Source organism: Solea senegalensis, linkage group LG8, assembly GCF_019176455.1.
Source record: "Solea senegalensis isolate Sse05_10M linkage group LG8, IFAPA_SoseM_1, whole genome shotgun sequence".
Classification (NCBI taxonomy): domain Eukaryota; kingdom Metazoa; phylum Chordata; class Actinopteri; order Pleuronectiformes; family Soleidae; genus Solea; species Solea senegalensis.
This window is the reverse complement of record NC_058028.1, coordinates 11,032,531-11,265,864: the sequence shown is the minus strand read 5'-3', so window position 1 is coordinate 11,265,864 and position 233,334 is coordinate 11,032,531. Positions and strand designations below refer to the sequence as shown.

The 233,334-nt window shown below is 41.1% G+C and overlaps 13 protein-coding genes and 2 long non-coding RNA genes across 23 annotated transcripts in view; 9 read left to right on the top strand and 6 right to left on the bottom strand.

Moving 5' to 3' along the window:
* The first annotated feature begins 7,908 nt into the window (after positions 1-7,908).
* On the top strand, positions 7,909-29,466 carry gdpd4a (glycerophosphodiester phosphodiesterase domain containing 4a). Of its 4 annotated transcripts, none has more exons than XM_044032499.1 (19): positions 7,909-8,671; positions 15,050-15,172; positions 19,956-20,153; positions 20,347-20,452; positions 21,130-21,233; positions 21,356-21,449; positions 21,813-21,872; positions 21,984-22,082; positions 22,172-22,265; positions 23,470-23,615; positions 23,793-23,875; positions 24,146-24,296; positions 24,481-24,699; positions 24,888-25,045; positions 26,406-26,553; positions 27,202-27,284; positions 27,955-28,034; positions 28,277-28,401; positions 29,317-29,380. In XM_044032499.1, the coding sequence occupies exons 3-18, from the start codon at positions 20,098-20,100 to the stop codon at positions 28,369-28,371; spliced, it is 1,776 nt and encodes a 591-aa protein (XP_043888434.1). In that variant the 5' UTR covers positions 7,909-8,671; positions 15,050-15,172; positions 19,956-20,097; the 3' UTR covers positions 28,372-28,401; positions 29,317-29,380. The 4 variants fall into 4 exon arrangements, with proteins under 4 accessions (XP_043888434.1, XP_043888432.1, XP_043888433.1 ...); XM_044032498.1 differs by having other exon boundaries at positions 7,910-8,671; positions 28,277-28,381; positions 29,317-29,406; XM_044032497.1 differs by lacking the exon at positions 29,317-29,380 and having other exon boundaries at positions 28,277-28,560.
* Positions 29,467-31,085: 1,619 nt separating this feature from the next.
* On the bottom strand, positions 31,086-34,035 carry LOC122773668. Its single transcript, XR_006360910.1, has 2 exons — positions 33,914-34,035; positions 31,086-33,120 (listed from the first exon to the last, which is right to left on the bottom strand). It is a non-coding gene; the product is annotated as an uncharacterized LOC122773668 (long non-coding RNA).
* Positions 34,036-42,551: 8,516 nt separating this feature from the next.
* On the bottom strand, positions 42,552-44,053 carry LOC122773549. Its single transcript, XM_044032311.1, has 2 exons — positions 44,047-44,053; positions 42,552-43,941 (listed from the first exon to the last, which is right to left on the bottom strand). Exons 1-2 carry the CDS (start codon positions 44,051-44,053, stop codon positions 43,079-43,081), a joined length of 870 nt encoding a protein of 289 aa, XP_043888246.1. The 3' UTR covers positions 42,552-43,078.
* A 3,034-nt stretch (positions 44,054-47,087) lies between these two features.
* On the bottom strand, positions 47,088-64,298 carry LOC122773123 (interleukin-1 receptor accessory protein-like). The gene is made up of 12 exons (XM_044031524.1): positions 63,975-64,298; positions 59,446-59,531; positions 56,270-56,465; positions 55,964-56,047; positions 53,916-54,141; positions 53,521-53,680; positions 53,358-53,429; positions 51,555-51,684; positions 50,248-50,396; positions 49,968-50,111; positions 48,478-48,621; positions 47,088-47,582 (listed from the first exon to the last, which is right to left on the bottom strand). Coding segments are annotated over exons 1-12 (1,815 nt in total). The 5' UTR covers positions 63,977-64,298; the 3' UTR covers positions 47,088-47,160.
* A 1,357-nt stretch (positions 64,299-65,655) lies between these two features.
* On the bottom strand, positions 65,656-95,540 carry LOC122773124 (fibroblast growth factor 12-like). Of its 3 annotated transcripts, none has more exons than XM_044031526.1 (5): positions 95,096-95,540; positions 75,052-75,162; positions 74,721-74,824; positions 71,480-71,678; positions 65,656-69,181 (listed from the first exon to the last, which is right to left on the bottom strand). In XM_044031526.1, exons 1-5 carry the CDS (start codon positions 95,121-95,123, stop codon positions 69,030-69,032), a joined length of 594 nt encoding a protein of 197 aa, XP_043887461.1. In that variant the 5' UTR covers positions 95,124-95,540; the 3' UTR covers positions 65,656-69,029. The 3 variants fall into 3 exon arrangements, with proteins under 3 accessions (XP_043887461.1, XP_043887460.1, XP_043887462.1); XM_044031525.1 differs by lacking the exon at positions 95,096-95,540 and adding an exon at positions 84,358-84,491; XM_044031527.1 differs by lacking the exon at positions 95,096-95,540 and adding an exon at positions 77,886-78,175.
* A 5,258-nt stretch (positions 95,541-100,798) lies between these two features.
* LOC122773457 (protein MB21D2) lies at positions 100,799-105,977 on the bottom strand. Its single transcript, XM_044032166.1, has 2 exons — positions 105,627-105,977; positions 100,799-103,088 (listed from the first exon to the last, which is right to left on the bottom strand). The coding sequence occupies exons 1-2, from the start codon at positions 105,868-105,870 to the stop codon at positions 101,824-101,826; spliced, it is 1,509 nt and encodes a 502-aa protein (XP_043888101.1). The 5' UTR covers positions 105,871-105,977; the 3' UTR covers positions 100,799-101,823.
* Positions 105,978-106,405: 428 nt separating this feature from the next.
* LOC122773458 (presenilins-associated rhomboid-like protein, mitochondrial) lies at positions 106,406-111,015 on the top strand. The gene is made up of 10 exons (XM_044032168.1): positions 106,406-106,533; positions 106,994-107,198; positions 107,280-107,420; positions 107,543-107,591; positions 108,608-108,703; positions 108,796-108,945; positions 109,026-109,096; positions 109,914-110,015; positions 110,114-110,211; positions 110,285-111,015. The coding sequence occupies exons 1-10, from the start codon at positions 106,457-106,459 to the stop codon at positions 110,412-110,414; spliced, it is 1,119 nt and encodes a 372-aa protein (XP_043888103.1). The 5' UTR covers positions 106,406-106,456; the 3' UTR covers positions 110,415-111,015.
* A 523-nt stretch (positions 111,016-111,538) lies between these two features.
* Positions 111,539-115,104, top strand: LOC122773459 (claudin-1-like). The gene is made up of 6 exons (XM_044032169.1): positions 111,539-112,057; positions 113,153-113,400; positions 113,488-113,652; positions 114,241-114,322; positions 114,405-114,518; positions 114,868-115,104. The coding sequence occupies exons 2-6, from the start codon at positions 113,184-113,186 to the stop codon at positions 114,968-114,970; spliced, it is 681 nt and encodes a 226-aa protein (XP_043888104.1). The 5' UTR covers positions 111,539-112,057; positions 113,153-113,183; the 3' UTR covers positions 114,971-115,104.
* A 6,199-nt stretch (positions 115,105-121,303) lies between these two features.
* exoc3l2b (exocyst complex component 3-like 2b) lies at positions 121,304-146,716 on the top strand. Its single transcript, XM_044032566.1, has 15 exons — positions 121,304-121,637; positions 129,910-130,422; positions 130,498-130,736; positions 139,027-139,304; positions 139,385-139,651; positions 139,936-140,054; positions 140,188-140,302; positions 141,326-141,436; positions 142,261-142,361; positions 142,481-142,597; positions 143,144-143,279; positions 143,363-143,485; positions 143,584-143,739; positions 143,852-143,973; positions 144,589-146,716. Exons 2-15 carry the CDS (start codon positions 129,947-129,949, stop codon positions 144,881-144,883), a joined length of 2,655 nt encoding a protein of 884 aa, XP_043888501.1. The 5' UTR covers positions 121,304-121,637; positions 129,910-129,946; the 3' UTR covers positions 144,884-146,716.
* A 1,346-nt stretch (positions 146,717-148,062) lies between these two features.
* col4a4 (collagen, type IV, alpha 4) lies at positions 148,063-179,021 on the bottom strand. 2 transcript variants are annotated; one of them, XM_044032455.1, is made up of 47 exons: positions 178,855-179,021; positions 175,896-176,043; positions 175,770-175,812; positions 169,633-169,704; positions 166,594-166,728; positions 166,463-166,507; positions 166,256-166,372; positions 165,887-165,955; positions 165,502-165,537; positions 165,352-165,414; positions 164,762-164,797; positions 163,891-163,932; positions 163,657-163,737; positions 163,536-163,580; positions 163,365-163,427; positions 163,201-163,245; positions 162,756-162,809; positions 162,558-162,618; positions 162,207-162,311; positions 161,231-161,386; positions 160,370-160,459; positions 159,664-159,824; positions 159,494-159,566; positions 159,248-159,354; positions 158,984-159,167; positions 158,823-158,891; positions 158,641-158,748; positions 158,401-158,469; positions 158,155-158,304; positions 157,907-158,068; positions 157,633-157,800; positions 157,403-157,546; positions 156,762-156,869; positions 155,991-156,169; positions 155,452-155,515; positions 155,272-155,346; positions 155,009-155,116; positions 154,328-154,435; positions 154,050-154,121; positions 153,475-153,603; positions 153,257-153,364; positions 153,018-153,173; positions 152,685-152,933; positions 151,852-151,968; positions 151,023-151,211; positions 149,943-150,226; positions 148,063-149,368 (listed from the first exon to the last, which is right to left on the bottom strand). In XM_044032455.1, the coding sequence occupies exons 2-47, from the start codon at positions 175,943-175,945 to the stop codon at positions 149,123-149,125; spliced, it is 4,995 nt and encodes a 1,664-aa protein (XP_043888390.1). In that variant the 5' UTR covers positions 175,946-176,043; positions 178,855-179,021; the 3' UTR covers positions 148,063-149,122. The 2 variants fall into 2 exon arrangements, with proteins under 2 accessions (XP_043888390.1, XP_043888391.1); XM_044032456.1 differs by lacking the exon at positions 178,855-179,021 and having other exon boundaries at positions 175,896-176,044.
* On the top strand, positions 156,074-157,594 carry LOC122773662. Its single transcript, XR_006360908.1, has 3 exons — positions 156,074-156,144; positions 156,825-156,911; positions 157,418-157,594. It is a non-coding gene; the product is annotated as an uncharacterized LOC122773662 (long non-coding RNA).
* On the top strand, positions 166,365-206,409 carry col4a3 (collagen, type IV, alpha 3). Its single transcript, XM_044032454.1, has 53 exons — positions 166,365-166,558; positions 180,191-180,521; positions 185,021-185,077; positions 186,050-186,139; positions 187,079-187,123; positions 187,365-187,409; positions 187,717-187,779; positions 188,248-188,301; positions 188,462-188,488; positions 188,682-188,756; positions 189,578-189,640; positions 189,720-189,755; positions 190,031-190,078; positions 190,210-190,284; positions 190,562-190,606; positions 190,714-190,776; positions 190,911-190,955; positions 192,634-192,687; positions 192,777-192,818; positions 192,926-193,007; positions 193,618-193,653; positions 193,953-194,117; positions 194,200-194,292; positions 194,571-194,666; positions 194,743-194,813; positions 194,944-195,132; positions 195,229-195,397; positions 195,480-195,572; positions 195,655-195,759; positions 195,829-195,923; positions 196,028-196,178; positions 196,260-196,373; positions 196,812-196,979; positions 197,217-197,306; positions 197,385-197,519; positions 197,639-197,737; positions 197,828-197,917; positions 197,998-198,137; positions 198,428-198,554; positions 198,642-198,722; positions 198,811-198,912; positions 199,072-199,119; positions 199,191-199,376; positions 199,532-199,662; positions 199,750-199,822; positions 200,059-200,130; positions 200,214-200,339; positions 200,435-200,533; positions 200,894-201,106; positions 201,188-201,365; positions 201,886-202,000; positions 202,197-202,369; positions 203,261-206,409. Exons 2-53 carry the CDS (start codon positions 180,408-180,410, stop codon positions 203,340-203,342), a joined length of 5,028 nt encoding a protein of 1,675 aa, XP_043888389.1. The 5' UTR covers positions 166,365-166,558; positions 180,191-180,407; the 3' UTR covers positions 203,343-206,409.
* A 3,496-nt stretch (positions 206,410-209,905) lies between these two features.
* sst1.2 (somatostatin 1, tandem duplicate 2) lies at positions 209,906-212,618 on the top strand. Of its 2 annotated transcripts, none has more exons than XM_044032490.1 (4): positions 209,906-209,953; positions 210,049-210,230; positions 211,800-212,018; positions 212,470-212,618. In XM_044032490.1, the coding sequence occupies exons 2-3, from the start codon at positions 210,051-210,053 to the stop codon at positions 212,004-212,006; spliced, it is 387 nt and encodes a 128-aa protein (XP_043888425.1). In that variant the 5' UTR covers positions 209,906-209,953; positions 210,049-210,050; the 3' UTR covers positions 212,007-212,018; positions 212,470-212,618. The 2 variants fall into 2 exon arrangements, with proteins under 2 accessions (XP_043888425.1, XP_043888426.1); XM_044032491.1 differs by having other exon boundaries at positions 212,466-212,618.
* A 6,060-nt stretch (positions 212,619-218,678) lies between these two features.
* Positions 218,679-220,619, top strand: sst1.1 (somatostatin 1, tandem duplicate 1). Its single transcript, XM_044032492.1, has 2 exons — positions 218,679-218,890; positions 220,254-220,619. Exons 1-2 carry the CDS (start codon positions 218,741-218,743, stop codon positions 220,476-220,478), a joined length of 375 nt encoding a protein of 124 aa, XP_043888427.1. The 5' UTR covers positions 218,679-218,740; the 3' UTR covers positions 220,479-220,619.
* Positions 220,620-229,666: 9,047 nt separating this feature from the next.
* Positions 229,667-233,334, top strand: part of ece2b (endothelin converting enzyme 2b) — a 20,159-nt gene continuing 16,491 nt past the window's right edge. For both annotated transcript variants that reach the window (XM_044032464.1, XM_044032463.1), the window contains exon 1: positions 229,667-229,898. In XM_044032464.1, coding sequence (XP_043888399.1) covers positions 229,866-229,898 — 33 coding nt within the window. In that variant the 5' untranslated portion in view covers positions 229,667-229,865. The remainder of the gene's footprint in view (positions 229,899-233,334) is intronic.

Sequence of the window (233,334 nt, the reverse complement as noted above, 5' to 3'; positions counted from 1 at the left end):
TTTTCTCTGCTTGGACGAGCCCTCTGAACAAAAAATGTATAGTTTACTGGACATGCAACAAAACAAGAAAACTGTTTTGTTTTGTTTTGCAGCCACAGTTCTTCATAACAAATTCAAACATCAGAGATGGAAAATAAAACCTTCAGTTTAAATACTGAACTCTCAAAGCTCTCACTTTCTGTTTTTTTTGTGTTTTTTTTTGTAATGTGGTGTTCATTTCCCTCTTGCCTCATATTGTATCAGTAATGCCCAACTACTTCACTATTAATATGATCACATCAATACAACAGGCAACAATCTGAGGCATTGGTACATATGAATTGCTCCAAATAACGTTTATTTTTGAATTGATTTATCCAGAATATATTTTTAAGGTAACTTCAACTTGAGCAAATGTAGGTTTCATAGAAATGTCGTGGGGGTTTTCTGATGACCCTGAATAACACAGGGCACAGAAGCATGCAGAGCATGTTCAGCATTAAGCAAGACTATCCTAAAACTAAACTATCCTGTAAAATCTCTCAATCTCTAATGTAAAGTTTTCTTGTCAACAAACACTGCAGACATAAGTGAAGAGAATAAAAACAGGAACAGTCCTTTCAATAATTGTTTAAACACTAGGAATATATTTTTTACCATGTAAGGTACTTTTACCTGCTCGCAGCTTTGGACGTGACCAATCAGTTTTTCTCCATCTGAGATAAAAGTGTGACATTTTTTCTATCTATTCATCATCTGCACAGCTCACCCTTTCAATTTTTGTTACTACTGGCGCTTTGTAAAAGTTGCCCACTGTAAATGACTTTGGTTAACAAAAAAGAAGAAGATTTTACTGCATAAATGAGCAGGACACCGTTCTCTCAGCAAGGTTCAGACTTGGTACAGGCCAAGGATAAGATAGTTAAATGAAGTCTTCACTCCCTAGAGCCATAATGTATTTGTTTTTAGGTCATTTTGAGTAACTCTGAAAATGAAAAAAATAAATCTGTTCTTAAACTGAAATCCTGGTCAGCCTTGTTTGTTTATTATGTTTTGCTTTTTAAGTTTCTGTAGCCTGGATGGGTTTATTCCAGTTTCACTAAATAGTCACCTGAGTGAAGTTCAGTGTTAAGTGCAAGTACAGTTTGTGTGATCCTGATGACCCTGAAGGTCGACTGCTGTCAAAGGTGTCTTTTCTCCTCATCCTCTTCAAAGTTCACCAGAAATCGGAACATTTACATTCCTGTGACCACAGAAAGCAGTGGCTCTCAATTTCTTATCAGACAAGAATAAATAATACAATATAAAAAAGAAATCCATGAACCATCCTTGATTTCAAAGTGAACATTGCTTGGATACATTAGGAAACTCCACAGACCGCTGGCTGTGTGCCATGGACCCCCCATTTGATCTTTTCTAGTGAATTTAGTATTACACTGACAGCTGTGCGAACCATTATGTATCATTTAAAGCACAGAGGTTTCATACTCGCAGCCCCCCCACTCACTTTCATGTTCCCACCACTTATTAATGAGTTTTATCATTATTACCATATATTTATCACATTATTAGGTTATATCAACTGGTAACACTTTTATTTTGAACACTTTGATCATGAAAACTTGACTTTTTTTCTTTGCTTCCCTCCTGACCAGACTAGAAGTTCCTTGACCCCCAGGTCATTTGAGTTTGAGGCTCCTGCTTTAGCATTTATATTAAAAGTGGATATAAAGATGAAAATGTCAGAAACCTGTATTTGCTTGAATGGCCAAGGACTGCAGAGTTAAAATCTAGGCTGTACAGAGTTTGAAAACTGAATTCACATTGTTAAATAAGATGGATTTACGGGAACTGTAAATCCTCTTTGTGATTCAGTTATATAAACTACTGTTCTTATTCCAGTCTGTGGCAGATATTAGCTTTAATTATACGGCTCCCTCCCACCGTCTGACTGTGAAATTAAATCCCACCTAAATGTTTGTTTCTCCTTCTAATTAAAAATGCTATTTTTTTTATTTGTTTGCCCGGCTCCTAGCAGTGCTGCTGCGTGTGAATCTGTGCTAAGCCTCCTGCTGACCCTGTGGTGGATTTATAGTCCTGTTGTTTGTGTAACGTTAAACTTTGGTTCAGGGATTTTTAGCTGAGTGAAATTCTGCTGTTGTTACTGCCACACTCTCAGCACCAAAGACATCTCTGATGTTCTTGTGTTGATAGCTGATGTCACTGTGATGCTTCTCTTGACTTCATGTCATCACATTAGTGTCATAACTAGGATCACAACAGTTTGTATTGGAGTTTTTTTGTTTTAGTTTATCATGGTCTGTATTTAAATAGAGTTCTTCTAGTCTTGATGACCACTCAAAGGACGTGGTCTTGCAGGTTGCTTAGGTTCCAACTAAGAAAATCAGTCTACTAGTTTCAGGTCTTCTCTGATAGAACTTGTAGACAATTTTGTAATGTAAATTATGTTCCCATTTAAAGCAAAATAGATGATAATGTATGGCACACATGAGTGGACATCAGTGTGATTGGCCGCTGGAGTGTCCAGTAGGAGCCTCGCTGCAGGTGACGTCTGTGAACTCCAGTTTGCAAAATCAATCAATAACAAATCTTGGTGCTTCAAAATGGGAGTTATGATTCCACTTGTAAAATAAGACTTTCAGTATAGCTGCAATATCTGGTTTTCCTTATTGCATGTAGTTGCATCTGAAATTAAAGGTTGGTCCGATTCTACTGCAGGAAATGCTTTTTTATACAGTATACTCTTTGTATATGTGACAGATGATGTGAAGCAGTCTCTTCATCTTTGAAAGGCTCAGCCCAAATTGACACTTGTATTGTGTTTACGTCTGTAAACACAATACAAGTGTCAATTTGTATTGAGGTACAAGTGTCAATTTGAAGATGAGGTACAGAACTCTATTTGTCTCCTTGATTAACCTCATGCTGAAAGGATATTATGGAATTATTGATAATTTATGTAAAAAAAAAAAATTGTAATATGAATTCCAGTGCATATTTCAAGTTTAATGCCTCTTCTTGACCTGTTTACCATCTCTGAGCTGGGCTCTGATGATTTGACAGCTCACAATCTCTTCATCAGGACTTCTACTCTGCTGCTTCTCTTATCCTCTGTCTCCACCTCCATTCAGTGTCTCAGCCATATCGTCCTCATGTGTCCCCTCATCCCCTCGTGACACATTTGCACCACGTTATCCTCCTGTACCAGTGCAGTGTGCAGAGTAATGAGCCTGATTTTCTGCTGAGACAGGAGGGAGAAGGAGGAGGAGGAGGAGTGAGTGTGACGCATCAGTGACAAGGACAAAACAAACACAGCAGGTGAACCTGAAATGAGAACAAGATGACACAGAGAGAAAGGTGAAATGACAGAAGAGAGATATGAAATTAGATGGAGGTGCATGGGAAGGTTTAAAGAGGCCTGCCAAAGAGCGATGACGTATAAAACAGGATGTATATGTATATATATACACAGTATGTACACGCTAATCAGGCAATGCTAATGTTTCCTATTGGAATAAAACCAATTTTGTAATGATGCTGTCATGATGTCACAGCACACTGGAGAAAAGTTTTGGTATAACTGACTTTGCAGGGAAAAATCATGCAGCACCAAAGTATGTGACCTTAAATGTTGCTCTGCTGCTCTGCTGGACAGGTAAAAACATTGTGTGTGTGTGATGCAATAAGGAGATGCTTGAAACAGTCATGTTACATTTAGTACGTATTATTATGTTTTTCTTTTTGTAGGAAATGCAGCATCACACAGATACTGTATGTTTACATGCATGGAAATGTGCATTTTATTGTTGGTGCCTTGGTGGCAACTCTGTTAAAATGAACGGTGTGTGTGTGTGTGTGTGTTACAAAATCCAAGGTTGGGTTGAATGTAATTTGTTTTCTCTTATGTGTTGTGGGCACATTTGTTCTGTCTAACAAGACATACAGAGACAGACAGACAGCAAAGGTGAGGCACAAAGGTGGGTGGTGATAGATTAACATGTCACATTATCGTGTGTGTTTGTGTGTAAATAATGTGTGTGTATGGACAAAGAGAGGGAACACATGTATTGATTAAGTGCCAGTCTTGCAGTCATGCTGTGTGTGTGTGTGTGTGTGTGTGAGAGAACCCCCTTTTTATTATTGCTCACATTACATAACAGCCTCCACTGCAGAGGACGACCACTGCAGTGGAGTTCTGAAAAAACACACTGAACACTTATCATTATCAACCATTACCAAAGTATAACAGTCTGTTAATTTATGATTGTTTTACCTATCTCCTTATTTTATTGTTGACTGACCCCAGCCCAATCTGTCTATGCCTGAAGCTAAACATGTAGTTTCAGACTAAAACAGAAAACAAGTCTTAAACTGGTCTCTAATTTTTTAAACTGTGCCTGTAAAACATCGTTAAAAAAAAAAAAGTAAAGAAAATACAACTGTTCAGGTGATAATATATCAATAAAAAATAATTTTAAGTATTAGTTTCTGCTGCTAAACTCACTAATTTCTACACATTGGACCTTGTAAGATGAGTGAAGAGAAGCCTTCCTCTTTTAGACGTGTGGAAGGTTTAATTCTGACAGCAGTGTGAAGAGATAGCAGACGCATCATTAGCTGTAAAACAGTATGATTCAAGGTGAGACTCGATGGTGTTTCCTGCTGAGAGTACTTCAGATGAAGAGTGCTGTAGCTGGCAACACTTGAGAACAAACAGCACCTGCTGGTGTCTTTACTCGTGTAGGCACAGGATGGGATAATGACAACTGCGTCAGTCTGATACAAACAGAGGTGGTGTGTGTGTGTGTGAGGACATTTTTGGACTGAAGTTTGTTAACATCTCACACTCCCGCACCAAATTCCAAAGAGATAATCTGCAATTTTACTTCATGGAGACACAAGTGTTGCCGGTCTGCTGCTGCCTTAATTGGTAAGTTTGTGTCACTGAGATATATCTGAACAAATATTTTCAGCAATGGAATAACAACTTCTGTGTCCTGATTTTGTCTTTGGTGCAGGAAATGGGCGGTTTACAAACGTAAGGTTCCTGGTGGAAAAGGCTGTCTAACAATGAAAAGAAAACATATTCTTAAGATGATGTGGACTTAGGTCTTGTTTACATTGCAACCCCCCTAATCGTGTTTTTAAACATAGCCAGGTTGTATCTAGCTTGACATGAGTTATGACTTTTCCAAAGTTGATTCAAACCACATGGAGGTGGTGATTCATGATTCAATCTGTCGCTCAGAAAGGATTTCAAAGGACATGATGGAAGTTAAAAACATCAGAAAGTCTGACCATTTGGTACAGAAACAGCCATGGACTTCTGTCGTCCATTTTGTATAAATTGTGTATAGACTACTTGTTATTCCAGGGCGTGGCCTGTAACTATAGAAAACCATCTAGTGGAAGACTAGACTAGACTTTGTCAATATGGACACACATGCAATATATAATGTGAGCAGTTGATCAAATTTGGGCTGCAGTCTAAACAATATAACAATCTATTATACAGACTTAATTTCCTCTTGTTCCCCTCTGGCAGCCATGTTTTCAGAGTGAGTGTCTCTGCAAAGTCGGTGTGCACACCTCATACAACCAGTTTAAATTAACAAAAACAAAACAAACCCATCCCTTTAATGTGTGGGAAATGGGCCTTATGTTACAAATATATGAAAATGTGTGTGTGCGTGCCTGTGTGTGTGTGTGTGTTACCTGGGAGGCACATGCCTTGTTGATCAGATAGAAAGCATTAGGATGGTGCACCAGGTTGCTATGACAACGGTCTGCGTAGGAGTTGCATAAGCACCGAGTGAGGACCCAGTGACTGTGTGTGTGTGTGTCGATGTGTACATCTTTTGTCTCTCTCTCTCTCTCTCTCTCTCTCTCTCTCTCTCCGTCTGTCTGTGTGTGTGTGTGTGTGTGTTGAGGTTTCATTGGACTTTGATTATTTTTCTCCTTTTTCTCTCTTGACAAACACCGTTTAACCTTCATATATCCAGGGAAAAGTTTGACCTGATGTGTTTATTTGAAGTCACTCCCCTGCTTTACTTTCTTACACACAGTCACACCTGGGAGATGCTGTACTAGAGCTTTTTTATCACATTACTCTTTCATGTTACTTGGCAACTGTGGTGGTGAACTTAAACTTAATTCTGAAGCCACTCAAAAGTATTAGCTGTTGGCAGGTTTCAAGGGGCTTGTCTCGTATGCACTGTTGCTATTCCTCAGTCACCAAAGGCTTTGACGTGAGCTGAATCACAACCCATTCAGTCGTATTTCAGTTCAGTGACTGTCAGACGGTCATGCATTAAGTACTGATCTAATCTCTTTACAAGTTTGTGTTTTTTGTCATGCATAAAACAGTTTCGTGCAGTCGTGCCGACCCTGCCCACCCTGAGAAGATGGCGTGTTTCCACCGGCTTGACTCGCCCTACCTCGGCATGGTTAAGTTGTGTTTCCGCTAGCATAGTACCTCTTACCAGGTACTTCTTTTAGTACCTGCTCTGGCAAGGTTCCAAGCGAGCTGAGGCAATACTATGTGTGACGTCATCAGACTGCTGGACACTGATTGGTCAGAGTGCCGTCACAGGAAGAGACGTCCGACACAAGAATCAAGCCGGACTGTAGATCAGTTAAAAATTCTTAACAATCCTAAAAACGTGGGTTAATGTCCAACAATTCCCTGGGAAATGTGTAAAATCTCTTTATTTAACAGAGGAGTCTGGTGTATTTAGGACAGCACTGCTGATCGGGAGCGGCATCACAAACCTCGCCGCTGTATTTCAGTCCAGTGTCAGACAGAGTCTGTGCTCCGGTCATGGAGGAAGTACTGAACAAATGTTTGAATTAACTTCTTATTATTCAGTTACCCTGAAAACAACATCTTCAGTGTCACTAGTCACTCGTTTGTGTGTTGAGTGTGAAACGAAGTGACGCAGTTTCATGCAGCTATGCAGTTATGACCCCGCCCATGTCGGATAGGTACTATTTTTGTTGTGGAAAACCAACCTAAACCTTGCCGAGTCGAGCCATGCTGTGCCGTGGCGAGGCGAGTCAAGGCGAGCTGGGACCGCAGTGGAAAAGGGCCAATAGTCACGAAAAACGACATGCCAGGTACTCTGAGTAGAGTCAAGCTGAGTCGTGCCAGAACTGTACATTGGGAAAGTGCCAAAAGCTTTCAAACTAAAACAAAGCCAGCATTGTCAAAGTTTTCCACTATGGTGCAAGATTATTGTGAACGGCAGGCGTATCTGGAGCAAAATATCTGCTTTCTTTAAATAAAAAAAAAAAGGAAAATATGGAGCAGTGTGAATGTGGCCTGAGAGAACCACGTCGCTGAGATTTTAACGGTGGGATTTTTCACTGACAGTAGCTTTATCATTGAATTAGCTACAGGATACACACACACTGTGATGTGAGGGAGCGTTTAATCTAAAAGGCTAAAACAGGTCATAAAAAATCAGTGTGACAGGAACATGTCTGTCTACAGGGAAAACAGGGAATATTTATATTCAGGACACACAGTACTACAACAATATGAATACTGCAACAATAAATAATTGATTGATTGATTGCTAAGCAATTACAAAATTAATTGTCAACTATTTTGAATTATCTGGTTTAAGTTTTTCTAATACAACTAGATAATTCTTCAGGCTTCTTAAATGTGAATGTATTCCAGTTTTCTTTGAAACCTAAAAAAAAACTATTTCTGTATATCAGGTTTGTGGACAAAGTGGTACATTTGAGGACATTGTCATTTTGTGGATTTGGAAACAAACCATGATGTTTTATATGAACCAGTACCACATTCATCAAGAAAATGAAGTTTAGTTAAAACATTTAAAGTAAATCTTTTACTGTGCAAAAGTCACTTGAAAGGGTTGCTCAGTAACTAAAATTGTGCTTTGCAGTTGAATGATTCCTTTTAAATTGTGTATCACATTTTGTTGTGATTTCTGTAGATAAACCGACTGTTGGAAGGGGGTTGGAACCTTTTCCTTAAAATTAAAATTAAATACATAAAAATAAACAGCTTTGCAGCAGATCTGTACTCCTTGTATATAGCGGATACTGTTACAGTAATAGATGACTAATAAAAAACACCAATCAAATCATACAAAAATTAAGAAAAAGATTCACAGTTTTTTCACTCTTCTTTGAGTTCATAAATTTGAGGGTCTTAAACAACATCCCACTTGACATGACTATCATTATTGTTCTTTAAACGTGTTTCCTATTTTACTGTTTTTACCGTGTGAGTTTGAAAGTGTCTTCAGAGTGTTGAATGTGTTGTATTTTGTTGTTGTTGTTGTTTGTAGTATTACACAATATATAACTTGTGTGAGTAGAAGAATAAATGTGTAAGAGATTCTTGGAGCAATCCGTCTTTTAGAGATTGATTGAAGTACACTGTGATGACGTAAGCAACAGGTCGACCGGTGTCCTCGCGGCTGCTCTCATGTTCTCCGCAAGCCTGCAATTCTCTCCTCACCGCTGGGGCGCGTGCATCCTGTGAGCCTCCCCGTGTCATCACACACACACACGCCCGGAGCTCGAGCTGCCGCACGAGACCACTGCAGCAAACAACTCGTGCTTCAGGAGGACGTTGTCGGACAGAAAACAAGAGTGAAGGAGCAGCGGACCTACTTAGACAAACGTCCTCCAGGTACGAAAATGTATTTTTGTTTGTTCCAGTGTTGGCGATTTTTCGCTGTGTTTGGTCTTTAAACGACCGTCACACGTCACGATGTTTATATATATATATGTAAATATTCAGGGTTGACTGAACTGAAGAGATGATTTTGAATTGTTTTGCCGTTAATGCAGTCTCTGTTTTCAGACACCGTGTGTGTGTACAGCGGCGGAAAACAGGTGAACGACATTAATGTAATTAAGCACAGCAGTTAAATCCTCGTTTACTGTCATTTTAAAGGTTTTTTGTTTTGTCATTACGTTCAGCACACAAGCTACTGCTGCTGCTGTTTGAAGCTCATTAAACGTAAAAAATAAAATAAAAGCTTAACCTTCATAATCCAATTTAATGAGATTGAGTATGATAACATTAAATTAAACTCTCACAATATTTAAACAACATATGATTATGACATTTTAACCTTTTTTTAATATTTCCAACTTATTCCGACGTTTTGTCACACAAGTCCATATTTTGTCTCATAAATATGTTTCATGTCATAATTGTGACTCAAAATGACAGCTTTTAACATTTTAATTGTATAAATCGTCAGTAATAAAATATATGAGAAGATGTTAGTGTTCAACATCTATTCACTTCAATATTTAGCCTACATTAAAATAACTAAAAACTGGACTTGTGTTTGACATTTTGCCAACTTGTATTGTTATCCAAATGGGATTTAAACTTAAGGCACATAGTTTGTATTATTTGGTTTCCTGTTTTTATGTTGTCCTCCAGGACACAAATGTGGCAGGAAGTCCGTGATTAGCACTAAACAAAAAAAAAACACTTATATTCAGTAAACACTTTAAACACTTTTTAATATATGATATTGTTCTTCTTCCTTTGGCTTCTCCCTTCAGAGTCGCCACAGCAGATCGTTTGCCAGATAGATATTGCTCTTGTTTAACAGCAAAATAAAATGTCTTGATACAAACATAAGACTCTTGTGAGAACAGGTGAACACCACGTAGTGCACCCTGAGAAATGAATTGGAAAGATAACAAATAAAAATGCCAGTAGTCAAAATAGTAAAATTAACAAGTGCCATTAGTGTGGACAAGACAGTACCTGCCCCACTACAAGCACTCATGGCGACTGTACTAATGTACCTATATGTGACAGACCACTACAAATCAGTACACAGACATAATTAATCTCTTTGGTTTCAGGTTTGCCTTGTATGCGTTTTTATTTGTCTGAGTTTAGTGTCAGGACATTCTGTTCATATGTAGGCATTTATCACCCAGCGATCTTGTTTTTTCAAGATCAGGATCAGACAATAATCTGTCGGCTATATGTCGTAATGTCTTTCTTTTGCTTGTTGTGGCCACTGAGTGACTGTTGTATGTGCCTTCAAGAAAGAAAGATATAGAAAGCTAGAGTTGCATCTTGAGTGGAGTTTGTTTATCCGGAGTCACCTCATATATCCCGTAATGTTTAGAGAATCAAATCAGCCTTCTTCTACACCTCAACAGAATTTTTAGCTCAGGCTGGTGACACAACTTTCAAAGTTGTTACCGATTTTTGAAAAGGCTTGGAGTTCACACTAACCGACTGGTTTCAGGAGATTTTTTTTAATGACTACTGAAAGTCTGAGGATCACACACCTGATGAGGGATCCCAGACTACATGATGTCAAACCAGCTGAAGGCATCAAACACTTGCCAGAGCGATGATGTTTGAGAGCGACTGTTTTGATATTTCCTACTTTGTGTCGTCTTCATCTTTTGATGCTGTCCTTTGTGCCACCTGTTGATTGGCTGTTGATAACATGTGTTTGCAGTTGGGACAGTAATCAGTACACACCACCCAATTGCTTTAAGAGTTAGCTTAAAAAAAATCAAACATGTTTGACTGATAAACCGACTGCAGATTTCTGTTTATGACTGTCACCAATTGGTGCAGACTGCAACTGTGAATCATGGGTAAAATTGGGCAAAAGGCATACTTATAAGCATATCCACGTGCTAAGCAAATCCTTAAGTCTAATTTGTGTTAGGGTTGAGGCACATGGAAGAAGAAATGTTCAGTTTTGATGCACTTTTATGCACAGACATAATGAGCAAGACACATAAATCCACTGGATCTCAAAAGAATTGTAAAACTATGTCCAAAGTGTCAAATTTGTTGAAGTGCAGTGCATTTTAGTGCATGATGATCTAGCCAGGTTACAAACAACCACCTTTATAACGTTGGAAACTTTGGCTTTAGATGTTTGATGTCACAGCATTCAAATAATGTTAAATTGTTATTGTTATGAAGACTTGACAGAGGCAGAATAAAGACGCCAACAACTGCAGCTTTAAAATTTCATTAATTATACACTTTTTGTATTCTGCTTGCTACCGTCCTCTTCACAACTTAATTAAATTGGTTTTATTACTGTGAATGAATATTCCCACAGGCTGACTGAGACCCAAGTCTAGCAGTGAAAAGCTATTAAGACCTCTTCTGATATCATTTTCTTCCATTCTTGCTGAGGCTGTTTGAGGTCTGTGATGATCACAGCATAGAGAGAGCAGTTTAATAAATAAGTTCCCTTTGTTGCTTTGGTTATAATTAAACTGTCAAATGAGGACAAGCTGTTAATTACTCACAATGTCCTCACTACAGACATTTTATTTAGTCTTAGGTTAATTGTAACTCAAGTTAAAAAGTCCCTCAATTCTATTGAGTACAATAACATATTTATTTTAAAAAAAAGACAGAACTCAGTCAATAACCTAATTTTCCACTCTCCTATTTTGCTGTTTTTTTAATACCATTGGTTGATCTACAGTTTTTTTAACCTGAACTGTGAAAGTGAACTCTTATTAAGTAGTTAGTGCTGTTTCAACTATGCTATTTCATTGTGTTTTCTTGAATATTTTATTTCATTCAGGCCCAGTGATAATACTACAGGGAATCTGATATGACTCATTTTAGTATGTGGCATGTGAGTGATTTGAATATGGATGTGCAGATTATATGGTAAATAAAACAACAACAACAACCTTACTTCCTTCTCCGGTTCTCACATTTGTCAAAATAAACATGTTGCCCACTCATACAAGACAAAATTCATGAATGTCTATTTAGATGAATTTTTTAGACTTTCATGTCTTAAAACATGTGTCCTGATGCAGTTGATCGCTGAAACAGTCTGTGCTTCTTTTTTCTTTTTTTTCTTTTTTCTTTTACTTCAAATCCCCACAATTATGTTCAGTGTGAATAACCCATTGCCAAAACTGCAAATTGTTTTATCCCACGACAAGATTTGGAATTATAGTGACTGAAAGCTGTTGGCGAAAAATATTGTGGCATAGTTTGAGATCATTGGAGAAGACACATTCATACACTCAGGACATGAATTTTCTTATCACAAAATCTGGGGGTTTAAAAAAAAAAAAATGTATTCCCATATTAAGATGCTGTTTTGTTCACAGTCTGACTTTACCACATCAGCACATGCCTGCTATGCTGGTTGTGTAGTTGTTGTTAGCTGAATTGCTTGTGTAGTTCAACAGCAACAGAGAGCTGAGTAATCTGTATACAAAGAGCTGCATTGTTTTATGTGCACTGTCTCCCCTGCTCTCTGTCCCTCTCTCCATCTCTGTATCTACAGTATTCTCCTTTTATTAGTGAGGGGCCTGTGTTCACTCACACAACTGTTAACATGCACACACAAGCAGCTGGATACATGCTGTATATCTGTGCTTTTGTTGATGTGATATTGTTGATGCTGTATGTTGTGCTTGCGAGTAGTTTGTACTTTGTGATTACGTTTACTTGTTTCTGATGTTGCATATTTATTCCACACATTTTCTAAAACCGAGAGATATTAGATTGAAATTGAATAGGACAGAAGGCCTTGAAAAGCTGAAACAACTCTTTTACTTGGCAAATGCAGATAATTTGATCAACTGATTTGTATAATGAAGAGATTCTCAGTGACAGAGGTTAAAATATCGTCTTTTTTTCAGTCTGTGCTGGACGGCAGAGACGTTAATATCAGACACTGATATTAATCATAGATAGATTTTAATGTGAGAAAATGTCTAATCTGTTAAGAACAGGATTTGCAAGGCTTTGTATCAGGGAGTCAAGATTTGCCTTTCATCTCCTTCAGTGTATTTTGCTACATCATATTTTCACATTGGAAAATGGATGAAATCACACATTGGAACGCACTGCAGCCTCCAGCTCTGTATTCTGTTCTCTGTGCTGCTGGTGCCGTTTTCATCATTACCTCCCCTGGTTTCACTCGGCCAGTCTGGGGCCAATTACATCATGCTCCAAGTTCTGCTGCTGGGCATAAAGACCCTGCACGTTGTGTCTGCATTAACTCACTGATTTAATTACTTCTAGCTCGTGTCATTTCACGTGCAAACAATATTCTATTTATTTATCCACTGTAGTCCAACCAAGATTTACTTTTACTAAACAATGTATTTTAAATCTAATCGATGTTCACATATTTCTGACTCGGCTCTCACCTGCTGCACATTCATACAACTAATGCAGTGTTACCCAGGGGATCATTGAAGTTTAATCTAATCTTGTGCATAATCACATCTTGAAACCACAGTCGTGTAGTGCCTGTGGGCTCATGCAGCAGCACAACTGGAGATTCATACATGCTGATGCTGTTCAAAGAGTGTTAAAGTGCCACTGTGACATAACCCGCAAACTATATTGTCTCTGAGTATGCAAACACATTAGCAACCTACTCAAGACATTTTCTATACCCTACAGTTCTGCCATTCACACATTCATAATGCACATTAATATGGACCACTTTTTCTGCCAGGTCGCCAGCTGTGCTCAGTACTGTCAGGTCATAATTGTCCGCATATATAAAAGCCACTTGTTGATCCTGTCAGATGAAATGGAGCCGAGGAGGCAAGTGAAACATGACAGAGCGCTAACCTTTTTCCCACCCAGCTGGGTCGGTTCCGCTCATCACACATGAAGATTTACAGTATAGCAGGTCAGCTGCAACTGTGGTGACATTTTAACAGGTGTTTTATTGTTGTAGTAATGTGCCTTTAGGTACCATTGAGAAGATAACTAGTTTCAAAAAGCAAGAGGCAGGTTCACATTTTTCCTGTTATAATTTATTTATATAAAAATTGAAAAAATGGAGACGTTTGTGATAGTCTTCGCTGTTAGCCTTGCTTGTTGTTGGTGCACTGCAGTTTCTGAACTGTTGAGTGAGCTGTTCAGAAGCCATAAAACTGCTTCTCATGTTAAAGTATTAGCTGGCACTTAGGATCAAGTTTTAATATCTCATAAAAAAACAACAGCACTGATGGAAACTGCTTCATCTGGAATGGCTTCCAAACTCTTAGACTGTTTAAAGGGCCAATAAGTCAGGCTTGTTAACAGCCTCAATGGTTCCCCAATTCATTTAGAATTCTCCTGTGTGCATGTCATTGGGTAACGAACCAGCCGTCTCTGACCTGATTGATTTGTTAAACCTGAAGATCTGCTTAGTGGCATCAACATGCATCAACAGACCCAACGAGAACGCCATGTTTTCATATCCATACCACTCCCTTGACATTTAAACGTTTTCATATAAAAACAATCTGCATCCAGATGAGCTTTTCAGCACCAGTCTTTGACATGACATTCTGCTTCAATGGGCATGTGCGTGCCATTTTAGAAAGCCAAGTCTCTCCTTTGCAGTTGTTTGTTTAGTTTCAGAGAACCCTAGCTACTCACAAGAAGCAACACTGGTGAAAAATAAGAGCAGGGATTTCTGTTACGAAAACCAATGACGAGGTGTGTCTGCAGCAGAATCTTTTTTTTCCCTTCAAAATCAAGCTTGTCAATATCCATATCACTACATCCAGAGTGCTGCAGGGTGTAGGGAAGCCCATACTGACCCCACACTCTGTGATAAATTAATTTTTTGTTTGACCTAAAACACTTGGTCTCAGTAGAGGAGAAACCGACTTTGTTTAGTAAACTCCTTCTCAACTGTCTCCTTTTGGAAAAGTAGATCAAGGCTTGTGGAAACTGGAACAGTTATGAAAATCACCCATTTTCTTGTTTTCCTGGGTCAGTTGCAGATATTTTAGACCAGTGATTCACCGTGTGAACAAAATGTTCACTGATGATTTTCAGTTTAATGCTGTTAAAGTCCTATGCAGTTGCATACTGCTATTTTCTGATGACCTTATATAAAGACTCTCCCTAAGGAACATGTAATATTTGACTAATTCCGTAATTTTTAAATTCTGCAGAGATCACACAGAAGCTTCCATTAATACCCTACTATTAATGCATTATAATTACATTTTATGGGTTAGCGTATGATCCTGGAGAAAACCTAATGGCTTTGATCATGTCTGTCAACAGGTATTTTGTACTGTTGCCCTTTCCATGGAGGTCAGGGGTCATAGTGCAACAGTGCTGGAGCTGAGATCAATGATTCTTCAGCAGGAAAGAAGTGAAGACTGAACATCTGTTCCTCACGTGCAGGTATCATGCTTTGTTTGTTTCTGATTACTTTTACTAAAACATTTGTTTTTCTTCATTTCATCATGTAAAAGACAAGCTCTGCTGCGGTTTTCACCAAAAACTTTAAGAACATTAAGTATTGCACAATATTTAGCACATTCAGTAGCCATTATATAACTGAAATCGGGTTCAAATCCTCTGTCTAAGACATTTAATACTTTGTAAAAGGTCTTTTGTTCACATTTTTGGAGAAGTTCTCACTAGTTAGATAATCACACTGTATTTTCACTCTGGCTGACCATAAACCTTTCTGTAGTGTCATTGCAGATTGAAGTATATAAATATGCTCATACAGTATTTGATGTGAAAAGCTTGAGCAGACTGGGGCTCCCTCTGTAAAGAGCTGGCTGAAAAAAGTGCTGTCCAGAAGTGTAGGTTGATGTTTTGGACTGGCCAGTGTCCAGTAGGTGTTCAGAGTTCAGAGAGAAAGCAGAACATTGACAGATGAACAAGGAAAGAAGTGAGAGACAATGGAAGAACAACTGAGGTTAATATAATTAGTTGAGAGGGAGATTAAGTCAAACAGTGAAGTCAGGAAAATATGGACAGACAGGGATGAAAAGGTAAAAGATAAAGATGGAGGCCAATTTCTGGGAAATCTAAAACCTAAAGCACAGTTGAATTAGCCAAAATGACATGGAGTATATCTCTGCAAAAACTGAACAAGCTGTATGTGAATTATCTTGGTAACAAAATAAAGATACTTGTGAGATTGCATCAGAAGTGTAAGCGTCACGGTAGATGCCATTGTGTTAGAGTAAACCTTGATTGTAAAGTGATGAAAATGGTACTGTTGGGCTGTGTGGAGTGTCCAGCAGACATGCTAATTCTTTGTTTACATGATTAGGCTGATTCCCCGGTGACATTTATCAAACATTGATACGTTACGATGTTTTCTACACCTGCTGGTTTGATTTATTGCTTGGTGATCATAAAAGCTTTTGGTCAAGTTTCTCACCTTTCTCTGGGTCTGTGTCCGGGAAGAACAGGTTAATTGATAAACAAAATTGTCTCCAGTACTAAAACACGTACTGGATCTCTAAACTTCAGCCTGTAGATTACACAGATATACCTGCAGAGTGAAGGCGCTACCAATACCATCATCACCACTCAGGAGCCCCTTCTTGTTATAAATTTAAGTCATTATTATTATTGTTATTATTATTATTATTATGTTCAATTCGATGTAGCTGAGATTGGCACAGCACCCCCCGCGACCCTCTGGTGGAGGATAAAGCGGTAGATGATGACTGACTGATGACTGTTCAATTGTCCGTTAATGAGCTTGATTTTTTTTTTTAACACCTTCAGTTGAAATCAAAAGAAATGTGTAATACTAGCAGCTCAGATACAGTATAATAAATGTATATGCTGGGGTGGAGTGGCACAGTGGTTAAGACCGGTACCCTATGTGCGAAAAACATTGTGGTCGCAATGGTCGCAAGTTCGATTCCACCCCTCACTGACTGTACTCAATTCCATTGTAAGTCGCTTTGGATAAAAGCGTCTGCTAAATGACATGTAATGTAATGTAAAAAAGCTAACAGGCTGAGCTGAGGTCTGATCAGTGCTCATGTTTTAAATAAACACGTCCTAACACTTTATAACACCTGCACCTGCTCAGTGAGAAAACAGCTGTCAAGATTCAGGTAAACGACACTTTGAGGTCACCTTTAAAGTAATTTAATATTACACTTTATTAAATTTATTAAAAGATCAAAGGGAGCAGGTACACAGACTGTAAGTGTGTACATCATTTTAGGAAAGTTGGTAAATTAATTAAAAATGTGATGGACAGCACTGTGTTTTAAAATACAAGAAACAAATATGTATCCTCTTGAATACATTTTTTGAGATGAAACTAATATTCTTCATACGACACCTTCAGGTGTGGATGCTGATCTCACTCAACATTTATATAAAAATATAAATAGACTTAGATTCTCTAAGTCTAAGTCTATTTATATTTTTATTTCCTCTGCCTTTATTTACTTTTCCCATTCTGTAATTTAAGTTTTGTGTCTCATATTGTTCCTGCTTCTGTACTCACTCTAAACTGAATATGAGTTGAACATGAGGTATACAGGGATTAATGTCACTCTGAGGAATATGTATGCTTTAGTGCGTAACAGCTTAGATGACGCATGCTGGTTATTTGCCTAAAGTTTCCACTCAAGTCTCTGTCTTTTATTGCTCCATCCCGCTTCTTACCCGTTATGTGTTTCCTCCACCTTCCTCTATTCTTCTCACAGCAGTCGTAATAACAGAGCTGATGTCACGGTTGCCATAGCAGCATGCCGGGTGAATCACCCTAGTCTTTTAGTTTCAGCGACATAACACAGACAGAAAAAGGAAATTAATACAAATTACATGGTAGAACTGAAATTAACAAATAAATGATTATACCACATGTAACTAACTAGTGTTTAGACTGACGCAGAATAAAGCATAGTTCTCCAAAGTTATGTCAAGAATGCATGTCTTAATATACAGTATATCTAACTGTACATGTGTTAAATCTCTTACTCTTACTCTTTATGAAGTGGTTAAATGGCTCAGCTGGGATCAGTGATACTCTGCCTCTGATTTGTTGTTTTTCTAGTTTTGAGCAGTAGAAATGTATCTTTTGTAGATCTTTTCTTTCTGTTATTCTGCTCTGACAATGTTTTTAGCTAAATGTTATTTCCTTTTCTTTTACTTTTTCCACATAAAAACCACTTCAGTATTTTGATTCTCTGTCTGATTCTTTATAGATTAGATGTAGAATTGGTTATTTTTGCACCAGTTCGTGATGGGGAATTTGTCCTCTGCATTTAACCTATCCTTACTACACGCCAGTAGTGAACATACACAAGTCAGGTGCAGCAGTGGGCAGCACTTATCAGTACTCAGGGAGCAATGGGGATTTGATGCCTTGCTCAGGGGCACCCCAGCCCTTGATTTGAACTGGTGACCCTCTGGTTACAAGCCCAATTCCTTTCCTCTTGGCCATGTGCTGCCATGATCTGATACCAGTCTGTCATTTACTGTGATGTTTTTGCAGTCAAAAAGTTTGCTTCTTTTTGAATAGAGGAGAATCAACACGACAGGGAACTCACCATCTGTCATGTTGTCCCACACAACTCCATCCTATTTCACTGAAGATTTTCAGTCAGGTTTTAGATTAAACCATAGCACAGAAACAGCGCTAGTTAAAGTTAGTAATGATCTTCTCTTGGCTTCAGATAATGGTCTAGTCTCTTTACTTGTTCTGTTAGATCTTAGTGCTGCATCTGACACCATTGATCATAATATACTATACTACTGCAGAGATTGGAGCAGACTCTTGGTATCATAGGTGCTGCCCTCTGCTGGTTTAAATCATACTTATCTGATAGATTCCAGTTTGTTCATGTTAATGATAAAACCCCACTACAAACAAAAGTTAATTGTGGAGTTCCACAAGGCTCAGTGCTTGGGCCTATATTTTTTACCTTAGACAGTATATGCTTCCTCTAGGGAACATTATTAGAAAGCACAACATACACGTTCATTGTTATGCAGATGACACACAGCTATATTTATCGATGAGGCCTGATGAAATAAATCAGGTTGTTCAACTCCAGGAATGTCTCAGAGACATTAAGTCCTGGATGACCTATAACTTTCTACTTTTAAACTCAGAAAAAACTGAGGTCATTATACTCGGCCCTAAACACCTCAGAGAAAAACTTTCTTATCACATTGTGACTTTAGATGACACCATGGCTGATCACCATGGCTTCCAGTTCCACTGTGAGGAACCTTGGAGTTACTTTTGACCAGGAAATGTCTTTTGATTCACACAAAACTAATTTCCACAAAAACAGCCTTCTTCCACCTGCAGAACATTATAAAACTTAGAAACATTCTGTCCTTACAGGATGCTGAAAAACTAGTTCATGCTTTTGTTACATCTAGATTAGATTACTGTAACTCCTTATCAGGATGTTCCAACAAGTCTGTCAAAATGCTGCAGCACGAGTTCTGACAGAAGCTAGAAAGAGAGACCATATAACTCCTGTGTTAGCTTCTCTACACTGGCACCCCGTACAGTTTAGAATTAAATTTAAAATCCTCCTCCTCACATACGAAGCACTTAATGGTCAGGCCCCTTCATACCTGAAAGACCTAGTCTTACCTTATCACCCTAACAGACCACTTAGGTCACAAAATGCAGGTTTACTTGTGGTTCCCAGAGTCTGTAAGAGCAGATTGTCTATGTACAGTGCCTTACATTACATTACATTACATGTCATTTAGCAGACGCTTTTATCCAAAGCGACTTACAATGGAATCAAGTACAATTAGCCAGGGGTGGAATCGAACTTGCGACCATGATGTCTTTGGTACACAAGGTAGGGTCTTAACCACTGAGCCACTCCACCCCCTCCGCCTTGAGATAATGTATGTTATGATTTGGCGCTATACAAATAAAATTTAATTAAATTGAATTCACATAGTGCACACACACCAGTGATGAGTTAAGTCAGGGGTTCCCACATTTTGTAATCACTGAACCCACAAAATAATGGTTTATGACACGTGAAGGATTTCAAGTTCCAAAACGAAAATTGTCACCAATGTCATGCAACATATCGTAAAAATAAATCATCAATAGGTTTGTGTGTGACATAGATCACATGAGTATTTGTGTTTTCTGGGTTACTTTAAGCAGGCCACATGAATTAAACCAGAACTGTCTACATCCCACCTTTCCCTGTAGGTGCAGCAGCCAAGAGTCCTGCCTTTTTTTCCCCTCTGTCCTCTCGCTGTCCTCTCCTTTCCTCATCCTTCTTCTCTCTCTTTCTCTCCTCTTGCTCGCTCTCTATCTCTGTCATGTTGGGCTGTGAGTTGAGTGTCAGCCCATGACCAGACTGAAGCTGGGGAAGTTAAAGGTGGTGCGGCGGCAGCTGCTGCAAAGGTATAGAACAATATGATATATACCATCATGTCTAATGCTTCTCACATCATCGGTTACTGTGGAAACTGTTGCAGTAATCTTTATAGTCAAGTAGCAGTTTATTAACATTTCAGACAGACACATATGTGTAGGACCTTCTAAGGTGACAGATATGTATTTATTTATTTGATTTGTTTGTGACTGGATTTACTAGATATGAACACCAGCCGTTTGTCTCTTGTCTGGCTGGACTCTATGGTTGCCAATGGAGACGATACCAAAGAGCCAGAGCACAACCAGGAGAGTGCTGCTGCAGCAAGGTGCACACACACTCATGCACATGTACACACACGAGCATCTATAGATTGTGTTGACTCTGGTTACTTTGCTGATTGGGCAGAGTTTGAGTCCCCTGCCAGTTTTCCTCCATCCAGCCTGCTGACTTTTCTGCTCACTGCTTTTTTCTGAAAATATGTCAGCACATACAGTGAACAGGATATACTTTGTCAGCTGGTATCAAAATAAACTGCTTCCATATGCTCTGTGTAATATGACTGCTTTCTCCCGTATCTGCCTGTTTGTGTAGAATCTGTTGCTGTTTGCTTCATAATTATGGTACACTAAGTCCTGTAAATATGATTCAAGATTCAAGATTCTTTATTGTTATTATGCAAGCATAACAAAATTTCCTCCCAAGACTCTCAGCACACATTGAAATGTCCTAAATAAAATAAAAGCACTTGTAGAAAAAAAGAAAATAAAAAATAGAAAAATAGAAATGAACAAAACAGAAAACAAGATAAGATATTGCAGGTGAACAGTGAAGAGAAATGTATGTACAGGGGATGTTTATGTTATGTTTACAGGGGATGGGGATGTTTATTTTGACTTAAAATCTATACATGATACAAACATTTGGTTATATATAGCCACCATAAGTGCATTTTAAGATGAAGTTGTTAATGACTAAAATAAAGAAGCTGTCCATCTGTTACAGGTGGAGTGTGGCAGTTTTGGCCTCCTGATTCTCACCTTCTTCCTGAGTTTTGTTTTCCTGTATTTCTGGAGTGAAGCTCAGAATGACTACAATGACTTTGACTGGTTGGTTACACAAACATTCTCACAACACTTTCTATGATTTAATTGTGTTTTAGGGCATCTGTTGTGTCATTTTAGTAAGAGGCAGGTTTATTGTATGTTCTGTTTTCCATGTGCTCCTTCAGGTTTAACTTTGGGACTCTTGGCTTCTGGTTTCCCTGGTCCCTGGTCCTGCTGGTTGTTGCTGCTGCTCTCTTCACATACATTGCTCTGCTACTGGTGTGCACTTTTGGTGACAAATATAAGACTTATTTTGAAATACAGAAAAATATTATTCAGAAGAAGTGGAAGATGAATCTGCATCAATTGTGTATGTTCAGTTTTTAAATTTAAATAAATTAAAATAATTTCTTCCCTACTTCCCTCTAGATTGCTATGAAAATATAATATTTTTTTCTTTTAGCTATAACCTACATCCGCAGAACATTTTAGCAAAATCTGTCCTTTACATTTTGAATTGTTCTGCTCAGAGAAAAACAAACAAACAAACAAAAGGCAAACATGGCCAAAAACATCACCATCAAAACATTGGTTCTGGGCAGCTAAAAGTAGCTTGTCTTTTATATTAATCTCCCTGTTCAGGTGCTAGCAGTGTGTCTGCTTTCTGAGGGTCAGAGGCTTTACCTACACTGGAGCCACAAGGTATATATATACTGTGTATATGTATATTTATACTGTGTATATATAGATATACTCACAGAATGAACAAACAAATACTGACACTTGTTTGTATTTTTCTGTCCTCCGTGTCAGACTGGCATTGTGGTGACATTGGCGTTCTCCGTCATAGCCACCGCCATCCTGTCTGACCTCTGGAGCAAAGAATGGAAGACGCTGCTCCTGTCTCTGCAGGTTAGCCAAGAACCAATTACAAGAGAGAGTTTAAAAAATCATTTAAAAATCATTCATTTTTCTCTAATCTTTCTCTTATTATCATGTAGGTGACGGCGCCTTTCCTCCACGTGGCTGCAGTGTCACTAATGGCCATCCTCTCCTGGCCAATAGCATTACACTTCTTTCGTATGAACAGGAAAGGTAAAGGTTTGCTCATGAGTATTTACTGTTAATGTTTTGCCTCTCTGTAACAATGCACAGGTCATTATGGAACATAGAAAAGAAAATACTTGCAGGTATCTGGTATTTTCAGAGTTATAATCTTAAAAAACCTGGGTGTTCACTTCTTAGTCCAGGCCACCACACAGCAGACAAAAACACATAGCACTGATTATCATGTTGATGTAACGCTGTAAATACAGGAAAGTAAAAAGACTCAATGACCTTGTTAAAATTATGTAATTATTTCTGTCTGAAAGTGCACAGTTTCTTCTCTAAAAGCTTCTGTTGTCATAGCGATGAGCTGCTCCGCCTGCCTGGAATACAGCCTCTCTAAAATCAAACACTCCCCTCAGCAGTGACATGTCAGCCATGAATTGTACATCTCCCTGTTATCCATCTCTCTCTCCCTCTCTCTGTCTGTCTTCTTTGGTCTCTTGAGTGTTGTGGCCTCTTTTCATGTTGCTCTGCCTGTTTGTTGCCACCTCTTTTTTCATGCTTTTTTTGGCCTCTCTTTTTGTCTTTTCCTCTCTACTGAATGACTTTGACCTCTGTGGCTCTCTCATCCCTCTTTTCTCTTAGTCTTGGGTTGCCATGGTGATTTAGCCAATGAAGTGATGCTGAGTCATGTCTGGGGGTCTTTCCTGACGGGGCAGGGGATATTAGAGAGAGAGATTTGCAAACAGGATGTAGTCTCTCTTTACTGCACTGAGATGAACTTGCTTGCTTCTTTGCTCGTATCCTTGCTCCCTGTCATTCTTCGTAAGATCCAACTATGAAGTTGTGGTTTAGTTTTGTCCCGTCTCTAGGGAGGATTTATTCTCTGATCAGGCAGCTGTCATTGTGTACGTTTTCTCTGTGGCTGCTACTCAGTACCACACCAGACCAGCATTTTGAGCTTATCAAGGAAGACTTACTGTACATTAAACCTAATAAAATCTGATTTCTACTCTAGGACACACTCTAGGACATTTACCTTGAATTATTTGAATTAACAGTGTTGAACTTTTGCATAACGTTTACACTAATCATCTATAAACAGATTCTCATAATCAATTTTCATCGGGTACGGATTTAAAATTGTCAGTGTACATAGAGGTGAGATTTAGTAACAAGAAAAAACCAAATCCTAAACAAATTTTGTGTGTAGTGATTCAGCATCGTTTTGTTGTTGTGTGCCCTTCAGTGCGTCAGGTGGCTGTCCTGGGTCTTTTCCTGTCTGTGTTGTTCTCTCTCTACCTGGTCCCACTGGGAATGTACTCACCCTGCATTAAAGAAGCAGGAATGCTGGGACCGGCCCCAATGCTCATCGGACACAGAGGAGCTCCAATGGTAAGACTGACCTGAATCAGTGTGTAGCTGTCCCACATCTGTGTAAAGCCTGTCTTCTGTTGGTTCTGATCATTTTTTCTGCTCATTGAGCTGTTTGTTGTGGCTCATTGTTATTATCAGTTTTAAAATATCTCTGTCTCACTATAGGTGTGTGTGTGTGTGTGTGTGTGTGTGTAGCTTGCTCCTGAGAACACTGTGATGTCATTTGAGAAGGCAGTGGAAGTTGGGGGAGAAGGACTGGAGACTGATGTCACCATCAGGTATTTACTCATCTTTGTGAGGTCCAAAAAAACCTACAAACCTGTCTTTGTGAGGACATTTTGACCTTTAAACGATACATGTCTGCAACAACTGTTCAGGCATTAAAAGATAGTTTATTAAAGTTTGGGTTAAAAACTGTGGACTATCAAATGCTTTCATTGAATTAAATCTTCTTTGTCTCTTAAGTAGTTGCAAATTTATTGTATTCTGCATTTTCTCTTTCTAACAACCTCACTCTTCCCATTCTTACTCTAATATTCTGTTTGTAGTTATGATGGTGTTCCCTTCCTAATGCATGACTCCACTCTGAGAAGAACCACTAACGTTGCTGAGGTTTTCCCAAACCGAACACATCTCGATGCCTCCATGTTCACCTGGGCTGAACTGCAGCAGCTGAATGCTGGTGACTGGTTCTTATCGGTGAGACCAACAAAAAAACTTGTAATTTTTCACATCATTTTTCTTTTAATTAAAAACAAGAGGTTGACTGAATTACTGAATCTCAACATTCTAAATATTTTTAATTTACAAAATAACAGCTTGCTGTAGCTTTGTGTTTTATATTATGATAACTCAACATTTTTATTTAATATTTTTTAAACAGAGAGATCCATTTGGCACAGTGTCCTCCCTGTCTGAGTTGGACCTCTCCCAGGCCCAGAACCAGTCTGTACCCTCACTTTCCCAGTTTCTGGAGGTGGCAGCTCGTAGCAGCAAAATTGTGTTGTTTGACCTGCGTAGGCCACCATATGGACATCCTTATAGTGAGTCATACATCAACACCACACTGCAGGTGGTGCAAGCGCACATCAACTCCTCACAGGTAACTCTACACAAGTGTTCAAATAGACATTTATTTATTTTAATGTGTGTTTTTTTTTTAAATCCCAACTATCTTTTTTATTTTATTTTAGTTTTGTTTTTATTCGGCAACAGAATTTAGGCACTCCACTGAATCTTGTCTTGCGTGTGCCTGTTTGTGTGTGTGTGTGTGTGTGTGTGTGTATGTAGGTGTTGTGGCTACCATCTGAGGACAGGGAGTTGGTCCAGGCGGTTGACCCAGATTTACAGCAGACCTCTGGGGTAAAAGCTTCAATTCAAGAGCTGAGAGACGGCCACATCACCAAACTGAACCTGCACTATAGCACCATGTCTCAACAACAGATCAGGTACACACACATACACACACACACACACACACACACCCACACACACTGGAACAAACAATCTTAAGCAGAAATGTTGTGCTGTGGCAATGTAACAATGATTCATTCACAAATTAAGGTTAAAATTATTTGATTTTATCCTCATATAACCTTGGGGTCTTTTACCAGCTTTTTGTCTTTTATTATTATTTTTTTTATAATTTTGTCTATGTCAATGCATATGGCATGATGATGATGACAGAAAAAAATAGGAGGTTCAGAGCATGCGAGTGTGAAGTTCATGGCTGGAGTCAGTGGAGAAAACCAGGAGAGACGTTACATAAGAATAAGCAGAGGAAAGAAAAATGTTGGCAAAGAAACAGTTATTCATTAGAGGAGAGAAATGGTTTGAGTCCGTGAGGAGAAGCAGTGGAGGAGGAGGCACAGGTGGGAGATGTAATTAAAATTTAGTGGAAGGTTCCAGTGTTGACAAGTAGAACAAGAGAGAAGAAAGGGAGCCACTGGAAAGAAAGAGGTGAGAAAAACAGCTGAGTGACTCACACTGTCAGTTTTGTTTTTTTGTTGTTCCCCTTTTAACATTGATTCATATTCACAGTGATGTCTCATTGAAACATGAGAATATCAGCTCTGATGGCTCTGTGTTTGTCACTGTCGGGTGAATCATGTTTTATTGTGTCATAAACACTTTGCATGTTGCACATGGTTTTTTATAATCAGAATAGAGAAGAAGTGCGCAAACTTTACATGTGTTTTGTAATGTAGTAATGTAATTATATTATTCAGTATGAATTATGTAAGCTTTTAATTTCGCTAAAATAAAATGTTCAAACTTGTTTTTTTAACCCTTGAAACGAATTAATAGAAATGTCTGCATTATGCAACCGCAGGTTCTATAATCTGGCAAAGAATAATTTCCAGTTAGCTTTGTTCTTCCTTTTGTTAGCTAATCAATAGAGATGTGCATCTCTCCCTGAAAGCACTATTTAATATATATATATGCATGTGAAATCCAGGGAAGATGCTTGTTATTATGTAACAATTCAATCGATTATGCCCATAATGTTTAAATAAAACAGCGTTTCAGCGATCGGCATTTTTTCCACTTCATAATGTAGTTTAGTGTTTTACCCAAATTATTTAATCTTATGAAGAAACACATAGTGAATCTCCTGAGAGTCTTTTATGAGTTTGATGAGACACAAAGAGGAAATACAGTAACAGCAAAGCAGTCTTAGTATACCCATTCATATCATGAGACTCCGGACCATCGATCAGGTCATAGTGCATTTAAATCGATACAGTGGTATGTGTATTATTGTTTTTGTATCTCTGACCTCCCCCTCTCTCCCCCTCTCTCTGTCAGTAAATACCGGTCAGTGAACATCAGCACTAACCTGTATGTGATCAGTCAGCCGTGGCTCTACACTCTGGCCTGGTGTGCAGGAGCTCACTCTGTCACCACCAACTCCATCCACATCCTGTCCAACACTAACAAGCCACTCTTCCTCATGGTGAGCACATTCAAACATTCACACTCGTCTTCAGTCCTCACTCTTTGTGCTGCTATTGCATTAAGTTTTTCCCTACCGTAACCAAGCAACTGTTTAACAGGGAAAATAAAGCATTTCTTTTGTTGAAAACAAACGGATGAAACTGACATCAGACAGCTGCTTAATGAAGACATCCTTTGTAAAGTGTGGGGATCCACAATGGACATCAAAAAATGGTGAAACTAAACAACAAAGTCAATCACCTTATGTATTCTCTGTTAGCAGAATCACATTTTCAGGTGTGTTGGTTATTTTTAAGCAATCAGTGAAAAAAGTTTGATCAAAACTTTCACCATTATTCCATGAGACAAATAAAAAAAGCAGAAAATTCTTAACCTGCTCCAATTAGATTAAAGCTACATCCACACTGTGTTTTCATTTAAAAATGAATTAAGATTCATCTGCTGATCAAAAAGCTCCAGTAAATCTCCAGTAACTCGTTTGATCAGGGTTCTGATGTGTGTTTAACTCTTAAATGTCTCTATGCTTTATGATCACTTGATGGAAACATTATTCACACATTCACACTTGCTCGACTCTGTTCCTGTGAATCTGAGGATCTTTTCTTTCAACAAACGTAATCATGCTTCTTTGTCCGTCTCTCTCCAGACTCCTGATGAATATAGTCTGATGTGGATTCTGACCGATGCCGCGTCTGCCTTCCTCATCATGGTCATTTTCATATTCCATTGGTGCGTTGACACACATGCACACACATTTGCTGCCTCTGCTAATTGTGATGTCTGGAGTTTGGTTTGGTGAGTCATCTGGCTGCCAGTTTTATTCATATTTAAAATAGAATAAATCTGTATTGTCCACTAAGGTGGAAAATTGTCTTTGGCTCACTTTTAAATTTTAAAATAAGATTTAAAAGTATAGCAGTTTAACTGAATGTCCAAGGACACTCATGGATGGTTGGCTAATATTTTGGCTTATTTAACAAATTAACTTGGATGGTTGAAGGTTGACCTCAGTTTTACCCGTGGACACACAGTTAACCCACAGGTGGTACAGGTCATAAAAATCAGACAGTCAGGTGTTTAATGGTGGAAAAAATTATAACAGAAGTCCAACCCCTCGCAGGCAACATCCTGGAGGTTGTTTTTGTTCATAATCTCAAGTCTAATGTGTTTACACAAGAATTTTCAAGACCCATTGCTCACCTGGGGCTCATGATCCACACACACCTACACACACACACACACACACACACACACACACTCCGTTTAATGTGTGCGCAGTCTACATATAGTACACATCAAAGCAGATACAATGGTACATGTGGCAGAGCGACACTGACCCACCTGGTTATCCTCAGCTCCACTGACCTTTCTCTTTGGTGTGCGTGTGCGTGTGTCACAGGTGGAGAGAGAGAGGTCTGCCTTTCTGGTCTGGCAGCCGTCAGACTCATGAGAACGGGCCGTACAGCAAGTTTAGGACAGGTATGAGAATATTCCTCTTCTCCTGGTGTGTTGTTAGATTTTTATGTTAATACATAGTCTCTCACACCTCTTCTCCATCCTGAAGTTAACATGTCTCGTCTCTGCTGGAGTGAGAGAAAAACTATTTGAAATGTACTTCTATTAAGTTGAACCAGCAGAGACGAGATAAGCTTTCATGATTGTTGTCTTTGCGTGCAGTGATTTCCTGCTGTGCGTGTGTGTCTGCATGTTGTTTGTGTCAGACTCTTGGGAGGTCATCTGTGTTCGCTGGAGCCCCCTCCACTCTGACCCTCCTGCTGGAGCCTTCATCTCCCTCCCCTTGGTCTTCAACCCATGAGTCCCTGCATGTCAGTCCCTCAGGAATCTTGTATGAACCCCAAACCCTGTTTGACTTTCACCAGCTCACATCAAGATCTATGTTGTTAAACGACACCTCGAATCATCAGAACAGACAGTCTTTCCATCATTTAAGATTTAAATCACTTCACTTAGTGAGCAACAGCAAAGGATGCAGAAAATGTGAACAGAAACAGGACACAGTCAAGTACGTGTATATTTTGTCAAGAGGTGATGAGTGATGAGAAATTCAAACCAGTGCTGATGGTGTGGATTTTCTTTCATGGTAACAGCTTATCTGAGTATCTGATAGTTCAGGTTTCTTGAAGTGTAGACGTAAGGGCTATTGACAGTCAAAGCTGAGCTACATTTTATCCCTTTCACCTAGAACTTGGCAACCTCATTCTCTGTGATGGTTTCCAGTGGGGGAACACAAGGGAAGCAGATTTGGGCCACTTCCACAGTGAGCTGTTTACAAACTGATATTAAAAGAAAGACTGTCTAACAAAATGGAAAATATATTCATTAGTTGGTGTACACTAAATTGTATTAGTTTAGCATTTAGTTAAGTACCTTGTATCTGTTTTTCCTGCCGGTGTTTTCAGTGAGCGTGAACCTGAAGGTTATATGCTGGAGGAGGTGTCACAGTACTGTCAGTGACCTTTGACCTTTCACAAAGACAATTGCTTTCTAAAAGAGTGCTACAGTTTATGAGGCCTGTAAATAACACTTTAGTACAACACATGAATGTCTGTATCATGAACCAGCCTCAGCAGTCCACATCTTCTACCCCTTGAAAGGTCACTGGTGGAATCATGGATGCATGACACTATCCATCCCAACCCTTGTATGTTTCAGCCCCATCTCCACTAGTTTAGTTTTACCCACAATGCTGCTTGACATGAAAAAAAAAACTAAACTGTTTGATCTTTACCTCCCTGTGCAGAGTTGAGTGATGTGTGGTCCATCTCCAGTGTCAACATCCGGCCTGACGTTCGGAGTGCGCCCAGTTCACCCATCAACCCTCACCTTCCCACCATCACAGAGGAGTAACCAGGAGAGAAGAGAGGGAGAGAGATTGACAGAGAGGGAGAAAGGGGAGACTGAGACAGAGAGAGAAAAAGAGAGAGAGGAGGAAAGATAGTGAGAGAGGAGAACATTTTATTTTGAGTGTCAAATCAACATTAATAACTAAATAAGCTAAAATGTATTGGATAAATAATTGTTTATTTTGCATTGGAATTCAAGTCTCCATTTTATTATTATATGTTCTTCTGATTATAGTTATTCAAATCTTATTTAATTTGCTCTCTGTTCTCTAAGTTAAGTCCTGCCCCACTTCACACCGGTGATAAATATGTAAGCAGAAACCAGAAATGTCATGTCTGAGATTCTGGATTCACTGTAACTGAAACTGAAAGATAGAAATTAATGTTCAATGTTCATGTGCGCCATATGACCCAAGAACAGAAGAGAGACAAATTCTCTAGTCTTTCTCCACCTCCTCTGTCGTCCTCCAACAGCAGGGATCTGAAAATGAACTATACCAAATGTACCAAACCTCACATTGATCTGTTGTGAACAACGATGGGGCCGAAACATTGTGGACAGGAGCTGATGAAGACCAGTGTCCACTTCCTCTCTGTAACGTCTCTGACGCCGGTCAAACACTCGCTCAGAGGCTGACGCTTGAGAACATGTTCATCTCTTTGTCATTCAACACCAGCTGAGCACAACATCGAAGAAACTCAAAAAAGAAAGAAGAAAACTATACATTAATACACAATTGCTGTAGTAATACATGAGCTGCTTTCACTTTTACCGTTTCGTGTTTCTGAGTTTTAAGGCGGAGGAGTGAAAAAGCTGATGGTGGTGAGGCACGTGGACGCATCTCGACGACTGTAAAATGGACTCCAAGTATGTTTTTCTGTATGAATTCTGCTTTCATGTTGAGCTGTGCAAGTATCGGGTGCATCAGACCAAACCTTAAACTATGTCTTAATCTTTAATCTCTGTGTATCTGTAGCTGTTGGATGCAGTGTATTGATCTATACAATGTTTGACTGAATGAATGTAAACCAGAGGCTGAGAAGTTACCGTTAGTTCCCGTCTTTGTGGGAACTGAAATGAATGTATTATCGAACAAGGCCATGTTTCTCAGAAGCATGAGAAATGTTGTGGCCGGGGTCATTTCAGTTTGGTGACAGATTTGTGCCAAATGAGGTTTTAGCTCTTGTAAATAAAGATTATTTAAAGATGCTTTTGAGGAGCTGGAGCTCGTCCTTTCATCGTCTCAGATCTTCAGGTGTGACCTCAGTGTTGGAGATGAAGCAGGATGCGTTGCTGCAGTACGTGCCATTTACAACACTTTACATTCACCCTGAATAATGAATATACAAAATTTTGTTTATACAGTCTTACAGCAGGTGTGGATCGATGCTCAGTAATAATCTACAGGTCTCTATAGCAACGAATCATCGCTGCATAATTCACAGATGGCTGCTCATTAGCATTTTACACAAGTCGCCTCTCATTGGGCGTATTAGTAATGTCTGCCCACAAGAGAGCTGAGACGGGTCTAAGGAAAATTAGAAACTTTTTTTTCAAACCTGCCCACAAGTTCCACATCAGACATTATTTGATCCTTTCCCTGTGAAAATCCTGCACTTTTTTTCAATAAATGCCTTGTGCAGATACAGACAGATGATCATCAGCTCAGCCTTGATGAGGTATGTTTTTATTTTATTTATTCTTCTAAAGTGATTGATTAGTTTCACTGCACCTAAATGAGTTTTGCTTTGATGTGTAAGTTTCTTCAAGTGTAACATAAAAATGTTATCTTTCATTTCTTATTAACAATAGAAAACAAGACCTCAGGGTTGTAAGTGCACAATTCTTCAAAAATGACATTTGTATAATAACATACAACAATAACATAACACAGAATGCACTGTTAGTGTGATCATATTTCAACAAAATACATCTTAATTCATGGTCAAACTACAAGATTTTCAGTTTCATATCTCATGGTTTCATCATGTTTCTGGTGTTGGATATGAATGACAGTTATCTTGTGACCTCAGTTGTACATTCCTCATGATGAAGAGGGTTGAGGTGAATTTCCATGAAACTACAGGAACGTTTGAAACTGCACAGGATGCTGGGTAATGTGTTTCTATGTATGTTGTAACTGCAAGACATGAAATTTAAAAATCAAACACAAAGAGGTGTAAACATTAACAATGAATTAAGTATTACAAATCCCAACAATTCACAATTACACACGTTAGGCCATAAATAACAAAACAGGTGTTTAATGTGTCTCACATAATGATTGTTTATATCCAAGCCAAGAAGAAAAACAGTGAAATAACACACAAGAACAGTCAGTGTTTTAAGAAGCAATGAGGAAAAAAAGAAAAACGAAATATCTACAGCTTCAGTGTGATTTAGGGTTAGATAAACTTAATCCCACATGATCTAATACTCGTTACAAACGCACGCATGAAAACAAACAAATGGCTGGATGAAAACACTGACATTTTACATCCTTGCCAACCTGCGCCACAGGTCAGTGTGTTCTTTCCTGAATCAAACATTTTAAAATGTCTTAATGTGTCAAATTTGACAGCAAGGCCCATAAATGTTCATTACATGTATTTATTTAACATAAAAGATCATTCAACATTCAAAATGAGACTTGAACCAATTACAGTCATTAGATGAGCTTCCTGGCGCCTGCAGCACCACCCACTGCTCACTTTGTTCATGTAATGGCAGTTCCTTCAACAGCAGCCAAATTCAATTTAAGGCTTTTTAGTAACTTCTGCAATTGTTGCTATCATGTTATGCAAAGACTAAGTAGTATATATGCCAGTCCAGTGTGTGGTGCTGTAACGCTGCCACAGAAAACCTTAAAGTTAGCTGGGTTAGGCTAGAAAGATGGCCTATGACATTGTTTTCCCAAAGTTGTAGGTTAGTTAAAGACACGAAAATGCAAAGGTGGTGATTTGAGATTATTTTACTCTGAGACCCATTTTAATAAAACAGTATATTAGGGCTCACAAAACGCCATTACATGTGGATAAAAAACGATACATACAAATAAAAATGTTTGCAAGTTCTCTAAACTCATTCTCATGTATACGGGGCCTTTATGTCAAGCCTAAAATCTCTTGACACAAAGTGTCCTCTCACTCAGTCCAGAGCTTCATCATTACTCCCATAAATAAATAGGTTAAAGGATTTTACCTTCATAAGAACATCAGCAGCCACAGTCGCTGAATGTGAAGATGAGGCGTCTTCAGTTTGAACGGTTATTGATGTAACCATGGCAGCAGTAATGACTCCCCACACCACAGAACCACAGCAGGGTTCAGGGAGTTTCAGGGAGTCACAGGTAGTCGTCCTCACTGGACAGCTCGTCCTCGTCGTAGTTATATTTATAGTTGTAGTGGTAATGGTTGCTGGGGCCTTCGCCGGGGTCGTCACTGCTGGCAGCTGAACTCTCCCCGGTGATCTTTGACCCTTCTGAGCTAGCAGAAGGACTGCGGCTCATCCACCACAGCTGGTGGGCGAAGGTCCGCCCCCAGCTGCAGTGCTGGCCAATAGGGCGCAGGAGCCGGATGAGCTCAGTGGCCTCCTGCCAGTAAGAAGTTCACTTGCTTTGGCCGCGCCCGGAGCGCTGCTTGTTCATAGTGGTCAGCATCTGACTGATGTAAGACGTCAGCAGGTCGTCCATCTTGTAGCCCTGTGGTAGTCATGGAAACGTCTTTAAATTTTACTAAAATTAAGTTTACCAGAGTAAGATAAGTAGCATACAATGGTGCAGATGTTTAGCCTCTCCTTTTTTTGAATTAATGACAATTCTTAAGTTTTATAGCTCAGTTTTCTGAATTAATTAATATAATTATTAAATAATTTCTGATTTTCTGAAATACATTTTTCCTGGAATTGTTTTTGGCTCAGTTTTTCTTAATGAGATTTTTGCTGGGGAAGAAAATTGGCCCTGTTTTTCTGAATTAATGATAAGTCATAACTGAAATTATTTTGGGCTCTGCTTTTTCTGAATGAATGAGGTTTTCCAGGAAAAAAAGATTCTGCAAATTCAGAGCCAGAAAAAAAAAAAATCAAGAATCAAAAATTATCTCATTAATTCACAAAAAACCTAACCCTAACCCTTCTGTAGTAAAAGCACCAATACACAGTAATAATGTAAAGGTTTTGCAGAAAATTAGACTTCAGACAAAAAATTAAAACCGACGTGCATTGATCTTACAAGAACTCTAATAACTAAAACACATTTCCAATATACCCTTAAACAGAGGTCGAATGATATGAGCTTTTCTAAGGTCAGTGAACATCTGAAGATCTCAGGCCAGCACATGGCCTTTGTGCCATAATGTATAGTAATTACATCGTGCCTAGTAACCCATTAGATTGGTGGGTTTCAGCTATAAGAAATACATTAGATTAATATCGCTGTAACAGTATTTTACTGTTGAGTTGTGTACGTCAGTGTTTCCGTGTGTGTGTGCACTCACCAGTGAGGTCTCACACAGCAGTTTGCTTCCTCTGACCAGGTTGCCGATGGTGATGTGGAAGTAGGTGTTCCCACTGCTCCAGTTGGAGATCTTGGTAAAAGGGTGTGTAGTTACAATGTCCTGCACAAACACACACAAGGGAACAATCAGACCTTGTTACTTCACCCCACGGAGTGAGAGTGAAGTATTGTTTTTAGTGGCTCTGTCTGTTTGTGTTTCTGCACTTGCCAATATGACCATATATGCGTGAATAGGGTGAAGTCTGCCATCTCTGATTGCCTTGTATGTATAAAGTAACCAAAAATTCATGGTTTTAGTATGTCGTCCAAAAAGTAACCAAAAAATGTATAAGAAAATTCATAGTTTAGTGTGTCGTTACAACCTCAGAGTCATGATTGCTTTCTCCATGTTTGTATATGTCTGCATGTGAGTGTGAGATGGTGTTTGAGTGAATGACATGTGTTAGTGAGTCTAGACGGATCCTCTGAGCTGATTGGTCCTGCACAGGAGGAATCCGGGTGAGAGACCTGAACATCCTAGCTGAGGTGGACTTCCTCAAACCACTCGCCAGCAGACATTTTGTGCCTGACTTTAATTAACCTTTAAAATGGTTTGACTTGTTGCTGGTTGGTGGTTTGGTGGGAGTTGGGAAGAGGGAGTCTTATTATTTATGTTAGGTTTTCCCCAAGGCCTGGTCTTAACAGTTAAAAAAAAGGAATATTTTAGTATGTTGTCCAAAATGTGACAAAAAAGTCATAGGTTTGTTTGTCATCCAAAATGTGACAAAAAGGTCATAGTTTAGTATATCGTCCAAAATGTGACAAAAAAGTCAGCTTAGTATGTAGTCCAAAATGTAATAAAAAAAAGTCATAGTTTAGTATGTCGTCAAAAATGTGACAAAAAAGTCATAGGTTAGTATGTCATCCAAAATGTGACAAAAACATCATAGTTTAGTAGGTTATACAAAATGTGACAAAAAGTCATAGAAAAGTCATACTTTAGTATGTCGTCCAAAATGTGACCAAAAAGTCATAGGTTAGTATGTCATCCAAATTTTGAGAAAAAAGTCAAACTTAAGTATGTCGTCCAAAAAGTGACCAAAAAGTCAAACTTAAGTATGTTGTCCAAATTCTCAAAAAAAAGTCATACTTTAGTATGTCGTCCAAATTTTGAAAAAAATGTCATACTTTAGTATGTCGTCCAAATTCTCAAAAAAGTCATACTTTAGTATGTCGTTCAAAGGAAACCCACACACACACACGAAGAACAGCAAACTGCCTGCAGAGAGGCTCTTGTTCCAACTGGGGCTCGAACCCGGGTCTTCTCAATGAAAGGCAAGAGTGCTAAGCACTAGACCACTGTGCGGCCCTGTCATGCATTGTCCAAATTTTGATGACATTTTCACAAAAAAGTCATACTTTAGTATGTCGTCCAAAATGTGACAAAAAAGTCATACTTTAGTATGTCATCCAAAATGTGACCAAAAGTCATAGGTGAGTGCCGCCCCACTTTACAAAATGTCACACTATAGTATGTCGTCCAAATTTTGACAAAAAAGTCTTACTATAGTAAGTCGTCCAAATTTTGACAAAAAGGTCATACTATAGTATGTTGTCCATAATTTGACAAAAAAGTCATAGGTTAGTATGTTGTCCAAAATTTGACAAAAAGGTCATACTATAGTATGTCGTACAAAATTTGACAAAAAGTCATACTATAGTATGTCAGTCCAAATGTGACCAAAAGTCATAGGTATGTCATCCAATTTGAGAAAAAAGTCAAACTTGGCATGTCGGCCCAAAAAGTGACCAAAAAGTCAAACTTAAGTATGTTGTCCAAATTCTCAAAAGAAGCTCATACTTAGTATGTCGCCCAAATTTTGAAAATGTCAATTCTTTAGTATGTCGCCCAAATTTCAAAAAGTCATACTTTAGTATGTCGGCCGTACCCTATAAAAGGCATATTTTTAGTATGTCGCCCGATTTCAAAAGTCATACTTTAGTATGTCGTCCAAAATGTGACCAAAAAGTCATACTTTAGTATGTCGTCTAAATTCTCAAAAAAAGTCATACTTTAGTATGTTGTCCGAATGTTCACAAAAAAGGCTTACTTTAGTATGTCGTCCAAAATGTGACAAAAAAATCCTACTTTAGTTTGTAGTCCAAATTCTCAAAAAAAGGCATACTTTAGTATGCCGTCCAAAGGAAACCCACACACACGAAGAACATGCAAACTGCCTGCAGAGAGGCTCTTGTTCCAACTGGGGCTCGAACCCGGGTCTTCTCAATGAAAGGCAAGAGTGCTAAGCACTAGACCACTGTGCGGCCCTGTCATGCATTGTCCAAATTTTGATGACATTTTCACAAAAAAGTCATACTTTAGTATGTCGTCCAAAATGTGACCAAAAAGTCATACTTTAGTATGTCATCCAAAATGTGACCAAAAAGTCATAGGTGAGTATGTCGTCCGAATTTTTACAAAAATGTCACACTTTAGTATGTCGTCCAAAATGTGACCAAAAAGTCATAGGTTAGTTAGTCGTCCAAATTTTGAAAAAAATGTCATACTTTAGTATGTCGTCCAAATTCTCAAAAAAAGTCATACTTTAGTATGTAGTCCAAATTTTCACAAAAGAGTCATAGGTTAGTTTGTCGTCCAAATTTTGACAAAAAAGTCATACTTTAGTATGTCGTCCAAAATGTGACCAAAAAGTCATAGGTTAGTATGTCATCCAAATTTTGAGAAAAAAGTCAAACTTAAGTATGTCGTCCAAAAAGTGACCAAAAAGTCAAACTTAAGTATGTTGTCCAAATTCTCAAAAGAAGTCATACTTTAGTATGTCGTCCAAATTTTGAAAAAAATGTCATACTTTAGTATGTCGTCCAAATTCTCAAAAAAGTCATACTTTAGTATGTCGTCCAAAGGAAACCCACACACACACACGAAGAGCATGCAAACTGCCTGCAGAGAGGCTCTTGTTCCAACTGGGGCTCGAACCCGGGTCTTCTCAATGAAAGGCAAGAGTGCTAAGCACTAGACCACTGTGCGGCCCTGTCATGCATTGTCCAAATTTTGATGACATTTTCACAAAAAAGTCATACTTTAGTATGTCGTCCAAAATGTGACCAAAAAGTCATACTTTAGTATGTCATCCAAAATGTGACCAAAAAGTCATAGGTGAGTATGTCGTCCGAATTTTTACAAAAATGTCACACTTTAGTATGTCGTCCAAAATGTGACCAAAAAGTCATAGGTTAGTTAGTCGTCCAAATTTTGAAAAAAAGTCATACTTTAGTATGTAGTCCAAATTTTCACAAAAGAGTCATAGGTTAGTTTGTCGTCCAAATTTTGACAAAAAAGTCATACTTTAGTATGTCGTCCAAAATGTGACCAAAAAGTCATAGGTTAGTATGTCATCCAAATTTTGAGAAAAGTCAAACTTTGCTCGTCCAAAAGGCGACCAAAAAGTCAAACTTAAGTATGTTGTCCAATTTCAAAAAAGAAGTCATACTTAGTATGTCGTCCAAATTTGAAAAAATGTCATAATTTAGTATGTCGTCCAAATTCTCAAAAAAGTCATACTTTAGTATGTCGTCAAAATTTTCATAAAAAAGGCATATTTTAGTATGTCGTCCAAAATGTGATCAAAAAAGTCATACTTTAGTATGTCGTCCAAAATGTGACCAAAAAGTCATACTTTAGTATGTAGTCTAAATTCTCAAAAAAAGGCATATTTTAGTATGTTGTACGAATGTTCACAAAAAAGGCTTATTTTAGTATGTCGTCCAAAATGTGACAAAAAAAATCCTACTTTAGTTTGTAGTCTAAATTCTCAAAAAAAGGCATACTTTAGTATGCCGTCCAAAGGAAACCCACACACACACACGAAGAACAGCAAACTGCCTGCAGAGAGGCTCTTGTTCCAACTGGGGCTCGAACCCGGGTCTTCTCAATGAAAGGCAAGAGTGCTAAGCACTAGACCACTGTGCGGCCCTGTCATGCATTGTCCAAATTTTGATGACATTTTCACAAAAAAGTCATACTTTAGTATGTCGTCCAAAATGTGACCAAAAAGTCATACTTTAGTATGTCATCCAAAATGTGACCAAAAAGTCATAGGTGAGTATGTCGTCCGAATTTTTACAAAAATGTCACACTTTAGTATGTCGTCCAAAATGTGACCAAAAAGTCATAGGTTAGTTAGTCGTCCAAATTTTGAAAAAAATGTCATACTTTAGTATGTCGTCCAAATTCTCAAAAAAAGTCATACTTTAGTATGTAGTCCAAATTTTCACAAAAGAGTCATAGGTTAGTTTGTCGTCCAAATTTTGACAAAAAAGTCATACTTTAGTATGTCGTCCAAAATGTGACCAAAAAGTCATAGGTTAGTATGTCATCCAAATTTTGAGAAAAAAGTCAAACTTAAGTATGTCGTCCAAAAAGTGACCAAAAAGTCAAACTTAAGTATGTTGTCCAAATTCTCAAAAGAAGTCATACTTTAGTATGTCGTCCAAATTTTGAAAAAAATGTCATACTTTAGTATGTCGTCCAAATTCTCAAAAAAGTCATACTTTAGTATGTCGTTCAAAGGAAACCCACACACACACACGAAGAGCATGCAAACTGCCTGCAGAGAGGCTCTTGTTCCAACTGGGGCTCGAACCCGGGTCTTCTCAATGAAAGGCAAGAGTGCTAAGCACTAGACCACTGTGCGGCCCTGTCATGCATTGTCCAAATTTTGATGACATTTTCACAAAAAAGTCATACTTTAGTATGTCGTCCAAAATGTGACCAAAAAGTCATACTTTAGTATGTCATCCAAAATGTGACCAAAAAGTCATAGGTGAGTATGTCGTCCGAATTTTTACAAAAATGTCACACTTTAGTATGTCGTCCAAAATGTGACCAAAAAGTCATAGGTTAGTTAGTCGTCCAAATTTTGAAAAAAATGTCATACTTTAGTATGTCGTCCAAATTCTCAAAAAAAGTCATACTTTAGTATGTAGTCCAAATTTTCACAAAAGAGTCATAGGTTAGTTTGTCGTCCAAATTTTGACAAAAAAGTCATACTTTAGTATGTCGTCCAAAATGTGACCAAAAAGTCATAGGTTAGTATGTCATCCAAATTTTGAGAAAAAAGTCAAACTTAAGTATGTCGTCCAAAAAGTGACCAAAAGTCAAAGTTAAGTATGTTGTCCAAATTCACAAAAAAGTCATACTTTAGTATGTCGTCCAAATTTTGAAAAAAATGTCATATTTTAGTATGTCGTCCCAAATGTGAACAAAATTTCATACTTAAGTATGTCGTCCAAATTCTCAAAAAGAGTCATACTTTAGTATGTCGTCCAAATTTTGAAAACAATGTCATACTTTAGTATGTCGTCCAAATTTTCACAAAAATATCATATTTTAGTATGTTGTCCAAAATTGGACCGAAAGGTCATACTTAAGTGTGTCGTCCAAAATTTAACAAAAAAGTTATAGTTTAGTATGTTTTCCAACATGTCATACTTTCACAGTGGCACTGTGTGTTTGTTTGTGTTTCTGCACTTGCCAATATGACCAGCAGAGGCTTGTTGCATGAATTTACAGTATATTTACATTTAAGCATTTAGCCAACGCTCTTATCCAAAGTGACTAACAAGGGAATTGAGTAAATGTGAACAAATGATTTCAAACACTGACAGAACTAACCTCCTATAGCAAGTGGCTGATGAACAGTGAAATAAAAAAGTTAATATGTTCTTAAAATATCTCAGATTCAAGTGGACACAGATGAGCCTTTTGTTAGGAGGCCAAAACTGTGTGTGTGTGGGGATCACGCTTTATTTTAGCACATTTTGTTCTTGGTTAATTTATTTAGATTGTTGTAGATTGTTTATCTTAATATTATCGTCACTGAGAAAATAGAAATGTAGAAAGTAGAAATGTGACCTCTGACCTCTGAGCAGTAGTCAAATAACAACAGTCGCGTGTTCTAAGCGTGTGCAGAATGTAAGTGACACTACTTTACACAGACACTCAAACTGTATAATGATGTGACATGTCACTCAGCATTTCAACTGGTACAACAAAGGACACACACACACACACAGATGTAATTAATAACCAGATGAACTGGTCCTCACACAGATTAGTTTACTGTTAAATCTGATATCGGCACAGTCAGTACGTTTCCATGCCCCATTACTCAGTGTCTCAGTGTACAAGCACGAGTGGTGAATCGATTTATTGAATGAAGTGCGTTCGAAAATGCTTCTGGCACTGTTTTTAATTTGAAAACCCTGGGGCTGCATTTTAGTTCAGATGAGCAGAAACTGAGGCGTTTTGGAAAGCATTAACACAGTCACTTCCTCACTGACTCTGATCGAGCTGTGTGAATGAAGAGCTGTTCACACTTTCTGTCCTTATATTCAGTTTCACCTCATCGTCAGTCTGGAAAGATAAAAATCTTTTCTCTGACTTTTAACCATGTGAACTACAAAGTGTACTGTCAACAATGAAAGAGGAGAGAACAGTTTTTCCCTGAATTTTAGAGAATGTCAGTTCTTGACATATCGTGCTCAAAATAAAATGGCACAGATGAACAGAGAGAATGTGATTTGACGATGTGATCTGTTTCAAATGTACCACACTGCCCCCTACAGATGATGTATGGACGACAGAGGCTGCCAGACCAAACAGCTCTGAGCTGAACTTTTAATCGATGACTTCCTGAGGGTCCGTGTTTGGCAGCGCTGCTTGGCGACGTCGTGGTTGATGACAGATGGCCCTCGCTCTGTGTGTGTGTGTGTGTGTGTGTGTGTGTGTGTGTGTGTGTATGATCAGCAGCTCGTTAATAAACACTGATCAGTGTGTTTCCTTGAGATGAACAGAGATGGAGGGCAAGGTCACATTGACGACCTTGAAACATGTTCATGCAATCAGATTCAAGTCATTAACATCATTCAAATGTCTTCAGGCCAGTGTGTGACCATCAATAAAACATATTCAGGTAATCAGACTACAATAATTAAAATTCAGGTAATCAAAATGTATTTGTTCAGGTAATCCGATTACCATCTTCAAAATGTGTCAAGATAATCAGATTTCAGTCCTTCAGATAATCAAAGTACCATTATTAAAATGTGTTGAAGTAATCACATTACAGTCATTACAAGCATTACTCTCTTTTTTACAGGTAATCTGATTACAGTCATTAGAATGGGGTCAGGCAATCAGATTACAGTCAAGACAAATGTGTCGAGTTAATCAGATTACAGTCCTTCAGGTAAAATATTTGCAGGTGTTAAAAGGTCTTCATGTAATCAGATTAAAATCATTCAGAGAGTTGTTCATCCACAGCTGACACATCAGTGGGTTCAAATGTGTCTTTGTGGGACTTTGTGCTAAAAGTTTGTGTCTCTGCAAACTAAATACACTGATTTTCAGCCACATGTCATTCTCTCTTCATCTTTTTTTCTTTTGTTTGACTAGTTTCAGATAAATGTGACTGTCCTTGCAGCGAGGACAGTGTCTCAGGACAGTGTCTCAGGACAGTTCTCTCTCTGTGTGTCCATCAGCTGATCATATGAAACCAGATACTCACCTTTCACACAAAGCTGCACTTGTGGAGAGTTAGTAGGAGGATTCAGAGTTTGAAACATTATAATAGGATTTAAAAGCTCCGTACACACAGGGCCTAAAGTAGAAGATGCTGAGGCTTATTTATGTGATTTATGTTTTTTAATGCAACACACGACACATCGTTATATCCCAAGAGGGAGATGTTTATCAGCACCAGCAGTCAAGACATTTTGTGTGTAAAAAAGAGACGACTCACAAGCTCAAGTTCAGTCAGGAACACATTTGTCATAACAATAAAAACCTTTATTGCAACAAATGTAAATGGAGTTAGACTTGGCACTGATGGATCTGCTCTTTACACACTCCCTGGATTGAAACAAACATGGAGCATAATGTAGGACAAACCTGTACGAGAGCAAGCACGAGCAAGACATTGATGACATTTTAACGTTTGAGCCTGAGTAAGAAAAGATGGAGGGTGAGATGTTGGTGGCAAAGCTACGCTAACGGCAGCGGTGTGAGGCAGCACTGGTGTAGCAAGACCTGGGTGAGGAAGGAGTGTTATGTGGCTGTGATTGGAACATGATGAATAGATTGCCTAAGCCTTACCTTTACCCTAAACCTTCTAGTCCATTCACACACACACAAAACTTAATTTACATTAAGAAATCAGAAAAAGTAGTGATCATTGCAAAGATGCAAGTAGATGCAAATGTTGTGTTGGGCATTGTAAATGCTGATTAGATCATTAAAATCTATTTTAGTACTGAGCCACTGCCCAAAGTTTTAACTCCCTCTCTCTCTCTCTCTCTCTCTCTCTCTCACACACACACACACACACACACACACACACACACACACACACACGTTTGAGCTTCATTCCTTGTGAGGACACTCATCGAGATAATGCATTCCGTAGCAGCTTACCTTAACTTTAACCATCCCAACAAAGTGCCTAAATCTATCCCTAACCCCAAAAACAGGTGTTAACCCCCAAAAAAGTATTTTAAAGCCAACATTCCCAAAATGTCCTCTCTGAATATGTGTGTGTGTGTGTGTGGTTTATATGTGAATTCTTCTTCTTACTAAACTGCATTGAAATCTATTCATTTGGACAGTCTAAGCAAAGCCTTAAACATAGCCTGTAGTTAATGCCTAACCACAGTTTATATCTTAGCTCTAAACACCAGCTCCTCAAAAATTAGATTCTGCCTCATTAGGACCAGGTTTTATATGAGAGAGAGAGACAGACAGACAGAGAGAGAGAGAGAGAGAGAGAGAGCAGGTTGAGTGGTTAAACAGTGACACCTGCTGACTCAGACTTCTTCCTTTAGCCAGGATTTCAAAATAAAATCTCACATGTTGTGGGCCGAGACAGTACTGCAGTACTGGTTTTTAAATGATAAAATTAGTTCAAGTGACAATTCCTGCTTAAAGTTAAAGATGTCTACATGTTCATGTTGGGTTAATATTGTGACATTTCCAAGCATACAGGCCTAACATTTCAGTATGTGCAATAACGTTCATTTGTTGATTTTAATTTGTAAATTGTTATTTATGTTGATGGATAAATGCTCCACAAAAGACAAACGAACCACTCTATGTCTCCTCTGGCGCCACTTTAAGGACATCCTCGTCCTGCTCACGTGTGGGGGAGGTGGAGTCAGGGACAGTGTCCGGAATTGGGGTGGGGTCTGTTTCTGGGACCACATCTATTTCAGGGACAGGGTCTGTTTCTGGGACAACAGCTGACTCCTCTTCAGTCCTGTCATGTGACACATGTTGCATCTCTGTAAGCTCCGCCTCTCTATCATCCACCTGATGGATGAACCCAGTGGACCGTGAGCAGCCTCTGCTGTGATGTGACCCCTCGTCCCTGGATGTGACCCCCCTCTTCACACTCCCTCTTGCAGTGGGAGGGGCCTGTCTCCCCATGTGGCCCTGACTTAGTGAAGCCCGCCTGTTTTTATGACTCTGATTGGTTCTGTCTCTTTGGTTCTGGCTTTGGTGCTGGATCCATTGGGCTCTGTGCAGAACCACAGCAGCCAGGTCTGAGTGGGATGACGTGCTGTCAATCAACCTCCTGCCCATGGCGAGTGGCCGCAGGGGCAGTGCCAGCCTCAGTCGCAGCCAGAACCGCGACCGCCGCGGCTCAGATCTACTCCCCCGCCACTTGACAGTGCTGACAGCAGCCTGACAGAGCTGCGTCACCTCCACGCAGTGCAGTTTACTGACGGAGTGGTAAACAACGGCGGCGATGGAGGCTTGGTGGCCGTGTTGGAGGTACAGGCCCACGCGGCACTCCAGGAGGCTGAAACCTTTCTCTGTCAGGAAGGCGGGGCTGAGGACAAAGAGGAGGCAGCGACTCCGCTGCATCGCCTGCAGGACGGCCTCTGATGGGTCTGAACGACAGGAAGACAACAAATAAAATTCAAACACCTTTGAATCAGGAAAAAACACAACTTAATGTAATTGGTTCAGAGGTTTGTTTTCCCTCATATTATAAAATCATCTGCTTGTTGTTGCTGAGGAACATTTCTACAACAAACCACTTCATCCTGAGTTACTTTTCATTGCTTTCATACACAATGCATTCAGTGACCATTTGCACCATGTGCTGCAGCCACATTTAAATCTATAGAAAAACATTAACAATAAACTGAAATAATCATAGTCATTCCAAAAACAACTGAGTGCAGTTTGCAGCTGAAAAGCTCTCAAGATGACGTGTGTTTGGCCTCAATAGCGAGTAGATAAAAGGGTATCGATTGTGAGTGTATTTCTTGGAAATATGGATCAAAGAAAGGCGGGGAGAGGAAAGAGAGGAAGACATTGAGCTGTGGTCTCTTATGAGATGTGTCAGCAAGAGAGAGAAAGGGGTCAAAAGGTCAGAAACACAACTTTTGTTACTATGTGGGATAATGTCTGGTGCAGACACTGACTGCTTTACTGCACTTTTTTTTTTTTAAACCAATGGAGTCTTGGTATTCTCTCACTTCCTGGTTGTCTTCAGTAAGCAAACAGGATTGGGTCAAAGGTCAGTCCCAAAACACCCCAAGTGTTGTATTTGATTTTTAGTAATGTTAGCAATGTTTTTTTTTATTAGTGTGTTCTTCATTAACAATTTCCCATAACATTAGTGATGTTAGTAATCTAATGTATTTTTTGTAAAATTACGGCATTTTGTAAAGTTGTAAAACCTTCTGTAACATTGGTTCTTCTGCATCCATAAATTTATAGAAAGAAAAAAGCAGAGTGTGAACAAAAGGCTCTTTATGTCATTTATCTGGAGGGAACATAACATTGCATTTCTTACCTTCACTCAGCCACTGGTAAAATAACTTAATAAAAGAGCATGCAGAAAATCACAGAAGACAAATATAGCAACAATAATAATAACAACGTAATTTTAAACTCTTCTTGGTGTTTGCAAAACCATAGAGACATGAAAACGGGAAAAAAAACAATGACATGAATGAATGACTGAGGATGTAACATTTATTACCATGACATTTATCCATCTTGTAAAAAAGAAAAAACACATAAAATATTGTACATTTTTCAAAAACATCTGAGCAAGACAAAGTGCAGCATGCAGCCTCTCATTGAAATATGGTTTATAAAAAGTGTTCAGGATGAAAACATGATTAAATCGACTGATTTAATATTCATATAGTGAATTATAAAAGCAGAAGCTTTGCAAAAAAAATACTAATAACAGATTCAGTGTGCAAAAATAAATTCAACATGTTAGTAACAATTATCTGTAAACCTGTTTTTCTCTGACTTTAGGCCAGATTCATACTTTTCCGTCTTAAAGGCCTTTAGATATTTCAAACTGCACTGTATAAATCGTCCTCAGTGAGTAACTGTTTCCTCTGTAAAATGTTACAACTGTGCTTTGTTTAGAGTCAGTTGTATCAGATTATCTCCTTGTGTTAGTGTGTCGCCTAATTTTCAAAAAACAAAAACAAATCAAAATGAGGTGAAACAACCAGAACAAGTGAGTGACTTGAGAAGCTTAAAACATTGATATGACATTTGATTCAGATGGTCATGAAGATTGTTTCCCCTAACTTTTCCCTCTAGTACCACCAAGAGGTAAAACTGTGAGCTAGAATTATAACTACGCTGATGCAAAAAATGGCGTTCTGAACACATTCCTGCCAGATTGTGTACATTCTCTTCCTCAAAAGAGCGTCCCCTTGTCCTTGTGAACAAAGGCGAGAATGAAAGAAGCCATCGATTTATATGAATCTGGAGAAATCATGACTCAGCAGAGATGGTAGCCTGCTGAGACACCAACCATCTGCCACATACAGTGCTGTGCTCAGCTCACTCCATCACTCATCATCCAGAGAACAACACAGCTCACACAACGGAAGGCAGAAACAGGTCAGGTGACCTCAACATAATGTGCAACAACCACATTCACACAATGAAACTGAGCCACTCTGTGTAATATAAAAACTATAAAGGTCATGAGTTTCTCAATCGTAGGCCAGAACTGATCTGGATTAGAGGTGAAACAGCTTCAACACGTTCGATATACACGAGTTATAGAACTGATCATGGAAGCTGCTCCTTGAAGTCTACTGCGATATGAAATACAAATAAAAACATATCAACACTGAGAGAATTGTATCAAATGGATTAGTGCTTAAGTATCAATCACTCTGTGGCACACTTTAGTCTTTCTGTGCTTGGTGCAACTTTACAATAGATTAACAGACAGTCTTATCGTTAGCACATGACTGTGATTGCTAATACTTATAATAAAGATGACTCATAATAGTAACAAAAGTTAGAGCAGTTTTCACTAATTAATCTCACGCAACTGTCTGGAAATATCCCATGACTGCTCACTGCCATTAAACTCACCAGTTAAGAGTTATTATGCTGCAAGAGAGTTAATAATTAATGCACAAAGTAGTTCATTTGAACACCAAAGTCAACTTTGACTGCTAAGTTACACTGATGATGGTTTAATGTTAGTATGAAGAAGACAGAGGATACTGAGAAGTCTAAGGCTTCACAGAGTGCAGCTCATCATTTTCGGCAACAATTCACCATCTCCCGTTCTCTTAAAATAATAATGTGAGAGTTCATTTGAAAAATCTTTGCTTTCAGTTTTACTCAAATCCAATATTGACTATTCATTTTAGTTTTAATAGGTTACATGCAGGTGGATGTATTATTATTATTATTATTATTATTATTATTGTTATTATTATTAGTGGTAGTAGTATTAGTATTGGACAATCTTTATGCAATATGCTTTATTTTGTAGCTTATATATGCAAGGTGTGATTTAAAGTTCAAATGTCATTTACTGCCTGTGAAATGATCAAAGGTGTGAATTGAAGGTTTTGTTGATCTGAAGAGGATTTTCAGAATTGAAATGTGGTCACATTGACTTTTCCTTTGGAAGTGACTTTTCAACTGATCATCGTGAGGAGGTGCCTGTTTCTCATGTATCTGCTGTGACTGAAGGACGCCACCCTCTGTCATGCTAGGTAGCACAGCTGAGGACTCTGTGTGGCTCTTTGACTGTGTTACATTACATTACATTACATGCCATTGAGCAGACGCTTTTATCCAAAGCGACTTACAATAAGTGGATTTCAACATTTGGGTATAAACAAGAGCTAGAAGTAAGGAAGCGCTTCAAGTAAGGCAAACTATGTGTTACTAATGAGGCCCGTCTGTGAGTTTGTGCTGTTCTGACTGTACAGCCTCATCAAAGCCACCTCCTTGCTGTTCTGCCTCTCCTCCTCCCCCATGCTGTTGCTGACCCTCCTCATGGGCAGCTCCACCCTCAGTCTCTTCCAGAAGCGGGAATTCAGCTCTCTGGACTTGTCACCCTGCCAACAGACAAGTGCCAGCGCCACCCGGGCTCTGCGCAGCTCCCGAACCCAACCCTGCCACCGCACTGGCTTGTACTGGACCAGGATTACCCGCAGGTGCCCGCCATGGGCCATGCCGTCGATACCGGCCATCAGCTCCAGCAGGGCCTGGGAGCCCTGGGTGGCATAGCCCGGGCTAATAACCACCAACAGGCGCCGGCTACGAGCCACAAAACTCAGAGTCTCATCTGTGATGGCTGTAGGGAGAGAAGTGGTTTAATGAAGATGGATGAATGGATGAGAATTTGAATCTGTTTTGAAGCCTTGAGACTTGCAATTTGTACAGCGCCTTGTTGACAATTTAGATATCACCTGCAACCAGGCACCTATTGGAGGATACCAGCTGTCAATCACAGTAATATCCACTTATATGTGCCAGGCTTGATTATCTATGATATTTCTAGTCTAAATATGGAACATAGTTTACAAAGTTGTCATAGTGTGCTATTAACGAATCACCAAGTAGCAATTGAGACTTTTAAATCCTCAGGAAAATGTTTACAGACATAATAAATGAAGAGAGAAATAGGTGAATGTTCCCATGGACTTTGATTCAAAATTATTATTATTATTATTTTTTTTTTTAAACCAGTGGAGTTGCCTCCTGGTCCTCAGTGAGCAAACCAGAAGACACATGGCTGTAGGGAGAGACGTGGTTTAATGAAGATGGATGAATGGATGGAAAATTCCTAACCTGCATTATTCTGTATACACAAATATGAGGAACTCATTTTTGTGAACTGCTCACTCTGCCACACACAATTCAATAGAGAAAGTCAGTCACAACACACAGGAGGTATTAATCAACTGCTGCCTCCATCAAGTTCAAATGTGTTTTGTGTCTGAGATTGTGTCAGATTTACCTCAATGACAGAAATGTACCAAATTGTGTGTCACACTGCGAGCTAAAAATGATCATTTTCCCAATGGATTCTCATCGTCTATAATTTTCAGCAAACCTCTTCAGTACGGCTAACCTCTGCCTGTTTTCACTCCACTGCTCAAAGCAAAAATTCAGTTTGTGTTTGATGGGAGTGTAAAGTGTAAAGTACACACAGTTGTGTGTGTGCATGTGTGTGTGTGTGCGCTCACTTCCTCCAGGCAGACTGTCTTTGTCAAAGATACACACTGAGTATCCGAGCTCATTCTCCAGAACTGTGTGCAGCGTCGTCAGAACAAACTGCTCCTCCTCGCTGTTCCTCGCATACGAGATGTATACGTCATACTCCTTATCATCTGAACACACACACGCACACACAGACAATCGAACACAGACAGGAAATGTCGAAATGTAGATAACCATCTGAACAGGAAAGTCATGATGTCATTTAAATAAAACAGATAAAAACACTCATATAGCAAACACCTACACAAAGACGTTAAGACTTTGTCTCATGGGTTTTACATGCATTTTTTTTACATACATCAAAATTCATCCCCATCCGTTAAGGTGTCACTGAAATGTGTACATCTGAACTTGTAAAATGGGAAGTTAAACTGTCACCAAAATGTGTAATCTGAATCAGATTAAGATGAAACTTAATTATGATGGTCGAGTGTCACCCAGCACCCAATCCAGTGTGTTTTGACAGATATATGTTATAAGAGATAAGGATTTCTTCAAGATGTGATCATATTTTGTGACATAATCAGTGGGAAGTTTCTTATTTCTTAGTTTCTCTTCTCACTGTCTGTGTGGACTTTGGTGTGGGGAGCGAGTGGTTTACAAAGTTGTTGGAAAAGGCTTATCTTAAGTATATAAATACAGTCCAGCAGAATGATTGGGATCAGATGTCAGCATGTCCTTAAAAGCACCATCATTCAGTAGCTGCATTAACATAAAGAAGTTGTGTTTCCTTTGATAAAAGCATAAGGCTGAGTGTGGGAACTTTACAACCACACAGTAAATATTATCGGTGTGTGTGTGTGTGTGAGAGAGAGAGAGAGAGAGAGAGAGAGAGAGAGAGAGAGAGAGAGAGAGAGAGAGAGAGAGAGAGAGAGAGAGAGAGAGAGAGAGAGAGAGAGAGAGAGAAAAACAAGCTTTAATAATCTAAATGGTCCGACTGAAGTGCAGCCTGTGACACTGCGGATAACTGAGTTACAACTTTTTGTTGAGGAACGTGCACCAAGCGTTTTTAATTACACAGAGATACTGCAGCTGCATCGCACCGATCAATAAATTATACACAAGATGATCGATAACTTTACATGAAGACAATCACTGGCCATTAGGGCTGGGTAGTAAATTAGTACTGGTTCCTCGCTGGTCAATTAAGAGGAAAGCTTCTGGACATATGGTACTGCTGTCAATATTTATGTTATATTTACATCGTCTCCACAAGCATTTTCCAATAACCAGATTTCCCTTAATGATGATGAAACTGCGTTGTTTATTCTCTCGTCGCAGACAAGCACTCAAAGGTTTAGGCTCAGTTTGGCTTAGTGAAAATGCTTATGAAAATGCTTGTGTCTGAAGAAACAAGTCATTAAATAACTCAACATGTGAATGCCAGTTAAAACTTAATTCATTAATAAAATAGTTAATATTCAATGACCCTGATATAGGTCACAGACAGTCTCACCTGTGAGTCGCTCATCGGTGCCGAACCACGAGCGGTAGAGCAGTAGCATTTCCAGCCAGAAGACGTGATAAACCACAAAGAGGAGCAACATCAGGACCAGCGTCACACCAAGACCACAACCCAGCTCCACCGACGGCACCGACACTGACACACACAACAAAACAGCACAACACAACAGTCCAGTCAGGTTTGAGAACAGGACATGCATGTGACACTGCAGCTGCGTCTTCAGGGTGAGATGGTGACCAGGAGATCAAATTTGATGGTATGTGTCTCTCACCTTCCTCCTCCAGCAGAGCTCTGCGGGTATCAAAGCCACGTTCATTCCTCACAGAACAGTTGTACTCTTTGTTCAGGTCATCGGAGCGAAAGTCCTGGATCACAAGCACGCTCTCCTCTGTCCGGTCCCCGTAATCATAATTAATCTGTCTGCAAACACACACACACAGACCTAATTTTTCAAAATAAAACCCTAACTGTCAGAGCCGCATTGGGCCTACAGCAAGATTTATGTTCAATAAATCTCTCTGTCTGTCTCTGCAGGTTTGCTTGTTTGGGGCATTAAAGAGACACTGTGATACAACTGGTGGTGGAATTTGAGTACACTGAAGCAGGGCTGCAACTCACCATTATTTTCTCTATCAATTAATCTGTTAATTTTGTATTTAGTACTCGTTTGGTCCATAAATGTCAGAAAATGTTGTTTCCCAAACCTCAAACCTCTTGTTTTGTCCACAAACCAAAAATCACTAGTTTTAATGATTTCTTTGTTATATGGAGCAAAGAAACCAGAAAATGTTTGCATTCAAGAAGCTGAAAAATCTTTTTGTAACTATTAAAAAAAAACAACAAAATAATTTGTTGTGAAAGTTCATTCTGCACACGTTTCCCTATTGATAAGGTACATCACCACCTACCATCAGGTGACACTTCTGAGGAAGGCGGAAGTTACACACTGAAACTGGTTAACAAGGATAATTGTTGCAGCCTCACACTGAAGTACATTTACACAAGTACTCCACTTGGAGGAATTCTAGATAAAGAAGTAAAGAAACCAACTGACTTTGAAGAAGCACGTATGCAAGAAATGTATGATAAATCATAAAATCATAAAATGACAATGAATGACGACATGTTAAACTGAAATATTGGCTTCATTAATGACAGCACAGTCATTTCATTCACAATCTGAAACCAAATTTACAGCCTGGAAACTGTGTCTATGTTGTGGAAAAGGGGCATAATTGTAGCTCCTCATCGATCCAGCTTGGGCTGGCTCCTCAAATATACCTGACAACATCGAGTTTCTGAGCAGGAGCAGGAGGGCGAACAGCCCTCTCCACTCTACATTTTATTTAGGTTGCAGTACCTGTTTCAATCTCTAGTTGTACATCTTACATGCAGCCCCTTTAAACAGCACCACTCACTCACTAACCAACAAATAAATCTACTTGAAATCCACTATATTTTTGTTGGTAATGTAGTTACCAACACATGTAGTCCCTGCTGTGTTACTGTGAGTCCTGATTGTCTAGGTAACCTACTCAGACTTGGCAGTAATGGGAAATCTGACAGTTTCCTGCCTACCTGTTCGATTTGGAGAAGCGACGTTGGTCAGCAAGCTTGTCCAGTGTCTTTCCATCAACTGTCCACCAAATGTCCCACGGTGACTCCAGGTATGGGAAATGAGCTCTGCACACCAGACGCACCTCGGTGCCTAAAAAAAACCCACATGTGTTATTATTATGAAACTAAACATATAGGGTGAAGCAGGACCCCTGCGGTTTCTCTGTCCTCCAGCTTGCAGTGCCTTTTAAACATTCTTTTTGTCCACAGTAAATGTCTGTTCTTAAAGTTATAGTTTCCCCCTGCACAGTCCATGGAAGAAAAATCTGATTTTTCAGACACACACAGCTCCTGTGTGTCCCCACAAGCAAAAAACACTGATTTCCTCTTTTGACTGTGGTGTGAGAGGAAGTTTTGTTGTGGTTAGTATAGCTACACAATGTACTCAGTGGACACCCTAAGCAACACGTCATACTTGTCAACATGCAAAACAGTGGTAGGGGACTGAGCCTGAATCTAAATGTGTCAAGGCAGATTTTAACCATTCACAGGGCAGTTCAAAGAGGGAGCAGGTGCTCCAACTGTAAACTCCAGCAGTTTACTAAGTGCCACAAACTTCAGTTTCCTGCTTAAAAGCTGCTTTTTTTTTCCTGGCACTTATGATTTGAATGAGACAGAGGATCCGTGTTTCAGGCCACACACAGCAGAGTCAGCTGTACATGAGACAGGCTGCAATCTCGCTGTTCACTGAGTCTCATCAACGCACACACTTACTGTGAACATTATAGAATGTATGTGTGTGTTCTGTTTTATGACACCAGCTCCTGCAGCCTGTCCTCTTTTGCACAGACAATTAACTTTTTGAATGTTGGATCTCATCTCACTGCTCGTTGTCTCTCGGGCAAAAAACAATTTAAAAGAAGTTGTTGGCAGAAGAAGCGCCCGCCACTCCGTCATCCCTGCAGCGGCAGGTGGACGAGCGGCTGTCCGTCGCACCACCAGATAATCAGTTTCCATCTGTTTGAATGTGTGCGTGTGAGACTGGCTTTCTCACGATGAGTGGTTCAGATTTCCCTCAGCAACCCTTGCCACTGCTCCGTCATGTGACCACAAACACTGGTTTCACAAGTATCACAAACAAAGTTACAAATATTTTTAAAAGAAGACTTAAAACCTTTTTACATTAGCCTCCAACTAGATCCTTTTTATTCCACACTGTGTTGTGTTTTATTTGCATCTTTAGTTTATTTTAATTAAGTTAAAACAGGACTTTTACTTTTTGACTTTAGACTTTTCCTTTTCATTCCACCCTGTGTTGCGTTTAATTGTTGTTTAATTTGCTTTGAAAATGTTATTTTCCTTTTATTGTGAAGCACCTTGAGCTGCAATCCTTGTATGAAAGGTGCTACAAGAATAAGGTTTATCATTGTTATTATTCTTATTAAATAAAAATGATACAATTTTAGGAAATTAAGAGACTATATAGTAAGAGGATTCATAGAAAAAGGAAATAAGTCAGTAAAAGTGCCAGCTGGTTACCATGGAGATGACTGGAACAGAAGCATATATTGAAAACGTTGCATTATGACAAGTAGTGTCAAACCACGCTCCATCAGAAGTGTTGAGCAACAGTGAATAAGTCATTGACACTAGAAACTAGCCACTCACAGAGGAGATTTGATGAGAAGAGGCCCACTTCATATGATCAGTGTTTAAACTACATTTATATTCAGGGCGACACTGAAGCTTCAGGATATAATTTTATTGAATCCGGCTTTGATTCCAGTGTTAATGTTATCCGACAGCATTCGGATGGTGACCTACCCTGTTTGACAGAGAAGACCTTGTTCCTGACTGGGTAGAGGATGCTGGGTAATTTGGGCAGAGAGGATGAAGCTGAGTGAAGAAGACAGAGGAGCATTTAGCAAGTTTACAACAGTCCTTTAAAGTGTGCGTGATACTGTCATTGGTGATGTGGTTGCCTCACAGACTGCAGTGACGTTGATGCTCCTGGTAAAGTGGAGCTCTTGGCCTCTCCTCTGGTACGTAACGGTGCAGAAATAATAACCTTGGAACTGCTCAGACATGATGTAAATGTGTACACTGGATCCTTTCTGCTGCCGGTTTCTGTTCCAGAACGAATGACACTGAAGAGACAGAGGACACATTACAGAGTGAGACAGAGCAGATAAACTCCTCCATCAACCAGTCCAAGCATCAATCCACTCCGACAACTGAGCCTTCTCACACTTGTATCTCATTGTAGCATCCAATCTGCCCTGGAGATGGCAGAATACTCTAAACAAAACCTGTGTTTCACAACAAAAAAATACTTATTACCAATTGGATTCATGGACAGCATAGATAGAGAGATGTATTAACCTTGCCATTTGCTGTCACATGATACCAGGTGACGGTCAGGTTGTCATCGGCCATCTTGGTAACATCCTGCAAGTCTGGACACTCCAGGATTTTACCCTCCTGCAATGGAATGACCGCTTGACTGGGTGGCGCAGCAACTGGAGGCCAGCAGTCTGTGTCGCGCACCACATCGTCACGTCGCAGCACCTTCAGGCGCATGGCAATCTTACTGCACGACGACTTGTTCCTGTAGAGGTAGAAACGGTAAGACAGTACGCATCAGGCCTCCATGGCAATCTAAAGGTCTCTGATGTCATGTCATGTGATGTGAAGCATAATGAAAGTACATACAAAGTCAAAACAAATTTTACAGTATTAACATGAAAACATTCACATTGCTCTCTTCAGTTACTCAGGTTGATATATTTCAAGCAGTTGCTTTATTTGTGTACCCCGAGTGAGTGTGAGCAAGACTGGGTGAAGAGAAGGCTACCTGGACTACTTCTTAAACTAAGAAGGTCAAACTTCTTAAACTAACTTCTTACACATATTCAAGTCACTTGATTCCGGCTGTTGGTCACTGATCGTCATTTAACCTTTATTTCAATGGGGGGGAAAATATAGGTCAACAAAATGTTTAGAACAAACCGAGACACAGGAAACAGGATGTGACATGAAATTTCACAAAACGTTCAGCATAGGACGAGGCCATAGATCAGTCAAGTTGAAATTCTTAAGCTTGTAACATTGAATCATGATACACATGATTGCACAAACAGCTGCAGCTCTAAGCCTGCACAGCACAACATTCAGGTCTGGACCGAGTCCAGCTGATGGGTCACATTTAAGCTCCAGTGATCCCTCAGTGCTCAGCAGCGGCACTTCCTCAACGCACTCCCGGAGCCACTTCAGTTGATTAAGTGTCGAGGAAGTGGGATCGAAACTGAGGGAGCAGCAGCAACACAACAGCTGATTTTTATCTGACCCCAGAGCTGCTACATGGACCCTCTGATGTCGGTGCACCTGGCTGTACTGACATAGTGTCCACTATGACTGCAGTGTCTGCTCCCCTGCGCCAACAATCAGGAGAGAGTCAGACAGCCAGTTCCAACAGGAAATTGAAGTTTGTGTCCCTTGGCCACACCAAAGTCCATATAGCATAGCTCAACATATCTTTAACCACTGCTTGATAAGCATTGAACATATTCTTAGGATAACGTAGACATAGAATTTATCAGAGGTACACTCAGAGCTGACTACTTGTCATACAAGCTTTTGTAAATGTTTAGTTTAAAGGATCAGCAGAGAATCGACAGTATACCAGAAACTCACTTTTTCAACTACATTCAAATCAGGAGCTACATTTTAGCATTAATTACACAGTCTTTCTACAGACCTCCCCTGTCTCGCCTTAAAAAGGCTGCATTAGATCATGTCCACGGCCGAGGCCAAACACCTTTTCTGTAATAAATTATTGTGGATAATTCCAGGAAATCCTCCAATATGAATAGATTGGACAGGTCTCGTGATTTAGTGGTGGATATTTCTGAGAGTGAGTGGAGGCGAGATAGTAAATTAAACAAGTATGCATATACGTACATAACTCCATCTATGTTGCATTGTTTTGATGATACTGATAATTCTGATGCATGTACTAAATGTGGCTTAGAAGAAGATTCTCCATTTCACTGCCTCTGGAACCGCCCTAAAATTATGATTCTTTTCTTCTTGGAATTTTGAATTCAGGTAAAAACAATTAACTCTTTGTACACTTCAAGCTAAATCAAGTGGAGGAACACAGAGACACCTAAAGTGGGACTTTGGTTTAAAAATATATCTAGTTCTTGTGCTATGAGTCTTTAAATCTAGGGACAATATCTCAAATATCTTGAAAATTAAATAACACTATTTATGACATGAAATCGACTGTGTGTATGCTACACAGTATTATAAGAACATGAGAGAATAATGCATTTGTTTGTTTTGTATATCTTCTTTCCTCACTTTTTACTTTTAAATTCCTTACAAAACAATAAATGTGTGATTCAGACAGCGTCTCTCCGTCTCACCGTAACATGCAGATGTACTGTCCGCTGTCCTCGATGGTGGCCGGCTGCAGCCACAGTCTCTCTCTGTCCCTACTGAGCCGTGAGCTGCAGAGAAGAGTCATCATCATTCATTAGAGCCTGAATGTAGATCACATGTGGGTCAATCGCTGTGACAAGACAACAGAGTCTAGAACAACGTCTGTGCCGCTAATCAAGCTGCTCGCCAACAAAACACCATACATCCAATCTGGAGGGAAAATCATTAGCACTTCATGATTCAGTGCCTCACAGAGACAAATTAGTCTGAGCGCCTTACTGCGGCTGTACCTGGACGAGATCGGCTGCTCCAGGTCATGGCCTTCGGGGAGGCGGTACCAAAAGAGGTTGTGTCCGGTGCTCTGCGTGGAGGTGTAATTGTAGACGGAGGGATGAGAGAAAAGAGGACACGAGAGCCACCCTGCCTCCCCCTCCAGGACAGAGAGAGCACCCTTACTGGACTCCCCCCAGTCATAACACATGGGCTCTGACAAAGGATTTAAAAGGAAATGTTCAACAACAAAGAATGATCTGTTCAAGAAGACAACAAAAAAACAAATCATGTCAACCGTTAACACCTTCAGAGGGGGCTAATCTCATAGTGGTTAAGTGATTCTGGTGGCTAACATACAGCTCTGATTTAAAGCTTTAATGTGAGGATTAAACAGAGGTTAGTCGATGTCGCTTTTAACCAGCCTCGTTAAAATAACGCTGTTACTACACTTCCATCTCATTACAGGACTAATGCAGAAAGGGCGACTGCTCCATTAAAACACAGATACTAATCTGAGCTGCACACTCAGTCATTTTGAAAGACAAATGACATGAATCATCCAGAGCAGGAAGAGTCTTATCTTAGATTAAACTGCTTCTGCTGCTCTTATTTATCACATCTGGCACAAAATGGGACGTTTGACAAAAGAGCTACTAAGTCGAGACACTCGCTGATATTTTTGGACCGAAATGTTTTTTTCTGAACTTCACGCTGGAAATATCCACAGCAATCAAGAGATTTATTTTGTCAGTGTGGGAAAAAACTGAATTATAATCAGATTTATCATTTCCTTTGATGGTGTTTGCTCTACATGAATCACACTTAAAGGGATAGTTCAGGTTTTGTATGGTGGTTATTTGAGGTGCAGACACCAGCCAAACACAGAGAGGCTTGCAAAGTGATTTTTGCCACATAACAAAAGGCTTACATAAGAAAATCTGCATCAGCCAATCTTGCTGTTAGTATTTTCAAATGAGAATCAGCATTTTTAGTTTGCAGGGTCACAAGAGTTACACTAAATTTGTCTCATTTGGCAAAGTCGCATCACTGAGGTAAATCTAAACAAAAGGTTTTCAAACATCAAAATCACAAATGAACACAATTAAACTAACTGATGGATGCAACAACTCCTCTGTGTCTCAATGTAAAATCTCAGATTTTGTCTATGGACTATGTGTGTGTGTGTGTGAGCGATTTTAAACTTTAGTTTCCTGTCGAAAAGGGCTCTCGTATAGGGAGAAAATGTGGAATATATACTGATAATAGATACTGTGTCATAGATTAGACACAGGGGGGCGCACAGTGCAGTAGGTGCCAACTATGCACCAGTGCCTCATATGAACCACAAAACTACCAGAAAACCTGCTTTAAATAAGACAATGACCTTCTTTCACTGAGTCCCTTCTCTCAGGACCATTAACACATTTGTGTTGTAAAAAATTAAACTGAAATATAATTTATTCTATCCTTGTGGCAGCATCCTGTTTTCAGTTCAGGGCGTCCATTTAAGAAAGTGAGGTGTAGAACAGTTTCTCTGGATCCTAAAGACTAAACACTGGATTAATGGGAAACTCTCTACACCTGAATGGACTGATGTGGGAGTGGGACTGTGTGTGTGCGTGTGTATGTGTAGGTAATTGACCTGTCAGGTTTTCCCAGCCAGTGTATTAGTCTTTCTATTTAAACCCACAGCATCCTCCCTCCTCCTCCTCCTCCTCCACCCCCACCTCCACTATCCTTCCATCCATCCATAATATTATCTTCATCTTCATCCCTCCATCCAATAATAGCCAACCGTCTACGTTATCCATCCATGTAGGCCTGAAAGTCTCATGCAGAATGCAAATTAAATGCAATGAAAAATGTTACTGCGTCCTGTAGCCACAGACCTGGGCATGTTGAGACGAAAAGGTTTGACTCTAAGTTTGGGTTCATTAGAATAAATCAATGATATTTACCTCATTACAAAGACAACACTAAAAACATGAACTAAATTATGATGAGTAATGGGTTTGTCATGTTATACAGGGAAAAAAACAAAAACAATTACTCATGAAATGTTCAATACTTGAGATCATATTAAGGGGCTGGTTCATGATTTTTGTGGTTGAATGATTTTTTTTTACATTCAGTTAGTTATCTGCACGCTGTGTGTAACAAAATCAGTGATTTTACTAACACACTAAGTTTAAACCTGTTATTTTCAGTGTGTCAGTACAAAATCCTGACACTTTCCCTCAAATGCTGATTTGAGGGAAATGTTGTAGAGGTAGATGCTTAGAGATAGGCCGGAAAGCTCAGTCATCCAGGAGGGGCTCAGAGTAGAGCCTCTTGGATTCCCCTGGAAGAGCTGGACAAAGTGGCTGGGGAGAGGAAAGTCTGTGCCTCTCTGCTAAAGCTGCTAGCCATGTGTCTAAACCTCGGATAAGAAGTAGAAAACGGATAGATGAATGGATGGATGGATGGATGGAAGTTCTACTGGGTCATATCAGGTGATCTAAGTGTGTTTGCCGATATCCAATAATCCAAATATCTGCTTAAAAAGATATTGTGAATCCCTACTATTAAATACAAAATGAAACTTTGGTATTATTGGTGATTGGTAACAACAATGTAACACTCATGCGTGGTTGTGAAACCACCGGAAATGCACATGAGCCTCAGTAAGTCATCCATTCACCAAAACCTCCTCCCCTCATCGCTCATCACACAATCCTGTGAGTTACACATTGTCACACAACCATCTTCAGCCACAACATAGAAATATTCATCGCCATCATAGGTCGTCCTCCACACCAACCTCCCACTGTCCACCCCCCCCACCTCAACTCCACACCCAGTGTCCCCTCCTCCACGCGCCTGAGACAGTCTTACAAATGACCCGCTCTCCCTGCAACCATCCATTCACTGTCCCATGGGGACCAAAGCTTCTGCTTCAATTAACCCCATTTCTGCAGAGTTGCACCAACACGAACAGATCGTGTGTGTGTGTGTGTGTGTGTGTGTGTGTGTTTAATAAATCCATGTAAGGCCAACAATTATCTCCCGTATTCCAGTGTTCCTACATGAAAACAAGTAAAACGGGAGCAATTTTTGTGATGAAAAGGTAAAAACACGGACAGTGTTTCTCTGCTGTTACCGTCGACTGTCACCGTTATCGATTGTTGCTGCTGCTGCTGCTGCCGTCACTCACCTGTCAGGAGACTGGACTGAGAGGCACTTGGTGTCATCCCGACTGCAACCGTCAAGAGGAGGAGAAGTGTGGCGATGAAGGTCGCCCTGCACACAGACAAAGAGACTGCTGACACGACATCCAGAGTCCAAGCTGCATTTTGAACCAACATAAGGCTGGAGTTTATGTTGTGGAGCCAATCTGACCTGTGGTTTACACTTGTGCTGTTTTCAGTCAGGGTTAGTCATTGTATTACAATATAGAGCAGTTAATGGTCACATAGATCTGTCGCTCTCTCTCTTAGAGCCACATTGAGGTTGTTCCATCCGATTTCAAGTTTGCCGAATGAACAAGAACACTCACTCATCTCTTGGTTAATGCAGGACAACTTCTGTTTCCTCCACATCAGAGCAAAACATGGAGCTGCATCAAATCCTATCGTTTTATGTGAACATTCGTCTCTTTGAAGTAGACCGTGAGGTCCATCACAGATTTACTGATGCAGAAATGGAGAGGACGTGTGGTCACCAAGCGACAAACTGCACTTTGTGATGTCAGTATCTAACGTCACTAAAATGTCACAAAAACATCCTTCCTTCTTGAAGGAGGTTGAAACGTTGTTCAGTGAGGAAGTGAATCTGTGTCTCAACAGTTTCCAGAGCGACAGTCTCTCTCTCTCTCTCTCTCAATACCTCTGCTTCTGCCTGTCAGTGTCAGGGTCTCTCGTGCATCCACAAATCTGCAGCGGCAGCAAAGTGAAGTCACAGAAGACAACAACAATCTGGTGTTCAGTGAAGATGATGGAAGGACGATAACGACCTTCACCTCTCTTTCCCTTTCAGTTCAGCTCTCGCATAATAAATTATAACACAAATCTTTACGACATGTCTGGTTATAGACATTTGTTCCTATTAAACGTTATGTTTTGTTCTTGGTCGGGAAACAAGACGACAGCTGACAGGTTTAGCTGTGATGGCACACAGTTTTGGTTCTGGATGAGTCCCGACAACTGGACTTATTATCATATTTGATATCAGCGTCTGGACAAACAGTGCTGTTGTTAATGATACTTTAAATCACAGTATGTCTCAAAGATTAATTCAATGTCATAATTACCTGAAGACAAAATACACTTGTTGAATACTACAATGCAACGTTGCTGATTTACGAGACACATTTATGAGTGATGAACTATTTTAATTTGAACAAACACACATGTCCTTGCTCCATGTGTTGCTGCGTGTATCGGAAAATAAAGCTGCTGCACATGAACCAATTTCAAATATTTTGAAGGCGTAATAGCTGATTATCTGTCTCCTCAGTTTGTTGATGAAAATGAAGAGCGACTTTATCTTGGACTTCATTTCCGCCAACAACAGTGCACGTTAACAAAGTCTTAGTCAGTGGTTTAGAACAGTGGCGCAGTCTCGTCTTCATCTCGTCTTAGTCATAAAAAAGGTTGTTGACTAATATATTTTGTCTCGTCTGACAAAATCAACACTGCATGAAATCACATTTGTTGAACTTGGCAAAAAAGCAGCAACTTATATAAAGAAAAGTTATTATACAACCTGATATATCCGGAAAGATGTAGACTCCTAAAAAATAAAACACTAGGACTGTATGATGGCCAGCTAAACAGCATTTTCAAGTCAACTCTTATGCAATACTATTCACCGTTTATCCCAGTAACAGAAATTCATCCAGACCAACGTATTGTGAGCACTTTCAATCACAACGTATGAGTAAATTGTGTTTTGTCCCACCCCTTACACTAGTGTTTGACATGACTTCTGACTGAGACACCATTTCAGGGGACAAAGTTTGACCTAATCTTATATAGGAAGAGGAGTGCCGGCCAAATAAAAGAAGAAGCCCGGAGAGAGTGAAACTGATGGAGATAATGTGTCATGGTGGATGACCAGGCAGAACTAGTGGATCCCATGAGGGACATAGAGAAGGAGAGGTGTTCAACAACAATACCATCCATCACACACCACTCATGCGCACACACACACACACACACACACACACACACACACACACACACACAGAGGCTTACACAGCTATTCTTGTTAGGACACTACACTGGCTTCCATTCACTTGTACAGCCGAACCAAAACCCTTATATCTAACTTTAACCATGACAACTTAATACCTTAACCTTATCTTAATTTAGCCACCACTCACATCTTTTTTCACCTTAACCTTCACTAAAATTAGTCTTTTTGTCTTCTTGAGGAATGCTGGTCCTGAAAATGTCAATGTTTGTATCATAAGGTCTTACAGAGGTAGACACACACACACACTTTATATCAGGTGGTGTTTAATGCAGTCAAAGATGGAAAGACCCTGCATATAGACAGACAGAGACACTTTAGTCACTGAGAGAGAGAGAAATAAATACATCACAGCAGACAAAGGCTCAAAAGTATAGACAAAACCTTTGACAAAACCAATCAAAAAGTTGTGCAAAAGTGTAGATGTGAGTAAACAGGTAGCACTTGATAAACATGAGGGACGTCAGCGTGTTTGACTTCTTCAGCAAAGCTTGTGTTTCCCCTGCAGCTAATGGAACTGCTCTGTGCACGGTGCAGCCTCAAAGCTCCGGCGCTGACAGAAGCATGAATTTAGCACTCTTTATGATTATATTGTGTGGATACTTAGTCTTACACGGTGAAGGGGTCACAGGCACGGGGTGCTCCCGAGCAAGGCATCCAATCCCCATTACTCCCTCAGATAAGTGCTGCCCACAGCTTCTGTGTGTTCACTACTGGTGTGTAAAAAAGGATGGGTTTAAATGCAGAGGCGACTGGGCTCTTGCCAAGTTTATTATAAAATATATTAAGCCCTTCACTGCAGAGGAGGACACTGGTTTAAACAGAAGTCAGGTGGTGAGGTGAGACTTACGCTCTTCTTCCCCCAATACCTTGATATTGTTCAGCAATATCGTTATCAATAAAACTCCTATCGATACCCATCCTTATAGAGTTATTTAGCCAGCTAATGTTGCTTCAGAGTAGGAAAAGGCCATTTAGCCACTTAGCCAAAGGATCACCAAGAACAATCTACTAAAGTCACACAATAGCTTGTATGTTCAGTGCTTTAGCTCACCGTTAGATGATCTTTCTCAACAGGAAACTTCAGGTTGTGTTGCTTTATAAGATGGTCATGCTTCATGCCAAAGTCCATTAAGAAATTCTGGGTTTTAAGCTTGAGGGGACTCAGGAGCTGCTGGTCTACTGCTGCCTCTTTTGCTTAGGCTGTGTGTGAGTTATATCACAATGAAGGACACCACAGTATGAAAATAAGACATTTGAACTCACTGACGGACGCAGCAGTGGATAAACAAATCCTGTGTGGCTTGATGTGTAATTGCCAAATTTCTTTATGAACTTCAGTGTGGGAGAATAAACGGTTTACAAAAAACACTTCAAACTTCAGTCCTTGTTTGAAAAGGCAATACAACAGCGAAAAATGCAAGCAACATAGTTTTTAAGATAACATTGACTCAAGCTGTTATAAATATCAGTCTGTGGTTCATGATGCAGAGAGCTCACAAAACTCAGTCAACACATAACCACACTTCAACAAAACAAACTAATACCTAATGTGTCCTAATGTGTAAAAATAAAAATAACAATTAACAAAAGCTGCATGTTCCACACAGATTAGAATTTTATGATTGTATTTACTGCAGACACCAGTTACTCAGGCTGAGAGGAGTCCAATTGGTTGAAGTGTCTGGACCAGAACTTTCTTTGGTCCGTTTGTTTGACTTAAAACTGAACATAAAGATATTGATTATTCTAATAAGATGATTGGAGCTGAACAGCTGCAGTTCTGCCCTGGCTGCTGCTGATACTGATGATGATGATGATGATGAGTATGATGATGACGAAAAGGCTGCAGTGTTCAGTTCTTTGTGCTGATCACTGCACAGTCCCCAAACTGATCTGACTCACGAAAATCTGATTACCAGAATGGATCGATGAGGAGCATTTAGACTCCTCTTACAGACAGCGAGTCTCCCCCCCACCCCCAGACTGTTTTAAAAAGTGTCAATTTAAACGTTCAGTCAAACACGTTGTGTGCCGAACTTTCCATTCAGTTACGAAATACATTGTTAATCCCGGTAGTCTCCTGGAAAATTCGGCTGATAAATTGTTCAGCAAACACAACTCAACATGAATAAATCTCCACATTAGTGGCTGCCATCTGCTGTGCTTGCTGCCGCCTGGGCTGACAGGAATAACAGGCAAATCATTTACTCAAGCACCGACTGTGTCGATTTAAACGCAGTTTGAAGTGAAGAGTGTGCGCCGAATTGTAGACAACAACACAAATATTTTAAAAATCGTAATGATTTTACTTTCATTTTGAATGTAATAATGCGGAATATGAACCCTCGTTCCCTGCACGTATTTACAAACGAAGCTTCGTATAAGCAGCGCGTGGTGTGACACACTGGAGTTGTTCCGTACTCTGTGTATTTGTTTGTTTAAGTCGTTAAAGGAGAAGCGAACGTAGAGCGGGGAAAGTGAACTTACATGGACCGAAGCCGGGGACTGTCCTCGCTCGTGTCTGCTCAGGAGGAGTCGGGTCCAGGTTCCACGGAGCAGAGAGAACCAGGGGCGGGACCAAGACCAGGACCTGACAGTGAGGAACCCCGAGTCTGTGAGGAGGTTTACTCACTCAGTCCGTGACAGTCTCTCTCTCTCTCTCTCTCTCTCTCACTCACTCTCTCAGAGCCCTCGTGTCAGAGCTCGATCTGTCACATGACGTGAAAAGCAGAATAGAGAGAGAAAATCCGTAAAAAAGGTTAAATAATCTGAGAGATTGTAGGAAGTCCCATGGTGTTTTTATTCCGGTTAATGCTCCTCCTTCACACTGATGTTGCGAAATGGCACACACGCACACACTCGTTTGCGCTTCATTGATAGTAAAAAGACATAATGCATTCCTTAACCCCCTTAACAATTCAACTGTAATGCTAACCCGGACATTAAAACGTGTCTTCACCTTAGAATGAAGTAATTTACCATATGGGGACAAAAATCAACAAGGAAGACATGTCCCCATAATGTGACTGTGTCAACAGATGTATGTCCCCACAACATAAGGAATAAGGAGAAGTATCAACAGTGAGTAAAAGTACTCAACGAGTATCATCTCGTTTTCAGTTTTCCTCGGAATTAGCTTCATTAATCACATTATTAGTAGAAATGATTAGGAGTCAAGGTGCAGGCTGATTCGTGGTGTGATGTCGCCCCCTTGTGGCTTCACTGTGGAACAACCTTCTGGGTCAAAAGTATGCGAACTGAAAAGAGTCACTAAGCGTGTAAGTCACTGTTTTTTATTTAACAAAATAAAAGACAGAAAACAAACAAATGTGTGAAAAAGAGCTGCTCTCACAATAAAACACCTCCTATTTCCCTGCTGTTGTTGACATAATGTAGTGTAATTCTGGCTCTCAATAGTGTCGGGCTCATAGAAATTACTGTTATGTTTGTTTCTCTTTTGTTGTTGTTTACTTCTGTAGTCGTAGTTCTAATTGGACTATATATGCCCTCGTATCTCATGTCCTCTTGTAATAACTTTCAGAGACACGTTTGCTTGGGACGCTGTCAACTGGATTCAGACTTAGAGCAACAGTAAATTTAAAGGGATATTTCTTGTGCACACTTGTACACACAAAACAGACTGAGAACGTTTTATTAGACAGATTTCTCCCAAAGGGAAATTACAGTTTGTAAACAATTCTCTCCCACACCAAATTCCATTAAGAAATGTATCATTTTTAGCTCACAAGGACACAGGAGCTGCCTGTCTACTGTTACCTTGTTTGGTAAGTTTGTACAGCTGATGTAAATGTGAATGAATGATTTTAAGCATTGAAGTTACAAAGTATTATATTTGAGCTGAATATTATATAAATAGTGAATCAACAACTCCTGTGTGCTGTGGTGTGACTGATTTTCTCTATGGGCTTTGGTGCAGTAGAGAGAGCAGTTTACAAACTTTAGTTTCCTGTTGAAAAAGGCAGTCTAACAGGAAGATAAATCAACAGACATACTCTTCAAATATCATATACTTAATCTGACATTTCTATACTGTATGTTTAAAACATTTTTTTGCTGTCCTGCTGGCAGCCATGTTTTCACTAAGCCTCCATAATTCTGGCTGGTTCCCACAGGTAAGTACGTTTAAAAAAAGAGTCACACACTTGAATATTTCTTATGATTCTCTTTTTATTTTTCAATCATCTTTTTAATCCTGCGGCGTATTTGCGATGGCGTTTTTTTTTGTCTTATATATGATGCGATAGATGACTGTGTTTCAGAAAAGGTGCAAACATCAGCAAACACAAAGAAAGATCACGACATTTCCACTCGGCAACAGTTCCTCTCCCTCCTCCTCCTCCTCCTCTCCGTTGCTTTAATGACATCATCATTTTGTGCCAGTGGACTTTTGGCAGTGCTGCGGACAAACAGCGCTGCCTACAGGCGGACTTTGGAGGTCAACAGGTCAACTCAGCTGCACTTTAATGATCACTAATAATGTCATAATGATGATGATAATGATAACATTATCATCATCATGACTATTGCTAATTAATTAGTGTGTGAGTTGACTGTTGTTCTTTGTTAACTTTAATGTCCGTTCTAAGAAACAGCCTTAAAGGTGAGAATGGATTTAACATTATCACTAATATTCACAACCATAGTGTCACGCAAACGTTTAAGTCATTTAAAAAATAAAAAACACAGTAAAACTGACAAACTGGTGCAAATCTTTTTCCCGTCCATGTTTTCTCCCGTGGTAATCGAATGCACCATTAGATTAAGTTGTTTTGGATTCATTTGTTAAAAGATGGCGTCGACATTAAGATATCGACAGTTTGGGAAGAGAAACATTCACAGACGACAAACTTAAGACGACATGGACTCTGCCGTCTCTACATGGACAGAGTCAAAACTTCAAACTGGAAGACTTTCTTGAGGCAGTGCGGTGGACTGTGATTGGTACGTTCCCTTTCCCTCTACATCTGTCCATCCATCCATCCACTAAATACACAATACACAATATAAAAACAAAACAAAACAAGAAGGGAAACACTTGGGGCTGTCGCATCCAATTACAAGCCCTGACCTCGACCCCGTCCCTGACCTTGACCTCGTCCCTGACCCCTACACTTCATTCTGACACGTCAGGTTAAAACATTGCAGCAGAAACAGCACAAATAGCAGCATGCATCACAGTTCCCCACATGCAGACAATCAAATGCTTCACGTATGTTTTCATGTCGGCTGACGGAAGACGACCAAGTTTCCCAAAAACGACCTGAGTGTGGTGTTTTCAGTCTTTGTGGGGGAGCAGTTTTGTTGTTTTTTTTGTTGTTAAATCATTAAATCCTGAAGATGTAAACAACCTGTACAAAATTATATATATATATATATATATTCCACAGGAGAACAAAGGCAGTGATAGAGAGAGAGAGGGTTCATTTTGCTTTTGAAGTGGGCACTGACATTTTTTTTCTGTAAACGTAAAAAATGTTGAACATGCTTTTGGGAAACCTGGTCATTCACGAGTTTAAGTGAGAGAAGAACTTGGTTAAGTGTTGGAAAAAAGGCAGTGCGATGACGCCACTCTGGAAAACAAGACACTCCAAAAATATCTTTTTTGAAATGACTGGCTGTGAACTTTAACCTGGTGAAGGTGATTTCATGTTTATTACTTTTAGAAGTATGATGACGTTTCAGGGCAGTGCGTTTCATCTACATGAAGCAGGGCAGTGTCACCAACCAGCCCGTCAACCGACACCTGAACGCATCTGCGTGTTTCCCATAATATTTTCCGCTTTGACAACAATATTTGTTTTGTTCAACAACCTTATAACAAACGTCTGAACTTTGCTTTGACTAGATGTGCAGCGTAACCGATGTCTCCAGCGGAGAGGCCTTTAAGTCCATCACCACCTAAACTGATTTTTGATAAACATTCACCCGTCTCTCCGTCTGTCTGTCTGACTCTAAAGTAGCAGGAATACTAACATTTAAAAAATGTGTTTGCGACTAAAGTACGATCTGATTCGCTTGGAAAAAAAGGAAGAAGGAAAATATACAAAAGTGTAGAGTTTCATTTGGATATGTTTGTCGCTGCTGATTTCTACACTCTTAAAGACACAGTCACCTGCATGACTGTGAACCTTCATGGACACAATTTAAAGGAAAAACAACTTGTGACGTTCTTTGATGTAAAATATAAAAATAAAATGTATTGAATCACCTAAAAAGAGAGCAGCAGGTGGAGTCGACTGTGAGCCGATGTTTCCGGATCATGTATTTAGTTTTATTTGATCATACTGTGTCATGTCAAGTCATGTGTGTCGCTTGTACAGGTAAGTGAGTCGCTCTCTTCTGTGCTGTTAGACCTGGATCAGCGCGGCACAATAAGCTGCTTATCTTTTCAACGACTTTCTTTTGTATCATGGAAGAACTTATAAATATACCACCACAATCAATATTCACTACCCTAAAGGCAGAGAGTTTTTTTTAGTCCTTCATTTCATTTGTGTGCACCTCACTGTCCTGCATTTTAGAAACCATCAGTTTTTACATTATTTTCCTGCTTAGTCAGTTTCAAGTTCATCTCTACTGATGCACTGCCGGCATCTTGGCCACGCTGCGATCGTTGAAGAACGGACACCGGTCTGAAAACTCTCCCTGTGCGTATGTTCAAGAACGCGTTTGGCAGAAACTTGAGCCTCATAAATTTGTATGTACTAATGTACTGTTTTTTAAACCCGACCATCTTCTCACAGATGATTTATGTTTCTGCTGCAAGGACGTACAAACGGACACAGGATCACTGAAACGATCAGCAAGAGAGCGACTGTCAGTGGTCCACACCGGGACGAGGCTGTCTCTCATGTGCAAGTTCCCCCTCTAGCTCGTTTTAACAGTAGTGTCTGCAACAGAACGTATACAACAAAAATCAAATAGGACAAATCAGCTGAAACTTTTTCTAATTGGACAGAACAACATGAAGAAGAAGAAGAAGAAGAAGAAGCGTGACGTGTCAAAAGTGCGAGCGTTGTTGCATTCATCGAATGACATGAAGTGAATTTTCTACATGGCTTAAAGCTTTGGAGTTCCGAGCGCTTGCTCCACTCAAACATTTTGCTGTCAGCGTGAAGGAAATGACAATGGCGGCCGTGGTGATGATTACAGTGGCGATGAAGAATAGGTGTGCTAGCTTCCCGCTGCGGTTTCAGCAGGGATTTTTGCATAAAATGTAAATCATCATCATAATCAATGTCCTGATTTCACAAAGAAGCCCCGCCCCTTCCCTCAGCCCCCCTCGCCCCCTTAGATTTAAAATATTTTTATGAGCAAGAAGATTTCTTTTTCTATGACTTTTTTTTTCTTTTTTCTTTGTTTTCTTTGTCGTCGCCGGTGCCATCGTCGCTGTGGCGTTGTCGTCGTTGGAGTGGTTGTTGTCGTCGTTGTTGTTGTTGCTGCTGAACCGAGGGAGTGTTAAAATGGGAGTTCGCCTCCGCCTTCGCCTCCTCCTTCTCCTCCTGTGGGGGGCGCTGCAGGCTATGACCCGTCTTGCTCTGTGGAGTCCTCCGGTTGCTCTTTCTGTTGCTCTAGGATCCCTGCACGCTCCTCGCTGTTCATCGTTGGGCTCCGTGATGATTTCAACAGCTTCTCTTCAAGCTCGTGCAGCGACGGCTCCTTATACATGCAGACTGCAGAGGGAGGAGGAGGAGGAGGAGGAGGAGAGGGCAGAAAACACAACATTCAAAGTCGTTAAATGCAGCAGTGTTTATGAACCAGCAGAGGCAGTATATCACTCTTTATGCTAACGACACTGTGATATACAGCACAATACTCCAATACTTTCCATCAGCATTTAATACTATGAACTGTATATTATATATACAGTGCCTAACAATTGTTAAGCGGTTGAGGATTTTTCAAAGGGCCGCGGTGCCAGAAGTGGCGTACTACGCAGGCCCAAGGACTTGGCTGAACAATATGGCCGCCGACACCTACGAAATACCGTGACATTTTTTTTTTTATTGTTATATGGCCTTACCAGGTCATCTTGGCCCTAACCTCACCTCATCTCCATGCCTAACCCTAAACCCTGGGGTGCTCTTTTTCCCCAAATAGTGTGGTTTCTTGTACGTGATATACTTAGAAGCCGTCTCTTCTTCCACTTCTTCTTCTGAGATTTCTCTCAAAATCCTCTATTGAAGTGAAAACTTCGGGACTTCTAGCTTGGGGAATAGTTGCTGGTTCCGGCTTTTCATCGCCAGCCGTATTGACATCTTATCAACCTACGGCCCTCAGTACGTCACTTCCAGAACCACGGCCCTCCGAAAAATCCTCAACCCAAAGCCACAGCTGCTATAAACTAACAGTATTTGTAATTACAGTGTGTGTGTAATGTAAAAAAGTACAAATACTTTGTTACTGTGCTTCAGTAAAAAAAAAATAATCATGTATTAGCAGAGGCAGGAATTGAACCCACAACCTTTAAGTTGAAAGACAACACCCCCTAGCACTGAGCCACCATGGCACAATCCTAACTGACTTTTTAAAATACTTTTACAAACTAAAACATAAGTACATTTTATATCAGAAAATATACTTAAGTACAGTAAATGTCATATACTTTAAGACTTTTACTTATTATAAAAAAGTGAATTCAACTTCTACCGAAGTCATTTTCTGGTAAGATGTTTGTACTTTTACTCAAGAATTACTTTTAGGTACTTTATACAAGACTGGGTAATTATTATAAAATAATTTTGTATGTTTCTGTAAGGGTAGAGAGTCGAAGCTCTTCAACCTAAATGATCTTTTTAATGCTAAAATATAAAATAAAATGTTCGAATTATAGTTATTTACTTGCATTACTGAAGAGAAAAGTGGTTTTAGTGGTAAAAAGCTCAAATTTGGGTAAATAAAGGTGAATTCAGTTTGTTATTTGCCAAATAAATAACACTAACATATTTAGTTTTAAACTAGTTTTTGATTTCTAAAATATTTATGTTCTTATAACAGGTGGTCTAATAAATGTGTTTAACACTCTATATACAGTATACCTATGTGTGTATGCACATACGTGCTGTGTACAGGTGTGTGTTAAAATGGGGGTGACGGGGGAGACATTCAAGGTGAAGGATGAGTCACAGAGAGGAAGAGGATGAAGGTATTTTTAAATGAAGGTGGGGGGGAGGAGACAGAGCAGCAGAAAATTGAAATGGAGCTTCATGTTTCCTCCATCTGTGATATTAGAGCTTCAACTCGACCTCACACTGAGACGAGGATGACCTTCACCTGAGCACCTCACTCTCCACACCCTGTCCACCTGTCCAAACTGTCCCATCCACATCAAACACACAAACCAGACAGAGACAGAGCTCCGCCCCCTGCAGCCCGTCCAAATGTGTCTGTACGTGACGGACGGACAACAGCTGGATCCTCGTCACAGGTGTTTATGCTAAATCAAGCATAATGCAGAGACTCGTCACGTTGAGCAATATCAATCATATCATCATCATCCTACAAAGTAGTTTTTCTTTAAAGGAAACAACATATAAATATCATTAACATAAACATAAATAAAACATCAAACTATAATTAATAAGAAAACTTCTGTAATAATAACTACAAATAACTACATAAATGTTATTATGTAGCTACTTGCTATGTTGAGTGCTTTTAATATTTTAAAACCCTGGACGGGTCGCCTGTCTATCACAGAGGCAAGATCATGCATGTCTGGTATGACACAAATAAATGTGATTTGATGTCATGTGATTCAAAAATTAATAATATTGTTCACCACTTTAGGGTTAAAATGACAAAATATAAAAATAACATACACAACAAAACACAAATGTGACAAATAACAACATTCATGATTCATTAGTGTAAACCTCTTTGGAACTGAAGCTATGTGTCTCATTATTATTCCTCTGCATACAGCGTTTGTTCTAAGCTATGTTATGTGTGTGTGTGTGTGTGTGTCTGACCTTCGATGGGTCTGGGGACAAAGTGCGAGCAGGGTTTGGTCTTCTTCACTCGGTTTCCCTTCATGATGACGCCCTCCTTGTTGAGGCCCAGGAACCAGGCGCGGCCCGACTCGTGCTGCCGGTACAGCGTTGACGAGTAGATGACGTAGTAGTTCTCGAACACGGACTCCTTAAACTTACATTCTGCCGTGAACACATCCTGACACACAGAGAACAGAGGGGATCAACTGAAGTGATTTATTTGTCAAACATGACGTTCTACTGTCTTTTCTTGGAACAGGGAGTGCACAAGACTTCAGTTCAATCCCTCATAGAGAGAGAATCAGTGACAGACGGATAAAGGCACATTTTGAATTCAAAGTACAACAAACGTACCATTCTTGCTTCACTATGCCCCTGCAATGAATGCACAAGAGGACAAAGATGATGGGTTTTTTTACAAAATCCCCACAACATGATGTACTGTACACTGTAAATGCAAAACTGGGATGTAGTAATGTGACGTGGTCATGGTTGTCAGGCGCCGTATGATCAACAGCTGTGTAATCTCCCACACAGGTATAATCTCCCACACACCATCACGGAGAGGGTCGTTCTGTCAACAGGAAAGGGCAGAGGTCTCAATAGGAAGTTTAAAGTCCACTATGGGGCAGATGTCAGCAGTGAGCAGTGAGCCTTCTAATTGCAAAGGTGAAGCTGAAGCTAAAGCGAAAACACCGGTCAGTAAGCGCCAACGTAAAGTTCATGATACAGATAAACTATGAGCATCTCTGACCAAAGAGAGGAACTTCTTTAGGGCTTTCAACAAGAAGAAGATCAAGACGTTGTGGAAAAGAAGTAGGAAGACATGAATATTGCCTACAAAGACATGCAGGTCCAGAAAGAAAGTGCAGAAGAGCTTTTAATTAGAATACGGTTAGTGAAGCAGAACAGGCTGCAGCCAAGAGAGACATGATCAAAGTCTTTATATATATGTAGTATAATATGCCACCAACACTATGTTCTTCGAAGATAAACAGGGAATCATCATTGAAGGAGGGAGCTGTGCGATGGGTTCAAATTAAGGAAGTGCAGCAGCTGCCAGAACCCGATGAACCTCCACAACTAGAGCCTGAGGTGATGATTGTCGGAACAGACTCCAGCCCACCCACTCAAGCTGAAGTAACAGCGGCAATCAAAGCAATGGAAAGTGACAAAGCAGCCAGGAAAGATTCCATTCAGACAGAGATGCTGAAACCTAATTGTGCCATGGTTAGGTAGAGCTCTCCTCCCTCCTCCCTGTGTGTGTGTGTGTGTTTGTCGTGGACATCCTGAAGACCCTGCAGTTCATCATCTCACTCAAGACTCCACTTCTATTCTACTTCGATTCCTGGCTCTCCTTGGTCACCACGTCTCGTCTGACTCTCAGCCTGGAACCATCACCTTCTCTGCTACAACTCATCCTGAGCAGCCAGTTACTCCTCATTTTTAACCAATAAAGCCTCTAAACTTGGTCAGAGTTTAGCATGTTACTTCCCTCCAGATATAACAGGTGTTTGTGTGTGTTTTAACAGGTGGTCGAGGAGGAGCAGAGTCAATCAGAGCAGAACAGAAACAAGTTACACACAAGGGCAAATCCTCCTCTGAACTTTGACACTGGTGCTTTGCTCCATTAACTGTTTTTTTTGGGGGTTCTTTACATTTCTTCAAACAATGTTATGTGTTGTCTTATCCTTGTAGCACTACTTTAGATTTATTTTCAAATGTAAATCGTGTTTACAAAGACAGTCCCTCCAACGCCGGCTGCCCGTGTGACCTGTTGCCACTTACTTACAACCGATGAGAGCACAAACCACGTAACACCTGTTCTCCAGCAACTCCACTAGCTCCCTGTTAAACATCGCATCACATGTGAGATTTGCTTTTCACTTTCAATGCCGTTACAGTTAATATACAGTTAATATGAACGCTCAGTTAGTTTAATATTGTCTCTCCACACCAGCGGCAGCTATATTGGTCATTTTCAGTTAAGTGCCATGGTTGTGATTGGCCCCTGACCCACTGTTAGGTCAGATTCATCCTCCTCCTCCTCCTCCATCACCTCCTCATCACTCCATCTCCGAGCTCACGTGACGAAAGAACAGCTTTTTAAAGTTTGATGCAGACATGAATAATACAGGATGGACTCAGTGAGGAGAAGCAGCTGTTCTCCGTCTCCACATCTGTCCTCTTAGTTGTTTTTGATTATTATTAATCATTATTGCTGTGTCCAAACATAGTCTGAAAACACATCCTTTGTTGTTGTTGTTGAGGTTCTTTTTCATAAGAAACTTGAGTCGTAATATGAGTCTGAAACTAAAACACAGGAAGAACTCTGACAAATCTGGATTCATTCATTATTCACAAGTCTTTTTTTACAACGTGGCATCAATCCACTCGTCCTTTTTCTTCCTGTTCTCCAAGGTCGGGTTCCCAGGTGTTCCCTGGCCAGGTGGGAAACACAACACCTTCCAAAGTGTTCTGGGTCTTCCCTAGTGCCTCCTCACAGTTGTGGAAAACTGCTGGAAGAGTCTACCGTGAAGAATCCTGACCAAATGTTCTTTTCAACAGCCCTGCTGCTCTCTTCCTGTGGACGTCTACAGAACTCCAGTCCAGAACGTTACAAAGAAAACTATTTTCAACTGCTTGCATCTGTATTATTCTATATTCTCTGTAATATAATGAATCACGGTTATTTTTTAAACACGATAACCACGGCAAGAAACATCCCCTGCCTAATTATCCCTTCACCGTGTTAACATGATATCGTGTCATGACATCGATATTCAAATGCCAAAGAAGTGGACTGAGCCCTGGGTGAGGAAGAGGAGGAGGAGGGAGAGTAACAAGGTGCTGCTCACACCTGGCTTCACATAGTGGAGAAAAACCACAGAGTATTAACTCCTGCATTTAAAAAAGGGGGGAGGAGTCGGGCAGAAGTGATGTAAGCGTTGTCTAAAATAGCCAATGAGAACATTTGAATGCAGTAGCTGGTGTTTGACCAGAGAGGCAGTAGATACTCTTATAATTTCAATACTTTACACTGAACTGTGATACACATACAGTATGCACTGGCTTTCACTTTAGTTGCACTTTAATCACGTCATCATCATGCTGTTGACTAATCACCTCATCACACCGCTCATCAATGTCAAACCACCACGACAACATCATCACCCTGAGAATGACATCAACACACTGAGCTGCTGTTTTGTGCTCTTACTGATGTGTAGAGGAATCCCTCTGCGTTCATGGCCATGTAAAGTCCCGCCTTCACGCCCTGCATCGCCACGACCCTCAGACCCACGGGGATCAGGTTAAACAGAGCTGGACGACAAGAAACAGACAGACAGACAGACAGACAGACGGAGAGACAGAGATTCATGTTTTCAATATTTAGACCAGTGGTTCTCAAAGTACCACCTGAGAAGATATTGAGCTCTTGAAGTAACAACATTATCAACATAAGTTAAACACTGATGTCTCCTGTTGGTTCTTTAAAGGGTGAGTCCGTAATTTTTCCTCATTTAAACGTCCCAGCAGTGGAGACTCACTGTAGTCGCTGTTCTCGTCCTTGTTTCCACTGATGGCTCCATCAGGCTGCATCTGCAGGAAGAAACCCTGCTCACTGAAGAGACGTGTGACGATGCCCTTCAACTGCGGCTCTGTGCATGCACACATGCACACACGCACACACGCACACACACACACACACACACACGCACACACACGGAGAGAGAGTCAGTTCAGGACCCATCACTGCTCTAAACTTATATTTATTATTCAGGCTCAGGGTTTTAACTTCTGTGCAAGCAACTTCATCTGCTTCATCTCTACACAGCAAAACATCACTCTGCTTCAGCGCCGCCGTGTTCTGAAGGTGGGTCATCATCTCTGCTGTCAGTCCACTCTGAAGTTACAGCACGAGGTGTTTATGTGTGCACGTGTACGTAGGTCACCTGCTGTCCTGGAAAGATTACACAGAATTTGGCCGGAAAATGACAGGCAGAGAATCTATTTCCTTTGGAGTGAGTGAACTAAGGGTGGTGAAATATTCAATGTGATGACATACTGCAATAAAATGCACTCAGTAGGTTTATCATCATGAATTTTCACTAACATGATCATCATTCCAGGACCTCTATGATTATGGAGATTCAGACATTTGTGTCAAAACTTTTCTATGCACCATGAGAAGCACACAGGATACCTGGTGACGAGTGACACATCTTGTCAAATCAAAGATATTTGGGCGTCAGTTTGTTTTATTTCAAACCCCATGGGTGACTCATCTTTCTTCTTGGCTCCACAGAGGATCTTTGTTAATGGAAATAAACTGAGACAGCGAGGACGTGAAGAAGGGATGAGGAGATGGAGAAATGCTCCAGATGACAATGTGGGCCATTAAATACAGAAACAGGAGAGGGAGGGAGAGAGAGAGAGACACAAAAGTAAAAAAAGTGAGAAAAAAGACAGGGAAACGTCCTGACACTCAACATTCACTCATCCCTGTTGCTATGGTTACGCCTGGCATCCACACACAACTTCTCAAGTTTCCACAAAAATGTAAACTTTAATAAAATGCTAACTGACACATTTTCTGTAACACGTCATGAAACAGCAGAAGCAACATTAATTTTGTGGATATTGATGATTAATATCATTGACTGTATAAACTTGTAACTTTGATACAGTTGTTGTGTATCTGCTCCTGGTCTCTCTCTCTTCTGTCTCTACCTCATCACCCTCTGGTCCATTCGCTCCCCCCTTTCTGTCCCCCACCTCTCCGCTGTCTCCCATTTTCCTTTCACCCCAACCGGTCGAGGCAGATGACTGCACCTCCTTTAAACAGCCTTGAGGAAATCTCATCACCAGAGATGGAGGGATTGTGCCAGGACATCTGCGTGTTTGTCTGTCTGTGCTCATTTCATGAGAGAAGCTCAGGACAAAGAGCCTCCATCCCACAAGTGATCCCACAAGTGATCCCACAAGTGATCCCACAAGTGTCCATAAGATAAATTGCTACATGTTAAGGTGAACATGTTTTAAAGTTAGGCAGAGGTCAGGGTTAGGGTTAGGCCAGAAGTTATGGTTAAGGTCTCCAGGAAACAAATGTAAGTCAAAGCAATTTCCTCTGAACTCATGGAGACCAGTGTGTGTGTGCGTGTGTGTGTGTGTGTGTGTGTGTGTGTGTGTGTGTGTGTGTGTGTGTGTGTGTGTGTGTGTGTGAATGAGTGTGACAACAAGCTGTGAAATTTGATCATGTCTGAGGAAAAGCACACAATCACATGCTGCTTCCTGCACTGAGATGTGTTAAAGACAACTCGTCCTTTAAAGGAGTAATTCAGCTTTTTTTGAAGTATGAGGCACTGACACACACACACACACACACACATATATAGGCCTGCCACTGATCCCTCTGACGGTCAGCCAGCGACAAAGAATCTTGATCAACAATGACACCGCCTCAGATTAAATGTTTCAGGGGCAGAATAATTGTGCTCACTCACACCACATTGACAACAGATGACAAGTGACAGCGTGCACATTCTGCGCCTGCATTTGGGGGAAGAATATATTAGTTACTGTAAATTGGAAGGGGCTACACGGTGGTGTAGTGGATAGCACCTCGCCTTGCAGCGAGAAGACCCGGGTTCGAGCAAGGGCCTTTCTGCATGGAGTTTGCATGTTCTCCCCGTGTGTGCGTGGGTTCTCTCTGGGTTCTCCGGCTTCCTCCCACAGTCCAAAAACATGCAATGTGGGGATTAGGTGAATTGGACACTCTAAATTGACCATAGGAGTGAGTGTGAGAGTGAATGGCTGTTTGTCTCTAGCTGTGTGTGGCCCTGCGATGGACTGGCGAACTGTCCAGGGTGCACCCCGCCTATCGCCCGATGTAGCTGAGATTGGCACAGCACCCCCCGCGACCCTCTGGTGGAGGATAAAGCGGTAGATGATGACTGACTGTAAATTGGAAACTGGAAGTAAATTTGGTTTATCTTGTCAATCAGACATCACATTGTCCAGATGTTCAAATTAAGTACTGTAATGGACATTTACCTACGTCACTGGCTCATTAAAGGCTTTCCCAAACTATGCTAAATTATTTTTTGTCACTCAATCTGTGCCACAAATAACCCAGGTAAGACACCTACCACCCGAGAAACTTTTGACCATCTTATGATGGACTTCAGTGAACTAACGGTCATGGTCATGTGGACATGTGGTCAAAATGGGTTGAGACTCTACCGTTCAAACATGCAAGTAGCACTGTTGTGGCTATTTTAATCAAAGCCTCACCAAATATAAACTACACCAGCTTCGTCCTCTGATATCATAAGAATTGAAGCTACTGTGTATCTCACTCTTAACCTTCTCCAGAACCCACCTGGTTTCCGGCGAACAGGCTTTTTCTTTGCGCTGCAGAATCTAACTTTGCTGAAGACGCTGAAGATGTGTCTCTCACACAGAGACCTCGGGTCTTTGGTGGGACTTGTGCGTCTCTTGTTGGTGGCGACCTTGTCGCTGTTTGACTCGCGGGCCTGACGCTTCTGTCGGATCAGGGAGCTGGCGATGGCCGCCGCCATCTCCCCCGAGGTGGCGCAGAGCCACTGAGCACAAAGTATCGGACAACTTTTTTAATCCCAAACAGGAGACATGTTGGAAAGTCCGATGAGTCCGGCTTTGTCTTCAGCTTTATGGTCAATTGGTCATTAGAAACATTTTAAAGATCATGTTTTCAAAACTCCTTTGCGTTATGCAAATGTGAAAACATCAAATAAAGTTTATTCTGTTTACTTTAGTTTCCAAATAGGTGACATTTCATTCCAACAGCATCGTCTTCAGGACGCTAGATTGCTCACCTCGCAGAAATGTTGCTGCAATGTCTGAGGCAAGCCTTGGGTGGCTGCTGTTTCCTGTGTGTCTACCCCTCTTTTCTGGCTCACCCTTTCACGAAAAATGCTGAAAAATGCCAGTTTCTTCAAAGGCTGAAGGTCCGAGATGAATAAGGAGACAGTGACAATGTTAACTTTCTTCTGTTTGTTTATCTTCTTCCATCTTGCAACTCTTGTTTCCAGAAGACTCGTCTTCAAGTTTCGCCTTCACGACGTTTGTTTAATCATGATCTCCACAATCGACCAGTCAATTCGTCTATGGAGAAGTCCTGTTGAGTGTCTAGAGGAATAGCAAGTTTGGTCGACTCCACTTTCATGAAGACAACCTAGCTTGTGCTAACAAAGTGAAAAAGGAACGAGATGAGAATGTTTCGTTTCCAGACTCCTCGATGCAAACACATGGTTGCAGCAGAGACGCGTTCACGAGCCGATGAACTGGAGAAGGTCTGCTGCATTGTGTTGGTGTGATGAAATCACCTGAACACCGCTGCCTCTTCACTCACTGCCACAACTTTCAGAAGAACAGAGGAAACGACACGAAGCGCGGAAAAACCCAACGGACAACAGAACTGCTCCACTTTACTCCTGCCTGAGCCTCCTCCTCCTCCTCCTCCTCCTCTTCCTCGCTGCCTGAGAGCTGCTGTATGTGACAAGAGGCTGAGAGAGAATCAGAGTGGTGAGAGAGAAAGAGAGAGAGCACCAGTCACAGAGAGGGGAGAGAGAGAGAATGATAGAGAGACAGGAGGTGGAGGTGTAGAAGAAGCGCCTAAAAATATTCTGCCACATGTTTCATGATGCTCCTACATCAGACGCTGCATAATCCTGGCACACGTGAACACACCGCAGCTCCAGGTTTTGTTTCCACAGCCTGGTGTCCACATGTTTAAAGGTGATGTCGTCTTTGAGAGGCGGCACAGGTGAGAGCAGGTGAATGCTCCGTCGATCCTGATTGTTCCTGTCATTTTAAGGCCTCTGGCATTAAAATGTGCTTTCTGTGATCGGAGAGAAATTGCATAGCACCTGATCGTTTGTAAGAAAAGGACGGATTGTTATCCGATCTGCCAAACCACTTCAGGCGTTGGAGACGTATTGTGACCGTATTAAACAGAAGTGTGAATGCAACAAGTCTTCGGTGCATCTCCGCTCCACCCACAGCAGCTGCGTGATTGGAAACGCGTGTGTCCGAGCACAGCGCACGTGAAGGCAGCAACAACACTTTTCTCTGCTTTTGACTGTTTTCAGCTCGTGGAAGATGACTTCTTTCCCCGTGTTTCACAAAGTAAACAGGACTTTGTCTCTGAATGAGACTGCAGATCACAAAAAAGGGACCACAAGATCTGCTCTTGAGGGATGAATCCTGTTCTCGCCACCTGACTCACAGGTCATCAGCCTCAAGTCTCCTCTGTAGAATCCTGAGTAAACTGATCCCGGGTCTGTAGAGTGAAGCCCGTTGCTGGAAAACTTTGCAGAAGAAGGGTTAGGGTGTGATCGGATAGCAATCAGATCTTGATGAGGACACCAGAGACACGTGTTAATACCAGGTGTAAATGCATGTGGTGAAGCGCGATCAGATTCGAAAAAGATTTAGTGGCTGTGACGACCGTGAAGTCCACTGGTTTAAAGAGAGGAATCTGCCCCCTGGTGGTGGGTTAAGAATGACACTTTCTCTTCTCTCACGGCACTCTACCACCTACCTATATTATTATGTTTTCATTCTTGTGTTCTTCCTCACTTATTTACAGGACAGTTGCTGTACAGCGGTCAAACATTTAATCTAAAGGGCTTTTGTACGTGAATACAAAACACAAAAATGACAATTTTTTTTTCTTTTTACACAGTTAAATTGAGTTGTGTAAAAAGAAACGTCAGATGCAAAACTCAAAGAAGAAAAAATACCTGTATGACCACATTCACACACTCACACACACACACACACAGTGGGTGTTAATGAGCTGTGGGATCAGTTGTGGTGACACCTCAGTGGATTTCCTGTCCTTCAGTCTGGGACTGTGTGTGTGTGTGTGTGTGTGTGTGTGTGTGTGTGTGTGTGTGTGTGTGTGTGTGTGTGCGCGTGTGTGCGCGTGTGTGCGTGTGTTTCCTAATCAATAGACAGCCTGCCTCATCAGGGGGCAGCAGAAAGTCACAGGCACAAAAACACCAACACTAAACTGAGTACACACTGTACATATTAATATAATGATATAAAATATGAAAGTAGATGTCTTTGTTTCTTGCATTTAGGAGGGAGAGTTTACAGTGAAGAGAAACAAAACAATCAATATTTTTATTTTAACTGAGGGATTTTGATTAAAAATAAAGCAGATTAATCTGTCACTGCAGCACCAAACATCAATGAACACGGTGTAATCTGCAGACGATCACCCCACTGTCCCCCTCCTCCTTTGTGTTTCAAACATTTACAAGTTCACATTATGATTTTATCTTAACTCAGAAAATATAATGTTGAAGCACAGAAAACCACATGATGATGACTGATGTGTTCAGCTTATAAACACACACACACACACACACACACACTGACGCATTCACACACTGCAGCTAAACCCCCTAAAATGGAGTGGGCAGATGAGAAAGAGAGAGAGAGAAAGAGAGAGGGGGACGTAAATAAAAACACTGACTCACAAACACACAAAACATCCAACACACACACACACACACACGTATGTGTGTGTACTTGTACAGTAAGTATGTCTTTGTGTCGACCAAAAAAAACATATTGTAATCCATAGGAAATGAGGCCATTTTTGGAAAATGGAGACATTCTGGCTGATGCTCAGACGTTTAAGGGGAGTTTTGAGGGTTGAGATAAGGGTTGGGTTACGTGTTAAGAGTTAGGCATTTAGTTGTTTTGGTAAAGGATTAGGATAAGAGGATAGAGAATGCAATGTGTGTGTGTGTGTGTGTGTGTGTGCCACTGACACTTCAGTTCCACTACAATCATTCAGCAGCTGAAGCTGATTCACTGACATCTTCATCCTGCTGGTTATTGTTGTTCCTGTCACTGAGATCAACAAAGTTTTGAATTGGCACTGGGACAAAAAACAAAAACACAATAAAACCGGAGCCACGCTGCCACCTACTGGACATCAGGGTAACTGCAGCTCACAGACAGCTGCTGATGATACTATATAACAAATGCTATGATGACCGACAGGACTATTACTATTACTACTACAAATAGGGTTAAATTTAGGGCCGGTTAGTAAAACTAATACTAAAGACAGACAGACAGACAGACAGACACATGTTTGAAAAGGAGTATAAACATATTTGTTCCTACTGCATTACACACAAATGACTTTACATAAATACACTAGATTAAATAGATTAGATTTGTTTCATTCATGAAATGTACTATGTCATGTGTGTGACAATGTGTATAGGAAATAAAAAATTCATTACAATAAAAAAGAGAGTGTGTGTGTGTGGGGGCTGCTTTTAAGCTGCTTGCTGTTTTACAGAATCATGAATTTTAAATGTGAATAAGTGCTTCAACATCAAACATTTAAGTCATATACACACACACACACACGCAGGCTCCTGCAGCTATTCTACTTAAGACACTGCATTGACTTCCATTCATCTGGTCAGCCTTAACAAAACCGTATCCCTTATCTTAACCTAACCACAACAAAATCTTAGCCCTTAGGTCACTCACTCACTCACTCACTCACTCACTCACTCACTCACTCACTCACTCACTCACTCACTCACTCACTCACTCACTGCCTCATTCACCACTTCATCCTCTACATGAGGATAGTGAGAGCCAATCCCAGCTGACAGGTCAGCAGTCAAGCGACCATTTACTCTCACATTCACACGTACGGTCAGTTTAGAGAGTCTGATTAACCTCTGCGTGTTTATTGTGGGAGGAAACCGGAGAACCTGGAGAAAACACTGTTAGCCACTGTGTGGCCCCTGGAAGGGATCAATCAAGGGTAATTTGACAGTTTAACGTACTTGGAAACAGAGTATACCAAAATACAGAAAGGATTCAAATAGATGTACAGGATGACAGGGTTTTAAGTTAACATCAGTATACATATATAAAATACCTTAATACCATAAATACCTTAAAATGCCCCTGGACAGTTAAGAGTTCTTTAAGAAGTGATGTTGATGTCTCAATGTGTTAAGCGGTCAAATTACCCTTGATTGATCCCTCCCAACAGGTGGGGGTTAACAGTTATGATTGACAGTACATGTGTTAAGTAGAGTTCAGCACCTCAAAAACATCATCAGTGCAGAGCTGCAACTAACTATTCATCAGTCGATTATTAATCGTTTGGTCCATAAAATGTTGAAAACTGTTGATCAGTGCTTCTCAAACCTGGATATGACGATGATCTCAAACCAAAATAATTCAGTTTTAATTATTTCTTTGTTATATGGAGCAAAGAACATCACATTTAAGAAGCTGAAAAATCTGAAAAACTGGTTTAAATAATGGAAAGTTGATGATTAATCGAGTAATTTTTTCCAGCCTACACATTTTGACTATATAACGTCTGCTTATAACAGAAAAGACCCACACACGGACACACACGGACACACACATGCACACACACATATATATGGTTGCATTTTCTCTCCTTTGGAAGTTGGTGAAATAATAAGAAAGATGCTGAGTGTGATCAGCAGAGGGAGACAGAGAGTCTACGTTCCGATGTGATCTAGACTGGACGGTAAAAACATGAAACATGAGTGGCCTACAAATCAAATTACTACTTACTTTGAAAATCCACAAATGCATAATAAAAAAAAAGAGAGAGAGTATGAACCGGCTTAAAATACTCTGTATAAAAGATTTATAACTTCAATACGAGCCATATATGACGTACAGTATATCACTTATACATATGAGGCCCGACGGAGGCTCATATTCAGTATGTTTTTATGGAAAGTGTGTCAACCAGTGAAATGAAACCACACTTGAGCTGTGCATATATGACATGCTAAAAGACTGAGGATGTCCACAGCTGCTCAGGCAGAAATACACATCACTGTCAAGGACACACACACACACACACACACACACACACACACAGTGTTATGTTTCTGCCACATGTCATGGATCTAAAATATTCTTGTCTTGCTGGAAAATAATAAACATATTCAACAGTGTACAATTACCTGTATACCATGAAAACGTCTTTATGTACGACTATTATAAATAAATTAGTCCTTCACCAGTCCCACAGGGCCGGAATTCCTTCTCTGCATTTAATCCATCCTCAACTAGAAACCTTCCTAGAATTAGGAGCAGCGGGCAGCCACTGAGCAGCCTGGTGGGGACACGAACCAGGCAACCCTCCGGTTACACGCCAAGTTCCCTTTCCACTTCTCCACGGGCTCGACTATTACTACAACTACTATTATTACTATTACTACTACTACTACTACTACTAGTATTTCTATTACTACTATGTATGAGTACAGGTCGTACATGGACATTTTCAAGACGAAGCTGTGTTTATGTGTTTGTCTCTGTTTTTACAGAGATGTCATGTGAAGTGAGAGACTTGGCTGTGAGCTGAAGAACGTGTCAGACACTGAGACACTAGTGCAATTATAATCTGTTCATAATGTGTAAGGGTGTGTGTGTGTGTGTGTGTGTGTGTGTGTAAATCAGGGTCTGTCTTCACCTCTTCACAGGTTTATTTACATCATCACACGTTTAAATTTAAAGCTCAGCTCAGAGACAGTGTTTAACTTTACACTTTCATGTAAACTTCATACAGATGACCTACTGAGAAGGTACTCACTATAGATTTCCAGGATTCATATTAATGGTCATTTTATTATCTTTATTGCTACTAATATTTGTTTTTGTATCTGTGGTCAGAGATGTTGCAGGTGAGACGAATGATCTTCGTTTTCTCTCTGTTACTGATGATTGAATCCACTGATCGCAGGTGATCAGTCATGTGACAGACTCACCGTGGTGGTGGTGGTGGCGGCTCTCCCTTTGAGCGCCGCCGTCCTCCTCCTCGTCTGCGTCCTCTTCTTTACTTTGCCCGAACAACAAGCGACGGAACAGGCTGCAGTAACGTGTCATGGTCACGGCTCAGGGTTGGGGGGGCGGGATCAGAGCGGCGTCCACCGTGAAGAAGCTCATGAGAGTGAGCAGAGAAGTCACAGGAGGATTGAAGGACTTGATGTCATGTGACGTGTCACAGCTGCTCCTCCAATAATACAGTGAGATGTCTCTGTCCTCATAGTCGCTCCACTCATCTGACACTCAGGTGTCAGAATGCAGTCTGCCTGTCGACACTAGTGGGCAGTGTGTGATTATTTGTTTTAGAACAAAGACTGACCACAGATCAGAGAAATGTGAATAGAGCGAGACGTTTTTTCATTTTGCACATGCAAAAAAAAAAGAGAGAGTTAATATCTCAAAAACATTTTCTCTTGTTTGATGAATAAACATTGCGAATAAATGATATCGTACAGACGTCATATGAGGTTAGCACTCTTGGTTTAAGTTAAGTTAGTTTTTATTAATCCCCTTAGGGAAAGTATTCCTCTGCATTTTGATCCATCCTAGAATTAGGAGCAGTGGGCTGCCACACTGAGTAGCGCCTGGGGAGCATTGGGGGTTGGGTACCTTGCTCAGGGGTACCCCAGCCCTTTTGGCCGGGTGGGGATTTGAACTGGCGACCTTCTGGTTACAAGTCAAGTTCCCTTTCCACTTGGCCACGGGCTGCAGCAAGAAGACCCAGTCGGAACAAGGGCCTTTCTACATGACATTGCGTGTTCTCCCCATGTGTGCCCCTGCAGATTTGGAGATTAGGTAAATAGGACACTCTAAATTAACCTGTGAGAGGCTGTGAGAGTTAGAGTGGATGGTTGTTTGTCTCTATGTGGCCCTGTGATGGACTGGTGATTTGTCCAGGGTAAATGGTCTACGACTTTTTTGATGACTACTCAAAGCTGCTTTACACTACACTTTTGCCATTCACCCATTCACTCACACGTTTAGGATAAAGCGGTAGAGGATGAGTGAGTGGAAACATAAACATGGGTGTTATATCAATCTTTATGTTGGATGGGCTTGCTTGATTCCCCCAAAACACACACACCAACACTTGTCTTTATATGTTAGTGAGGACACATCATGGTCATAACACAGGTTCACACAGTTATCATGCATTGAACTGAACCACAATTCAAATCCTAGCCAGATCATAAATGAGGTTCTGCCTCATTGGGACCAGATTTTAGTCCTGGTTCTGACAAAAATCAGTGTTTATGAGTGTTTATGATTTATGTAACAAATACAAGTACTCACACACACACCCACTGCCTACAGATCACCTCCATGTGACAGTTAGTTTGCACTTTTCAAGCTATCTTCACTGTGGTGTTTATGAGGGAGGGGAAAAGGCGTTAAATGCTGCAACCAAACGTATCTGACAGACTTTAAATTATAAATTTACATCAGCACAAATTTTGAAGGAATTCTTCCACTTCAAGAAAACAAGCAACAAGAAACTCCACAGAGTGAGAGGTAGTCTGGGTAATGCAGGGGTTCACAGTGGGTCGCAATAAGAAAAGCAGCTAACAAGACCCACTTGAAAACCCCATCAGATCTGCAACCACTAGAGTAGAGAGAATTTATCTTAAATCAGTGAAATCATATAAAACCTTTCTCAGTTTTATTATAAATACTATATAATAAATGTAATGCCTGTTCCTGCTTCTTATGTTCATGGCTTTCAGACATGTGACTCACAGTATATCTGTGTTAATGATGTCATCTGTTCAGCAGTGGTACAGAGGGCCTAACCAGCGCCACCTGCTGTTTATCTATCAGCCAACTCCTTATATTCACACAATATCACAACAATGATTCTCTTTGAAATCTGATTGAACACAGACACAGACTCGTGTCCCTGAAATGGATTTTAAAAAGTTATTCAAGTCTTAGAGACTCTGTGTCTGAGTGTGGAATCTTCTCTGCCTGTGTGTGTGCGTGTGTGTGACCCTGCGACAAGTTATTCTCAGAGTGTGAAAAGAAACTGAACACGACTATTTATATCATCAGAGAGTGAGAGAGAGGGAGATTGACAGAAGTTCAGAGGACTGAAGAAGACAAGTTCACCTACTATCCCCTGTGCACCCAGCTGATTAATCACCACAGTACGTCAGAGATGGTACAAACATAAACAACCCTTCTCTTTGTCATTTTGGAAAAGTTTCCTCTGAACACGGCATTGTTTCAGGAAACGGCTCCATCCACACAAGATGACTCAAAACGCTGTAGTACATATGCCAGCCCTGTGAGTGGCGCTGTAACGCTGCTACACCAAAACGCAGAAGAAACCCAGCCAGGGAAAGAAAGGAAAAGTTGTCATAAAACAAACAGACAAAACAACTGTTGTTGTCAACTTAGTGACTTTGTAGCTATATTTAACTACATTTAACCTTTTCAAAAAAGCAACAAGCAACAAATCTATCGATTTTTTGGCATAACCCTAAATACTTTCCCAGAAGGAAACAGCAAGTGTGACCACACAGACACAGAGTCACAGACATGAACGAGCTGTGGCTGTTCAGTGCAGCTGACCGTGAGCAGACCAATCATTCATCTGTTCATTCAAGTAAAAATAGTGTCTCTGAAAAAAGGTTTTGTTTTCTCCTCCCCTTATTTGACAAATGAGTTTAATTTTTTTCTTCACTCCCGTGTCTGAACTCGCTGAGGACAGAGATATGTAGCATCTTTTCAGACTGACTTCAGTCACCTGTCATTGACAGTCCCTTTCTGTCCCCATGTCTCCTCTGTCCCTCGTTATTTCCTTTCACCCCAACCCGTCAAGGCAGATGGCTGCACGTCTCTCCACTGATGCCTAGTGTTTGCTCATTGTGTGAGCTGTTGGGTACACAGTGTACAGTGCCTTGAGATAATGTATATTGTATTGTAATGTCAGCACAAGAGAGAGGTGCTATCTCTCATTGTCTGCATGAAAACGCAAGGGCAGCATTTTCCGATTTTCCCATTCTGGGACCACTTTTCAAAAAAATACTGTTCCAGGGCTCCCGAAAATGCAGTAATACTAATAATAAAAAAAACATGACAATTCACCTACACCCGTTTAAGTGTGGACAAAAAGCTTCAAATGTGATTTCTGCAGCTCTAAAACATATGTTCAGTCCCCACCTGACCCTGCTCTGCTGTTTAATGAGCCTCCATCTCAGGCTGGTTCTCCCCATACTCCAAAAAGCCTGAAATACCCCTTCCATATCAAGCCTTTATCGTTGAAAGTTTGTTTTGCAAGCTTTTATGACTGCAGTGATGGTTCTGATGGTTTTAATGTGATTATGAATATTTCAGTGTTGTGATACAAAGATCTCAGTACCTGAGAGCCCTTAATGCACTCTCTCACTCACACACACACACACACACACACACCCCAGACACTGAGCTTCTGTTCTCTGTCTGACCAGCAGGGGGCAGAAGTGGCAGCAACGTGTGAATGAGGGAGAGAATAAATCAATCTCTACTTTGGTAATTATTGATAATTATCACAATACCAAAGCCCCACACCAGTGGTAACCACGGTAACAGATCCATCCTGTACCACTGCTCATCAGATCGTTAATTTAATATCAAAGATGATTATTTGTGTATCTGCTGTACACACACACAAACACACACACACACAGGATTAAGTATGTGTATCTGTGCTGTGTTCAAAGTCATAACAAACACCAAGAGTCTGAGTGGACTTTTCCACAGACACACACACACACGTGTGAGCAGACACTGCATCAGGTGTGTGCAGTGGACCCAGTGGACTGCAAATGTCCCCTGATGTGTCGGAGTGTGTGAACGACATACATGTACAACATGCGCGTGTGTTCAACAGTTAAATAAACATCCGCCACACCGGGTCCATGCATGTCACAAACAGGGCAGGGCTTTTATTCTGAAAGGGAGTAAAACGCTTCCTCATGAGGAGCAGGGGCTGATGGGAGTTTTAATGCAGCACAAGCGTCCATCGTGGTCCTCTACTGCAGCCGCATTACATTAGACTGTGTGTGTGTGAGTGAGTGAGTGAGTGAGTGAGAGTGAGAGAGAGAGAGAGAGACTGTAAGAGCCTCATAAATAACTGAAAGCTCTCTCTCTCTCTCTCTCCCCGCGTGACAATACACTTTAAGGTTATGCCGGCTCGCTCTCCTCCCCAATTCCTGTAGCCGTCTCTCGTCCCCCCCACTCTGTCTCCATGGCGATGCTCTTAGAGGACCACACCGTCCATGTCGACACAGGCATTACAGCCTTTCAGCCATCATCGTCCATCACTGCGTCCATTAGCTACATGCTAACACTTTAGCATTGATTATCAGGTTGAGTGATATTGGCCACATGAAAACACTGCGGCACATATCCTGTTACCTGCTGCCTCTCAGTGAAGTAATGACAAAGCTGAAGAATCATCGTTATCATCCTCTGACCAAACTTTATATCAACAGCAGAAGGTTTAACAACCTGCATGACTGTCATTATGACTCTACTTAGCCAAATGTTTAGAAATGACTTCAGATACAATTGTGTGATTCCATTCTGACACAGTGGAGACAGAAGTCAACTGCAAGTCGGTACAATTCTGTCAACTTTTGCAACAAGCTTTCATAGTGCAGCATCGAGGCAAGTCTAAAACAGTGGGTTGGGCAAAACAAATGGTCATTGACACGACGAACAAGAGCTCAACTCAGACAGGAAGAGAAAACTACTTTATTATTATACAAAAAGATACAGTCTGGGGCCACACGGGTGATGCAGTGGTTGGCACTTTTGCCTTTGCAGTAAAAGAAACACGGGCCTCTTTTGCATGGAGTTTGCATGTTCTCCCCGTGTGTGCACAGGTTGTCTCCTCCAGGTTCTCTGGTTTCCTCCCAAAGTCCAAAAACATGCAGGGGATTAGGCAAATTGGACACTCTGGATCGACCATTGTTGTTGGTCTCTTAGTGTCCCTGGGATGGACTGGTGATCTGTCCAGGGTGTACACTGCCTTTTGCCCTATGTCGGCTGAGATTGGCACCAGTGACCCCTGCGACCCTCATGTGGAGGATAAAGCAGTAGGAGAATAATGAATGAATGAATGAATGAATAGATATAGTCTGCCAGTAATCCCATTTGGACAATTGCATCAACATCTCTGCTGTTGTGCTTTCTCTGTCTGCACTGCACATGGTAGTTGGCAAACTGTATTTAAGGAAACCCTTAATAAGACTGTCCTGTTGGGTAAGTTGATCAATGTCATTCACAGGTACGTCCATGAATGTAAACCAGTCCTTTAAACACCGACATTAAAGCACTTTCCCATCAACGAGCACAAGCAAGGATCCTGTTATTCAGGCTCTACTTCTGTATTCCCATATTCACACTTCAGTTAAGCAGAACCAAAGATCCAACACACTAAATCTATACCTCCTCAACATGGAAGGAGTCATCATAGCACGGCTGCACGAAACTGCCAAGCAAAGCAGTTCTTTCAGTGTACTGAATCATTAGAATCAGTTAATTAAAAAGTTCAGTACCTTCAGCATGACCGGAGCACAGTCCCTGAAATAAAATACAGCTGGACGGGTTGTGAGGCGGCTCACGATTGCTGGCTTTCAGCAGTGCTGTCACTAAATACACCAGACTCTACTGTTAACTACTGAGATTTTAGACATTTCCTTGCTAAATGTTGGAGATTAATGCATGTTTTAAGGATTTTTAAGTCTTTTTAACTGATCTACAGTTCGGCATTGTTCGGTTTGATTCTTGTGTCGGACGTCGAGCTCATGACTCTTCCAGTGACGACACTCTCTGACCAGTCAGTGGCCAGCAGTCTGTTGGTATCATATTTTAATATTTGCTCAGATCGCTTGGAACCTCAACAGAACAGGTACTAAAAAAGTACCTGGTACTATCGCTAAAAGAAAAAAAGCCGAGTAGTGTTAGAACTGTATAGTGGAAATAAGCATCAGCACAGACTGAGCTGTGAGCACCCAGCAGACTCACTCTAACTGACCACGTTTACAATCACACAATACCCCAGTTATTGATTGGGGCATGAAATATTCCGGTAACACTGTGACTCATGCAAACACCTAACCCCTGTTGGCATTACACAATATACCCTCATTCTGCTAATGAGAAACCAGAATAGATAGCTGGGTTATGCAAAGTCCATGTAGAAAATGATCAATTTTACATAGTTACACTGATCAGCTCAGAAATACACCTAATCTGCATGATGATTTACGATCTCATTCATTTCTTTGGTCATTAAAATTTAGAGAGTCAAAAAAAATCTGATTAATATTTCCTCAGGGGTAACATCACAACACACTCACACCAGAGACAAGACAATCAGTTATCAATGTAACAAGGACAATTCAATTTGTTTCTGCTCCATACAAGGACCTAAAGATGATGTCATGATGTCATGTGATTTCTGTTGTTTGCTGACATCATCATCCACACAGGAGGGGGAGGAGCCACAAAAATATGTTGGAAAACAAATATATGAGCTTCAGCACATGCACTGACCCCTCCTCCACTGTGCTGAGGATGAACATAAACAGAAGGAGATGCTGAGCTCAGCATGAGCAGGCCAGTGTGTGTGTGTGTGTGGGACATAATTAAAACAACTAAGAGTCTGTTTTCTTTGCACTTACAGATCAGACCAATGCCGAGTCAGCTCTGTTTACTGAGAGCTTCCTCTCCATGTTGTCCTGTATTTCTAACAGTTAGCACTAACTTACTCACACACACACACACACACACACACACACGTGTACAGCACATCAACAGTACGTGCAGAGCTTTTTATATCCCACATTTGTCATACTCATTTATCACTGCCGACACAGCTGTTGGGAACATCTTAGGGTTAAGTGTCTTGACCAGGGACAAATCAGCATGAGGACTAGTAGAGCTTAGGGATTGAAACCTTAACCTTCTGGGTGAAAGATTACTACTATGTACCACTAAGCCAACGCTCCCCCTAGAACTGGCCTGAGACATGGAGGCTCACCCTCAATGAAAACATGGTTACCAGCAGGGGGACACACACAAAACACCTAATAACAACTACACAGCATACGTAAGTTGATGTTATCTCATAAATAAGTTCACTGTTTTCACTTGGTGTAAAAAGAGGGCGTTTTCCCATAAGAAATTTAAGTTTTGTGTCAAATTTGGTGCAAGAGAGGGCAAGTAGTTTAGAAAGCGACACAAACGTCAGTTTCCTAATAAGAGTGTAAGAGTTTTCTGGCTCAGGTTGATGGCGGTAGTCAAGTCAAGTGAATTGTATTTTTATAGCCCAACATCACAAACACAATTTGCCTCAAAAGTCTTTACAGTCTATACAGACAGTGACACCTTAGACCCTCACATTGAGTGAAGAGAAACTCAGGGTAAAAAATGGGAGAGCCACAGAGGAGGGATCCCTCTCCCAGGATGGACAGACCTGCAGAAGGTGTCACATGTACAGAAACAAGTTCAGCTGATAACAAACCAACTCTGACTGGCCTCACACAAATGCATTCAAAAAACCTGAACCTTCCCTTTAAAAGAAAAAGCCATGGCATGATAGAAGAAAACTGCAACCGGAGCTGACTGATACCTGGACCAGACAGACAGTGTTTTAGTGTTTCTCAACTGATGAGTACAAACAAACACAAATCGACAGGAAATACACACCTTCCCTAAGGGGTATGTGTGTGTGAGTGTGTGTGAGTGACTGTCTCAGGTTACTCTTTTCTGGGCAGCAGGTCACTTCAGTCCTGAATCATATGGATCTGATCCCAGAATCAATAAAACACAATGAACTGTAAACAAACACGACCACACACACAGATTTAGGCCACACCCCACGTCAGACACACTCAGCCAAGGTGATTGACAGCTGTGTCACTGTCACTGACTGAGTAATGAAGTTACTTGATTGGTCAGTATGTCAGTGACGGAGTCTCTTTGGTAAAGGACTGCTCATGAAAATGAATTGGACACAACATCATTGGGGAGGGGGGTTTAAAGGCAGTGTTGACATTTTAGCATTTGTGTTGCTACATTTACTGACAGTCTGTACAAGACAGTGTTCAAAAGTCTCAGTTACTGTTCGTCCACACTAAAACACAAGCCCACAGTCATTAAATTAAAAGTCTCAGTTACTGTTCGTCCACACTAAAACACAAGTCCACAGTCATTAAATTAAAGTCTCAGCAAGTCACACTAAAACACAAGCCCACAGTCGTTAAATTAAAAGTCTCAGTTACTGTTCGTCCACACTAAAACACAAGCCCACGTTAAATTAAAGTCTCCTGTTAGGTCACACACTAAAACACAAGCCCACAGTCTAAATTAAAGTCTCAGTAACTGTTCCCACAAAACACAAGCCCAGTCGTTAAATTAAAAGTCTCAGTTACTGTCGTCCACACTAAAACACAAACAGTCGTTAAATTAAAAGTCTCACTTACACAAAACACAAGCCCATAAATTAAAAGTCTCAGTAACTGTTCGGTCACACTAAAACACAAGCCCATAGTCGTTAAATTAAAAGTCTCAGTTACTGCCCACACTAAAACACAAGCCTCACAGTCGTTAAATTAAAAGTCTCACTGTTCGTCCACACTAAAACACAAGCCCATAGTTAAATGAAAAGTCTCAGTTACTGTTCGTCCACACTAAAACACAAGCCCATAGGTTAAATTAAAGTCTCAGTTACTGTTCGTCCACACTAAACACAAGCCCACAGTCGTTAAATTAAAAGTCTCACTTACTGTTCGTCCACACTAAAACACAAGCCCATAGTCGTTAAATTAAAAGTCTCAGTTACTGTTCGTCCACACTAAAACACAAGCCCACAGTCATTAAATTAAAAATCTCAGTTACTGTTCATCCACACTAAAACACAAGCCTACATTTTTCAAAATAAAAATAATGCTTCCAATCAGAGTTTGTTTGATGGCATGTGAAACTATATGAATGCAGCAGACATTTGGATATGCTGTTTTTGTTTTGCTTGAACTTTGACCTCTGTGTGAACCTGAATAGGATCGAGACAGAACGGCACCAAACCTGAGAGCACAGACAGAACTGAGATCAGTTCTACTACAGCTCCCACAATGCATCACCAGAACAGGTGGGGACAAGCAAAAGGAAGATAATTTTATGTGATCACCAAAGATGCCAATAGGCAGTGGGAGTGGATCTCTACCAGAAAATAAACTCAGAAGAATCCAGTGATTACTAACTTTAAAATCTTGTTTATTTTACATGCTTTTAGTGCAACATCCAACGAGGAGTAGGACGAGGGAATGCTTCATCAGAAAGCCGAAGATTAGAATAATGTCCACTCTGAGTGTTTCCATACTGGTGAAGAACATTCTAAGTGTTATATTCAGTCTGTAATGTTCTGTTATGTTGCCTGAACTCCACAGACGTGAAGTGCGCAGTGAACTTCATTTTCCTGCCACCATGGCGGAGTAAACAAACTGAGTCATGTGATGTTGAGAGCTACTGAGGACACACCCAGACACACACACACACACACACACACCTATCTGTCCATCACAGGTCTTATGTCTTCCTGCTGTTTGGACATCTCTCAGACCTGTCTGTCTGCCCCTGTCTCATATCTGTCTCCCTGACATTCTTGACTGTCTTGTCCTCTCTCTCGCTGTGTGTCCTATTGTCTGTCTTCAAAATGTCCAGCTGTCTCTCTCTGCTCCACACAACCTTTGTCTTTATATCGGTCTCTCTAACAGCACTCCCGTCTGTCTGTCTCATCCCACCTGTTTCTGTGGATTCCTCTGTCTCACCCTCCTGTCTTCCTGTCTGTCTTTGTGTCTTCATCGCCATCAAACTTTCCCGTCTTTTCTTTCTGTCCCGTTGTCTCGCTCACCTCCTTGTTTTATGTTTACGTTTTCAAACGCAGCACCCCTATGCCTCATATCTGTCTCCCTGACATTCTTGACTGTGTTTCTCTGTGTCCCGTTGTCTGTCTTCAAAATGTCTTCAGCTGTCTCTCTGCCTGTGTGGAGCAGAGGGACAGCTGTCTTTGTACCGGTCTCTCTAACAGCACTCCTGTCTGTCCGTCTCATCCCACCTGTTTCTGTAGCTTCCTCTGTCTCACCCTCCATCTTCCTGTCTGTCTTTGTGTCTTCATCTCAATCAAACTTTCCTGTCTTGTCTTTTCTTTTCTTTCTGTCCCGATGTCCCCCCCCATTCAAAATTAGTCTCACCTCCTTGTTTCATGTTCACCCGCAACACCTGCAGTACCCTGTCTGTTCCCCCACCTGCCTTTGTCCCTGTCTCCCTCTCAGCCCACCTGTCTCTCTCTCTCTCTGTGTTTTGCTGCATCAGGCTGCTCTCAGCATTTTAGTCATATGGTTAAATACCCCCACGCACGCACACACACACACACACACTGCACCCCATCCCATAATAACCACACCTAAAAGCTCCAGTGCAGCTGCGTCCAGGATGTAGGCAGCAGCAGCAGCGGCAGGATACCGCAGTACACTTCTACCCAACATGCATCACTCCTCCCTCCCTCCGTCCCATCAGCCTCTCCTTACCTCCTCCATCCAACTTCCTCTCATTCATCCTCCCATACAGTGCCAGGAAACTTCCATCAATCCCTCCATCACTGTCATCCCACACTCGCTCCCTCTCTCTTACCTGCCGGTGCCTTCTCTTTGCCCTCCATCTCCCGCTTCGGTTCGGTTCGGTTCGGCTCGGTGAGGTGAGGTGGTCTTCTCGGCCCCCCCTCCCGTCACAAATCCACTTCTCCTTTCTCCTTTCCTTCCTTTCCTTTCCTTTTCTGAGTGTGCTGTCACCAGGCGTCGACTCGGAGTGAATGTGATCGGTGATCAGCCGCTGACGGATCGATACCGGCGGGAGAGCAGGAGGAGGGAGGAGGAGGAGGCGAAGGAGGAAGGGGAGGAACCGGGAAGAAGCGACCCGTTAAAAAACAGCAACAAGCCGCAATGAGTGTGCGCGTGTGTGTCTTCTCTGGAGTCCTCCGCCTCGCCTCTGCTGCTGCTTCTTCCTCGTCACCGTGTTTTCCTCATGCAGACGTTGAGGCTCGTGCGCTTCACCTGTGCCTCGCTCGCTCTCTCTCTCTCTCTCTCTCTCTCTCTCTCTCTCGTTGATGCAGCTGGAGCAGGACAGCACACGTGACGTCATTAAGAGTATTTAAGGTGACACGATGGTAGTTGGTGGCGACGATAATAAATTACAAAAAACTCATTTTAAATTTCAAAATAAAATTTAAAACTGTATCAAGCATCAATAATTAATGATTTAAAAAAGAAGAGGAGGAGGAGGGGGCGTGGCCTACACAATGACCTTTACTGCAGCCAGACACTGGGGGCATCCTTGTATTTTGACTTGCCCACTATGATGTCACCCACTGGTTTTGAAGCCTACACTGTTCAGTGAACATGATCCGCAAGAACTGATCCACTATGGCACTCCAGTTCAAGGACTACAAAATAAGACAAGCTTTAACAGCTGTATTTGGGATATATTTATATGATTATATTATATTATAATTTTATATATACTTTTTTATATATACATATATATACATGTATACATTGTAGCATAGATTATGTTAATCTATTCAACTGCTGAACCAGAACCAGTGAACAGTTAAATACCATCAAGCCCACGGACTATGACTTTGTACTGTATGTTTAACCTCTTTCCTATGAACTGTTAAATGAAGTCTCACTAATAACTGACAAGTTGTGTCGTATTGTAAATGTGTACAACTGCTCTACATGCCCTGAATTGCCCCTCAAGGACAAATAAAGTTCATTGGATTTGGATTTGAATTTGAAATCAACATTGCAGACAGGGAAAAATAAGATGATGAAAAATCTTTCTATGGTGAGCTGAAATACTGAAAGAAGGAGCTATATTAATATACCTGATAAAAAGATGTTAAAAACCTGGCATTTTTGGGAAATAAACTTCCTCTAAATTGAAACATAATTTAACATCATCTTATTTTGATTCACAACTCGCAATTCAGACCATTAACAGCTCAGGAAAATATTTACTGACGTTAATAATAAAGTGGTACGTAGGCGTATTTTCTTATAGAAGTCTATTCAAATAAAGTTGTTGGGTGGTTTTTTTTGTTTGGGTTTTTTTCAACCAGCTCAGTTGACCCCTAGTGGTTATTTGATATATTCTCATTTCCTGGCTGGCTTCAGAAGGGACCCAGAAGACTGGTTTGATTCTTTTTTATAAATACAGTCTATTGAGGTATTTCCATTATACATCTCCAGCGCTACTACTTTTCCATTAGCGATGCCTTTGCCTTTTTTTAGTACCTGCTCTGGTGAGGTCCCAACGAGCTGAGCCCAGACTCAAATATGAAGTTGTGGTCCATCAACGAGGTGCAGACATTCCTGTGTTTGGTGACTGACGTGAGGATACAGAGAGAGCTGGACGTCAGCATTTTTGCAAAATTGCGCTATGATGACGACGCCCACGTTAGTAGGCTTGGTGGAAAATGACATGTCTGATACCCAAACTGAGTAGAGTCAAGCCGACCCGAGTAGTGCTCGAACTGTTTAATGGGAAAGCCCCATTTGGTGCCATTTATTTTGTTTTTCAAACAAGAAGTGACCATATCTGGAAGCATGGTGGATAGAGACTGACTGAAATATAGCTTTCCCAGGAAAATGTTAACTGATGACATGCCGTTATTGTATAGACGCACATGAAAAAAAACAAGGAGTCGCCCACTGGTGGACATTCAAGAGAAAACAGGTTTCAGACACTTCTGCTTTGGCTTCACTTTCTGCAGACCATGTTTCTGCGTAGTGACATGTGTGTGTGATTTTGTGTCTTAGACAGAGATGAGTTAACAGATACATGTAAGAAAAACTCATTTTGTTTGAGTGGTTGAAAGATTAGAATAGATTTCCACCAAACCTGGTGGAGCCTGTGGTTATCAACGTATTTTGGGTCAACACTGTGATATTTTTCATTTTCATATAGAGTTTTTAAATATTATATATTTTATATGTATATAAATATGTGTGATTGAATGTAAATGAGTGGACACCGATCCCAGCAGGTAAAGAGCGTTGGTCAGACCTTGCAGCCACACCACAATCACTCTCTGTGTCTACGTGTGCAGCATATGTTGTGTACTTGGAGGGTGATGGATAGTTTCCTCCTGGCACAGCAACGCTTCTGATGATGGTGAGATGGAACTGAGCAGGAAGACAGGTGCTGAGACAACAGGAAGCAGAGAGGAGAGGAGAAGACACAAGGAGGCAAGGGGAAGAAAATGAGATGTGGGGAAGAGAGGAGAAACAACGAGATAAAGAGAGGAAGATGCAGGGGAACATAGTAAACAAGGAGATAAGAGAGTAGACAAGGAGGAAAGGTAGCAAGAGACAGGTGACATAAAGAGGACAGGAAACAAAAGAAGAGGAAACAGACACAGAAGGAAAGGACACAGGAAGAGGAGAGAAATATACAGAGGACAAGGGTGGACAAGTCGAGGAGATGAAAGGAAGACCGAGGGTGTGATGAGAGGAAGAGACAAAAGACAGTGTGCAACCTTACAAGGAAACACGCAGAGGAGAAAGGAGCGTTACATTAGGGACAACCTGCAGACTGAGAGTATTTATGATTGACTGAAGACCAGAGACAGAGATGCATGTTCATGTTGTTTGTAATGAGTGACATCAGTGGTGACCCTCGTGTGAGGTCATCGCAGCAGGTGAATCAAACATCACTGAAGTGAATCACACAACACTGGAGTTTTAAGTTATTTTATCAAGTGCTATTTACAACAGTGGTTCCACATTACAGGAGACAGTCACTGTGTTTGTACAAACAGCAGCCGTTCAGATCACAGAGCCTCTCACTCTTCACTCACACACGCCCCCTGGTGGCAGTGAGAGGTACTCAAATATTATGGAATGTCCCATCGACCTGACCATAATAACCGTGCAACTGTTTCAGACACAACGACCATCTTTTGATGCTGCCATTTTGTTTTTTTCAACCGTCACACATGTGGCAGCAGTGTGTTTAAAAGCTAATAATTAGCCATATTTTCACACCGAGGACAACATTTGCACCAAGTTTGTCGATGAGCTGAGTTACATTCATTTCTCCTGTCCACTTAATTTGTATCCGTTTGGACAATGGATAGGCCACGCCCTCTATATATGAGAGAGAGAACGGACACTTTGAAGGTCGGGTTTTTGTGACGTTTCATCATGCCAGCTGAAACCTTTTAATGAACCAGTGAACAAAGTCACACATGAATGTCACATCTTCATGTGAGACACATGATGCCGGCTCACCTCGTGTTTTTGATTTATTAACTTTTGTATAACATTCACCGAGTGAGAACAGACTGAGGGGGGCGCTGTGATCTGAAGGGTCAAACCGTCCAAATTGACATTGCATAAAGAAATCCACCATCAGAACAAAGCAGAGCAGCAAGAGATAGAGAAAATAAAAGCTCACAGTCAAAAGGTTCTGAACAGAGAGAGGGAAACAGTAAGAGGAGGAGTAAGGTCAAAGGTCATGATGCTCAGAACAACATATTGAGCAGGAGTGTGTGTGTGTGGCACTTTGATGGTGTGAAACATCTGTGTGTGTTCGTGGAGGGTTTATTGTCCTGTTTGACTATGCTACATGATGTGTGTGTGTGTGTTTTCACTAATTGCACTTGAGGATGAGGATATGGAGATCACATGATCACATTGTCAGTCACATGTCTGCAGGGTTTTTTTTCTTCTTGGAAATGTTACAGTTGAAACACAAAATTAAAACAACAACAAAAACAGACTCAACACAATCAGCTCAGAAACTACTACAATTCCCATGATGCTTAGAGACAAAAGCTTCAATTCGGGATGGAAATTGGTACCGGTCAGTGCCAAAAATCACTGGATCGGATATCGGACAGATAAAAATGAACAATCTGATACAATCCATACATCCTATATATCGCATGCTTCTGTAAAAATGAAAATAAAAACCAGCAAAAGCATTTTAGCGGAGTCATGTTTGGGCTGTTTATTTCTTCTATTTGGGAGAACAATATTTGTTACACAATTGGAGAATTACGTCTTTGAAATGACTCGGCACAAATGTTTTGTCAACAGCTTCATCGTTCATAAATGGTCTGAAATGACTGTATCGGACTAATATTGGTATCAGCGCAGAAGATTAACCTGAGCGTTAAACTGACTGTATCGGACTAATATCGGTATCGTTATCGGTATCGGATATGTTATATATAACAATATAATTAAACATGATTAAAAAAACAAAAGATTGTGAGGTTGTACAAAGACAGTGAAACATATGGAAACATCGTGAGAAGAATAAGTGGTGCCAGTGATGTCATGTGTGTAGATCATTTGTGACGCTGTACCGGTCAATAGTCAGAACGCAGCAGATTAACCTGAGCGTTAAACTGACTGTATCGGACTAATATCGTTACCGAACATGTTATCGGTCTCATCCCTAGCTTCAACGTTTTTACAAAAGAAAACCAGAAACAAAATGTTAAGATTCAGGATTGTTTGACACAAATTGAGTGCATGTCTCTGGCAAGTTTGTGTCTCAGGCAGCAATTTTCCATCAGTTCCTGTACTTTCAACAGAAAGATTAGACAAGAATATCATTTATGACTTCAAAAGTAAGAAAAAAAAGCAGCTACATTCTGTCAGCCATGATTTCTTTCCCCAAATTCAGCTACATAATCTTCCTTTTCTGTTCATTTAAAATAACACACATGCACCAAAAGTCACATGACCATTCAGAGTAAACAGGAAGCCGATGAAAAGAGGAGGGACTTGTTTTGTCGGAGCAAAGAGGAGGCACCTCAAAAAAACACAGGCCAACAGTTTTCAAAATGAAAGTTCATTCTGAGCTGGTTGAGATGAATCATCAGCACGTCAACACATTTAAAAAAAAAAAAAAGCAGATAAACACAATAAAACATGATTAAAAAAACCAAAACATTATGAGGTCGTACAAAGACAGTGAAACATATGGAAACATTGTGAGAAGAATAAGTGGTGCCAGTGATGTCATGTGTGTAGATCATTTGTGACGCTGTACCAGTCAGTGGTCAGAACGCAGCAGATTAACCTGAGCGTTAAACTGTCAGTACACAGTGATGCTGCTGTCACACGTCTTCACCGAGGACACATGTGGAGTCAAAGGCTTTCAGGTCAGTTCATCGTGGAGCAGCTAATCCTGCCTCTGACTGATTATTTCCTCATATTAAAACACAACAAAGTGGCTTATTTTAGTGTCATATTTGTTTGGAAATCCAAACAAGAGCTTGGTGGAACTAAAACTAAAGATACCACATGGACAAATAGACTGTTTTTACTACTCTTTATGAAAATCAAATTGTAATGAATGCTTTTGTATCATCAATAACTATTTTAAGACAAACTGATAACATTCAAGAGTTCAGACAAACATCAGTGAGTTAAGTATTACCAAATATTTATTTGATGTTTAATTTAATTTAGTTTATTTTGTTTAAAGTTGTAGTTTGGTCCATGTCCCATCTGCTAAAATGGACGGGCAAGGATTATGACCTGTACTGCAGCCAGCCACCAGGGGGCAGGGTACATGACCAATAATGCTGCCAACCAGATGTTTTAGCTTCAGTTTAATTCAGCTTTCAGTTTTATTTCTACACTGGTGATGTACCGTTGCAGTATCACTGTGTACTTGCTGCTCTTCCAGAACATTTATACATTTTTAGAATTCACAATAAAGTGTCATACGAGTTATGTTGTGATACATCATTCAGAATCAGGACGAATATGACGTCCATCATCGGGTGTTTTCTTTTTTTTTCTTTTTTTTTTACATTCTGTGCAAAGTTTAATGAAAAGTAGTTTACACATTAACAAGATCTTCTACCTCACCTTCTGTCTACACACACACATGTTCAGTCAATTCCTATATTTACAGTTAGCTTCTAAGACATTAGTACCATCATCGTCCAGCAGGACCAAGACATTCCTCAGAGGGATAAAAATCTACCTCCAAACACAATCCTGTCATCGACCTGATCCCTGATCATTATGTCAAACCGCCAAAAAACCTCACCCGAAGGTAAAATTCCACCTAAAATAACCTGCCGTCTATTTCAAAGGCATCGAGCAGGTTGAAAGAAACACAGGGCACACAGTGAATGTTGAGGGATGAGGGGACCGGAATATAAAAATAAAAATTAAAAACTGTGGCAGACAAGACGATCACCTCACTTCACTCTGTGGCAGAGGAACATTAAAAAAATGTAAAAAATAAAGTTTCAAAGGAGGCGGGGCACCAAGTAACAAGAAGGTACGCAGAGAGGATGAGGAGGAGGAGGAGAACATTCCTCAGTTTCAGAAGAATTTGTCATCAATGCGGAAGTGCGGCCGCGTGACGTCGTCCGGGTTGATGAAGACGGAGATGGATTTCCCTGGATTCTCCGTAACGAGCTGCTGGAGCTTTTTGGCCAGCCGGTCGTCTGGCTGGTTCTCCCCACTGGCGTCAGACTGTGGCGATGGCAGGTTGTTGGAGCTGCCGCGCCACTGCAGCTCCACTGTCAGCCTGTTGGCGGCCTTAGCATGCTCTATGGTGGTACGGAGGTGCTCGGCCGGGTCGGAGCGCACCGAGCAGAGTTTGCGAGCGTGCAGCATGGCCGTCTCGTCCGACAGGTGCTCCAACATGTTGCACTGTGGGATGAAGTAGTTGGGACACATCTTGTTGACAAGGCAGTGCTGCAGGTCGTCGATAAGACCAAGCAGGAAGTGGGCGGAGAAGTCATCCTGCACAAGGTAGTTGGCAGGGAGGCGGTCACAGGCCCACAGCATGATGCTACGTAGGTGGTAGGGGCTGATGGCTTTGGGGCGGGACAGCAGTTTGATGATAATCGCCTTACACGCCTGGTACGCCTGCATCAGGCTGGAAGAGATGCACTTCTTAAGCTGCACCTCGCTACGAGCAAACGACAGGCGCCATTCGTTCTCCTTGCGGCCTTTGAAAGAGCAGGCAGGGACAAGGTAAAAGCCACTGATGACCTCCTCCTCTGTGATCTTCCCATCCCAGAAGTGGTTCTCCATCAACCAGCTCTGAGCAACAGCAGGCCAGCCTTTAAACGACACCACTGGGACGATGTCATAGAGCATCCGACTGCTCCCGACGCCCAGGATGACAGAGATAATGGTACCGTTCCTCTCCACCTTCTCCACCCTTGGCATCCCTCTCTGTGGCTTCTTCTGCACCTCCAGCAGAACCAAGGAGATAGACTGGTAGAACCAGTCAGCCACCAGTGTCGGGGAGAAGAAGTAGTTGGTGGTGCCGTTGATGTGGTCGACAATGGTGCAGCAGTCCTTCCATTTGTTGATGGTTCCCTCGTCAAAGAGGCGGAGGCTGAGCCAGGAGTGGCCCAGCGCAGAGTGCCTCATGTCCAGGGTCACTGGCTGGTTGCGGTCATGGAGTTTGAGCGCGGGGACAAGTAGAGTGAAATCCATGTCGTAGTCTGTCCCACGGGCATAGACGCTGAGCTCGTCCAGGTCCATGTCCACCACACCTTCCCGAACACCTCCTGAAAGGAGGAGGTACTCGTTGGCTACTGGGAGCTTTTGGTCCAACTTTTGGACCATTCCTGAGACAGAGGACAAAAGATAAAGAATTAGAATGTTATATTATTTAAGGTGCCCTGCCCTCGCCTTCATTGCCCAGTCTCACTCTACCTAAGGGGCACACACACACAGCAACTGACCTCCATTTCTGATAAAACATCTGGATTTTGAAAGAATCTCAGGCGTTTGCACGTTTCGAGCAAAGTAAATGCAAAGACATATTGTCGACTGTTATTCAGATTGAATTCTATCACCGCATCTATGCAGAAACACCCAAGTCCACATATCTTAAAAATCAAATCTCTAATATTGATCTGTTACTAATCACTACAGGGGAGAAAGACTTTGATTCAAACACTACACTACTGTATAATTCTGCTGACAGTCTCTTCAGGTCCAGATAAAGATTTGATCTAAAATAGATCAAGTCTTTGATCTATTTTAGACCTGTCCCTTCTTTTGTTTTGGAAAATGTATGTTTTTGTGTCCATCCTCAGCAGTTGGACCGGGTCAGTGCAGATTGGTTTTCTGCTCTGCTGAACAAACAACACACGCGCACACGCACAGACAGAGACAGACAGACAGTCAGTCCCTGACTGACCGCTTGCATTCCTGTGGACAGTGTGTTTGGTCATTTTCACAGTCTCAGTAACAGCCCAATGTGAAGGGCAACAGACAAAGGAGCCTGTTGTGCATCTTCATCTTCCTTCAAAGTATTGTAACTGAAATGTACACTAAAAGGAAAGGAAAGTTCAGTCTTTTCTAAAAGGTGGTTGTCTGAGGCATGGCAACACAGTCAGAGCTGACTTCAACGTTGTTCCCATGCACCAGGAACCACTCTCATGGCGTTTATTCTACCACACAGTTCCAGCACGACTTGCCACAGTTTGACTATACTTGGTTATTTACTAAGAGCACCAGTGTGTGTGCAGTGTCTATGGTGGTGCTTTTAATATATAGACAAAGCAGCCCTCACCTTTGTTCTGTAGGCTGGTTACTGCAGCAACCATAGTAGTGAATTACACTCACTTGAATGTCCTTTGTCAAAAGAAGACACCAGTGTTGACTTTGTTTGAATAACAATGCAAGAGATGGCTGGCTGTTGTCTGTTAAGCCCGACCCACACTAGTGAATAACTGGACAGATGTTGGTCCCGATCTGGCCCTTCTGACAATCGTGGGTGTCTTCTGATTTTAGGCTGATTATCTGGCCAAATTATCTTGTTGTGTGCACGCGATTAACAGAAGTGATTTTAAGTCATCAGAGTCTTCCCGATTTCAAATCGTGAGTATTAAACGAGTATTAAATGTTTATAACCAACGAGAGCGAGAAATTCCTTCTTCTAAGCCATGACTTCATCCACAGTTTTCTGGGTTGCGTTTCTCAGCACAAAACATTGCATACACTATTATATATACATACATACATACATACATACATACACATAGTGTTAATATAACTATTAACTGACGATGCCGAGAGTGTGCCTCCATGTTAAAGTCATGTTAAAATTTCTGTGAGATTCTCCTCCCTGAAATTGTTTGATTAAACATAGAGCTGAAACGATTAATCGATTATTAATCGATTACTACATTAATCGTCAACTATTTTGATAATAGATAATCGGTTTAAAGTTTTTTTCATGATTAAAACAAGATTTCTGATTGTTTAAGCTTCTTAAGTGTGAATATGTTCTTCATTTCTTTGCTCTGGATAACAAAGAAATCATTATCATTTTGGTTTGTGGACAAAACAAGACATTTGAGAACATCATCATTTCCAGGTTTGACAAACACAAACATTTTTTAAGGTTTACTGATATTTTATGGACCAAACATTCATCAAGAAAATAATCTACAGATTAATTGATTATGAAAATAATCGTTAGTTGCAGCTCTAATTAAACACCAAATGTGTGGTCCTGCGTCTTAACAGGATCTCTAGTCTTTTCTTTCTCAGGATTACAAACATTGAAAGTCAGTTACAAAGTTCGTTTCCCACGCTTTTAAAAATCACTTCAGATTTAAAAATCCTCCAGTGTGGGGCAGGCTTTCATCGCATAGAATGGGAGTCTTGACAGGTGTGTGCAGTGGTGTCTTGTTATGTGGATAAGGAGAACTGGTACGGCACTAATTGCTTTAAAATAAAAAAATAGTGTGTTTTAGTGGCATTGACACTCCTTTAAAATGTACTTTAGAAAAGAGCTATGCTTATTGGGGGCTGCCATCTAGTGCCGCCATGCCACAGTCTAAAGATGAGCTGGAAGAATTATTTAAAGTACATAAACTTGCTTACAGAGACAGCATTTGATCAATGACGTTAAGTGATGTAAAACTGCAGATTTTTTTTCTGACGGCTGAGAGAATGAAACAAACACCCAGTCATTTGAAATGAGCCTTCAATGAGTATTCAAAACACATCCACACCTTCACATCAGATTTCAGCTTATACTGATGTTTACACACTGCATCAGTCATCTGAGCGTTCACAGGTGAACCAGCGCAGAAATCACCACTGAGTCAAAAACAACCGTGTGTGTGTGTGTGTGTGTGTGTCCTCACCCAACATTGAGAAGATGAAGTCTTTAGCCGTGTGGATCTCCAGAGCCCGCTGGTCGTCGTACTCCCGCTGGTCGTGCTTGCTGAACTCCTGGATGAGCCGGTTCAGGTCCTCCATACGGGCCGCCGACCTGAAGTCGAGCTCGGGCCCGACGCCGCCGTGCGGCAGCCTGCCTGCCGCTATGGTGGGGCTGTTCCCGAGGCTGCCCGCCGAGCCAGTCCGACCGGAGAGAGCAGGAGCCGCCATCTTTCCTCTGCGGTCACACTCTCACTTCACTACCGTTGGCCTGCCTCCTCCTGCAGCTGCTGCGTAAACTGTACCGAACTGGGCCGAGCTAGACAACATCAACACAACCACCGGAAGCAACGGCTTTACTTCCTCCCACCTTCAAAATACAGTCCGTGTCGCGTCTACTGTATAAAACAAAAACAAATTCATACAACATGAAATGAGCGTGGTTTCATTTTATTCACAAAATTAGAAGTGAAACACTCGATGACACGAAAAGATAGTGATATCAAGAATGATTGTATGTACATTGACATCACGTTTTTAAATACTAATTTAGCATGTGAACTATAAATCGTTCCATATCAAAACTGAAATGATATGATATATGATCATGCATATTATATTTCATATATTTTTTTAAATTTAAACTAGACATTTAGTGGCCTTTATTTGCATTATAGGGAAGTTTATAATATTTTATGTTGTTATTCCAGTGGTGCAGTGTCGGTGTGTGACCCCCAGGTGTCGCCAGGTCTTTGTAGCGCCTTGGTGTTGACCCAGAAGTGAACGAACGACCTGACGGAGTTCACCGGGCTCCAACATGGCGTGGAGGAGTTTCTCCGTCTTGCTCAGACTCGCGAGAGAACCAGTTTTACTGAGTACCCCGAAGGGCGGCAGGTGAGTAAGCGCAGCCGAGGAGAGGCAGCATGTCTCGACTGACTGTCAGACAAAGCTCCGCTGCTTGTCGTTGGCTCGGTTAGCCTCAAGGACAGTTTGTTTATGTTTTAGCCGTTGCTAGCAGGCAAAGGTTAGCTAACAGAGGTAACTGCGGTTTTATTTGTTTTGACCTTATAAGTGACCATGTGTCCTCGTGTACTGATAAGTATTAATTCACCAGTGTAAAGTCGTAGCTGTGACTGTGTCATTGAATTTTTTTGGTTCAGTATCATAATTTAAAGCTAAATAAAAGCAATACACCGATATCTTGGTGTATTGTTGTTATACTCAACCTGTAGACACAAAATTCATCCCACTGTGATAGTAGCCCAATTTTGTTGTAAACCCATAGACCTGGCAGGCTTGTCATGTGAGCAGTTCTTGAGTCATGTCTACTTAAAGGTGTCTATCTGCCTCCTAGCCTCCAGCAGAGATGTGGCTTCAGAAAAGCTGCCAGGAAACCAGAGTCCAAGAAAGTGGAGGAGGACCTGGGATCCACCCACACAGAATCCGCTGAAAGTGCAGTCCAACGCCGGACTGCAACCCCCCACTGGGAGCAACAGGCACTGCCCAGCTCCCCCCGGGCCTTCAGTCGGCTCATCAAACCACTGGTTTTCACTGTGGGGGTAGGTGATGCTTACCTGTTGATGCTTGAGGTGACATCAGGTTGGGAGTGATGTCACAGACAGGTGCTAACACCATGTCAGTTTACAGGCTGCTCATTTGGCTCGGCAGCCATCTGGCAATACGAATCGGTCAAATTTCGAGTCCAGAGCTTCTTCGATCAGATCCAAGCTGATTGGCTGGAGAAGTTGCACCCTCAGAAACGTGGAGATATTCGCAAAGAGGTGAGTTTGTGAAGTAAAGTTATTAAGAGGAGCAATTTAGTACTGAAAGGGGTTGTGCTACAAGGCCTTCTTTTATTTTTTTAACCTCTTATCTCAGACTTACTTAGCTGTTTGTGTTTTAGATCAACCAATGGTGGAACAGCTTGAGTGAAGGAAAGAGGACGGTCACAGGTGAGACAAGTTTTGTTTGTTTGACAGTAGATACACGCATGTGTGCTGTCTTAGGTCACATTTGGGGACAGCACAGTCATCACTAGCTGTGTCTCAATAGTCAAGGCTACATCCTCCAAGTGTGCATTTGTCGCCCCGATGTTGTCAAAAAGTGTCTTTTTGACACTTATTGGGGCTGTCCCTATAATCACAAGAAAAGTTGTCTCCTTCTCTATATACGTATTGAGTTGACCGCATTGGTTGCATTAGTTGACTTTCATATATGATGTTCTTGTTTAACTATTGTTGTCGAAATAGTGTGTAAGTTTTGTTCAAATTGTGTTGTTTTAATCTTAAATCTGTGTGGAGATAAATTATATTTGTAAATCATATTCCAGGTTACTAACATTTAAGGGAACTGATTTGTCTTGTTCATGTTCGTCTCTCATTCTTAGATACATCGCACACCAGCGTCATCTACATTTATTCCAGTGTTACATAAAATATCAAAAACATAATAACTAAAGGCTCCATCAAAACTAATAAATAATTGCAAAAACTGTTACAACACAAAACCAGAACTGACTGAAAAAACTACTATAAGTTTTTTAACTGTGTTGAAATATAAGTGAAATATATTTTAGATGTATTTATTTCATATCAGATTACTTTTAAATATGTAACACCAGTCAGGCTTCACGGGGGAAGGAAGAACTGTGATTCACGGCTTTAACCCGTGGCGGTCAGCATTTAACCCCTCTGCATACAGCCTTATAGAATTTATGATGATGATGAGGAGGAGGAGAAGGGGTATTGGTGAGTTAAGTGGGCTGACTTCCATCTCTAACTTCCGTCTCTGACTTTCGTCTCCTTCAAGTGTTGCACATTTGTAGCCTTGACTGTTGGGACACAGCTACTGATTCTGTGTCAGTACCACATACAATCACACTTATGTATAAAAACCTGAATTATCCCTTTAAATGATGAAATACTCACTGAGTTTGACTCCTTGTCACAGTTCTGTTTTTTCCCCCCAGGGATCATTGCTGCTAACGCTATTGTCTTCTGCTGTTGGCGAGTTCCATCACTCCAGCGCACCATGATCAAATATTTCGCCGCCAACCCCGCTTCGAGTGAGTGAGTGAGTGAGTGAGTGAGTGAAAAAAGTGGTGGTGCATTCACTGTCAATGTGATTAGTGACATGTTGTTTGTCGTCCTACCACAGAGACCCTATGCTCACCGATGCTTCTCTCCACGTTCAGTCACTTCTCTTTCTTCCACATGGCGGCGAACATGTATGTCCTATGGAGCTTGTCCACCAGTGCTGTCTCCATGCTGGGCCAAGAGCAGTTCATGGCCGTCTACCTGTCTGCAGGTGCTGCAAGTGAACACACAGTCAGTGGTAATTTAAACATCTGACGCCTCACTGACGGACGTTTCGCTCTCTCTGTTCAGGTGTCATTTCTGCGTTTGCGAGTTATGTGGCTAAGATGGCGACAGGGCGGTTTGGACCTTCTATCGGAGCGGTGAGCAGCTACAGCACTGTTTCCTGTTTTTAATTTAAAAAAACACTTGGCTTATCCCTCAAGAGGGACAGCAGACAGTTGATATTGTTTTTTGAGCAGTTTCATGGAAGCAGAATTAAGAAAACCAGGCTTGACCTAGTCAGATATGAAGAAGTCTCTGAAAAGAAGCATGAGAGGTCTTCAACAAACTCAAGCAAGTCCAACTTGCCTATAATTACACTCTTGAAGAAAGTCAGATCAGCCCCTCCTAAAGTGTGGTTATATGAGGCACTGACACATGGCGGTGCTGTGTGCGCCCCCTGCGCCAAAAACCAGCCTGGGACATGGATGCTCACTTTCAGTGAAAACATGTCTTACAGTAGGGACACCAGAAAAAATTACATTGAATTAATTAGGGATAGATTTAGTTGAAAATATGTTTATTGCTTTATTTGGCTGTAGAGGGGTTTTTCGAACAGGGTGCTGGGGTTCATAAACCACGGCTCACTCTCCCACACCAAAGACCATGGAGACAATCTGTGTTTTTAGCAGGGGGGAGACACAGGAGCTTGTAGTCTACTGCTGCTTCATTTTGTTACTAAGATAAATCACATTTAAATGTACTGATGGAGATAGGAGTGGATCAACAACTCATGTGTGACTTTGGTGTGGAAGCGTGAGTGGTTTACAAATTGAAATAAACCTCTGTTGCATATTGTCATATTATCTTTCTAGTATAGATTTTATTAGGTGAGCCATTAGTTGTCTGATTGTTGGTGCAGGGGGCTCTCAAAACACTGTCAGCTCAAGTTGACCCCAGTCGTGTCTGTGTTTTCAGTCTGGTGCCATCATGACAGTCTTGGCTGCAATTTGCATCAAAATGCCAGAAGCCAAACTCGGCATCATCTTCCTACCCATGTTCACCTTCTCTGCTGCCAACGTAAGACTCAACTCACCTCGCCTCACCTGATCACACGTCCTCTCTCTCTGTTTGCTCTCCTTAAAAAGATGATGCTCTTTGCTTTGCTGTGTCCGCAGGCTATTAAGGCCATCATTGCCATGGATACAGCAGGCCTGGTGCTAGGGTGGAGGTTTTTCGACCACGCTGCTCATTTAGGAGGAGCCATGTTCGGAATGTGAGTCTGCAGTCATGGCTGTGTCTTGTGTTTGTATATCTGTGATTGATTTATTGACTGATGATCTCTGCAGCTGGTACGTCCTGTACGGTAACGAGTTGATCTGGAAGAACCGAGAACCTTTTGTGAAATTATGGCATGAGTTCAGAACCCGAGGAGGAGGACGAGGAGGAGGAGGAGGAGGAGGAGCAGCAGACGTGTGACGGGGGGAAAAGATGTAAACATGTATAAAATGTACAGACTCTGAGAACCAATGGGCTTCTCCAGGACGAGGTCACACGGAGCAGCTGGTGATGTCACACAAACATGACCTCATTCTCGTTCATATTTATACAAAACATTCAAACACGCGTCACTTAGTTTTGTTTTGAAATTAACGTCGCGACTGGAACCAACAAGAGTTATTGATGATCAATCAATAAATGTTCATTGTTCAGGGCTGCTGATTGTTGTGTGCTCCTCTGAGTTAATATACATACATATATATATATATATATATATATATATTTAATTAATGAGTTAAAATGAACAGTGACTTGACCATAACCAATTTGTGATCAAAAGAATTACAATCATGTTGTCAGACGGACGACAACATTTGTTTAAATGAAGCTACTGAAACAGACAAACTGGTCTCAACAGTGATCGATCAGTCTTTTCCATTGTTTATATAAACAATTGAGCCACACGCTCAATTATGATTGGTGCATAGAAAATATGTTATGTGTGAGTTTTTTTCCAGCTTTTCAAACCTTTTGTGATGTTTTGTTTATTTGCTCAGAGGAACATCTTAAAAATAAACACATTATGTTAAAAAAAAAAAAAAACCTTCTACCCTGCATTTTTATTTACATTTGAAGTTTCACTGTGATGAATTCAGGCTGTAAACATGAAAAGAAGCGGCAGAGTTTAAAGTCCACTCGCACATATCTGTGCATGCGTGGCTCAAAACTATAATACTAATATCAGACTGAATGTGAAATGTGTGTAATTAACAAAGCAATAATGACAACCTGCTCTTAAAAAGAAAAACAGCCAGGCATGGATTTACATTTTCAGTTAAGCACTTATCTATGGAGCGCCAGAAGTGACCTTGAGGGAGAGAAAGTGGGAAGGCTGGGGAAAACAAAAAAGAAATGTAATTTTGCTTCATCATGCAAGTGTTGTGATTGACAGCTCGTACCACCCAATGGCTGCAGGGCTGAGAGTTTAGGTGGATGACATCTTAGCCTGGCTTCACCAGGCTAAGATGTCACCAATCATGTAACGTCCTTGACATTAAACCAATCAAGGCATTTGAAAAAAAATAACACTGCAGTGGCCAAAATCATTTATTTAATTAACATTACAAAAACATCACCCCAAAATGTGTTAAAATTACCTTCAATTAAATCATTATGAATCATGAGGTCTTGGAATGACTGGAAAGATGCAAGCTCCCCCTTGTGGCACTTAAAATAAATCACTAGGACAGTATGTTGGCCAGCCAGACAGAAATTTCAAGTCACTCTTGTGATATTAACAATTTAATTTGTCCACAATTATCCCAAACTCACAATGTGTTATACTAGTGTACATTGTCTCATCCCTGGGAGAAAAGAGGCTGAAACTGTCTCATCACAAACAACTGCTAAATGTCGATACTGATGTGTGTTCAGCTGAGGTCATCGACCCTGAACCAGCAGGGACCAAAGACCAGATCAGGTTCACACACTCGGCCACATCAGAGAGAAACAACGCTGACAAAGAGCAGCAAGAAGGACGAGGAACAAAGACGACAAAGGCCAGCAGTGAGAGCAACAGCCAGGAAAAGCAACAGCTTTGAGAAAAAGGACAAGAACAGACGGTAATACTATTTCTACAGTGGTCGTTCTGAAATCGGGGTCTGGGGACACTATTTTAGGCGTGTATTTTACAAAAGGATTTACAATTCATTGTGAATGTATTCAAAGAAAGTTCACAAATGTCTTCTTATCAAACAATGTATAGTCAAATTATTCCAATTGAAATACATGAGGTCTCTGGAGTAATTTATCATGTCCCTGACTGAGAAAAATGATAGCCACTGTTCTACAGGACACTAACAACGACCTCTGCACGTTGTACAGTCATGAAACACCCGGGAAATGCATAGAATTTAAAAATCCAAATTTTTAGACAAGTTTTAGAAATGTTACGAAAATGCAGAAAGTCATGGCAACAGCTACTTCTACATCACGTCAGCCCGTCGTCACCTTGTTGACCACCGGCAAATAAGACCACATTGGCTGAGCGTTTCTCAACTTTTTACATCTGTGGTGGTGAAACAACTGGTCAATTATTAATTCAGCTTTTCACCTTTCTGCGTTGTTGTTGATCAGAACGAGACATTTGAAGAATTACAATGTTCTAACATTTGGGATTAAATAATCATGGATAAGACATTTAGCTGAAAATATAAAGGACCAAGACATGAACCCTGAGGAACACCGCAAGTAATTATTGAAACTGCCAGTGGATGTCTGCTAACATTTTACCCACAATTCCTATAAATAACTGTTACGATTATCAAGTGAGGTGACCTACAATGGAACCTCTGGAGTCAGTGATGAGTTAAGTTGAAAGATTTTTTTGAAGTCAGCTCAGATCTGGGGAGAATTGAGACAATGCCTGACATCTGAATAGTAGGCCATCATTGCAGATTCTGGTGAGCAGCATGTCAGGTCTGATACATATAGATAGTAAGACTTGAGATAGTGTATCTGGCCCAGATGCCTGGCGCTTTGATATCTAGATAGGGAACCTTGAAAGACGGGTTCTAAATAAATATATGTGACTAATTAAACCTAAAGTTGGCAGAAGATTAAAATTTTCTCTCACAATAACAACATTTATTCAGTTTGTGTGTGTCCTAGTAGCTGTTTGGTACTGCTGATGTCCATATGTCCTGATGTGTTTCCAGGTGATCCAGTTGTGTGGAGACGTGGAGCAGGATGGCGGTGGCGCTGCAGGTCGTGGGTCTGGTTCTGGGTGTGGCGGCCTGGTGTGTGCAGTCAAGCTGTATGTCATCACAGCTGTGGAAGGTGAGGAGTCAGATTGAGTCACTCAGCAGCAGCCAGTGGCAGTTTGAAGGTCTTTGGATGAGCTGCGCTGCAACGTCGCTTGGGTCAGTTCAGTGCAGTCGCTTCAAGACGGTGTTAGGGTTGCCAAGTGAGGACACACACGTACACACACACACACATACATTCAGGTCAAAGGTCTCCAGGTCAGCGTTCATAAATCTTATTTGTGTGGCAGTTCACCTGCAGACCTGCAGGGCTCTGATGATCCTGTCACTGCTGCTCAGTCTCGCCGCCATCATTGTGTCTGTGCTCGGACTTAAGTGCACCAAGATCGGCAGAATGTCAGAGCGTGTGAAGGAGCAGGTTGCCCTGAGCGGGGGAGTCCTCTTCATCCTGTCTGGTATGTAACTCAAAAACTGACGTGGGTTTTACATTAAAGTTTGGATCTGTAAGGAAGGATTAACAGGCTCCAATTAGTCCCACTCCTTCTTGTGGGCCTTGTCAAACATCAGTCCCCCAAATATATGATACCACGGCAGTGCAGTCTGCCTTTATCTTCAAGAAAAGACTCATTTCCTTCTTTCTAAAATCTCTTAACACCACAAACTGTTAAAGCCTAACTTTTCTTGAGCACTCTCCACTCCTGAACTTCCACAACGTCTGTGATTGTACGGTAGCTCAGTGGTAGTCGGATGGCTGCACTGGCAGCGTGTGAATGAGTATGAAAGAGTGACAGGGTACACATCGATTGAGTGAATGGGTGTGAATGGGTTAATACAAAACTGTTGTGTAGAGCAGCTTTGAGTTGTTGCTTTTGTTTGGGTTTTTTTAACATTTGCATGTAGTTTGATTGAATTTATTTTATATATAACTATATATAGTTATATATATTAAGTATATCATTTATATATAGTATATAAAAGTAAGTATATAACATATAACATGTACATTTAGATACATGTTTTTTAAAAAAGGTTTTGTCTGTCAGGCCTCTTCACTTTGATCGCGGTGTCATGGTACGCCGCCAGGGTCATCAACGACTTCTATGACCCCCTGTACGGAGGAGTCAGGTGGGTCTCTCTCTCTCGCTCGCTCGCACACACACACACACACACATGATGATGATGATGATGATGATGAATGGTGTTGCAGGTTTGAGCTGGGTACTGGTCTGTATCTGGGCTGGGTGTCTGCCTCTCTCGCCTTACTCGGCGGATCAATGCTCTGCTGTTCTTGCAGGAAGACACAGCCCACACCTGTCACACGGTAAACAAGTAAACAACACACATACACACACACACGTAGCAGCACCAGCCCAAGCCTTTATGGGGCCCTAAGATGAAGTTGATTGAGGGCCCCCTCCCACCACTGTAAACTGTTTTAAGGGTTCCTTAGGTTTATACATTACGTTACATTACATTACATTACATATTATACCCATGCAAGAACACACACACACACACCTTTAATGTTCAGGTGTCTGCACAGACACACAGTAGAAGCATCACCCTGTCTTCTGTTGTTAACATTAGTTTTTAGTGTGTGTGCTTTGGTGTCTGTCCGACAGAGGGCACTGTTCCTCTGACACTGTTCTCTCTGTTGTTTCCTACTGCAGACAGTTCTCCTACAGCTACTCAAACTCGAGTTCGAGCCGCGGACCAAGCATCTACAGAGCAGCTCTGCCGTTAGACAACAGCAGCTCCAAAGCCTACGTCTAAACCATGAACCTGAAAAACAGTCATACACGTGTTTTTCATGATGACGTTTTATTATGAAGCGCTCTGTGGTCATTTTGTATCGTTGGTGTTTAATCACCTGATTCTGTTGTAAATAAAAAAGTTTCCTCTCATCAGTTTCAGTCTGATAAAGATCTGATCTTTAATATGAATTCATTTTCGGATACTAAGTAACACTAGAACAATTCTATAATAATTATTAACTAATAACTTAATTGTTTTAAATCAGTAATCTTTTCTTAATCAATTCTCTGTGCTGATTAATAATTATCTTAAAAGGAAACAAACAAAGGGAAACTTATAGTTTAGTTTTTTATTACTGATTATTATGTATTATTTATCTATGATTTTTTTGTGTTGCTCAACTTCTCTAGTTTAGTCCTTTTTTTTTATTATAAAATTGTGCAGTTTACCTTAGCACCACTAGAGGGTAACAGATGGTTATCAACGGTCCTTACAACTCATTAAATGAAAAAGATGAAGAACTACATTGGACCAGGTCAACATCTATTTCTTCAATTTTGAAAAATTACAAAAATAGGGAAAAAAACACTGAACATAACTAACCAATGTGCATCTACAAATCCTACTACAAATCCTAGAATGCATTGCAGCACAACATCCAGTCACATAACTTCACATTCTGCGGAAGCTTGACTGTGGCTCATGTTTGGCATTAATTTAGTAACCACTGCAACAAATATTAATATTTTATATTCAATGGCAAGTACATTTATTAAGCAAACAACTAATAAAATATTGACAAATTACATGTATTCAAATTCAAAATATTTAAAATATTTATTAAAAAGTGAGATTAAATGTGGAAAGAAAGAGAGTTAAAACAACAACAAAATCAAGAAATGTTTAAATAAATAAAACATATGTAGGTAAATATAGAAAGATTTTCTTTTCCCATTAACATTTATTTAATAATTCAAAAATGCTGTTTATTTACTTTTGTTATCTGGTCACAGACAGAATATATCAGTAAAAATAGAAACTATTACAGCAACAAAGTGCGATCATTATCTGTCTAAAAAATTGAAATAAAATCAAAATTCGAATGAAATTTTTTTGAATGAAAACAAACACCAATGAGAAGCAACATGACAAGAATCTGGGGACCATGAATAGGTCAGAGGTACAGAGGGACGTTAAAGAGGCCCCGGGGCCCCAAGCCTCTGTTTGAAGAGACAAGTCTGAAGGAAAGTGAACTGGCTATCAATCAAAGATCAATCTAGAAGACACAAACAACGTCTGTCAGTCTGAAGGCCTTTTACATCGTTGACCAAGGGTCTGCCATGTCAGATCTGTGTGTGTGTATGTGTGTGTGTGTGTGTGTATGTGTAGGAAGAGGAAAAGATGACCATTTCCTCCTGCAGTTAGAAAATAAAACAAACAGGAAACACTGAGCAGGAGAGACAAGCGAAGAATGAGCAGAGTCGGACAGAAGGCAACAGAGTCAGACACAACATCAAGAACTAAGACATGGTGGACAGGAGGACAGTAGAACCTGCCACAACCCAGTAAAACCCAACAGTACCCAACAAAACCCAACAGAACGAAACCTGAGAGAAGACAGAAGAGCTGAGGACACACACATACTGTCTGTCTTGAAGAGACATTTGGATTTATTTGTCTTTGTTTTACACAAAAAGAAGAATAAGGTAAGAATCATCATGCACGCTCATACAGAGAGACTGTGTGTGTGTGTACACAGTTTATGACTTGTATCAGTGACATTTCCATAAGTTGTAGCTGTATGCTAATTAGCAAATCGTAGCATGCTCATGTTTTACTCAATAGATTTGTTAGATTTTGGTTTTGTGAACAGTTTCCGTGGTAACAGGTGTTCACTGTGACTCAGACTGACTCTCCACAGCCCTCATTCTAATCTGTGTACCTCTGAGTTTGGATGAGCATTGGCACTGGCATCATTCACACACTGATCCACGTTGTTTTGAGGAGCTGTCACAGGGGGAATATGATTCTACTTGTGTTGTGATGGTGCTAACACAACTGTTCCTTCTTCTTTTTCTTATTCCTGTAAATTCTGACAGATTGTACACTAGGAGGTGTAACACTGCCCTCTACAGCCTGAAGCTATTAACCACAGTTCTGACCTCTTTATCGCGAACCTCGCGAAACCCGGGTCTTCTCGCTGCAAAGGCAAGACGAGTGCTAACCACTACACCAACCATGTGGCCCGTCACACATTCATTAAAGATATTAGTCAGACTGTGGGAAGTCCGGGTCTATAATATATGTGTCTGCAAACATTATCTTGGTGACATACAGAAAAACAGCATCAGGCATGTATGCATCAATCGGCTCGGCTCCCCTGTATTTGAACAGGAAATGCATCAATTTGGGACTTTTGCTGTCCCTGCTCAGTCTCACTGGTTACATCGCAGTAAAAGCCCCCGAACACAGTTCAACGTTCTCCATTGCAGCTCAAGGTTTTCCTTAATTCCCATCTCCATCCTTTATGCTAAGCTAGGCTAAACGAGACACAGAGATGAAAGTGAATATCCTATAAATAGTTTGCACTGTTTAGCATTAGCCTGACATCCTGCTGTCGTTTCCTCAGCTGTGTGTGTGTGTGTGTGTGTGTGTGTGTGCTAACTGACACCTTCTCTATGTGTGAGTGTATAAAGCTCTCGTCGTACTTTCTTCATTCCACGTTTGTAGAGTTTTGCACATTTTCTGCTCACACTTAAGCGTTCATGGTGGCATTCGTTCCTAAACGAGGGTCTGTGTTGTTTCTGATGTTACATACATTATGTACCAGGTCCCCTCATTTTACCTCGAGCTTGAGCAGTCGACATGTAATAATTCATGTGGTCACAAATGTTTGGGCTGTAAATGCATGAGTGTCTGCTGGTACTGGTGCACACGGTATTTACAGAATGCAAACATCAGAGGACTTGCAGATGCAGAAAGTATGAATTGGCCTCTTGGGTGAGTCCATTACTTTGATGCACCCTTCTCAGTCACTTTCTGCCCCAGGCTCTGATCCCAGTGCAGGTTCACTTCTGGTTTGTGCACCTAGTGTTGAACCATTCAGAACATTTCAGGCAGAAATCATTGAAATCACGTTGTTTCCACCGGGAATAAGAAGGTGGAGTGTGATGACATCAGTGGGCGTGTCTTAAGCTACAGGTGACTTTAACTCCAGATAAAAACGACACCCTGTTGATGCTTAAATCTGGTGTAAACATGGATGGGTTCGCTGGATCGCGTCAATGTTGAATCTTGAACAGAACTGGTTTAAGAAGCAGAGGGACGTGAGCTGGACACAGATCAGAGGTCAACTAGGACACTGGAGACAGGTTAAAGAGGGTTAAAGAGATAGTTCATGTTTTGTTGTTTGTTTGAGGTACTGACTCACATACAGATGAGCACTTTTAGCCAAGAGCTGCTGCTTTACTGTAACTGAGGTATATATGAACATTACACGCATGTTAAAAGTCTAAGTTTAGTGGGTCATTTTCTTTTAAAGTCATGTTAACACTTAGACTAACATACGTGGATAATGCGATTATATATTATAGTCCGATTACTCCTGCATGTATATGCATGTGTTCTGTGCATGCACCAAAATGTCCTCCCTGGTCTTTGACCCGGAAGTAAAAGGAGATGACGTATAAACTGCAGTACTGCTGCCAGAAATTACAACAATACAGCAACCACAAGAGCTATGCTCAATCTAATTTGTATCACGATTAACATGTACAGCAGGTTGACATAAACGTCAACAGGAAGCTAATTCAATACAGACTAGCTTAGATACAGCGCCACCTAGGGAGGCTGAGTCAGATGTACACGGCCAATAAATTGATTTTCTCCTCCGCATGTATACTTGGATTCGGCAAGTTGTCCGGTTGCCTGTCTTAGTCGGACTACGGCCTTAGCTTGATTAAAATGCATGTAAACTCACTGACTGAAGCCCCAGAACAACACATTTAAACTTACTGATGGAAGCAGTAGTGAATCAGTAACTTGTGTGTACCATGATGTATAATCACTGATTCTCTCTATGGACTTGCTGGAGATACAACAGTACAAACAGTTAAACATATCCTTAAATATATATTGTTAATACAAGCTGATGTGTTTGCATTTTATTTGGTGAGCCTTTTGTTAAGTATCTTAAAATCAGTTTTTCCTTGTGAGGAAGCCTCCCTGTCTCAGGCTGGTTCTGGGCTGCACGGTGGCGGCATGTTCTGCAAAGTCAAAGGTTTACTGTCACATTTAGTGACTGTGGTTTATATAACCAGGAGAGTTTGACCACCTTCATATGGAGTGGTGAGGAGGAAGAGGGGACTGGACTTGTGAGCAAATGTGAGAAGTTTGGTCTGAAGAGGAAAAGAAACAAAAGTGGATTGAGACATGTCAGAGACTAAATCTGCTGTATCAGCTCAAGAAGCACAAATGCCAGTGTTTACTTGCATTAACATTAAATCCAGTGATGAAATGTACAAACTTCTCCTTTATTCACCGTTTGACCTTCAACAATCATCTGGTTTTCATTTCACCCTGTGTGTGTGTGTGTGCGCACGCACGCACAGAAAGTAGAGTTAATGAGTATTATGTCAGCTCTTTTGTGAAGTGTGTGGTAACCGGCTGACTAACTGATGAGTGACAGTAATGTACACACACACAAGTATGACCCCAAACATTTGAAGTTTGTTCCCCACAACCATAGAAAAATGTACACAAACAAGGTGACACATTTGTGTGTGTGTGTGTGTGTGAGTGTGTGTGAGTGAGAAAACAAGAAGCAGGAAGTCGATTGAAGCTGGAATGAAACCCTGAGGCTGAGACTTTGACCAGACCCATGAGCCTCAGGTGTGACAGACACTTATACATGGTTACCATGGTTACGCCAGGCTTAACTGTGTTATGTCAACATGAACAATATGAACAAAGTGATCAGTGTCAGAACTCTTCATCATGTCCTTTTTTCATGAAATCACAATCGTGCACCTACCAGGTGTTTGACTGGACTCAGGTCCCATGACTGTGGAGCTCAGGGAGGTCATTGAAGGTCAGAGACCTCACTGCTCATGGTTCATGCTGAGATATAGAGCAGGAAGTCTCCGGTGACATGTGTTCAAGATGGACACAAAGTGATTTTGTTTTGCCTTAATTTTAATAATACATAAAATGTCTATTGTACTTTTCCTGACACTTAAAAGCCCTTAATAAAATAAGAAAAGAAAAGAGTAAAAATAAATAAATAAATTAAAAAATGTCATGTTGTGGAAGGGAAATCCAGAGGGTAGGGGCAGCGACGGTGAAAGTTTGTGCTTGGTTCTGGTGCTGGGGGTCAGGAGTCAACTCATAGTTTGTTGCATTTATGAAATTTAAGAACTACAGAAAGAAAACTGTTTCATTGCTGTTAATACTCAACCTGTTATAAAGTGGAGTTAATGCTTGAGAAAACCTACCTCGCAAATAGGTATGTGGATCCAAAGATGGACAGGAAACAAATTTGTCTTTTTTTTAATAAATATTGCATTTGATGTAGACATTGAATGTCACACACAATGTATTAAAACACTTTTATTCATCTTGATCTCTAAATAAGAGGTGTTCATGTTGACAGAAAAAAAATAAAATAAAATATATATATATATATATATATACCTATTGTGTTTTTTTTCAAAACTAAAAGGCATCACTGCAGAGGGGCTGAAGAGCCACACATGGCACTGGAGCCGCAGGTTGCAGACCCCTACGCTAGTTACAATCAGGCCCAGTCGCCCCACAGCTAACTACTGAAGAAGATTATGACCTGGATGACGGAGAAACTTTACCGACCATTGCAAGTATCACTAGTAAACACAACTGGCGACTGCTTTCCTGGCGCTAATGCTAGGCTAACTACGTAACCAGGTTGTCGAAAAACCGCGCTCACTTTCTGACGTAGTTTCTTCTTCACCTCTCCGCCATTTCTAATACAAAATCCCAGAAGAGTCTCTGTTGGCTTTTTGGATATTGTGTCGTTTACGTTTCACTCAAGTTCATATATTCTAATCTTTAATCAACCGAGAGAACAATTGTATATTAATGTTCTCCACAAAGTTTGGGGCATTTGTGTGTTTCACAGAACCCGGTGTTTCCGACACGAAATCACATGTACTCGCGTCATCGCTTTATATACTTTACAGACCATTCATGAAAGTTCGATCTCTGGGACTTAATTCCTACGTGATTGGCTGATGCGGTGCTTTCACGGCCAGTGGGGAACCATTTCAAAACACTTTCTCAGTATTTAATGTGATATAATATCAGTCTCACAGATGATCATTAACATGTAAATTAATGTTAATGTCAAAACTTAAAAACGAAGGCGTGAATACGTCATCTCTTGGAAAAAAACACTTTCCCTGCGCGAGAGGCTGAAGCCTTGTCAGTGATATCGACATTTCCCACCGCGCGTGAACGCAGCACCCGCTGCTGTTTAGAGCAGAAGGCGAGCAGAGCTTGAGAGACAGGGACAAGGACAAGGACACTTGGAGACGCACGGACACCGCCGGATCTCCGCCACAATCTGACCTCGTGTCTGCCGCCTGTGATGCTTTGGTCTCGGGTTGTGATGCTGTTGTGAGCCTCTGATCCGCCAACATGAGTCTCTGCAGTGAGTCCAAAAAGTTTAAAGATGTTTTTTAAAGTTGTTTAATTACAAACAGACATTATGAAACTTTAGGATTTATGACGTGAATCGTCATAAATTATGTTGGAAATGTTCTTTTTGTCTGTGTGTGTATGTGCAGTGAAGGACACGTTCACTGTGACTGTGAGGTTCTCTGATTGATTGATTGATTGATTGATTGTTTGATTGTGTATGATCTATCTCTGGATGACTTTCATGGTGCGTTTTGGGCCTGCAGCAAATGTCCTCCATGACTTTGTCTTCATGACTCTTTGCTCTGCCTCCCTAATCAGGTGTGTTCTTGTATTTGCTACCTCTTTAGGACCTAGTAGTCCTCATGGAGACCAGAACCTCATTTCTGAGGAACTGGTTCAGTGTATTCCTAAAATCTGAGTTGTGGTTCAGTGAAGGTTGGGTTTAGTCATTAAATGGTTCTGGTGAGGGTTGGGGACAGTCCTTTGGTTAGGCTGTCCAAAGAATCGAATTCAATGGAGAGTCCTTAAAGGGATAGTTGCATTAAACTGATGAGCAGCAGCTGGATTTAAAGTCACAATAAATGTAATTATTGAACTGTTCATTTAGAGTTTTGCTTTCGTGACTTTGTGAAATAATGGACTAGTGATATCTCAGTGTGGGGTGTCATCTGTTGCTGTTGCTCCATGGATGCTGATTCAGGTGATCCGTCCTCACTGTGTGTTTTGTCCTGCAGCAGAGAGGCATCTCTGACATGTGCACACTGTGGCTTCATTCAGTGACCGCTGCTGCTGCTGCTGCTGCTGCTGCTGCTTTCACTGACACATGACGCCGGCTGCTGAGTCAGGAGAGTCATTGTCGCAATAAAGTTGTCAACAAACAGGAGAATGAGGAATGAAGAGGGATCAGTGTCTCCGTCTGTTCCTTTGCCACGCCCACACGCTCAGCCAGGTTTACACTGGATTCAAAGAGAAAAGAAGCAGTGAAAAATTAAATGAATGAATAAACTCTCTCCGTCATGACCCTCCACAGACCTGCTGACTGCAACATTCTAACTTCCTGCAGAACTGATAAACTTCTCCTTCTGTCTGAACTCTCCTCTGTGCTGTTTTGAACTATGACCCCTGTGTTGTCGGCGACCCGAGTACATGAACTTAAAGCGATGATGTAGTGTGCCGTCAGGCACATGTTAATATATATGGATGTTTAAGGTAGTTGTACAAAGGTAGAGCTGCAACTAACGATTATTTTCATAATCGATGAATCTGTCATCTGTTATCTCCTCGATTCCAGCTCTTTGCAACAAACCCATGGTTAGAAACCTGGGGGTAATCCTGGCCACTGATTTTAAGATTGATAAACAGATTAGCTGTGTTTTAAAACCAGTTTCTTTCACTTATGGCAAATAGCCAAGGTTAAATCATTTCTGCTGAGCCACGACCTTGAAAAACTCATCGATTCAAACATGCCTTCATAATTACTCGATTGGATTACTGTAACGCGCTTCATGTTGGGGTGAGCACTTGCAGGTCCCAAACTGTGAAAGGGTTTGCCTCTTCACATCACTCATCTCTTCGCTTTGGCATTGGACTCAGTGAGCTTGTGATGTCCAGCACTTTGGTCGACAGTGTTGTTTTTAAAAATGTGCTTTGGACTGGATTGAATTATAGCTACTGCAATTTTCGAATCGTATCAAATTCTTAAAACCACAATGTGCGTTAAAATAGAATTTTATGTTTTGATCTATACAAGTCTTTTTACTGCAGACTGAAGAGAACATCTTTGTTTCTCATAGATCTGCTCAAATATCACACGGTAATCATATTAAATGTGTTTTTTGAATGAAAATGAGAATAATGATGTAAAAATGACCATTCCCTCTGACATTGTGAATCATATCGCAATTGCTCAACCCTAGATTGGATATTCAGCTAAAAAAAACAAGAAAATATTCACTTTTAAAAAGCTGAAAAATCAGAAAGCTTGTTTTAATTATTTAAAAAAAAAACAACTCTCCAAATGATTACCAAAATAGTTTGCGATTCATTTAGTAATCGATAAATAATCAATAATCATCATTGCAGCCCTACACACAAGTGAATGGGCTGACAAGCAAAGGTGGGGCTCAGTGAAAACATGTCTGCCAGGGGAGGACACCTGGAACAACAATCCCCTGCCCATCACAGGACCACATAGAGACAAACAACCATTCACTTTCCCACCTATGGTCAATTTATAGTGTCCAATTTGCCTAAACCCCAAATCTGCATGCCTTTGGACTGTGGGAGGAAATTGGAGAAAACCCACGCTCACACAGTGAGAGATGTTGTGACACACGGACTATGTCTAAGAACCTAAACTAACATGACATGGCGTGTCATGTGGGTGAGTTGACCAGATGCCATTGTTACCATGGATACTGCTGTTCTCACAATGGACTGGGAATGTGACACATTTCAGACACATGCTTTAAAAGTGGCTGACCATTCACTGCTGACTGGCCTGTTATGGAGGCTCTTCAACAGTTTAAAATGTAACAAAAGTTCAAATTCTTATGGACCAGCTTTAGTCCAGAACAGTCTTCATCTTTTCATCACATTGTCATTAACCTGCGCTGTGTGACTTCCTTCCTGTCTCCACTGTACTTCACCACATTTGTCTTCAGGGATGAGATGAAGTTACATTTCTGTGAACAGCTGTCCTCCTCAGACACTGCTGAATCAGCAGTTTAGACTAAATGAGATACAGATGCGGCATGGGTAACTGACCTCGAAGCAGCTTCAGAATTATTTAAATGGTGTAAAATGTGGGGCGGTGTCCTGGAGCCTCACAGAGCTCACGTGTTATATTTTTGTGCTGGTGCCATTGAGAGACACATTGTCCCTCAGTGTCTCTGCCTGCAGGCAAACTTATGTAACGTGCCGTTATTATTTCTGGATTTAATGGAAGGGTCCATACTCTGTGTCTTGAATGTTAAACACCTGACTTTATACCTTGAAGAAAAATAACCATATCCTTGATCGCTTGACTCCACAGGCTGAAAGAAACGGTCTTTCCTTTTGAACGCAGTTGACACTTGACCTTTTCCATGAAGAATGCTTTCCCTTCATTTTTGTCCTATTAGCTATTTCATATATTTTGTCATTTTGTCAACCTTGGATAATCACTCTTGGTGGATCAGTTTTTACCCATGAGGACAAGACGTCACAGGGGTGGCTGATGAGACTTTGGAGCCAATAAAGGTCTTTTATTATCAGCAGCTCAACTTTCATCAATCATCCACTCTTGATGAGTCTTCACTGGAAACACAAACAGCCGCTGCTGATCTATAATCAGTGTGACTTAAAACACTTTGTCTGTCTGAGCTCTTCGCTCCGCCACCGAGGTTACGTTTTCATTGGCGTGGGTCGGCTCAACCTTTTTTCTTTGCTTTTCCATTAGAGATAGTACCCAGGACTTTTTTCTCAGTATTTAACAGAGGAGTCTGGTGTATTTAGTGACGGCACTGCCAAAAGCCGGCAATCATGAGCCGCGTAACAACTCATTCAGCTTTATTTTAGTGCAGTGACTGTGTCAGATGGAGTCTGTGCTCCGGTCATGCAGGAAGTACTGAAATAATCTTTTTAATCAACAGATTCTAATGATTCAGTACACAGAAAAATAACTGCTTTACTAGTCACTACTGTGTATCGTGTATAAAACAACATATATAATTTTTTTGTGATGGTTAGGTGATCACCCGAGTATGTTCCCACTAAATTTTGGTAGAATCTACCCACTGATGATGTCCTAATCGGATTTGAATGAATGAATGAATGAATGATGTATTTGGTGGCAACTTAGATTTAACATGGGAAGTCAGATTTAGTTTTTGTTGACAAAGAGTTGGCCTGAGACATTCTGTTGGCAAAGACTCAGAATCTTAACAAGTGGTTTGCAGAGTTTTTCTAAAGGGATTGGTATTTTGTGTCTGTAGATTGTAATTCTTCCAGGTCAGGGTTCAGTAGCAGTTGGACTTGAAGCTTTTCTTGAAACATCTTTTTAGACTTTTACGTTCAATTTAAAATAACCAAAACGTGTTTGTGACCCCTGTTGTGAGTTATGATGATAGTTCTGAGAAACAAGTGAACAATTTTGGAGTTTGAAGAAGTTGTGTTTGTGGCAGCAGCAGTTTGTTAATAACTATCTGCATGCACACATACATAGTATCACATAGCGATAAAGTGTGAGCAGGAAGTGAGTGATGAGCCGTCTGAATTGTTGTTATTTTTGAACGGACTGACTGTTCCCACTGTTTCCTCCTGCAGACATCCATCAGCTCACTATCTATACGGCCATTAGTCATCAAACTCGCCACTTTCCACCTTTATCGCAGGTCAAGGCTTAGGGCTGTGTCCACGTCTGATTGGATAATAGCTTTTGGTCCTGGTTTCCTGTTTGTGTTTTGTGACACTGAAACGTCGACCTTCACATAATGTTTTAGTGCAGCTAAAACATGCTCACTGTCTCATGGGGTCTGATGCTGCCTTGATTAAGTTTTTTGTCACAACATGGTTGGCAATTTTATGGCCACTTCACGGGATAAATTGTAGACGTAATGCCAAGACAAATTAGTCTGTGACACTGGGCACGGGGCGTTCACATGGATCACACACAACAATTAGTGATGGTAAATTTGACCCCTGCCTTTAACCCACCCTTATTACACACCAGAAACAGCAATGGGGGATTTGGTGCCTTGCTCAATCTGTCTGCCTGATCGCATGGCAATCCAAACGTTTGCTTGACAGGCTTCAAACTTGGCATGTGAAGTTTCACACACCATGTGATGTTGTTTGGATAAAAAAAAATGCAAGAGATATTGGTAGATATGTGTCAGATATTAACCCCAGTAAATTGAATTTGTTGCTCTGGTGTGGGATTTGGTTGGTCCCCCATTTGTTACACCCGTCGGCATGCTGTTGCTATTTCCTCTTCCAGCCGCCAGACTGTATTGTCAACTAATCAGCTGCTGTCCCTTACCTTGACCCAATCAAATGCAACTTCCTCCTGCATTGAAAAGAGCTCCGGCAGCTGACAACCAAGGTAACGCCCTCTGGCAGGAGACTACGCTGTTCACCTCTATAGACGTATGTACACGTAAATCAGGCAATATGTCACACAACTGGTCTCTTCGCGGGCTGTTTTGATCATAAAAGTAAGGCTTGTAGATGCATATTAAATTAAAATTTGCTCGGAGGTACAGCAGCCCCTTTTTTTTTTTACCTGGTGGGGACTTGAACCAGCAACCCTCCAGTTACAAGCCAAGTTCCCTTTCCATTTGGGGACCACAGGGTAACGGGAGAAAATTTTACCAGATCCCCACAGATCCAGAGAGACGGTGAAGGAAGACCGAGCAATGGAAAGCCAGTAAGCAACAGATTTCGTGGTTAACTCTCGGTAAATAAAGGACTTGGTCTTACTGACCTACAAGTCTGTATAGCAACACTTACACAGCAATTATTTACAGTACAGTGGCCCATTGCGAATGCTAACGTTATGCTAACGCGACACACACCCGTCCAGTTACAACAACGCTATCTTTAGCCGGTACGCTCCGGAGTTTAATGTTTGTCACAAAGCCAGATATTGTCCATTTGTTTCCCTCCAGGCTCTTGTAAACTCTCTGGAGTAAGATGAAGGGAAGCTAATCAGGGAGTTGAAGATGTCAGGATACTGTAGGTCTGGAATAATGTCCTGTTCCTAAACACGCCTGAGCATTATAAGATCAATCTCCGTGGATGTATACTGGACACCAGTCCTACTAACTAGGCTACCAAAGTGGCGGGTTCATGGGGACCATGTCACGTGACATTCTGAGCTCTATAAACCCTTCCCCTTGGGCAAGTGGTGAATTCATGGCATTCATAACGTGTGGATGTGGAGGTGTAACGTCCTAAACACTGCAACGGGCTCCTAGAGTCTGGTTGTGACATAAAATACGTGGCTGTGTATGCTGCACAGAAATGCCGCCACTGACACAGATAGATATTTGCTTATAGTACAAATTGTCAGAGTTTATAAGGTGAGTCTCTAAGTGGCTTTCTTTCTCAACATTTTACATGTACTTCACCTCCACTGTTATGGTGGTCTGGATGTTGTGACTGGACCACGCCCCCAGTGGCATGTAGAGAGACCTGTCACACTATCGCTGTCCTTTCCGCTCCCATTGTTTGGGTCCCGGAGCTTCCGTGATGCCCTGAGACCCTCTTGAAGAAAAACAGGTTGTGTGTGAGTGCCACTGGGCTCCACGTGGGTTTCCTGAGCCTGCCGCCGGGGCTGCTGGGTATTTATGGAACCAACGTTGTTGAATCACTTCCCACTTGGCCCTGCACGCTGAGCACCAGTGTGTGTTTTCCTCTTTGTGTGTGTATATGTGTGTGTGTGTGTGTGTGCGTGCCTATTTCTGGCTGTCGCAGTGTGGCCTGAGCTGGTGAGACTGGAAACTAAAAACATGAACAACATCCGCTCACACACGCACACACAGACACGCGTGCGTTCAAAGTCAAAACTTCTGTCATTTGTGGCAAAACTGTTTCCAGGGAACTTCGTGAAAGACTGAAATCTCGGTTGGTTCAAGGTTCATGTGTTTGTTTTTACTCACACTTAAGTAATTGCTGAATTAATCATTTCATTGATTGAATGCCTATACGTCACTAACCGTTTTGAACGTTTCAGTTGTGACCTTTTCTCGCTTTATAAACAGATATTCATTCAGTTTATTTTTTGGGCCCTTGAGAAAAACTATTGTCAAACAACTACACTTTATAAAAACCTGAGCTGTCCCTTAAATCAGCTCACAAAAACACGTCCCCCACTGATGGTTTCCCTCAAATCCTCCTTATCGCTGTATGGAAATGCTTAAAGTGTCAGTTTGTTTGCGTTTGAGTCATAAAGACTTTTCCTGTGAATCATTGACACAACCACCGCTGCTCCGCCTGTGCCATTAATGTTTGACAATTTTATGTCTTAATGTTTTATGTCGGTGGGAACATGTGGGTGTTGGGGTGTGGCCCAGCATCGGTGTTGTTGCCATGGTTACCTCCAGGTTGGCACACCTCAACCTCTGAACAAAGGTTGAACTGTGGACCTTCATAATTCATTAAACACCCGGCTGCAAATCGGAGAGCGGCGTTTCCTGTTGCCTGGGACACTTTGGTTTTGGATCCTTGATCCTTGTTTCAAGGGGACAATGACATTTTCAAGAGTCCTTCGCTCTGAGCCCTCAGTGTTGTCACAGCGAATCAGATACAAGCCTTTCCTGTTGCCATGGCATCAGGACAGGTTTGTGGTTGAAGCTGCTGGACTGTGAGGATTGAGAGAGGAAAATATTATATGTATTTATCCTCTGAGATCAAAAGTAATAAAGTGTTATAATCTATTTCATTTTGTATAATAACCCAGAATGCGTTAAAACAATCTTGGCCACATTTTGTTATTTACTACATATCGTCATAGTTTATAAGAGAAAGAAAGAGGGAAAGATTTTATTTATTTTGATTTGATTGATTTGAAATTATTTTAATTCATGCAGTTTGAATGTCTCTGAACCTCAAGGATAGACTCTTATTATACTTATTGCACTTACATTTATTTCATAGATTTGTTTAAATAAGTTTTTAATCATGAATTATATTAGATTACTTATATACTAGAATACTGTTCTAATATTATTATAATATTTTTCAATGCTTACATAATGCATTCAGGATTGTTATTTATTTTGTTTTAATTGTTTTTCTCTTTTTACCTTTTTTTTATTACAAAATGTGGAACCTTAACAAACCTCTGGTGTGTTCAGGTCACATAGGGATAAAAATGATTGTGTTTAAGTCTCCACAGGTGCTGAAGTTTTTCTGTCTCTGGTGTCGGTCAACATGCGTCCAATCAAATGACAGCATCACACATGTCTCACTGTGTCATTTATCTGAGTGGTGGTGGTGGTAAAACATGACTGATGGTGTGGCAGAGGGCGGGGTCTTATGTTAAGAGTCAGCATGTTTAAATAAACATGAAAAAGAAAAGTGGGGGAAATCTCTTTGATCGTAGTGTCAAGTTAAGAGACTTAAATGCCTTAATTCATGCCATCGTTGCCATGGTTTCAGTTATATATTTACAGTTATATGATGAGAATGATCACAAAAGATTGTTTTATTTATGACTTTGTGTCTGATATCTTTTTGTGCTTTCATCCCTCCGACGTCACAGATTTTCCTCTGACACTTTAACTCTCTTCCCTCCTTAGATACCCACCTCCCCGTCCCCCCTCCCCCACCTCCATCATGCCCGTCCTCAAGAACCTCCCAGTGCGTCTGAAAGGCGGCGGTCCGACTCTCGAAAACGCTTGGATTCTCCGCAGGATGAGCCTCAACATCACCCCACACCATCACCACCACAACCCCTTCGACGACGACGGCATCCATGACAATGGTGGCCACGACAACCATTGGTCCCCCGGCAGCTCGCTTCTGGATGGCGACGTGCCGAGAGACCGCAACCCGTTTGAGGACGAAGAGGACGAGAACGAGGCCAATGAGGGGAAGAAGGGAAGCGGTGGTGGAGGCAGTGGCTCAGCGAAGGGTTCCTTCAAGTTCAAGTCACCGCTGAAGAGTCTGGGAAAGCTGGGGAAGTCACTGAGGTCGTCAGCGCGAAGCAAAGGAAATACCACTCCATCCCCACAGGGGACAATGCAGGGAACGCCTTCACCTGGAGAGAAGAAGAAGAGAGGGAGGAGGAGCTCGGAAGGAAGTTTACTCAGGTAATTTTGAGTTTGGGTGGGAGTGGCCAAAGCTGGGATCGCAGATTTGACCTTTCTGTCTTCACATCCCTCCAGGTTTGCAGGGAAATATCGCGACACCCTCAGCTCCTACAAAGAGTCGTTCAATGGTGAGCTGAACTGTACGGAAAGTGAGTGTGACTCCACCAGCCGCCGCGTGTCCTTCATGAAGATGGTCGGCCGGGGGAAGCTGAAGAAGGAGTCGATGGCCGACCGCACATCGCAGGGTACCGAGGACCCGTCTGTACAAGAGGTGGTGGTGGTGGAGGACGTGAAGCCCAGGGAGCCACTGTCGGGTAAGAAAAGCACGTCAACGATTCCACACGGCATGGACTGTTTTAAGGATGTAGAGTTTAATGTTTGGCATCTCTACTCAATTTGACTTCATCATGCTCTGCAAGAATACGCCAGGTCAGTGCCCCAGAGAAGTGAGACTCACACTCACGAGTCTCACTTTTACATGGGGAGGTGGAGAAAAGTTATTATTGCCAGAGCTTCTCAGTCATGTTAGTCCTGTTCGAATGTGCCATGTCAATAATCATTACCGGACGATGTCAGTAATCACTGATAAGAGGTCTTATCTTGAGTTTTCTGCTGTAAACAATGATCAGAGCTGCAGTTTTATTTTCCACTACAGCGTATGTGACGTCACTGCTTGCATGTGTCTACACATCCGACAGCAACAAACATGGTATCAGTGGGTGAGGACATGTTTGAGCTACAGTTGTGTGTGTGTTCCAGGGCCACAACATGTGTGTATTGTCTTTGTGTTGCTTAAGTTAAAATATTTGATGAAACGTCTCAAAAGCCACTCGGCGTTGAGATTCTCCCAATGACGAAGGTGAAGTTTGTGTGTGTCGTACCCTGAGTGAGAGGCGAAGCAGAAGATGAGGAAAGGAAGTTGGACTTGTACCTCCAAACATCTGAAAATATGCGTCACTCTTGTGCTTTACAATAAAAGCAGTTAGCTTAGCATTAAACCTTAGCAGAGTAGTTGGTGTCCTCTTTACTCGCGTGACTAACAAGACTTGATTTGGTTTTAATGTCGTTGCAGTCGAGAAAGAGAGCTTAGTTTCACGGTGTGACCTCACACCATGAGATGCTGAGACTCTTCAGGAGTTTTCACAAGAACACTGGAATGCGTTTGGGAAGTGTGTGTGTGATGAAGTATTGGGCCGGTCCTGGAAATTTTTGAAGGGCCTCTATTGTTTACCGCAGCCTGTTTACTCCTGCTTTTTTTTTTTTTAATGAATGATTAATTACGTGTGTGTGTGTATGTGTGTCTGCATTTTCTGTTCCTTGTTTACATGTTTAATGTCTTAACTTTGGGTTAGGAACATGTTTGCACTTAACAATCATTAGATCGATCAAAATAATCAGTAAATAATAAAATATGAAACTTTGATTGACTTCAGAAGTTTCTATTGCCTGTTATAAGTTCACATGTATAAATTCAGTCACAGACAGTTGACAGTACACACCAAGTAAATCTGACGACAGTAAACCCACCACTAAAATAAAACATGATGCTGGCTGATCCGCCCATAAGGGACACTGCAGGAAGTAAAACAAACGCACCCTCTGTGATGGCTGTCGATGTCATAACTTAAGATTTCACAAACATGACGTGAAGTGATGACAGGATGAAGTCAAAATGAAAGAAGAGAAACCAGTGATTGTTTACGTGAAGGTCTGCTTGATGATACACACAGTGAACCTCAGTGTGTCTTGATCACGTCAAAACTTGTTTTCAGAATATCTCCATGTCAGCAGATCAGGTTCCTTTGATGCACTCTGTGTGTGTGTGTGTGTGTGTGTGTACACGGTACATAGCAGCGATGCAGGTACCAACAACCCCGGCTCCCTTTCCTCTGTTTGGCAATGAAACAAGGAACACACACACACACACACACACGTAAGCGGGTACACATGAACCTTTGACATAAAGACATGTCATTGTCTGAAAACAACAAACCCTGTAAATGGCTGCAAATGACATGTCAAAAAAGTGACGCCCGCAAACAAACCAAAATAAACAATAATACACAAGGAGTTAATTTGTACATTGTGTACAAAACAACAGTAGCAAGAACATTTACATGATCAGTCAGTACGTTTATATGCACAGTTTAATCAAACTAAGGCCATAGTCTGACTAAACTTGCAGAGTCTGTGTATACATGCGGAGGAGAAGTATTGATTTATGGGCTGTGAGGTCTGACTCTAACATCTATAAGCAAGGTGCCTATTTAATCAGTTTCCTGCCGTTTCCAGCATTTTTGTTCCTGCTGTACATGTTATTCATAAATGAGTTTGAGCAGGGCTCTTGTGGTGTGTGCTGTGTTGTCCGCACAAAGACGGCATACTGCAGTCTATACGTCGTCATCTACTTCTGGGCCAAAGACGGGGGAGGAAATTTTGGTGCGTGCGCAGAATGCCAAGCCCAACTAAGCGTATGCAGGAGTAATCAGACTATGAAGCACATTATCCAGGTACGTTAGTCGGATTAAGACTAGCTTGATTTTAGTGGGACTTTTAACATGCATGTAAACACACTGAGTCTTCAAACAACAGCAACAATTAACAAACAAACAAAACAAAACAAAAAAAACTGAACTGTAAAAACCAAATGTGTCTTTATCTCACTAATAAAAGATTCTCCTGACAGATTCAGTCACTGGTCAGTTTAAACAGAATATTTACAGAACTCTTCTCTAGAACTCAGTCCTCCTGTTCTTAGTTAGATAGTTCAGGATTTGTGAAGGTAGCCTCACTTGAAATACTTAATTTAAAATGAAATAATTTAAGTCGGCTTTAGTCAGTTATATCTTAAGAAATTACAATACATTCACAGCTTTATCTCATTGCCTTTACCATCACGACACTGAAGCTTGTTAACTGGTCACAGAGAAAATCAGCATTTTCAGCTCATAATGACTCAGGAGTTGCTGCTCTCTCTTTGGTCATTTATGTCACTTCTATCAATCCTCTAAAGGAATTTCAAACACTGAAGTCACAAAATCATAGTGTTTTGAACAACTGAGCTGTTTACAAAGTCTTGGGAAAAAAGCTCTCAAACAGTGGGATAAAGAAGTGAACACGTTCCTAAGATATTGTAGTTTTAAGCTGACATGGATTGTAATAAGTGAGCCTTTTTAAGTGGCTAAAATCTGTTTATCTCTGTGTCTCCTCTGGCAGTCATGCCTCCATGTCTCACTGCCTAGTCAGAGGTGACTCTATGTCAGTGCCTAATACAAACACACTTCAAAAAATCCCTTTGGTTCCCTTTAATCCCTTTAATGCCCTTGTCATAGTGAATTCAGGCGTATCTGAACTCAGCTTGACTCGGACACTTTCTGCTGCTAATGATTTTCTTCATTCTACCTGCTCAGCTGAGCATGTAGTGCTGAGATAAACATCAGCTGCACACCTGGGCTGCAGGTAAACAACTTCAGTTGTGATGGTAAAGGTTAGTGTAAGGGGCTAGGGAATGCATTATGTCCACACAGATAAGCTTTCTGTCACATTTTTTTATGATTAATAGAGACGATAAGCGGATCCGAACTTGCATAAATAAAGATGAACATCTAAATATCTGATCTACCTGAGCTCGCATCCAGAACAAAGATAACTTTATCAATCCGATCAGTTGCTTGAGGCGTCAGGTAGCGTCGACGATGTAAACATCTGTTAAATCCTGAAGTAGGAAACTTAAAGATGATTTAAAAATATAATATATATTATATTATATATAATATAATATTTAGTTATTTATTTCAGAGGTGATAAAAATCCCGCTTGAGAGTCAGGTTTGAGTCTCTGTCTGGACTCATTTGGACCTTCAGTCTGTTTAGTTTATGTTTAAGGTAAAGAGATGGGGGCACACACACACACACACACACACACACACACACACACACACACACACACACACACACACACACACACACACACACACAAACAGTGGAATTTACCCTTCACACATGCCTGAGTGTTTCATTAGTCCATGGTCACATGACTCGGTGTCAGTTCAGCTCTGTGAGCTCCTGAAAGCCCCACACACACCAGTTCAGTTGTCCTCAGTGTCCTCCTCTCAGCCTCTGTGGTTGCTACTGTAGTGTTGTTCTGTATTAGGTTGTTTTATGGCACGATGCCACTTTTCGGTGTCCGATACCAATATTGATATCAAAAACTCAGTCATTTTAGACCTTAATTATCCAACCGTGTTACTAATATTCTTCTCCCGTAAAGAAGAAATAACCAGCTCACTACATGACTCAGCTAAAAGGCTGTTGCTGGTTTTTATTTACATTTTTACAGTCTGTTCATAGTGAAGCCTGCGATATATAGGATTTTATTTTGATAATGATACTGAGTATCGTATTGACTCATCCCTATTTGGTTCTAGTTCAGTTGTGGTTGTTGATTGTTGTGATTAAGTAGTGGTGGTGGTGGTGGTTGTTGTTGTTGTTGATTGGTGGTTATTTTTCATGAGTTGTCATTTGTTCAGCGATTGCTTTTGTTGTTTTCCAGTGTCGGTTATAGTTCAGTGGTTGTGTTTCTTGTTGTTCAGTGTTGGCAAATTTTCTTTATTTGATTTTGTCTTTTCCGACACTGATGTTTCTTTAAAGTGTTTTACAGCATACATGAAACATTTAGGAGTACATAACACAAAGAAGTCATACACAGTGACAGTGACCCTCAACTCACTTTCTTCCATTCTTATACTGTACTAAGTTCAGTGGTTGATGTAGTGTAACAGTGGGGGCTTGTGTGGGTGGATCATTTTTGATTAATTATTGTCTTGATCTGTACAAATCTTATTCTACAGACTGAAGACAACATCTTTGTTTCTCACACATCTGGACAAATATCACACAGTTTTACAAAAATACAAAAATAATCGCAATTAGATAAAATCGTTCAGCCCTAACGGAAACACGGCTTTTCTCAGGGAGATTGTCCACTCCTCTCTGAACAAACACAATAAAAATCCAGTTGGTTTTTATTGTCGAATATCATATTCATTTATATAGTATCGTATTCATTTGAACGCGTACAGTGTAATACAAGAGGAGAGACGTGCATGATACAGCTGTGTCTGCAGGGAAACACCTGCTCATTATTCTGCTGGGAGAGGAAGAACAACCAGGATAAATCCCTCAGAGGAAGTTTAGAGTTCCTCAGCCAACATTGAAGGCATCAGTCGACCGACGCACTGCTCTCATCGGTCACACATTCATTCATGTGAAGTGAGTTTCTCGACTCCTCAGTTGATCGATTCAAGTTGGTAGTTGATTAACTACCAGAGAACAGGATTTGGTTTAAATTATGAATATATAGTGAATATAATGTTAAATGTAAAATTGTAATACATAAATTAAATTTTGATATGTAAGGATGGTAGTTTGAGCCTGAACGTGAGAAAGTAGTACACTCCACACCAGAGGGGGCGGTAATGCACCACTTCTGTGTTTGCCGTCCAACAATAAAGCTCAAAAGAATAATGTTTTTTAAGGATCACTTAATAAATGAGCTTTTACAGATAAAGATATCTCAGTGAATGTACAGTATGTCACTGATGTCAGAGGTTCTTGTTTTGTGGAGCCATGACATGTTTTTCAGCATAAATAAAACATCAGAGACCTCGTTGCTGATTACGTGAGACATGACAACTGAGAGGTGATGGACCACCTCCTTATTTTAAACAAAATAATCCTCAAGGTCCAGCAACGACGAGTGGGAACGGTTGTCGACGCTCGGGTTCAGGTGCGACATGGCGGAGTTGCATGTCTGCAGGAGAAGCAGGTCACCTGCAACAACACGAGAAAAATGTGGAGATGGAGTTTAGATTACAGTCTACCCACACACACACACACTCACACACACTGAGGAACAGCTTTTCCTTCTGTGTCCCGGGTGAATATGAGGAGGCAGAATCGGACTCAGCAGATTTGGCTTCTTCAGTTTCACGCTGAGTCACTGTTAAAAAGTCAGTGCAACGTTTATGTTTCCCTGTCGAGTTGATGGAGAACAAACACTGAGCTCAACATTGGACACTGGACATGGACATGTCCCAAGGTGAAGACGCAGCTGTCTGCTGGTGCAGGATGTTTCGCGGATTTACACAATTTTGCTTTGTGTGTTATTTTTGCTATGAAACGCACACGTCTTACACAAAAAAAACATTTTTATGACAAAAACAAGTGTGTGACGTTCCAGGGCTAATGAATGTGAGGGGTTCAAGGACTAACTGAACCGTGGGGCATTCAGGGACTGATAATAATCCTCAGACTGAGTATGGACAGAGATTAGACCTGTCAGATCAGTGTCAGATCATCAGACAGGTAACCACTAGGGGTGGTTACCTGTCTGATGATCTGACACTGTAGCTCAGATTAAATCCACTGGGGTCAGGGTCATGGTTCAGTGGCACAGAGGGTGGTGGTGGGCGGAGAGTTATGGGTGTTAAGGGGAAATGGGTGGAGGTGGGCGGGGCTTCATCCACCCAGCTGGAGCAGATTTCCTCTGAAACGGAACAATGAGAGCTATGTTTCTAAGAGAGAGTGTGTGTGTTACAGCTGTGTTTGACAAGCTCCTGTGTCGTCTGGTTTAAAGGTGCTTAACCTGCTGATATGTAACCTTACATTGGCCACAACTCGTGTGTGTGTGTGTACGTTTTAGGTCGGAGCATATATATATATATATATATATATATATATATATATAGGCTACGTTGTGTGTGTGTGTGTGTGTGTTTGTTTTATTACAAGTGTTGTTGATTATTGATTGCTCAATCCATTGAAGCAGGAAAAAGTTGGCACCCAGTGATTCACACAAATCTGACCTGGGTTAAAAAACAACACAGTGGAGGAGACGGAGGACAAGGATGAGGACAACTGTCAGTTGACTCACTTAGACCTGAACCTGAAGCTGTAACCTAAGATAAAGAGATGTTCCTGTTTGTGAGGATATGACGCCTTTTAGAAGTTGATGTCTCACTCGTCCTCCTCAGTGCCAACACAGGAATACACACCCACTCCGGCAAAACAGCAGAGGGCATCACTTCCTGTTAATGTGTATGTGTAACCCTAACACACTTATTTTGCCTTCTAATCAGAATCGACGTCTAGATAAAAACATCATGATGTCCGCCTCCACATCACATTCTTTCATTCCTCCAGTTAATCTGAATTTTGAAACCATTCTGTTTTTAAATGAAGCTTCTGTTGCTGTTTCTGAAGACAAAGATCCATAAATCTGTCCGCAACGTCTCTGTTTTATGAAGTGCCAATACAACGTGACACCACTGTGACTTTGCAGTGATGTCACACTCCAGTTTTGAAGTTCCAAGTATTTTTGTCCAGCTCTATGAAGGATTCTTAAAACCAAAATGAAGCATATTTGAAGTTTTGTTCACTTCCATGTCCATATAAGGAGTTGTGTATTATTCCCACATCAATTTACCACGAGTACACCTGTGACACTGCTCTGTGCCATGTGAGCACTAAGGGTTAAGAATATGTTGATTTTACATCACAATAACCAGACGTTGCCTCATCGATAAGTTCACTCACTAAGTTTATTTTCTTGAATGCTGTGTTTGAAATCCCTCGCACAGATTTCCCTCAGTGAAACAAACTTTCCAAACAAGGCGTCAGCAGAGCAGCCGCTCCTGAGTCCCTCTGACCTAAAAACACTGCTGGTCTCTATAGACTTAAGTGTGGGAGCAATTTAGAAAGTGACCCAAGAACAACTTGTTTGTCAGTCATTCTGGCCCTGTTTTGTCAGAGGGGTGTGAATACGCTCAGACGAGATCATCACACTGCTGCTGTGACATCACCTGCTCATTTTAGCCAACTGACAGTCACAGTCATCCTCCCTGAAATGCTGACCTCAGACCAGACCAGCCCCTCCCTCCAGGATCCTGCTGTCAACATAGGGAGGGATGTCTGTGCAGGGACAACTCTGCAGACACATTTCCGTCCCTGCATAAATGTCTGCAGGGTTGTCCCTGCACAGACAGAACAAAAAAAACATGTGTCTTAACGTTTTTTTTTCCTCATGTAATTTATTTTCACCCTTGTGTCCTTTCCTTATTATGTAATGAAGATGTTGTGTCCTCATTTCCTTATGTCCTTGTGTCTTCACATCCTTTTTTATAATATGAATAAGTCCTTGTGTCCTCATGCCCTTCTGTCATGAGGACACTTCTGTCTTTACACCCTAGTGTCTTCACGTTATGTCTGCGTGTCTTCTAAACCCACTGTGTCCTCAAATCCTTACGTTTTACATGTTATCGTGTCCTCATGTCCTCATGTCCCTGTGTGTGGAGTGGGTGAGGAAACCGGGTCACTGTGAGGCTGCAGTGCTAACCACTGTTCTACCGTGTCCTCATGAGTGTGCGAGCGAATAGGTGTGAACGGGTGAATAGCAAAAACTGTGTTGTAAAGCAGAAATGTGCTGTATGTAAATACATAATATAAATACAGACGATTATTGGTGTCTTTGTGTCTTCACATCCTATAATGTCCTTAGTAATCATATCCTTGTGTTCTCATGTCCTTGTGTCTTTGGGTCCTTCAGTCCTGGAGATCCTGCAGCTGGTGAAAAAGCGGGACCTGCTTCTTGCTGACTCCCACATCCTGGAACTGGAGCAAGAGTGCAATGAGTCTGCTGCAGCCGAGCGCGGTGCTGTGACACAACCCGAGGACACCACCAGCCCGAGCGTCAAAGACGGTGGGCGGAGGAAGGCGAAGGATGTAGAGCTGCTGTACGAGGAGCTGCAGAAGGAGCTGTGGGCCGTGGTGAGAGAGTCCCTGCGGTCCCCCACAGCTGGGCCCAACTTGGGCCTGGTGGTTCAGGTAAGGGCCACTGCTGCCATGGTTACAGTGACATGACAGGCAACGGTGCTGACCTCAGCTGTGTGTGTGTGTGTGTGCAGGTACTGCAGCAAGAGGAGCAGGCTGATAAAGACTGGGCCGTCAGTGTGGGTGCGGCCCCTGGGGGCCCAAGGCCTCGGCAGCTGAAGCAGAGGTGGAAAGAGGCAATTGAGGAGGCGGCTGACGGGTCGCTGCCTCAGAAAGCAGAGTTCACCGCCGGCGAGCTGGACGGCTACCTTAGTCGACTCAGAGCCCGTGTGGTGGAGGACCTGGGGGCTGCCAACAGAAACGTGGTGTCCATTTATCCAGAAGAGTACCAGGCCTTCCAGGTGGGACATCGCTGTTGCTATGGTTACAAGTTTTCCAGCCTCTATTACATAAAGTTCTTGAAAAGTTTCTGGTCCCATTCCATTGTGATACTTTTGTGGAACAACAGAAGCTGGGACTTAAGTAAACAGTGACTCAAAGGCCCATCACACATAGTTCAGGGGTTTTTCTGTTACGAAGCAAACATGTGACCTGTGTTTTCATGTTTGTTAAGTGCAGATTAGTTCTGAGCTAAAACACGATGCTTCTCTGACTTTGTTTAACATTTTAACCTTTGACCTGTCAGGTGTACGTGCAGAGTTACCACCAGGCGGTTGCCAGGCGACTGGAGGCCATAACTGACAACCAGCTGGAGGTCACAGACATCTACTCACTTCTGGACTGGCTGCATAACATCTACGACAGGTGCACAAACTGAACCAATTGCTGATGACATTTGTAAATTTGCATTTTTATGAATGAAATGTATTCACTTTTATGAGCGTGAATTGTGACAGAACAAACGGTGTGTTTTTCTGCATCTGTGTTTTCATGTCAGGGATGTTCTGGGCACTGTGTGCATCACAAGTCCATTCAACCGTTCACAGCTCAGTCCTCTGCTGCCTTCAGACACAGTAGACAGACTGGAGCTGGACTGTCTCAACTCTGTCAGGGTGAGACACACACACACACACACACACACACACACTACTGACTAAGGACTGAGAGGACACTCACTGATCTTCTCCTGATTTTACCCCAGACCTTAAAGTGATGATTCAGATTTTTGGAAGGATGATTGTATGAGGTGGCCACACGGTGGTATAGTGGTTAGCACTCTGGCCTTGCCGCGAGAAGACCCGGGTTCGAGCCCCGGTTGGAACAAGGGCCTTTCTGCATGGAGTTTGCATGTTCTCCCCGTGTGTGCGTGGGTTCTCTCCGGGTTCTCCGGCTTCCTCCCACAGTCCAAAAACATGCAATGTGGGGATTAGGTGAATTGGACACTCTAAATTGACCATAGGAGTGAGTGTGAGAGTGAAGGGTTGTGTGGCCCTGCGATGGACTGGCGAACTGTCCAGGGTGTACCCCGCCTATCGCCCGATGTAGCTGGGATTGGCACAGCACCCCCCGTGACCCTCTGGTGGAGGATAAAGTGGTAGATAATGACTGACTGATTGTATGAGGTCAACGGAGGCACCAAGAAAAACAAATTTTAGCCCTTTAACTAAAGGCTCGCCTATTAAAACATACTCACTGTCAGCTCAAGTCTATGATATCACTGCATTATCTCACTGGTGGACAGCCTTTTTCAACTGGTCACTGATGGTCGTGTCACTGTGTAAACTGACCACTATACCACACCAAAGTTCAGTAAGAAAATGTGCGTTTTTTAGACACATAGACTCTTTAAACCCCACTCATTTACTTCATGGACTTCAGTATGCAGGAGTAAGTGGTTTACAAAGAGACACAAACTTCCATTTCCTGTTTGAAAAGAGTAACAGTGAGATAAAGCATCTTATTATGATAAGCTGATGTAGATAGATAGGACATTTCTCAGCCCCGTGGATGTGTGCAGTGCCTCTCACTATGTGTCACCACATTTATTCTGTGGTGTTTCGTTTGTTTATGACAGAAGGTTCTGTTTAAACTGGAGGTGCGTTTGTTTTGACGCCCGGCTTCTTCTTCCTCTGCAGGCAAAAGTAACCACAGAGCTCAGTCAGGTCCTGGACGAGGAGGAGAAGCGATGGATGGAGACGCTGCACATCGAGGAGTATCACATCACTCTGGCCAAGACCGTCATCCAGGTAAGCCTGGGGCCACATGAGCAGCTTTCACCACGGTTTCAACGTCCGTATCTGTCACATGCATCACCCCTGTGCCTGTTATTATGAAATATTTGCATGACTAACAAATGTGCGGCATCATAGATGAGAGTGCTGCCATTTATTCGAGTCCAAGGGAGTTTTTAATATATTTAAAAGTACATTTATATGGTGATTTTCACTGCTCCACAGCAGTTATGCACAGCTACTGACCTGCCCCCTGTGTTAACATCAGCATTGTAGCGTCTCACACACACTGCACATGTATCCAGTGTGGCACCAGACTAACCCCGCCCCCTGCCCTGTTCCAGCCCGAGGTGCTGTGCTTAGAGTTTCCTGCCTGTTTAAATAAAGGTTATTGAATCAGAGTGCGGTAGTGTTATGTAAAGGTGGATTCCACTGCATCTTGTTCACTGATTGTTTTTTGAGTCCAACCTTCAACTGCAGCCAAAGTCAACACTGAGTACTTCCTGATCTCTCTCTCTCTCTCGCTCTCACTCTCTCTCGCTCTCCCTCTCTCTCTCACTCACTTACTCACTCACTCACTCACTCACTCACTCATTCTATGGCAGTGAATTTCACTGGAAGTAGCTGCTGCCCACTGGTGGCAACTGCTGGGTCATGGTCATTCCTTTGTTCATTGTCTCAAATATGCAGATCTGTTTGTCTCAAGTCCAAACTCTATTATCCTTATTTCTATATATCTTATTTCTGTACTTTGTTCTTTATGGCATTTTTATTTATCTTTTAAAATATGTTTTGAGTGTTGTCATGTGACATGAAACCTGCTGCTGTTTGTATTTCAGAGGCTTCAGGTGGATCTGGAGCGTTCGGCCACTATAAACCGCAGTCTGGGCTCGAGAGTTGCTCAGTGCAGTCTCAATGGCCTCGCTGACTTCCTCTACAGGTACACACACACACACACACACCTCTCATCAGGTGTTTTTCAGCCAGTGAAGATTTTAACTTTTCATTTTCCACCTCGGTGGACAATAAAGACGTATTCTATTCTCGTCTTTTCTTTAGTTTCCAGCGTAAAGTGGAGATGTTCCATGAGGGGATGCAGAGTGGGATGTTCGGAGAAAACGATGACGGATACGTGTCCAAAACCATCGCCCTGGTCAACTGCTGTCCTCCGTTCAGGTACGAGCTGCAGCATCAGAAGACGCGGATGTCCTGATCAGTGATCACGTTGTAGCAGACAAAAAGAAAAGAAATGTCTATTTAATATCTATTATTATATATATTGTCTATTGATCCTCATCTCCAGACCTGAATCTCAGCACCTCTTTGTCCTAAATCATTAAAGGCTGCCTTGTGAGTTTGTTTTACTTGCACTAAGAACCAGCCTGACACACAGACTGCTAGTGGAGAAACAAAGAATAACTGATTTTAGCCACCTAACAAAACACTCACCTAATACTGTCCCATTACAGCATATCACCTCATACACTTTTTTTTAGAGGGCCAGATTTGATAATGTGAAAATTCCCCTAGGGCCAATGGTTCCTTCAACTTTATTTAACAGTGAAAGTTGGATACAAATGCACTGTTTTATAACAATTTTATTATCATTGGCACTGTGATTGGCCTGCGTGCAGGACGTGCAGGACGTGCCTGTCATACGGCCACACATTTCAAAAATAATTTAATCTATCCCTTTAGTAATGGCTCTGTATGTGTGTGCAGAGGTTTTGTGCAGCGCTGTGCTCAGTGTGATCCGTCCGTCAGCGAGGACTCTCTGCGCCGAGCCAACAAAGCTCTGGATCACATCGTTCAGCAAGGAGTCAGAGTCCTGTCAGAGCGGCTGTACTTGACCATCAGGGTACACACACACACGCATGCACACACACACCTTCAAACATAGTCCATCAATTCAAACCTTCTATGTGTGTGTGTGTCTCTCAGCCTTTCTTTGAGCGTCTGGTGAAGAGGAAGTGGCTCGGTAACACAGAACCGTATGAGCAGATCGAGGCTCTTGTCAAAGAGCATTTTAAGAAGTTCCACAGGATGGACAGTCCTCCATACCAGGTACATGCACACGAGTAATCAGGCACCTCAGCACTATGTGATCTAAAGGTCATCTGTTTGATCTTCTCTCCATCCTTGTGTGTGTTTGTTGTCCTCAGTTGCTGGTGGCGGAGGTTCACCGCCGCGTTGTGATGGAGTACCTTCGCTCAGTCATGCGAGGCCGCATTATCTGCACCTCGATGAAGATGAGGAAGAAGATGGCTGGACGCCTCAGGGAGGAAGGCAAACAGATCAAAGTCCTGTTCAAAGACCTGGTCAGTTTTCAAGGTCAAAGGTCATGACAGGGCTTTTCACCACCATATATTCATCCTCCATCATGTCCTTTCCCCCCCTCTCTTTTTCTCTCTCCCTGTGTCTGTCTCGCAGGAGTCTCCGTCCGGCTGGTTGGACAGTGCGCTGTCTCACATCTCGGAGATCATCCAGCTGGAGGACGTCCCCTCCATCCAGATGGAAGTCGGAGTTCTGGTCCAAGAGTTTCCAGATGTCAGGTATGATAAAGAAAACGTGATCATGAACCCAACAAGATCACGACACAGTGTAACTTTAATTAATGTCTATGTTACCTAGTTATTATCGCACAGATACATGTTTTGTCCACACACCAAAATGGTTCCGTTTTAATCATTTATTTGTTAAGCTGAAAAATTAGAAACACAAATATTAAAGTGGAATGAAATTTCCCCAGGTGATGATGTTGTCAAGAAAAAGTGTATAACTCGGAACTTTCAGATAATTTTCACTTTAATAATATTTATTAATGACATATGGATTCATCCAATAAAAAACCTTTAAAACACATAATTCGAAGGCAAGGAATTTATGAGTTTCAGCTTTAACATGATCTAATGCTATGCTAATAAATGTTTTCTATATACACAGCCTGGCGGCGCAGGTCCTGCATTAATTCTGATTCATGCAATATTGTTGATAATGTTTTCATTTAGTCACTAAGTTATTACATTTATTTCATTGTATTTAGGGACGAGGCTTAGATGGACACTTGACTGACCTCTGATTTTTGTCTATTGATTGTTTGTGTTTTTACTAATGACATTTTTAAACTTGGAGTGACGTCTCCTGCCTCTCTCGGTCTCTGTATTTAGAAAGAAACATGTGTCAGCCATTTTAAACATCCGGGGGATGACTCGGCAGACAGAGCGTCAAGAGATCCTCAACATTGTCAAGGACATCGAGAGTGGCGATGGCGGCACCAGCTCAGCACGAATGTCACGCGACCGCGCCCTCTTCTCTGAGGTGCCCGTCACCTCCGAGGTCCACTGCCTGAATGTAGGCCTGAGCCGCATCGCCCTCACTGCGTCATCCTGCTTTACAGCACTGCGACCGCGCCGTCGCAAAACCCGGACACCCATACAGGAAAACCCTGATGATGTGCTCTGAAGAGCCACACTATGAGATTTTTAAGTTCATCCCTGAAGTGAAACTGTGGCTGTTTGAGTTCCAACATGTCCTGCAGAACGCTTTTATTATTAATTTAACTCCATAAACACTCTTGAATATTATCTGCTGCTTGACAGGAATCCACCGAAATCATGACCATTGATTCGCTCTGAAGTTGTTCAGCAAACAAAAAAAAAAAGAGAAAATTATTTAAATGTCTAGATCCTAGCTAAAGATGGTAATGTCAGTAAAAGTTTTATTGATTTGAAATCAGAGAAATTCTGGAAGCTTATATTGTTTCGCTTTTAACCTGTGAATTCATTTCTTCAGTTGAAATTCACTGTCATAATTATTGGTTTGAGGCCTGGTCACATCAGGAAAACCATAAAACAATTTTAAGGCAATGCTGGCACCTTAGTGACCTGGAGGCTAATACTATTTAATGACCAGTGACTGAAGCCAGCATTGTCCACTGACCTACAGACTCAGTCTAACATTGTTTTGTGACCTAGCAACGAGGCGAACATTATTCAGTAATCCTAATGACACCAGATGTTATACATGTATTCCAGTTGCAATACAGCCATACATTTTGAATGTTGGATGAATCTTGAGGCTGACTGGCTTTTGTAACATTGCGTCATTCAAGTTTTGTTTGACTTATTGATATTACTGAATATGATATTTCAGCTCAAATGACTGAAGCAAACAATGGAAATGACGTATCCTCACAGGATTCACAACTGTTGGGAAGTTCATGACTATTTGTGTCTGGTTTTATTGTTTCCCCAGCAGCTGATGTGGAGCATCATCATCATCATCATCATCAGTGATGTAATGATGTCATTTCATCATTCAATTTTAGAGGCAAACACACCATTAGAGTTTAGAGATCAGACTGTCATGACCATTCCAGGTCTACTTTGTTTCTGTTTTGTTCAGGATCAGTAAACTAGAATGTGGAAAAACGGGGACCTTGGTGGACTTTTTAAATCCAGGGCCTGAGCAGACCTCAGGATCAGTTCTGTTTTTTTTAATTCCAGGACCTGGACTGCCCTCAGGATCTGTTCTGTTTTTTTTAATTCCAGGGCCTGGATGAGCTTCAGGAGATCAGTTATTGGTTTTTAATTCCAGGACCTAGACTGCCCACAGGATCTGTTCTGGGTTTTTGATTCCACGGCCTGGACTGCTTTCAGGATCAGTTATGGGTTTTTGATTCCAGGGCCTGGACTGCCTTCAGGATCAGTCCTGGGTTTTTGATTCCAGGGCCTGGACTGCCTTCCGAATCAGTTCTAGGTTTTTAATTCTGCAGCCGGGTTTGCCCTTAGGATCAGTTCTGGGTTTTTGATTCCAGGGCCTGGATGGGCTTCTGGAAATAAGTTCTCGGTTTTTAAATGCAGGACTAGGACTGCTTTTCAGGATCAGTACTTGGTTTTTAATTCCAGGATTTGGACTGCTCATCAGGATCAGTTCTGGGTTTTTGACTCCAAGGCCTAGACTGCATTAACATCAGTTCTTGGTTTTTAATTCCAGGATCTGTAGACACTTCATGATTGTTGCACATGATTTAATCAAAGGTACTAAAAGAAAAAGTGTCTCAATCAGTCGATTGTGTATTTAAAGCTTTTTGTGTATTTAAAGCTTGTTGATCATAGTTGATGCTCTTTGGTGTCGGGATGTTTCCTTTACAGAGACAAAACCAATGTATTTAGATTAGATTATTCTGTTGATCTGAATATAACAGACTTTTGATCAACAGTTTAGATGTTATAAGAAGGAGCTCTCTTGCTGTGCACATTATAGAGAACTACATTTAAAATTTAATGAACAATCGCTTGTCGTAAATTGGTTTATTCAGTTCATCCTACAATTCCCTCGACGTTGATTCAGCCAATCGTGCTCTTTCCAAATCAGCTGTTAGTTTGGTGCATTCAAGGATCCTCCTAACTTTAAAGTCCAATCATCAGAATCAGAATCAGAATCAGAAGAGCTTTATTGCCAAGTACGATTTGCACATACAAGGAATTTGTTCTGGTGTCATTGGCGCATAACAAGCATACAAAATTTTTAAAAGTGAACAGTAAACGTATATATACACAGTATATAAATGTTTTTAAAGATGAAAAAGAGCACTACAGAAAGAGCAGTAAAGAGCAGTAAAGAGCAGTACGACAGTAGTACGACATGTCTCTGTCTCTTGTAAATGTGGATGAATAAAATGAGTTTTATGTTGACAGAGATCAGCTTTAAATGATGATAAAACTCACCTGATGACTGAATGCTTTTTTTATGCAGCTCATATATAATTCATTAACATTAACATTTTCCATTTCAAAGGCTCACAAATAAAATCTACATCATCTTAAGATGGTTTTAAGAATGTGTGAAGTGTTTTTGCTAGACTGCCTTTTCCAACAGGGAGTTGAAGTTTGTGTCACTTTGTAAACCACTTACTCTTCCACACCAAAGTCTATAGAGAAAATCAGTGATCTAACTTTATGGCACACAGGAGTTGTTCAATGCTCTGACTTTTCACGACCCATGGCTGCCTCAGTCAGCAGGTTCAGAGGTATTATTCTGAGACTTTTTAGGTGTACCTCAGTGACCGAAAACAAGCGGCTCCTGTGGACTCATGCCCTAAAAATGCTGGCTTTCAGTGACAACAGAGCTATGTAGGAACACTACTGGACAGACATGATGTACCGACATGATCTTTCTTTGAAATGTTTTCCCTTTTAGTGAGGACATGCATTCCCTAGGTCCAGTCAATTCAAATGGTGGCCCGTAACCAACTTTTTAGTGGCCCAGCCTGTGGTTCCACCAGAAATCACTTTTCACTGTCCAGTAACAATTCCTACATACATTCCTACAGTAGTCTGATAAATTTGATAACTGTTCTTTTATATTCTGTTAAAGGCACTTTGAGATGCGTGTGGGTCATATTTATCACATATGTTCATATTGTTTTAAAGAGAAACCGATGTTTTGATTTTATGCTCTTCGAGTTGCTTATCCTAACTTTCCCTAATCACAACTCTAAACGGCCCAGACAAAATGTCCCCACAAGGTGAAAATGTCCTCACAAATATAGGTTTTTATGTTTTTTGGACCTCATGAATACAATTGCACACATACATACATACATCTATATATGTATGCACACTGACACAGACAGAGTTTGATGCATTTTTATTAAAATTGTCCGTCCACATGTTAAAAATGTTTCAAGTGTTAGTGCGAAGTTTCCTGCTACAAAGGTAAAATATAAGGGATGTAAAAAAAAACACTAGAGACACAGTGACTTATCCCTCCCCTCACAGGTAAAAGTTAAGCCCCACCCAATTTAGTTTTGTTTTTCTAAAGGATTTACTCCTGAACTGAACTCGTTCCTCTTGATGCATCATCATTGGAATGGGGACAGAGTACAGAGAGGGGGCTGGGCCTTATTGTGTCATCACTTACCAAAATAAAATCAAATAGCACCAACATTAATTAGAGGCTAAATAAATACTCTGACATTTACAGTAGAAATATAAAACGGCTGAGTTCAAACATATTTACAAAGCTAGAAAACTGTTTAGAACCAGAACCAGGCACAGGACCAGGTACAGAGTCCAAATTGAAACCTTCACCTTATATTTTTCCTAAAATTCATGAAAGAGAAAAGGTACCTTTATGTTTTTCTCTGCTTGTTATTTTAACTTTATAAATATTAAAACATTACTTTTTTTTAAAATGAAACTGAAAAATATTCAATGAATTTTATCATAAAACAGCAATATAGTATATTCAAAATCAACAAGGTGATCAAAGATACTTAAAAGATAGAAATTACAATATCAGCTTCTGGTTAAGAATCCACCCTGGTTCTGCTTCTGATCCTTATCCATGCCCTGGTTCTGGTCCTGTGCTGCAGTGCATCCTGTTCAGAGAAGGTCAGGAACAGCTTGAAGCTTGAGCGCAGTGGGAGAAGCTCCCAAAACATTGAAACATCACAGCTTCTCTTTCGATTCCCTCCCTACATATAAACAAAAGTACTGACTGACCAATGACACGCTGTCATTGCTCTCAGCTAACCAATCAGAATATTCAGTGCAGTTCTGTAGGCAGGGCCTGAAGTCCACTCGTTTGTTTTTGTCCTCAATCAATTAACTTTTGAAACGTCAATTCGACTCCCCCTGCAGGTGAGGCACCCTTCCTCCCTCTTCTTGAAGTCGGAGGCCATAGCGTTCCGCTTCCTCACAACCTCATGCAGACATTGCACCTCCCAATATTACTTCTCTGTTGCCATGCATCTGTCAGTGTGGTGGTGGTGGAGATGCTGGTGTCCACTCTGGTTAGCCAGAAGCTATAAATGTTGGCAAAGTAGTGGCAGGTTCCTCGTGGCCCCTGACACTCCACAAAGGGCTGGGTCCTGAAGTCTGTCAGACAGCTACCAGATGAGGTCAGAGACTGACCACCGCCCTCATCACCTGCTCCTGTATGCTGCATCACACACAAGAAATGACATTATCATCAGGTAAGTGTAGCTCTTACCTGCAGGTAGTACTTTGGGTAGTTAATGTCCTACTTCAGTTAGCAGCTGTTAGCTTAGTTAACATCAGTACTTCAGTTAGCTAATGTTAGAACTTCAGTAAGTTAATGTCAATACTTCAGTTAGCTGCTGTTAGCTCAGTTAATATCAGTACTTCAGTTAATGTCAGTAATTCAGTTAGCTGCTGTTAGCTCAGTTAATATCAGTACTTCAGTTAATGTCAGTAATTCAGTTAGCTGCTGTTAGCTCAGTTAATACCAGTACATCAGGTAGCAGCTGTTAGCTTAGTTAACATCAGTACAACAGTTAATGGCAGTACTTCAGTTAGCTGCTAGTACTTCAGGTAGTTAATGTCAGTTAGCTGCTGTTAGTTCTTAATGCTAGTACTTCAGTTAGCTGCTGTCAGTAGGTAGTTAATGTCAGTTAGCTGCTGTTAGTTAATGCCAGTACTTCAGTTAGCTGCTGTTAGTACTTCAGTTAGTTAATATCAATAAGCTGCAGTCATGTCAGTTCTTCAGAACTCACCATGAGGAAAGAGAATCCAGTCCACAGGCTTGTCCAGTTGGGGGGGCAGTCAGGCTGTTTGGACGTCTGGCTGTGCAGTGCAACAGGTAAAGAGGGAGATTCGCACACCACACATCGGCTGATGTGCTCTTCAATAGAGGGCCCGTCCACAGGAATGCTGGGAAGGGCTGCTGTTGTGGACAGCCAATAGGATTTGTCATTACGACTTGCGTAAGAGCAGGCACCAATGTTACAGGAGGAGAAGGGCATGGTTGAGAAGATGCGCATACATGAGCCAGCCCGACCTGCAGAAATATACAAACATACAGTACATGTGATCAGTTAAATCAAAGGTCTGTGGTGAGTCTATATCAGACTGCATTAACATTACTCTGTTTTCATTTTAAAATCAAAATTCTGCTCTGGATTGGCCTGCTGTTCACTTTACCCTGGCATATATGAGCCCTGAAAACAAGTTTGACAAACCTGCTGGCTCCACAAGTCCAGGGCTGAGTCTGAGCGTCTGGAGGTCCCATTCAGTTAGTAAATTTAGCTATTTGAACTTGAACAGGTAAAGAAATGTATGCATATTTTGGCTCTTTGTACGATTCACTTTGTGTGATTGGTGTTGCATTATTTGCTTTATCTGCTTGAAATATTAAATAATGAAATGTTTAAACTTGGGCGAGTAAAGCAAATAATGCAACATTCGAGTCTGCTTCATTCTGATTGCAAGATTCATGTGGCCTCAATTGCTTATTTGATTTGATTATTGATTATGTTGTGAGACACATATTCACATCTTTGTTTGCTTCAGTTTAAATATTTGAACTTAGGTGAGTAAACCAAGAGATGGAAATTATGTATGTTTTTGGTCACTGCATTATTCCTGTGTCACGATTTGTTTTATTTGTCATGCGACATTCATGTGATTCCTAACATGAAATCCTGTCACCCTTTGAATTTGTGTCTTTGCATTGACTTAGTTATAAGTCAGAAATAAGTTGGAAATATGTACATATATATATATATATATATATATATATATACTGTGTATATATATACATGGATATGCAGTATATACTGTGTGTGCGTTTATACCCAGATCCTGAGTGTGTGCCTTCTCCTGTCCCTCCAGGTACAGCAGACTATATCCACTCCATAGGGCCCTCATGTTTAGTGGACAGGTGGGAATCTGCCTTGATTGGCTGTGCATTACCAAGAGGAACCCTGGATTCAGGCGAGTTGACCGTCCAGGAGGACCGCGGTCTCCTATTGGCCCAGAACCACCTGAGATACAAAGACCACAACAGGAGGTTAGATCAACCAAACATCCCCACAGATGATACGTACATTCACACACGTAAGCAAATCAAATAATTTCTCCATTACTAGAAAGCCATTGCTCCTAACTACAACAAGCACTTCTGTTGACACGATTTCTGTTGCTCTGCATGCATCATCTAGATCAGTGGTCTGATTGATTGTCGGTGTATCCAGCTGTGTACAGAGTCATTGTTCACGCCTCTTGGAAGTGGGAGGTGACTACACCATTTTCTGGACTCGTATACATGCAACTCATCTATCCCACCCCCATCGGACCTCTGGTCAAAGCTCCACCCCCAAAATAGTGAAAGTCACCATTTTGTGTAACATTACCACATCATATAAACATTTTTTGTTCACTGAAGACATTTTTCAGAAAGCTTTCAGACCAAAAAACAAGATAACTGTGACATTTTGAGACATTTTAAGAATGTAAAGCGTACAACAACAATAAAAATTATACTATCACAAATATAGGATAATTAGCATAAACTTCAGTGTCCCATGCCTATTACTAAGATGATGTATATAACACTACATAGAGTTTGTTTATGTAAATCATAAACCAAATTACAATGAGTGGACAAACAGGCGGTGATCTTACCTTCGCCTCCCACTGTTCCAGTCATTCCCGGCAGGCCTGGCGCTCCCTGGTCTCCATCTGGACCTGGGAGCCCCATAAATCCTCTTGGTCCCTCAGACCCGGGATCCCCCTTCAAACCTGAAACAAGCCAGTCATGTTAATAATCAGCTGCTTTTACATGAGTAATGTTTCTGTGCCGCTGCAGCTGGTTTCTTGGTGGGAAGTAGTGATGATGGAGGATGGAGTAGTTGGGCTTCTAACTTTGGTAGAAGTAAAGAGGTGAAGTGGATTGTTCATACTGCTGTGATCACAGCACAAAACTTCAAATACTGACAAAACACTCTGATATTTTGTGACATGAATTAATTAAACAAACACACACATGCACAACTATTACTGCTAACAAGATTTTGTTTGCACAAATAAATCTATAAACAGTATTTTTTAAAAATAAAAAATGAGTACATTTTCCATACATATCGAAAGATGTTTTCATGTGTGGCTTTTATTTCATTCAGTTTTTTTTAAATAACATGCTATACTAACTGATTATTATTGTGCATAACATTAGTTCAATCACTACACCTGATGCAAAATGGCTTATTTGCCTTCGCTGGAGGATGAGGCAAATGTAATGCTTCAAAGGGAGAGAATTTTCATGGACCAGCAAGATCTGCTGGCTCCTGATGAGTGGATTGTGACCCAGTTCCGACCTCCACAAGCTGTTCTACTAGATCTTTGTGCTACACTGACATTAACTTTAGAGAGACGCACCCGCACACATTGGGCTTCTAGGTATGGCAAGTTCTATATGTATATGAAATGATGCCCCTGGTCCAAATCCTGGCTCTCACCTTTGTGTCCTGTCTGGCCAGATTCTCCAATGACACCAGCCTCTCCAAGTGCTCCAGGGGGGCCAGGAGGACCTGGGGGGCCCTGTTGAGAAGGAGGATAAATAGGAAAGGGGGCAAGTCCTCCCTTTTCTCCCTTTGGACCCATTGGTCCCTCAAGTCCTTTAGGTCCTATAGGCCCTGGGGAGCCAGGGGAACCTCTTGGACCCTTATTTCCAGGTGGTCCCATCAAACCCTGGGACCCCTTCTTACCTGATCACACACAAACATACCACTATTTGTAGACGATGATCAGGTTTCTTCATGTAAAAGCAAGTCAGATACAGAGACACAGACCTTTTACTCCACAGTCTCCAGTGATGCCAGGCAATCCTCTAGGACCTGTTTGTCCCTTTAGACCCACTGCCCCCAAGTAACCCATGTTTCCATTGTCTCCTTCATCCCCAGGAACTGGAGGATTTGTACCAGGATCTCCCATGTCCCCGGGACAACCTGAAACAGCAAATCCAGATCAGGTGGTGTCACATGTGACACACATGGTGAGTTTTATTCCCACCTGGTTGTTAAAGACTGACCTGGGTCTCCATCGGGTCCAAGACATCCAGGATCTCCAGGAGGGCCTAGGACTGGGTCTTCACAGTTTGGTCCAGTTTGACCTGGAGGTCCATAACTCCCTGGAGGTCCTGCAACAAAACAAAGACACATTACTGAGCATTAAGCAACACATCTGGTCAATAGTTGGTTAATTGTGGTCTGAACCAAATTAGCACAGGGGTGTCGCATTACTACAGACCTTTGGGTCCTGGGGGGCCTTTGAGTCCCTGTCGTCCAGGCTGACTAGTACCACAGGGACCTTGAAGACCTTGAGGACCCTTCTTCCCTGGAAGGCCAATCAGACCCGGAGGACCTGTCACAGCCAGACCTAAAAAGACAGTTTCTATAACTAAATATGTCCATACAAACTTAACCCAGCTGACGACGTCTGATAGCTGAGATTTGAACTTTTGATTTTTTTATTTGAACTAACATTTTTTCTTCTTCAAAATAAAAAAAAGGAATCTTTGGGAATTTAAATAGCTTGTCCACTAGCCCATTAGGCTGACACAACATTAAAGAGACTATTTAGCTTTACACCACAAATCAACCTGTGCCCGACCCTCTTACTGTTGGGAGTTAAAAAAGTTAAACTCTACTTTGAGCACGTGGTCAGGTGGTTCTCTTGTGGCATTGTGCTCAGGCTCCGATCAACCCTCCATCTGACCTCAAAATTTCGTTGTGCAATTTCGGTTGTATAATGACAATAAAGATGATTTCCATTTCCATTGCGTACCGTGATAGATAAATAATATTGATGTTTAAGACTTGTACCTCTGGTCCCCATGTCCCCTTTCACTCCTTTCAGTCCATCTAGTCCATGAAGTCCCAGTGGTCCAGGTGGACCTGATGCAACAAAATCATTTGGAAATCAAACAGTAAACTGTATGCTGCAATCTGGCTGTTCAATACAACAAAACACTCAATAAATACACACACCTCACACAGTACAGTACTTCATAAGAATTTACCACAAAAATGTAGCATCTCGATTGAGATGATATATTGTCACCATCACTTATTAGGAAAATGATTTTGGTTTGTGTTCTGACCTTGGAGACCTATGTCACCTTGAGGTCCAGGAGGACCATTGTTACCCGCTTTGCCAGGAATCCCTGGAAAACCTGGACGACCTCTGGGACCTCGGGGACCAATCGCACCTGAAATGAACCACACAGACAGACACAAGGACAACCACACAGACCAGTTATGGAGCTTCTTTTATAGCTTTAGTTGGAGTAAGCAAATCATTTCTGATAAATGGTAAAATAAAAGCAAAGACTCAAATATTCTCATTAAAACTGATAATTTATAGTACAATTTAACATGATGACATTTTGAGAAACAGAATTATTATCTCCTTCTTTCTGCTTTTTCCTTAAGGGATCGCCACAGTGGACCATTTGCCTTCATTTCACCCTATGCCTATGAATAAGCAGAGACCGCTCACTGAGTTACTCAGTGTAATGATTTATTTACCATCACTACCATTATGTTGTGGAAACTAGGAAGGGATGAAAAAGCCAGTGTGCCAGTGTCTCCAGTGGCTGACCTTCACACACCTATATCCTCTGACTCCTCTGCCAATTTTTTGCATCTTCAAAAATGTGTGGCATGTTTGGTATAAATGCATCACTAATCCTGTCTGATTGGATAAATAATGGTCTTTCTTGGTTTTCTTATACCAGGTCCCATGACTTGGCTAATTCCCTTGTCCAGATGACCCTGCTTGCCTGGTAGACCTGGGTCTCCATGGTGACCTGGATCTCCTTTTCGTCCATTCTGTCCTGGATCCCCAATGAAACCAGGTACTCCAGGATCTCCATAAGGTCCACGAGGTCCTGAGAGAGAAAAAAGTTGATTTGTAATGTTTTATATAATGTAATGATTATGTGTTGTTGTGGTCAACTTTATTACAAACATTTTCCACATGAGACTAGATTTCTAACAGTTTCTTTCTTCCCTTACTGCTACAAAATCAGAACGAGAACATCACCTGATTGCCCAAAGTCTCCAGGAGCCCCTTTGTCTCCAGGTAGGCCAGGAGAACTAACAGAGTCTCCTTTATCACCTAAAACCCAAAACAAATGCAATTCAACAACCTGCAAAGTGATAAATCATTTATGTTTTTACTCATCTAAATCTGTTGTGTCATGATGGTGGGTTGACTTTGTACCTTTCTGCCCAGTACATCCTTCACGGCCTGGTTCGCCAGATTTTCCTGGCCTTCCCACGTCACCCTGCCAACACAAACCAAACTAGATTAGTGGTTCTGAACATTTAACTATGAAAAAGTGTGAATTGACTTGGAAAATCCATTATAGTTTCCGAACATACAATGCCACAAGAGGGAGCCTGCCTCTTAATTATTTTGGTCAGCGTAATCATAACATGAAACTGTCATCCAATGCCTAATAGCAATAGTAATTATCCTTTAACAAAATGCTGATTCAGTTTATCCTGGCCATTAGCATTCCATGTGGCCCCTTGCTCTGTCAGACAGTTGTTTTCTCTGACCTCCTGATTCTGAGTAATCCAGGTTGGCGGGCCTGATCTTGCAATGCTGGTTTTGCATACGTCCTACCCACTTAATTAGCTTAATTTGTTCAAAAGGGCCACACCAGTTAAAGTATTTGTCAAACAACTGTACTTCCTGTTTGACTTTAAGAGTCTGTTTTTACACTCGGAAATCTTTGTTATCCTTTCTTATCTTACTGGATCTCCTATCTCTCCAGGGAAGCCCATGGGTCCTGGAGGTCCTTGACGTCCTGGTAACCCTGGTGGTCCTGGGATACCACAGGAACCTGGTTTCCCAGGGGGGCCTGTGATGCCCGTGGGTCCACTGAGTCCTGGAAACCCTGGATTACCTGTAGGTCCCAGAACACCTTTGCTTCCTGTAGAGAAGCATTTAAAAAGATTCAGACTCAAGGATAAATTGGCACTCTAGAAAACCTGAACTGACACTGACTCTACTCAGTCTGACTATGTGATACAACCTAACTTGAATTGATATAATAATTTAGGATCTTTTAAGTGTGGCTGTATGTGGTACTGATATAGTGACCATTCCCTGTGCTAAGAAGGCACGCTAATAGAGAAAACATGGCTACCATATTATTCCCCAGTGAGGAGTGAAGAAAACTGGGAGGAAAACCACAGAAAGTTGGAACAAAGACAGAGGAACTCATTATCCAGTCATTCTTTGTGTCTGTTAGGCTCAAACTCTTTCACTTCCACAGGTAAGATAGAGCATTTAGCTGAGCTAGCAATGTCACCCTGGAGCCCCGCAAAATTGCAGACTCGCTGCTGTTTCTCGTCAGCGAGCTGCAGGTGTTACTCCTCCCTACAGAGAATTAACACTTTAGGGAAGACCATTCTCTAAAAATAACTCCACACAATAGCTTGATTTGACTTTATCCATTTTCCCTAAACATGATCTGTCTCAACTTGTCTTGATACATTCTATTCTAAAGTCGATGTTCTGACCTCGTGATCCAGGGAAGCCGCTGATACTGGGGGCTCCTTGTTTTCCTTTCTCTCCTTTGATAGGAATGTACCTGGTCAATCCCGGAGGTCCTGGTTTCCCTCTTCTACCTGCAGGGACACATAACAGACTTTTGGCCTCATTCAGACCTGGTAAAAAAAATCTGTCCTGATGTGATCCGATTACTCGATTGTCTGATCATCTGTGTCTACTGTCAAATGGTGAGAAAAGCTTGGGTAAAGCAATGCTCTACTCACACTGCTGTAACATGAAATAAGATTTTTTTTTTAGCAGTACAAAAAGAAATCATGTGACGATCAGTGTTGATATTGATATTTGTGGCCACAAATAACAGTGAGATCTGATTTGTGTAAAATCCTGCGAAACTATGTGGCATAAATGCTCAAGAATGTGGCTCCACTGATCCTCAAACCAGTGTGTTTTTGTCTGATCAGGTCTGAGAACAAATTCAGGACTGATTGGGAACATTCAGACCTGTATCTAAAATAAGGTCACAAAACATAACCAAAAGATTCTGGAGATTCTTCTTGAAAATCAACATCTGTGTCAGCAGTGGATGTATGGTTTAGTATGTGTTATGTGTTAATCCTGTAGCAGAGATTTAGAATTACTCAGCATTTACCTTTCTCTCCTTTAGGCCCTTCACATCCTGGAGCTCCATCTCGTCCATTAAACCCTCTCTCTCCTGTCTTCCCTGGAGTTCCAGGGAACCCAGTCTGTCCTAGGGGCCCTGGCCCGCCATACTTGCCTTGGGGCCCCAACAGACCTGAAACAGACAGAGAATAATCCAATGAATTTAGGTCATGCAAAAACATTAAACCACAGGTATGTGGGTAGGAGGTGGTACCTCACCTTTCTCACCAACAGTCCCAGGCTGTCCCGGGTCTCCACTGGGGCCAGTTTTGCCCTGGGGCCCTGGGGACCCTGGAAAACCTGGAGGGCCTAGTTTACCTACAGGACCTTCAAGGCCAAAACCTGGAGGACCCACTGCCCCAATCTCACCCTTTTCCCCTTGAAAGCCTGAAATGAAATACATGTATGGTTTGTTTAAATTTTAGCTAGGTAAAGGATGCTACTGCTATTTTATTATTTGTATCTGTAACTATGCAAAGTAGTAAAGGGTTACCTGGGGGTCCTATTGGTCCCCGAGGACCAAGGGCACCCCTAGAACCTGGTTTTCCTGCATCACATGAGTTAGGTGAGGAACCTAGGGGACCACTTATCCCCGGTGCTCCATCCTGTCCTCTTTGGCCCTTTAGTCCAGGGCCCCCGGACAGACCCAGGGCTCCTAGATATACATCATATTGTGTTTTTATTCACAGTGTGAGTGAGGCTTATCTAGACATATGCAGTCATAAACTCGACAGTGTTCACCTTGTAGTCCATCACTGCCAGGGGGGCCAGGGACCCCCTTAGATCCTGGAGAACCCAGTGGTCCTGGGAAGCCGATAGGTCCAGAAGGACCAACATCAGATTCCCCTGCTGGGCCCCTAAGTCCAGGGGAGCCTGGGATCCCAGGAGTTCCTGGTAAATAGTAAAACATTTTTGAAAACCTCTGCCAAAGAGTTATGTGCAAAAAAATTGTTTCAAAGAGAATGAGCAGGTGCGGAGTGACTGTACCTGGTTCTCCACCATAACTGAATCCTTCAAGGCCTTCATCTCCAGTATCTCCAACAAAGCCTTGAGGTCCTACAGATGATACAGGTGGGGGACAAATTAGAGGATAAGGTACCAAAGTGTGTTTGTAAGAACATCTTCAGTGCTCTTGGATAGACCTTGTAAAGGATAATGAAGAGAGCCTGAGAGAATTACAAGATATAGTTAAGTAATCAGACAGTTATGACAGGTGTACTCTACTACCTTGTCGTCCAGGTAGTCCAGGAAGTCCAGACTGTCCTTGGTTTCCTTTAATACCATCAGGTCCAGTGGTGCCTTGAAAACCAGAAGGTCCCGGGTGTCCTGCATAACCTAAATAGGTGGACAAGTCAGTAGATGGGTAAAAAGACAAAGGTGAGTAGATAGATGTTACCAATTATGTGTACCTGAATTTCCTGTGTCTCCCTTCTGTCCAGGGGGCCCAGGGTTTCTGGGTACACAGGGCAGAGTGTCACCTGCAATACAAGTCAAACAAGAATAGGTGATTGTGTGGACGAATTGGATAAAAGGTTGATAATTTAAAGGAAGAGGTTAGCTTGATTCTTACCATTGGTCCCCTTTGGCCCAGGGGCACCCTGGATTCCTGGAAGTCCTGGGTCACCAGGGGGCCCACGCTCTCCAAGAGCACCGATGATACCAATTCCAGGAGAACCTGGAGATCCTAATAATCCCTTTGGACCTGAAAATCCAGGGAAGCCTCTGTCCCCAGGAAAACTGCTAAAACTGACTCCCTGAAATTAAATCAACAGATTTAACCATATCCATGTCCTGAATTAGATATTGCTGAGTTAAGTTGGAGCAACTGACTAACCTGGGGACCAGGCTCTCCAGGGGCCCCTGGGAGCCCATTAGGTCCTCTTCTACCGGAGAGTCCTTGTCTGCCGGGTGGACCTAGCTGGCCCCGGTTTCCCTTCTCACCTGGAGATCACAGTCACATGACTTCAAAAACTTTCTGAAGTAGTTGTTAATGCAATTAACATAAAGGAAAAAAAGGATTTTAGGCAGTGTTGCAGAGAAGTGCATATTTAAGCAGGTAACTAACAGGTGATAGACTCACCTTTCGTGTCCACCACAATGAAATCTCCCTTCTGACCTTTGAACCCTTTAACACCCGGAAACCCCCCAAAACCCTGCAAAGAAAACAATAAATCCATAAAAAAAAAAATGACACACACAAAAAAAATCTTACTGACATTTTATCTCTGAGCTTTTGCTCCAGTAACTCACCTGTTGTCCAATTTCTCCAACATCACCAGGTAAACCTTTCTCTCCTATCTGCCCTAGTGTTCCCGGGACTCCAGGAAACCCTGGGTGGCCCGGGTCCCCTTCAGGCCCGAGGGGGCCACTTAGTGTACGAGGACAGCCACAGGAACAGTCACCATGAGAGCCTGAAACACCAATTTTAGTCAGTAACACAAAGGCTGAAGCTTGATTTGCTCAGGGAAATGGCCTTAAGCCTCTGTTCTTTTCATTAAAAGGACAGTTCAGGTCTAGTAGTTGTGTAGTTGTATGAGGTACTGACACATGGTCACTACTGAGTACATTGTGTGTGTTAAGGCAGTTGGTCCATGACATACCTCTGGAGGTATGGAGATGTCTGGGGGAGAAAGCAGTGGACTTTTTGACCAGATTATTTAATACAAGTTTGGAGTGTAAGAAAGTGTAGTGGTACCAATTTTAGAGAACAAGGGTGATGAAACTGTAGTAAATACAGAAGTATTAAGTTGATCAGCCACATCATAAAGATGTGGTAAAGAGTTGTTGAAGCTTGGCTAGGGAAAGAGGTGAAGATCAGTGAGCAGCAGAATGGGTTCATGCCAAGAAAGAGTACCACAGATGTGATGTTTGCTTTGAGAGTGCTGATGGAAATAACCCTGAACTGTAAACCTGGATATATATATATAATCCAGGTTATATATATAATGACAATGACCTTTGAGCCCTGGGAAGCCCAGAGCCCCCGGAGGTCCTTGTTGACCTTGTTCTCCAGCTTCTCCTGTGGTTCCAGCAATACAGTAACGACCTGAGGAGAGAAACATGTATTTAAAGGGGCTTTAGGTAAAACATGTAAAACAGTGGCAGTTATATAATTCTTGAATTTGATTTTTAAAAAGTTGTCAGATTGCAGGCCACTGAAGAGTCATGAGCGTCATGTCCGACACAGAAATAAAACCAAACAATACCGGACTGTAGATCAGTTAAAAAGACTTAAAAATATTGGAAACATGCCTTAATCCCCAACATTTAGCAAGGACATTTCTAAAATCTCAATCTCTAACAGCGGAATCTAGTTTTAGCGACGGCACTGCTGAAAGCTGCCGATCGTGAGCCAAAATCACAACCTGTTCAGCTGTATTTTAGTTCAGTGACTGTATCAGACAGAGTTTGAGCTATGTAGTAATGGAAGATGACTTTCCTGATACCAAACCGAGGTATCGAGTCCTGCTAGAACTGCCATGGAAAAGCGCCATGAATCGACAGTAGGTTTGAATGTGAGAATGAATGGTTGTTCGTCTCTGTATGTTTTGGCCTGGCAACCTGGGGTACACCGCCGGGAAGTACCCCGCCTTTCGCTCCTGTCATCAACCCTCATGTAGAGGGTTGACAATGAATGAATGTTTCCTTCATCTCTGATTCGTCATTCATTTCATGACTCAGTAAAATACATTTCTTTTGTAATGTACCTTTAACAGGAGGACAACATTAAGCGATATAAGTGAAATACATAATCTTTTCTTATCTCAACTATTTATTTTCCAGGTACACAACCAGAGGTAAACAACAACTCTGGTACCTGGAATCCCTGGCTCTCCTTTCATTCCTCTAGGTCCAGGGCGGCCTGGTTTTCCAGGTTCTCCAGGTGTGGGTCCATCTTTAATCACCAGACCTGGATCTCCTCTTTCCCCCTTGGATCCTGGAACTCCACTCTTCCCCGCAAACCCTGGTGGACCTGAGTAGGAACCATCAAAAAACTGTATCCACCTTAAATCTTAAAACATAAAAAAAAATGAAACTTTTGCCCTTGTTTAACTTTATAGTTTTAACTTTAATAACATTTTACATTTTAGAGCTTTTGTTACATATTTATAACTTTGTTAAATAATTTACAAAACTATACATAATTAAAAAAATTGTAACTTATAGAACATTTATATGTGTAACTTAAGACATTAATATAACTATATTTTTTAACATTAATAATAAGATAAGATACAATTTGTGCTCATATATAAATAGCATTTATATATTTTACAATATTTAAAATATATAAATACAAGTTCTATCATGCATGATTCTTACCATTTAGAACCACAAATTATGAATAAACTTTTATTTACATATGCACTCACACACAGGTTTGTGCAGCTATTCTTCTTATGACACTGCATTGACTTCCATTCATTTAGACCACCTAAAGAAAGCATTAAAGATAACCTTTACTATAACCACTGAATGCCTAACCCTATAATTGACCATATCACTTTCCAAATCTTAGCCCTAACTTTAACCAGTTCCTCAGAAATTAGGTTCTGCCTCATTAGGACCAGGTTTTGGTCTCCATGAGAGCTGCTGGTCCTGACAAGGCTAATGTTTATGTCAGTTAAGGTCCTAAAGAGGTAACAAACACAGTACAAGTGCACACACGCGCACAAAGAACAAAGGGAAGAAAATGTTCCTTTGTTCTTTTGCAGTAATTGAAAGTCCACTTAATGCCTTGTTGGGATCTTATATAACCTTTACTGTCATTGTCATATGTTTATGAATCATACCAGGTATTGATCTGCCAGGGGCTCCTGGGGGTCCGTGCATTCCCATCAGCCCCATGTCACCTGGAGGGCCACTGGGTCCAGGTGGCCCGGGGTCCCCGTCTTCACCTGAAAAATAGGAGGAAGTTCACTGGCATCATAATGACATCATGTGGCAGTGATAGAGGGTAAGAGACAATGTGAAGGCAAACTTGAACGAATGAACGAATGAACGAATGAATGAATGAATGAATGAAGCAGTGTTTTCTTCCTGATCTGAGGGGGCCATGTTTGTTTAATTTTTAGGTTCTTCTGCAATGTGCCGGTTGTGTCATTTATTTACCAAGCTGATTGATCAATTTGTATTGATTGTACCTGTGTGTGAGACTTCTGTCTCTTGAGTGAGGCCTTTAGGTCCCAGATCTCCCATCACGCCCTAGGAATAGACTGACTTGTTACATCACAGACAAGAGGTCATCTCCAATTGACCCAAAGTAATTACAGAGAATGGTTGTTTGGATTCACCTGACTTATCAGCACACACACACGTTACAGACGGACAAACTGACTGACCTTAAGACCTTCTCGTCCAATCAGACCAGGCAGACCTGGGCTTCCTCGAATCCCCTAGAAATAGAGAGACAGACACAGCTTTTAAAATGGAAGCTCCTGGTGTTTGATTGGCTGAGAGGTGTGTGTCGTCTTAAACACAACACAGTCAACACTGTAGAGCTAATAAGCACTTTGAAAACACTGAAATAACATCATTATAAAAGTAACAACACTGAAAATAGTAACTAAGACGGTAAAATAACAGCATTGTAAAAGCAACACTGCACCACAACTGTTAGAAACTGTAACAGTAAAAATACACTGTCAAACTAACAGACAGCACTCTGAAATATCACCTTATATTATTTGACATAAATTACAAATATACAGTAAAAAAAAATCATCTTCCATATAAAAGTTAATATGCTTCTGTAAAGTAAATGTTCTGTGTGTCACATCGACTCACCTTAAAACCTTTTTCTCCAGGCAGACCGGAATTACCAAAATCTCCCTGAAACACATTACATGAGATAACATGGATGCTGATGTTTTGTTAGTAAACTAAGTACTGTATATGAGTCAGGATGATCATATTAACTGCACTTCATCATCCTTTAATTGATTATTTACCCGCGTCCCAGGGAATCCCAGAAGCCCTTTCTCTCCTTTGATTCCAGGGAAACTGTCCTGACCCTGAAAGCACACATGCACACACGTAAAACAAATAAATAATTAGTATCTCTCAGTAATGTTCTAATCTGATTAACTAGGCATGTTTGTCAGGTGTGATCAGGAACGTACCAAACGTCCCGGTGGTCCGCAAGCTCCTTTGACCCCTCGACGACCCTGAGGAACCAAGAAAACCAACATCAGAACCAACAGTTGTAATCTGATTGGCTGTAACAAGTGAACTGCTGCCCACCTGCTCTCCTTTGAGGTATGAGTCTTCAGGAGGGTCGACATATTCAAAGGGCCCCGGTGGCCCCTGGAGGCCCTGATCACCCTGTGCATGATACACAACACTGTGACTGCTGTTACAGGTACACTTTAGCCACGCCCCCACACTCTGACGCCACCACAGCTGTCAGGAATGAGGCAATTGCTGTGATGTCACTGAGGGAACGCGGTCTGAAGGAAAGAGTCTCTGAGTGTTTACCTCTTCTCCTTTCTGTCCAGGTATAGATCGACCTTCTTCTCCCTGAAACATAAACACATCAGTGTGATCAATCATACATATAAACCAAAGACTATATATTCAGGGTATCTGAAACGCTCACAGTAAATTAATAAAGTAACTAATAATTAAAATAAATAAAACTTATGGTTTGTTTACACCATGGTTTCAAATAGAAGCCCATTGAATTGAGGTCTATTTCTCACTTGATTTACAACGTCAGTATTAGAGCTGAAACAATTAATCGATTAATCGATTACTAAATTCATCGACAACTATTTTGATAATCGATGAATCGTTTTAAAGCTTCTTTCGTGATTAAAACAAACAAAAACGATTGTTTAAGCTTCTTAAATGTGAGTATTTTCTTGATTTCTTTGTTCCGGATAACAAAGAAATCATTAAAAGTGAATCATTTTGGTTTGTGGACAAAACAAGACATTTGAGAACATAATAATTTCCAGGTTTGACGAACACCAATCAACATTTTTTAAGGTTGTCAGATAATTTATGGACCAAACGATTAATCGAGAAAATAATCGACAGGTTAATCGATTATGAAAATAATCGTTAGTTGCAGCTCTAGTCAGTATGAATTTCTCTGTGATATTAGTGGTCTTAATCTCTAGTTTCAGATCTTAGAACTGGTCAATTATGTAATTTAGAGGTAAATGGATGGTAAAGTACAGCACATATGAGTGGACACAAGTGTGATTGACAGCAATTTCCGGTGGTGAAACCTAAACATATCTATATATCAAGGCTTCACAAAGGGACATCAGATTCTATTGGGTAATGTCACTATCGTTTGTAATATAATATAATAATATTGTGTTTTCTGTATAATACTTACAGGTGGGCCCCTGGGACCAGGGAGACCAGGGAGACCCTGTACAGAGAAACAGACACATGTATAAAAACAAGACAATCAGAGATGGCAGACTTCACCCCATTCACACAAGCCTCTGGCGCCCTCTGTTGGTCATGTTGGCAAGTGCAGAGAATGCGACATGCACAGACACACAACACACAACACACAGAGCCACCAAAAACAATACGGTGCTCAGTGATAAAAAGAAAATGAAAAGAGGAGGAGAGTAGAGTCCATCATGTTTAAGATGGAGATTTGAAGTAGGTCCTGTTGTTTGTAAACTGCCTCAGTTTACAAACAAAGCTGTAGTGAAACTGTTGCCGTTGTGAAAGCTACATTTGGTGGATATAGATTTGCAAAATGTTATCAACGTACAGTATATCACATAAAAAACGCCTTTGCACGCCTGATATGCAAGAGTTAAAGTGAAAATGTCAGTTTTTAAATGGCATATCAATACACTTGTACGCCTTGTTTATGATGCAGTGTTTCCAGTGGTACTTAATTGCACATTTCCTTCAAAGAAGTAACGTAAAATGTGTAAAAACCAAACATTGATTTATTTGACTCACATTGGTCCCATCCAGTCCTGCTAGACCCACACGTCCCATTGGGCCAGGACGTCCCTGTTCACCCTGCAGGGAGAGAGAGAGGGAGAGAGTGTTGTTTCAGGTTCATGTGTCATGTGCTGCATCTTTGTTTGCTTGTTTGCTTGCTCTCACCTGTAGTCCTGGTATTCCACTGAGCCCATCATCTCCCTGTTTCTCACACACACACACACACACAGTATTTTTGTCAAAATTAAGAAACATTAAGCAACAATGACTACAGACACTCACTACACTACACACTACAGCCTTTCATAGACTACAACAGAGTGACAGCCACTAAAACCTGTACAGGAATACAAACAATAGGTCATCAAAGAGAAGGAGAATGAAAAACAAAATGCCAGATTAAAGCCAGTTTTCAAACATAATCCCCTGTGATCAAATGTATCTGTGACAATACTAGTCCGGGTTCCTCTTGGTGGGAGCTCATCTTTTCAACATTATATTAATAACAAATATCTCAGTTAGCGTCAGAGCAAAGTATCATAGGACTCACAGGTATTCCAGGATACTGTTTGAAGTAAACTGACGGATCTCCTCGAAACCCCTTCAGGCCTGGAAAACCCTGCAACACACAACAGAGTTACCATGGCAACACTAGGCACATGCACTGTACAACTTTGTACAATAAAACAATGAGTAGTGTCACATGCTTATCAGTTAGATTTTCCTCAAGGATCTGGTGGAAAAAACGTCTCGCTAGGACTAACTTGATAAAAAATTACAGTATATACTAAAATATAAGTTGGTCTACATTATCTTCAATGTGGACACACTATGACATCTGAATGTATGAATCTGATCTTTGATCACATACTTTAGTTTTCTCTCATCAGTATTTATTATAGATACATGTGTCACTGACCACTTCTCCATCTGGTCCTTGTTCTCCAGGAAGTCCAGGCTCTCCCCTCTGTCCTCTGGTCCCATTACACCCATCCAGACCTGGAAAACCAGGACCTCCAGCCGGACCCGGGTGACCCTGAACACACAAAGAAACGCCCTCAGTGTGACATGACTAAAGCTGGACCATGTAAAGGACGTGACAGACGGATGGGGCGGGACTTCTTACCGGAACTCCCTCTAAACCCGGAAATCCAAGAACACCAACACTTCCCTGAAACAAGAAACACACGCTGCATTATGGGATGTCACAGATACACACCAGGTAAGGACTGTTACTGGTTGAAAGTGTTCATTCACCATGTCTCCTTTCATTCCTTGGGCTCCAGTGAACCCCTCGTCTCCTCTGTGGCCCTTTTCTCCTGGAGGTCCCTGAGGACCTGGGAAGCCTGGGGGCCCCTGATTTCCCTGTTGTCCCAGACCACCTGGTGCCCCCTGCAGGACATGGGATGCATGTTTAGAACCTGCACATGATATAACTGGCACCTGGCAGGCTAAAGTAGAATTTATTAGAACTCTGCACGCACACATAGAATACTCAGTGGAGGCTTTCACAGAAATGCTGCTCATTAACTTTAAATGTGACAGTGTGTTCTCGTGCGTCACTGAACTGCATTTGGATCAATTAATTTGCTTCACTTACGTTGAAATGTTGTACTTTTCAAGCAGCAGCGGGAGTGCCAGACAATAAGAACGCGTTTAAGCAAATATTCCAGCACAGGCTTACAGTATTTATGAATTTATTTTATAGACGGTCCAAACAGAACTCTCACAAAAGGCTGTTTTTGTGAGGGTTATTGGAGACAGCCACCTCTACCACTAGGATTCAGGTCTGTCCACCGTTTTGTCTGATGAAAACAGAACATGGTGCGTTCACACCAAACCCAGTGTGACTCTTTGGGTCACATACAGAATCAACTTGATACAACTTGTGTGAATGATGTGATGCAAATAAACATTTGACACCACGTCAGCGCTGAGATTAGGAGATAGTTATTACTCGCAGTATCGCCAGGCGAGTAGTCACAGGTTGTGTTTACACAAAACAAAGTATCATTTTGTGTTCATTGTGAATGCACCTGTAAAATGTGATTCAATCTTATTAAGCTTTTGCTTTTTACTAAGCAAAGAGAACAATTGTTTTCAGCAGCTCAATGTTTTTGTTTCTTTTTTAAGATGGTTTTGATAAAACTGGACCACCACATTCAAAATCAACGAGAAGCAGTTTCAGCTGAACACTCCACAGCATACGTGTGAACGCAGCATCAGGTTTATGATGAACACATGCTGATATAATAGTGGTTTTACACGAGAACCAGGTGGCAATTATCCCTGACTTGTTTGAGTAGTTGACATGAATATGGTAACCAAATCAGAATGCTTGAACGTTATTGATAAACATTTAAGCTTAAACACATAATGTAGGGCTCAATAATGTCATACTTCTTTCCAATGCATGTCTGAGTAAAAATGTAATTTAATCATTTGACAATGAGTCAAGGCGACTGCCAGTAATACCATTCTCATAATCAATGGCCGGGTGCACTTTGCTCATTCTGCCTTTATTTCAAAATAAGGGCATACTCTTGTAAAACAGTCATTAAAGGAGAATTAAAACAGATCATTATTCTGGATTAAATCAACTGTAATGAACAGTGCAGCCAGCAGGGTGTTCACAAAAATACAGATGTCAGTGCATTAACATGATTTTTCTCTATGTGATCACAGGGGGGCAGTGTGACACAAACACGAAAACAACTACAACACACACTGACCCAACAGACTCACACACACATGCACACACACACACACACACACACACACACACACACACACACATACAATGGATGTGTGTTTGAACAGCAGCTCAGACAGTCAGGATGTTAAATCAGATGGAATGTTCCTTTAAATGAGCAGACATCAGATTAGACTGAAGCACACACAGACACACACAGACTCACGTTTGTGCATCTATTCTTCTTACGACACTGCATTGACTTCCATTCATTTACACAGCCCAAACAAAGCATTATCACTAAGCTTAACCATAACCAGCTACTGCATAACCTTAACCTTAACCTTAACCTTACCGGAATTTAAATCCCAACCCCAAGCTTGACTGGTTCCTCAGAAATTAGTTTGGGCCTCATTAGGACCAGGTTTTCTGGCCCTGACATGGTCTTTTCCAGTAATTGGGTGATGATTTTCAGTTTTAAATGTAGATAAAACTCAAACAAAACGTCTTTATAATCCACTAATTATCGCAGATTCTTTGCAGCACAGACAGACTGTAAACGCTGGACATTTTCCAGAGTTATAAAGTCTGTAAAAGCAGGGCTAACATACAGAGACAGTCAGTCATTCACTCACACCTATGGGCAATGTTGAGCATTCAGTTAACCTCTGCATGTCTTTGGACATGTGGGAGTAAACCAGAGAGAACCCACTCACACACACAAGAAGAACATGCAAACTCCACATACAAAGGCCTGCACCAGGACATAAACCTGCACTACTAGCCATGTGCAACGCTGTGTGGGCCCCAAAACACTTCATATACATTGTTGACAACCGCCAGTAGAAACAGTCGACATCATGTGACACCACCTCTATGCAACACATAAACAGTACAGTGGCACATCTAATAATTGCCCACTGCCACACTGGCTTATGAGTGGCAAACACAGTGAACAAATGAGAATTTAAAGTGGCACAATTTCTGCTGTGATTGATTATAAATTATTAACTAATCGTGAATACGCGCACAGAGACAATAAGTGATAAACCTGTGGTGATCACAGATGATCATCATCAACCTGCTGGTTTTCCAGTTGAGATTAGGACCCTGTGTGTGATTGTGTGTGTGTGTGTGATGAGATGTGACAGCTGTGATCCTCTCTGTGTCCTTCTTTCTCTGAAACCTCTGAACTGTGAAATCACGGACACCTTCCCACAATCCTCTCTGGCTGTCTACCGCCCCCAGCTGTCCAAACACACACACACACACCCACATACACACACAGTTAAATGTTGTTGTTTACCAGATCAGCTGAGTGAAGTGATAACAAACACGTCATGTGATGATACGTGAGCCACTTGATTGGCGTCAAACATCTGGATTAATAACCATGTTGCCATGGTAACCGTCATCACTGCATCATTTCGGCATTTATTTGCTTCTCAGATTAGAGAAGGTGTTTGTTTGTGTGTGTGTTTTATGAGCTGACAGTTAAGGTGTCACAGGTCTGTTAACAGAGAAAGCGTTGAGCAGCTGTGATGATGTCATGCTGCTGCCGGCAGCTGATTGGCTGCTGTGTGTGTTGCTAGTCGCTGTCTCACCCTTGCTCCTTTGGCCGGGAAACACTGACAGGTGGAGCAGTCCCGCCCAGCACACAACTCCATCTGGTCTCCCTGAAAACCAAAAACACAAACATTAAGTATCACCATAACATCATACTGTTTTCTGTTGTCATAGGGCTGCTCCTCAATCCAACTCCATCTCTAACCCACATTAGGGAGCAGTACAGTGCTGTGTGTTTTCCTTTAGATGCTGTTATGCAAATTAATTATATGTGGTTAAGGAAAGCAAACTTCATAACAGACAATTAAGCGACGTCTTCACTTAAAGAAAACACACAGCTTGTTCTCATCTCCATGAACCTAACTTCACTTTGGGTAAAGTGGGGTAAGGACTAGTGATGGGTATCAGTCAGTATAAGTACGGGTCCTATGCTGGTCAAAAGCACTGGATCAGATATTGTACAGACATAAATGTAAAATTAGATACAATCATCGCATGCTTCTCTATGCACAGACTATTATCAAAACAATATTTGTTACACAGTGGGAGAATTGTGTCTTTGAAATGACTCAGCACAAATGTGTTGTTAACAGCTTCATAGTTCATAAATGGTCTAAAATGACAGTTTCAGTTTAATATCGGTATCCGTAGATACTCCAGTTTGTGATATCAGTATTGGACACTATAACATTGGACAATATATTCTCACTACTAGTACTTGAAGACAGATGTCCTACATCCAGTCACAATAATGATGTCTTAACGGGACTTGATTTAAAATCCTGAGTCAATGTGAGTCACATTGAATTACACAACTGTGGTATAGTGGTTCTAGTGGACTATTGGACCTGTGGCATCAAAGTTCGCTGGACCAGCGAATCAGTGTCTTATCTGGATTGTACCTTGATTCACTGGTCAAGGTGATGGTTTTGGACACAGTCTGACAGAGTTCTAACTGAAGTGGCATTTAGGTTTTCAGACAATGAGGAATGTAAACACAAGACTATCTCATCTGAGATTCCCAGTGAGCAGACAGCTGACTGCGTGTGTGTGTGTGTTTATGTTTATCAGATCACGTCTGTGACGTTTATACTTTTTCTTATTTTTCCGACTAACTGACTCTGAAGCGACTGAATGAAGCAGCCTCTGTGCAACTGATATGAAACTGCAGCTGCGGCTCTAAGAAAAGGCTGTGTGTTTATGCTGCATGTTCAATACAGTCTAATAAAACAAATGCCTTAAAGTAATTAAGTCAACACAACTTCACCCCGGGGCCACACGGTGGTGTAGTGGTTAGCACTCTCGCCTTGCAGCGAGAAGACCCGGGTTCAAGCCCCGGTTGGAACAAGGGCCTTTCTGCATGGAGTTTGCATGTTCTCCCCGTGTGCGTGGGTTCTCTCCGGGTTCTGCGGCTTCCTCCCACAGTCCAAAAACATGCAATGTGGAGATTAGGTAAATTGGACACTCTAAATTGACCATAGGAGTGAGTGTGAGAGTGAATGGTTGTTTGTCTCTAGTTGTATGTGGCCCTGCGATGGACTGGCGAACTGTCCAGGGTGTACCCCGCCTATCGCCCGATGTAGCTGAGATTGGCCCCGCAACCCTCTGGTGGAGGATAAAGCAGTTAGATGATGACTGACTGACAACTTCACCCCAAGTTCTTTGGCTTTAGGCTTTGGGTGTTGTAGGGCTGTCCTGTTTGACAAACCTCTGCCACACTGCTTGGACATCAGGGACGGCAGGAGTGGCAGATAGGGGTTGTGTTCCAACTACAGATGGATCACACTCCTCAGCCTCCCTGTACAGACCTACAGTACAACTGCTGGAGAGTCTGTCCATGATAATCAGATAGTTTGACTGCGATGTTATCATATAGATAGAATCTTTGTAGGTCAGCCTTCATGACAGTATTCACTGTTACAGATTTACGTGATTTAGATATAGGCGATCGCCCAAGCATGTTCCCATTAAAATATGGTAGGAAACTATCAACAGATTAAAAAAAATGATAAAGTTATCAAGAATTGCCTTAGAATGGAATAATATATCTCTGTATATCTGAGAGACGTCTTTACAGATCAGGATTGATTCTGTCTTCTGTGAAAATTGCAATAGCTATAAACAGGTAACGTTCTATACAGATCCAGAAAGTCTTCTGAACAAAATGTAAACGATCAAAATGTAAACGTTTCAGGTGCCAGTATGTGAAACGCAAATAACAAAGTGTTAACAACCAAAGTTGGGTCAGGACTGTACTGCAGGCGGGCCATGAAAGGTTATTAAATATAAATATTTAGGATTGATTTTGAAGAAATACTTATTAAAAATAAAACAAAGCCATGGCATTTAAATTATAGCCAGGGAAATGTCTCAAATCTCAATAGTTAACAGAGGAGTTTGGTGTATTTAGTATTTATTTAGAGTTGAGGCGCGGCGAGCTGGGACCATAGGTCCAAAAGGTGCTATAGTAATGTATATATAGCAATATTGTGACAATATGTATAAATATCCAGTGTCAGCTGGTCAGCATACAGGCCTAATATTTCTCTATTTGCACTCAGTGCTAATTTGTTCATTTTAATACGTATTTTGTTATTTATGTTTATGGATAATTATTGTGCACTTTGAGAGTGAGCACTTTGTTATGAAGCTAAACCTTTAAAAGATGACGTGGAGTCCAGCTGTAACAACCACATGCATGTGTTGAAAGATATGCACGTTTAGAAATAAAGTGAAGTGAACTGATAATTAATCTGCACTAAATGTTTGTATTGAAAACAATAATATATATATGGGAATGATTGATCTTAGTCTTGTGTTGATCCTGCCACTCACTTAAATTTGAGAAAGGCTGGTATAGAACAATCAAAAATATTATTTGCAATTTGATAATTGTTGTTTCAAATGGGGATTTTAATTTGAAAATGCTTGATTGTTCTGCCCTGGAGGCAACACATGGAAAAAGAGATTTCAGCTACTCAATATGTTTACTGCTGTATCGTGTGCTGCTGTTCCACTGCTGCGTCATTTGGTAAATTTGTACATTTTAATCTAAGTAGGTAGATTTCAAACACAAACAAACACAATCAAACAAGTGAGAAAACAACACATTTGAACTTATTTCATGTGGCAGCAGTGGATCAACACACACACAGATATTAGATATTTAGATAGCTAAGCCTGAACATAACCTTCTGCAGCTGGATTGAAGACTTCCTGACCAACCACACTTGGGGTGTGCATAACAAACATCACCATAAAATGTGCAGGCAACACAACAGTCATTGGCATAATCTCCAGCAACACTGAGTCAGCATACTTGGATGAGGATGAGGAGCAAAATTCAGTTCCTATTGGAAAAGCCTGTCTAATTCCAAAATAAAGCTGTCAAGATGTTCCTCAGACATAAGAGACTAAAGCTGATAAAGATGTTTTCACTCAAGCAAGCCTCCATGTCTCAGGTTGGTTCTACCTATCACATAAAGGGATGAGAATGGATGAATTTCTAAGCAGTATCTTTACTCTGGCGATGCTATAGACAGACCAGGTGAACCTCTGTTAAACTGACTGGGGACTGTTCCCCCTCATACCCATGCTGATGCTCCCTGTTGATGCCCTGACTGGTTTTTTTCTCTCCATGGGCCCCAGACGGCCAGTTTCCCAGCATGCATCAGTGTTTTTGTAGCAGCTGCATTCCAACAGCGTTGTGTAAACGAGGTTACCAGTCAGGCGTGGCTATCAGCATCAGGAATGTGGCTATCGCTCTATCTGCTGTCACTTTGTTCTGAAAGTCTGCGCTCACATCATCCTCCACCACTGGGGCAACTGTTGCCCTCTAGCATCTGCGGTCAACGCCGCACTCACGCCATCCTCTGTTCCCCGCATAAACCAAGTCCCACTGCTGCTCATCAATCCCCCCTTCCTCTCACGGTTTCTCCATCCAAGACACCACACTGGCGCTAAATGGCCAAATAGACAGAAGAACGGCTGACTGGCTGGCTGCTGTTCTCACACAGTCTGAACTTGATAACCTCAGATAACCCATTCCTGAACTTCTGAGTACATCAACAGAACACCGGAGGACCCAGGTCTGATCCCTGTGGGACACCGGAGACATAAGTAAACCTCAGCCAACACCTGTAGACCAGTCACACCTGAATTTACCTGAACTCTCTGGCCCACTTTTACACGGGGCATTAGATAGCGATTGGTGATTGGATAGCGATCAGATTATGATGTGGACACCGGAGACGCTTGTTAATACCAGGTGTAAATGCATGTGGTGAGGTGCTAGTCGATCATTATCTGATGACAGAAAGTGCATTTTAATGCCAGGTGTAACGGGGGCAAATAGGGGACAAATGGGTAGTTTCTTACTGGAGAAGAAGGCTCTTGGATGAGGCTGTAGCCGTCGCCATCTTTGTTCTTACCTTGGCTAGAGGCTCTGCAGCAATAATAAAAGCTTTCAAGATTCAAACAAACACTGGTTATGTTACGTGATATATCCTAATAGGGCCCCTCAATCATAATCCACAGATGTTATTCACCCCTGGTATCTGAAAGGGGCCCCTCAGCCAAATAACACTGGTAATTGGGTGATTTCTTTCCAGGGCCCCTTACCTTGTGTTATCCACCCTTGATGTCTTAACAGGACCTCAAATAACAAAGGATAACTTATGTATCTAATTGGGCCCTTCAATCATATTATTCTCAGCATTTGTGTTAGGCCTCAACTGGGCAACCAGTTCTTTTTTTCTTTGGCACATCCTTTCTACCACTGTCAATTTGTGATGAACAAACTGCAACAAAAACTTGAACAACCTAAAACAGAAGTTTATGAAGCCAAGCTTATTCTAAAAGTTAAAATTCTAAAAGCAAATTGTTTCAGGAAATGTCTCCAGTCACGTGACACCCATCAACATGACTCAAAACGCTGTAGTACATATGCCAGGCAGTACAAAAAACAGAAACTGAGACAGAATGAACCGAGCCAGGGGAAAGAAAGAGAAATAAACATAATAAACATAATAAACAACAAGAAAATAAAGGTTATCAAAATGCAAACAGACTAAACAACAGTGTTGCCAACCTGTGCCTTTTTTTCTTCAAAATAAGGAACTAATGACAAATCTCGCAAGTCTTTCTGGCTTAACAACAACTACTTTTTTGAGAAGGAAATGCCCAGTCCTGTGACACAAGTGAGCTTCTTTTAGCTGTATTTACTGCGGCAGGAGAGTCAGTCTGACTGTAGACACACGGAGAGAGAAAGTCTGTGACCACACAGACAGAGTCAGTGCAGCTGACCGTGTGTGGAACAATCACTCATCTGTATTGTTCATTCAAGTAAAAAATTGTGTCTGTGAAAATAGGTTTTGCTTTCTCCTCTTATTTTACAATTCATTTTCACTGTTTTTGTTGTGTTTTTCTTCCCACCCCTGTCTGAAGTCACAGGACAGAGGACAGGATGGTGTTCTAGAGATATCGAGCATCTTTTCTGCCTTTACTTTTCATTGACTGTAGTTGGCAACACTGCCAGACATTCTCCAAACTCAAGAGAAGGTTGCTGATAACAATGACAAAGATGGGAAAGGATAGACAGTGAATACCAGCGTATATATATATATATATATGTATATATATATATATATATATATATATATATATATATATATATATATATGTATATATATATACTGTAATTAACTCGTACACTGAGGCACTTGAGCACATACACACACGTATGCTTTAGTGAGGCCCAAAGCAGGTGAACATTGCTGTAATTTTACGATGACACTCAATAGTGTTATAAATGTAATACTCATGTAAACGCTCTGGTGTCAAACCACCACATGTAGAGAAGTGACATGTTCACCCTTGTGGTCGCAGCTTCACAACATGTAGACAAACAATGTTACACCTGTTTAGCCCCCTTCCTCTCTCTCTCTAACAGCGTTACCTGCAACTTCACAGCAGGAGTTCCTTCTTTCTGTTCCTCATTCCTTCTAAACTTCAGTCAAGAATATTATTATTAATGTGCAGCTGGTATAGAGACTAATACTAAAGTAAAGTACTGCTCACACTTACAGCAAACATTATTGTCCAGCAACAATATTCACCCACAGTTCATCACACTTGTCCTTCACAATAAAAGCTCCTTTGATGAACTAAAACTCACCCCGAGAGCTGATGGAGGATGCGTCAGGATCATCAGGAGACACCTGGAGGAGACGGACAGGTGAGAGGAGGAGTCAAACAATAAATCTTCTTCATGTGTTTCTTTGTTAATCATTTGTTACTTTACCAGAGCCAGGTGTAGCTGCAGGGGGCGGTGAAGACGGAAGTTGCCAGCATCTTGTCCCCGTGCTTAGAGGAAGTCCCGCCCTTGACTTCACCCTCAGCTGTATCTTTGCCAATGAGGAGGCCCCAATGCTGCCACACCGGTGCTCGTCCTCGAGAGAGACGAAAGACACAAGAATATCCTTCATTTGTTTTTCACATTGCAAGCCTACCAACATCTTTTGTTTAATTTATCATCTAGGGCTGCGGTTGCATTGTTTAGGACAATAGGGAAAGATGAAGGAAACACTTATGGCATCATTAAAAAACTGCAGAAGAAGAACATCAGTCAAGGAAAATGCAATACAGAGAACATAATTGTTACTTGTATATTGCTGGAGTGTCTGAGATATTAACAAATATAACATCCCTGTACACAGACATTACCAGCTTTACTGCCTCCTTCTTCTTCCCTTTGTAAACCTCAGCTATGGCGCATATGACACAAATCTACACACAGGGGAGATTAAATATTTAAAGTCAATGCAAAGACTTGTCAGTCGTGCCACGTGATGTGAATGGCATGAATCCTGCAGCTCAGATCCTGCGTAGATGTGTTTGCTTCACTAACTCACGTTGAAATATTTGAACTTGAGCAGATTTGTGTGAAAAAAAGTGGTAAAGAGTCTTGGATGACCCGATGTTTTAGAAACAGTTGGGAGTTGCGAGAGAGACCAGGCATTTCAGGAAATATGTATCTTTTTATGTAGATACTGTCTCGTGACACTTTGTGTAGTATTCTGTCAGAGTACTACTGTATGTCATGGCACATTACATTCACATTACTGTGTCAACTTCACGTTGTAGGCCTGTCATTGTGCGATGTGGTAGCACTGCTGTGTCCTGTAGGGCTGCAACTATTTTGATAACATCGATTATTCCGTTTAAATCAAGCTTTCTGATTTTTCCAGCTTCATAAATGTGAATATGTTCTGGTTTCATTGCTCCATTTGACAAAGAAATGATAAAAACTGAAAAAAAGAAAAAAAGTTTTTGGACAAAACAAGTCATCCTTTCAAAGTTTGGGACATACCAAGCAACATTTTTTAACATTTTATGAACCAAACAAATGCTCTGTTAATCGAGAGAACAATCGACAGATGAACAGATTATGAAAATAACCGTTAGTTTGCAGCTCTACTGTGTTGTAGTAGCACTGTGTCAAGCACTCACTCCTTCCACTATCTCGATCATCTCTTCAATTAGTGTGACACTGTGTAACAGTAGCTCTTCGGCCTTTATGCTGTACACTCTCACATTTGCGTTTGACTTGTTTAACATGTTTGATATTTACGACTGAACGGCGATTGGTGCGTGAGCAGAAACCCGCACTAACCAATGAGAGCGAGTTGACTGGGAAACGGATGTTGCATATTTTTATTTAGAACCGTAACTTGTACAAGCCGAGTTGATTCCATCTTCTCAGCCACGACTTCATCCACAGTTTTTCACGTTTTACACCATAAAACACCCCGCGCACACAACAGCTATTAACTGACTGGACCATCTAGTCTGTGTCATTTTCACAACAAAGACATCTTTGCTAGTTACCACAGATAGGTGCTTTTATTTAGTACCTGCTCTTTTCATGCCTTTGTAGGGAAGTTGTTGCTTTCCTGTAATATCTATGCTGGCAATACTGGAGTAGTAACTCGCTGCAGGTGATCGATCAGAATCACAAAGATGATGTCTTGAATACCAACGTGTTTATTACAACTCAAAGTCCTGTGTCCAGTGACAAAGTGGTTCATACCGGGTGGCAGTCTTGCACACAAGTCTGTGTGGAGTGTAACCGAGTGCAGGTGGAAAAGAGGGGGCACACGCGATGATAGTCACCACTAGAGGTGACCGTCATTAGTTTGTGTGTTTATGTCATGTACAAAACGTGCACTAGACCACGTGATTTCCATATTTCCGTAGCAGCCTCCTCATTAAAACCACTCAATTGTTCTCTATGGGAGGACACAGGATAGGTTTTTTTCACTGTGGTGAGCTTGACGGTAATTGGGACAAATGCTACAAAATCGTCGCTTTCACAAAAGCTCAGCTTCTCTGGGAGTCAATGTAGGGCTTCTGCATAATGATTGAACGAAGTGTCTGAGTGGCTGAGTCAGTTTTGATTGACAGCGCTGCAGAAACATACATGACAACTATGCAACAGAGTAAAGTCTTCGGACAAATAGCTGGTCTTTGTGTGTTATTAGCTCGGCGATAGAGTCCCTTTTCATTTGTACATGTACACTATAAATAAAAAACATGCGTAACTAGAACAGTTGATCGTTTGCAGAATTTATGTATAAATAACTGGGCCAGAAATGAACTTCCCCTATTTCATAGACCAGAAACTCCTGAAACAGCCACTGCTCAACTCTCTGTGAACCATGCATTACTCTGACTAACTCTCATGCTCTGGACTTTAAAATATTACTCACACACAGAGACACACAGACACACACAGAGACAGAACAGTACACTGGGCCCTGATTGGTTCCAAACTCCATGACATCATAAACAAAAATAATATAATAATAATTTGACCTGATAAAAAGCAGTTTAAATACTCATTAAATTCACTGCTGTACAACTTTAAAGTAAATGTATTCCGCGTCATTCATACTACACATGAATGTACAGCTGCAGTTACTCTGATGATGACGTCAGGTTTAATTAATCAATTCATTAAACATAATTTGATTCATGCTTGACAAGAAAATTTGTCCCGAGTTGTAACGAAGAACAACTAAAGTAAGTGAAGTAAAGTTTCGCGGTACCTGCAGCACAGTAGTGGAGTAAAAGTACTCCCGTTACTTCTCTTGTCCTCTTCACTGATCACGTTCATCAATCAGCGCGTCAACGTGCGCAGCTCATCAGCGACTCGTTAATGGTCTGATTCAAAAATGTCACGCGACGCGGGTTTAACTCACCTGAGAATCTCGCACTCAGTCCGCAGCCTCACGCGCTCTTCATGTCACAGACGAACAAACTTTAAAAGTTTCTCTGCTCAGCCCGGAGCAGCGGCGCTACACACACACACAAAGTTCCTCAGACACACACGCGAACACTTCCGGTCCTTAGCCTCCGCTCTACAAAATAAAAGGTTACAAGACTAAAAAAATATATAATGCATGTATAAAATTAACAATTAACACAATAACAATTATGATATTATTCTGTGAACTGACTCAATGTGTTCTAACCTTGGTTACATTTATTAATTTATGTTGGACATAATTACAAATTAGGTTTATTATATCTTCTTATAGGCTATTCAATATAAGAGTTCTGTGCATTGCATATTATAAAGAGCATGTTAAATATCTAATATTTTGACTAGTAAACTGATAATATATCTATATATGTAGATACATAATATGACTGATTATTTTGCTGTGAATTTATGTTTTATTTACACCCCTCATGTTTTTGGTTCCCACCTGCCTGTGACAGTGACGAAGAGTGTGCGTGTTAATTCTGTATTAATTCTATCATTGTATGATCTGTAAACCCAACTGCATCACCCACACTCCCGAGAATGCTACCCTTCAATATTCAGTTGCAGTGTCATTCATATAAATGTGTAGTTAGTAGTAGGTTAAATCAATATATCAATATATACACAGTACATTAGCACTCACTTCAGGAAACTGCAGTGTATGTAATGTGCATGTATTCTAAATGTGAGTGGTGGAACTGCAATACTTTCAATTTATGACATTATTTTACTTATTTGTCTTTCCTGTCATTTTATACTTGTACTCTTTTTAGTGTAGATACAACGACAACTTCCTCCACAACATAGCAAGATTATCCCAATATGTTAGTACTGTCTTCCAGAGAAGTCACTGACATCTAGTAATGTATATTTCCAGGAAAATGTGCAACACACAATTAATGTGTATGGTTACTCATATACACCTGTGCTTCTCTGGTGGTTTCAAGTTTGTATTTAATGACTCTAGTAAATGATTTTGGCCTGAAAACACAGCAACATGTCCTGCATTCTAAAGTTTAATTTAATTATTTTATTTGTATTGCACCAAATTACAACATAGATTATCTCAAGGCACTTTATTTAGTAGGACAGAAACCTTAAACTCAAATATGTGCAAATATGTCCATCTGCCTCTTTGTTTATAATCATCATAATATGCTTGTCTACATGTATTCTACATTCTTCACATATCACAGTAGCAGATCAAAATGAACTCTTAAATCATGAAATCAGACTTTTACGTCTTTGTATGTGCTTTTATTATGTAGAGCAGGACCGGAAGCGTGTGTGCAGTGGATATTGCGGGTTTGACTATCCCGCTGCGACGAGTCCATCCAGCAGCAGGTTGATGTGACAGGGTCACCACTATACACGGACCCCTGCGGTCTGAGCCGAGTCGAACCGAGTACTGGACTGCATCCCGAGCCAAGCCGAGACCAAGCTCATCCCGGAGTGAGACCGAAGAGACCGGGACGGTGCAGCGGCATGAGCGAGTGTATGGAGCGCCCGGGCACCCAGCGGCGGGGGATCAAACCTCTACAGCTGCTGCTTCCGCTGGTGGTGGTGGTGCTCTACTGCACTCCAGGAGACACCAAGACAGTGAGTAAAGATGAATTGTGAATTGTGGTTAGTTGTTAACTGGTTATGGTTAAGGTTAGGGATAACATTTTGTTTAGACTCACTGAGTGTCCTTTAAAGCCATGGTTCCCAAACTGGTGTCCACCAAGGGAGTTTGACTGAGTTTGTGAGGTTAATATAATTATATTTGTGCATCCCAATTAGACACTCTACTGAATAATCAGAAGTCAGTATCATCCAAATAAAAACTATCATTTGTTTGGTCCACCTTTCAATTTATTAACCTATTTGTCCTGATTATGTTCCTGTTGAGTGAGAAACGTCAAAGTACCAAAGACTCATCGGGATCAAAAAAAACAAAACAAGGCAATACCTTGGTTTTGATTTAACGGAAGCACAGGACAGTTTTTATCTATATACACTGTGAGAATAAACTCACATAAACTCCCAATAAGCTTTTTTTTTTTAGCTGTGAATCTGTGTGTGTGTGTGGGTGTGTGTGTGTGTGTGTTTTTACCTGGTATTCCTTATGTTGTGGGGACCGAAATCTGTTTACACCAGGGGTGTCCAAACAGTAAAACTTACACACAAATGCAGTTTTTAAATAATTTTATTTTCATTGTCACAATTATCATTTTTAAATGGCAATGTAACCAAATGTAAGCCACACAAATGAAAAAATTCTGCATGAATCTGTCTGTCATGGCTGGGTTGCAAACCCAGGACTCTGGTTTCAAAGCACAACTCATTACCAGCTGAGCTAATGAGGATGTCATGTGACCACGATTTTCTGTCCTACTCCGTCCCTGCCCATAAATAATACATTATAAAACCAAAGCTGTGTCCATACAAAAATCTGACCGTGAGCTGTGATTGGCCCACAAGCTGGACTTTGGACATTCCCGCTTTACACAGTCATATCAAGGGCACTTGTCTTCCTTATGGGGACAACAATCAAGTCCCCATAATGTAAATGACTACATTTTAAAGTGAAGACATGTTTAGGTTTTATGTTTACAGGCTTAGGTTAAGATTAGGCCAGAAGTAGTAATTATGGTTAAGGTCAGACTAAGTCTCCAGGAAATGAATGTAAGTCAACACAAATGTCCCCTGAAGTCATGGAAACCATGTCAGGACCAGCAGGACTAACATGGACCATAATCTGGTTCTAATGAGGCAGAACCTCATTTCTGATGAGCTACAGATAAGATTATGAATTGTGATTAAGTTAAGTTAAGCTTTGGCTCAGCTGTGTTGTCCAGGTATAACTGATGTTGTGGGGACATTTGTCCCAGTGACATCATCACACTGCCAGATGGAGACATGTCATACCTTAGGAGAAGGTTCGGTTTAATTTTTTAGGTCAAGTTAAGTCCATAGTAGTCCATAACCAAGTGAGATCCATGGATCTCAAACTGTGGTGCATGTAAAAAGTTTGAGAACCACTGCTTTAGATTCAAATCATTGTCAAAAGTGTTCATACAATGATGATCGTTAAGCATATCACACAGCTCTCTGTGTGTTTCTCAGTATAGTGGTCTTTAGATGTGGTGTTGTTTATTCCCCTACTGTTTTTCTTTTATTTTTATTCATAAAAACGAGCCAATGAACTTTGAACTGTGACGTATTTCCATATTTCACAAATTCAATCTCATTTTAAACATTTTGAGTACTTTTTGCTCAGGTTTGTTTATAAAGTTGGTGAAAATGAAGGCAGAATTTCATCAGATTGCCTAGATTGTGCTGAAAAAAAGAATATAAGACTCTCTATATTGCACATTCTTGTATATAATGTGTGTTTTAACATAGTAATGGAAAAAAAACAGCCTAAATGCTCTGTGTTCTAAGGGTGAAAGTTAGGTTTGTATGTTAGGATTAGATCAGCTTTAGTTGCATTTTGATTAATTTTAGGTTAAGTTTAAGTTGAAAAGGAATGAATTTTAAGAAATGAATGGACGTCCATGTGAAATCCATCATCAGTGTTTGTTCCCTTTCATTGTACACTTACTATTACTGTGTTGTTGTTGTTATTATTGTTAATACCGAGCATGCTCACTTCACCTTTTTTTATACCTGCGGAAATAAAAGAATGTAGTAAGAATGTGAGACAGGAAATAAAAAGCTGTCTGTGTTCAGACGGCAGCAGGTACATTTTGTCCTTCTACTGTGAGGACGGCACTGAGGATCCAGATCAAAGACTCCTCACACATCGTGAGGGAAAACGTCACGACGCCTGGTCACATGACTGCGTGTGAATCTGTGAACACTGTCGCAGTCAGTGACTGCGTGTTGGTTTAAGTTTGTCTATTTCAGCCTTTTGTTCTGAGCTGATGTTTATACTGACACACATGCTAGCACACACACACACACACACACACACACACACACACACAGTCTGCACGGCTAGTCTTCTTAGGACACTGCATTGAGTTCCATTCATGTGGACAGCCTATATTAAGCGTTATTTTTAACCTTAGCCATGAGCACTTAATGCATAACCCTAACCTTTACCTAACCACAATTCAAATCTTAGACCTAAACTAAAATTAGGTTACGGGTCAGTTATGTTATGGGTTAAAGTGACCTGTTTTAAAGTTAGAAGGTCAAGGTAAAATAGTTAAATGTTCTGGTTGACTTAATTAATGTTATCAACATATAAAATGTAAATGGTTATTTCACATACGGTCAGTGTTTACCCCAGCGATTGTCCTAAAGTAGAAGTGTCTAAACTTTCCCAAAATCTCCTCACACACAGTCTGCACAGCTATCCTTCTTAAGACACTGCACAGAGTTCCATTCATTTGGACAACCTAAATTAAGTGTTATCCTTAACCTTAACCGTAACCAGTTAATGCCTAAGCCTAACTCAACGCAGAGCATAGTTAAAAACTATACACTAGTTTGTGCAGAATTTGAAGTGAGGACACTCATAGATTTAATGCATTCCCTAGCCCCTTACTTTAACCTTAACCATCAGCAACTAAGTGCCTAACCCCAACCTTTACCCTAACCTTAACCTAAACCCAATTCTAATGTCCTCCCTCTATATGGTTTTTGCATTGTTTTTGGTCCTCACAAATTGAACTGTCTGATCTGTCAAATTGAAACTGAACTGTCTGTCACTACTGTCGATCATCATGTCCCTCACATAAACTTGAATAACTGATCTTTTAATTCATTCGCATTGATAAACGTGAATTTACACCCTCATTTCACCTGTTACACGGATGGTAACTCATGAACAGCACCACCTGCTGGACAGTTTTGTTACTAGTCGCAGGCATGGTGTCAGCCCTGAGTGAAGGCTCGAGGGACAGCAATACCGAGTTTATTAAGATTTTCACAGTTATTTAATCTTATTAATAAAATAGCAGCATTCTGCACATAGAGAAATCAACTGAAAAGGTGTTTTAATGTCTCTCTTCAATGGCTGGCGGTTCCCCTGAGATGTTTGCACAGTACTGAAAAAAAAAAAATGCAAACTGTTGAATAAATCCAAACTTAAGAAAACAGTAGAGTATGTGACTGGAAGTCTGCTGCCGATGAAACACCTGAACATCAAACTGCTCTGATCATCCAACTCAATGGTTCAGTTTATCTTTATTTTTGCATTTCTTTACAACTTGTTTGTCTCCATGTCCTCGTTCATACGATTCATTTCGAGGTTCACCTGTTTATATTTTAACAGCTTTACACTAAATTCAATTCAGTTTAATTTAGTATGTGAACAAATGAAAGCAAAAACGACAAACAAGCAAACAAACAAAAGGACCAGCCTCAGACTCGCTGCAGAGAAACAGAATCAGATTTTATTTGTCTACTCTTTACTAAAAGACCAAACATTTTATTCAATATCCTGTCTCTTGTCCCATATCCACACACTGTATAGCGATGAAGACAATTCCCGCGCTGCAGGACATGTCAAGGCGTCTCCTGCTATGGCGGCGTCCTGAGACAGGAATGAAGATAAGACAACAGCAGACCCTCATCTACCCGTCTGTCTACTGCTGGTTCTGTTTATCACACAGTTACAGCTGCAGGAAACAGAACATGTTTGGGTTAAAGTTTCAAAGAAGACACAACAACAATAACAATGCACCTGAGTGCAGGAAGTATGGATTCAGTATGGGGGACGACTCTTTGCGGCGGCGTTAGCATGAATGATTGGACACACGCTTTCTCTTCCTCCACACTAACATATAGCCGCCTGAGTTTTCAAAGTAAAAAAAAACTAACAAAAGAAACTTATTTTTCTATATGTCCACCTTTCAAAATAAGGTTTTCACACATGATGTCACATAATCTCATGCTACAGGAGAGTGGAAACACGGCAATCACGTGTAGAATCATCCTGATCTTTAAACGTTGACTGTGTTTGTTAATGACATCGTCTCGTTCTCTGCAGTGGTAATAATCAATGGACCTGAGGGCGGGAACCAGCACCTGCTGCTTATCTCTGAACCAAAAATGTGTGAGTGTGTGTGAAGAGATTACATACTGTATCTTTTTCCTCTCTGCAGGCGTGTCACTGCAATGGGAAGGCGTTGTGTCACTGTGATGGGGTCAAAGGTCAAAAGGTGAGTGAAAAGACCTGAGGGGGCAGGGCCAGTAGAACTGACATAATTAAAAGTAAACATTTAAATACATACTGTTTTTGCACTCCCATTAGGAGTAGTACCAAAAAGATCAGACGCAACAGTTCCATATTTGGGTACCCTTCCCTTGGGGTACCAGAGTAGTGGTGTGGAAAGGGTGGAGCTATACCCACAACTGTCAGCTGATTGGGCGACAGAAAAGTGTCACTCCCACAGTCTACTGGATGTCCTCCATTGTTGTTCGTTGTGTTGTTGTTTCTTGTGTTGCGTTACGTGTCTTGCTGACAAGGCCATCGAGCACAGCGCAGACCCTGTCTAAAGGAACTGTTCTCAGTCGAAATGCAAACCTTATAACCTTATATAGCACTTTTCCAGTCTTAATGACCACTCAAAGTTTTAATATTCACCCATTCACATAATCACACATTTTCATACCAATTCATACGCTGGCAGAGCAGGGAATCAAACAACTAACCCACAACTAAAGGCAACTAGTTCTACCACTGAGCTACCATCGCCTCATGTGGTCAGTGGTAAATGGTCTGTATTTATGTAGCACTTTTCTAGACTTGATGACCACTCAAAGCTCTTTACGCTACAGTTTTGCCGTTCATTCATGCACTTACACATTCATACAGTACATTCATGATTTCTATCACACATACTGTACACTATGTCATAGCCATTCACACGCTGCTGGCACAGCCATCAGGGCCACCCAGGTGTGAACTCTGTGATCTCAGGTGGGTTCAGCAGCAAGAGGAGAAGAAGAAAGGACGGTTCCTCTCCACTGAATGTGAAATGTTCGGGGGATGAATGAGTCACGACCACACTGGGTGTTGATTAATTTACTGCCTCTGTGTGGACACCAGGTGAACTGACTCAGGATCTGATCCAGAATCTGGTCCACAACTCGTGTTGGCTTACATCTACCTCTGTATTTGTCTCTCGCAGGGTGAACCTGGTTACGGTGGAGAAAGTGGACTTCCTGGAATGATTGGTTACCCTGGAAATGAGGGTCCCCATGGGTTTTCCGGAGAGAAGGTATTATTGTTATTGTTGTTATTGTCATTGTTGTTTCACTAATCTTATCCGACTGTGGAGTTCCTCAAGGTTCTCTGAATGCTAGGATGGAATACTGAACAGGCCTACGGGGCCCAGGCAACTATTCATCCTGATATTCTAATAGGGCCCTGAAGCCAAACAACACTGGTTATATTATGTGATATGTATCTTAATAATGTCCTTCAATCATATACCATGGGTTATGTAGGCCCTCATTCAAATAACAAACGTTATTTGGGGGGTTCACCAGGGCCAACTTACAGGGACGAACAACCATTCACATCTTGGGCTAATTTTGCGTGTCTAATCAACCTCTGTGTTTTTTGAGAAGATTGCCTTTGAGGAATAACCAAGGTAACTCTGCCGTGGTTGAGAAGCAGGCTAAAGTGTTCTACGGTATTAATAAACATCAGTATCAGGAACGGGAGTCTCGCATCCAATCAATGGGCAGCATAGTAATCTTTTCCAGACTCCTACTCCACCGGATTAGTTTTTCCAGACAACTTCATTGATTGATGGCTATCAGGACACGGAAAGGATTTTGAAAAAAATATTCTAAAAAGGTGCTTTTAATCAAATTACACAATCATTAAAAGCTTGGGCAGTTTGGCAAAACACAACTTTACTCCGAAAAAACACAATGTAATAGAAACAGAACCACAAGATGTAGGGTAGACGTCCCACCAGAGGTGGTAGATCACTTTGTGTAGATTGTTGGTCTTCCTCTCTGTAATATTGTAAGGTCTTGTCCTTACTATGTACATCTCTTTTAGGTAATGTATGTGTGTGATTGCCTTTCAACCACATTCATCTGATATGCAGACCTGACCTGTTATTTTACCTGAAAATCAGTCTGACAGCTGCCAATCACTGTTATTAATTAATATATGATTATTTCTGTCTTTAATTTGTTATTAGGGTGAGCAGGGAGCAGCAGGACCTTCAGGACCGAAAGGCTCTCGGGTAGGACTGATGATTATGACGATGAATAATGAACATAGTTTCCCTTGATCTTATTTCCAAGTTGCTTTTTTGTCTGATGAGTCATTTTGGTTCCAGCTGTGCTGCTTTACCTGCAGAGGGTGGCACACTAAATTAACTAAATTCATCAATTGCTAGATGTTCAAAATTTGTATTGTCAAACTGAAGACACCCTAGGCTCTTCATTCAGACCTGGTTAAACGATCCTATCTTTATTTTCTAGGGTCTTTCAGGAAAACCTGGATATCCAGGACCTCCAGGACTGCCGGTAACAACCATTGTACATAAAAGTGATGGTACTGACACATACAGTAGTCAGCCCTGACTGAGCTCTCTCAGTGAAAACATGGCTACCAGCAGGGCACCAGGAAACACAACACTAATGTGTTTTTTCTTGTGGCCCCTCAACATGAATGGTTTCAGGCTAGTTCTCAGTTCATGGGGTGCTCACACTGCGTGTCAATACTTCATACAAATACATGAAAAAAACCTGAACTATCCTTTTAACAAAACATAATAAACATCAGAATTTAAAGCACACACAGGACATTTGATCATTGATGATTGCCTCTCAGGGACTTCCTGGAAGTGAAGGACCCATTGGACAACCAGGATTCCCAGGATGCAATGGGACAAAGGTAAAGATGGTCACCTGCATTTGTTTGAATCAGGTCAGATATTTTAATGTCACTGTGAGAACATGTTTAAAGGTTCACTGGGACAAATGTAGAGCAACAATAACCACATTAATCAATAATCATCTTGTTATTTAATCTCCCCCAACAATGTAACTAGTTGTTACAATCAGCAAATATTCTCCTCTTTCATGCATGTTCTCTGTCTTTCCATTGGTCTGCTAAAACTGTCACAAACCTCGGCTGCAACAGCTCGATTGATAGATATATTTCCTGGTTTGATTGGATTCTGGGAGGAAGTGGCAACATACAGTATATGGACTCAATGGTCTGTCTCTATGGTCTATGTGGTCTCTGACTGTATGTGACCTGTGAATCACTGAAAGGGATTCACTTGAGACAGAAATGATTGACTCGACTGATTGACTGATGCATCGATTGATTGATTGATTGATTGACTGACTCTTCTAGGGCGATGTTGGTTACCCAGGGTTCCCTGGACCTCTGGGACCTGTTGGCCTTCCTGTAAGTTTGAGCTGCATCCTGAACAACATGTTTACCGATTAGATGATGTGATGATTGCTATTTCACCTGTCATGTAGTCGAATCCAATCAGGCCAAAGGTAAACTAGACTAATTATCTGTGAGAAGCAAAAGTAAACGGCTCCCTGTTGATTTGTTTCAGGGTCTGCCAGGACTGCAGGGTACAAAGGTGAGAGGATACACCTTCACACCACAACTGTGGCTTTAAACATGATGTATTCTGATTGACATTTTCACATTTTATTGTTTACACTCTTAATATCAAGCTCATATTCTGGTCACTTAATGTCTCAATTTGTAATGAATATGCATACCACAGTTGTTTGTTCTTGTCTGACAGTTTGTGTTTTTCCTGGTGTCAGGGAGACTCGTTCGTCTACCCCATTCCTCCGGATATTAAAGGACAAATGGGAAAACAAGGACTGAAAGGACGAGAGGTTAGTCGCTCTCTGATTCTGGACTGTATGAGCTGACTGATGTTTCAAGAGCGGGCTAATAGGAGTTCAGTTTATATATCAGTAACCTTCCAGAAGTACTGTATTCCCTGAAATCATTCCCTGCACCAGAATATTTAAATTAAAGGTGAGCAGATGTGAAAGATTTTTGACTGATATTGTGCCATCGGTCCTATGCATTAACTACCTGGTCTCGGCAATATATAACTAGATCAAGTAGAGTGCCCTTATGTGGCAACTTTAAAAGTTAATTCCATAAATATGCTATGCTTTTTTCTGTGAAAGGAGCAAAGTCTCTCTGTAAAAAACATGAATCAAAGCATGGACGTTTTAGCGAGAATGATTTCTCATTATAAAAGCCTCAGTTTCACCTTAAAGTCGGGTTTAATGATTAATTTTTCGTGATGTTTACATCAGGGAGGGATGAGTTTGAGGGAGAGACTCTCTCTCACTCTCCACTGCTGATGTGCAGGCTACTCCTGCACACTGTTATGAGTAAGTTAAAGAAATCTGATTATTCTGATCAATCACTGCACATGTTTACAAAATGATTTACTGCACTTCGCTGCAGCGATGATGCGCTAGGAGTGCATAGCTGAAGGATTACAGCTGTCTGTTGAAGACACTAAGTTATAATGAGAAACGGCTTAGATTCTCCTCTGTGGCAGTTCTCCTCTTGTATCCCTTTATATAAACCACAAACTCCATAGAGAAAATCAGAAATTTTAGCTCACAGACACAACTCCAGGGTCCATTGTCAGAAAAACAATTTCACTTAAAATATTTGTCTCTTTCTGTTTTAGGGACTGAGGGGAGATCCAGGTCAACTCGGCCCTTCAGGACCACCAGGACCTGCAGGAAGTCCTGTACGCTTAAAATCTTATCTTACTTTCAATTTTAACAAATTCCATAGCCTGATGTCCACTATTTTTTTGTGTATTTAAGGGAATTCCAGGGTTTCCGGGGTCACCAGGAGAGAAAGTAAGTGTATGATGCTAAACTGGTCTGTTCAGTTCTGTCACAGAAGTATTTGTAAATGTTTAACTTTTGAATAATTGGCTTTAATCCCAGCTCCTTTTGAAATCTTTTTACAGTTTTAATAAAAATGTTAAGTTGCAAGTAAAAGTCTCTTTCATAAATGTCACTGAGACTGTTTTATAAAATACATTTAGTAGGTCTACCTTAAGTTTCTCGGTTTTGTGTGATTGGATGATCGATTGGGTCATGTGACCTGATGTCTCTTTTTTGCGGTTTAGGGTCAGGAGGGTCCCAATCCCGTGATTCTAGGTCCTCGAGGACAGAAGGTGAGCTCAGCTATATAGATGACCCAATGCTAATGAGAGATGCCATGTTGATTGTAACCTGTGGAACATCCTCATCATCCTTATATTCACCTTCATCTTCGTCATCATCATCAGCTGTGCTTGAATTCCAGGGTGATCGTGGACTTCCAGGGATCCCTGGACAGAAAGGAATCAAACTGTATGCTGAAGGACCCAAAGAGCTGAAGGTCTGTAAAACACATCAGCTCTGCAGATATTACCCCTGCCATCCACTCTTTGACCCACTGTCGCTTCAGTTTCACCTCCTTATTTGTATGATAAAATTAACTCTTGTCCAAATGCAATTCAATTGAGTTAAAAAATGCCATTTTTCAATGATAACAATATAGTATGGATGTAGTTTGTTTCTGTCTTAATGTCTGACTCTGTGTCTCACTGTCTTCACTGACGTTTGCCCACCTCTGTCTCCTCTATCATCACTTAACATCTGTCTCTACATTAAAGGGAGAACCTGGTGAAAAAGGAGAAAAGGGTTGCCATGGGCTTCCTGTGAGTCGCTGATAAACAAACCACCATGTCTTCCTTTGTTTACCTCGTCTCTTTGTTGTCATCAGAGCTGATGTGTAGCTGATGTGTGCCTTTGCTTTCTCCTCCAGGGTGTCGCTGGGAAAGTTGGAAGGAAGGGAGAGAAGGGTGAACAAGGCGACCCAGGCACATTTGTAAGAGAGAGAACAGAACCAGATGTGGCACTATGGTCAAAATAATGTTTTAGTAATTGATTTATATCTGAATGTTTATTTTTTGATGTGTTTGTGATGTGAAGTTCAGCTAAAACGTGTTGTTCATGTTACAGGGTAAACAAGGAAAGGACGGACTCATCGGAGCGCTTGGAATTCCAGTAAATATCCAGCTCGGCTAATGCTTAGCATTCATCTCTATTTAAAACACAGTGTAAAGTCTTATTTGAAGCTAAAACGTTCAGATGGACTATACAGCTCAATTCCATTTTAACCCTTGCCCCTACCACCTCCTGCCACTTCAAACGATTTTTCAGCACACTTCAAATGGAGGACTGAGATTTTTCCTAGATTAGCAAATGGTGTAGCTATGTAACCACAACAAAATATATTTACAACCTCTTGTCTCTGGTCCACTTACTGTATATTTCCAGGCTTTGAAGACATTTTGAGAAACAGGACTGGGTTTAATTTTAAGGAGCTTTTAGTGTTGCTACGTAGCATTAGCAGCTGCATAGCTCACTGAGTTGTGTCACTAGATGTGAAAAGAAACACTTGATTATGATTATTGTTTCTTCAATTATTGGCCTTTTTTTTTCTTTTAGTGAAGTTAGCATGCTGTCATACTCTCTGTTCTTTAAACACAACAGTGGCTAAAGCCCTAGGTCATAGAGAGGCTGCAAAATAAAAATGCCAGATCTGTAAAAAATCTTTATCTCGCCTTGGTGAGACGAGATGGCTGAATTTATAATATAATATAAATTTAGAATAAAATCAAGGCCCTTATTGTTATTGAAAATCACCCTAAATAGACATTGAAAGTGTTTAAATGTTGTGCAAGAGAGATGTTGATGTTCAGGTAATTGTCCTGCATTGCTTGATTTACGTAGACTAGGCCTACGCAGAACAATCGTTGAGTCGTAATCACAGTACTAGCTGTGTTGTGGACACTTTACACTGTCTCTCTCCACTGCTGACATGAGATTGGTCCAAGAGGGTCCTTGAATATGATGTCATCCAAGGTATGGGAACCCTGAGTTGGCCTTTAGGTCATAATCAATAATAATAATAATAATAATAATACATCATATTTAATATAGCGCTTTTCTGGACACTGTACAAACACAAAACAAAACAAAGGACCTGACTGGAAAAAAAAGTGGTAAATAGACAGTTAGGTGTAAGCAGTTTTGAGTAGTGATTTAAATGTCTGTAGTGAGTAGTAATCCCCACCTTTTCCCTTATAGCTGCTGTTTACTCAACAAATAAGACTCTAGAGATACAAATAACAATAATGCTAAGCTTTGCTTTCTTCTACTGCTATCATTTATTTTTTTCTCATGAGGTTAGCATGCTAACAGCTAGCCCCTGCTTAGACATAGGCTGTTGCTCTCTTGTCTGAATTCAACAGTGGCTATAAGGCCCTTGGTCAAAGACTACAAATAAAAATGGTTGACGTGACAGCTCCCAAATTATCAGGATCACGTCATAGTGGCTTGCTGTAGTAAAGGTCATTTTAGTAGTTATGACATGAACCAAACGAAAAACACATTAGACATTTAATAATGTTTTAGGTAATGTAGGTCTTATCGCAGTGTGTGTTTGTTTCTGATCAGTTTGGTTTTAGTTACGTAACAATTATAGAAAAACAGCTGGAGGCAATTATCATGATGATAATTATGATTGACGTCTGATTATTTAACTTGTATTTAACAGTATTTTCGGACCAACTCAAAATATGAATTTTCCAGCAGTGTGTTGAGTCAAATCATGAAGTTTTTTGTAAAGTGTGCAGAGCATAAAGAAATTGTTTGTGACATGATCTGTGTGTGTCTGCAGGGAGACACAGGGGATGTTGGGTACCTTGGGCCTCCTGGCATTGAAGGAACCCAGGTAAGAAAAGTATAAAACTGGGTGTAATTAAAAAATATCATACATCAACTCTAAATGAACTCTGTCCTGTGTTAACGTTCATGTTTTAGGGGGAGAAAGGTGAACGTGGTCCTCCAGGTCTTCCAGGAGAGGTGGGTGTCAGTTGCTGTTTTTTGGTGTGGGCCATGAAGCCTTAAATGTGGTCTTCTGGTTTATGACTGTGAACTACATTTAATTTATTTTCTTTCTTTTTTATCAGACTATCTGGAATCACAGGTTTCTGAAGGGTCAGCGTGGTGTCCCTGGGGTCCGTGGCCCCCCAGGAGCCCCTGGAGAACAAGGTATCACACTGTCCAATGTCAAGGATTAAAACCTGGTCTCATTATTTTGGGTTCAGTTCAGACCCGACTCGTGTGAACATCAGTCTCAGATGATTGATCACTGGTGGATGAGATCGGATCACTCAGACCACATTCAGATCTGACGCCTGATTTATGAAGCTTGCATATGCACACTTTATGCACAAAGTTTTACCTATAAAAAACAAACTTGAAGGGAAATATGTGGTACTTCACGGAAACTCTTACCCATGAGTACGCACATTTAACTGGGGAGAGAAGAAACTACAACCCTGATAGTGGAGGAATGAATAACCATAAACTGTGTGAACTATATTTAATTATTACTGCTTTACACAAACAGACAAGACGTATTTTAAACAAATAAACTAATACCCGCTTGACTGATATTATGATTCTACATATACACCCAATAAACATCAGAAAAATATGTTATTGTATGAAATAAATGCTGTAATTATTAAACTATACATTTGTGGTATGAAGCACAGTTTCAGTAGTAATAAAGTAAACGGGAGATTTCGTTTGCTTCAGCATTTCAGTTAAATTTACGTGTGATTTTTATTTTTCATTCTTATTTTTTGTCTTTTAGGAATCATTGGTTTTCCTGGAATGCAGGGTGAGACAGGTAAATTCCACCTATTTCCTCATTTATTCATTATATATACTATATATCATCAGGAATGGGCATCATGTGGATGCCCATGCATGTGGAAACTGCAGTATAATTTAGCAGTTTTGATACAAGTACACCTGACATGCTTCGGCATTTATTTGATACCCACCAAATCAGATCCCTAATAATAAGAAAACTATCTATTGATGACTTTCTATTGATACTGCGATATAAATCAGTACCATTATTAATCAGACTTCTCAGTGTTTTACATTATTAAATATTTAAATATAGTCTCTTGATCTCTGTAGCAGCGACTCCTGCTGGACCTCCAGGAGCTCAGGGGCCCCCAGGCCTTACAGGGCCCAAAGGAGAACCAGGAGAGCCAGGGTCCCTCATGTACGGCACCCCAGGGGTGACAGGAATACCAGGGGCTCTTGGAGCTAAAGGAGAACCAGGAGAACCGGGAATACCAGGTGATAAAAATTTACAAAGAAAAGTTTCACAGGTAGAAAGAGAAATGTCCCACAGATGGACATCTTGTCTTCTGTCTCTCAGATTTTCTGCCGGGAGATGTCGGTGCTACAGGAGATAAAGGTACAAAAGGACTGATTGGACTTCCCGGGACCAGAGGGGACGAGGGGCAGATGGGTGAGTGGCTAACATTTTCTTTATGGACTTTGTTGTGGTCAAGTGAGCAGTTTAAAGAGTAACACTAACTTCAGTTTCCAGTTGAGCCAACGTTGTCTAATGGTGAAATAAAGCTTTGAACATATTCTTAAGATATTGTAGACTTAAGCTGAAATAGATTTTATACACTGGACCTTAACAAACGGGGTTCTCACAGCTCCATCAGCACTGGCTTACATGGCCAAAACACCTGTAATTCAAAAAACTGAACATTCTTTTTATTGTTAATTCATTGTTAGGTGAAAAAGGAGAGACTTGCTTCGTTTGTGCTGAGGGGTCCGGCTCCCCCGGACCTCCGGGTAAACCAGGAGAGCCAGGTGAACCTGGGCTGCCAGGTAAAAAAAAAAAAAAGTTTTCATTCATTGTCTGACGCAGTGATTGGCATGTGGAGTAAAGGTGGTCGTTTTCCAGGGTCCGACGGTTTTCCAGGACCAATAGGTGACAAAGGGGTCAAAGGTGTCCGAGGATCACCTGGTCCACAGGTGAGCTCCTTAGCCTTCACAGCAGTCTTTTCAGAGCCTGATTCTAAAGAGGAGCGTGGATCTCTGATGAGAATGAACATACTGAGACTTAACATTATGCATAAATAAACTACCAACTGTTTCTCATCAGGGCCCCTTTGGTTTCCCTGGCATCCCAGGGTCCCCAGGACCTGCAGGTAAACCAGGGATCATGAACAGAGTAGGAGAAAAGGGTGAGGAAGGAGCGCAGGGGGGACCAGGACCAGTGGGTTTCGAGGGTACAAATGGACCTGTAGGTATACCGGGACCAAAAGGTGTTCAAGGACAGAAAGGAAACCCTGTGAGTGCAGACCATATCTGGGGGGGGGTCAGAGGTTAACAAAATATGTCAACACATCACAGATGAAGTGACGTCTGTGTGTATTCTGCTCTCCAGGGGCCTCCAGGACAGAAAGGTGACAGGGGCCCACTTGGGGAGTATGGTCCTAGTGGGCTGATAGGACAGAGGGGACCCCCAGGACCTCCTGGTATTGGTGTTCCAGGGCCTCCAGGACCTAAAGGCAACATAGGGGTCCTGGGCCAGAGAGGAAGTCCTGGAATACCAGGTAATCTGTCCAGGTGAGAGTGTCCAAATATGGTGTGGGCTGAAGGGGGTCATAAGCTGAGCTAAGGCACTGTCTGTCTCAGGTGAGAAAGGTTCTCCCGGAGAAATCAAGACATCTCCAGGAGATCCAGGACAAAAAGGAGAGAAAGGTTTACCTGGAAATCCGGGACCTGAAGGTGAGACAGGTGAACTGTCATGATAACTTGCATCTGTACATGTTAACCAGATGATTCACCTGTGTGCTCTTGCTGCTCTCAGGTGTGACAGGACTTCCTGGTGATCTAGGACCTGTTGGTCCTAAGGGAGAAAAAGGAAATGAAGGGTTTTCTGTGCAGGGGCCCCCAGGCTTCCCAGGGGTCAAAGGTCAGTTCATGAACAGTTTGTATAACACAGCAGCTATGGTTACCACCAATAATGTCTATTATTTTTCAGGAGTGAAAGGTCCTCCAGGAGCTCCAGGTTTATCAAGTTTTGGTATCAAGGGACGTGCAGGGCCGTCAGGGCCACCGGGGATGCCAGGGCCTAAGGTAAACTACATGAAATAAAATAATTTATTGTTGCACCTGATGCCTGTAACGTTTCTTGCTACTCTTGTGATGACACTCTCTTGGTCTCTGGGCTGTGATGACAGGGAGATAGAGGTATCGGCCTGCCAGGACAGCAGGGTCAGTCTGGCCCTCCGGGAGAAGATGGTTCTGTGGGGTCTCAAGGAAATCCTGGACCTCAGGGACCAGAGGGAGTTCCAGGGCTTCCGGGACAAGACGGACCACCGGGACCCAGAGGTAGCTCATTTTAAAATCTGATGAACAGTTGTTGAGATCTAAGACACAATAAATGTTCATATTAAATGGAGTATCTCTCAGGTTCTAGTGGTCTAGACGGTGTCCCTGGCCCAACTGGCGTTACTGGACTCTGTTTAGATGGGGCTCCTGGACCAAAGGGAGAGGAAGGACAGATTGGCTCCATTGGCTTCCCAGGTACCAACTGTGCAAAATGGTGATGGGTGGGCGGGTTCGGACGGACTTTAAAGAAAAATGGTGGGTGGGTTGGTCAAAAAACAAGAAAGATAGCATCATTATAAATAAACTATGAACGTATATCCAAATGCTTTTGTTTAGATACACCACAGTTCCAAAAATGGTTCTGGACGGATCACAGCTTTATGTGTTGTGTATTCAAACAACCAGCGCCTCAAGCCAGGTTTATTCAACCTCTTCCTACACTTGTGGCTGGGATGTGAAAATATCATAAATATTGATATAGGGTTAGGGTTATATTAGATATTGAATATTAGATATTGAAATATGCTTTCAATATCATATATAATAGCAAAAGGCTTTAATGATGTGTCCCAGACCTGTGCATCTCTAGTGCAAAACTCACCTCTCTTTCTGATTGCTGTCCTACTTTTTCAGGGGTCTGTGGCTCAAAGGGGGTGCAGGGTGATTCTGGACTGCCAGGTGTGGGACCCCTGGGTCCTCCAGGGCCATATGGGACTCCAGGGCTTAATGGACTTCCTGGACCAGAAGGAGGCTTTGGACTGAAAGGCCTGAGGGGGACTGATGGGAAGCCAGGATTCCCAGGTGAGGAGGTGGGGCTACATTGGTATGAGTCGTGCCATGCAAATTTAGTGCCCAAGTTCAAATTTTTCAACCCATTTGAGTAAATCACAATGTTTTGCATGTGACAGAAAACTGTGTCTTCCTTGACCTCATGTAGAATCTCATCACAGAAAACATCAACTCCATGTTTGGTCTGAAAGCACCATTAGTCCTCATAAGTATGTTAACATCAACATACAATATATGTGTCTGTTTAAGGCATCAAAGGTGACATGGGTCCGCCTGGACCGCTTGGGTGTGCGGGGAATGATGGCAAACCAGGAGAGCCAGGACGAGTAGGACCAAAAGGTATCAACCAACAAATCAATTAATGAGTAAATCAATCAACCAGTTGTGTCTCAATTTCACTGTCTCTCTGTCTCTCAGGTGAGATGGGCATAGATGGGATCAGAGGTTCTCAGGGCCCTCCAGGGCCTCAGGGGGACCAAGGGGAGAGGGGACCTCCAGGCCTCGAAACTTCTGTAACGATGTGTGGAGATCCTGGAGATGACGGAAATCCAGGTTCAAGAATCAATATAAATATTAAAACAAGTCATAAATTAAAAAATCCAAATGAAAACAAGAAGGTGTCTTTCAACACATAATGTGACCTGTCTGTCTGCTTCCTTATTCACCTTTAGGGCGCCTAGGACTTACTGGCGCTAAAGGAGACAGGGGCATCCCTGGACCTCAAGGACTTGACGGCAGCAATGGCGTACCTGGAGAAGCTGGGCCACAAGGTTGTTGTTTGAGAATTCATGGACCCTTGTAATCTTTATGTGGAGAGTCTACTTTGACATGATGCTATAATAAATATGTCTGTGTCTCAGGACTTCCTGGAGACCCCCCCAGAGATGGGGAAATAGGTCCTCTTGGTCTCACCGGTCTCCCTGGGTACCCAGGGGAAATGGGCAGGCCAGGTAACTGCTGTTTGTCAGGGATGATTTCTCTCTTTGTCTCTGCCTCTGCTCTGCTATCTGCTCATGCTATTTTGTTGCAGGATTAAAGGGTGAGAAAGGCTCTTTGGGCCCTTCTGGTGAAGCTGGTTCAGATGGTACACCAGGGTCAGGAGGACCAAAAGGTGCTAAAGGAGAACCAAGTCTACCTGGACTTGGAATAAAAGGATATACTGGACAGAAGGTATCACACAAAAAACACTCTACACTCTAAAACCTTTTTCTTTTATCATCAGTGCCATCTATCAAAAATGTTGTTTTATATTTTGTTCAGCCTTTTTCAAAGAGATTTTTCAGTTTTTAGTTAGCTTCAGTTGCTCGGATTCTTTTCACAGGTTCCAGTGTTAGTATTAATGTACTCTCCTGAAATATTGATACTTACCTGTATTGCCTGGGCACAGATGATATCAACCTTGTGTTTTTCTTGTCTTTAGTGTATTCTGCTGTTTCCATAGAATTTTTTCATCTTCCCAGGGAAATTCAGGATGTTCGGGACCTTTAGGTTCAAAGGGAAGAACAGGAGACCCTGGGAACATTGGTTCTCCAGGAGAATATGGCCCTTGTGGCCCCAAAGGATACTATGGTCCAGTGGGATGCAGAGGTCAGATTTCTTTTATTATTTGAACTTATTTATTTTTCATAAATTGTCTGAAAATGTACCTACAGTCTGTCCGTCCATCTGTCTCAGGTCCTCCAGGACCTGTGGGTGAAAAGGGTAGTGATGGTCCACCAGGGAAAACAGGCCCTCCAGGACCCACAGGACTACAAGGTACATGAAGCAGTGTTATATTAATGTCAAAACACTTTAGGACACATCATTTTCTGTCTTCTTACTCTGTGACTGACTTCTTTTTTAGGCAATAAGGGGGCTCCTGGAGACCCTGGTCTACCGGGTCTCAGAGGAAACCAGGGACAAGATGGGATACCTGGACCTCCAGGAGAGAAAGGAGCCATGGGAGGTAGGTGACCAGTCTGGATAAGGTCTGGACAATGCTGGGCCCAGCATTTCTGGGGACCCTTAGTGGACCCAATATCCTATTGATATGAGATATATTCTGGTTTATATGTGAACAGTTCTGGTTTTAGATTCGGCACTTGAACAAGTTTTCTTTCCTCAGCTCCTGGATTTGGTCCCCGGGGCCCAGAGGGGCAGCAAGGTCAACCTGGTAAGTCTAAGGTTTTAAATAGAACTCAAAAAGAAACAAAGGATGTGCTTAAAAATCTCTCATCTTATCAGGCTCTGTCGGAGATCAGGGTCTTCCTGGGACCTGTGGACCTCCCGGTCCTAGTGGTCCTGGGGGAAATGCAGGTTATCCTGGTCCTCCTGGACCCACTGGTCCTCCTGGCTCTCCTGGACCCGAGGGACTCTGCACTGCAGGAGAAAAAGGAGATCACGGGGTCTCTGGAGCACAAGGACCAAAAGGTATAGAAAGGAACATTGAATCTTCTGCAGCTGTTTACACTTACCAGGACCATGTTGCAGGATTACATGTGTCTCATATGTGGATCGTATGTGGCATACAGGCAACCTGCTGGGTTGTTGGGTGCCGTTATCTGAGACTCTCTCTGTGTTCGTAGGTCCCCCTGGCTGTAAGGGACCTCCTGGTCCTCCCGGTCCTGGTTATAAAGGAGACAAGGGAAGTATAGGAGCAATAGGTAACCCAGGACCAACTGGTTACCCTGGCGACCCTGGTCTACAGGGCCAGCCGGTAAGTATTTTGCAGAAGTAGAGGACACGATGAGAATGTTACAGTGTCCAATTTAGTCCTGTTCAGTACAATTGTTGTTGTTAACAGGGTAAAGACGGAACCCCGGGTCTACCTGGACCCAAAGGCAAGATGGGAGAGACTGGTGTCATTGGACCTTTTGGTAAGAAGTGCAGTCAGGTGACCAGTGTCCTAACAGCTGCCTCACTGGTTATAGAGACAACCTCAGGTCTCACGGTGCACTCATATTGATGATGTGACACAAAATGTTTTGCACAGTGAGAGCACAGACAGAGCCATCGCAAAGATGTCGATATTTTCACTAATGTTGCTCTTCTGTTGTCATGAAACTATAACATTGTACAGTTGCCAAAGGACAATTTTGTATGTGTGTTTTAGGTTTGAAGGGGGATGCGGGGCCCCAAGGTGATGCTGGCTTTCAAGGACCTCCAGGACTACCTGGGAGTCAAGGTAACACATTGACATCACACAGTGGACAGAAAACTGTCCACTCATAATTACAATGTAGTACCACTTAACACTGCCCCCTGCAGGACTCAGGGGTATGGATGCATCCAGAGAGGTGAGGATGGTTCCAGGAGATGAAGGCTTGCCTGGAGTTCAGGGACCCCCAGGAGAGAGAGGACCCCCAGGGGCCAGTGGGAGACCAGGATGTCCAGGTGATGGAGTGTCAGACTTCAGCTTTGAGCTGCAACATTTCTTACACGCAGATGAACTGCAGTTGTAGGATCAGGACTGTGTTTTGTGGGTGCAGGTGTGAAGGGCAGTAAAGGTCAGGTGGGTATCAGAGGACCAGGTGGACGCCCTGGACCTAAAGGGGATCAGGGAGACCAAGGACTTCCTGGAACAAAAGGTACAACCGCAGATTTTCTGTTGGCTGTGTAGTGTTTACTTGTGTATGAACTATTGTGGTTTTATTATATATTTTTTCTGTGTATTGTTGCTGTATAAAACCAGACCAGGATCTTTGTGGTTGTGTATGAGGTAAGTTTGTGTTACTCAGGTAAATCTGGATTTCAAAGCTAAAAGTCACAAAAGAACGCACTTACTTTTGGAGGCAGCAGAGCAGTTAGAACTGCTGTGTGCCGTGAAATATACATATGACATATTTTCTCTATGGATTGTAGTGTGGGAGAGTGAACTGCATACATACTGGACACTCATGCTGACATTTTGAGCTTTTGTAATGTCCTGAATTCAAATGTGATGACAGGTATCCCAGGCACATGTGGTCTCCTCGGTGCCAAAGGTCTTCCGGGTCCACCGGGTCCAAGTGGGGATGCACCAGAGAGGGATGGCTTCCTGTTCACCAGACACAGCCAGAACCTGTTCATCCCATCATGCCCTGCAGGATCCAGTCAGGTGTACAGCGGATACTCGCTGCTGTTCATCAACGGAAACAACCGAGCGCACGGACAAGACCTGGGTAACGTGATATCAGATGTCAGACGTAACTTAGTACTTTTATGTTAAAATACGTGATAAACAGTGTTCTCTCCCTCTGCAGGTACGTTAGGCAGCTGTCTCCCTCGCTTCACCACCATGCCCTTCCTGTTCTGCAACACTGACAATACCTGTCGCTATGCGTCACGCAACGATTACTCCTATTGGCTGTCCACCAATGAAACACTACCAGGCAGCGTCCCCTTCATCACCGAAGATTTACTGGAGAGTTACATCAGCAGGTAACACACTCTCTCTCTCTCTCTCTCTCTCTCTCTCTCACACACACACAAACACACACACAGAGACACAGTATGTACTGTATGTGTCTCATATCACACGTGTTCTGCATGTGTCTCATATCATATCACGTGTTCTGTATGTGTCTACATTCATCACTCATGTCTCATATCACAGGTGTATGTGTCTCATATCATATCACGTGTTCTGTATGTGTCTCATATCATATCATGTATGTCATATCATATTTCTGCATGTGTCTATCATATGTTCTGTATGTGTCTCATATATCACACGTGTTCATCTCATATCACACGTGTTCTGCATGTGTCTCATATGTATGTGTTCTGTATGTGTCTCATATCACAGGTGTTCTGTATGTGTCTCATATCATATCACATGTGTTCTGTATGTGTCTCATATCAAATCACATGTTCTGTATGTGTCTCATATCATATCACAGGTGTTCTGTATGTGTCTCATATCATATCACACGTGTTCTGTATGTGTCTCATATCACAGGTGTATTGTATGTGAGGCCAGAGCCAACGTGATCACCGTCCACAGTCAGACCAATTTTGTCCCGAGCTGTCCCTCTGGATGGGATCGTCTTTGGTTGGGATACTCCTTTGTGATGGTGAGATGATGTCACTGGGGTGCTCACATGGTTCGTGTCCTTAAATGCCCTCACTCTATTGGCTGATAACAAATGTGCTGTCAGCGACAGGTCAAGGACACAGACAGTTGACCTCACATTAATTTCATGTTTGAAACTGTTAAGGCTCAGCTCTCCTCTGATCGCTCTGTCCTTTGGCCTCACTCTTGGTCTCCAGGAAACAGGAGTGGGGGCTGAGGGGTCAGGGCAGCCTCTGGCTTCACCTGGATCTTGTCTGGAATTCTTCAGGAAGATTCCCTTCATTGAGTGTCATGGCAGAGGATCCTGCAACTACTACACTGACTCATACAGCTACTGGCTGGCTGCTCTCAACCCCAGCGACATGTTCAGGTGCGTGTTTGGATAACAACTGGTTCAGATGCAGATACGCCATTAATAACACTTTCACACTGCCTTTTGTCTGATATATTTATATGATATTTCATGTATTCACTATTCATTTAGCCTACACTAAAACTACTGTGACCGGTTTCAGTTTTATGTATCTTAGTGGTAAAATGTCAATGCATTATCAACAGATCTTTTCTCTGTCTGTTTATGCTGGGAACCGGGCGTCACAAGTGAAAATAGGCGGGAAGTTGAAACATAAAAATAGAATGAAGATGAGGAAATGCAGTGGTGACACGTACGTCACTCATCCAGTGTAAACACCTGTGAGGTGGAGTGATGCTATAGTTATGTCTCCCAATGCTGTTATAATTCACTGTATCAGCACTCCTGAAATGCCTCTAGTCCAACTGTTTTAATTTGAATTTAGTAATCTTTCATGCATGATGGACCTTTAATCAGTGACGCCTTATCCCTCATAATGACGCGTTCAGACAACAACCAGTTCACAGATACAATATAGGTTTCATTAGTTACTCGTTTGGTTATGATACATCTTTCATTAACAACACGTACAGATATGACACACCTGTGATGACACATTCAGGTGCGCAGGTCATTTTATTTGTTTCTTCACTAACTCTTGATTTTTGTGATTTATTGTTTTGGAACTGAATGTACACAAATACACACACACACAAAAAAAATTATTGTATTAAGTGTGTGAGTGTGGAACAGCTGGTATGATCCAGCTGCAGTTGTTTTAAAATCCAGCTGGGGGCAGTGTCCTCTTTGTAGAGGATAATACATGATGTAATATGATGTCAGGTGACCGCCTCCATCGTGTATTTACGTGGGTGTGTGTGTGTGTGTGTCTGTGTCTCACCCCCACAGTAAACCCAAGCCTCAGACTGTTAAAGGAGAGTTTCCAGACAGTTTGATCAGCCGCTGTCAAGTGTGTATGAAGAGGCTGTGAACATATGACTGACAAGAGCATCACCTGGCTCCTGACGCCTCACACCAGCAGCCAATCACAACCTTCTGCTGTGATCCACTTTCCTTCTGGCCATAATCTGTTTCATGATTAGGAAGAAAGTTCCAAATTTTTTATGCAATTTGTCCATAAATTCTTCTAAACCTAAACAAAGGATGTCAGAAAATCTCCTAAATTAAATTAATCAGCACCACGTGTATCCAGTATGTAGATAATACATCTGTACATATAGTGCAGCTTTATTTTTCGTAATGATCTGAATGTGGAACAACCCCCGATCTCTCAATGTTAATGTAAGTCAAAAAAACCTTTATCAGATCTGCTCCAAAATTCAACAAATTCTTCCTTGGTTGACACCTAACACTATCGCGTCTCACCCATTCACTCGTTCTTGCATTATCTTGCTAATAAACACATGCAGACAATCAAACTGCAATGAAGTAATGAAATAGTACGGACATAAACAGCATAAAAATACTCTTGACTCTTGATGAGGCAGAGCCATTACTCCTTGTGTCTGTTTGTACATATTAGATCTGTACATATGTTTGACTTTGCTGTTTTCCTGAATAATTCCCAAAAATGTAAAACAACCACTTTAATTAGATCCACAACAAACTCCCCCATTTACTTACATTCTGGTCTTGCTTGGACCAGTGTGGATGGGAAAATGACATATGATTCAGGTGCATGTGTAGTGTTTACATTATGATACCAGAATCCTTAGGGAGTCTGTGTGTCCCCAAAATCTCAAACACTGGTGTCTCGTCGGCAGTTGAATAATATTGTTGTGAGGACTTTGGCGAGGCAAGAATCAAGGTTCATCCAACTTGTACTTGACAAGTTTATACGGCTTTTTATAAAGAAAGACATATGGACCAGTGATTTACTGTGAAAAATACTAACCTCATCTTGGGTATTTGTAGGCATATAAGTAGGCAAACCATGGTATAAAGCCATTTAAAAATGGATTTCTTGTGAACATGCAATTAAAAACATTCATTGTCCTTAGAACACAACATGGCTTTCCCAGCAAGTGGAGGATTTACTAACATTCTCAGTCACAATCAAATGGAATAATACAATAATTGTATGATATTCAATTGAATTCATTCATCTATTCCAACCCTTGAATGAATCTTGTATGAATGAAAAAATGAAAAAATATCTCAGTCAATGTTTGTGCGAGAGTATATTTTTAAATAAAGTAAGAAAATATTTTTTATTTATCCCAGTTAACTCAATTAAGCACCACATTTCCAACGGTGATATATCACACTGTCCAAGATATGGAACAGAAAAAAAATAACATTTATGCTTATGTAAAAATAGTACCTCACAACATGTGTTGCTGATAGCTCATTCTCACTGATCAATCCCATGTTTAAATGTGTTTAGTTTGGCATTTAATCCTAGGTCAAATGACTCCGCAAAAGACACAGGGTTTTATAGGTCTGGCATCAATGGGAACATCATTTAGAATTTAAATTGAACCCATTTCATTCTTAAATGAACAACGTACCCAATCTTCATGTAGATAATGGAAAAAGGAAGCTTCTCTCTTTCTCTCTCTCTCTCTATATACATATATATATACATATATGTATATATGTATATATGTAATGAAAACAATGCAGGAAACAAAAGTACTAACAGGAGAATGTACTTTCACACACACACAGTCGAGGTAAAACTGTGGACTATTCTATGTATAAATCAGCAAAGGTACCAGCTAATTTACTTCATTATTGTAGACTTTTAGTTGCAGTAATTAGATCAGTATCACTACTGACAATGACCACGGTCATTAAGTGCTGTACTGCATATGTATACTCCCCACTGAGCAGTACTACTACTAATATTACCACTGCTGTGCACTGTTTATGGGGGTGAGGCAAAACATTCTTATGCTGACTAAGAAGTAGTAGCAATAAAACTTGGCATTCATTCATTTCAACCTTCTGTGATACTATTATTTCCTCCCACATTTCAACTGAGGTAATTTCAGCTAATTGACGATTTAGTTAGACTTAGTATTAGAAACATTTCGTGAACATGGGAGACATGGCACCATGGTTTTCAGTTTGTATGACTGAATTCAATAGGGTTAGAGACAGTTCTGAAGATGAACCTGTGTGCAGGACGTCCTGCCACAGCCGCTGCCCAACAAAACACTGGTGATGGATGACAGATGTTTGACTCTTAATCAGCGTGCAGAGAACATTCTGCACAGTGAACTTGGCATGCCGCTCGGTGGGTGCAACAGCTTTTGACCCCCTGATCGAAAGCACACCAGGCTGGCCATGTCGCAGGAGAAGTGCCTCCTGCGACATCCTGATCCAGCTGGTTTTCTCAAACGGTTTACTAACCCAGGATGAGTGTTGGTGTCCGCCTTCCAGCCAGAGACCAAAAGGTTGTGGACAATTCATCAAAGAAAAGGCTGCAACACTGAAGGAAGATGCAAACTACAGTTGAGACGATGCCTATGAACTTCTCAGCCCACCCTCATTCATTCTCCAATTTTCTTTAACAACTAAACGGGGATATTTTGCCTCTTACTATTACTAGTACTTTTACCGCTAATACCAAAATATATGACTTCTTCAACTGCCAATGCTAGACAGGAAGTCAGAAAAACCTCTGATGCGCAGATTTACTAAATACTACACTACTCTGAGTTCCACTACTATTGCAGTACCCCTACTACTGTAGTACCACTGCTCTTTACGCCACAGGAAGTACACTTTCTCAGGTCTCAGCTGAGACACTGCAGAGGAAGAGGGAAAATAACCAGTGGTTAGTCAGCTCTGCTGCGCTTCCTCTAACAGCCAGCTGGTGGCTGAGAAACACCTGGAAACACCAAAATAAAGACGTCCCATCATTTTCTGCACAGCAACAGATACTGAATCTCCCCGACTGGAACGAATCAGAACAAATGATTTTCTTACCTCGTCGTCTAACAACTAAACAGTAACTGAATGTGTGACTGTATCATTTCAGTGATCTGTATTATATTTTGTATTTTAATAAAAGGTATTATTAAATATGATAATTGACGTCAGTTTTTGCTTGCACGATTTGTAAAAACAAATAACACCAGGTTTTCAGTGGGAACACTTCAGGATACATTAAGAATTCTTGATTTTAATGAACGGATTAATCAGGATAAATAAATTAGATCAACACGTGGAGTGGTTATCAAGGAGACCTGGGTTCATCAAAACAAGGGCCTTTCTGCATGGAGTTTGCATTTGCCAGGTTCTCCTGTTTCAGTCAGATCTTTTTTTTCAGAATTTTTTAATTTTAGAATTCAGAGGAATTCAGTTTAGAATTCAGGAATTTTTAGAATTCAGTTTATTTATTTTTTTAAACGTGGCCGCAACAAACTATAATTTTCATAATCAATTAATCTGTTGGTTATTTTCTCGATTAATCAAGTACGTGTTTCCTGTTTACCAAACCTGGAAATGATGATGATCTCAAATGTCTTGTTTTGTCCACAAACCAAAATGATACTTCTTAAAATAGTCACATTTAAGAAGCTGAAAAATCAGAGAAACTTTCAGTTATTAAAAAACACGCTGTCATGTTAATGTATAAAGGTTGTGACCTATATGTGAAACTTTCCATATCAACGACAGGTGAACCTTTGGGGGAACCTTTAGGGAACGTCCCCACAACCAAAAATTGTTAGCTGACAAACTGCGATGTTGACGGACCAGAATTTTGTTTAATCACGTTTAACCAGGTAAAAAAAATTGAAATCGAATCTCTTTTCCAGGAATAATGTGTGTGTGTGTGTAACATCTGTAGAGGCCACGCCCCCTACAATCTCCGAGCAGAGGGTGAAGCAGAATTTTACATGATTTAAAAACACTTTTTTAATCACTCATATTTGGTTAGATGGTTACTAATACATTTCCATGTAGGGTGACAAAGTCAGAAGTGATATCTTTAACTCCAAACCTACCATTAGTTGCCTGTTTTTCACACTTGTTTTTCAGGTTTTGTCATATGCAATGTGTTTTTTGCTGTGTAAGTTGAGGTTAGGGTTTTTCCCCCCCTGATAATGTCAGTACATTTTTATCCATATTCATATTCTCATGGAACTTATTTGTTAATAACATATAAAAAATATATTAAAACTAATATATCACTGAGTTTTAAGTGTTAACTAAACGCACTGAGTCATTGTGGAAACAAACACTTAAAGCATCACAGGGAGAAGGAGTGACGTCATCACTTCCCCATCATGCCCCTGCATGTGTTTGTCTGCGTGTGCTCATGCCAGCGGCTCTTTAGTGATGGCTGCTTGCTGTTAATGTGTAACCAAGGCAACCAGCTGCTGTTAATGGGTTGTTTATGAGTCCAGCAGAGAATCAAACTTTAGCAGGTACAGTGATCAAAAAGAGCAGGGGGGGAGGAGTCCTGTCCTCGGGACGGACAACAACATGATCACACTCATCCGTTTACTTCACTGGTTCATGAGTCGCGTTCGCCCATGAAGTGAAAATCACAGGTGAGACAGAGACGGCGTGGAGACGCAACAGTCAAAACTCCTCTCATAAATGAGCTAAATAAGTAGTATTTACCTGCTGTTGAGCTAATATCGCCCACAAATAAACAGCATTAACAATACTTTATGGCAACAAGAATCACTATATACACAGGGGTGGCAAACATATGGCCCATGGCAAGAACTGACCCAACAGAAGGTCTGATTCGGCCAACAGGATGAATTTGATCCTGAAATAAAATTTCACATGTGAAATAATATTTTTACGAGGTTTTGTAGACCCACTGTGATCTGCAAGTGGTAATACTTTTTCTGTCTTAACTACTATTATATTATATATAAATATATATATGTATACATTTCTTTATTTTTCACCCTTGAGGTTATCTGGTGCCCCTCCAGTAGATGGCGCCCAAAGCAACCACCTATATGACCAGTACCCTGTGGTTGTATTACAATGATGCAGAGGAAAAACTACATAAAAATCAGTGTTAAAAAAATTGGAGAAACAATGTGATCGGCCGTTACTCCATCTTCATCTCCATGGAGATGGAGATATTTTCATCTCCAACTTCTCCATGTCGCTCTCCGGATTGTTGCAGCTAAAGCACTGATCGGCTGTGTTTCACAAAAGTAGCGCAGATGTAAATAAATATGGCTGAGAATATCGAGAAGAGCTCAAAATGTTGGATTCAACTGCTGAAACTAAGGTTGTGCTCTGAAGCTTGACTACAGCATTCACATAAAAGGAGGCTTTGGTTGTCTACAGATAAACAGTCTATGTGGTGAGCAGAAGAGGTGGAACCTACTTATCCATGTTGACCCTTGTGAGACAGTGATGAGATGCCTTGCCCCAGGGTTAGGGTTCTCTGCCAAGTTGTCACTGGACATTCTCAGCGAGTGACCAAACTATCTGATCCTTCTTATCTTGAAATCTTTGGAAGTTCTTACAACCTGTCAGCTTGTAAAGGTGCTCATTGGATATTTTCACTGGTCAGTAGATGTGGTAGATCTTCCTACATTAGTTCTTGAGGAAGGCGTTTCATTTGTTCACGTCTCTCTGCCCCACTCTTGGGCACCTTTGTCAATAGATCATTGAACATTCTCTAGTGCCATGAATCGTTATACTCATTACTTTGGTCTTTTTCTTGTTAATGTGGACAGCGGCTTTCTGTGCAAAGCGTGACAGTCTGTATATGGTCAAGTGTTTGATAACCCAGTCAGTGGTTAACAGGAATAGGATGAGCGAGAGAATACGCCTCTGTCAAACTTAACCCTAAACTATTACTGTGTGGTTATAATAACAGTCGTAGAAGTTGAACGTTTGATGGGGCAATTCCATAAACTCTGACAATCTTCCATAAGCTTTTCTGTGAGCACTGTCAAAAGACCTTGTTGAAATGATTGGATATTCAGAGGTACATTCAACTCCAGGCTCTACTCTAATCCCATGCACAAAGCTATTATAGGATTTGCCAAAAACGGACGTTGCTTCATTGTACAGGTTTGGAGAAAGACATTTGTGCTGATGTTCGTATCTGGACTTAAACACTTGGTGCTCAGTTGTGAGTCAGAGCTGTGATTGTGTGTTGCTCACGTTTTTCTGAGCGTTTTCCTGCAGGATGAAGTCATGTTTGTTCTCACTAAATGTTGAGTGGGCGACTCTCTGCTGCTGCCTCTTTGTTTAATGGAGATATCAGCAAGTGCTAATGAAGTCTGCTAATCCTCTGAACGCTCCGTTAATTCCTCTCCACATTCCACTGTTGTATTTGTTAAAGATGTGCACCAGTGGTGGGAAGACTCTGCGGCTGCCAATAGTTTTATTGTTTTATTGCTCAGACTCCATTTAAAGTCAATAAGGACTAATGGACATTTGTTTAACTCGAATGTCAGCGTTCCTTCATCGCCTCACAGCCCACCAGTTGTCAATCAATACAGCGCGTCATGTGACCTGCTGGAGGAGGAGACTCTGGCTTCAAAACTGCAACACTCAGAGGAGTGAGACCAGAGACAAGCCCAGAACCAGGACCAGGACCAACAGCACTAGCAGCAGCAGCAGAAACCAGAGGAGCAAACAGTAGAAACTTTTCTCTTCTTTCTTTTCGTTCTTTGTTTCTTCTCCAAGTTTGACGTGTCTGTACTCAGGTGCTCTCGTGTCTTTTTCTCCTTCAGGTATGCAGTGTGTACGTTATCCCTCCATCTTCATCCTCATGGTGGTGGTTCTGTGTGGTCCGGTTTCCTCTCAGTCTGACAGAGACCAGGACCAGGAGCAGTACCAGAACCAAGATCTGGAACATGAGCTGCGTAACCATCAGCTGCTGCAAAGAGCTCGGAGCGCTGGACTCCTGACACAGGTGAGACATCCGATCAGTCCCAACATGTCCTTCACCTGCAAAGACCTTGTAGATGTTTGTGCTGCCCTAAAAACATGTAGCAGTTTCAATTAACTTTGATTTTCACAAAGATTTAAATCTTGAGATTTGATTAAAGATAAACATCCACAGAACCAAACAATTGAGCTATTTTTGGGGTTGCTGCATTCTTTTACCTTATACTAACTGTTTCCACTCTCTATGCTAAGCTAGGCTAATCAGCGGCTTGCAGTTTGGACACCTTAAAGGGATAGTTCAGTTTGATGCTCAATGAAACCATGGCCTCTAGTGGGGACACCAGGAAAACAAACGGCTCACCCAATAAAATCTGTCATGACACAGCCCTTTTTTCCTGGATACATGTGTGATGCATGAGCCACCCTGCCCATGTGAGACATGAGGCTCTTTTTGAAAACAGAACCAAACCAATTTTTTTACTGCAAGCTGCATGTGTGTTCACAGAGAAATAGACAGTGAAATGAATCTGCTCCTGTTTCAAAGTAAAAGCTTGTTGGCAGAATTTATTTATCAACAAGGCTTTTACTGTGAAATACCAGGATCACTATACTTCCAATATGTTTAATTTCTATTTCAGAAACCAGGTGAAAGCAGTTTTGCATATCTTATCTGTCTTACCTATAGCCCCTTTAATCTTTAAAGGTCATGGGTATGTTTTGATGTCAATCTCTCGTGAGTAAGACGCTCTAAAGGTTTTGATCCAATGTGGAAAAAAAAGTACTGCAGATTTTCTTCCACACAAATCTTTCCTGTGACAGACAAATTAAGCGAGTCCAGGACTGAACCCTGAGGTTCTCCATCGTTACACTGAACTGAATTAATCTGAGGAAATCTTCAGTCAATCTGAAATTAGTGTAAGTGATTTGTTTGATGATACAGGAGACGATTTTGTTTTGCCTATATGTCCATATTTATAACGTCGCGTACAGCAGTATATGTACCTATTTTATTATGGCGGTGCTGCTGGTTGAACATTTAATGAACATGAACACACAATAAGTCATGAACAGTGGACTCAGCGGGGTAAGAGGGAAGATGCAGATGAGCTTTTGCGTTGTTGTTTGAGCTTGAATGAGCTGCAGATAATTATCGGGACCGCCTATGGTGAGAGATGCTGCAGGGACAAGAGTGAACGGAACATGAGTTCATCTGTAGCAGCCTCATGAGCGCGGCTGCCACTGCCGCTGAGCAACACTCCGACATCTGCTTCTTTGAGTCTCATAAAACCTACAAAAGCAGTCGGGCAGCTGGAGCTTTTGATCTTTACACATGGTCTTCATCAGCTCATTCAGTCCTTTTGTGAATGTGCTCAAGTTCACTTTTTTTTTCTTTTTCATTGGGTTAAAACTGAGGCTTTGTTTTCCACAGTGGAAACGAATGGTTTGTTGTTGACATCAATCTGCAGAGAAATGAGCCTGTGAAATCACAAAAAGCTTCAGGCAGGAGGAAAAGTGTTTTAGGTTTATTGTTAAACTGGTTCTGAACTGCTCTACCCGGTTCTGGACTTGTTCTCAGTGTCATTGTTTTTTTTAGGAGTGGAGTAAACGTGCAGTGGAGGACTTGCTGGCTCAGATGTCGCTGCCTGAGACCAATGGCCAAAGGGAGGCGGAGATTGTTTCCACAGCAACAGGAGGAAGGAGGACCATGGAGCGGTCCATTGAACCTCCAAACAACATCCCCCCGCGTGAACGCAAAGCCGGCTGCAAGAACTTCTACTGGAAAGGCTTTACTTCCTGTTAATACCCCACCCAGGTTGGTATATATGTGACAGTTTATGTGAGTGTTATTTTAAATCTAAACGGTGGTGTCAGATTAAGCCCCGCCCTCTCATTTCAGTGTCAGTTTAAGCACCACCCATATACATGTCAGTTGAAGCTCTGCTTAATACTGTTTTTTCTTTTATTTATATATTTATATTGGAGCTTGGACGTCGGAATAATAGGAAATTAAGTTACCGCTGAGTTCACTGCGTTCCAGTTGAGAAGCCAAAAAAGCAAGACTTATCTCAGGTTAGCCGCGTCGTGTCTATGGTTAAAACAGCACTGTGTGTACGACTGATTTACTGTGAGACAAACACAACCGAAGCGTTACTAACAGTAAAAGTAGCAGTGTTTGGATGGCGGTAAGTATATGAGTATCACTTTAAACCCAAACCTATGTGACTTACATTTTGCTTCTCACCTGTTGATGTTGTTGCTGGCAGCGGAGGTCATGACTTCACCGGACCAACTAACCAATCCCAGACCTCCTGACCTTTGCCTCAGCCTCTGGACGGACCAATCAGCAGCTCTGTGCCTGAAGTGTACCTGAATAATTATCAATGATATTATCAATTAAAGATTAATCAATTAACTTTCCGTCTCTGACTGTCTGTGTGTATATCTGGTATTCCTTATACTGTGGGGACCGGAATCAAGTCCCCATAATGTAAACGACTACATTTTAAGGTGAAGACATGTTTTATAGGTTTGTGTGTGTGTGTGTGTGTGTGGTGTGTATTTTAACAGCAGCAGATTACAGTGTTTGAACAGAGAGAGAAGATCAAGACAAATTAACCTTTAATGGAGACAGGAAGAGCAAATATTGACTGAAGACAGCAAACACTGGTGAGAGTGTGTTTTGAGTATGTGTGCGTGTGTGAGTGTGTGTGTTTCCAAATCTTATTTTTCAAGTTTAATGAGAATATAAAAAATGTCTGGATGAGTATGCAGAGTTTATTTGTTTGCTTGCTGTTTAAAATATTAAATAACAAGAGAGTTACATAAGAGATATACAAGAGATAAGAAAGAGAGCGAGCTGCAAGGACTTAACAATCCACAAATTGAGGTATTATATTGTATTTTTATGCCTATACACACAGTATCATCATCATATAAACTGTTTTAATGTGAAATGTATATAGGTGTTATTAAAATGACCTGTATGTAATATTTGACGTCATACACAGTGAGAAAAGTCATGTTACGTAAGGGAGAAGCTGAGACAATAATGACACAATAGCATATATGTATAAACATATACAAATAGATATTTGTACATATCTATTACATATATTTCATACTTACACATTTTGCTATGGGTATTTTCTCTATGTCATTTTATCCTCTGACATTATGTTTATCACATATGAATGTGTATCATATAACTGTCAAACCTCAGCGACTCCAACAAAAACACAGTTTTAATTAAAAAATAATATTAACTCATTTTAAACAAGCGAAACTGGAAAAAAATCTGAAATGATTGAAAACAGATTAAACTCGTATCAGGTCGAGCAGTGCATGTGTGTGTGTGTGTGTGTGTGTGTGTGTGTGTGTGTGTGTGTCCGCGCGTGTTATCTCACTCTGTCACCTGGTTGGTTTGAGTCTCTATGTTTCCACAGTAATAGAATGTTGTGTCTTAGTAGATACAGTTTGTACAAACTGACTTCCTCCACTTCCTCCTTCTGTTCCTCTTCTTCATCATCTGTTATTATTTGTTCCTGAAGAAGATGTCGTTAAAAGCTCACGACCTGCTCACTCATGTGATTCACCATCATCACATACAGAGTCAATAATAAAAAAAAAGATACATAAACAACATCAACATTATCAACATCATCAAGACCAACAACAGCGCTACGACTGTTAACCTCCATCAAGGCCACTTATGGCACTTTTCCACGACACAGTCCCGGCACGGCACAGTACGGCTCGACTCTTCACGGATTGTAGTGACTTGTGCTTCACAAGTAGTGACTTGTAAAGCAGTTCTTTTCAGGGTACTGAATCACTATAAAGATTTGTTCAGTACTTCCTGGTTGACTAAAGCACAGACTGCAGTTGACACAGTCACTGAACTAAAACACAGTGGAAGCAGTTGTGATGCGGCTCGCCACTCGCGATCACAGGCTTTCAGCAGAGCTGTCGCTAAATGCACCAGACTTTTCCTCAGTTCAGTATTGTTCGGTTTGATTCCAGTGTCTCCTGTTGCGCTCATGACTCTCTGCCATTGAGTGGCCGGCAGTCTGACGTCAGATCAGTTCACTTGGAGCCTCACCAGAGCAGGTGCTAAAGAGCCATGCCAGGACTGTGCAGTGGAAAAACAGCATTAGTGTCCAACATCACCACTAATGTCTAATCACTTCTGACTTGGTCCAAAATCTACATCCTCTGAATATTTCATCCAAATCCCACCTTTACTTTTTGAGCTGCACATAACCTTCTTAGAAGAAGTGAAAATCAACATTATCATGTCCTCAAATGTAGTTACTAAGACACGTTTGACCACCTGAGACATCCATGGATGCGACATGTCCTAGGACACCATCGTATAAGTCTCACTGACTCTGAACTTTGTCTCTTTGACGTATGCTAAGTTTAAATATGCATGAGAAGGGTTCAAAGGTCTCATCAGGAGGGGATTGATGGGGTCAGTGGGGGGGCCTCTGCGTCAGGCCCACACCCCACTAAGTAGCCGACCAATAAAACACCTCGCTGTCGGCCGACGGATCAAACACGCGGCTGGAGGTGAATGTGTCCATCAGTCCGGACTAATCAATGAGCAGAGACACAGCAGTGGAGTGTCCGTCAAAGTGACACACAAACACATTCATTTACCTCATCAACACTCACCACGTGACCTCCCCTCCGACAACACCCAGCAGGATTCTGGGAGAAACTTTCAGACAGAGAGACAGACAAGAAAATGTAAGAAAATGCCCCGAAGTTAAAAACGTGGCCAATAGTCTGAGTTACGAGAGACGAGGAGCGGAGACAAAGAGCTGGGGGAGCGACGAGAGAAGACAAGGGGAGAAGGAAATAGGGGTAGTTGACGAGGAGGGGAGGAGGAAGGAAATGAGGAGAGGAGGAGGAGACAAGGAGAGGAAACAAACAAAGACACAATGTTACATTAGAGGAGAATCCAGGCTCCCTATTGGTTCATCACTGTGTGACATAAATGAGTTGATGTGGATTCTGAGTCTGTTTCAGTTAATAGAAGAGAAGTCACGAGGACACACACACACAAAGACAATTTATGATTATTACTGTGTTGAAAAGTTGGTTCCTTATATTTTATTCATTCCATCTTAAATTAAATGTTCTGTCTGGGATTTTTGTCTTTGACGATGGTGATGGTATGTCCTTCACTTGTTTGCACTCACATTTCCTCTTGTGGAATAATTAGAGTCAAACAGCTGTTACAGCTGCATGTTTCCCCGCTCCAACACACCTGATTCAAATAAATGGGTCGTTATCAGGTTTCTTGCTGATGAGCTGACATGTGAAACAGGTGTGTTGGAGCAGGGAAAACGTCTAAAAACATGCAGGACAGTGGGTCACCAGGACCAGGACTGAGACACTCTGCTGTAGTCGACCAACACCAGGAGGCAACGGGTCGTGACGTCACTGGGAGGAATCGGAAGTCCAGTTTTTCGAGCCTCCAGGTTCACATTTTCAATGGTTGATGTTTTGTAACTGGAAAATCAGAGACGACCTGACCTGACATCATCAGCTGTCCATCACACTGGTCACTCATATGTGCCTTTATCATCTGGTGTCTAAGGTATGAAGTTAGATGGCTGGAGTAAAATGCACACTCATAGCTGTTGGGATTTTGAAATCAAATGAACTTGTAGCTAATTCACTCCAGAGATCCCTCTGTATCACTAACATGCTCCTCATGCTCATACTTTAAACTTAACAAACACGCACGGTTGTGACCACCACCGCTTCAAACACACACAGGTTCAGCTTTGTGATGGTCTCTGCTGCTAGATAAAGGACATTTAAAGTTCAAGTTTTTAAAAACAAGTTTTTTCAAAAGTTCCAAAGGCGCAAAGTGAAGATGAGATTATTACTCCGTTTTCTGTTCCTCATTCTGAAGTAAAACAATTTAAATATATTTGTTAATTCCTCTCGCTCTGTGTGTGTTTGCGTGTGTGTCCATGTTCCTCTAACCCCAATCAACAGGCTGAACCAATCAGCTGCCAGAAACAGACAGCTGCTGTAATCCTTGTGGTCACGGAGGCGTTTCCACGGTAACCCATATGGACAGGTGTGAAATATGTCCAGTCCTCTGTTGTTGGACGACCCAACAGCTGAAGTCCCGTAGCCTTGAAGTCCATGACCAGGTGAGATGATGTGATACTGACCACAGCCTTCTTTAAACTTCAGGATTAAACACGAGAGCATGAATGTTGCATGGAGACGTGAACACATGACTGAGAGGTTACGCTCTCGTTCACAGCTGCAGGTCGAGGTCAGAGAACTGTGTGAGACCTGAGGGCGTTGACTGGCTGATGTCAGGTGAGACACACATATGGTATGTGGTTTTCACATTTAACCCAACCGTATCAAACTTGTGGCCCTCCAATCGATTTCATGTGGCCCTCCAAGATAAAGTTATGAGTAATTTCTGTATGTTGTTTATTTTTTAAAGAATAGATTATTTAAAAGGACTTTAAAATAACTACAGTGGACCAAAGAGCTGTACAGAGTAATAACTAAAATACAGAATAAATAAAAGACTAGTGCTGTCAAGAGATTTACAAAAAAAGAGGGATTAATGAATTATGTTATATTGATCTAATGAATCTCTTTTTTTAATTGCACCTAAAAACTACCCTCAACTTGAGGTATTTTCATTTAAATTAATTGAATTCAAATAAGATTAATGCGCTTAAAAAAACATAACGTGCTAAATATGACTGTAATTAATTAACCGCAATTAACACAATCATTTGACACCCCTATAAAAGATAAAAAATATGGGGTTTGTTTTACGTTGGTACGATAAACACACTCAGACCAGTTTTTTTTCATTTTACGTAGGGTTCAAATGGACGCCAAAATTAAAAATGTCTGACTTCCTGTTGAGTTGAGGCCATGGTTCCAATCGACTTTGTTGTTCGTCTTGGTCTATAACGTGTTCCCACCAGGTTCCGGGAAATTCGGTGGAACTTTGGCACCTTTAGGAAGCACTATAGAGCCCTTGAGCAACGCACGGGTCTGGGAAATGTGCCAGTATCCCATTTTGACCAGACCTGACCTCTGTGCAAAGTTTCAAGTGTTTTTATGTGCGTTGACCCCCACAACAATGACCGCAATGGCAATACTGTGAAATACTACCACAGATATTGTTATTGCAATATCATGATGACATTACTGTTATATCATTTTAAGCTCATGTCGCTCACCCCTACTGAACTGTTGCCTTTTCCCCAAAAAGTCAGGCTTTTTTTTTTCACTTGACTGGTCATTTACTGACCAGACCAGACACTCAGTGGCCCCCAGGTCATTTGTGTTTGAGGCCCCTGCTTTAATTGGTCGACAGGATATTCACTACTGACAGCTGCAGCATCATTCTGACAAGTCAAAAATACAGTTACAGATATCTGCAATTCAGTTTTTACGTCACTTTTGCAATGAATGTGTATGGCGTTTGTTATTATAGACATGTTCATGTTCAATATCTGCATTGTCCTTTTAGATATCTTGGATTAAGCTTCACATAGTCAGAATGAATTTGTAGAAACTGAAGTTGACAATTCAGTTTGCGGAAATCACAATGAAATTGCGATTATAGTGAAAATGACATCAGAGTTATCTGTAATAAGTGATTCCAGAGAGTCACACTTGGTGATTAAATGTTATAAAGGTTTCTCATAGACACATGATTCACCTGAGAGACACCTAACAGGACAGGCTGAGACACATCTGTCTTGTCATGTGATGAGTCACTTATTTTGGTATCTTCAAACCCATCAGCCAATCACAGAGCCTCGTCAGCAGAGGTGTCCTTCATCACACGGTTCTGATCAACAACGTGTTCTTCATTCATTAATTCATTCATTCACATCTTCATGGGTTCATAAAGCTTTCCTGTGTCCCCCATGCATTGACACAGCCCTGTGGTTACAGTATATGGGTAGATGTTCATGCATTCACATGCTCATATATTCATGTGTTCACAAATTCATAAGTCCAGGCATTCACATGCTCATATATTCATGAGTCCAGGCATTCAAATGCTCATATATTCATGTGGTCATACTTTCATAAGTCCAGGCGTTCACATGCTCATATATTTAAGTGTTCATACTTTTCAAGTCCAGTTCATGTTCATGAAGACATGAATGCCTCCATATGTGTCTCCTCACACATCACTGACAAACCAATAACTTATCGATAACTGATCAATAACTTTAAAAACAGACGACGTGTCTGCTGAGGTCCTCTAACCTCCACTTGAGAAACTGAACGTGATCTGCGGGAAGGAAAAATTAAGTGTCAGAGAACGGCTCATTTCACTAAAGCGGGAGGCGGAGGAGTAGCCATCACCATCACCATCATCATCACCATCAGTCACCCTCCTCCGTTAAACAGTGACGTCAGTGGGGCTTTATAAAAGCTGCTCTGGCGGGACAAGAGGCAGAAGATCCTGTGACCCGCAGACAGACAGACAGAGAGACAGACCGAAAGAGAGACAGACAGATGATGAAGATGGTCTCCTCCTCGCGTCTCCGTTGCCTCCTCCTCCTCCTTTTCTCCCTCGCCGCCTCCATCAGCTGCTCCTCCGCGGCTCAGAGAGACTCCAAACTCCGCCTGCTGCTGCACCGGGCCCCGCTGCTGAGCTCCAAACAGGTCCGACACTGAGGAACACACACACACACACACACACACACACACACACTGAGACAGAGACTGAGACAGAGAGACATTCCGTCAGACAAACTTATGAAACTTAATCCTTTCAAAGTAAAAGTTCGCATTTTCATTCTGTTCTCTTTTTGTTTTACATTAATGTAATTGTTAATGTTTGCTTTTGATTGTTTTGATTCATTAAAATAGTTTTAAAATGAACGTTGAAATATAATTCAAAAATGAAACTAAAAAAATAACATACAAGATTTCAAAATAAATGTTAGTCATAACATTTAGGAAATTAAGGATAATTAATCATTACACTGACCTGATTTATTTCAGATAATTACAGGACAGGAGATCATACACAAACAAGTGATTCAGTATCTGAATCATCTTTTCATCATTTAAATTTGTGTGATTTTCAATATTCAAAATCATTTTCTGAAATCATTACATATATTTATATTTAAAATATTAAAATCAAGAGGCACTTAATCTTTAAACAAACAATCAAGAATGAGTAATCAGAATGATTTTAATCATTTTTGGATAACGGAGCAGAGACGGAAAGACATTCTGGAAAAATTAACTCAATTTGTATTATTTCTGAATTTTTTTTGTTATTTTGATGTTTGTGAATTATTTATGTAAGATTTGTTTTTAATTATTAAGATATTTAAAATAATATGTTCATTTAATAAATTTCACAAAAATGAAATGTATGAACTGCCTCACAAGAATGAAACTGAAAAGGAGAAAACATGCAAACGTGTTTATATATTAATCATTTCAATTTAAAAGAGAGATAGACAGACATTTTGGAATAGATAGATAGATAGATAGATAGATAGATAGATAGATAGATAGATAGATAGATAGATAGATAGTGATGAGGCTGGTAACAATGTCATCCTGACATCCAGCCACAACCTAATTTGTATCCATGGAGGCATCATTGTCCACATCTGCAGGATGGATGTTCCCTGAGCGCAAAGATGCTGTAGAAAAACAGTCAAAGCTGAGTTTTTTGTAAGAGTAAATATAGATATAGAGGAAGCAGAATTATAACTTCAGAGCTGGACTCTGTCGAACAGACGACCATGACGCGTCCCATCACTGATGTTGTTTTCATGTTTTGACTCATCTGCTTTATTTCTTCTTGATGTTGTAATTGCTCTTATTTCTTTGTTGTTGATCTTGTCTGGTGTGTAAGCGCCCTGTTTTCTCAGAATTGATGTCTCACGTCTCTCACTTTGTTTCTTTGTCCCGTTTCTTGTCTTCTTTTTTTTTATTTGTGTGATGGCATGTGGATGTTCTCGGACTTATTAAAGACTGGTTGTGGTTTATCTTGTGTTTTCAGGACGTGTCTCGCTCCTCACTGGCCGAGCTGCTCCTGTCTGACCTCCTGCAGGTTGAGAATGAGGCTCTGGAGGAGGAGAACTTCCCTCTCGCCGATGGAGAACCTGAAGATATCCATGTTGACCTGGAACGAGCTGCCGCTGGTGCCACCGGGCCTTTGCTTGCCCCTCGGGAGAGGAAAGCAGGCTGCAAGAACTTCTTCTGGAAGACATTCACTTCTTGCTGAGACCCTGCCCCCTCCCTGACACTGTACAGAAACTGTATTGATTGTTTGTTTTAGATTTTTCTGAGATGATTCTTTCTGAATGTTAACACGATGAAACTATTTTTAATTGTCGGTTTGAATAAAATCAGTTTGAAACAAACAGTCCTTTTCGTCGCCTGCTGAACAACAAAGAAAAGCAACATTCATTCATTCATTCATACATTCATCTTCCAACCTTCTCAAGCTTTCTAAATAACAACATTCAAAATTCATCAAAACAAATAAAAAGAAACAATCATCTGAACAGAAATAAAACCATTCATCAGAACAAATAATTAAACGGCATCTCTTAATGAAGGCTCATAAACACAGTGTCTCCATGTCAACAACACAATGACAAATTTATGCTAAAACGCTGATATTAAATTGTTTTGATCAACTTAAACAAACATCCATCCACTGTCATCCATACAATAACACAAATAGGACCAATATTTTAACGTTTTTATTTCATATTTTTATTACATTATTGCTGTATAATGTGTGTATAAAACGCACAAGCACTACATACACTAATAGTACATTGTGTATCGTCAGCTTAATGATGAACAACAATCACATATTTATTAATAATTTATACTGTTTAGTATGACCTGAGAGTAAAAGAACAGCGGGCCTAGTACGTAGCTCAGTGGTATGCCACACAGTTCATTTTATGTGAAGTGAGTGACCATCCGTTTGTCTGTCAGTCCGTCCGTCCAATTCACTGCTGTCATATTTCAAGTGTTAGTTCCTTGACTATGACTGCCCCTCAGTGTGTGTGTGTGTGTGTGTAGCAGCTGCTGCCGTCAGATTAGCAGCTCCTTTCACTCATCAGCGCTTTGTTAAGAAAAGCTTTTAGGAATTAGAGTTTAATGAGAGGTGATAATTGACCACACACACACGCACTGAGGAGCACTAAAACATCAGAACAAGTAAAAAGAAACTGGTCATATGACAATATCCACAGGCACATGACACCTTGTAGTTTGTCAAAGTGCCGACACTGTGAAGATATTCTAAGTATAATACGATTATAATGGGAAAAGTAATTAAAAACATTTCAGTGTACACTGCTCTAATATTTTTATATTAGAGCATTTTTTTTCGGATCAATTCCCTCGACTGTTTGTTTTGACGCTCAAATACATTAATTATATTATAACAATAAAAACAATAAACGTGAGTAGGGCTAAATTCTCATTTGTAATCAACTGCAATCAGGTGCAATGTTTAATCATAAACAACTATAGAACTTGTTGTTGTAAGTTCTTTTTGAGCGGTGTATTTTGTATTTAAACATCGTAACTAGTAGTACTAGTTTATGAGTACTGTACTACATCTGGGTTTAAGTCACTTTTTACAACATGTAATGATGTAAATATGTAATATATACTGTAGGTTACTTGAATATGATATATGATTTATTATTACGTTTACTTAAGTATTGGAAGTGATAGCACAAGCTAGTAAATTGGAGAAATAAAACCCATACAAGGTCACTCCTAAAATGTAAGACATCATTTACAAACATCGCTATGTGAGGGCGAGTGTTTGTTGAAAGCTGCTATTTTTTGTGGTGAACTTTCAGATTGTGTACAGCCTCTGTTGTTTTCTTGAGGCATGTTCTGGTTCAGCTGTTTGGTGTTAGAGCGTCGTTGTGTTTTAGTGAAAACCTTTTCCTGTTCAAATGAGGCGTAGCTCTTCCAAATTAAGAGTCCTGATCCGTGGGGACTCCTGTAAACTTACAATATAAACAAGATCCAATCCAACTGTATTTCTATAGTGCATTTAAAAAACAACTGAGTTGACATAAATGCATGAAACAGACAGGATGTGAAACAGTGTAAACTAAAAGCAATATAAAAAGAAAAAAGAAAAATGGAATATAAAGCCAATAAAACACAGAAACAAGGTCAATATAATATATATAAAACACTAAAACTGTCAACTCTTATACACGAAGCAATGTAGTGGTGTAAAGTTGAGAGAAATTAGAGAAACTTTTAAATGTTTTTTTATAGTGTTTTTAACAATTTTAACAAATGTTGCTCTTTTAGTGCTTTTTACTGTGTAAGTGTTTTTATTGTGTTATTGTGCTTTTATTGTATTATACTGTTGTGTTTTATTATTTATTCTACCTTCTTAGACAAATCAAGTATAGTGACTTGAATAGAAATGAGTTGATAATAGTAAATAATCTGACCTGTCTGTGTCGTCTACAGTGAATTAAAATAGTATTCTGGCCTGAGACACATGGGTAGAATTACATTTATTGGTGGTCACACAGTGTTTTTTTAAACACTGTGAAGCTGTCTGACTCATTTCCCCACCACTTTGATCGAGAAGGCTGATTGACTGAAAGTATAGTCTTTCTAAACTGTGGTCTCTCCGTGAAGATGCTCTGCTCCTCCTGGCCAGGCAGGTCCATGAATCATGTTTAACATCAGGCACAACAGTTTCATTTTTATAAAAGCTTAAGTAAAGTACAAACAGCCTCCCAGAAATATTTGAACATCTGCTCTTACAAACGCTGTGAGTGCTGTTCAGGAAGTCACTTAATCACTGTCGGTGATCCACACTGTGACATCATCACAGCAGTAGCTGAATTCTCTGTGATCACTTCCTGATTTGTGTGAGAACCAGGCTGACACAGATTTAACAACCACTGCGTCACTGAGGGGAACTTAAAAACAGAAATATTCTCTGTCGGATTTTGAATGAAGGTCTGCGGCTTTTTCTGTGTGGATGATATAACTTCTGCACACAGATGACAAGGTGACAAGGGCCATGGTTACAATAGTTTGGGATTTTTCATTAGTTTTAGTTTTTATTTAATTATTTAAAATGAGTTAGTTTGAATTAGTTTTTAGAGCGGGTTTGCTGGTTTTAGGGTTTTAGTTCAGTTTTTATTACCGGAGTATTGGAGTGTTTGCTAGGTGCAAGATTCAAAAAGGTCATAATAAGTATTGTGTCATAATAAAGATGGCAAAAGATACCATTTTAAAAATGTGTTAGGACAGATGAACAACCACCCATGAATCAAATATAACAGTCTACAAGAAATTAACCTGAAGTGCAAAATGTGCATCATACTGCTGAGGTTGGATTCAGTCAAAGAGCCAACAGACTAAAGACACTTAATAACATAAATAATAATAACGATAATAATAATAATAATAATAATAATAATGATGATGTAATTATGAATTAATGAAAATGTTGTCTCAGATACAACCTTTCAAAATTTGCGTCAATATATGATATATTTTTGGTGGATATATCATATATTGTTAATTTATTCTTCAACCTGTCTTAGGAAAATGTTCCCATCTAATTTCCTCTGTCCTTATGTGTTACCCACAGACAACTGCTGTTGTTGCTGCATTTCCATGACTTTACCATTAGAACGGGTACAAAATGCCCCAGGTGGTAAACAATCACAACAATCTTTGACACCTTTTTCCCCCTAAAACTGAATATAAAACATGACTTATCGCCTCCGCATGCTTCACTCATCCTGATGCAGCAGGAGCAGTGCGCTCATCAGGTGACTCTGCAGGTGCCTTCAATCTATCTCCAACACAAAGCCGCGATGATGTCGTCAGAAGAAGCAAGTGTTTCTGTAATGAACAGGATGCAACAGCTGCAGCTACACAAAAGATCTCAGCCGCCAGTCAACCCCGCCAGCCAGTCAGACGGCAGCTTTTAAACTGTTTCAATAAACTTTAACAAGCTTTAATTACAACTGAAAGCTTCACTGGAAGAAGACAAGCGCTGCCGATGAACTGTGTGTGTGTGTGTGTTCGTGTGTGAATGCTGCCGATGCCATGTTTCACCTTAAAAAAATATGATTCATCAAAAACAAAGGGCAACTAATCAGCTGCCATTTACAGCCACACACACACCCATGTAATACCCACACATGTCCCATTCTGACGTCAGCAGTAGCCAAAGAGGTCAGAGGTCAAACTCCCACCAGTATAGGTCTGGGCCAGTCACAGAGCAGAGGAAACAAAGACAGTCGCTTTGGTAACGTTATCAACACTCTCCAGGTTTGGGGGGCGTGTCAGGCCTTTCTTGAATCTGGATCATGATGGATGGAGACTCTGTGCCCCGAGTGCAGTCTGCAGGTACACGACGACAAGACAACACAACGATGACATGAGGCGACAATCCAACAACACAACACAGTCACCACAGTCCTGAACTGTTTTTGTTCTGATCCCAGAAATCTACACCCAATCCCAAAATCTACATCTAGTCCAAAATTGCATCAAGTTCAGAGACCTCTAAATCCAGTCAAAAACTAGACCCAGAACTAGAATTCTATATGATGTACAAACCTAAACCTTGTCCCAGACCCCTACATTAACTCCACATACCTCTACATCCAGTCCAAAATTTCAAGTAATTTCAACTAGTCCCAGACCTCGATATCTGGTCCAAAACTTTACATTAAGTCTTAGTCCTCTATACTGTAGGTGTACGTTAAATCTCAGCACTCAGTCCCAGACCTCTACATTTGGCCCACAGACCTCTACAACTAGTACAACGCTCCACATCTAGTGTCCACTCGTAGATGCAAATTCAACAAGCTGAATTCATCACCATATTTTTTTTTTCTTTTTTTGTCCTTTTCATTTGAGGTAAGAAAACAAAATCATTGTCTTTGTCACCTCTTTAGGGCCTTCGTCAGGACCAGTAGTCCTCATGGAGAAAGAGCCTTAAAGGAGCTTTAGACCTGGTTAAGACCTGGTTTTATGGTTAGTGGTGGTAATGGTAGAGTGAGGGGCTAGGGAATGCATTATGTCTATGAGGGTCCTCACTATGACTACTGCACAAATTGTGTCTCTGTGCGTGTGTGTGTGTGTGAGTGTGTGTGTGTGTGAGAGAGAGAGAGAGAGAGAGAGAGCAGTATTCATATATTGTACAGAATGTATGCATTATTATTTTCCAGTGGCACCCACAATATAATAACATATTATTCATGTAATTATGTAAAACAGCTTAGTAATATGACATTCATAGCAATAATAGTTATTATAATAATAATAATAACAATAATAATAATAATGTAGAATAATGTTGTTGTTCCTATAGCAATGCTTTTTATCAATTCAGTGGTTGTGACTTGTGCTTTGTACTCTTACCGATGTGACCAAAGTCATGACTTCTTCTGAAGTTGTTAATAACATGGCTTCATGTCTGATTGTGTGTGAACACACTGAGACACAGGTACCCACGGTGACGAATGTCTCACTTCCTGTCGTCTCCGCTCGTCCTCCTACAGGTGTCCAAATGGTGCCTTTCGTCTGGGAGAATCGTACGAGCTGAATTCAAGTCGACTCAAGAGCCAATAGAAAATTATTGCCATTCAGTCACAGCTCCTCTTTATTTCTTCATCAGTGACGAGTGAAGACAGGTTACCTTGTTTCTACCTCAGTCTTCCTCAATGCTGCTTCTTTGCCTCCTCTTCTGAATCTTCGTGTTGGAGGATTAAACAGAGCTTTTTATTTACTGATAACCTTATTACGGGTGCCAGTATTGTTTTATATCTGCAGCTCACACCACAGTTCACATCCCATGTTGTTTTCTTGATTAATGTAGTGGATAAAGTTGATCTTTGACCTCATGTAAACTATATGTTTCTCTATCACTAAAGTAGCAGCATCAGTGTCTGAACCAACATAGTTAGTTTTCTTGAAGGACAGAAGGAAGAGGAAGGATGGGTACAAATCTCAGTTCATCCTCTTCATCACATTCACATTGAGCCTCAGGTCACATGTACTATTTGTAGCTCTCTGCTGGACCTGGTTGAGACCTTTAGAGCAGTGGCTAGCAATTGGTGGCCCGTGGGCCAAAACTGGCCCACCAGCATCAGTACCTGGCCCGGCAGGTGATTTAACAAATCTGATCTTAAATTATTCTGAAATAAAATATGAACTGATTCAAGTAGATTCTGTTGCTGGAATTGAAAGTGAACCTAAACTAAATGTTTGGTTTGAAAAATAAAAACACTGCTGTTGTCATGGACAGTAAATGTAAAAATAATAGTAAAATGACTATTATCATATGTTAGGCTCAAAGAAGAAGCAGTCATTCTTAAAATTTAAATAATGCACAATGAATATTTACAATAAGAGTACGTAACTCACTCGCATGTGTCTTCAGAACAACGTCCACATTATTGTTAGCTTAAGGCAGTAAAAGTGGGTTTTTGTTTGTGACTGAAGCGGTTTAAGGCACTTAAACAGTTAAAAACAATGGGATGTGTCATATATACAGTATGTTGCTTTGAAACCATTGATATTTAACAGTCTACAATTGGACTAAGCAGTGAGAGAGTTGAGCAGTTTGGTTTTAAAAACAAATAACAGGATAATAACAGTCAATAGTGGATCTTAACTGGGCTGAGGGCGCCCTCTGTTGTTAGAAGAGAAGATTACTTCTCATGTTCCCCCTATTTTCTAATTGTTGTTTCTGCCGCAAGTAATTGTGGGGTGTTGTTGTTATATATACTGTATATAGTTTATTTATTTATTCATTTATTCATATTTATATATTTTATATTTTGTCTTTATTTGCATTCAGAGAATTCAAACTGCTCTTATTAAAGCCAGGCCACCACTGAGAAACTCACTTACTTACTCAGCAAATTTGACAATACTATAAATGATATTATTATTTTCCTTCTATAAATAATGCAACTCTTATATTTAGGTCTTTATTTTTAAGGCTGATTTAATCTCTACTTTGTCTGCAAGTGCATTTGTCAATAACGTAAACTAAAGGAAAACTGGTCTTTATCCCCTCCAATTCGAGTTGTTTTTACCTCCTCAAAAAAGTACTTTAACATACATTGCAAACTTTGTAAAGACAATAACTCATTTAACGTTTTCTCTGAAGCTAAACAAAATTTCTTTTTTAAAAAAAAACCCAAAACCTTCTATAACTTTAGATCCTTAACTGGTCCACAGTGACCTCACCAAGTTTGAAGATGATCAAAGTGTATTCATTTATTCTCTGCTGGCAGTTTTTCATTCATTCATAATAAAAAGTTTCCAATTTGTTTTTGTTTATAACGTGGGACATAAGACAATGCAAGTTAAACATAACATTCATTATGTAGTTAATTGGGTTGAGTTGGTTCATCTAAGTGAATCAAACTTCTAGTCTTTAATTGTTTGTTTTTTTAATTTTGCTCATCTTTTTCCTCATATTGAGCTCCCGAGACTCCTGGCTCACAAACATGTGACACGAGGGTTGCTTATTATTACTTATGTAGTAAAGTGTCTGTAGTTTGTTGGCGATATTTTTTTACCTTTCACACTAACTACATCCAAACTCAGCAGTATGATGCACATCAGTCTCATTTCTTGTAGACAGTTTTATTTGATTCAGGGATAGTTGTTCATCTGTCCTCATACATTTTTAAAATGGCATGTTTTGTTGGGTTTTTATGACACAATACCTTTTTGAATCTTGCACCTGGCAAATACTCCATGTTACAAAAACTAAAACTAACACTAACACTAATACAGACTAAACTAAACTAAACATTTACAGAAAATAAAAACAAAATGTCAAAACTACATAAAAACTACAACTAATGAAAAATCCAAAACTATCACAACCATGGCGTCTAATAATTCATATGAAAAATATCAAAACATGATTAATGTCAATAATACTCGGTTCTGTTCAACGTGTGTGTTTAGTCAGCAGGTGGCGCTGTTTGGTCACAGTGGACGAGAACCCTCACGTTACCAATGATGCACCTGCAACACCAACCATTCCTCACAGATCTGAAGGTTTGTCACGTGACTTCATACGTTTTCAGACCTGAGGTCACGTGAGATCACCTGGTGAATGGTCACATACCTGAAAGTCCTAGAAACATCTGGAATATCTGGAACGTTATAATTTACCTGTGTTCTCTGATGACTCATGTTATTGCAGCTACTGCCAGCAGGTGTCGCCCTCTGATTGGTTGATTTCTTGTCGTGACTGCCCCTCATAGATTCAAGTTTGTTTTTTGTTTGTTTGTTAGTTTGTCTTTTTCCTTCTGAGTCAGCGTCACTCAGTCCAGGATCACGTGGACCAGGTGGATCAGGTGGATCAGGTAGATCATGTGGACCAGGTGGACCAGGTGGACCGGCTGGACTGGTTCCCATGACCTGGTTCACTGAGGGTAAGTGATAATAAAAACACTGAACCTGATTGTGAGAGGAAACAGGAAAACTGCATGTGGTTTGTTTCCCAGTGAAAAGCTTAAATGTGTTACAGATTGTTTTTCTGAGTGTAAAGAAAATGGGACAAACATGTTTATCTTTTTAGTTTCTTTGTATCAGTTTGTGGATTTTGGGTTGAGTGTCTGTGTCTCAGTGACATCACTGCTCGTATCACATGTCTGCATGTAGGTCAGATATAAAATAGTATATTATTGACACGCCAAATGAGATGACAAAGATGTGTCATTGTTTTGTTCTTTCTTTAGAAATCATTTTCTTCTTCTATACGCATCCTTCTCCTCCTCCTCCTGTTTGTCCAAATGTTCAGGGAACAAACATTGTTAGTGAAAACAAATAACCAAATGTTTAACTAAGATAAATGTTCCAGCCACTTCATAATCTGACAACAGTTAAAGATGACTCAGATAAATGAGTAGTTCCTTCCTTTTGTTGATGTTTACTGACTCGATTTACGCTGTGTTTTCTACGATTGTTTCTTTTTCTTCTTCTGTAATGTTTGTTTACATTATTAGTCACATTTAAATCTTCTAGATCATCTTCTGCTTATTTACAATGTTATTATGTTATATTGATATATGATATATTATGTGCATGTGAAGTCATGTCAGTTTTTAAACAGCAGGGACACAAAGAGACATTTTAACTTCTTCATCATCACCATACAGGCAGACAGACAGACAGACAGACAGACAAACAGACAGACAGACATAGATAGATAGATAGATAGATAGATAGATAGATAGATAGATAGATGGGGAACCTGGAGGTGACGTATAAGGCCGTGTGGATGACGTCAGCAGCTCTGTGTCTCGGGGTGTGTTTGTTTATGAGAGGAAGAGGCTGGTTGGATGTTGGGCGGGGTCTGAGAAGAGGAGAGGGAGAGAGAAAGATAGAGCGAGAGAGAAAGGTAGAGCGAGAGAGAGAGAGAGAGAGAGAGAGCGATCTGCTGCAGAGACAAAAGACAAGAGGGGGGACGGACCGGGACAAAGACAGCCAGACGGAGAGTAGGACAGACAGACGGACAAAGCGGGGGACAGACGGACACAGAGACCGGGAGGATGGGCAGGCAGAGCGACCGTCGGTAGCGCTCTGTGTTCGGGCACGGAGCTCCAGGATGAGCGTAGCGCTGCAGGACCTCCGGAACACCGTGAGTACACACACACACACACACACACACGCACACGCACACACATACGTAATCCTAAAAACGTGCACGCTCGTGCTCGTGCTTCCGTGCATCTGTACTGTGTCTGCAGCTGATCAGTGATTAGTTACTGTGAGTGATTGAATGAAGATGTGCGTGCATGTGCTTGCGTGTGTGTGTGCGTGTATGTGTGAGAGAGAAACATTCCCAGGCCTGAAATAATCAGCTGTTTCCTCCCTCTGACGTCACTAATCAAACAGGCATTGATTAGCCATCCGAGCACACACACAGCTGCAACTTGTCCACCTATTTTGTGGGGGATTCTTGGTTCAGATCATTTCATCCTCAGAAGAAGAAACAACTCCCTCTAAATTGTCAGAATAAAGGCCTTTCTTCTGTGTTTCTTCTGTATCACCTTCACTGACCAGACTGATCTTCACCCCTCCAGCTGTTTCTTCTTCTTTATCTTCTTGTTGCTTCATTTGATTTGTCAACTAACTTTTTCTTTGTTGATTCTTATTCTGTCGATGACAAACCTGTGCCTCTGTGTTTATAAGTGTTCAGGCAAAGCAGGTAGCATTTACAACAGGTACAGCAATCAAATGGTGCTTTTCCACTATACAGTTCCAGCACAACTCTACATGGTTTAGTTTGTTTCCCATCACTATAGTACCTCCTCAATGTGGGCGGAGTCATCATAACACATAAATAAAATGCCATAAAGTGCTGTAATGTTGTTTTATAGGAGGCACACACAGGAACAGTTGTTTCTGGTGAGTCAGTGAATCCTTAGAATCAGTTAATTAAATAGATTTGTTCACAGAATTGTTCAGTACTTCCTGCGTGACTGGATGCAGTCACTCAACTGAAATACGGTGGAAAGGAGACATGATGCAGCTTGCAGCCCGTGATCGCTTTCTTTTGGCACTTGACTCCATTAAATGTTTAGATTTTAGACATTTCCTTGCTAAATGTTGGAGATTAACACTTGTTTTCTGGATTTTTAAGTCTTTTAACTGAACTACAGTTCGGCATTGCGCGCTCATTATTCTTCCAGTGACGACACTCTCTAACCAATCAGTGGACGGCAGTCTGTTGATGTCACATTTTAGTAGCTCGCTTGGAACCGAGAGCAGAGCAGGTACTAAAAAAGTACCAGGTACTATCGCCAATGGAAAAGCAAAAAAAATGTGCCGAGCCGAGTCGTGCTGGAAATGTGTAGCACAAAAGTGACAAAAATGTAATCATTTTAAAGAACATTGTTCCCCAGCATGGAGGCTCTTGTGTGTTGCCAGGTAGTTAAAAGATACTATCTGAGCTGAATGAAGCCTCTGCAGGTAACTACATTTGTGACCCTTTTATCCTGAGATTCTTTTAAGAACCAGTTGCTTTTCCACAACATGTCTACATCACTCTATATCAAACAAGGGCAACATAAGGCCCCACAAACCAGTGTTGACTGCCCCGCGACATCCTCACAGGCGACACCTAACTTGACTCGTGCTCACCTGAAGTTGTAATATTAGCTGCTGTGATGAGGGAATCTGAGCTAAAACGAGAAACAGCCTCGGGCACAGCAAAGTGGTCTGGAGTTTTTAACCACTACAAACACAGACCAAACATTTCACTTTCACCCCTTCACATTAATAGCATTAAACTAGTGACAGTCAGACTCTTATTTTAAAATAAAATGAAATGAAATTAGAAAAGCATTTTTACCTTTTTAAAATATAATGTTTAATATAAAAAGTTGGTTTAATGATTAGTATTTCTTTAAAACATTACATGTGTGGCCCTTCACTGACTTCATTTATGTTAGTGTGGCCCTCTGAGAAAAACCCCACCCCTGCTCTATATGTTCTGAAAACACACACAACAATGGCTGAGTACTCACATGCACGTACATATATAGTACTGAGCAAAGGTCAAAGGGCACCACCACCTGTCAAATTCTGTGATCATTGTCATTTGCATTGAAATTAGAGCTGCAACTAACGATTATTTTCACTGAGAACATCAAGTTCCCATGTAGCTCTAATGCTGCCGGAAGTTTAGTGGTTTGATGGAATTAAATGGTTATTGTAACTGGAGGCAGAGATTTGAGACTGGTGCAGGATCACATTAGCGTGATGGTGCTAGCATGGTTTTGGTAAATAATTAGAATTCCTCAGGGGGGCGACAAAAGTTCCTCACTGGACCTGAAAGAAAGTTCACAGTTGGAAGATTCAGTGAATGGTAGTGTAGCTGAAGTCATGTACTGTGGCGCTACGGGCTGCTGATTGTTTGCTGGTAGATATATTTTTTATTATGTGCACTCAGGTATAAATTACGACCAGATTCTTGTTTGAAATGATATCAGCAATTTATTTTCCTCCAATGTCCGCGTATTTTTCCATTTCCATTCAACAAATCAAAACGAAACTTAAAACCGAGCACAATAGAACAATAGAAGACTGATTTCCCCTTTCAATCCGCAACACCTGAGTAAAATGACAGGTGACCTCAAATGACCCAACATGAGAAATGAAACACAACCCCCCTAGTGGTTAGGGGGGAAATCCCACAAATAAAAATGAGACATGGCTCCTACAGATGGGAAAATTTATCAGTACTGTGTAAAGATCATCTAACTGTGGCTGGCAGCTAAAAACATGACTCCACCCCCTTCACGTCCACCATACACACACAGGTTTGTGCTGCATTCAAAGTGAGGACATTCAGACATAATACATCCCCTAATTAAATGCCTCACCTTTAACCTAAACCCAATTCTAAAACCAGGTCTTAACCCTGATAAAGCACTTTAAGACATTTCCCAAAATGTCCTTGCTTACAAAGAATTCAGGTAGATCTTGGTACATGATCACATGAGCCAGATTCACTCAGTCCACCTTTTAATGATTATTCAGTGTGTAGTAAAACTTTGATTGGCTGAAATGTGTTTCCTTTCAAGAAACGTTGAGCATGTATGAGGAAATGAAATGATGTGTCAGTCAGAGTCTTGTTACCTGTTACCTGTTACCTGTTTGGTCACACTGGAGCTGGACCTTCAGGAAACTGTCAGAGAACATTCCAGTGTGATGACTGACAGAATGTGGAGGTTGATGCATGTTTTTCACAGGGTTCCTAAAAGAGTTGAGGAACAAAAACCTTTCGGGAACCAGTTCACATCATTGTTTATATCATCAATATCATTAGAGAATTCATTTGAAAAACTGTTCACTCCACAGTGTTTTCTTCAATCACTGTTCACAGAGTGACAGTCAGCGAGCGATGTGTGTGTATGTGTGTGTGTTGGGTTGGGTTGGGCAGATTTGCTGTTTCCTATCTGCAGCTCTGTGACTTCCTGTCTTAAGACGCCCAGTTTCCATCTGGGCAACAAAACAAGACGAGCTGATTGACCCCCACCTCTGCTGCTGGTCTCCCAGTCTGCAGGTCG

What these genes read in the sequence shown, in the direction of transcription:
- gdpd4a (XM_044032496.1), top strand. Translation starts at nt 20,098, where the DNA reads ATGACCAGACTGAAGCTGGGGAAGTTAAAGGTGGTGCGGCGGCAGCTG. An exon ending in CTTTCGTATGAACAGGAAAG is followed by an intron (nt 22,266 to 23,469) that starts GTAAAGGTTTGC and finishes TGTGCCCTTCAG; the next exon opens with TGCGTCAGGTGGCTGTCCTG. An exon ending in GTCATTTTCATATTCCATTG is followed by an intron (nt 27,285 to 27,954) that starts GTGCGTTGACAC and finishes CGTGTGTCACAG; the next exon opens with GTGGAGAGAGAGAGGTCTGC.
- exoc3l2b (XM_044032566.1), top strand. Translation starts at nt 129,947, where the DNA reads ATGCCCGTCCTCAAGAACCTCCCAGTGCGTCTGAAAGGCGGCGGTCCG. An exon ending in AAGAGTACCAGGCCTTCCAG is followed by an intron (nt 139,652 to 139,935) that starts GTGGGACATCGC and finishes TTGACCTGTCAG; the next exon opens with GTGTACGTGCAGAGTTACCA. An exon ending in ACTGTCTCAACTCTGTCAGG is followed by an intron (nt 140,303 to 141,325) that starts GTGAGACACACA and finishes CTTCCTCTGCAG; the next exon opens with GCAAAAGTAACCACAGAGCT.
- col4a4 (XM_044032455.1), bottom strand. Translation starts at nt 175,945, where the DNA reads ATGCTGGCAACTTCCGTCTTCACCGCCCCCTGCAGCTACACCTGGCTC. An exon ending in AAGGAATGAAAGGAGACATG is followed by an intron (nt 166,508 to 166,593) that starts GTGAATGAACAC and finishes TTCTTGTTTCAG; the next exon opens with GGAAGTGTTGGTGTTCTTGG. An exon ending in GGGCTTCCCAGGGCTCAAAG is followed by an intron (nt 159,825 to 160,369) that starts GTCATTGTCATT and finishes TTGGTGTTTCAG; the next exon opens with GCTCTCATGGTGACTGTTCC.
- LOC122773124 (XM_044031527.1), bottom strand. Translation starts at nt 78,084, where the DNA reads ATGGCGGCGGCCATCGCCAGCTCCCTGATCCGACAGAAGCGTCAGGCC. An exon ending in GCCTGTTCGCCGGAAACCAG is followed by an intron (nt 75,163 to 77,885) that starts GTGGGTTCTGGA and finishes GTGCATGCACAG; the next exon opens with AGCCGCAGTTGAAGGGCATC. An exon ending in AGGGATTCCTCTACACATCA is followed by an intron (nt 71,679 to 74,720) that starts GTAAGAGCACAA and finishes TCTGTGTGTCAG; the next exon opens with GATGTGTTCACGGCAGAATG.
- LOC122773457 (XM_044032166.1), bottom strand. Translation starts at nt 105,870, where the DNA reads ATGGCGGCTCCTGCTCTCTCCGGTCGGACTGGCTCGGCGGGCAGCCTC. An exon ending in CTTCATCTTCTCAATGTTGG is followed by an intron (nt 103,089 to 105,626) that starts GTGAGGACACAC and finishes CCTCTGTCTCAG; the next exon opens with GAATGGTCCAAAAGTTGGAC.
- sst1.2 (XM_044032490.1), top strand. Translation starts at nt 210,051, where the DNA reads ATGCAGTGTGTACGTTATCCCTCCATCTTCATCCTCATGGTGGTGGTT. An exon ending in GCGCTGGACTCCTGACACAG is followed by an intron (nt 210,231 to 211,799) that starts GTGAGACATCCG and finishes TGTTTTTTTTAG; the next exon opens with GAGTGGAGTAAACGTGCAGT.
- col4a3 (XM_044032454.1), top strand. Translation starts at nt 180,408, where the DNA reads ATGAGCGAGTGTATGGAGCGCCCGGGCACCCAGCGGCGGGGGATCAAA. An exon ending in CTGGCATTGAAGGAACCCAG is followed by an intron (nt 192,688 to 192,776) that starts GTAAGAAAAGTA and finishes TTCATGTTTTAG; the next exon opens with GGGGAGAAAGGTGAACGTGG. An exon ending in TGGGATACTCCTTTGTGATG is followed by an intron (nt 202,001 to 202,196) that starts GTGAGATGATGT and finishes CTTGGTCTCCAG; the next exon opens with GAAACAGGAGTGGGGGCTGA.
- sst1.1 (XM_044032492.1), top strand. Translation starts at nt 218,741, where the DNA reads ATGATGAAGATGGTCTCCTCCTCGCGTCTCCGTTGCCTCCTCCTCCTC. An exon ending in CGCTGCTGAGCTCCAAACAG is followed by an intron (nt 218,891 to 220,253) that starts GTCCGACACTGA and finishes TTGTGTTTTCAG; the next exon opens with GACGTGTCTCGCTCCTCACT.
- LOC122773458 (XM_044032168.1), top strand. Translation starts at nt 106,457, where the DNA reads ATGGCGTGGAGGAGTTTCTCCGTCTTGCTCAGACTCGCGAGAGAACCA. An exon ending in GGCCGTCTACCTGTCTGCAG is followed by an intron (nt 108,946 to 109,025) that starts GTGCTGCAAGTG and finishes CTCTCTGTTCAG; the next exon opens with GTGTCATTTCTGCGTTTGCG. An exon ending in TCACCTTCTCTGCTGCCAAC is followed by an intron (nt 110,016 to 110,113) that starts GTAAGACTCAAC and finishes CTGTGTCCGCAG; the next exon opens with GCTATTAAGGCCATCATTGC.
- LOC122773123 (XM_044031524.1), bottom strand. An exon ending in TCAGTCCAGTCTCCTGACAG is followed by an intron (nt 56,466 to 59,445) that starts GTGAGTGACGGC and finishes ATCCTTTGTCAG; the next exon opens with AGCCCATGTGTTATGACTGG. An exon ending in AGACAGTCTGCCTGGAGGAA is followed by an intron (nt 47,583 to 48,477) that starts GTGAGCGCACAC and finishes CTCTCCCTACAG; the next exon opens with CCATCACAGATGAGACTCTG.
- LOC122773459 (XM_044032169.1), top strand. Translation starts at nt 113,184, where the DNA reads ATGGCGGTGGCGCTGCAGGTCGTGGGTCTGGTTCTGGGTGTGGCGGCC. An exon ending in AGTCCTCTTCATCCTGTCTG is followed by an intron (nt 113,653 to 114,240) that starts GTATGTAACTCA and finishes TTTGTCTGTCAG; the next exon opens with GCCTCTTCACTTTGATCGCG. An exon ending in CCCCTGTACGGAGGAGTCAG is followed by an intron (nt 114,323 to 114,404) that starts GTGGGTCTCTCT and finishes ATGGTGTTGCAG; the next exon opens with GTTTGAGCTGGGTACTGGTC.